This window comes from Coturnix japonica, chromosome 3 (assembly GCF_054131305.1).
Source record: "Coturnix japonica strain WE chromosome 3, WE-NBRP24, whole genome shotgun sequence".
Taxonomy (NCBI): Eukaryota; Metazoa; Chordata; class Aves; order Galliformes; family Phasianidae; genus Coturnix; species Coturnix japonica.
In genome coordinates this window covers 9,815,280-10,103,637 of record NC_140665.1, presented here as the reverse complement: position 1 = coordinate 10,103,637, position 288,358 = coordinate 9,815,280, and the positions used below count along the sequence as shown (strand labels likewise).

Here is a 288,358-nt window from a genome sequence, read left to right as displayed (position 1 = left end):
TTCTGAATTCTCTTCAGAAATTTTGGGATGCTGTCTGTGGTTACAGCAGCCACCCCAACAGCTCAGTTCTGGACTTACTTTACCTCCCTTGCCCTTGGCACTGCAGTAGCAGAGCTCATACTGGGTAATGTCACAACAGGTAGTTTGGTTTTGCTGTATTTTGAATATGAATTGCAGCACTTACAGATGCATGGCCATGCTGTCCATCCCCATGCACAGGGCAAAGGGCCAGGGATGGGCTGCTCTGCCTGCATCCTGGTTTCCTTCTCACATGGTGGCTTCCAACAGCCTTTAGAAACAAAAGCCTTGCTCGATTATTTATGTTCTGAGGAGAGGAAGTACATAAACTGCTTTCCAATCGGCGAAATAACTGGTAAATAAACAGAGGAGATGCTGTCTGGAAGGCTGGTGTTTTGTTCAGATGGTGCAGATAAGGAGCAGTGGGAGCTCTCCCTCTTGGCTGTACTGTGCATGGCTGTGAGCACGTCCTGGATGCCATAACCCTGCACGACTGAACAGAGTCCTGCATCGCCAGTGAAGGAGGTGCAGGCCTGCGAAATTGCTGCCATTGTTCATTCACCACTTTCAGGCTCTAGAGTATTTCCTGTTGGTTTTAAACCTGCACTGCTGGCCCCTGTTAGCCTGCCTTCTTCCAGTGGGTCCCCAGCATCTGCTCTCGCCTGGTCACGGCAGTGCTCCTCTTTGCTCACCCATGGTGTTTCTCTTCCCTTTGGAGCCCTGCTGCATTCAGCGTTCCATCTCCGCTATGTGTGGCCCAGGGCTTGGTGCTCCCTGGTCTGCCCTGTGCCCAGGCAGAATGCTGGGGCTGTGGGAAGGCTGCTGCATGGCTCGGAGACTCAAAACTAGCTTCAGTGCTCATTAGGAAGTCTAACTCATTAATCCAATATGAAGTTGTATGTTAGCAGATCTTTTGACATAGCAAGACCTTCTCTGAAATGTTTATGGCTCTGACAATAAACCCAAATGATATTTTTCTCTCTCTTTTTTTTTCTTTTTCCTTTTCCATTCAACAATTGAGAACTGCAGTGAAGATTTCTGACATCAAAGACACATCTCTGCCATTATTCAAATACATTTCTCTCGTGTATGTGAACAATGATGTTCCTTATTATTTATAATGACCATATCTGTCCTCATTCATGAAGTACCAGGATGTGTTTGTTTCATAACCACAGCAATTACCAAGACTCTGAGGTCTTCTGTTAAAAATAAAATGAAAGCTTTCTATAAATACGTTGAACTCCTTCTCTCCTGCCCAGCATACATACAGACTGACTTGTTTATCACAACGAAGGACCATAGTGCTCAGTGTGAACCTGCAAGCTGCGTGTGAGACAGCTGCATGTACGAGAGTTTGTGTTCTGTTGCTTGAGCCCTGCTTGAGATCAGATGGCAGAACCATTTGCGTTCCCTATGTTTTTATTAAGGCATTTAGTTTGAAGACAGTAGCAGTAATTAGCAGAGATACTGGGGACGTTGATCCCTTAGGTTGTCTGGTGAACTCGTGCAGCTAGGTGCAGTTTTGGTGTATTTGTGCAGAACTTTGCCACTGTAACTGGTCATTTTGGGCCACGTCCCTGAGTTCTGTGACTGATGCACGAGTGATGGCCTGGGAGGCTCCTGTTTTGTGGCTGCATGCACTAGTAGAGCAGCAGCAGGAGCAGATCTCAATTCAGTGCCTCAGCATTCTGCTTCCTTACCTTTTCTTTCTCATCACTGACACTTCTTAAAGAGTAGATTTCTTCATTTGGTTGTGACAGTTGCTATCCCTCCTGTGCTTGCTGACTGTAAGCTTTACTCTTCCTTGTCCCACAAGTTGCATTCTGAAAGACTTTCTGCTGTCAGCAAGAGTATGTGTGCTGGTGTTCGCTGGCCTGAGGTGAAGGCTACTGGTTTTAATCTTTCAAGGACATCATTTGAACTTGGTTTGGAGACACACAGATAGTGACCTGTGAAGAGGGGCGTTATGGGTTGGGTAAATCTGCTTCTTAACTGAAGTAGATGAGCAGAGAAATGATTTATGGGTTTGTTCTAATTCAGGATCACTGGTAGTTTCGCTTTCAGTTGCAGCCTACATTACAGAGCTCCCAGTGGAAGCCAGTGTAATTTATTAACTAGAGCTTTCTGTACCAGTGCTTTCAAGTCTTGGGCTGCCCCTGAGGAGCAAAGCATCTGCGGTGACATCAGGATGAGTACAAGCAGCCCAGAGGCCAGTAAGGGCTTTCCTGGTCACAAACCACACAAAACAGAGAACAAGCCAACAGGCCGCGAGAGAGGTTTTAGCAGTAGTGTAATGGGTTTGATTCTTCTCAGTTTTCATCAGGAATGTGGCAAATGCAGTTAGCACAGGCTGAAGTGGAGCTAACAGGATTGCAAGCAGGCTGGGGAGAAAAAGCTTTGCCGTTGTCACCTCTGCTGCCCAAAAGTCCAAACAAATGAAGGGTGGTGTTAAAGCAACCCATTAGTGCGATGGTGTTGTCCAGCTGATAGCACGATGGATAGCTTCTGAGAAGTGGGACACACAGCCTTACCTCATCTAACATTTGATGTCATTTTTAGGCATCCCTGCAGGCAAATCCTTCTCTGTGAGAGAATGACTAAGGCTGCCTCAAGCCAGTGAGAAGTTCCTTGTACTAAATAGGTAATTAATGATTAAAAGCCACTGCAACTGAGGAAATGCTATTCTCATACAAAATCAGGGTAAAAATATCCAGTGATGGAGGAGGTATCCTAATTGGCACATCGATGTGTACTGTGCTTTGAAGTGGGGAACCCTGGCATGTCTTGCCTGAGAAATAAAGCTAGGTCTGTCACCTAGTATTGCAGTCTGGGTGTTTGAAAGAACATATGTGCATTTTTCTCTTTTCTCCTGTTTTGAAATATGGAGTGAACAAGCTAAACTTAGTTAATGATCGTTTTAATTAAAGAAGTTGAGAAGGGCAGGATCCGTAAAGATGGTAAATCTCAGCTTGGGCTGGGTGAATTTTGGACAGGAGCAGTGCTGAGAGTCAGCAGCCCCAGCTTAGCACTAATACTGTGATGTTTGCTGTCACAAAACTTTCCCAGAGTACGTGCTCCACTCCGAAGCACTGCCTGAATGTTCTGGTGAGCTTCATCAAAGTTTGCCCTGGGTGAGCTCCTCCATGATAACACTAATCCTAATGTTGCTGGGCTGCAGGGGAATTCTGCCGCATTGTAAGTAGTAGTTCTCCAGCATTTATTCGGCAGGAGCGTTATGTAAGATGTGCAGCCATAACAGAAAATCATAGCAGACAGGGCTACAGATGCCCTTCAGAGGTCACCGTGTGCCCATTCTGGAGGCTGGATGCTGCTGGGCTGAGCAGCTTCACACACAGAGAGATGCAGGTGGTGTAACATCTTCCTTGGTGTAAAGCCAGTAGTGGGGCTTTTCTCGTATGCACAACAGCTGAAAGGGGATAGACAAAATTATTAAACCATAACAAGTAATAACATGCCTTAGTCATGATTATTCATTTTGAAGTAATTAAATCAGATTTCTGGGAATTTTAGGACAGGGAGATGCTTTACGTGCCATCAAATCTGCTCCTCAGTTAGCATGGAAACCCTTTCATAAATGTATGAAGCTCTCAGTTAATTGCAAGAGCATTTAGCATAGCCCTTGCTCAGGCTTGCTGTTCATCTTCCATGTATTGAAAGGTGATTCTGTTTTCATTGTGGGATGCTAGGTGTGGGTCAGAATGACCAAAATCTGTTTTGATATGCATCTGCCAGCACAGTGCAGGGAGAACAACAAGTGACTTCCCCTGTTAAAGCTGAATCTTCCTCAGCTGAGTTGTTAGACGTGAAAGTAGCGCTCCACATAACATGCTGAATTCTCTACTGTGGTAAATTGTTGGCAGTTTCACTCATTTGTACCGTATGTATTTAAAGTGCGTGTGATGGGATATGACAGCTCTCCAGATTCTGGTGACCTCCTTGAGGCACATGAGCATCAAATGAACTGAGGCAGTGGAAGCACAAAACACTGACGTTAACAGAAGCGAGGTGATGTTTGCCTTCCCATGAAATCACAGTTTTCCTTTTTCTGGCCACGAGGAGGTAAAGGATAGCTCCAGAGCAGCAGGCTGTGCAGCCTCGCATCTTCTCTCCTCTCTGGCCATAAGTAACGGCTAGGGGTAAGGGCAAACAGTAGTACTCTCCTGTCCTGATATCTCCAGCATCCAGGTATTTTCATCTTGAGGGGCTTTCTTTGCTTCCTGTGGGTTGTGTGCTTTGCTTATCTGTTGTACTACCAGTTTTCTCCAAAGTAGGTTTTCACAAGCTTTTAACGTTTGTCAACCAAGTAGCGTGCTGTACACTGATAGCTTTATCCTTTGGAGCTGGTCAAAAGGAGGTCTGCAGGTAGCCTGTGCTCACTTTCCGCTGATCTGAGGACAGAAGCTAGAGGCAGATAGGATTTCTCCCTGAGACTGTGCTGATATGAGCATCTCCAAAGCTGGGAAAGTGAGATTGGGTAGACAGATGCCCAGAGTATGTTTCAGTGTTGTTAATGATTTGGTTTTCTTATGTAGTATTTGATTTGTAACAGACAGAAGCAGAAGGTGCCATAATAACCATTATGCTTGTTGTTTTTTGTTGAATACAGTTCCACACAAACAGCAGAAAAAATGAGCAGATTGGTTATCCTTTCAGCGTGCTGCCTCACAGTTCCCAGCCCTGCATTACTTTCTCCTGCTGGGCAGTTAGTGCTACATGAAGCTTTTGGCTTCGTGCTCAAGGCATCAGTGCTTCCTTAATACTACCTTAATAAGGGGGAAAAACAACACAAAACCCAACAAAATACCAAATCCAGAAGGAAAAAAAAAAAAAAGAAAGTGTCCTTAGAAACCTAGAATTTCATGTGACATCCTCAACCATTCTGAAATAGCAGAGGATAATCTAGCTTAAAGAACATTACAAATTACTTGATAGATTGAGAACAGGCACTGTCACATCAAAATGGATAAAGCCAAGGCAGAAATACGCTCTTGGCGTCTGATAGAATTTGACATAAACCAAAATTATCTACTAGCTTCAAGAGTGTGGACGTCAAAAGAAAAAGAGCTCAGCTATGTAAATACCAATGTTCTCTATTAACATGTTAGAATGACGGATATGGAAACAGGGCAGATTGTCATGGAATTTTCCTTAAAGCAAGATGTTACTGCCTCCATAATTACGTGGAAAAGAGTTTTAGTCTCAGTCCTGTAGTGCAGCACCACGCAGCAGTCGCATTTTCAGTTGTGCTCAGAGCACAGGAAGCTGAAGTAGGGAAGTTGGCTGGGTAGGAACCCATCCACGAGCACGGGAGTTGTTCAAAATTGCTGCTCTGGTTGAAGTGCCAGGCAAAGAGAGCTGGGAAAGGGCAGAAATGGGCATAACCAGGAGCTCCCCTGGAATAGATGGATCATATAATCCTTCTTGTACTTTTATTTATTTATTTTTGGATTTTGCTGTTGCCATCACTGGTGACAGTGTTTCATTATGTACTTCCAGTGCCTTCATCTCTGGTGTCCTTTTCTGTTCAGTTTTTTTCCTCTCAGCTCATAGCATCAGAGCATAAATATATTAAGAGATGCTGAAATTTATATACATCTATGTGTCAAGAATACTTGCATAAATAAGGATTTGTTAGATCGAGCCTTTTGTAGCTGACCTAATTTTCAGTTTTCATCATATTACAGAAAGATTTAAATACATATTTCACACTTTAGAGAGGTTAAGGAATGAGGAGGCTTTGGTGTAGCAGGGCTGGGCCAGCAGAGTCCTCCAGACTGGGTGAAGAAGCAGAAGTAAGGGGATACGTACACCGTTACACGGAAAAGGACAACCCAAAGAGAATGCAGATGGGAAATTGTGAGAAGAGGGCTGGGAAGCTGGACTTCAGCACAAAGCCCAATCCCATGTGGCATAGAGCATGAAACCAATGGGTTCAGGGAAGGCTGGTGCCCACTGTTCCCTCCAGAAGGGTGGCTACACAGGGACAATCTTCTGCAGAAAGCCACGGAGAGGAGGGCTGAAATGTGCCAGGAGCTGTTGCCTCTGCATCAGCCATGATGGCGATGGAGCACCCGCAGCTCCTCCCAGGGGTGCTGCTGCTGGGCTGGAGGTGGGTCTGGTGGGAGGCACCCTGTTGTACAGTGCTAATGGTTGGTGGGAGGCACCCTGTCATACAGAGTTAACAGTATGAGCTGTTCATCTCAGAAGGGCTTGTCCAAACCACGTTCAGTGACTCTCCAGAGATGCACCCATCACCAGCTATGAAAATCCTTATGCAGCAGAGCATGAAGAACCTCAGATTACCTCTCTCCCTTTTATTGCACAATGCTATTTTTAATCCTTGCTGTGTGCCTTGCCTTGCATTAATCATTTTTGACAAATTACGGTGTGTTGTCTTCCTGTTGTGTAAATTGCCCTACATTATCTGCGTGTGCGTATTTTAGCAATAAGTGCCCCCTCATTTCCTGCTGCTGGTGTTTTATGGGCAGGCTGCCACCATGACTGATAGAATTATAAAGCCATTAAGGAAAAGAGCAATAAGGTCATCTAGTCCAAGCATTGACCCATCACCATTTAGGTATCAGGGGAAGCTGGTGCCCAATTGGGCTGCGCTTTTGTCAGTGCATCTTTGCAGGTCTGTGGCAACAGGCAGTACCCAGTAGCCATGGGTTCCATGCCATTAATAATCCAAGGTTCAATTTCTGTGTTGACGTGGCTGTGTGAGCACAGGTGTGGTGGTAGGGTGGACATCTCAGGGAAGGCTGGGCCGCTCATTGGATAGGGAATGCATACCTGTTGATCTTGCAGCTCTGTGCAGGGAGGCGTGATGCTCACTACAGCCATTCTAGACCAAGAGGAGATCTTTTCTCTTACAGGTGACAGTTGCTACTTGGCTGTGGCACATTTCTCTTGGGTAAAGCATTCTAATGGCTGAAACACCGTGCAACCCAAGAAATGCACCATGAGAAAACTCTGAGATGCTTTTAGGCACTGATCGTGGATCTTCTCCTCCTTGGAATCAGTGCGAGGGAAATAAGACCACTGGAGGCAGCACAGAGATGCTCTTTCAGTACTCATACCATAGGAAGTCACATCCTCCATAACCAAACAGGTGCTTTCAGGAGGGTCTGAGAAGTTGCCTATGAGTGGAGAGGGCAGGATTTTGCCCTGCCACAGGCCTGTCTATGAGTGCATGGGATGCTGCCACACAAGAGCATGTCTATGTGTGCATGGCATGAGGAGCATGGGCTGCCAGCAGCGCTGTGCTTGGGCTCTTGGGCACATGTTGCCTGACCTTGGTCTCTCTGAGGGTCCTGGGCACATATGGCTGGGTTCTAGCAGCACTTGAGCTGTGCTGACTGCTGGCAGAGAACCCCCTGAGGTCAGCATTACCTGCCCTGCCCTTGAGAGGAGCAGCTGCTTGGCAGCAATCTGAGAGAGGGAAGCTGCAGCCAGCGCGAGGCAGGACCAGGCTGTGACACCAGCGTACGCAAGCAGAGCTGTGTGGATAATATGAGTTTTTCTCTTTTTGATTTTAGAATCAACCTTGTCCTATGTTAGGCAGCTGGAGGCAAGAGTAAGACAGCTGGAGGAGGAAAATCGCGTACTGCCCCAGGTGGGTGACTTCTGCTGTGGGAACAGTAGCCAGCAGCCAGACAGCAGCGCTCAAGGTCCGGTGCCAGAGATCGGCTCAGTGTTACGAGTCCTTCAGCACTGCTGCATTTGAAAGCTCAGGTTGATCATCCGGGGAATCAAAGGCACTCACATCTTTTGTTCGTCTTGCTTGGGACTGAGTGGGGTATTTGCTGGAGGCATGCATTTTTCTCCTTTGCAGGTGTTGACAACTTGCTAAGAAAAAATCACTGGAAGCCGTTGGTTATAGTTAAAAATTAATGTAAGGGATGAAAATTAGAGAAATGAACCTATATGCTCTGGTATCTTTCCAAGTTCTTGTCATTAAAACATCAAGTTGTTTTTTTTTTTTGTTTTTTTTTTTTTGAGGTTAACCAAAATCTTGTGCTCTGGAAAGCAAATGCTTTAAGTAACAATAATTGGATTATATCATTTCTATATTCTATGCATAAAAACAAAAAATCAAATGGAACAAATAAGCAAATCTGCAGTTAAAGGTTTTCCCAGTACCTTTTTAAGAATGGAAAATGCAGAATTTCATTAAGAATGAATCAGACACTGGTCATTTTACTGTCACACCCATGCATATTTCTGTCATGTTTCATTTGATAATCCTTAGAAAAATCTATTGTGTCTCCAAATGAAGGTGCCTAGTAGAAAATAAAAGAAGTTGCGCCTAAAAGATGTTAGTCTGAAGGATAAAAGTGCTTGTTATTAAACATAAAGTACTATGATTTGAATGTAAAATTCAAGACAAAAATGATGTGTGTTAAGAAGTAAAATCCAGTGACTCAGATATATCCATCTGTATCACCTAAGGATTTATTTCCTTTGGGCTGATTTTAAGCCAAGCTTCTTTCTCACCCATAATATGACAGTTGGAAGGGCCTCTGTAGTTCATGTTTTGCTCTTAACTGTACAACCGTGAGCCATTTATGTAACTTCTCTGTACCCAGATTTGTTGATCTGGATGAGAAGGCCTGAAGCATGTCTGAATGTCTCCCCCTGAACATGCATACAGCCATCAGTAGGCAAGACAACGGTTGACATTTGGTGATAAAGGATATATAAAGGTGCTCAGAGCAGACATTAACAGAGCTGTGGTTTGTTTCAGGTGTGGGACGGCTTTTGGGGATAAATTGTGCAGAAGATTCTTTGTGAGCGAAATCATTAGAAGTGACCATGTGTTTTATCTGTGCAGGGCCAGGGGTGCTCAGGTGGAGATCAAGTGATGTGCATTCCCTGATCTTGCCAGAGACCGGAACAGCCGAGCTGTGCATGTAGAGTTCATTGGAAATCTCAGATGGGTGCCAGTGCCAGAAAGCAGTGATTGTGAGAGTAGATCCTGAGCGTGTAGGTGCCGCACAATATCATTGTGGGGCTGTGGGTGTGCTGAGCTGCAGCTGCTACGTGCTTTAAGTACTCAGGTCCAGGTTTGTCTCATGATTGGTTCTGTTGGCACCAGGATCTGAAGTAGAGTTCTGAAGATTCCTGAGGTCTCTGGGCACTTTGTTGTGAGGAATGATGAGTGATGTTGGTTATTTCACACGAGATATCTCACTCACCTTCCCTCCTGAAGTGAGTCCCTGTTTTTGGAGGGAGGCATCACCACCAAGATGGCATCCTGGTGCAGGGGCAGTCGAGACTTATTTTCTCCATGCTTATCTGCCTTCTCCCCTCTCCTTTCAGCGCCCTTTCTTTTCCTCCTTTTCTGCTTTTTTGTCACTCATGAAAACGCACCGACACGTTTATTAACGCCCTCTTCAGACAAATTACTCCCTTCATCTACACCTACGTGTGGTTCTTTTCTGTTTTATTTTGCTTCATTTCTCTCACCCCATGCACGTGTGTTTTCGCAATCTCGTAGACCTCTATTGTAAAGGTTTTACTAATGTATAGTGGCAAGAACTTTGCCAGAGAAAATGTTTTTAAGTGCTGCCATCAGTGATCAAATGGAAAATGAGTTTTAGTTTGTTCTGCTGTACTGAAGGAGTTCCTTGTCAGCAGAAACGCAGGCACGCCACTGAGTCAATACTTCAGCTTGATCAGGTAATATGAAAGGTATAAAATGAACATATTCGCTTAAGCGTGTTAATGCCTCTTCCCATGTGGCAGAGTTGTGCTGGTGATGGCTTACAGAACAGAAGTGAGCTTGAGAGTCCTGGGAAGCGGTAGGTGGTTGTAGGTTTGTTCTGTTGGGGAGGGGCCATAAATCAGAATCACAGAGTCAACAAAGTAGGCAAAGATTTCCAACGTCTTCTAGTCTAACTGTCATCCAGTGCTGTGGGAGGTCAGAGAAGAGGAAAGGAATGGGTTGTGGTAAGAGGAAAGGAATGGTAGTGTGTGACAGGAGTGTGTAGAGAAAGAAGGATTTATGTGGGCACGTTTGCTTTGCCCAGTGAATTCCAGGCTGTAGTTGCCCCATGGCATCAGGGCAGTTACAGCTCCCTGTGGCCTAGGGCTCTGCCTGCGATGCTGTCTCTGAATGTTCACGAAGCTCCAGCATCTCTGGGGATCAAGTTCTGCTGCTGACATCCAGAACAGTGCACAATAATAAGGTTGTGCTGTAGCCAGATCAGAGCTCCATGCATTTTCTAATGAAGAGACCCAGCTATAATTAAGAAAATATGCAGAGAGCAAACAATGGATCTGGATCCCAGTTACAGCTCCCTGGGCTGTGGTAGTGCTCGGTTATGTGAGCGAGCAATTCCAGATAACTGCAAACAGCAGAGTTCTCACAGGGTTGGCCTTACACTGGGGGAAGTGAGATCAGGATCTGGCATCCACATGTCAATTAACTGGAGATATCCCTGGATTTTGTGAGGGTAGGATTTCAGGGCCGATAAGCTCAGCTGAAATGTTACGGAAACGTGGACATCTGTCATACAGTGACAGTGAATGCATTTGCAGAAGATATTCTTGGCAAGCCCCCAGCTTGAATTGCTTCAATATTATTTGTTGCATAGGAGGAGGGATCAAGAGGTAGAGATGGAAAGAGCTTTCCTCCTTTTAACTCCTCGTCCTTGTGTGGCAGCAGTGCCTTGTAGTAAAGAGAAGAGGAAGCATTGCAGTATGTTGCCCTTGAGCAAACAAAGCTACTGGGGAGCCCAACTGCTGCAGCACCGGAGCCACGGAGCAGCTGTGGTCAGGGCTGGGGCTGAGCTATTCTGCTCCATGTCACGGTGCCATGTCTGCCTATTCCCTTCTTCCTCTGTGAGTCTCCCTTCATTTCCATCTCTTTCTGTTGCATTTCTTTCTTTTCCAGTGCTGCTTCAGGCACCTTCTTGGTGGTTGATCGGGTTTTTGTTTGCTTGTTTGCTTTCATCCTTGCTGGCCTTTTCCACTCCTGGTGTGTTTAAGTGTGAAGCAGCAGGCCTGATCCTTAGGCACACACTCAGTTATTTTTAAATCCTTCCAGCACTTTTCAGTTCCCTCTTTCTTCCCTCTTCGATTGCATTCTATTTCAGCCTACATTTCCAAACCTTTCAGAATGTTTTTGCTGAGATAGGTATTCTTGATTTCCCTCCGCGTGGCCTGGTTTTAGTTAGAAATCTAATTAGAAGATGGGAAGTGTTTGGTTAGTACATTTTTTGTGTGTGCAATCTGTCACACACAGTTCAGTGCTGTGCACCTCCTCCCTTTCATAGCGTGTAGTAGAACAGAGAAGCCAACCAAGATGTAATTCAAGCCCACTGAACTCATCATGTCACCAAATATTTGCTGAAAGTAAATCAAGAGCATTTCCTCACCCTGTTTTTTCATATGATCTCATCCCCAGTTTAAATTAACAGGCTCAATGGTCTGCAGAGAGGTTTATGAAGGGCCATTGAACACAGAGGTGCTGTGGACTTGACCCCTTGGCAACCTGAGTGGCTTTCAGTGTGCCACAGGGGTTGTGGGTATGGCAGCCTGATGCAAAGCAGAGGTCCTCTTTGAGAACAGGAATTGTGGTGAATAGCCACAGCGTTCAAAACCAGCGTGTTTTAATTGACAGGAAAGTTCCTCAGAAAAATTGCTGCTGATTTCTGGCTCAAGAGGTAATTTGTGGTTGGTTCCCTCCATCAAGGAGCTGCTTGTTTTACCCAGAACTGTTCTGACTGTGGCTGTGCCTCTGGCACTCCAGGAGCATGAGGGAGATGCTACATTTCCATTCGTCTGATTTTTCGTAATATGATATTATGGACTTGAGTGAGATTTCCTGTGCTTTCTATTCACTAAGGAGTTGCATATTGGCTCTGGATGTTTAGTTGATGTACTTGCAACAGAAAATGGTTGTGCGTGTTTAGTGATTGCACTTCTGTTACCTTTGTGGTGAAATGAACACAGGGTCTGATGTGGTTTTTCCCTGCTCCTGGCAGTGCTTTCTGCAGCCCTGTAATCTGCACTTTCGACTCTGAGTAATGAAACCATTCTGCAGCCTGGGCAGAAGGGCTGGGCAGCCAGGAAGGCTGTAGGATGAAGAGCCAGCACAGTTGGTTCTGATGTTGACCTTGTGTTGTCTATTCAAAACAGCCCAAGATGTTTTCTTCCACAGCTTAGCCTCTGGATAATGAATGAAAAGCTCTGTCCAGAACACATAGGCACCTTGGATGCCTGCTTTGAGTAGCTGGATGCCAGTGCTGTGTGGGGTCAGAGAAGAGAAAAGGAATGGGTTTCTGCTCCAGTCCTCAATGTCCTGCTTGGGGTCCAGTTGTTGTCTGGGTCTGGAAGTGGTGGAGAAGGGACACAGTGCAGTGAAACTCACATGAGCTTTGGGAGGAAAGCTGAACGTTGCCATACTCCCCGTGGCAAGCAGCAGGTGTGCAAAGCAGGCTCTCTCAGTCTCCTGGGGCACCTTGTTTTCAGACACCACCAGTGTGGCCGTGTGCCTTCTCCCCTCTTTTAGCTGCAGTGCCTCAGAAGGTCAGACTGCAGCTGATAGTGCTGAGGGGGTAGCAAGACCACAGGGCATGGAGAGGAACAGCAGAGCTGTGTTCAGAATGGCCCCAACCCATCCTGGATGGAGCTTCCCCAAAGGAGGCACTGCGCTGTGCTGCACTTTGGAGTGGCCTCACCCAGGACTGGACATCCCTGAGCTGCTCGATGGGCTGCAAAACTTGCCTTGTTCTTTTTAAGAGAAACTTAAGTCTCCTGTGGAGGACAGAGGGAGGATGGAGAAGGTTATCCAGAGGGCAAGCACAAAGTTTCCATCTCCTACCAACACATGTTGAGATGGGATTGTGCCATGTATGGTGGAAGGGGCTGTGGAGGAGAGGTGCCTGGAGCAGTGTGATTCACAAGGCTGTGGGATTTTGTCATGGTCAGGAGGCTTTAGATGTGCAATCTGATCTGATTTCCTAGCCTCTTGATAGCAGTATTTCCATTTTACCACCCAAGACTGGCCAAAATCTTGCTGGCCCTGGAGTCAATAAAGAAACAGAATACTTTGACTAATAAAGAAAAACAAACCGAAAGCCAATCCAAAGCTGAGGGAACATAATCATAAACCTGAAGCACTCCTTTTTGCTTTATTACCCCTTTTCCCTCCTCATTCATTTCCTTTCCCAAAGTAGAGCATTAAGTCTGCTCTGTCACTAGCAGACCTATAAATCCTTCCCAAAGGAAAGTAAGTCCTAAATCTCCCTTTGTAGATCACAGCAAATTGATAACAGTTGATGCAGAGTGTTGTAGGGTAATATCATGCTGTCTTTGGACTGGGGTGCCTTTCATTCAGGTGTTTCAGGGACACCAGTTCTATGGGATTGAGCCTCATGCCACCTCTCCATGCCCTTCTCCTCCCAGCCCTGCTTTCACCTTTCGTGCTGTTCAGTTACTGGACATGATGTGTTGCTCTGTGGGGCAAATCAGTGCCGAAGGGGCACTGGATCTGATCAGAGGCTCTTTCCACTGTCATTAGTTGTCTTTCAGATATGCATTTGCCATGTGTTCCTGCAGGAATTACTGCCATGTTATTTCTGAATGTGACGGTGTTTCTGATTCTGTAAGAAAGAAACCTTTCCTCTCTCTCTCTCTCTTTAAAATGTTTGTTTTCTTGTTCTTTACCTTCCTCGTTTTCAAACCAAATTCAGCACACCAAGTGGCAGTGAAGGACCCCCATGAAGAGTGGGTCAGGCTGGCAGTGGGTTGGCTACTCTGCTGTCAGGGTGCAGAATGGGTATTTTAGCCAGCAGCTCCATCAGGTTCCCTTGGCACTGCAGTTCTCCAGGGAGTGCTGTCTGTCCTGCAAAGTACAGCCTGCATTTATTTAGTGGTGCCCCGACCCTTCCCAGCACCCCTTGGTAATAGTAAGCCCTCCACATCATCATTCTTCAGTGCAAATCTGGAGCAGCCACAGCTGGAGGAGGAGTGCTGGCTGCTCCAGCCCCTTCCCTGCTCACCCACACTTTGCAGCACAGCTTAAAAATGTTCTGTGAGTCAAAGTAACAACCTCCAAAATGCCTGGGAAAAAAATTAGATGTTCTGAACTCCTTCCCCTGGAGCCAAAATCGTCTCTTTGTAAGCACTTCTGTGAGGAAGCGCACCAAAACTTTATTGATCTGCCCTGATTTTCCAGATAGATGCCTTTGGGGGCCAGAGTGTGTGGGTGATGCTCAGCAGTGGTGCTTAAGGTACCCATATGGGTGTTGGTTACTGTGGCTCAAAAGGAAGGTAATAAATAAATAAATAAATAAATAAATAAAAGACATCTGTTTTAATTAGTTACCAACCCTTTTCTTTATTAAATAGTCTTTAATTTTTTGCGAAGGATCCCATTAGGATGCCAGGAGGGTCAGAGGGGAGTTACTGCTCAGCAAACGAGCCAGCTAGCGTCAGTGGACATGGCTCAGCTTCTCAGCAGTCTGAATCAGTGGTAAATGCTCTGAAGGTAATGCTCCTCCGGTACAGTCCGTGCAAAACATCTTGTCTGTTCCTCAACACGTGTCATATTGTCCTGGCAGCATTCCTGTGGGCACCACTGGGATGCTGCTGTCATCAGTGGGATTGATTTTCTGTTTGTCACTCATTGCATCTGTGGGCTGTGTGTTCCCTGGGGCAGGGGCAGGCCATCACCATGGGATGGTGCCAGCTGTAGGCTCTGTCCGGTTTACTTACATTAGTACCATCTTGGTTTGAAGGTGGAAGTGGGGGTTTTCTGAATAAGCAAGTCCTTCTGCTTCATCTGGGATGAACATCTGTTCTCAGGGGACATGTGATGAAGTACTGTAGCTTATAGGGAGAAAAACTATCTTGCAAAGGTGAAGCCAGCATGCATGGTATATTGATAATACAGTGAGCAGAATGTTGGGCTGTGGACCATGCATCGCTGCTGAACCTTCTGAGAGCTAAGAGCAGCTGTGATTTACCCTGAAGTTGGGGCTGGATTTCCAAGACCTGTCACAGAATCATAGAATCACTAAGGTTGGAAAAGACCCCTAAGATCATCTAGTCCAACCTACTGCCACCATTCCTACTAACTCAAGACGCTCAGTGCCACATCTCCATGGTTCTTGAACACTTCTAGGGATGGTGGCTCCACCACTTCCCTGGCAACCTTTTCCAGTGCCTCACTGCTGTGTTGCATTGCTAAGGGGCAATTAAGGCAAGCACTGTGGCAAATCTGCTTCCTGTGTCTGGGCAGTGCTTGGAGTCCTGCTGCAGCTTCGCAGCATGTCCCCTGCTGCTGCCTGGGAAATAAGGCTACGTTAAGTGATTCTATCAAGACAGCACATGTATTTGTTGAAAAAAACACCTTCTTCAGTCCTCTTAAAATACCCATTGGCAGTGCCACTTTACTGAATGGAACTTCTAACAGTGTGCTATTGACAGCCTGTAATAGCTGGTTAGTGTAAGTGAAATATTTGAACAGTGGCCAATACCTTGGTTGCTGAAATGGATTGATAAGACGTGCACAGAATTTAGTTCAACATAATGTGAAATCTCAGCTTTTAGTTTGCTAGGAGCTCTTGCAGCAAGCAGAAATAGATACAAATGATACTGCTATGTTTGAAATGGAAAGTGAGATGTCAGCCAAGCAAACTGCCCAAACTTCCCATCTCCCATCTCCAGACAGAGAGCAGATCCTGCTGCTTCCTGGGGAAGCAGCTTGGGTTGTATCCTGCCTTCTTTGCATACTGGAGTTTACGGTTGTGGGATGACAGCAGTCATCTCAGCTGTCTGCCTGAGTTAATGTTTTTATAGGGATGCAACGCTTCAGTTTCCCCATCTGTGTGGTGGCACATCTGTACTTTCCTGCCTACACTGTTGCTTTGCGATGAATGGATAAAAAGCGTTTTCAGGAATATTTAGTAGCAATCCATAAGAATTCTCAGGATATCAGCAGTGCCACTTCAGAACTGCTAGCTCTCTATTGTTGATATCGTCAGCTCAGTGTTGTAAATCACAGGTACATACTTACCTCTCCGTTCCCCAGCCATTCAGGGCTCCATGACTAGCACTCGAGTGCTGTCTTTGCTTCCAGCTTTATGGTCTATGTCTGATTTGACCCTTGCTATGTCATTAGACTTTTAAAACAGTCAGTTGCTTCCTTCCTGCTGTCACTTTTTCTTACATTCATCTGGTCAGTCTGTGTTAAAAGCGCAGTGGGTTTGTGATAAGCTTATCGTTGTGTTTCTTTTCTTTTGCATTCTTACAGTCTCTTGCAGTTCGCAGCTCACTGTTTTGTTCCACATTCCCACTCTGCACATTTTTGTTTATGTGGAATACTGGCACAGCACTGTTATGCCTGTGAACATGGTGGCATGGTGACTGGCTTAATGTTGGGCTCCATGGTTTTGGTGCCTAGTCTCTTGGTCCCAAAATGCAATTTGAATGCAGAACTCCTGTTGTATGCTTTTACACCAACGTTTTATCAAGATAACAGAGGTGGGAATATGGTATTTATGCCACCTCATCCATAATATGTTTGCGAACGTTTTTGCTTTGTATTTATATGCTTGCATCGTCTTAGGAGAATGTAGCATTTCGTAACAGCAGCTTTAGAGGCAGTTTACCACATTCTTAGTGAGCGTGAAGGTAATTCCAAAGCTCAGGAATGTTTGGATTGACTCTGGAGAGGGCAGGTGGTTTTCTTGATGATTTTCTTGATGGTTTTCATGATGAGTTTCCTCTGATCACCAGTCAGTTTTCCTCACAGGGCTGCAACACGCACACAGTGAAGGTGTGGATGCTGTTTAGGTTGGTGGGGTAGCAGGGCAGAGGGGACCTCAGAGCCCAGGGAGCTCCACCTGTATTTCACACTGCATGTGAAATGCTGTTAGGATGCAGTTAGGATGCCACAGTTAGGATGCAGGCTGCTGCCCATCTTCCAGGGAGGAGGGGGTTTCTCCCTCCTTTTGCTTCTGTGTGTTGGAAGGAAGCTAGAAATGAATTGCCACGATGTTACTGTGAATCTCCTCGCTACCCTTTATTTGGTGAAGGCTTCTGCTGAAATGTTGAACCATGTCTTTGGGCTTTTTATTCTGCCGTAAGTATTTAAATTGCATTCAAGAATGCACATCGGCTCTTGAGTGCTTGCAAGCAAAAACCAATTTCATTAGTGCTGCACGACGAGTCAGTGTTAAACTCGTGAGCTGAGAAGAGGGCAAACGTAGGTGCAAATGCAGGGGCCCGAACAACTGTGTGTGCAGGAGACAGCAGGATGTGCAACTGCCGTGGCCGAGCAAAGGGCTACACAGATGCCAGCACCAAAGGAGAGTTTGATAACAGATCTTTGAAACTATAGCCTGTATTGCCACGAGTTTCTGAAAAGAAGGCAAACAGTATGACTGTGATGCCTTTGAGACCCATGTCTCTGTGGTGCTGTATGCATATGCAGAAGTGGTTTCTGGTAATGATTTGTCTGTTTTCTACCCCAGAAATATGGTGTGAATATTTCTTTTGACCACACCTTGTCAGTTCTGCTTAGGATGTCAGCTTTGCAGGGCTGTCTTGTATGCATGCATTCCTTCCTAGCAATCCGGGGTCATTTGTTCAACTGGAAATGAAGGACTTTGAGAGGTGTCATCTTTTCACTTACTATTGTGTCAGCAGGAGCTGCTCGGTAAATATTGTATAATGTTTATTGACCAGAACAATTGTTGAAAGGCACATCTGTTCAGTGTGCCTTCTGACAAAAGGCATTGGAGTGGTCTTGCCTCTTGGTGAGAAGTTAGGAATGTCAAGAACCAAGTATCTGAAAGAAACACTCGTCTGATCACATCCAGCCATAAAAGGGTTATTTTGCCATCTGCAGCACAGAGGCCTTGGGGCAGTTCTGTCCTTGGTTGTCAGCCGTAGGAGCCAGGGCTCATGTCTTTTCAGGCTGTTAACATCTCAGGATCCAGCTTCTCTGTGTTTACTCATTGCCAGCTCACTCCTGGGATTTGGGCACAAATATTAAATAATGACAACAGAAAAGCCTTTCTCAAGACATACTGCTGTTGCTCCAGAGATTAATGAGCAGCTTAATAGTAGCTATACATTAGCTGGTTGCTAGTTGATAATGATTACTAAACAGAAAGAATATTGAATTGCACCACGCGGTGCAGTAGTGAACACCACTGTTATCCTGGTGGCCCCTGCGTGTGCCTGGGGACACTGTGCTCACTGTGGCTTCCCCTGCTTCTCGTTGGTGCATCTCATTATAGCTCATCATCAAACACATTCCTGAACGAATGCTTTTTGCTACAATTTCTCTGTGTCTTTAGTTCCATAAGTGCAACATGGATGTTATGCAGTCATGGAAGGGAGCAGATGTGAGCAGGAGGGAGGAAATCTTTGTAACATCTAGACCATGCTAAGAAAAATACTTGATAACTTTTACTAACGGGTAGATTTCACTGTGTTTCAACGTAACACACAGACAGTGACTGCATGCGTGATTCCTCTGAGCTCGAGGGAGAATGAATGAAAGCAAACACTCAACGCCCTACTTGATTTTAAGAGAACAAGTAAAGTCTTTGAAAAGAGAAACGAGATGAATTTCTCTGTGCTTCTTTAACTGGACACGTTTAGACTCAGCTGGAGTGAGTTCTGTGCTTCTGAATGGTGTTCTTCAAGAGACGTGGTGTGGGAAATGCCTGAGTGAAATTTCAGTAGAGGCCTGCAGATGCCCTCAGTCTTGTGTCTGAAGCATTAAGAGCCTTGGTGATGCACGTGCTGGTCCATTCGTCTCCATTTTTAACCATTCTTAGAGGCATGTGCTCTCTGTGTTTGGAAGGAACGTTGTATCTCCTGGGAAGCACTTTTTTCCTGTTCCATGTCCCTCCCCTCTGTCCTTTCCTGCGCTGCATGGTCTGTGTAAGGAATGTGCGGAGTGTCCCCATGCATGCCTACATGAACACTGGTCCATCCCAACTGATGCTAATGGTCTCCCTTTCCATCCCTCCCTTTAGGTTGTGTGGAGGAAACTTGGAGATGCTGCAGGGTCGTGCCCTGGAATTAGGCAACATTTGTCAGGAAACCAGTACAAAGGACCGATGTAAAAGGCCTGAAGCACATCCTCTGTCTGAAGAGAAGGAATTGGAACTGCTGACGAGAGACCAAGAACTGGCGGTGTGCTCAGCACCATCCCAGCTGACAATGGGTGCCCTTATGCTCTGCATGGGCTGCACTGCAGGCTCCTGGAGGTGGTGCTGGGAGGTCTGTTGGAGGAGCTGGCTTTGCAATGACCCACGGAGCTCTGTCTCAGTATGCTGGCTAGTGAAACGCTGCCGCCGCCTCGTCCCTTCAGCACCGCATTTAGAAGCACTGAGATATTTCCATTCCTAACTAAAAGACAATAGGGGTTTTGCAGCAGTTACTTGAAGGGAGTCTTTATTTTGGTCAGTTACAGTGAGTCTCTAGTAAGTCTGAACAAATGTTCCACTAGATTTACCAGTTTTTCACCAGACTGGAGAGACATTGATGAACTGTTGTGCCTTTGGTCCCCACAGTTTTGACAAAGTCATTTCTTAGCAACTCGCACTTCAGTCTATAAGGTATCAGCTAATGGTGCTTAAGCAATTTACGGCTGATTATTATTATTATTATTATTATTATTTGCTTTGGTAGAATAACTGCCTTTGGAGGTGCTAAAAGACCATAACGTCTCCTAACCAGCCAGTAGTGTAGCATAACTACAGTCCTTGTAGTGAAACACGATTTCTTTCTAAATGAAAGTGAAGATAGCTTTCTGTTCAATTTACTTTGATGCGAATCGTCTGAAGATGTGTCTGGCGTTCATGGCTCTGTACCAAACAGAACACCGAGGCACCGCCACTACAGGTCTCAGATCAGAATTTCCATCAGAGTGTTCTTCAGAAAGTGTTTTCCAGCCGTCAGGACGCTAATTTCTACTGTTTAATTTAGAAACACGCTGGTTTATTTAACTAGAGTCTATAAGAATAGGAGTTTAAAAGATTGTACTGCGTCGTAATAAAGCTTTTTCTTGCTGCTGTAGCGTACTTTGAAAGAAGAAGGTTTTATTATACTTGGAGCATGTCTTTCATTATTACGAGGCAGAAAGCTCACGTTCAGACTGCCTGCGGTTTGACCAGAAGATGACCTAGATGTGCTTAGTTTATTTTTTACCTCTGTGTATACTAGTTGTGTGTATCAAACTGCAACGATAGGTATTTTGTGTATATCTAAAAGCAACAGTAGTTTCATGTATGAATGTGCAACAGGCTTGTGACCGCTGTTGCTTAACTTTTTACTGTAGCCAAGCATAAAAATAATAATATAAGATAAAGGGAAAAAAAAAATAGGAATGCAACAATTCCTGGGTTTTTGGTTTCTTCTTGGTTCCGAAGGTTTGAGTCTGTCAGAAGCAGTTCTGTCCGAGCTTGCAACATGCTGTGTTTGTGAGCTGTTTGCGGTGGAATGTAGCTCTGTTGCTGTACAACCTTTTGTTGTGTAGGAGTATGATGTAAAAATCTGCTAACTGTCTTCAGGAGAAAAAAAACAAACAAGATCTGTGTTAGTTTGCAGCAGCAATTAGGCTGGTTTCTGTTGTTATTTTTGCGTGGTACCATTCAGTAAAAGGCCTCTGACCCAGCACTGATTTCCCAACAGAACTCCTGTTTGCTCCGTCTGCTTCAGTTGGACGTGCCGTTGGCCTTGCATTTCAAAACATTGCCCTCTTGCATAATTTCTCACATATATACCCCAGACCCAGCAGCTGTGTGCTGTCTTTACGCATTGATTTTCTCCCATACAGATCGTTTGCATAGTTAAACTTAAATTGTTGTATTCCTATGTATCTATATATATATATGTATGAAAAATGTAAACCATGTACTTGTGCCTGCAGTATGTATGTGCAGGGGCAGAGCTGAGGGATGCTGGTCTTTTGACACTATACTTGTGTAAATTTTGATACTGTATTAAACTATTTTTTTACAGTTCGACATACGACTGGGTATCAAGTATCTGTGTTCATCTTAGCAATGGTAATAAATTATAGAATCTCACCACTGTTTGTTCTCCTTTAATGACCAAAGCCGGGAGATACTTAGCTCTTGGAGTGCTTTGAAGGAGTTTTCTGGAATGTTTCTGCTACACTGAGAAATAAGATGCGTGCAGTGGGTTTTTGTTCACCTTCTCCCCAGCTGTCTCCAGTAATCCCAGCTCCATGGACTTGCTTGTGCCTTATGACCCTATGAAGTCCTAGCTGTGCTTCAAGGGCAGCCCTGCGGTATCTACTCGTAGTTGTTCTGGCCCCTTTCTTGTGCAGGGCTGCTTCAGAGAGAGGATGGGCAACGTGGAGCTCCAGGAACCTTTTTCACAGGTAAGAGACACAAAGAGTACTGCTAGTGCTGTGGGGGGAGGCCCTCTGCACCTGCTGCTCTTCTGCCCTAGGAGCTGCCTCCCTCTTGCCCTGTGCGTGCCAGGGGAGGGCTGCCTGCTGCTGCTTGTGACAAAGCAAAGAATGGCAGTCAGTATCTTGAAGCTATTGAATCCTGTGAGAGCTCCTAAAAACACAGCTTGCTGGGGGGAGGGTGTGGGCTGTGTGCAGAGAAGAGGCTCAGTGCTGTTGCGGGATCCAGTAGCCTGCACTGATGAATGACCATTGCTGTAGCAGTTGGAAACCTTTGTCTGCATCATCTTTCTCTCTGCTCATGCAGATGCTTCTCAGTAAGGTGCAATCACACCGAGCCTCATGGGTTCCTCATTCTTTTGGTTTTTAACTTTACTGCTTCAGTAAAAAACATGGGCATGTTGTTACAGGGCCATGTTCAGCTCCTGAGCTGAGCATGAATGAGCTATAAGGTTCCCTATGCACGTGGATTTTAAGTAGCTCTTGCATAGCAGATATATAGCAAGAGGATTTTGTTTTCTGTGGTGGAAAAAAAGCTGTTTCGCATAATAGTCATAAAGTAAAGAATAGCAGTTTGTTTTTCTGCAAGTGAGTGGTTTCAGTAGAGCCTGTTCCCCAAAGGTTGCAATTGATGGATGTGTTTATGAACATGGTGCCCTTTTAATATTTTAAGTGTAGGCTGGAAGCCAGCCCAATCAGTCTCTGCACTTTGGGGATGGCACCCAGCTCTGTGCTGCCTCAGCCTCCCAAGAGCACCATGGGCTTTCACATGTCTTGTAATCTCACCATTTTGGCGCAGAACGAAATGGCTCAACCACAGATAGTTGATAGGGGAGGAGAAAGGGAAAGAATATCTCAGCAAGACTGTCCTTTAGTTTGAAATCCTTCAGAACACAGTAATGATAGCAGCTGCCAGATATATAATGCCAAGATGTCTTTGTATCCCCAGATTCCTTTTTTTCATGCTTGGGTGAACCATGTGCCTGGGAACCCCAGCCATGGACGTTCCCAGAAACCTGAAGGTAAGAACAGCTGACTCGATAACAGCCCCGCCTGGATTAAATATGTAAAGACTCTACGTTGTTAAATCAACCAGCCAAGAGGCGCTTGCTGGGCTGCGTCACAATTACAGCACTTCCTTGCACCTACAGTATGGCCCAGAAGTGAACTGTGAGATACAGGTTGTGAGCTCTGGCAAATGCTATCCAATTCATACAGTAAAAAAAGGAAGGAGCAACTAATACTTTTGCTTTCATTTCCAGAAGATGATGGGAGCTTTGTCCTCCCAGCTATTTCACCACTACCATGATCATATGCACCTCATCACTTAGGGTGTTTTTTTCCCCAGGCACGTGAGCTGTGGCTGTGGCTACACTTCCCACTTCTCTTATCAATGTGTTGACCAAAGAATTACAAGCCTTGTTCAACATGACCTTTGCTGTTCCCTTCCTCTCTGTGCACACATCCCACTAGATGTATATTTTTTTCCTCTGGCTGTGTGGTTTTTGGTTTTGGTTTTTTTTTCCTTTGAAAAAAAGAGGTGATGGAGAGAGGGTCTGAATATAATATCCTGGTGTTTAGTGGGGTCTTCTGGAGCTCTGGGTTTCTGCAGCCTCGTCTGTGTTTTGGTAACTCCTGTAGTACCAGCCAATGGGAAGTGCCCCAGGGCCTTCATTGCTTGCTTTCGTCTGATCTGCTTCCTGAATACCTGGCTCATGAGGTGCCAAAATAATAATGATGAGTCATTTAATATATCAGAACATGGTAATTACTCTCCCCTTGAATAAAAATTGGTGGTAATTCTCCCTTCAAGGCAGTGGCCTTGGCCCTGAGGTCTGGATGCCGAAGTTTTCTTGGCGTGCTGTTGTATATTTCTTTTTCCTCACTGCCATGAATAGGTGGAAGTAAGTTTTAAAAATAACTTACACGTTTTCATATGAAAAAAAAAAAAAGAAGGAAAAAAAAAAATAGACTTAGGAAGCTGTGTCCTGACTCTGGAAGGGGGGTCGTAGAGAAGGGGGATGAAGGCCTGCCCTGCCAGCATCTGATTGATGCAGACAAACCTGCTGCTGCCTTAGAGCCACTAGCAGCATAACCCATTTGCTACGTAACTCACCTGTGTGCGTGGCCCAAGAGAGACTGCGTGAGAAAGGAAGCGTTTTTAAGTTCTCACGTGTGTTTTTTAGTTATTTATTAAGCATTTCTCTTCCAAACTGCTATGGGTAGGGTTTGCCCCTGAGCAGTAGCATTGCCTGCGCCTGAGCACCTCAGCTGGAGAGGGATGATGGCATCTTTTTTGCAAGAAGCTTTGAAAATCCTCAGTGACACAAGGACATCTTGACACGGGTGAGTGCACTGAGCACTGTTAAGCCATAGCATCACTCCTGGTTTCAAAGTAAAGGTCAGAGAGTGAAAGGAAAGCACTTGCTTTTGGTTTGGAGGTGGCTTTTCAGAATAGGATCAGGTTTGTTGGTGGGGAGATGGGAACATCTGTCTGTGGCATGGGGCTGCTGAGCTGCTCTGTTTGCACAGGCATTAGACTTCATAAGACAGGAAACAAACTAAAGATGATGTTTTTCTCCCCCTGCTGAAAGGGATGGATGTGTACACAGGCTGCTGCACGTTCCTACTTAAAAAGAACCAGAGCTCACCCTACTCAACCTTGAAAATCCCAGGAAAAGCACACTGAGAAACATGGAAGTGTTTCCATGGGAACTCTTGCTAATGAAATGAACCTGTAATGGTTCTCAGTTTCTGCACCAAACTACAAACAGCAAACACTACAAAGGGAACCAGTAAAGAGCAGAATAAACCAGCAAAACTGCTAAATTAGGTACGTGCATTCCTCCCCACAAGAATCAAGCATAGAAACAAAGTCTGCAGGAAAATGGGGGGGGAGGAGGGGGGAAATACTAAAAGATCATTTTAATTATAGCACATCCAGCCAACGTAAAACCCATGGACTGTGTGAAACCAGTTTTGTTCTCCTGGTACGCAGCAGGAAGCTCTGTAGCAGATCAAATGTGTTCAGGGAGGCTGTCTTGCTAATTGCCGCTCCTGGCTGAGCCAAAACAAACCATTTAGACAAAGGAGAGAATTCACTTCTTATTTAGTATGAATTATGAAGTAGCATGTGTGGATGGGCTTCACAGTAACGCTGCTTTCCCTGGGGAAAAACATGTAGCTCTAATCCTGTGAAATAATTGGAGAATTAACCCCTGGTTTCAGGCTAGAATCTCAACACATGCCTGTGTTTAAGCAGAAGATGAATGTGGTCTTGAATAAGGCTTTTCTTTCGATACCAGCAGATTATAGAACTCCACTCAAAGCCAGATATCTCACTTTATGCTGATGTTGAAGCAATGTGTTCTTTTTTTTCTTATTGTGACTTTTCTACTTTCTCATTTGTTTTAATTTGTAAGCCATCTCAGAGCATCATTTTGGCTTCTCACTAAAGATTCTGAAGTTTTGCATTGGGTATTTCAGGGCTGCAATGCCATCTAGGACTCCTGGTAGCCCACTAAACCTTAGCTGTAAGTTTAATCATCCTCCTGTGCTTTTTACCTGCAGCATGCAAGTGATGTGCTCTCCCAGTAGCTTAGCTGAGTGTTAGCATGTGTAGTCATAGACAATTGAAAGCTGAAGTGTCAGCAGTGACTAACAGAGGCGAGCTGTTCTCAGATGTGAGTAACCAGTGCTGGAGCCACTGGTGCTCAGGCTGGGTGATCGCATGGCTCCATAGAAAGTGGAAATGGTGATGATGAACTTCTGGGTGTGTGCGGCCAGGTTTGTAGGAAGGGCGTGCAGAGGTGGAATAGCAATTAGCTGGGGTTGAAGGGTAACTCTTACCATTGTGCAGTGATGCAGTAATTGCTCTGGGTCTGCTTTCTTTTATGTGTTTTGAATATGCATCATGCAAACACTGCTTCTTGGAGCCCTTCTGCTCTGGGTGGTGCCATCTTCCATACCAAGGGAGGAAGACTGCTCTCCAAGGGAACAAGAAGTCACAAATAGCATCAGGACCTCTAAATCTCAGCATTTGTGGTTCGCTTTCTGTCGCACTGAACCATAATCCCATCTGTTCTCACTTAGTTGCATCTCAATGCTGCTGTCCATCAGCTCCCGCAGAAGCATTATCTGTCTGTTGGTGTGTGTGTAATCACCCCTGTGTGCAAGGGAACAGCCAACAGATCTGTAGGGCTGGAAGGAGAGCAAAAGTTCAATGACTTTACAGCTGAATACATTAAAAAAAGAAAAAGAAAAAAGAAATTCATGATGCACAATGTAAGAAGTTCTACTGAACTTCCATACAGTATAGGAAGAGAACTGCATAAATTGTTAGCATCATACCTGTCAGAGTCAGCATGTGCAGACACGAAGGCAGCTTCACTAGAGGAACAAGCTGCAAGGTAGCACAGTACTGTTAGCTTCCGTGCAGGAAAACACCCACTCAGTATCCAACCAGCAAACATCGAGGAGGACCAGTAATCCCCTTGCTGCACACCCTGGGGAGCCTGGACAGCCTGTCCCCGGTCTGAGGGTTTGATTGTCGAATAAAATCATTAAGTTTGCCACTTCTTCGCAACTTTTCTCTACTTCTTCCACCTTTTTGAACACTTCCCCAAATTTCTCCACATTTTCCTTATTTTCCCACCTTTTCCCATGTTTTTCCATGCTTTCTAAGTTTTTCTATCATTTCCTTTCCCATGCTATCTCATTTTCTCCAGTGCTATCCCAACTTTTCCCTTGCTTTCCCAGTTTCCCCCCCTCTGCCCCTTTTTCTTTCACTCTATCCCAACTTTTGTCCTGCTTTTGCTTCCTTTTCCCTTGCTTTCTCACCTTTTTCTTTCCCGGGTTTTCCTAATTTTTCTCATACTTTCCCAAATTTTTCTCTGCTTTCCCAATCTTTCCCATTTCTTCCTTTGCTTTCCCAACTTTTACCAGTTTTTCCCATGTTTTTCCAACACCTCCCAACTTTTCCCATGCTGTCCCATCTTTTTCCATTTGTTCCCACTTTCTCCCAGTTTTTTAGAATCATAGAATCCTTAGAGTTAGAAAGGAAGATTTGGAAAATTAGTCCACTAAGATACTTATTCTGACCATCAGCCCGCTGACGATGATTGATGGATAATCTTGATTGGAGAAAGCTGTTTCCACTTGACGTATTCCACATGGTTTGCAGTCATGCACATCACTGGGCAGACAGGGAGAAGGACAGGAAGACTCTGTTATATTTCTGTAATCATAAATTACGCCATATGTTACCTGGAGTTCAGTCTCTAAATTCTGCATTGACCCCAGTAGCATCTGGCTGTAATTAAGCTGCCTGCAGAGCGGGTCTGCCCGATGGTTGCACATCAGGGCCTGACTGAGTGTGGTGGCAGAGGAAAGGGGTCAGGCAACTGAGGACCTCGACAGGTCGCTTGTGTACAGATGAGTTGCTGCCACGATTTAATTAGGCTGTGGGAAGCATGCTGAAGTGATACATAACAAGTGCACAGGATAGGAGTGGCTTGCAATAATCTGCAGGGAAGCTGCTGCTGTTGGCATGTGCCAACAGGGAGAGGTGAGGACTCCTGGGCTTGGCCCTATGGACTTGCAGAGGCAATCCCTGTGCATTGCAGATGATGTACTGCAGGGACAAAGGCTATGTTGGTCCCCTTGAAAGCGTATGCGGCCTTCATAAACCTTGAGATGTGCTTATGTTAAGTCATAACTTTCCTGTGCCCAGCAAAATTGAGGTTGTTGTGAAAGCAGTGTGCAATAAGTGTTCTGCTCTAAGGTCCTCCTGGAGAGATTTTCACATTAAGGAAAGATACTGTGTTTCCCTCAACAAGAACCAAAAATGACTACTTCATATTATTTGACAAGCATTCCTTGTCCCTTTGAAGTTCTTTCTCTCCTCAGATAAAAGGCCCACGTGACCGTGTGCTCGAGCTTCTCCCAGTTAATATCCCCGCATTAACAGGAAAAGGGAACAATAGGGAGCAGATGACTTTTGATAACGTTCCCAGTGATCTGGTCTGCTACTGAGTGATGCTGAGACAAGTGCAGAAACGTTTTTATCTTTGATCTTGATGAGATAATTGACTCTCAGCATCCTTTAGCAGTGCTCAACTGTCAATCGAAAAGCTCATTGCTGTTTTGGTCCAGTGCTTTTGGTGAAGGGATGGAGGAGTTTGTTCCTGCACTCTGGCCTGGTGATAGTGTGAAGAGACTCCAAAGACTTGTATCCCAGGGTCAGCAATATGGGGTGAAAGTTTTGTGGTTTTGGGGCCAGATAATGAAGTCAGGACACTTGTACCACTGGTAACTATGTCCTGTAGCCTGTAACTGCAGCAGGTATTGTGGCTTTTGTGCTTTTTTACATTCCAGAATTTGGCAGGAGAGCAAGGCTGGGTCCTCTCCAGCATCCCACAGCTCTTCCCTATAAGAGGAATTTCCAGATGATTCTCATTTTATATGAGAAGGCAATTCTGTCTAAGAGACAGAATGAAAATATCTTAAAATAGCCTCTGCTTGCCTGTGTGCTGCATTACCCAGCCTAGGAGGCTTTCCAGAAATAACAGAAAGGATGTAAGCGAGGAAGTCAGGGCTCAGCAGTGAAGCAGGAGGTGTGTGTGCTGCTCAGGCTCTAATGCTGCATCTCTGCTGCTGCTGCTGTGCTACAGAGCGCTGAGGGGCTGCAGGGCCCATGGGTACCAAAGATCAGGGGAAACTCTTTGAATGTGGATTGTACAAAAACATATTCTAAATCATGTTTACTGCATTTAAGCCTTCTGTCATCATAAGAACAATGTAAACAGCCAAGTCTGCAAGTCGGGGTGAGTGTGAGAGTTGGAAATGTATTTTCTTTCATTATCTCATGCAATCCGTTTGGACCAGGAGGAAGTGTTAAGCAGACAGATTGTTTTTCCTCTAGGAGTAATTAAATATCTTCCCTAACAGGGTTCTGAGTGAACTATTGATCATGTTTGTAATTTCTCCTCCTCATATAATTACACCCTTAATTCTGGTGGCCTGAACAAGAGGAGCTAAAATTGTATAATTGAAGCACAATATTAGAAGAGAGCTGTGCAACTGATCCAAAATAGCACAAAGTTGTGCTCTTTTTTGAGCATGCTCTGCTCACATGCACCCTGTAGGCTTTCATTCTTTGCAGAGGAATGAAGATGACTGCAGGGCAGGAAAAATGGTAGTATGTATTGAAAGGAAGTGCCAAAGCTGTCCCACTAAGAGCTAACCATGCTAGGTAAGCTCCTGAACTAATGCCATTTGATATACTTCTGTTTTAAGTGGATTTTTCTCCCACTTTACCTCGTAGCAAAGTTTGGTCAATAAACAGTGGAAATCTAATCATCTAGGTCAGAAATAGTTGCACTTTGTAGGCACTCTCATAAATAACCATGTAGAGTGGTGCACGGTAGGACAATTAAGTATTTATCAAAAGGATGCAGCTGTTGTGCTGGTTTGAATTACAAAAAGATGCAATGTGTTCTACCAAAAGGGAAAAAAACAACAATGTTCTGGGTGGAGTGCAGTGATCTGTATTTCGTAATTAAAAAACAGCTTAAAGGAGTTCAAAAGGAAGTTTCCCTCATTTTTAAGCTCAGATTCTCAAAGGCCTTCAGGCAGCCTGTGGGATCAATCTGTAATCTCCCATTCCTGTTCCCTCTCATGTGACTAATTTATCCAGCTCACAACAACCTGATGAGGGAGTGGGAATGGAACCGATATCTTTACATGAATAAGGCACAACCTGGACCAGGTTATTCCCTGCTGATGAGAATGTAAAGTCATTTCCTGTTGGTCTGTAGCTCACTGGATGCTTTGCTACATTATATGGGGAATCTATCAGATGGGAAATATGACTGCACCCGCAAGACAAGCCTGTGGACATGCTTGGTGAAGGCAGTGGGTGACTCTGGATGGGTTTCACTCCAGAGCTGCAGTTCATTTGTTCTTGGTTTGTGTTTTAGTACACGACATGAATTCATTTTCCATGTGTAAGGGAAACTGTCGATCACAGCCTGAACCTCTGATTAACCATCTGAGGCAAGTGTCAGGTCAGCTGTGGGAGCACAGGTGAAGGTAATTCAGCTGTGCTCCTGGAAGGGGTGGAGCTTGGCTCCACCTCTCCTAGATTTCATTTAAGGGCTGATCACCACTATGGCAGCATCTCTTTCTGGAGATTGCTCCTTTGTGGAGTTCTTGTGGTCTCTATGTTTTCCATCTTGACTGAAGGCCTCAGAGTTGGTGAGTTTTTCCTATAGATAACCTCTGACTATTTATTTGCAACTCTTCTTGTGCTATTCCAGCTGTATGTTATGATTCTTGCATTATTCCAACTGTACACCATGGTACCATTTGCTGATGAGTGGTTGTCCCTGAAGCCCTTCCCTTGGGAGTGCTGCTCACAGCAGTACTGCCTTTTGAACTGCCTTCCTGGAAAGGGCTCTGATCCACTCCTGCCTTCATCCCTATTCCTTCAAAATGATTTTGGCAAAGGGACAGGTCCCAGGCAGCCTTATTAGCACAATTAACAGCCTTTTCCTCAATTTTAAAGCCTCTAGCAGGCACTTTTTAATTATTATTATTACTTCTTAAGTCAGTACAAAATATTTCTTTCTTTACACGAAGAAGTGCCTTCATCTATTTGACGGGTACACTTGCTTAGCACACAGTACTGCTGTGTCCAGGAACATTTGCTGCTGATTAAAGGGGTACAGCTCAGTTTGCAAAGCAAAGTGTCAAGCACAAGCATATTTCTCCTGTTTGCCTTCTGGTCTCTCTTCCCAGCTTAGAGTTTTCCAGGTGCTAAATGGTCTTCACTCAGAGAAAAGACCATCTGTGTTTTGTTGATGCTCAGACAAACAAAACTTCGCAGAGGAGGCTTATTGCTCTCTTTCTCCTTTCCTGCCTCTGTGCTCAGAGTGGCTGTGCTGGAGGAAGGCTTGGTGCCAAACCAACTGGCAGAGGCTGCTGGACCTTGGAAAACCAAGAGCTGCTCTCCATTCCCTCCATCCTGTAGGGTAAGTCAGATTGTTTGCTGTATGACTTTCAGCCTGTCAACTACTTGTCCTGCTGATGGTCAAGGACAAACATGTTGCTTTGCATGATGCTTTGGCTCTTAAGTCAAAGTGGCCACTTCCCAACCAGTGCAGCCAGTGAGGCTTCACTGCTTAAAGTAGAACTGAGGGATGGAGGGAAATAAGGTACCAGTAAGGAGAATGTTCTGAATGCCTTTGCTAATACAGCTTGAGGGGGCACTGTAAGACACCAGGTAATGTGATTGCAGATGCAGTTTTGATCATTTTGTGCAGTGTGGCCCTCCAAATCTGCACATAAGTCCTTTGCTGGCTGCAGCTGTTTGTAGCAACTTGAGGATTTCCCTTAAAACATACCAGTACTCATTTGTCGACTTGAGAAGGGAGTGATGACCTCCAGAGTTGGTACTGGGTAATTGTTAACTCTGTGCAATGGATTGCCAAGGCAAAAGTGTCCGTATTCTATGCTTCAGCACTTATTGCCTGCCTCACAAAGGAGAGTGCTGATATTTCTTGGCTGCAGACCTGGTCTAATGCTCTGACACCTCCTCTTAAACAGGAATGCTTCTGAAGGCTGCTAGGCTGCCCCCAAAAGGAGCAGTATGCCCTGGTGTTGTCATGGCTCCAGTTCACTGGGATGTCATCTTCGCTCTTGCAACAAGCAAAAGTGATTTGCAATTTCCAAAACACTTGGGCAGATTTCCTTCATCCTGGTGGGGGTGCAGCAAGGAGGTCCCTGCGAAGAGCTGGTGGCTGTGGTGCATCTCAAGGCATGGGTGGTGCAGCTGATCTCTTTAGAAGTGTATATACTTTAATTCTAAATCACCCCGATTCCTTGTGCAGTGTGATAGTTGTTTTCAGAAACTTGCTTTATCTACTGCAGAAAACTTGCTATTAATTTTATAGAGGCAGAGGATTTAATAAATTAAAGGAGATGAGAATGAAGAGGCAAGCCCAACCTTTAGCCAAAGCATGAAGGAATCATGAGAATGCTGAACATACTTTTTTCCCCTTTGTAACGAATGTACAATATTTTTCTTCATTACTAGCTGTTGTCTTTGAAGTGAAAATATAGGCTTGTGACCCAAGGCCACAGAAATGTGGGAATACTAGTACATAAAACCATTTGTACTGAAATGGTCCCTAAGATAAATAATGTTCTTAGCAGCAGTAGGAGAGTGATGGTTTGTTATCAGTCCTTGTGGTTTAGCCTGTACAGTACACTGACTGTGGGCTAAGGGCTTGCTGGGCGCTCCCTGCCATCCCAGTGTGGCAGGAATAGATCAAAAGAGTTGCTGTTTCACATTTAAGTCCATGGGTCACGAAAGAGGGGCTGAAAATCAGCACATTCATACCAATCTCTGCAACTCAGTCAGCTTGAGGATGGTTTGGGCATCAAAGGAGCACTGCTGTGTCCCAGCACTTCTGTCTCCCTGATCCGGGGGAGTTGATACACTTTAAAGTGTGTGTATGTACAGTTTCAAGAGTTCTACAGTGTCCTTGCTCATAACCCACCAGTGGAAAACTTGGTAGAGGCCAAACTGATGTTCTAGGGCAAAAACTGAGTGACCTGGGGCTTTGCTTGCAGACAGTCTTGCATGGCTATTTGGAGCTGATGAAACAACCAGCTCAACAGTTTTACACATCTGAATGCTGTAAAACTAACATTTAACGAAGCGTAACATGGATAACAGTAAATTCTGTGCAGCGGCTTGCTTGTATTGATTACAAGGTTCAAAGATTTTTAGTGTGGACCTGTTAAGCATCTGCAGTGCTGAGGCTGGAATGAGGCTTGGCAAGTGCTAACAAGGTTGCTAAGATGATGTTCTTTCTGCTTTTATGTCATCTGCTGCTTTGGAGAGTCAGTCAAGAGGCCTGGGAATGGGTTAGTGGTATGGGAGATGCTCCCAGCCCTGTTTTATCTGAGTGCAAGCCCACGGTGTGGCTGCATCATGCTTTAGAGTCATAGAACTGCTCAGGTTGGAAAAGACCTTGAAGATCATCAAGTCCAACCAACTGCCCATGGCAGTGTACAGGGCCACACGAGATGGGCCTACCTGCAAATAGAGCAGGCAAGGGTATAGTTTGGCACGCTGAAAGCTGGCTCCTGGCTTCAGCCTGATCCCTTGGTGAGAGCTGAATAATTCGTGCCTGCTCAGGGATGCCGGCAGCTGTTTCTCTGCCATGTGATGTACGCTATGCATCCTCTCCTGCCCAGCAATGGAGTAGAAATGGGAAGATGTATGCTCAGGCAGATGATGTTGTGGAAAGAAAATCAATACAGATCAAGTGAAGAGTTTTAATCTTGCCTCGTGATAACTCTGTGTCTGTCCTTCCCCTGTATATGCATTATGTCAGCAAACACTGCTCGCTTGCAAGTCAAAATCCCATGCAATAGGAGAGGTATAAATATGAGTACATGTATCATGCTTTTTAACCCCCACAGCCCCTGCTCCTCTCATTGGCCTGATGGCAGCTGTGCCCCAAACTGCATGCAGAGGGCTTTCATTTCATAAAACAGCAGCTACTTCTCCTGCATATGTTCTGACAATAGCAATTAAGAACATTGCAGCACACCAGGGAACTGCTAAATATAGTGTGGCCTGAAGTTATAATTAGATTTCCTGATTTGTTTTTTCCTTATTATTTTTATCTTTTTGGTGGTTGGGATTTGCTCTTTCTCCACCTCTGTATGGTGTGGGAGATCTTAAAGGTCAGGTGAGCCCTGGAGTCCTCTGCACAAGGCTGTGCCTTGGGAAACTCTTCTCCTTCAGGAAACACAGGAAGAGGCAGAGCTTTAATTCTTGGATGTCTCGATTCATAGAATCATGAATGGTCTGGGTTGAAAAGGCCCACAATGATCATCCAGTTCCAACCCCCTGCTGTGCGCAGGGTCACCAACCAGCAGCCCAGGCTGCCCAGAGCCACATCCAGCCTGGCCTTGAATGCCTGCAGGGATGGGGCATCCACAGCCTCCTTGGGTGACCGGTTCCAACATCACCACCCTCTGATTCAAGGCGACTTGAACTCCTTGCTGCAATATGCAGCCGTAAAACGTGCAATAACTTGTTATTTATTTTACAGAGACTGAATGACGGATGGAGCTCTCTCCTTTTCAGTGGTACCCGGGCACTTATGGATGGACTGGCACTTTGCTTAGCAGCTGATGCTTTTAAAGATTTGACATCTTGTTTGTATTACCTAAATAGATACGTGCTGTTTCCGGGAGCTGTTGCTACTGCCGGGCTTTTAAGACCATCTTTGTATACAGTTTCATTTTTAGTATGGGAGAAGTCACTGCGTTTTGCTAACTCAGAATACCTGACACTGACAACAAAACCCAAATTTCATTAAATAAAAAGACTGTCAGCACTGTACAGACTGATTATAAATAGTGCCTCCCATCGATACCTGATGGTGTATGGATCCTAATGAAACTCCCTGTAGCCAAATGTGTATTTTAAGAAGGCTTTTGACCTTGGGCATCCCTCCTGCTGGGGATGCTCTGCTGTGTCAGTGGTTCAGAATCAATAACCTCCAGCACCGTCCTGTGCTGCTGCTGCGTTGAAGGGTGATATTGTACGATGTGACGATATTCTGCTGACAAATGGCTCGATACCGATATCCCTGCGGGGAAGGATGGGCAGGGTTATGTGGTGACTCTTAAAATTCACCGATAATGAATGGGGGGGAAAAAACTGCTGGGGATGCCATTCTGCCCACTTAGCACTGGGACCTGCTGCCCTTGTACCAACCTTAATCACTGCTGTCCGCAGGTGCCTGAGCTAAGTGGGTAAAATGGCATTGTCTGCTGTGTTTTCCATATTTCAGAAGGCTGTTAGAGCTGTGGAATTCATTGTGTGCTCTCCTCCTGCTTTTAATAATTTCAGCAGCCTGTGTTTGTGGAAGTGCTTTGAGTCTGGATTGTACTCGAAGTAGTACTGTTGTTCAAAAGTCATGTTAGGGCTGACTGGGTGTTGTATGCTGTTGTCTGTTGACTGACTGGGGCTGGGCACCAGGGAGAATCATAGAACCATTGAATCCTTAGAGCTGGAAGGGATCTTTAAAGGCCATCTAGCTCAACTTCCTGCAATTCACAGGGACGCCACAGCTAGATCAGGTTGCACAGAGCCTGATATAGCCTGGCCTTGAAAGTCTCTGGGGATGGGGCATCAACCACATCAGTAGGTAACCTGTTCCAGTGCCTCACCACCCTCACTGTGAAAGATTTTTCCCTTATATCATAGAAGAAGAGTTGTTTTGTTCAGGAGCAGCACTCGGTTCATGGGAGGGGATTGGTAGACAGGACTGGTAGATGGAAGTGTTGGTTCACTGATTTGCAAAGGACCTTTTTTGGTCTTTAAATATTTGTTACTCCAGACCAACCAAGATACTACTCGTGGAGTAGCTTCAGCACCCATCGTTGTTTTGAGCTAGTTGTGATATTTGTGGCCTAGACTGAACACGGACTTGCAGGATTCCTCGTATTGGATCTAGGTTGCCTATAAAATCTAACTGAGCTCTGAATCACAGAATCGCAGGGGTTGGAAGGGACCTCAGGAGATTATCAAGTCCAACCCCTCTGCTAAAGCAGATAGCCTACAATAGGGCACACAGGTAGGTATCCAGTTGAATATCTCCATAGAAGGAGACTCCACCACCTCTCTGGGCAGCCTGTTCCAGTGCTCCATCACCCTCACCATAAATAAGTTCTTCATGTTTAGATGGAACTTCTTCATACATGGAAAACCACATGTTTCTTTCTTACATTTGAAGAGGTGAGACATAAGCTTTCTGTGAATTAGTCTGACAAATCTAATCATGCTAAACAGCCGCTCTGTAGCTCAGTTTAAAATCAATTGCCATTCAGAATAATACTGGGCCTTTTTATTTTTCTTATGGTGGGCATGTGGCTCCAGACATCAACCGGTGTGAGCCAACCTTTGGTTGGTTGCAAACTGCAACAGGAGGATTGAGTGCAAGTGTATGAATAGATGTGCAATAGCAAATGTCCAAAAAAAATGTTAAAATAACACCATTTTAAACATTTCATGTACCAAAGGGCTCAGCTTGATTCCTCATAATGTAGAATGTGATTAATTTAAATAAGAGAGAACAGTCATGCAGGCAGACAGGCTTAACAACTAATGAGCAGGGCGCATAAAATGTGCACTGCCTCACCAAGGTATTGTTGTCATCTGACATTTTTGCAAACTCCCATGGAATTTATTTTGCATTAACTTCTGTTAGTGATGATGGAGCTGCTGAATTATTGCCTCGTTGTCTTGAAGCCTGAACTAATTCCCCATGTAGGTTTTTTGGAAGCATCCTTTGTACAGTTCTGAGCTATGCACATTATTAAGAGCATTGCACATAGGAAGGGTTGTTCCAGCAGTACAGGCAGTAAAGTAGACAGTAAACGGCACTCCTGCATCACTGGGGGGTGTGTTCTCAATCACAAGCAAAGACAGCGGACTTCTAGTATATCTTAGCAGTTTATTTCCTGTTTCAGTCCCTTGGATGTTGCCTGGGCAGTGTGTTTTTAGATATATAAACACTGGACCTTGTTTCCTGAAAGGAACCTCCTTGAGCTGCTTTTAGATGGGGAGTAGATGCTGATGAGCTGTCCTCTGCTAGAGGCTGAGTCTCCAAAAAGGATACACCCAAACTCTGCCTGTGTATGAGTGTCTGTATAGGAGTCTGGGTGCACTGGTCTTTCAAAGTACACTCTTTACGAATGAGGAAGAATCAGGTCTCTTTTGCTTCCATGTGTGCATCTCTACCTGTAATTCCCTGCATCAGTGAGCATGTTTTTGGCATCTCTCTGTTAATCGTTCTGGATCTGCCTGTGTATTTCCCAGGACTTGGGTATGCAATCGCTGCCCCTTCAGTTTGATATGAAGTGCATTGCTATGCCAATGTAACAAGCCACAAGCACAGTCTGTGTAAAACAACTGCCTCTCTGCAACCTGAGCACCAGATGTTGCTGGGGAAATATCCCAAAGGGAGATCCCCTGAGTAAATCCTAGGGAGGTGACTTTCTTCAATGAGCTGCCATGTTGTTTGTGCGTCTGCCCATCCCGTAATGTGTGCAGAGCACCTCCCATTGCTCCACCTGAAATGTCTGTAAACTCATTCAGCAGAAAACGCTTCCTTTCCCTTGCTCAATGAAGAAACCCTTTTTTTTTGCTCTCCAGCTTCTAAAGTCATCCTTTCACAGGAGACTGCAACCTGTGACATGACTGCTACCCTTAAAGAAAGCAGGCAGAAAAAAAACCCAAAAAAACCAGAAAAGCTGCTAAAAGATAAATGACAGAGTCAGCCTTATACCCTGCTCTTGCAATTTATTTGAAGAAAATGTTCAGAGAGTGCAAAGCTAGGACATCTGTTTCATGCTATTCCCAGAGCAACCTGCTTATTCAGCTGCAGACATCCTCACCTGCTCTTCTAATGAGCTTGGATCTCTCAGAATTCCCTGTTCACCCATTTGAACCTGGACAGAGCTAACTGAAGCAAAGGGACACAACCCAAAATGTAGCACAGGGTGACAACTCTGCACCCAGGCTGCTGGAGCCTCTTTAGCTACTGGAGTTACACAGGATCACACAGAATCACAGAATTATCAAGGTTGGAAAAGACCTGGAAGATCATCCAGTCCAACCATCACCAATACTTCCCAGTTAAATCATATCCCATAACCCCCAGCTCACTACAACCTCCCTTCAGGAAGGTATAGGGAGCAATAATGTCTCCCCTGAGCTTCCTCTTCTCCAGGCTGAATAATCCCAGCTCCTCGTAAGGCCTGTGCTCCAGACCCCTCACCAGCTTCATCTCCCTCCTCTGAACGCGTTCCAGGGCCTCAATGTCTTTCTTGCAGTGAGGGGCCCAAAACTCAACACAATACTCGAGGTGCAGCCTCACCAGTGCTGAGTACAGGGGGACAATTACCTCCCTGTTCCTGCTAGTATTGGGCATTGCTGTGAATAGACCTAACGTAGGATGTTGTCTGTGAAACTGGAACAAGCTTGGAGCTGACAGCAGCCTGGGCTCTGGACATCAGGGCAGGGTTTTTTTCAGCCCGATCCATTTCTAATGCACCACTGGTGTCTGACATTTACAATTGGCTGCTTATGCAAACTAAGGAGTAGCAGAAAGAAACTGATCTTTTTTCACTCTCTCTCTGTGCTTTTAATTTCATAAAGTAAATATCACAAATATATGCTTTGCAGGTGCTTTTTAGCACAGTAAGCACAATGCAGTTGAAATCTTTGGCCAAGGCTGCAGAGTCATTGTATTTCAAAGTTCACATGACTTTGGTGAAAACTCTGGACCAAGTGCTTGCAACCTGCAGAGACGCCAGTAGCAATGGAAAAAGTGCTCCACAAATGGTGCAGTCATTTGCTCAGACAGCTTTCTTTGTACCATGCAGAGAGGGAGATGTCCTTGAAACTGTTCAGATCCTGGTCCAGCCCCTCAGTCTGATGGTGTTTTTGACAATAAGGTGAAGCAAAGGCACAGGTTGCCGGGAGAGGTGGTGAATGCCCCAACCCTGCAGACATTCCAGCTCAGACTGGATGGGACTCTGAGCACTGATGGAGCTGTAGGTGTCCTTGTTCAGTGCAGAGGGGTTAAACCAGATGGCCTTTAAGGGTCCTTTTCAATTGCAATGATCCTGTGGTGTCTGTGGCAATGTGGTGCTCATGCTCCTTTGAAAACTGGTGGTTGACAAATGTGTTCTATTGTACTTGGATACTTGGAGCTGGTAACTTGTGATCCATAGAGCAGCAGAGTAAATGGGTGGCAGGTCAGACAAAAAGAAAATGTCCTTGTAGACTCTCAGGGATAGATTGGACAGAAACCTCCCTGAGGGCTTTTCTGTGTGCCCATCCTTGCACCACGATATCTTTTCTCCTTGAACAGCCAGATACGTGTTTTCAAATCTGCATTCTCTCATTCGAGCATAAGGACCTTTGGTGTTTCTCTTGTGCTAAAAACTGCAGTTAATTTGCCGTTTACTTTGTGGCCTTTTACCAGCTGCTGTTTCCAGGGCTACTGTTGACAGGAAGGATGTATCTCCAGCGGATTTCCAGGAGGTCCCAGTGCGAGATCCTTAGGATGTGAGCATTGACTCATGGAAATAAGCAATGAATTGAAATTCCTGTTGTTGGCACCTTGCAGTAAATATTCTGAAGTTACAGAACTTAATAAACATGTCCTGCACCTTTCAATTGTATTTTCTGCAGCAAATGGTGACTTCTGCCTTGAGAATCATAGGAATGCAGATGTGTAAGGAGGAATAGGCATCCCCAGTGCGAATCCTGGGTCTGGATTCAGGATGATGGAGCAGAATGCTGTTGTAGCATTTTGCTGTCATGCATATGACTTTTGTAGTGTAAAGGTGAGCTGATGTAGGCACTGAGAAATGGGGCAGCTGTATCTGACAGCTCTGAAGCTGCTGTCAGCAATCACAGGCCAAAAAGAGTATCTCTGGAATAGTGAAAATGGCTTCTCAGTGTCATCTGAAATATCACCAGATGCTATGGAGATAAATTGATCTTCCTAATCCAGTAACCTTCCTGGTTTTGTTATCCTGAGCAAACATTCTTTTTTCATACTGGTATTTAATTTTCTTTGATGGTAGTTTCTCAGTGGGTCAGGCAAATACCAACAGCGCTTTTTGTGCCAGCACAGCCCTGGCTGTTGGGCTGGGGAGAGCTGTAGGGTGATGCACAATACCCTGGTTGATGGCTGGAGGCTCTGAAGCTTCTCAGCACCTCTCTTGTTCCCCTGCTCCTCCTGCCAGGCACTCTACATCACACCAGTGGCACACTGTCTCGTGCCGAAAGCATACAGTGAGACTGTAAGGTGTGTGGTCAGCTGTGATGTGAAGTCTGATGACTCCTGAAGAGATGATTACCAGTAAGCTTTTATATGAATATATACCAGAAAGCATTTATACAAAGGGATTCATTGCAATAGGGATCCTTTTTTTTTTTTTTTTCTGCATGTTGGATCAAGCTAGATGAAATGCAGCATTGGGAGATTTATTAAGGATGTAATGTTCTTAATGCAGTCAGCATATAATGAAAGAATCTGCATGTAAACGTTTCATTGAAGACCACCATGAGAATCTGTTTTCATAACAATACAGGGTTTTGCAGTCTCCCAGGAGAAGATTCCTTCTTGGGAAAAACCTTCTGAGAGCCTTTCTGTGTGCACATCCTTTACACCATGTATTCTTTTCTCCTTGCACAACTGTTTTCAGATGTTTTCAGATGTGGGTCCTCTCATTCCAAAGATCTCTGTTGTGAGCTCCCACAAGCAGCAGAACCACAGATGGAGCAGTGCTGGATGGAATGGGGGCAGGCAGCTTTCTTATCTACAGGAAAACTGTTGGCAGTTGTTGTGGAGCAGCCAGGTTTTGTCTCACTGCAGCTTCTCCATTCCTAGAAGAGTGTTCCGTGGTAATTGGTTCTGCTGGCTTTGGCTAAACACCTGGTGACAGGATGCATGCTGGAGCAGACAGCAGGTGGCTGTTGGCATGGTACTCCCCAGGTCCTGGTATACTCAATTTTCAGTAAGTTTTGATGTCTTTACCGACATCACACACATCCAGTCAGTGCACAAAGTGTAGTACATAGCTAACTGCACTTTCCCAATGCTCAGTGTTGCCATTTCTGATTTTTCAAGTTGACCTGTCTGCAGAATTGTGTATGTTTGTTGTCTCTCTGTAATAGAGGTGGGTATTTCCTGATAAGAAAAAGTGGCAATAATAGCTGGAAACTGTTCCATGGCAGAGAAAAACTGAATCCTCCCTGTAAGAATGCCTTTGCTCTTTGTAGCCAGTTACACCTATCAGTAACTTAGTTATGCACTGATTTCTATAGGTGGTATTTAGCATGTAACACCCCCCCTCCCCCCAAAAAAAAAAAAAATAATCCTAAAGAGGAAGGCTGGGAGGATAGTGGGAAAAATCAGTGCATAGAAGCCAGTCTTCATCAGGAAAGGACAAAGCATAAACACTTGTCTTAAACCCAGACATGGTCACTGCTGTCTGGGACTATTGAGGCATGCTTATGGGCCAGCTCAACACAGGAGGTATTTGTCACTGCTCTGTGTGTTGTACCTCTTCTTGGCTAGGTGGGCGCCTTTCACAACCACTGCTGTACTTCTCCCTCCACTGAGAAAAAGCCATGCATACACAGCAGGTGCTGAGGACCAGCAGATCATGAGCTGAGCTTCTAAATAACTGGACACTCCTGATTTAGAAATAATAGAGGAATCTTCAGAATAATTCAATTACTGCTGAGGTTAATGGTGGCCCTGGGATTTGTTCCCTGGCGTTGCTTGCAAATCTTGCCTGAAAATCTGATGATAATAATAGTATGTAGCTGTGTGATCTCATACGCTGATAGCTGCAGGCTCACAGCATGTGGGACAGGTTGGTACCCCGCACTGCACAGCTGATCCCCACCACAAGCAAGCCTAGTGCAGACGATGCAGAGGACCAGCTTATTCCTATTAACCATGAAACGTACTGTGAAGTACCTTAGCCTCCCTGCATGAATTCTGACCCATTTAATTCCCTACCTCCACCACTCTCAGTAAAACAATGGGTAACTCTTGTTATCACTATCTCAACTTGTCCATGCTCTGTCCTGGCTCTCGCCTTTTTGTAGGTAGAAGACAGTTCTTGATACCTCAGCAGCTTCTTTGCAGGTACCGCTGTTGTGTATGCATTGTGATGACAGGCTTTAATGGGCTGATTTCAATCCCGTAATACTCATGTTAGTAACGATAACTTTGAAGAAACCCATTAAAACTCTGTAATGGTAATTTAAAAGAAAGGTCAGATTTGCCGTTCCCCATTCAATCAAGATCAAGTTAGGAACTTGCTAGATACATTAAGCAATGCTGTCATCTCTGTGCATCTCACAGAATTGAAATGTGGCTTCAATATCCTCCAGAGCAGAAGTAATACTTGCATTGGAATGCCCTTCTAGTTCAGGCAGCTGCTTTCAGCAGAGGCAAGGTTTTGCTGTTTTTAAACTGCACCCAGACTATTCTGTGGGAGTCTGCCAATAGACAGCAACCAGTAATCTATATAAAAATTACACAAAATCCTTTCATGACAGGGACGTTATTAAAGCTGCAAAGTCAGATGCTTGGAAGCGAAGGAACGCCAGCATCAGAATTTCCTGGGTGACCTCAGTTTGTTCTCTCCTTTCACTGTGCACATCTGTAGCAATGCAGGTTATAATTGCAGACTCAGAAGTTGCTGGTTTTTTACACTGTCTCCCTGTGTTTGGTACCTGAAACACCCCTGGGGCTTTGTGGTGCTCAGCTCTGGGACCGTTAGCTGTGGTCATGTTGTCAACTAAGCAAATCATAGAATCACCAAGGTTGGCAAAGACCTCTAAGATCATCCAGTCTAATCATCTACCCACTAAACCACATCTCTTAGTACAACATCTGTATATAGTAAGGTAATAAATAACATAGTTTATGTAATACAATAAAACTGGATGTTTTTGGCCCCAGAAGGAGATGCCTTAGGGTTTCTTGTCTCCTGTGTGTCTAGAGGATGTCCCTGCAGGTTGTGGTCATACAAGGCTCAGCCGCCCAAAGCAGAGAGATCAGGGCTTACAGGTGCCCTGCTGGTCCTGTGGACGAGCAGTGTAACAGGGATGTTTAAACACAAGAAAACTTGGCTCCAGCAAACGAGCAGAAAAACATCTGTTCAGTATTAACCCTTCATTTGCTATTATTCTATTATAGCATATCCATGGTTGTCTTTGCTTTCGAATGCTTTCACTGTAAATGCAGCAAAAGAACAGTTTTATTCAGTGTGATTGTTTGATGAAGATGCTAGATGAAGTTTAAATTTATGGAACAAATGTCTTCATTTTGACATAAAAACTTCAATAGTTCTCCTTTTAAATCTAAGTTTTTTTTTAATATGTGAGCATACTTGTGCTTCAGAAGTCAAAGGAAATCTTGGTATAGAGCCAGGGAGTCATAACAGACATTGAACCAAAATTAGACATGAAAGATTTCCTAGTCTTTCGTCTCTGGATCCTGAGAGAGTGCTCCTTCTCTGCAAGTGCGTGGTGGAAAGGGAAACACAACCTCCTTGAAAAAGGCTTTGTTCTTCTGAGACAGAGAATAAAGTTTGAGCAGAACATTTTTAAGACATTCATCTGTCTTTCTCCGGTCACTTGGTGCCAACCCCCCATTTCTGCTCTGATTGGGGGTCACCTGGCAGTTAGTCATAAACATCTGGCTACAGATAGCCCAACCCTCAGCACACCCAACTGTGGAAATTCACCCCAGGAAGATGCAAAGAAGAATAGCAACTTTCCTGGAGATAGGAGCAAGCTTCTTAGGGTTGTTCAGAGAACAAATGCCTCTAGTTTTATTCAGAGAGGCAAAACTTAAGCTGCAGGTTTGTATTTTCAGTCTTGTTTTTGTGTGTGTGATTAACAATGTGGGCCAGGGCTGTGCAGGTCAGGTGAAAACATGCATCTGATGTGGTGGAGAGAGCTGGGGTCACCATTCTCCTTTACTTCCTGCAGCTGTGTGCTCATGTAGGGCTGAAATCTTGTGGGTCTCTACTTCAGATAGTAACCTCAAATAAAGAAGGACAGAACTGTATTGCTCATGCAGAGGTTTGCTTCTCCAAATGGCAGTTTCATTAAAAGCAATAGAAAAGCTCAAACACAGTGCAAGTCACATCAGCCTCAAGATAGAAAGAGCGTTTAGGAAAGAGTTTAGGAGACAGATGTTTCAAATGCAACAAATTTGTGCAAGTCACCATTGCAGCTATGGAGCATCTTAATGCTCCTGTAGCAAAGATATCATTAATAATTATCATTATAAATGTTCACAAACATTTAAGGTTCATTTTCTCTGGGTTGGGCTGGTGACTGGCTGGTTCACTTGCTTGTGATAGGCTACCTTGGTGCCATTTGGTTGGCATACTGTCTTGCACTGAAATCTAAGTGTATATTTCTGCATTCCCTGAAATACAAGAATCTGCTTGCGTGGCCAGCAGGAATTCAACTTCCCAGCTCCTGCACTTTCTTTGAACTTTTGTTCATGGAGAGTAGCACATTGCACCAGTCTGCAGGGACTGTGTGCTGACTCTTAATTGTGCATTGTAATCAGCTGCTTGTTTGCAGCCCTCTGCAATGACTTAGCTTTGTCCTCCAGGCGAGGGCATGGTGAGAACCAACTCTGCAGGGCAAAGGCGCATATGAAGCCAAAGTACTGCTGGAAGGCTCTGCTTTGATGGGGCTGTAACTTTATAAACTGCCTCCCAGCATATACCTCAGTTTGTGTTTTATAGCATATTGATTGGTAACGGAAACACCAAGGTGATGGCTGGGCTAGATGATCTTAGGGATCTTCTCCAACCTTAGTAATTTTATATCCTACATTCCTTTTGGAAGTTTCCTTTACCCAGGGCAAAACTGGGCCCAAAGTGCTGGGACACTATAAATTCTAATTCCCCTCTAAGGGTATACATGTTTCTGGATTAATCTGAAGTCAGGAGAAAGAGGTGCCACCTCATATCTTTCAGGTGCTTCGGGTTCACAGCAATGAGCTGTTGATATGCACCATACAGGGTTTACACTGGAAGAAGCAGGAGGAGAAATCTGCTTTGCCTAATCTGAGGTGAAGGAGTACCAAACTTGTTCTGCTCTCCCTGAAAAAGGAAGGATGAAGGATGAAAGCTGTTGCCTTTGTATTAGTAAAATCTGCTCCATAAAGAAATACGGGTGCTCAGAGTTGTGAGAAAACACCTTTCACCCAGCCAACACTGAAAGAGCACTGTTCAAGGGATGAAAAGCACTGTGAATTTAAGAGACATACCTTTGTTTTTCGAAGGTCTCTGCTGCTGGGAGCACCAAAAATGTAAGCTTGGGAATGGAAAAATAAGTCCAAGGTTGAATGACAGTGGAACATGCTCAGAAATTAGTTGAATGATATGTTCTATGTTCACACTCTATAGCCGAGAAATGATGCTCTGAGAAGGGCTTGAGCAGATAAACTTAGTCCTCCAGCTGATGGAGGACAGGAGCCTACAGCTGAGAGGGCTCTCTGGGTCCTTCCAGAGCCCTTCCTGGAGCTTCAGCCTTTCACTCCAAAAGCAACCATTCCCTACCTTGAGGAAATCTCATGAAGTATAATCCGCATACATACAGCTGCTGGAACCCTGTCCAGGTTGAAATGTGTGCTAATATCTTTCAGGACACTTAAGTTGTGTGTTTTTCCTCAAGCCAAAACATCTTAAATTCTTGACAGCTTTTGGAAACAGAAGTATTGCATGTGGAGTGACAATTTTTGGTGGGGAAGTGGAAAAGTGAAATAGATATGAATTGTAGCTCAGTTCTTTTGCTTTTAAAAAGGTGAGATCTTAAATTTCTGAAGTGGCCACCTGGATGCTGGAAGTTGTAACATCTGCAGCCTATTACAGCACGTTTCCTCCTTTATGTCCAATAAAACCGTATAGATGTTCTTGTCAATATGCTTCTGTTTGTTTGTTTTTCTGGTCCATGTCATGGGCAGGAATTGGAAGGAGCTTTAAAATCTGAGTTGTAGTGATGGCAAAACAGCTAAATGGTAAAAAGATGGTGTAATTACCCCAGCTCCGTTTATTGTGAGTTGCTGACTCCTTGCTGCAGAGCAGATGGGCACAGACTTCAAAAGCAAATCTGTTTGTAACCCAGGCGGAGTTTTGCCAGCTGTAAATACGCTTCTTGTTCAGATGGTAAAATGGGCCAAGCTGTGAGAAGTGAGTGAGCCTGTGAATTATAATTCACTGTGCTCCGTACCTTGACACATTGATTTTAGCTGTGTGATAAATCAGTAATTTTGTTACCTACCATAGGGGAGAGCAATGTAACTTAGGGAGTATTGATGTTAATTCAATCTTCTTGAATTTAAGCATACATCTATATCCATCTATTTGTCCATCTATCTCTATACACTTGGATAGCTATACTTAATACTTACATTCAATAAACCAGTTCTTATAACTTAATACACTAAATGTAGAAATACATAGTAAATATTCAGTAGATAGTCAGTAGTAGTAAAGTATTGGCTATGTTCGGTGTGCTACACTTCACCTTATTAACATGACTTTTAATTAAGTCTAGTGAAAATGCTATTTGTCTCCTTTAACAGTTCAGTAGAGAAGTAGGACGAATTCCAGCAATAATAATAATTGCACTTTAATCTCTTTAGGGAAAAAGAAAAAAAAAAAGATATACTTTCTAGTGGTGAACATTAAGGAAAATATCTTCTGTGAAGATTCGACATGGGGTTAAAAAATTGGCTATTACTTTACTTCCAAATAAAGATGAAACAATGACAACAACAAACCTACGGTCCTGCATATGTGTACTGTACTTCACATGTGGGACTGAACCATTCTGGGCTATTCCCATACTTCAAATTAGAGGTGTAGACTTTCTCATCAGTATCTGAAACATAACAGAAAAGGAAAGTGAAGTTTCATAAAAATTGAACATATCTGTTGCTCCTTCTTCCCTCCTACTTCAGTGCTCAATGTGCTGATTTGGCCATAAGCACATAAGTAAACCAAATAAATTCAATTTCATAGATTAGATCCTCTTGAACTCCTAGTATCATTGTTTACATTTTGCCCTGTTTCACTCTTTTCTGTCATTCAGAAGTATCTCAGTCTAACCAGATTTGAGAACATCTCTCCCCAAAGCTTGAGCCTTGCTTGTATTTACCATTGGAAGATCAACCTTTACTCCCAGCCCTGAGCTCAGCACCAGGTATACAAGCTGGCCCCAGTGTGGTCTGGTGTCTCTACTTCGTACATAACTGCCAGTGTTAAGGGATTTCAGCTGCTTGGGAATAAATTCAGGTAAACAGAAAATACTGATACTGATTTATGAGCTGTTCTGTAGGCCAATGAAGTACATAAATAAATGTTGTTGACATTCATTTTGTAAGGGTGGATAATATTAAAGATAGTAAATATTCAAAAGGTAAAGAGAAACTCACCAATATCAATGCCTGAGCTGAAAAAGCTGGGGCAGTCTCCACTGAGGAGCAATCTCCAAGAGATGCTGCCTCAGTGGCGGTCAGCCCTTAAATGAGGTCTTAGAGGAGGTGGAGTCGAGCTCCACCCCTTCCAGGAGCACAGCTAGATTACTCTCACCCGTGCTCCCACAGCTGACCCAACACTTGCCTCAGCTGATTAATCAGAGGTTCAGGCTGTGATTTCCCATACGCATTTCTATTCAAATGCTCAGGACAATCTGTGGAAATGCAGGTAATAATCATAGAATCATTTTCATATAGGTTGGAAAAGACCTTTAAGATCATCAAGTGCAACCATACTATGTTTGCTGAAGAATGAATCACTTCATCAGGCGGATAAGGAGTGATAAAACTCCTGGATGCTGGGTGTCCGACTGATGCATAACTTGCCTGAATGCCTGCAATCCAGTGAGGCACTTTGTGGGTCTGCATGGGGTACTTCTGGAGAGCAGCTTGGATACGGTAACCATGTGGAAGGCATCAAAAGGCTATTTCCCAGGTTCTAGGTATTGTCACTGGTGTAAAAAGGAATAGCTCTGCCAAGAGACTGGACTAGATGGCTTTCATCTAAAGCCGTTTGGCTGAGAGTCTTGACTTAAGATACATGAAATCTGGGCTTAGCCAATAGCTCTGTCTCTATTTTTGCTCAAGAAAATACATGACGTCGAGTAGAATATGGAGGATTAGTTCATTTAAATTGTATTTATTTTTTTTTCCAAATTCGGGGACCATGCCATCCTAGTCTGTGGATTTCTGCCACAACACATATTCATTGCTTTGGTCCAGACATTAAGAGTTAGGTGACTATTTCTGTCCTTTCATTGTTGACCGTTTGGAATTTGGTTTGGGCTCTGAGCAGGATTGCTGCATGTGCAGCAGGTGAAGGGAAGAAACAGGTGCTTTTGGAGAGGGCCAGGCAGAGACAATATGTCATTTGCAAAATGGAGCACTCCAGAACCATTCCCAAACTTCTTAGCACTAAAAACTGTTAATTCAAAGAAGCTGCTCTAGGGCCTTTCAGGAGTTCAGGGAATATTAGGCAAAGGAGCCTAAGTGCTTGAAGATGGATTCTTAACACGCTGGTGAAAGGAGACTGGACCAGATAAGGGTTGCTCCTCTGCCTCTGTTATCTTCATGTCAGTGTCTGGCTTCCTCCAGTGTCCAATGGAGCCAGATGGATGTGGGTTGCAGAGCACTTACCACTCTGGTGTCAAGATGGTGTATTTTTTGGAGGCCTGCACTGAGCTAAAAAAGAGCTGTATGGGACTGGAAGGAACACTGATTTAGATTTTTAGGATTTGATGGCAAAATAATTGTTTAAAATGTGGTATGACTTTTATAAACAACAACAACAACAAAAAAAAAGTGGCGGTGAAGCTGATGGATTGGAAGGATCCTCTGCTGAAGAATAGCCTTTATTAAAGAAAGTTGCTTTCTAGAGGAAGGCATAACTCTCAGAGCCAAAAACTGGCTCCTAGGTAGGCCCCAGCCTTGTACATAGGGCTTTCACCTCAGTTGTTCTGCAGGGGTACGGATTTTGTAAGGAAACCAAATGGCTGTTTGTTTTTTCTCTTGGATAAGCCTCACAGAAACAAGAAAATACATACACACAGTGCTCTTGCCTTTTATGTTGGAGTTGCCCCACTGTGGATAAGCGGGTGCCAGCTGCCCAACTGTCCAGGAAGGAAGCGGATGATTGGAGTATGAGGGAAGTGCACTGAGTCTGCTCTTTTAAAAGTGTCCCACCAGTATAACCAACTGCTGGACAAAGTGACCTCTTCTCATACTCCTTTTCAAGGGCACTTGCTGCTCCTTAGAAGGGATCTGATTCTGATCCCAGCTGTTTTGCAGTGCTGCAGCCACTTTGGCCAAAGGCTTTGGCTGGTGGATCTACCACCATGGGCAGCCAGGGGAGCTTTGACCCTCTTTGTGACTCTATTGATTGTAGCCTGGCAAGAGATGTGAAAAATGTTCCAGCTTGGCCCTTTTCAGTAAATAGATTTTGTGTTCTTCCTAAGGAGCCAACTTCCCCAGCAAAGCTTTTGGCAGGGAGGGGGAACTACAGCTCACCATTACTAAGGAACTGATCTTGGTGTTTTTATTTTCAGTATCCCTGTTTCTTGCCCAATCATTTTAGGGCAAGCAACTTTTATTGCTATCCTGAGAGCAATTTTAGTCTTTCTCTATCAGAATTATGAGCTTATTGAACCAGCCTGACATCCGGCCTCTGCCATCACCTTGAGGCAAGTCTCACTGTGTGCCTGCGCCTCGGGTGGAGTCAGTGCCCTGTCCTCCTGCATTGCTTTCCCTTGCAATGTTCTTTAAGGTGCCTTTAGAGGAAGCCTGAGTAGAATGTTGGAGGTAATAAGGCTGTTCTTTTGTTGTGGTACTTGAGTGGTTAAGTACTGTGTTACTTAAATAGTCGAGTGGTGAGGCAGTGGCACAGCTGCCCAGGGAGGTGGTGGAGTCACTGTCCATGGAGGGGTTCAAGAACCGTGGGGATGTGGCACTGAGGGGCATTGTGGGGATGGATTGGGTGGTAGATCTGGTAGATCTTAGAGGTCTTGTCCAACCTTCTTTTTGATTCTGTGATTTCAAGTAACTGATACCAGTTAGCAATCATTGGAAGCCAATATATTCTAAGGAGATGGTTAACAGGCTGGGCACAAACCGCTTGGAGGAGACAAAATCAATTGCACTGCACTCAGAAGGTTCCCAAAAGTCTGCAGGACCTGAAAGTGCACTAAGATAACATCAGCACTGTGAACCCAGAAGAGGAAGGAGCGTGGCACTTGGGGATGTAGCTCAGATTTTAAAATGCATCTGCGTGTCTGGGTAGTGCAGGCACAGCTCCGCAGGGAGCTACCAGGAAGGTTTGTTTGAAGTTGCACAGACTGGCATGGCTGTGTGCTGGGGACAGGCTCAAAGTACTGTGTCTTTGATGTCTTTCTGACTTGTGTTGTTATTGTGACTGCTGTTACTGCCAAGGCAAAATGTAGGGTATTGCGGTGGGATGAAGACACTGATCTGATTATAGTGACAGACTGTGAAAATAAACCCTTCCTTAAAAGCAGAGTTTTGACAGTTGATGTATTTTTTTAGTGCATTCTTGAAGCTTGGGATATTATGATCTTTTTTTTTTCCAGTGTTGGAAGCGAAAGGTTACACACGTTATGCACATACAGCTATGCAAAATTAAGTCTAGTAATAAAGCAGTCAACAGTTTTGAGCCTAATAAATTTTAAAACCTCTTAAAAACCTATTGAGTTTCCTTTCATCTTTATGGTGATGGTCTCTGGTAGAAACTATGCTTCCTTGCACTACAGTGGGAGTGATAGCCTGTCTGGTGGGGAGGCAGAACAGGGAAACTGGGGATGTTCCAAAGACAGCATCAGCCTTACCAGCTGAGCTGTGCTTTGCCAGCAGCTAAATGAGGAAAGTCTGCTGGAGCCAGGAGGTATGGAAGCCTAATTTCTGATGGATTTATACTTCATAGCTAACTGTGGGCTTCAGCAAAGCCTCTCCTGCAGCAGAGCCACAGATAGGGCACAAAGCTTGTAAGAAACCCAGCTTGCAGTCACTGGAGAAGGAAAAAAAAAAGCTCATTCTGTATGTAATCAGTTCTGCTGGCGAGACAGTGAGGAGCTTTCCCCAGAACTGTCTGTGAAAATCTTTTATTTCCTTTTTTTTTTTTTTTTTTTTTTTTAAAGGAAAAGCTCCTGGTGAATTCTTTGGGAAAGAGTTCCTGACATTTTGGGGAAGAAAAGAAAAGAAAAGAAAAAACCTGTACAGTGATTTTTTCCCCCCCTACAAACACTGAATCTGCCGTGTTTAGGCTCCTTATTTCTGTCAGCCATTTCCATTCCCTTCCTGTTTTCATAGGTGAGCTTTGCACACGTGTGTTGCCTCCTTAGCTATGAGCATGGCGCGCTCGGCCCAACATTTCCATCCAGCAGCTGCTGTTCCACAGCTTGGCTCATGTCATATCTTAATGGGGTGAGAAGAGCCACCAGGGTTTTCTTCTGACTGGTTCATTCTCTGTGAGCTGGCATTACAAGCTGGCAAACTGGGATGGAGTTTTGCTTTGTTTTGCAGGCAATGTGGCTGCTCAGTGGGCTGGCTCCTGCCCTCCCAACAACAAGTGCTCAGCTGGCAGCTTGAGCACCATGAAATCTCATCCTTTGCTGTGGTGTGTGCTAAACTGCTCCTTTATTTATGGAGATTGGCTCTGGAGAGGCTGTTATTTAGCAGAAAATAAAGAACTTCGGCATTCATATTTAATAAGCTTGAGGTAAACAATAAACTGTGTCAAATCCAGCGTAGGCTTCCCCTTTAGACAGCATGGAGTCAGCAGTGATATACAGATCCCTCCCCCCCTTATCTCCTCCCTTATATATCATAGAGCTTTTCAGAAGGAGAGCAAAGGAAAATTTGTATGATATTCCAACAAATGACTAAATGACATTTACATAAAAGAATGGATGCTTTTAAAATGGCACATACTTGTTTGAATGGAGCAGACACAGACCCTTCATGTGGCCCTGCTAGGCAGGGGGGTTGGAACTACATGATCCTTGAGGTCCCTTCCAACCCGGGTCATTCTGTGATTCATGTTATTGTGGGTTCTTTGCTAAAATTTCAGACACTTTTGTGCGGTGCTTTAGAGAGTGAAGGTGCTGTGGAGGGCCTGGTTGGGTCATGCCGAGGTGCTGCCTGCCTGCCCTCCTGGGAGTACCCAACATGGGCAGAATCATAGCATCATAGAATTGTTTGAGTTGGAATGGATCCTTAAAGATCATCTAGTCCAATTCTCCTGCAATCTACAGCTAGATCATGTTGCTCAGAGCCCCATCCAGCCTGACCTTGAATGGCTCCAGTAATGGCATCCATCACCTCTCTGGCCAACCTGTTTCAGTGTCTCACTGCCCTTACTGTAAAAAACTTCTTCCTTATATCCAATATACAACCCCCCCCCCTCGCCCTTCCCCCCCTTCCTGGTTATAGTTTGAAACCATTTCCTCTGGTCCTGTCACACAGACCCTGCTAAAAAGTCTGTCCCCTACTTACAGCTGTACTCAAGTTGTTTTTGGCAGGGCTGTGCTCCATCCTTACATCCCCAGCTTATACTGATAGTGAGGGTTGCTACAACTCAGGTGCAACTTGGATTTGTTGAACCTCAGGAGGTTCTCCTGGACCCACTGCTCAGCCTGTCCAGGTCTCCCTGGATGGCGTCTCATCCCTCTGGCATGTTAACTGCACCTCTCAGTTTGGTGTCACCTGCAAAAACTGCACTCAGTCTCACTGTTGATGTCATTGATGGAGTTATTAAAGATTACCAGTCAGAGTAGAGACCCCTGAGGGACACTGCTCATCACTCATCTCCATCTGGACATCGACCACAACTCTGACAGGACAGATTTCCCCCAGGAGTTTCAGTAGGTTTGGGCCATCCTCTGCTGTGACTCTTGCTGTTTGCCCCGCTGTGCCACTTATTGCCATCAGAACACCTGCAGGATTTGAGCCCTGCAGCCAGCAGGTGAGTGTGGTGGTGTACATTGGGGTGATCTCTGGAGCCTCAAGCCTTTTTGCTGGGCTCTCGCTTTCACTCAGAGTGGAGCTATCAGTGTACTCAGTTTCCAGCTGTGACGATTGCAAGTCTGCTCTGCCAAGCTTTCCACATCTCTGCCAATTTTTTCTCATGGTTCAGATAGTCATTTTTTTATGGCTTGTTGTAGCACTCTTTTTATTATTTTAAGATAAATCAATGCTATCAGCCTTCCATTTAAATGAATGTGTAGATATAACCAACACAATTGGAGAACAAAGTTAGAGGTGATGGTATATTAGAGGTGAGAGTGGTAGGCTGGACTTCAACACTCTGCATGCCATGCTCTAAGGGGGAAATTATGTAGATTTTAGCACTTTTCCAACCTGGAAGCTAGTGTGGAGATTTTAGGAGGTGCTCTGGTGCTTGCACAAGGTCCCTAGCCCTGGAACACATGGAGGGGACTGAACACATGCTCCTGGGGCTGGGGAACCAGAGAGCATTACCTGTACGGCTGGCATTGACAAGGGCCCCACTGATGTTCGTTCTTTGCTGCACTGATAGCTGTTCCACAAAAGAAATTACTTCAATTAGCTCCTTGCAATTTGCAGGAAGGGGCTGATGTGCAACACATCTGTAAACAAGAAACGTGGCATCTCTATGTTATAAAAGCTTTTGTCTTAATATTCTTCTCTTCTTGCAAAGCTCAAGAGAAATCATAAGAGTTCTATGACAGCAGAAGTGTGGGTTGTTGGTTTGTTTTCCAGTGGCTTTGGATTTTGTTTCTTTCACTGCTCTTGAGGGTTATTTTCGACTGAGGTAACAGTGCACCACAGCAATATGTCCCTCTACAACGAATACCTTCCATTGATGTTTATTTTTACAAACCTACTCATTTTTATTGATTTCAGGAACGGTTTATGAAGTCAGAAACAGTTGCATGATGGAAATACAAAACAAACAAAAACAACAATAAAACCCCACCACAGATGCTTGCGGTGGGCTTGATAGGAGCTGGGACCATGTACTACATGACAAAGTTGGTCTTCAGCATGAGAAGATGTGTATGTAGGGACTCGTGTGCGCTTTGGATTTTGGTTGTTTTCGAGGAATGGGGGGTCTTTTTGGACACCTCTGGTCCCCTGGATGATCGTGTGACTTAGCACCAGAGCAGCAGAAGACAGCGTGACTGGATGGCTCAAACATAGGCCAATTGCGTAAGTTCTGTAGGTGACTGGGGTTGTAGGGTGACACTTCTCATCTTCTGGTCCAGATCTGAGATTTTTGCTGCAAGACCTCTGAGCAAAAAGCAGGTGAAGTATGGCTTCTTTTTGCTCAAAAAGCCCAAATGTTGGGAGAAAGTAATTTATGAGACAGACTTGGCAAGGAGAGCTCTCAGCTGGTGGCTGGCCCCTGTCCAAGCTCTCTTCCTTACAGGGACAGACAGGATAATGTACCAGATATTGTTACAAAACAGTGAGATGACATATTTGTGAATGTCTAATTGACTGAAGAGCTTAATGCGTAAGCACTTGGGAGCAAAAACCTGTTTGGTGCTTGCTTTTTCCTCCTGTTGTCAAAAGGAACGTGTTTGACCCCGTTCAGTGATTGACACTGTTCATAGTCACTTTAAAAAGTGGCAGTGGAAAGCATGGAAATGACTCACAAAGTCCGAGCATTACGACTTCTCAGAGGTCCAAAGATTTTCCTTAGTCCAGGGTTGTACAAAAGACTGGTTTTATCAACAGCTGGTCAAATGGGTCATTTTCCACCATCTCTTTTCTCACTGCTTCAACTTCTTTAACCTTCTTATCACCTCTAACTGACTGTGGTTTGGGTGATTTAGAATTAAATTTCAGTAGCACTATTTTTCAAGAAAAACATTACTGTTATTTTAACAGCTTGAAGGCAGACAGATATTGCTATTGTAATACAGCAGTGTAAGAATATGACTTTACTTGAGCCCTTCCCTCTTTATCTCTGTTTGTTGTTATTATCATTTTAGATCTTTCTGGGATTTAGAATCATAGAATGGCTTGGCCTGGAGGGGACCTCAGAGATCACTGAGCTCCAACCCCCTGCTATGGGCTGGCTGCCCCCCACCAGCTCAGGCTGCCCAGGGCCCATCCAACCAGGCCTTGGGCACCCTCAGAGATGGTGCACCCACAGCTCTCTGGGCAGCAGTGCCAGGTTCCTTGCAGTCCTCTGAGTAAATTTCTTCTTAACATCTAGCCTAAATGTCCCATCTTTTAGTTTAAAGCCATTCCCCCTCATCCTATCAGATCTGTGTGTAAAAAAGTCAACCCCCTTCCAGGGGATGACATGAAAGTTGTCATCAAGGGATTCCAGGAGTCTCCTGGAGTGTTTGCAGCTTGCCGTATCACTTTCCCAGTATATATCTGGGTGGTTGAAATCACATTTAAGGATGTCAGGAAGCCTGCCATGAGTGCAGCCACCTGTAGGCTCCACTGCCCTGGTGGGGGGGAAAAATGAATTCTTGGGCTCTTTCTGTATGGAGCAAGTAGCAGTGATGGAAAACGGGGGGAGACTGGTATGTTTTTCTAACTTCTCCTGCATGTGGGTCTCTGCCTTCAGCTTTGTGATGTGAACACATTTTGTTTTATCATGGCAGTGTCACTCCAAGAAAAAACACTTGTTGCTGTGAATGTATGATGTGGTGGTATTATACATGAATCTATGGTTTATATTGCTGTTGTAGGATGGAGGCTGGTTTAAATTCATTAGCCTTTCATTAGGAATGTTCCATGGGGTTTTCTTTTACTGTTGCCTTTAAGCTGTGAGGGACTGAAATAAATGAGAATCCTGGAATATCAAAAGGAAGTTAACACAGGGATTAAGCACTTTCTTGTTTAGCAGAGAAATGATGAAATCATTGTGAAAGCACATCAAGGAAACTCCAGAGTGCAAACTGTAGATCCTAAATCCAGCCCCATTTCCAACCAGCTGTTTGAGGAGATGTGTTATTATCCTGCTCTGAAGCCCAAAACACCTCAAACTTACTGCTGCAAGGCGTCCCTGCCACCCTGCTCAGCTGACACTGAGATGAACAGTGAGTGGCTGGGAGAGGTATGAAGGACAAGATTCTGGCCTTGCCCATGTAAGGTTTGCTGTTCAGTTTTTCAGAGCGTTTTAGACAAATAATGTCAGGATTGATCTATCAGAGTTGTCCTGCCTTGGGGAAAGGAAGGGACTAACTGACCTTGCAAGATCTCTTCCTTGTTTCTTCAGTACTGTTATATGATTATTACTTGGTCCTCTGGAACCTGAAACTGGGTGGTATTTTGCATCTCAAAATCCACCTGGGAGAAGGGTTGCTAAAGGCAAAACAGATCCAGATGGGAGTACTGGAGATACATTTGCAGAAGCCATCAATATATTATTATCTGAGAGTATTAACCTGAGCTGTTGACTATGCAGAATGTACCCAAAAAACTGCATGATCCATCTCTGTTTGCTGTTCAACAACAGCTTTGGGGTGCCTAAGGAAAGCAGCTAGACAGAGCCCTTTCTGCTCCATCTTGTAAATGGTGTAGCAGGGGTTCACAAGGTGACCCCGAGTGTCCCTCTGTCTGCCATGTGTTCCCCTGTACTGATGCAACATGGAGAGGACGCCCTGAGCTGCAACCTCTCTGCTGCTACCGGAGCCGTGCCAATTAAGTAGGCTTTTCTGTATTTATTATGGAAGAGCTGCTTATACCTGGTGACATTTCTGCTGACTGCTGTTAAGTTCCCCTCTGCTTTAAAGTCAGCATCTGCAAGTTAGAGCAGCAGACAAACTGCTACTGAAGAAAGTGTCTCCTGAAGGTGTTGAAAACAAAATTGGTTGGAGGTAAATAATACAGACTGTGAAGGTACTCAGGGAAAGGAGACCAAAAGGAGAAATCAGGTTTAGTGTCCTCTGCCTTCACCTTTAGAAGCACTGGTAGTGCAGCCTGGTGGGAGTTAGTGGGAAGGGAAAGAGAACTTAGGGGAGATGCAAAATCCCAACGTGTGCACCTCAGAAATGGGAGAGCCATAGGGCTGCGTAGCAATGTTCTGTTGTATCTACCTACTCTCACTGGTTGTTGGTTTGTTTGGTTTTTTCACTTTTGTTTTAAGAAACACTTCATTTTCTTATCTCCTCTTTTTCATCTTCTTTCTTAAATCTCTCATTAGCTTCAGCAATGAAGTTTTGTAAGATCAAATATTGTCAGCCTCTGCAGATCATCATCTGTCTTAAAGCATTACATAATTCATCCCAGCCCCAGATCAGGTTGGTACATCTTTGAAGCGCCAATCGCGCAGCAGAAAGCAGCTGCTGGCACCACGTGCCATGCTGGGGTCTGCAGCACTGCCAGGACTTAGCCTAAAAGGTAATGCTCTTTTAATGGACACGGGGGTTTTCGACTCATTGGCAGCTTTATTGACTCTGAATCCATTGCAACTGTAATCTCTTTTTTTTTTCATTGATGACAAAGCTAAAAAAATGTGGTATTTATCTTCTTCTTATTATTATTTTTTTTTCTGTAATCAGAGGCTTGTTAGAATAAATCAGCAATTGAAATCTGTAAGAAGAGCAGAAGTACTGTGCTGTCTGTGGGGCAGGTACATGTGGCCCTTGCTTCAGTGATGCTGCCAGGCCCCTTCACGACAGAGGAGCATGAGCTGTTGGCCCAGTTCACTCTGAACGCTCATCTGCTCTCAAATTCTCATAAACTTCTTACGACTACAGTAGATTTCCCCATGAGTCAGAGCTAAATTATGACTCTTTCTGACAGTCTAGAGCTAAACTGGGCAATTTCATTTCAGAGTGTCAAAGAACAGACCAAATAATTAGTCTAATTTATCTAGCGCTCCACTGAGTCAGTAATTTTTTTTCCTGCCTTGCACTGGGATGTAGTGGGGAAACTTCTCAGGCACAGACAGGTAATCCCATCAATTGCAATGGGATTTTCAGTAACACCATTGGACATTCAGATACACACATCAGGACCAGGTTGTGCTTACAGTGTAGTGTGCATCCAAGGCTGAATACAGTGGTGCCTGCCCCATGTGTTACATGCAATAAATGAAGTTAGTGCATTCAAAACAGACCTGCCAATATTTAGCTTTTTACATAATTCATGGGCCTGCTGATGATTGCTTTTTCAGTATTTCTGTCTCATTTATTCTATAAGAAAGGCTGACAGGGCTGCAGTTTGCTTTTTCTTGGTCAGACAAAAAAAGGAGCATTTGCTGTTTGTACAGCATCCCCAGGGAATCCCTCAGAAGCAGACAGTGATGCTCATTATTTTCTTCTGGCCATGACTACTGATCTGTGTTAAGACAATTTATTGTTCTCATGTTTACTGTTGGAGAAGAATGAGTTTGTTTTGTCTTATTTTAAACCTCCTTGAAGCCTGTGTATAAAGATCACCTGTTGCTTGGTGGTACCTAAATCAGAATTGAGCCTTTTGTGTGCTGTGGGAATAAAGTGGAAATACTGCGCTGAGAACACTGGCAAACAACACTGATTACAGATCTCTTGAAAAATGTCTGCTTGTATCTACTGGACCTCCTACTGCAAAATGGGAAGCCCTGAGCAAACATATACACCTGAGTCTGCCCGTTTTGTCACCTTTGATAATTTGATTCCTAATATTTTGGGGTAGCGTCCTTTCAATGAGTTAGAAAATCAAAATACAGGGAAGGGCTACTGTGAATCAAAGACAAGTGAAGAGTGCAGAGTCAAATGCGTCCATCTCCCAGAATGAGAGTCAGGTTGCAACTGAGACTGAGAAAAGAAGTAATTAACATAGAAAGAATGCAGGGAAATGATATGCTACAACTTATGTGTAAGCTAGGCGTTAAACTAATCACAGGAGGAACATTTCTCCTATTTCACTGCAGAACATGGAAAGATTACTGGCTTTTCTATTTGAGAGTTTAAGTGTATAGATGTAAAACACACTTCCTTTGCTCTCATGCTTCCAGCAGACAGGACATGTGCACTTGCTACATGCTGCAGGCCTGAAGATGGTACAGGGAATAAGAAACATGACATAAGCATTGTTTTATGAGTCCGCTCCTTAGGGCAGAAAGTGGGAGGAAGCTGATGGAAACCACGGGCTACTCAGAAGTCAAAAACTGCAGTCGAGTATTTAAGACTTAGGAATGCTAATTGGAGGCAGAAGAAAAGAGAAAGTGAATGTGACTGATTCCTCGGTGCTGATCTTCTTCGGGTAGTGTAGAAGAGTTACAGTGAAGTTCAACCACTTGAAGATGGAAGTTTCAAATAGAAACATTACCAAAGGCTGTTTGGGAGACATGAAAGAATGTGGGAAGAGCAGAGCCATGTCCATGCTCCGTTCAAGGGGATACTGATGTAGCTCTTGGCTATTCAGAGCCTTAAGGAGTGATGGATGAGTAGGCTCTTGGACCTGGGGAGGGATCTTGATGAAGAGAGGAAAGCATCTCTGTGCCACACATTACATCAATGAGTCTGTGCAGTTTATTCAAGCAAACGGCATAAAGGGAAGAAATGGAAAATTTGAATAAGCAGTCATAGAGAGCCAAGAACAGGTCAAATCTATTTTTAGCTTCCAGAAGATTGTGGTTCTATTTAGTGGAAGAAAAATTGGAGAATTCCTCCTTGCTATAGGGCAGGGGTGAAGCAGAGCTCAGATCTTTCTCTCTTCCTTCTTGTTTTCTGATGAAAATCTACTTTCTCTCTTCCTTTGTTTTGCCATTGAAGTCTAATCAAAGTCTCAGAAACGAGTGCTTGCAGACTTTCTTGTTCCATGCTAGCTATGTTTCCTGTAATGTTTATACAAGAAAAGGAGAAATGGTCTCTGTATCAGGCACCTTGCAGCCCAGGGGGATGCAGCAACTGCCTGGAACTGCCTTGGAAACTCATTTCTTCTTTTTATTCTGCATTATTGTTGGTTTATTGCAGCTCATGGGGTATATGGCCAGTTTCTAGATGTAAGTGAGGTGCAGACAAACATAAACACCATGGTGAGGAAGGCTTACAAGCAGGAAATAGGACTCTGAGAAAAATGGGAAGACATCTGAAATCTGGACAGGGTATTTATCAGGAGGAGGTAAAAGGGGGTTCTGCAAGGCAGGGCTGTGCTGCTGCTTCACTGGACATGAGCCCTCGTGGCCATGAGAGATTTCCAGGGATGGGAAGAGCTGGGATGGCCTCAGCTGGTCCCATTCTGCCCTGGGGTCCCTGCAGCACCTCCTCACAGTGCATTACCTGACCCCTCACCTTCTGCGTGTACACAATCATCTCTTAGCACTAAGTTGCTGTGGTTGGCTTTTCAGCAGAACAACCCCACCATTTCTACAGTTTTTCATGAGAAAATTGGTTCATCTGACTCAAATGCCTGTTTCCCAAAGATCGTGTCAAAATCTCATTAAGAATAATTACCCTATCAAATGTCTGCATTGTTCGTTGTAATTCAGTTTGCAGTGCTCAAAGATTTCTGCCGAAAGACATGTAAAGTGATCTGACTTCTTGATATTTGCCTTCAAAATCGTCACCCCGGTGTTTTGACTACATGATGGCTGCAGTGGGAATCTATAATAACTGCCTCTGAACAGCTGTAATGCTGGTCCCACCATTGCTGTTACAGAGGCACAGCTGTGCCCTATCATGGGACCTCCATGTGAAGCACCCAAGGGAAGGCTGGTGAGGAGCTCTGCAGCAATGTGTGTGTCTAGCATGACAGTAGCTCGGATGAGGCCAATCCCCTGTACTCTGGCAAGGGGAGCTCAGCACCCACAGCAGCGTGGGATCCCCTCTTTTTGCTGCTTCTCGTCACCATTTCAACTTGAATTCCTGCCAAGCTCCTGACTCTTTTTGCTTGAACACATCTGGGTCAGCTTCTGCCCTCAATTAGATGTTGGTTCAGTTCTTGATTTAAGCAGGTTTTCATGGGAGCAGCTAAGGGCAGGAGCTGGCCCTGGAAAGCCGCTGGAAGTAAGAACATTTACAAATCTTCGGTGTTGTATGAGCAAAAGGGGCATAAAGGACAGCAAGCACAAGATCAGCTCTTACCAGTCATGTTGAGACAAATACCTTTTATTCTAGGACAAACCCATTACTTTTTATGTAGCAAATCTGGCTGTTGTGTTGTTTAATGGATTTATAAATTGAATTTGTTATTAGCAGTGACTCCACTATTCTGACATTAAATGGCAGGAAATTGGCCTGCTGTGTTGCAGCCACCTCTTAGTAGGAGTACCTTTCTCCCCTTGTTCTAACAGGCTGGCTTTCGAAAACCCACGAGCAAGGACATCATAGAGAATTAGATTCTGTTTGGTTAAAAAGCAAAATTAGAGCAATTGATCATTTCATTCTGGTGATCAGAGACTCCCAGAGGAGAATGCTGAAACATCTGTAATAGCCAGAGTTACAGAAGGACAATAAGAGAATCAGAGCTCTTTGGAAACTTATTTTTCAGCTCACTGGAGGTTCAGAATATCATAATTAATAGAAATAATTTCACAATTTCTCAAAAACAGCTTCAAATCAAACTAAAATATAACGTCCCTGTTTGTTTGATTGCAAGGATGACTTTTGAAAACTAAAAGCAAAATGGACATTTCTAAGTGAAAAGCCACATGAATTTAAAGGGAGAATTCAAGTACCTTGTTTATGAACACCAGTAGAGCTATTTAAGCTAGTCAAAAGGAATTTTTTCTTGTATTTTTCAGTGTGGCATTTGGTGCTGTAGTCAGACGTCTGGACACCATCTGATGGAGCCATACCTTGAAAAGAAAACTTGCCCACCTCTGTTTCCTCGAGACAATACATTCCCGTTCCCTAATGTCCAGCAGAGCCTACTGGTTATTATTAGTAATTATTTTTTAAATGTAAACTGTTGCATTTGTGACTGGATGTATGCTCTGCACAGGCTAAATCATCTAGGCTTTGCTTAGACTAAGTTCCCCCTAAATTACCCCACTGCAGAAGAGACGTGCATTCACTGAGCCAATCTACTTAATGGCGTTGACAGAGCAACGGGCTCCGCTGTGAGAGATACAAGGACAGCACTGAGGTCAGTCTGGGAATCTGTGAGCCAAAAGCTCCTTAGGCAAGGCACTTACTGCAGGAAAGGCAGAGGCAAGCTTGATGAAAATAGCTGTAGCACAGTTAAAAACAAAGCAAAACAAAATGAAGAAATCGCGTGGAATGGATTCATCTGGATTTGACACTCACGCATCATTCTGGTACTCACTAAAAGAAACCCCATCTTTATATTTATTTTATTTTCCCTAGTACAAGTGTTTTTCCTAGGTGCTGGACTGCAAGTGTGAAGACAAGCCTATAATTCTTCTATACGTAATGTTGTTTTTTTTTCAAGTGGTGTTAATTAATTTTATTATTAATCTTATTTCTGGGAATTTTAAGTGTTTGTGTTGGAATGTTTTCTGATTGAAGCCATGAAAAGACTCTACCGAGCTTTCCATCCAGCACACTTTGCAGGAATTACACCTGCAATTAGAATTAATTTACCAAATGAAATCACCTCTGAAGCAATCAGGGCTCTCACAGCCATAGGCCATTCATCTCAAGTGCAAAATGCAGCCATACAGTTATTATAACATGGTGCAGAACGGGAGAGAAAAATATTTACTAAGGAGAAGGGAAATTATAGCACTTCTCTGAATTAAAACAAATGTATGTAAATAAAGATACCCTCTGCTTCCATAACCCGATTATAATACTGATGTGCGTGATCTGAAAATTACATGCTGTGAAAGTAACACGCTGCTGTGGAGAGGCATCTGGCTGGCTCTCCTTGATTTCAGGCGCATGTAGGATAATTGCACACTTCAGCATAGATCCTGATTTGAAACATTCCAGAAGAAAAGCCTTTCTTTCTATAAAGCTTGTTTAATTCTAAGGGCACTGAAGCCTGTGAGGGGCTGCTGGCAGCAGCTCTGCTGAGAGCACATGGACATGCCAAAGGATGGAGAGCTATTGTGCCTTGGGGCATGGCCCCGGTGTGCAGCACTGGCTCATTTCTCATGTCCTGGTTGAGTCGCTCTGGATGAGCAAAACCTGGGGAGGAATGATCAGTGTCAGTCCTACACCAGCTTGCAAGGTGAACGTGGGACTATAAGCGAGGTGCTTGCAATACATGCTCAGAGATGGAGGGAGTGAGGACTGAACCCAACTGCTGCATACTCTCCTACTCAAAGCAATGGGGCTGTTCTGATTTCTGGCCACCTTCTGATACCTGAATGGTAACTCTTTCATGCTGCATTTCACTCTTGGCAGTATTGATGTGCAAGCTTTCTGGGGGTGAAGAGGTTTTTTAATAGAAAATAATATGAAATTCATTTAAGCTGTTACTATCATCCATTGCAGTGAAGCTGGGAAAGTATCTTCTGTAGACTTATTACATCTTGACCATAGATTTACAAGCAGATTTATGTGAGCATATCTGATGTACTACTTTGTAAGCTGGGTGGGACTGTATATCAAGGCAAAGAAAGCACTGAGAAATTCTGTGTGTTATTCTGATGCTTCAAAACATTACTGATACCACCTAATTGTGCCTTTAGGTGAGCAAGCTGAAAGTTCAGCACGTCCCCCAAGTTCTTCTAAAGCTTTTTCAAAGCACCATCTCTGTTTCCCAGCAGAGACTGACTGTGAAGTTAAGGCGTGACAAATCTGGAGGTGACTCATCAGCTGTTTGTTATTAGGCATACATTGTATATTAATTACCCTCAGTTTGAAGACCTAGTGTGCAGTTGTGAGTCAAGCTGATGCTTTGAAATGAGGGTGTTTAGCAGGGAAAATGGGTGTGCGGTGATGTGGTGAGATGACAAAAGGCTTTGATTCTTCCATGGCTCGGGGAATAGCTGCAGCACAGTATGTTGAACTCATGGGGAAAAAAAGTATCCCGAGAACCCAATAAGAATATTCAACTAACTGCTTTTATAGACAGGCCTGACTCAGAATGAATGTTCAAGCCTTAAAAGAGTGGGTTGAGCAGCGCTATCGGAAAGATTCTTTTCATGTGAATCACAATTGAATAATTTGAATAACTGACTCAAAAGTTGCTGCCTGTACAAGCAGGAAGGCAGGACGTGCCACTGCCTGAATCTCCCTCTGTGGGATGCATCTTCCCATCTCCTCTTTCCACCCTCCAAGCATTTTACTTCCTTCCTACGTGGAAGACCACATGAAAGGTAATGTAACAGTGGCAAAGAGCACTGATTTGAGTGTTTTGCTCTGTGACGAACCAGATGGACCTCGTGGAGGAGAGGAAGTCCTCCTTCCTGCGAGAGCTATAGGGCTTGTGCAAGAGTGAGAAGATGGGAGTTATTTCTGAGTCATTCTGAGTACTCTAGAGCTGGCTGGAAGTCAACCCATGTGGCCCCGGCCAGTACTGAATGTTGCCACCAGGAGGGAAACAGAACAGAGCTCCTGTTTCAAGGCATAGAGTCTGACATGTCCTTTTGGTGTGTCACCTTAGCTTGGAGTTTAACTGATCTGCTGGAAAAGTGGCATGGAAAACTGTAGGCAAGCCAGAAGGCTACTGGAACATACTGAGGATAACTTCCTAAGCCAAGTAATAGACAGCCCCAGCAGAGGGGATGCAGTGCTGGACCTGTTGCTCAGCAATGTGAGCAATCTGATTGGTGACATCAGGACTGTAGGCTGCCTGGGCTGTAGTGATCATGCAGTGGTGAAGTTCAGACTCTTAAGAGATATTGGACACGCAAAATGTAAAAGCAGGGAGCTTAATTATAGGAATGCCAACTTGCATCTCCTCAGGTAGTCAACAAAACCCCCTGGGAATCTGTACTCAGTGTCAAGGGAGCAGAGCAGAGCTAGCTGATCTTTAGAGATGGTTTTCTTAGGGCACGAGAGCTCTTCACCTCAAGTGGAGGAATAAAGGAAAGCAAGAGACTGTTATGTCTGAACTGGGACCTGCTGGTCAAACTGGAGAGCAAGAAGAAAATGCACAGGCAGCAGAAGCAATGACAGGTACCCTGAGAGGAGTAAGGGATGCAGATAGACTGTGTAGGGATGGGGTGGTGGGCTCAAGAAGGCCAAAGCCCAACTGGAACTGGACTTGGCAAGGGGTGCTAAGAAGGACAAGAAAGGCTTCTACAAGTACATCAACCAGCAGAGCACCTTCACGGTGAAGACAGGATAAGACAGCTGAGACTGTTCAGCCTGGGGAAGAGAAGGCTGTGGGGAGACCTGAGCTGCCTTTCAGTATCCAAAGGGGGACTGTAAGAAGTGAAGGGCAGACTATTTAGTTGTGCCTGTGATGACAGGACAAGAGGAAATGGTTTCTAACTAAAGAAAGGGAGATTTAGACTGGATATAAGGAAGAAGTTTTTTACAATAAGGTTGCCCAGAGATGTGGTGGATGACTGATCCTTGGAGAAACCCAAGCTCAGGCTGGATGGGGCTCTGAGTGCAGATGGAGCTGCAGTTGTCCCCGTTCATTGCAGGAGGATTGAACCAGATGACCTTTAAGGGTTTCTTCCAACTCAAAACTATTCTATGCTTCTGTGATTCTGTGTCCGAACTTTTCTTGCCCGAGAAAAAGCACTGTGATCAAGGTTGGACTGAAATACTGAAGTCCTTTTTGAACTCAAGCCTCTTTGAACTGGGTGACCTCTAATGAAAGCTGGGAAAGTTTAGAGAGGAAAACAGCTTATCTTTTCCTTCTCCTTGCTGGATGAATGCCCTTATTTTGTTATAGATCGTTCAGCTTTATTTTTGCTAGAGGAATGTTATTTATTCAGCTTTCAAATGTTTGGTTAGCTTATTAATTTTTCATATGCAAGAGCTTTGAATATGTCTCTTTGAAATGCCACAGCTAACCTCCTTTTTCCTTTGGGCAATGTACTTGGATCTCCACTTTTGACCTTCTTCCAAAAGTTGCCTGGAAAATTAGCCAAGGGGATGTTCTCCAGCTCATGGCTATCAGGTGGCACTGCTGCTGATTTATGAAGTTCCCATTACATTGAGCTAATGAACAGGAAAACGTGACAGCCACCAGAAGGTCTGCACACCCTCTTGTTAGTGTGTGAAGGATATGCACGTGAGGGAGCACGCCTGACCACAGTGCTGAGCAGGGGAAAACCAAACCATCTTCTCTTTCACCACTGTATTATCTGCTGTAATTTCCAGCCTTGCTCACTGCAAATCCACCCTCACCTGCTTCTTCTTGGGGGAATGTCCCCCACTTGGTGGTTTCATGAAGGCACAGTGGTAATAATGTAAAGGAAAGGGGAGTTCCTTCTCCCTGGGCTAAGGATGAACTGTCTGTGCTGTCATTCCAGTATTGTTTTAATTTTGTTTTCTTCTGTTAATGCTTGTTTTACCCTCTGGTGTTGCTTTGGCAGGTACAGGAGTTTTGTCCTTTAGGTCAAATTCTCTGTGATGCTGAAATGAACTAAATGCAGAGGTTTTTTCTTTGCTTCACACAGATGGTATTTCTCTTGTTTTGCTTTTTAATAACTTCAAGATTCTTTCTGTTTTTGAATGTGGAAATAGCATCAGCATGGACTTGCTGTCCTTGCTTTCACCAGATCACGGGCTGCCCATCCTTTACGAACCTTTTTGTTGCATTTACCCTTTCTCACTTCTCCAGTCTTCATTTAGTATTCTTAATTTTTCTTTTCCTTGATTGTTCTCTCGCAGTAATTCCAGCTCACCCAGCAATCACCATCACAATGCTGTTTTCCAAGGTTAGTAGGTTTCCAAGGAGTCCTGTTTGACTCCAGACTGCTGGCTGCAGGTCCAGCTACCTTGTACAGTCAATAAATGAAAGCTCTCTATTCATATAGCACAAATCACCACTTCCCCTCTTGTCATACCCTGCTCCTCAAGGCGGTTCATTTCACACATCTTTACATTGGAAGCTGTGCACTGTAATATAGATCAGCATGTATTTATCGACTTTATCCTGTTATTATTCTGATAGGCATGTATGGCTGTGTTGTGCTCCCACCCCAGGTATTACCTCTGTCTGGTTTGTTACCTCTGTGAGCCTTCTCTTCAGCATTTTACAGTTCTCCTCTGCAGGTGTGTGAGGGGAGCCTACGCAATAGGATACTGACTGTTGGTGGTAAGGCTGCAAAGCACCGAGGGCATCTTTGTACAAGAACAGGATGATAAATAAGCTTTTTGAAAGTGCTTGTGTGACTCATGTCTCATGCTTGTGTGAAAACATACAGAAGCCTTAAGTCCCCTGCCTTTTAACTGTGTTTGTAATTAATTTATGTGCTTTGTTAGCTTTTACCTGGATATTCTAAAAAAAATCAGACAAGAGCAGAGGTTCGTGCTCTGTGCTTGGAGGAGCTGATGTATGCCTGAAACCTTCTCTGATTTTGCCATTAACTCCTTTTCACACCTATTAGGGCAGAGCAGAGGGTGTCAGAGCTGGCAGCTCCACTGGGGCCATGAGCAGTGGGAATGGCCAACCCTACAAAAATGCCCTTGCTATTTTAGTTAGTTAGAAGGCTGTGTGCTCCCTGTATGGGCTGAAGGGAAGGGAGGGCGCAAGCTTCCTCCTCCAAGGCTCCAGCAGACTGAGAGAACATAGTTTTGTCACTGCGTTACAATTTATAGCTAATATCTGCAAATTCTGGCAAAATACTGTTAACCTTAATATACTGTTCCACCCCAACAGTAATTTTGTATGCAGACACAGACTCGGGGAGGATATAATTGGTACCTATTGCTCTACTTTCAAAATGCTGCATTCAGATACATTCCTGTGGAAAAAGAAACTGATGAATCTTCAATACCTGGAGAGACTGAGATTGCCCACAGACTTCTAATGAGCATCGAACTGCACTGCCTTCCTCCAGTGATGCTGAGACACAGTCTTACCTGGGGGGCACTCAGGAGCCAACACAGCTCATTGCTGGGGCTTTGTGGTATTGCTCTGTTTGTATGTACGTTTGAAACTGAAGGAAGCACTGGAAAAATTCCTTAGCACAGAAATGTTCCAGACAGATTTCAAGTTTGTTTTTCTCATGCCAACCATGCACACTTCAACATCTTTGTTTAGCTGTCTAGATGTTGCAGTATTCTTGTGGTTCCATCTGTACATTTGTTTATAGCCTGAAGAAATCATCCATGCTTGCTTTTGGTTTTTTGGTTTGTTTTTTTTTTTGCAACCTGAGTAATGCTGGTGGCTTGTAGCTTGATTAGCCCTTATGCATGGATGATGTGAGGGAACTCAGCACAGTGCTCGATTAACTATGGACAGAGTTTTTCTTCTCTGAGAGTCCATATAAAGGTGCTCTGTCTGACAGCAAATATACCTTGAACCTTGGTAAATTGCACCGGTGTTCAAAGAAAAATAACCCTCATCCTTTTGCTGCTTTTTTATTAATTCAGATGTCGTACCTATTTTAATTCACATGTTCCCAACCAAGATTTAATTACAACAGGTATTTTGGGGTAGCTGTTTTTAATTTTCTTCTAGCTGTGTTTCAATTTCCTTTGTTGATTCACTGCTGATTTTACTTTCACAATTGATTGTAAAGGTTTATTCTTCCCTTAACGTTAATCTTTAAATACTTCCTCGCAACAGGGGCTCTCAGGTGATTATTACATTGTGCTCTGTGATGAGAAGCAGTCCGCAGTTCTGGATCTGGTAGCTGTTCTCCTCCCACTACAGCTATCTCCACACAGGGACATATGCTTTCCATATCTTTGTGACGTGTCTTACACTGTCATTTTTCTAATTATTTTCTAATTTAATTGCAATTGCACTACTAGTTATCACAAGGTGATACCACATCAAAGTGTGGTAGAAAAAGAAAGATATTTGTTAAGAATTGTTGTCTTTGCATTAATTGGAGGTTGGAATTAGATGATCTCTAAGGTTCCTTGCAACTCAAGCTTGTCTTTGATTCTGTGATTTAGCCTTTTCCCTTCATTACGTTGTCTTAAATGGCAAATTCAAAGGCAAAATGTCACTTGGTATTAAAACCTCAGTCAGCCAACAGTCCAAACTCTTCCCTGGGGTGACTTTCATAGAGTTGTGCCAGGAATTAATTTGATTGAGTCAGGAAAGGATTTAAAAAAACACACCCACAGCCGAAGGTCTGAGATCTCTTGCCTCACAGTTATCCTCATTTGCAACTCCTTCAAGACCCACTCTTCCTTAAAAGGGCTTTAAAACATTTGGACCTGGAATGAAGGTGACACTCCCTGCTCTGAGATTGGCTTTTGGTTTCTTTTGCTGGTGGCTGCTCCCTTCTCCTTATGTGCAAGTTCACCAACTGAAATTTAAAAGCTGTGTTTCCCCTTCAGTCTCCATAGTGCTGTATGGATGTGAGCTTTTCCCATCCTTTGTTTGAAAAAACATGTGGCTTTGACATCTGAGTCTGAATGGCACTAACTGTGGAAGTGATACAGTAGTCTTGTTTAACAATGCTTAGATCATGAACAGAAAAGTCAATAGTCTCTCCACGGCTTCCCCTTCAGAAGGATAAAAATGGTTCTGATTAAATAAATCCCCAGCTCCCCCTAACATCCCATAACAGCCAAAGCAGAGCTGTCTTGATGGCTTCTTGTATGCCTGCATGTCCCAAACCAACCACAGCAGAAACATTGCCCTTGCTTGACTGCTGCCAGGTTGTCATGAAAGGAACCATTTTTGGAAATGGAATGGCTGGAGGCAGCCATAAGGGAGTCATAAGAGGGAGGAACAAACACCTAAAAGAACTCCTTAATGGTAAGGGTGATGGAGCACTGGAACAGGCTGCCCAGAGAGGTGGTGGAATCTCCTTCTATGGAGATATTCAAGACCTGTCTGAACACCAACTGAAGAAGATTGTCCATAACCAAGAATGAAAACATAATTCTGGTCCCAAATCCTACATGACTGCAGTTTCAGTAAACTTGATCTTTATAGCAAAGGTCATGGAACCATCCAACAGCAAGACCTGAGGATGTTTCCAAGCCTCAGGGAAGCAGTGCTGTAGTTGTGTCACCCTAATGGATGGCTGTATAACTTGGTAAAGACACATAACAACTTCACAGTTCTCTGTAGTGTTTCTCTCCCAGTGATTCACTGTTCTACCATAAGAAAGACTTTTTTTACCTCATATTTCTGCAGTTCCAGTCTGTTGTTTTTCAGCCCCTGGGCTGACTGGTGATGATGTATACAGACTGCTCCCCGGAGGGCATGCTGGTAGTCCTGCCTTTGACTAAAGCATGTGATAGAACAGTTGGCAATCTACAACTCTTTAGGTGTGTGATGCACTTTGGGAAAAGGAACTATTTAAAGCAAGATGACAATTTGTCTGTTTGTTATTTAAATGTACCCAGAAAAATTATTGGTTTCTATAAAAACTAAAAGCTCCAGCATAGTTAATGGGAGGGCTGGTGAACACTGCAAGGATGGACATCACTTGCTGCAAATATTTCAACTTCTTTGGGCAGTTTGAGGTAGTTCAACTGTCCTTCATCCCTGCAGAGGTATTTTAACTCATTACACGTTAAAAGGTTGAACTTGCCTTTTGTTTTTCATTATGCATTATTGTAGTTCTTTTGCTTTGTGAATGCAACAATCTAAATAATTCATAGGAGCCGAAGTACCGGCTGTCAGTGCCACAACCAGGCAGGTCCTGATTCCTGATAGCCTCACCTTTCCCAAAGACCACAGAGTACGTGGCTGTGCTCTGATAGCGCTGTGCTGCAGTGTGTTGCTGGAGGCTCGCTGGCATTTCAGAGCACATCTGGCAGTTGAGAGTAAAATAGACAGAGAAACAACATTGATCAACAAGAGTTTTGCTCTTGACGTAACCAGGAAAGTACACCTTGGGTGCCTAATTAGCATCAAACCATGCAGAAATGATATTGGAAAATGAAATTATTGACTGCGTATCTAAAAATAGGTAGCCTGCACCTCTTGTAGGAGCAAGTTTGGGGGATGTCAGGTGTAGCAAAAATCAATGAGGTGATGCGATAGACTGATGGTGTGTCAGAAGAGCTGCTGTTACTCCCCACCTCCCGCAGAACCCAACTGCACGTAGCTGAGAGTGTCAGCTGGTCCTGATGTTACACACATATTTATTTGAGTGCTTGTTAAGCAGGTGAAGTGACCTAATTGTGAGGGGAGCTCGGCCTCCATCCACGCTGTCAGGTGGCTGGGTTTTCCTTTTGGGCTGCTCCTGATGTTCATCTTTGAGGAAGCTGCTGTGGCAGAGTGCGTTTGGTAGAAGTCAGCATCATGTGATGAGAGCCCGTAACTGCCTTTGCCTTTTGGAAGAGTTTTGAACCCCTCCTCTAGAGCACAGTACAGCGGCAAAAAACATGCAAAACTGAAATTCTGGCAGCCTTCAGCAGTCTCCTCTTGCTTACAGAAATGCCAATAGGAAGTTTAGTTAGGAGAGCTTTGTCTCACTTTGTCTCAATGCATTGAAAGAAATAATACCGCTGTGTGAGCTAATTGACCGGGGGCTCATCAGGCTTTCTTTGATTTCCTCCTCCTTTCTCAAGCCTGTGAAGGACCAACTATTAAGGAATATGGAATGGAAATAGGAATAATAAGTAATATCCAGCTGCCAGGATTGCTTATCACAGTTTGACTGCAAACTTATAGCAGCTGGTAACATTATCCAGGTTTTGCATACTTCATGTCTATTTGCGTACAGATTTGACAATGTAATTGTGGACTGGCATAAGGCAGAATGAAAGAAAAAAGTGAGCAAATTCAGAAAATGAAGTTCTTACAATCTGCTACTGTATTTCAAACAAAGCTAACAGTATGCCATTTTGCAGCAGGAACTGACTTTTTTTCTAAGTACTGGGCCAGCTAGAAGTCATGGAGCCGTATTTAAACTGATGCTTGCCATGTAGACCTCAATCAAACACACTGAGCTGCATGAAGGGCAACTCTGTGATAGATCAGCACTTAGCAGTGTTGTGCATACAAATAAAATGAATATGACGATGTTGGCTGTTGGCATGATTTTAGGCAGACTGTAACAAATCCTTACATTTTTCAAGCCACCCCATTCTACACTGGTATGACTACAACCCCCTATTTAGGAGAGCAGCCCACCTCTGCTGGCAGGGGCAGTGATAAGTGTTTTAATACTGATTGCAGAAGAATTGGGATTTGTGGCAATCACGATTGTGTCTGAAAAACTTCCTCTGCCTGTCTGCCCTACTTTTCTCTTGAACCATGATTTTAAAGCATCAGCATCAAGATGATTTTGGAGACATTTAGCAACCCAAGTACTGAGTTTAATAGGAAAATGTGGTAATATTGTTTGGGGTTTGACAGTTGACTATTTTTACTGAAATTCTGTCATAAGTTATGCTTGCTGTTCGAATTATGGTATTTCTCTGAGATGCCATGAAAAGGAACTGGTCAGTAATAATCTTTTGCAAAGATTAAGACATCTGGAAGGGAGGATACAACTTGTTTTCTGTTTCATTTACGGCCACCTGGTTTAGGACTAAACACACACACACACACACACACACACACCCTCCCAAACAGCATCATTCTGGTATATACATCAGGGCTTTTATTTTGTTATGTATTTTGGTGGTGATTGCTTCTTGTTCATTGGCACAGGCTGCCTGGGGAGGTGGTGAAGTCGCCGTCCTTGGAGGTGTTGGACTGAGGGACACGGTTTAGTGGGCCATACTGGTGACAGGCCGATGGTTGGACTGGATGATCTTAGAGGTCTTTCCCAGCCTTGGAGATTCTATGATTCCATGACTCCTGGTAAAGTTTCTTATGGTTAGTGGTAGGGTGTTCCCAGCAAGGAGATTCTATTAGACTACTGGTGCCGTCCTGTCCTTGCTGAGGTCAGTGACTAAGGTGGTGGTAAATCAGGGGGTCAGAATATCCTGGTAGTACCATGTTTCTTGGAGAGGGCAGAAGGAAAGCAACTTAAGAAACAGTGCCATTAGCAACAGCTTTCCTTGGGAAAAGTGCTGACAACCAAAGTATGTGATGCTTTGCACCTGTCTCTAAGGCTAATGACTCAGCTGTTCCTTGGCAACACCCTGATGAGTATTCTGACCAGCTGCAAGATGAACATGGTAATATGAATCAGCAGAATCTCTCAAACAGAGCACTGGAAATGGTTCTTCTCCGGTGTTCCCACTTCATTTTAAGTATCACTCCCATTGCACTAGAGTCATCAAATAAATGACAGGCAGGAGATGGAAAGCAAATATAAAGCCAGACTAGGAGTAAGTATTAATTAAAACAGGATTTGGAATAAATTGGGAAGTTTTCCTTTTCTATCCATTACATACAATGCTTCATTTAAGACCCATTTTGCATTGATTTACATGGCTCTTTGTAGTGATTTCTGGTGGCTATTTCACTGTGAGGAACCGCCTGAAACACAAACTATCTGTGATAAAACTTCAACGCTTGTCATAAGTGTCTGGGTCCTTGGTTGCACTGTGAGATAGTTGCTGCTACTTGTTGGAAATGATTTTGGAAGCTTTTTCAGCTATGCATATCAAACTATGGTAACTCTAGTTCTTTTTTCTTTTTTAATATAATTGAAATCTTTAAGTCCTCAAGATCTGCTAAGCTTGTGTTTTTGTTTCCAAATTTTAAATCCCCCTTGCCCACCCCTCCAAATCTAATTTAGCAACCAAAGTGAATAACCACATACAGCATTAAGATCATAACAAGTAGTATAAAACAATAAAGTTAAGATGAATTCTCTGTTTTCCCTTGTGAATTGTTTTATTTTTACAGCTTCTGAATAACTTAATTCCATCCAAGACAACCTTGCAAAGAGTGACATTTACCTCTAGCTAGCATATAAACCCCAGGTCTCTCAGCCTGTCCTCACACAGGAGATGCTCCAGGCCCCTCACATCTTTGTGTCCCTCAGCTGGACTCTCTCCAGGCGATCCCTGTCTTTTTTGACCTGGGAAGCCCAGAACTGGGCACAGTGCTCCAGGTATGGCCTCACCAGGGCAGAGTAGAGGGGGAGGATCACCTCCCTTGTCCTGTTGGCCATGCTCTTTGTAATGCACCCCAGAATGCCATTGGTCTTCTTGGCCACCAGGGCACACTGCTGGCTCATGCCCAAACTGTTGCATGCAGTTGTTCCTTCCCAGGTGTAGGACTATACATTTGTACTTGCTGAGCCTCATCAGTTTCCTTTCTGTTCAACTCTCCATCCTGTCCAGGTCCTGTTGAGTGGCAGCACAGCCTTTTGGCTTGTCAGGAAGGTCTCATGGTACCCAGTCTGGCTCAAACACTCTGCTCCTGTGAGCAGCATCCCACCATAGGCATATCCGGAGTGAGAAGCTTTACCTGGTAGGAGTGAAACAAAAAAAGTCTTTTTAACCTATGTTGGGAAGGGAGGGGAGACTTCGGTATATAATTCTGAGTCCGCCAGGCATTCAGCCAGGAAAGGAACTGCAGGAAGCAACCAGATATGAAACACAGGAAACAGCATTTCCTAATCAAAATATTGAGGATTTGTGGGAAAAATACTACAGAATTTTATCAAAAGACTCTCCGACGTGTCAGTTGGGTGGGAGTAGCAGATTATATTCTTTGGTGATCTTAGTACCGAGAGGATTGAAACGAAGGCATATGAGATTCATGGTGATCTTAGTACCAGGAGGACTGAAACGAAGGCATGTGAGATTCATGGCAGTTAAATTTCCTGAGTTGTTTAAAAAAACATACATCTAATTTGTGAGCATTCCTATTTGAATGTGCTTTTTTGGGAAGAACACTGTCAGAAAAACACTGCTTTGGCTCTTTATTTGCAGGATGGTGATACTGCCAGTCACCTACATCAGGTACATCAGCCACAGGGATGTGGCTTTTGGGACTTTTATTCTTTAGTCCAACAACTTTTGGGACTTCAGTCCAACAACTTTTGGGACTGCTTAGTGCAGAGTCAGGGCAATGTGTTTATTAAGTAGCAGAAACATTAAGATGTAGAAAGTAACCATTTCTGTAATACAAACTCCACATGTTGTGCCACAATGTCAGGAATGGGTGGAATGAATAAAGTGGCTTTTCTCTGTTAAAATAGTTGTTGATGATGGTGTGGGATTCTTAACTCAGTTCCCAAGCACAGACCGATAGAAAATAAATAATCATATTTTAGATGTGTTCTACCATCAAACATTGTGTTTGATTTCATCATGGTTTTCTCTGTTTAAGAATTAGAAGAACGTTGTCTTTCAAACATACCTGAGATCTCAGCCTTGTTGAAGCTCCATTTTGCCTTTGTTCTCAAGGAGAGTTTTGGTCGCATGTTTCAGCTGCTCTGCAGCATTGCTTTGGTGTCTGGTGCAGGTGATTTTTGTTGTCAAAGGAGAGAAAGTCATATTTGTTTAGCAGACATGGTGATGACCTGTTTCCTGGTTTCTGAAACACAGAGAGCACAAGTGTGACCATCCTCACTGTCCTGACCCAGGGATGAGTGACAGTGAGGTAAATTCAGGGTAAGTGAAGGCATGTTTAACTGATCCCACATCTGCTATTTCTGCAGCACTTGGGAAATGCATATTTATCTAGATCAACTTACGTACATGGGAACAAAAACTATGAATTCTGCTTCAGCTCAGCACAACTCTAAAAATACTCCTTTGGTTAATGTAATTTTGAAATCTTCCCCATTTCCTGTTTAACATGTTCTGGAGTAGTTCTAGAATGTAACTTTATAGTATTTCCTACATCCTTTTGGAAGCCAACCCTTTTAAACGAAGGCTTTGTAGTTCAAGTGGAAGAGAACATCAGTTTGGTGATGCCTGGGAATAAATTCTTAGCTACAGTGAAGCCAGTGAAAGTTCTGTTCACAGTTGTCACGGAACTGAAGCATTGCTTCAGATTTATTTTTGTTGCTTTCAACCTTTGTATTGCATTCAATTTATAATCTCGTGTACAAGCACTCCGTCATAACAGTCCCTCTTGGACCTGAAATTTTCCTGTTCAAACCCATCTGTGGAATAAATTCAGAGTTAGATGGGATTTTGTTCTGCAAATGCTGATATAACCATGCTGAAATGCATAGCAGTAGGCGGACTGGAGCATCTCTCTCACTTTCTCCTTACAGGCATTCCACTTATATTCCTTTTCTCTAAACCAAATTATATCTTTGTGTACAAGTACACTAACACACTCTCTAAAATAATAACATCAGTAATAACAATAATAATGATAATAGTAATAATAATAATAATAGTAATAAAGCAGATTGCTTTCATGTTTACACCATATTAGCACTTCAAAAGCTGTAGGGTGAGGAATATAATTCAAATATGATTTCTACTAAAGAACTTAATTAACAATACATATTTATTAGCAGGGCTTGTCTGGCTCCTTTTTATAAAGCAACTCAGCTCCCCCAAAATGTTTAATTTATTGAAGGAAGCGATAAAATGATGCAACCAGCTCCAGAAAACACTACACGTAGACGGACAGCACAGAGATGAGCTTAAACATGGAAAGCCAGCTCTGCTCAAACAAGCTTTTGCCTGGTCAGATACAGAGATGGTGCTTCATACAGGATTTAATGGTAAGAATGAAAACTGTTCAAGGCTTTGGGCTATTGAGTAGTTGCCTGACCATTTTTCATCAGTTCTAGTATGGGGAAGGAGGGCTGGAAATGTATTTAAGGAAAAATAAAAAGAAAGATATTAGAAAAAATGCAAAATATAAGAAAAAAAATAAGGCTTCCCATAGGAAAACTGTGTTCAGGTGTGGCTGAAGGACAGAGGGTGTATGGATGTGGGAGGTGAATGCTTAGTGCTACGTGTTAGCTGACTTACAGCACAGCCTTCACATTAAGATACTAATCAGACAATTAAGTAAGGAAAAGGTAACCTTGGAGCAGTGGAAATGTCTACATTGGTAGTATTTTCACTTCCAAATGCTTACAACAATGGCATTTAAGAAGCTGGAGTATCATAGTGCAAAATCTTACAACACTTTGAATATATCTATTATTTTCTAGTTGTTTTTTTGTTTGGTTGGTTGGTTGGTTTTTTTTTCTGCAGGCCTTTGTTCTGAATTTAAATGTTTATTTTCTATGGGCCTTATTCTGATATTCCAGCCATGTAAGCTCACTGATTGCGTTAGCCATCTCTCTAATAAAAATAGTGCAATTAGATGAAGGCCTGATAGCCAAAGGAGTGTTAAAATCTTCAGAGAATGACTAAATGATCCATTAAGTTTGGCAACTGCAAACTCATTTCCTACCTGCTGTTCGCTTTGTGGCTGCTGTGAACCAATTATTTCAGATAATGTGGGAAACAGTCCACTTATGAGAATCCATCAAGAAATCATTATTCCACCAGAAGCAATGTGCTGGTTTTTGAACAGAATGGGAGGGTAAGGATTCAAAATATTTTCTCAGTTTCTCCAGTTGTTTTTGCGGTGGCGCAGTGGTTGAAGTGCCGCTTTGCAACACCGGAGGCCCAGGTTTGAATCCCCCCTGTGGCACAAGTGGTAGAAGTGCCGCTTTGCTACACAGGAGGCTCAAATCCCGGGGGTTGGACTCGATGATCTCTAAGGCCCCTTCCAACCCGCACCAGACTGTGATACTGTGATACTGTGATACTGTGATACTGTGATACTGTGATACTGTGATACTGTGACTTGATAGGAAGGGGCTGGGCTGGGGGGCTAGAACCATGTTCTCAGATGTCTTATTAACCAGTTTTGTTGGCTAAAATGCACTAGATGTGTGTATAGTATGGTACTCACTGTTTTGCACGACCTCCAGGCATAGGGTACCACAGCAAGGTGTAGCAGATTGAGCTGTTATTTTTGATACATGCATTTTGTTATCTAGCTGTATATAAAGTCTATTTCAGTTAGATGTTTGGAAGAAAGTCTTCACTTAAAGAAGAGAGAAGCCTTGGTAAAGGCTGCCCAGAGAGCTGTGGGTGTCCCATCCCTGGAGGTGTCCCAGGCCAGGCTGGATGGGGCCCTGGGCAGCCTGAGATTGTGGGGGGCAGCCAGCCCATAGCAGGGGATTGAAGCTCAATGATCTTTGAGGTCCATTTCAACTTAAGCTCTTCTATGATGCTCCGATCCTCCAGTTTGACTGGACAGAGCAGACTGTCAACTAAAGGACAAGGTGACCAAGAAATGAAAGCTGTAATGTTTTTTTTTTACTATATTAGGCTGCACTCATGGTTTGAATTGTTGGTTGACTGCAATGGATGTCTCATGGTTTAACATCAGCACACTATGTGACAGCAATTGCTGGTCATATCTGTGGGCGAGCACAGGAGAATGGGGCACTCTATACTGCCTAGCCACATTCCACCTCTAGTTTTGGTTCTATTCCTTTATTCTAATAACACATTGCAAAACACTCCTGCTATCTTTTCCTTTTACAAAAGTGCAGCTCCTATTGACTTTCCCCTTCAGTCTGGTTGATTACTTAATGTCCAAATATCTCCTCAATACCGTGGTGGTTAATGAGAAATTGGATCCCATGACATTTTTTAGCAGAGCATCTCCTGGCACTGATGTGACCATTAAAGCTTGTGGTTATAGAGTTATAGTGCATAAAAAGAAATGATAGTTACCTTTCCCTCATCTCTTATACACAGCCAAGGAACAAGTAAAGTAGGGCATTTTTGCCTCCAAAAAAACCAAACCAAACCAAACCAACCAACCAACCAAAAAAAAACCAAAAACAAACAAACAAACAAACAAAAAAACCAACCAAAAACAACCCTGAAAATTGCAGAAATAAAGTTACATAATTTAAAGCTCTTGCTCCTGTAAGTTGCCTCTTGAAGAAGGCTTGGGACAATGCTACAAAAGTCACAGAGATCTCCTCATTACTGCTGTTAATCATTTTGTTGCAGCAGCTGTGAGTTTTCTCTGCCAGAGGTTGACCGTGGTCCCTTTGCATTAAGTACTACACGTAAAATAAGGGTTCTCCCCACTATCCTCATCAAGGGGAAAACCAAGGTAGGAAGCAAGCAAACCCACATTTCTGTGTGAACTTTAATTTACCAATAGCAGACATCATGTTCAACCTGTGCATCCATCTAAAGTAAAGCTTGCATCCAGGAGGAGATACCAAAGCTTGTGTTGGTGCATCCACCTGCTGCAGCTTGAGAGCTGGCTGAAGGCTACACAGCATCCAGCCTTGGATGTGTGCAGGCTGTTGGGGACAGCTGAACAACAGGGTGGGTTTGAAACCTTGGGACTTAGCTGTGCACTGCTTCATGCTAGTGCAAACCCTACATAAAAGGAAGTGCAGTCTAACGTCTCCGGAGGGTCACACAGGAAACCAAATAATTATAAAATAAGAAATAGGCTGGAATATATATATGTATATATTTTCAAGAGAATGGCATTGATTGGCATAAACAGCCCTAATGAGTCTCAGAACTGGGTTAGGTTGTCCAGCATCCCAGAAGTGCAATGCCCAGGTTGAGAACAAGAAAAGGAAAATTCAACAATGAACACAGATCATCCTCAATGCCTTTCTCAGAGAAGACAAATCACAGCCAGGTACATACTACAGCAAACAGCCTCTCAAGGACAACATGTAGCCCCCCCAAGGGCTTCTGTTGAACATGGAAAAGAGGGCTGCAAAACCAGGGCTGTGCCTCTAGCCCTATGTTAACTCAGAAGGTACTAGCCCTAGCTCCTGGAATGCAGTGTGTCCTCATGCACTTGTTTCTCCTAGTAAATGCTTCTTTTGACAGAAGATGAAACTACGTTGTCTTCTGCTTTTATCTATCATTAGCTGTTAATTATTTCCAGGGGGAAAAAAAACACCAAAAAAAACCACCCTACTCTAAATTTCTTTATATTGGCTTCTTTGAGCTGCATCACCAGATAGAGTCTATCCTAGAGATGATCTGCCACTCCAAAGCAAGTGGCTCAGGGCAGGACACAGGGGTGGGGGTCATTAGGACATTTCTCTCTCCTTCTTTAGTAACTTTTGTCTGATAAAATGAAGGCAGAGCTCCATACCACCTCAGCGTTCTGCTGGAAAACCTCATTTTCTGTAGGTACAAATGACATATTTTTGAAAATAAAGCTTCCTTACATAAGGGAGGTTGTTTAAAGGACATGACTGTCACTGAAGAAATCCTATAGAGGGTAAATTTATACATACTAAGTATTTGCGAAACAAAGAGGCTACAGCTCCAAATGGAATGGCTTTGGGTGCTTCTTCTGTATTTCATACTTCCAGTACCAATTTTTCTATCTGCAGAAGCAGGTGAGGAAAACAGGAGTGGCAAGACCCATCTGCCATCAGCACTCTGTGATACATTGTCTCGCTCCAATTTAGGAGTGAGGCAAAGGTTCTTTTAATAATGTTATGCCCGGCGTGAGATTAAGAAGAAGAGCATTCAAATGTTGATCCGACCAGTTTATTGGAAATAATAGACAATTGAGGGGATGGGGAAGAGAGAGTGACGAATGCCAAAATTAGGGTGATGGGGAAGGGAAAGTAGGCGATAGAAAAAGGTAGAAAAGAGCAAGAATTACGTTAAAGCGGGGAATAGTCACCTCCTGGATGCAGCAGCGTCCCGTAGCACGTTGTTAACGTTGGTCCGGGGCAAAATAAGCGTAGGGGAGAGCAGCAACGGAGTAGCAGGCTGCAAGCAGCAGATCGGCGAATCGCAGAAAAGATGGTCAGAGTATCGTGGTCTCTAGAAGCAGAGTCTCGGGCAGCGAAGTCCCTCGGAGCAGAGTCTCGAGCAGCAATCCCAGAAGAGAGAATAGGCAGCAGTAGGACAACGGTGGAGGGATCTGAGGTCAGATACCTAGATGCCCACAAAGGTTCTTCAGCATACAGCCATCTTCTTCAGCATGCAGGCGCTCGCGTAGAGAGGCATCTGGTGTCAGAAAACCTCTCCCTAAATTCGGGGTTTGTCCATGCCCTTTTTATCCTTCTTTCCAGCCTTCGAGACATTTCGGGACGGCTCGGGTCAGTCTTGTGACTTCCTCAGAGCTGTCAATCTTCCTTGAGATGGGCCAACAGGAAAGACCACTTAAGGGCCATTAGTCCTCAGGGATGGCCATCTTCCTTGAGATAGGCCAACACAAAAAGACCACTCAAGGGCCATTGATCAGTATCTTATCTCCCTTTCGTAGCTCCCGGACTTGTCCATCTCCTGCGTGTCTCCATTTCAGCAAACTTTGAGACAGTAATGTAAAAAGCATGGCTTCTTACACCACCCCGTGACTCAAAGTTTGCTTAAAAAATTGACCACTGCTGATCCAGGATGGTGAGAAAAAGATAGCAAGCATGAGGGTAAAGGAAGGTGAGGGTGGGGAATTAAAATGTTTAATACAATCATTACGAAAGATTTCTTGATGTGCCCCACTTCTTCATCACGTGAGGAGGTTACAAAATACATGGACAATACAACACATTGGATAAGTTCAATGAAACATGGTATCATACACAAAACAAACATGAAAGTTGCGACAACACACAATAGATAAAATAAGATGCATTTTACCCACAGTACACCTGGAAGACAGAGAAAAAGGTCAAGGTCTGGACTTTTCCAAGTTTGGACAGGAACACGTATACCATCAGCAATTAGTTTAACTTTACCATTATAAATCTTTAGACAACAGGTGGAATCATTTAATTTGACACAGGCATCTCCCAGTGATTCTTCAGGAGGGGTTGACACAAATATTACATAATGAATAAAAGATAGAAATTGAGAAAAAACAACCATACATTGAAAACAACCATACATTTAACAATGACCAATAGTAAAAAATAAACAAGTAAAACAATAGGGATATTTGTGTCAGGAGAACTTTCCACTTGAGCATTTCCAAAACAGTTCAATTGCTGAGAGATATATACTAGTCTGGCAAGTCTAAGAACTGTTATAGTCACAACATAGTGTAGGATACCCCAGAATTTAAATCGTAGGGAGTAATCCCAGAAACATACACATTTCTTATCAAAAACGAAGACACTTTCCAACAGCAGTGTTTTGAATGGAACTCCTGTACTGATGAGACACTGGAAAGCATCAGTGCAAAGGGTTTTATGATAAATTTCACTTTAGTGACCACATCTAACAGATATTAGATAGGTCCCATTGCTCATTTCCCAATTCATTAGGAATTTGGAAACACCATGGAGTTACATGCAAATCACCGTCAAGTTTGACCAAAAGAGGTGAAATATGGGGTTAAAAGGAATGATTACCACTGTGCAAAGAGTACAAGAAAGCCAGGATAACCTGAAAAAAAAAAAACAAACTTGGAACCCAATTGTGAAGTTTAAACAGATCCAAAGACTGATACCAATCACAACTCATAAGTACAGCAAACAAAACATAATACTATTGCAACCAAAATATGAAATAAAGAGGTATATCAGTATTCTAGCATGATCACATCTTCCAATTTTTCTGTCACAAAACACAAATGGTTAAAATCAGCTACAAGCCATTCTGTTCCGTGAAGGTCCTGCGGGGATCTTCTGTAAAAGAAAACAAGACAACTCGCCCTTTGGGGGCTTTGTTAATACAATTATCTTCGCCTTTTAGTCGTGAGCCTCCTAACAAACATCCATCCTTCACCCCCCCCCCCCCCACCTCCCTCTCATCTGGGGGAGGGGGCGAAAGTATCAACTTTCCTTGGGCTTTTGTTCTGGCCACAAGTTAACTAATTCCTCTAGCCTGACTGTGGGTAATCCATTCATCAAATCTCGTGGAATGCCCTTTTGCCAGCCAAGTGTCCAGAGATGATTACGTTTATGATCAATATTTCTCCTACCTGTTCTTACTGGCAATGAGACCCTTCCAGTTCCACAGAGTTTTGGGCTAGGTGGCCTAGGAGCAAGGGTGGTTGCTGCGAGCCTTACTTCCCTTGGCTCAGATTTACTGGAAGAAGCCACAGGCCCATATTTCCTTTCATAATTAATCAACTCTTGGGCAACCTCCCCCCATGTCCATACCTTATACCCTGATTGCAAATGGCCTGAGGTGCCAGTTCTTTCTAATTCTGTGGCAGAAAAGGGAATTTCTTTAACATTCATTTGAGGATCCAGGTCCTCTCCATTATCAAAGGTATATTCTGTTTTTATTAGAGGGCGCAGAGGGGCTATTGGGGTTTCAAACTTATCAAAATTTTCTTTCGTTTCTTTCAGTTCTTCCTGAGGATACAGTTTTTCTTGTGGTGCACCATGAATATCAGTGTCACCAGTATCTTTATATGTTAAAATTTCCTTAAAAGCCATCTGTAACAAGGCCGAATTATGTCTCTCTCTTTCCAATTGTACTTCTAGATTTCCAATTTGGTTTTGCAAAGCTTTCACGAGTTCCTGGGTTGCTTTAACTGTTTCTTGTAACGACTGTATAGTCTGGTTTTCCGCCTCAAACTGCTGGTCTCGGAACTCCACGGCTGCTTTTAAAGCAGCACCGAGTACTGCACAAATAAATGATTTGCCTTTCCCGGCTCGGGTACGAGCCCCATGTTGTAAAACGCAAATGCGGTCAGAAACAGCCTGCAAGTTATACCAATTTTCACGTGCCCAGTCCATCCCTGATGACGATGGCCGAGACGCGTGCTTTTCAAGGATATCAAACAACATATTTTCACCTTCCATATCAGATATAATTTTACTCACAACCAAAAATCTACAGGTAACGAAATCTACGCTGAGGGAGGAGGCGATTCCTTATCTCCTCAGAGAGGCAAACACTGAACAAAACCAACAACTGCTCAAAACACTCCTTTACACAAAAGACCAAATGACTCAATCAACACTTCCAAAGAAAGTGTAAACACCTCAATCGGTCCTGGCTATTCTGGCAAGCCACAACGAAAAACTTCAACCTCCAAGCAAAAAAAAAAAAAAAAAAAAAAGTTAGAAATAACTTCTAAGTTTCTCAAAAGCAATAAACTTCTTGGAGAAGCACACACCACTTCCACAAGAGGCGCGCACACAAAACTTTAAAACCAAAGGTACGTCACAAGATACTTAAAACCACCACAATGCAAAATAGTCTTCCCAGGGAGGCACACACGTGTAAAACAAAAGCAAACAGTCAAAATTAATTCACTCGTCCCCGAGAGGTAGACACGTAAGAAAGAAAGTTTCAGAATGTGGAGCGGTCTTCCTGGAGAGGTGCACACGTCAAATTAAGTTATCAAAACAATCGCTCCTTGCAACTCCAGGAGAAACAGACAGAAAAGTTTTAGGGAAACTGGAAGGATAACACTCTCACGACGGTTATCCTGCCGACTACGCCAATAAAAATGTCTCGCTCCAATTTAGGAGTGAGGCAAAGGTTCTTTTAATAATGTTATGCCCGGCGTGAGATTAAGAAGAAGAGCATTCAAATGTTGATCCGACCAGTTTATTGGAAATAATAGACAATTGAGGGGATGGGGAAGAGAGAGTGATGAATGCCAAAATTAGGGTGATGGGGAAGGGAAAGTAGGCGATAGAAAAAGGTAGAAAAGAGCAAGAATTACGTTAAAGCGGGGAATAGTCACCTCCTGGATGCAGCAGCGTCCCGTAGCACGTTGTTAACGTTGGTCCGGGGCAGGGGAGAGCAGCAACGGAGTAGCAGGCTGCAAGCAGCAGATCGGTGAATCGCAGCAAAGATGGTCAGAGTACCGTGGTCTCTAGAAGCAGAGTCTCGGGCAGCGAGGTCCCTCGGAGCAGAGTCTCGAGCAGCAATCCCAGAAGAGAGAATAGGCAGCAGTAGGACAACGGTGGAGGAATCTGAGGTCGGATACCTAGATGCCCACAAAGGTTCTTCAGCATGCAGCCATCTTCTTCAGCATGCAGGCGCTCGCGTAGAGAGGCATCTGGTGTCAGAAAACCTCTCCCAAAATTCGGGGTTTGTCCATGCCCTTTTTATCCTTCTTTCCAGCCTTCGAGACATTTCGGGACGGCTCGGGTCAGTCTTGTGACTTCCTCAGAGCTGTCAATCTTCCTTGAGATGGGCCAACAGGAAAGACCACTTAAGGGCCATTAGTCCTCAGGGATGGCCATCTTCCTTGAGATAGGCCAACACAAAAAGACCACTCAAGGGCCATTGATCAGTATCTTATCTCCCTTTCGTAGCTCCCGGACTTGTCCATCTCCTGCGTGTCTCCATTTCAGCAAACTTTGAGACAGTAATGTAAAAAGCATGGCTTCTTACATACATTCAGCACAAGGTTTATAGCACTTGCAAGCTGTGAATGCAGCTCGGACAAGAGACAACAAAAGTTTTCCCAAGTCTCTTTGGTTTAAAAACTCTCTACGCTTTTGTGAACAACTGAACAGTCTTGTGCAGTCCCTTAGGAAGGAGAGCTCTGCAAGCAGAATACATTACAGAAATGTCGTGCAGAGGACAGATGCTAAAATGGATCACAAGACAGATGGTTCAAGACTTGTTCTGGAGTTGGCCAGATTGTACTTAACAGACAGAAGACATTCTTCCTAAGGCTGAAATGTCACACTCAACATTCCCAGTTTTGGGGGCCAGGCTGCTTTGATGCAGCTAGCAGGCTACTGGACATTCTCCTGATGCTCCTCTGCACAGCAGTTTTAGCTCTACCAGACTCTGGATAGTGTTTCTCAGCTTGGGTGACTTTCAAGTGGCAAGACAGTGACTGCTTGGCACCCCAGTCACTGCAGCAGAAAATCAGGAACAGTCAGATCCCCACATTAAGGGTTCTCACACTTTGCAACCGTTGCTTGACCTGAAGAACACATCCCGGGTGCTCCCAAATGGTGGCACTGCTACCTGAGAGCAGACACTGGAACATTCCTTGTCAGCCCAATGCAGAACAAAGCAAAGGTGTTGCCATCAACAATAACTGCAAAATTAGAAAGTTCCTCTGAGCATACACTGAATGTTTTCCCCTTTTGGTGGTAAAAGCTGAATATGTGTCTTTCTGTAGAAGTACTGTCTTGCTAGTGGGGTGTGGGCAGCATCCTTGTTTTCCAGGACACTGTAACCCCAGAGTGTTATCTGGAGCACAACAGAGGCAATGCAACATCTGGAGCACAAAGGCCTTCACCACTGCTGTGAGGCAGATTCTACTGAGGGACCTATATACCTCTGAGTATGTGATGGGTGCCCAGCTTACCTAAATGCTACTGTTTTGGGAAAAAAAACACTATTCTGAGATCAGTTAGGCCTCACAGATGAGCCACCAGCATCTCTTTAGCTTGCAGAGGTGAATGCAACGGCTAGTTAAGCCAGTAGTATAAGGCAGTCTCTGAGCTTGGCCTATGCTGCAAGGACTTCATATGCCAGTATCTTTCTATTTCAGTAAGAACATTCCCCATAAATCAGTTTTCTCCTAAAGGACTTGAGGAAAACACAATATTATCTCAATTAAACAAAAGTGTTTTTATGTAGATCTATCACTCCAAATGGAATAGAATGACAGCCAGATCAATGTATGTCCTGTAATTCAGAAAACGCACTCAAAAACGTTTCATCTAGATTAAAACCCTATTCCTTCTGCCAGCATCATTTTCGATTTATGGCTGGGGAAAAGCAAGGGGCTACAACTAGCTGTTGCTGATTAGTCACCCACGCTCACTTCCCTTTGTTTATCTCTCACCAACAATGTTGGGCATGTGATCCAAACGCTCTCTGGAATGCTACACAAAACGTTGGTGCTTTGACAAATGCCTGCTTTTTTTAACTTCTTGGCAAGTCGGTCTAATACAAAGATGGGTGAAGGAAAGGATAGACATGTATAACATGATTTCAGAGAGCAGGTGGATGGATAATTCACAACACAGATTGTAAACCCTTGTGCCATTTTAATGTGTCATTACAGTAATGGGAGATTTATGCTAGCAATACTTTGCAGGGTTGGTTGTTTTTTATTTTTTTATTTTTTGGCCAAAAGCACACATTGCCTAAATTGAGACTATTGATGTAGTGCTCTCATCATTTAAGGTGCATTAGAGACACTATAAGAAGAGAAATGTGGAGAGGGACATTGGGATGCTATTAGTGAGTTGCATATAAAATTAAATGGGAAATGAGCAAAACTCCATCTTATCGTGGCAGAAAACTTCTGTCTCTGCATGAAAATAAAATCATTCTTATGTTGTTATGTTGGTAATTTGCACAGCACTGAGAGGTATTATTCATCCAGCATTGCTAATATTATTTATAGCGTTTTGAAAAAGGCAATTTAATTGCCCATGGATAGCATTATCTCTACTAAATATCTCCCAAATGGAGACTTGGACAGCATGACCAGAGTAGTACTCTGCTGATGGCCTATGCTATGAATGCCCTGTGCTGTGAATGCCCTGTAGTCTCTCTCAGCAGCCAGCTTTGATCTTGAAACAGAGAAAAAAATCTTACAGATTTCAAGTTTATTGCAAAAAGAAATAAACAAACTGAAGGAAAGAGAGAGAAGAAAAGAGAAGCAAAGAAAAAATGCAAAATCAAGCATCCCAACAACACTCTAATCTGAGAACACAGGGATACCTCCAGTTCCCTGATTGATTTTTCCATACGACCTGAGAGGAGCACATGCTCTCAGCTACAGGCAGGCAAGAGGAATACTTCTAAGTTTGACTGTCCTTTTCTGCATTGTATTCACATACACTACTTTAAACAAATAAACAGAACCACAGCAGGAATAATTTTAACAGGTCAAATCTACCCATGAGAGCTGGTGTTAGATTAATAAAGGCAATTTTTGCAGAAGAAAACTTGGATCCTCATCTAAACATGTTGAACATGAGTTTTAAAGGTGCTCTGTAATTCATCCAATGAACGGCCCGGTGAGAGGAGCAACGACACTGCTTCTGCATTGAGCTTGGCTCTGGAGAGCTGGGTTTAGTTCACAGCTCAGCCACAGGCTTCATTGGTTGTGGCATGTGCCCTCTTATCCTCTCTGTAACAAGAGATTATTACTGTAGTGGTGAAAAAAGGCATAATTTATTAGCTTCTGAATGTTCTCACATAATCAGACCCTTCATGCGTACAGATATCAATCTTTGGTATAGAAAACCAGGATGGTGCTTCTCAAACCCTGCAGAAGTTCTAAAGACATTCTGAGAGTTGCACGGGAAAGTTGAAAAGACTTATGAGGGAAAATTGCAGTTATATCTGTGGGGAAAATAAAAGTGTATGTGCTTTTCACATGCATGTGAAAGAGAAAAAGATAATCAATCATCAGCATGGGATTCACTGCAGTGAAATCATGCTCAACTGACCTGATCACCATCTATGATGGGGCAACTACTGGGATAGGGGAGAGAAGAGCAGTGGATGTTGTCTACATGCATTCCAGCAAGGCTTTTGACTCAGGAAAATGTGAGGGTAGTGAGGTGGATTGAGACCTAGCTGACTGGCAGAGATCAGAGGGCTGATCTGGCACAGAGTCTAGGTGGAGGCCTGTGACTAGTAGTGTCATCCAGGGGTGGGTACTGGTCCAGTCTTGCTTAACTTATTTACCTATATCTTCGAAGAACACACAGAGTACCTCCTCAGCAGGTTTGCTAATGATGTAAAACTAAGAGGAGTGACTGATACTCTGGAGTACTGTGCTGCCATTTACGAGGAGGAGAGATGAGCAGAGAGAAACCTCTAGAAATTCGACAGCAGTAGGTGTGGAGTCTTGCACCTGAGAAGGAATAATGCCATGCACCAGCACAGGTTAAGGGGCTGACCTGCTGGAAAAGAGATCTGTGAAGAAGGACCTGGATATCTTGGTGGTCAACAGGCCACCTTTAGGTAAAGCAGGTCAGTGGTATCCTGGAGTGCACTGAGAAGAACTAAGGGTGGACGGAGGTTCTTATCCCCTCTGCTCAGCCATTCTTTTGAGGCCTCATCAGGAGTGCTGGGTTCAGTGCCGGGTTCCTCAGAGAGACCTGGAGCTCCTGGTCCACGAGGGGCTGCTGAAATGCTGAAGGGACATGAGGAAAGACTGAGGGAGCTGTGCCAGCTGAGCCTTGATAAGTGAAGGTTCAGAGGGATCTGGTCGATATGTACACTAATCTGATGGAAGGGTGTCAAGAGGACGGGGTCAGATTCTTTTTAGTGGTGCCCAGCAATAAATTGAGAGGCAATGAGCACAAACTGGAACACAGGAAGTTCTGACTGGCCATGAGGACGTCTTTTCTGTGAGGGTAGCTGAACACTGGCACAGGCTGCACACAGAGATTGTGCAGTCTCTGGAAATACTTCCCTGGAAATACTCAAAAGCCACCTGGACAAATTATTGTGTGATGTGCTCTAGGGGACCCTGCTTGGACAGAGGGGTCGGGTGGGTGATCTACAGAGGTCCCTTCTGACCTCAGCCAGCCCGTAATTCAATTTTCAGTAGAACTGCAGCTTTCAATTAAAGACCCCCACTGTCATCCTTGATCTTATTATAACCATCAGCCATTCTCCTCCTGATGCTCCATGTGACACGCAGTATGTTTACGTACGGACACTCAGGTTTTCAAACAGATGATTTTCCAGTTAAAGCCAGTGAAATCTCTAACCTGATTTGGTGCTAGCAGTTTTTGAGATTTGTAATGTATTGCAATTATGTATTACTTTCTGAAAGCACAGATGGTAAGAATGCACAGCATAAGACTGCAAGACCATTTTTTAAAAAAGAAAATCTTTGAGGATATCGTGGAAAGGTGGAAATGATGAGTGCAAAAGCTGAACGTCCCAACATGTATTATTTCTTAAAACCACATGAGTTTGTGACGCTTCTGCTGCAGTGATTTAATGCTTGGAAGTAGAGGGACTAATGAAGACAGCCCAGAGCCAAGTTCTAGGGACTGCTACAATCAGAACTCTGAAGAAAAGTACTTTGCTGCTTGCATTTTTGGCTTGTATTGGTCTATAGGAGAAAGGAAAGGAGATATTTTTAACTGGAAACTCTTCTGCTGTGAATAACTATTCAGCTAACACTATTTAGTGAGCTTTTCATACACAGAAATTCCCTAAGGGGAAAAAAAAAACACCCACATAGAAAAAAATCAAAATAATGAAGTGTCAGGGCTGTATGTCTTGCAGCTTCTGTGCTTGGGGCTATGTTCCATGCACCAGTGCTGGTGCTCAGCGATCAGCCCTGCTTTTCTTTGTACCAGGAGGAACACTGAGCTGCTGCTGAAGGCCCAGCAGCAGCACCTTGTGATCCATTAATGTGGCTGTGATTTTCTCTAAGACTCACAAGCAGTAGATTGCACTTAGGTGTACAATACCTACCTCATAGCAGTGAAAAGAATGACGTACAAGCATCCAATGCTAAGAACAAAAATATACACGTGACAGAGATTTGATGAAAAGTTTCTCACACTGGCCTTGATCATAAGCATTTCCATCTCAAGTAAGTACCCACTGTTCACTTGCACACTTAAAATTCTCAGTAAAACACCGACCACAAGTACTGAAGGAGACTGGATTCTTTTGTAATGTCACGTGTGGATTATTGCAATCTGCATATTTCTCTTCACCCACATATGCCTTAAAATTAGTGTTGTCCTTCATGGTCAACTTAGTATGATGATGTTGTCATTGGAAACATGAAAATTGATTTGCTGCCTGCATCAAAGACAGACAGAAAGACGACAGACAGATGGAAAGGCTGAGGTTGAAAGGACCTCTGGAGATCAGATATTGCACCCAGCCCTGCTCAAGCAGGGTCACCGAGAGCACATTACACATGAGAAGTGTAAGCCACCCTCTTCTGTAAATCAAGAGATGAACAAATCTTCAAAATGACTTTGTCAGTAGGTTACTTCAATTATTTTTTCACACTGATAGCCAAAATATTCAATGGCAGATCTAGTCAAAATGCATAAATTCCTCAGCAATGCACTCTGTAGAACTGGGAGTATGCAATGAAATATTCTGAAAGTAATTCCCTTTGCTGTTTTCTTGATTCATGAGTCTTAACATTCTGGGCTCTGGTTACAAAATCTCAGTCTCTTTAAAATTCATTAGGAGTTTTTATTTTTGACCTCAGTAAAGCCGGGATTTCAATTGCCTTTTAGGGAGGTCATCAGTTCCCTATTTAAAGTCAACTGGAGTTGGACTTCACTGTCCCAGGGTGGCAGAACTGCTGAGCTGCCTTCAGTTCCTGCTAGCCTGAATGACAGCTCATGTTTTTGGACAGGTCTCCAGCCTACACAAATTACAACTGCTTCATGGTTTGTATATGAACAGCTTTTGAGTCTTGGTTTTGGTCTGCATTATGGCGTTTCAGATTTGAATCTCAGTCCTGATTCCTGGTTTCTTTTCTAGTTTGGACACAGCTCTGTGCAGAATTTGCAGAGAGGCTCAAAGTGCTGACCTTCAAATGAGATGGCCAAATGAGCTAACACAGCTGAAACTGGTAATTTTCCCTACCAGGGTAGCTGTCATAACAGTTCTAGGGATCTCTGCGTTTATTTTCATTTCTCCACTTGTTTTCAAGATGACAGGAGAAATGAACCATGTGAAAGAATGATGTAGAAAATAGGTAAAAAATGAAAAGCATGAGCTGTTTTACCAGAAAAAGAGGAGACCAACTTGCAACTTAGGCATGTGTCTTATATGGAACTAGAAATGCATGATTGTGATGGGTTGATCACAGAAGCATAAGAATCACTGAATGGCCTGGGTGGAAAAGGACCACAATGCTCTTCTAGTTTCAACTCCCCTGCTATGTGCAGGGTCACCAACCACTAGATGGTTAGATGGGCTCATCTTTGAGGTCTTTTTCAACCTTAACAATTCTGTGATTCTGTGAAATACTCCCTACTCACTGCTTTCTTTGGAAAAATTAGATCTAGAAAATCTTCAAGATCTGATCTACCAGTAAAACTTGACATGTGCTCAGATGAATAACTTGGGTATGAGCAAGCCTGAACCTTCTGATGCAGTCTGACAAACATTCTACCCTACACCTGTGAGATGAACTGTAGGCTGGTTCTTGCAAACCTGGAGAGAGTTTTACATAGCTGGACTTCACAGCAAGTGTGATATGTCCTAGTTGAGATGGACTCAGAGTGAAAGGCCATGGCAGCAGAGGCTGACAGAACTTGATTGCATTCATGGCCTCTTGTTCTTTGCCTTTAAAGCTGAGAGTAACTGGATATTTACCCTGTCCCTAAAATCTGTATCTACACTTCATGACAACCAATGGAAATATTCTCACCAGTTGTACTGGAAGGGGACCCAATACACACACAAAAAAAGTAGAGCATTCTTTTCTGATGAGCTGGAGAACAGAGAATCCCACTGCTGCAACTGGGTTGTACACCTGATAATAATGATCATAAGAGCTCTCAAATAAAGGAAGCTTAAAGTTAGTCTCATGCTGGCACAGCATACACCCAACAAAAAGCCAGTCTAGACCTGAGGACCAGAGGCGCTGCTGAAAACAGCATATATATAAGTACATTTGCAAAGAAAAGGTGTATTTCTTTTTGTCTCCAGGTCCTCCCAGGTTCAAAAACAGTTCAACCAAAAGGTGAAATCATACAGAGTAGCTTGAATTCTACTGGGGAGAGTGAGAGACAAAACTGGAAAGAAACAGAATGATTGCTTTCATAATACAACCTATGAAACCAGCAAACTCTCCCTCTGCTTTACATGCAGAAATCAATAGTCTGGGCAGAAAAAAAATCAGATGCAACTGAACGTGGTGGTACAGTCTGTCCTGGAGGTTTATTTCCTGCCGTCCTGCTGAGCCTCTGTGGACATATTAAGGAATGTTGGTGGAGAGCTGCAGGTTGCTTGGCACTGCTGCATTGATTCCAGCAGCTGGAGAGAAGTGCAAGGATTGAAAGAGCGAATCCTGTACCAGTAAGACACAGCTGTTTGAACTGGGTACTTCTGTGGAACTGAGCTTCTCGGTATGAGGTGCTTAAATCATGTCATGTGGTATGAGGGCAGGAGATTAATAAGTATTGTAGGGTAGATCTGTTCCCTGTCCCTGCTACTCTAGCAGAAAGTCAAAATTCACTTAAACCAGAATTGTGGTGCAGCGATGGATATTCTGAGGTGTTTCCAAAGCCAAATATTTATTTCATTGACTTCTCCCTCCTGAATGGTTCCCAGGTCTTTCTCAGAAACTGGCTAAGTTCCAATCCAAGCAAAAAACTCTTTTTTTTTTTTTTTTTTAAATCTCATAGGAGAGTCTTAATCAATGTCTTTTATAAGCCTTCATGAGCTCGCTCTGTCATCTCTCTCTCTAGCAGCCTTCCAGAAATACTGGAACGCGCATCCACACATATCCTCCAAAACTCAGTTTGATTAAAAGAAGAGAAAAACAGAGGTTTGCTGAGAATGAAAGAACATCTGTGTTTGTTGACAGCAATAAAATGTAACTTGTCACCAGAGCTGATATGTTGTATTAATTGCTCATTGGTGAACTGAATGCTATAAATATTGATGTGAGCACGCTGCTTTTGGATGTGCGTGATGAAACTTTTTAAGGTGAATATAAAATCGTCTTTGGTGTTTCTACAACTTGGAATTCAAATATCCTCTTTAATTGGAAGTGATTACACTCACCACTAGAAACAGTTTATGCTGATGATGCTGCAGGTGGAGCAGGGAAAAATACTTACATCTGACAGCCACAGCTGTCAGCATCTGTAAGGAGCAAAACTGAGAGGCAGACCCCCAAATGAGCTGGAGTGATAATGTATGTGGTTGGGCTTTTTTACTTTTGGATATTCAATGTCCTGATTCTCACAGTGTTGGTGTGGTTGCCATAGTTACTCTTGAGCCAACCTCTGCTCCCATCTGAGGAACCAGGTACATTTTCTTCTTTACATTGGATGTGTCCACATGGACATTCAACGTTCAACATAACAACTCAGCAGGGACTGGGAGACGAAGTGTCACAAATCAGCATCCAACACTTGATATGTGGTTACACGGAAAAGGATGTAGCTGCATTCCTGATTCTTCTACAGAAATGAAAAAAAAAAAAAAAAAAAAAAAGTACCATCCTACCCTCATTAGGCTTTAAAAATGCTTAAAATTTCCTTCTGCAGGGCAAATGTTCAGTTTGTTTTGAGGATGGCAAGAACAGACACCCTCTTTGATGTAAATGCTGAAGCCTCCCTTAGCAGATCTCAAGCCTCTGTGCCACTTCATGTATCCTTCAGATTGCTGCTACTGAATTCAAGGAGCTGAAATTGGTTCCATCCCAGCGCAGTGGGGTGGCAAACAGATAGGGCTTGCTGAAGAAATGTGTATGTCAAAAGGAAGACAATTTAAATCAGAGGCAGATAGAGCTAAAAATGTTATGCATGTACCTGGACAGCACCAGCTGCTGCCATGAAGAGACTACATTAAAAATAAAGAAAATTAATTTTAGATCAGATCTTCAGCAATACGGGATTTTCAACACCCCCTTGTGCAGTGACTGCATTACAAAAGGGGTAAGAAAATCTTCTCCTGCAGTCCAGAACAGGAATAAGCCTCTTCCAGGTCAGTGGCACTGTTTGAAGCAAAAAAGCAAACAAAAAAATCCCAGAAAACAAACTAAAGACCCTCACTCAACAGCAAAGGTTTTCAGGGCTGCCAAACAATAGGAAAGAAGAAACAACTTTCTACTCATCTTGCACAGATAGGCCGTCATGACTCACCTTTCTTTCTAACAATCTATTCTGTTCAACACACCAGAGCAAACCTGAACAGCAGAAACAGAGACACACAGCATCCTCCAGCAGAGCTTCAGCATGACAGCTGGGGAAGCAATACTGATCCCCAAATGCCCTGATGTGATTTGTGTTAAGTCTTGTCACTGATGAGAAACAAAAGGAAATAAAAATAATAACAAAGTGATGACTGTGAAAGTTAATTTCTTGACCTGTCCCCCTGCACTGTATTTGAAGGTCACAACCAATTTTAGGGGCAGTGATTGCTGTATTTAAACCCAAACACTAGCATATTCATTAAAGATAATACAGTTTTAAGAAGGTAAAAGGCATAATGATTATAAGGAGGCTTCCATTTGTGTGATGCCGAGATACAATTTCCCAGTGCATAAGTGGAACACTGAAAGTTCATAGAATTATAGTATCATAGAATAGCTTGTGTTGGAAGGAACCTTGAAGATCATTCAGTTCTACTGCCCCCCACCAGCTCAGGCTGCCCAGGGCCCATTCAACCTGTCCTTGGGCACCTCCAGAGATGGTGCACCCAAAGCTCTCTGGGCAGCAGTGCCAGGGCCTCACTGCCCTCTGAGTGAAGAATTCTTTTTAACATCTAATCTGAATCTCCCCTATTTTAGTTTAAAGCCATTTCCCCATTTCTTATTAGTACATACCACTGAGAATACTTGATTTCTCTCCTGCTAATAATCTCCCTTTAAATACTGGAAGACTGCAATGAGGTCTTCTCCAGACTGAGCAAGTCCAGCTCCCCCTATTTTTCTTCATAATAGAGGTGCTTCAGCCCTCTGAGCATCTTCATAGCCCTCCTCTGGATCAGCTCCAGCAGCTCCACATTGTTCCTGAGCTCGGGGCCCCATGCCCGGACACACTACTGCAGATGGGGTCTCATAAGGGCAGAGCAAAGAGTGAAAATCCCCTTCCTCTCCCTGCTCCCACCCATAAGGACAAAAGAAGTTCTCAGCTATTTCTTTCATGTAGAAAAGCTAACAAAATTAACAGCTTACAGAGACTGAACGTGCTTGCTATGTAAGAGCCCTGAACACTGAACAAAATGAAAGATACTGAACCTAAGCCTTAAGTAATTAACTGGCAGGAAAGACTGCACATAAAAAGTTTTGGCTTAAGACAGAGGAATAAGAATTTAAATTCTGGCTACTTCTTTTAATGCTTCAGCTATAGTAATTTACATCATTTATGTTTAATGATAGTAATTTACATCATTTATGCTTAATGCGGATATAATGCCCTAAACGCTAGAGATGGAGAATGTCATGGCGTGATAGAGGTATGGAGTATAAACAAATTACAGAAGAATTTGGAGACCACAACCCAGATTAGGATCCATGACCGTTAAAATTAGCAGCAAGAATGGATGAAAAGTGGTGTCAAGTAGGTTTGGAAGAGCCAGTGTCATAATCATTCACATCTAGAATAGATAAGACATTCTATCTGGAAGGAAAATACACTTTAAAAACTGGGAGGAAAAAGCCAACCTCAGCATCACTGGAAAAATCCAGTTATTTTGTCCTCTGTAGGTATGATAAAATGTTTGTTGTCTAAGTTGGGTGAATTTTTCTAGGAAGCTGCTGGTACTTGAATAAATAATAAGGCCTTATTTAACTGCACAAAATAAGTAAAAAGGTGGCATTTACAGAACAGTGGCAGCACAGAAAAAGGTGCTCCAGGTGCAGAAAAATATGAGTTTACTGATTTTTGTTGTTAAGAAGCATTACTTAGATACATACGCAGGATGTAATCCCAAAACGTCATTCTCCAAATGTTCACGTTTAATAAGAACAAAAGAGCTGAATTGTTAATAGACGTGCTCTATAAAGGAGAGTTTGATGGTGAAGATGTAATGGAAAATTACAGAGGGAAAAATCCCAGCAAACAAACTCTTTGACCTACTTCCAAAATAGAGAAAGCAGACATAATGCAGTATTTCAAAACTTCAGGAATATCCTGACAAGGACCCAGCACTTGAGCTCCACGCATTACATCCTGGCAGTGTTGTGTTGTTCAGTTCTACAGTATTTGCATAAAGAAATCAATACACGTTATTCAGACAAAAGCCACACCACACATTTTTAGGAATGTCATGGAATTGAGAATTGGGCCCAGAAGCAAATAAATACAACAGTCCTTGAGTTCCATGCATGGCACAGCTCCACAAGTAGACAAACCAACACATTTAACCAACCACAGCAAGGATGGGAAGCCAGGCAGAGATAAATGCATCTTTATTTCATGGATTTTCTCTGCCTTGCAGGCTGAAACCACTACTAGGAGCTCAAGTAAACCGAACAAGCTAATCCCTGCTGCCCCAGAAATTTATGACTTGGTTTATCAGACCCTGGGATGTGGATTAATCAGATTCATGATAAGTGAGGACCAAGCTTACTAAGTGGCAGAGTAAAACAGCAGCTTCCAGAGCTGGAGCCATTAACTCAGCCCTACCCAATTATTTAAAACTTAAACATTTGCTTCCCATAGGTTCGGCAGTTTGGAAGATGAATGATACTGGAAGATGCTCACTAGGAGACAGTAAGCTCAGTGCAACAATGGCTCCCTCCACTGTCCTCCTTTCCATTCTCTGAGTCAAGTCTTATTTCTTGTGAATTCCTTACAGCTCTTCTCTCAACCATCTCTTCCTTGGCTCACCCTGGACCACAGACAGTGGGTTTCCCTAAAAGCAATCTTCCCAGCAGCTGGACATGCCAACCCATGCTTCACAGGCTCACGTGGAAGACAGATCCTGCCTTCCCAAGGTTTGGCTGCTTGCTCTAAGAACCAATCCTTGCAGAGAATGCTGGACACCCTCAGCCTCCTCCCATCCTATGGCACTTTAAAAACAAAACCCAAAACATGATATGTGTTTCTAAAAAAATGAGGTAGAATCAGTTTTGTGCCATGAAGAGGAGGCTGGCAGAAGGAAGCAAGCAAGCACACAAAGCAAGCTCAGATGGTTTCAGGTTCAACTTCAGCTTTGAAATTTATGGCTATAGACCTCATAAAGATCCGTGTGACCATCATTCTGAAAACTTCTTGTTCAGTTCTGATTTATAGCTTGTGTAAATCCAAGCAAAACAGTGCAGCAAAAGAAATTCGTGGGATAATTTACAGCTTCAGTTTAGATTAGGCTTTTAGTAGTTATTTACCTTCATACTTTAGATAAAGATTTGTGAGTAGCCAATTACCCAAAGCAGCATGAGCAGCTTTGACAGCTGACTCCAATGCAGGAGCTACCCTTAGAAAGTGCTGCTTTATATCCTAATAGAAAATGCTACAGTTAAAAACAGAAAACTGAGTCTATACCCTGAATGTTAAAATACTGGAGGGAAGAACATCATAATCATTCACATGGAACAAAGTGTTTGAGGATAAAAGCTCCTGAAAAGGAGATGGAGAGATCATTACTGCACATTTATATAAAGCCAGGGATGCTCTTTTAGGTGTTCTTTGAATTTTATTTTATTTTTTTAGCTGTACCAATTTACACCTGAAAAAAACATCCCTAAAGAGTTCATTAAACCTCTGTCTCAGTACTGCTTTGCTTTGGGACTTGTTTGTTGATGTGAAAGATTCACTATTTTCTTCATGCAAAATGGCACCTGGGATTTTAAAACTCGGTGTATCGTGTTGATGTTACCTTCACTCATTCCCCACGTCTGAATACCATGTGGCTGGAGCAGACATGAAGGGAGGAGGCTGCTTACAGCCTGGGCTCCTGAGCAGGGCTTTGCTCCCTGTTGCAAGGGCCTTTTGTTGCCTTTGTTAAGTCACCGTAAAGTCAGATGAATCATTTACAATGAGTTTTGATTGATTTCATGTCTTTTTTTTTTTTTTTGGTTTGAAAGGGAGTGAGGAACCAACTGCAGTTCCTCGTTAGAATTCGTTTCTTCTTAATTCCTGAAACTTCTTTGAAAGCAGTTCAGACTCAGAATGCTAGATCTCAAACACAAGCCGTGTTGATCAGACGCCTCAGTCACAAGCTATGTATCCACCTGGGTGAGCATAATTTTGCAATTGCCTTGTGGCTTATGCCCAAACAGGGATGAACTAGGAAACTACTGCCTAAAACAGCAGTACTCAAATATTACTTTTAGATAAAATGGAAAAGGGCTTGGCATCACTATATGACAGACTTCACAAACTGAACAGAAAAGGGGCACAAGACCCTACTCTTAGAAAGACATGAATTTCCTAGGTACAAGTCATCACGTTCCTCTAGCTCCTCCACCTCTCCCTTTGGACTGATGCCCAACACGTTGCTGCCACAAAGAGCCATCTCAGCCTGGAGCAGTTAAAGAAAATAAAAGGTTCAAAGTCTTTTGAGATTCAGGTGTTAGGCATTCAAGATTAGGCATCAAGCATATACGACTGATGATTTGGAAACTTCCAGAAGTCGCACAGAAGTTATCTTCAATTATTTGGCAGCTATGTTATGTTGGCTGAGTGTACAGTCACAGTTTGATAAGCCAGCACTCACACTGCACATCTTGCTTGAAGACCCACAGCCACACAAATGCATCATTGGTAGATATTCACAGTGATACCTAAGGTTATACTTCCACATCCATGATCTGAGTTATTATCCACACTACAAAGGAATTTTTCTACTTCTGATTTCCCATATGGGCCAAATCCTGAAGTAGTGCTTTGTAAAGTTAGGGAGCTTTTACAGATGCAGAACATGAGTACTAAGTCTGCAATTATTAAAAATGCTTTCTTACCACTCAAAGTCAGTCACCATTCAGACCATAGTAGGTTCCTGCAAGGAAGAGATTATGTGAATTCTCATCTTTTAGGGGTATATGTTACTCTTCACATGAGACATTTCAGGGAATGCCCTGACCCTTACCAGCCTCATAAATGTTAACCTGAGATTTGACAAACTTTGTTGAGTATATGAACAGTATCCACAGTGCACCACTGAAATATTGGACACTTATTTCAAGCCTTCCTACCAAAACCTGCATGTTTACTGCATAGTCATCACGTGTCTTTAGCTCAAAATTCCCCATACTGCTGCTACAAAACACACAGCTATACCCTTCCTTCCCACTCATGCAAAGTCCTCTGTAACAAGTAACAACAATAAATAAACTTCCATGATGAAGCTTATTCAAAGTGAAAGATGAGTTTTTGTGCTGCCAATATTCACCTCCAGCTCCAATTTTATTCCTTTGTACTTCTTTAAGAGAAACAAGTTCAATAAATGCATCAAGGACCATTAGCAGAAGAGTGTCCACCTTCAAATGACCTAATATAGTACTGGTACAGTCTTCTAGAGTTGTAGATTTTGGGCATCATTTGTGTTGCAGGCAAAGGTAAAAAGAAGCTACGCTTCTATGCATAGCTCAGAAACAGAAAAAAAAACACCAAGTCCGGAAGAGCCCATCCATCCCACTGTCCTTTGAGAGAGACTCATCTCAGAGTGTGCAACCTGCAGCATGACAATGCATTTCCTTTCCTCCACTTCTGACTGTTTCAAAGGGAGATCCATCTCCTTTGTGAAGCCTTTTTAATCAGCCCAAGTGAGAAGATTTTCCAGTACAAGTTGAGAACTGATACTAAAACCAGTATCATTTAATAGAACTGAATTCAATTTACAAACCTTCTCCACTCAACACAGCCCTGTGGAAGGTCCCCAGTCGTTCCTCAACAGGAGCTGAGACAAGAGATCTCAAGTGGAATAAGAAGACTGAGACACAGATTTGTAATGACATCCAGAGCTTTTCTTGTTGCCATTTTTGTAGCTTAGGAGAAAGGTAGAAAAAAAGTGGGAAGGTCTAAGGCAGCTATTACTGCTGTCCTGCAGGAGTTTCTGTTAAGTCTGCTGTCATTTGGAGGAGACAGGTTGGACAGTTTGACACTTTGGCCTCAACACACGATGTTTGGGAGACAAGAAAAACAATAGAAGAGGACAGACAGGTAAGAAAAAAAAAATGCTGAGGGAAGAAATGAGTTTTATACAGCAGCAACTGCATTTATCAAGTTCCCTTAAATATTTGTTTACCAGTACTGCCATTTTGAAAGCTCCCAATATTTCTCCTGAGTGATAAAAGACAAATAATAAGAAGAATTCCCTTCATTGGTTGTTTTTTTGTGTTTTTGTTTGTTTGTTTTTTATGATTGTCTTCTAATTAGTCATAGCAAGGAAGTCCATAAATCAAGGATAGTATACCTTAATCGACTGTATTTAACTAGCAGTATTTTTTCAAACTTAACAGTGAGCATCAGATTATTACTCAAATGCATGGAGGAACTGCCAAAATTAATGGAAGCCACTAATTCTTAACAGCAGCACGTGACATATGAAGCAGCAACATACAAACCCAAATAGCCAGTAAGGTAACAGTTCCAGTTGAGGAAATCACTGCCTTGTAGCAACAGACCCAAGTTTTTGGTGGATATTTCACTATTTGTGGTCTTATCAAAGTGGAAGAATGAGCTCATGGCCTCCATTTTGCACACCTCTTCACACTGTGAATATTATCTTCCAATCACTTGCTATAGAGATTAATATCTGTCTGACCAGCAGCATTTGTCTGCAGATATGGAACAGACTTTCAAATATTTACGACATATCACATGTCAAAATGCCCCGTTCAAAGAAATCTAGAATTTATACTTTTGTAGGCTAGTACACTATTAGATTCCACTTTGGGAAGCCCGGCTGTGCTGACAAAGAGAGAGAGGGAGAAAAAAAAGTAATGCTTTTCAAACAAAAAAGAATTTAGTAGATTCCCACCTGAAAGCTTTTAGTCTTCCATGTATATTTTAAGAGTATTTTGCATTGCTTTTCTGTCATTATCCCCAATATTTTATTCAGACGTAGGTTGTTCATTCTGGAATAGTGAAATAGATTCCTTCTAACTGCACAATGCCCATTAGCTTACTATCAGAGAGCCAAGCATGTGATAAATAACACATGACTTAATCCCTGCTCATTTTTAGAAAATACAAACCACACAGTATAAAATAAAAGCAGGGAAGAGAAACACATTTCTGTAAATACATCCAACTACTACAAAGCCTCTAATCAATAACTTTTGTCATAGGCTGAGCAGAACAAATGATAGCTAGTGAATTATTTAATAAGTTTTGGCAGCTCCTACTCCAGAAATGATCATGAGTAGTTTAGATTTTCTCCAGCACGTTTGTTCTACAAAATTTCTCCTAAATAACATCTTTAAATAATTATTGGTCATTAGAGCATTTGTGAGCAGTTCTTTCAGACTATGATTACATTTGAGCTCTTACAGACAGTTTTAGTTGGGTGCATCAATCAAATAATATTATTTCCTCTGCTTGATATAACAATATGGTCTTAGTATCCACTTTTCTAATATGTTATCCTATGAGATGATGTAAGGGTGGATAATATGAAAGATGGTAAACACTCAAAAGGTAAACTCACTGATGCAAATGCCTTGGCTGGAAAAGCTGGAACAATCACCTCCAGGGAACAATCTCCAAGATTCTGCCTCAGTGAGGGGTCAGCCCTTAAATGAGGTCTTAGAGGAGGTGGAGTCAGGCTCCACCCCTTCCTGGAGCACCGCTACATTACTCTCACCTGTGCTCCCACAGCTGACCCAATACTTGCCTCAGCTGATCAATCAGAGGTTCAGGTTGTGATTTCCCATACAGATGATTTCTAATCTGTATGATTTACATACTCTGATTCAAGAGAACATTTAAGGGTGTGTTAATCTTTATACCAGTTAATTACTTGCAGGTTTGAAAGTAGGTATAGTATTTGATTTAATGACACAGTGAACTAGGATTTTTAGACTATTAGGAAGTTACACCCTTAATTTTAAAAGTTACTGCTACCAACCATCCATTTTCTTCACTAACATAAAATCAAGTCTCTTGCTGTAAGTGGTGTTGACCCCTGTTTAAGGTAATAAATGCATTAAGGAAAGCTCCTCCCATACAAATGTATACTGATTCTGATGTCTGATTGTAGCACCTGCAGTAACCACTCCATTGTGATCATGGAATTAGTGTTATAACTCTCTACAGCTAGCCAGGAAAGAGGCCTCTCACACATCACCCCATGGAGATGTTTAACAACTCCCTCTTTTATTTCACCACTACTTTAGTAAAGTCTCATTCATCAGGGACAAAAGCTTGTCAAGTCAATGAGAAGTGCCTTCAGATCCCTTAACTCAGTTTAGCAAGGTAACATTCTTTGTGCCTGGATGTGGGGTACCAAACCCTGTCTAATCATCTCCAATCCAAATCTCTATATCAGCTCAGCAGCTTGGAAGCCAGCTGAGCATTGCTCAGTACCACGTTACTTTTCCATCCTGTTGCCTTACATAGGACTATCTCAAGCCCTCCCAGAGAGACTACAATAATCTAGCAAAAAATCTGGCAGCATGAGAGCATAAAGGACTGCAAGAGAACACGGAACTCAACTTTAATCAATGCAACTAACAAAATATGCAAAAATATTCCTGTTTTTACTAGAATAGAAATGTAATTTGATAAAGATTAAACAGTGTTAGGTTACTGGTCAAGGAGTATACTTCAGGAAAGGAAAGAATGAAGTCTTTGTTATGCATGAAATCTGAAATTATCTCCAGATAAATATTCAGAAACTGTGGCACTGAATGCCTGAAGAGGAGAATGGACCTTGTGATGACTGCTTTTGGGGAGGGGACATGTTGTCAGTGTGCATTTCACAGAAACACGCTACACTGCAGGCTAGAGAATTCAGAGCAACGTTACATTTCATTTCTAAAAGCAGGTAGCCTTTGGTCAGCTCTTGCAATATTTATAATACTCCTTCCCCTAGATTAACTATTACTAAATAAAGAATATTTGGAGAGCACAGAAAAAAATGTCAGAAAGGAAAAGAACATTAAGTTATAATTGGGCTTCAGGAATCTCATGCTTTGTAATGCAATAACTTTGTGAGTCAACACTAAGCACAGAAAACTGTGAACAGAGCTAAATGGTAGGAGGATGTTTAGTTTCCTCCTTTATAGGTATGAGCTCTGCTAAGGTCATCAAGGATGAAAAGTTTTTCGAAGTGTTTCACATGTATGGTAGGCAGACAGAAATGAGACAACTAGTAGACACCCACATCAAATGGAGGTCTTTTGTCATCCAAATCAATCTACACTTCAAATATGGACTTCCTCATCAACATCTTTAGCAATGCAATGACCCTTGAGACTGAACTAAGAGAGAATTTACATACACGCAGACGCAAATAAATACTTTGTCATGACTTTGTGAGTTTCTTGAAGCCAAAGTCAACATCAATTGATGGGACATGTAGGTCAGTTTGCAGCACCTCATCAGATCCGTAAGAATAACTCGTATTACTTGACCTGTGATCATGGATGTTTTACAGAATACACTGCTCACACTGAAGACATTTCTGTTTTAACAGATTTAAAGATTCTTTCCTCGTTTCACAGACACTGCCCAGTGATGATAATGATGTTGAACAAGGGGAAAATAACATGTACAAAACAGAATTTAAAAAAAGGAGCAAAGACGATAGTTTAGATGGTAGTCTCTCTTGGAAAATTTAATGGTATTTAAACTTTAAAGCCTTAATGACAATACAAATTTAAAGACTGTCACTCATTATCAACAGCTGAGAAAATCAGGCTTAGGCACAGGCACACAAATGAGATATCATATTTAGATGATGTCGTATAATTGTCTCATTACTCCTTTTAGCTTATGTTTTAGTGCATTAGAACACTGAGCATTCTTTATCTATTGTAGGTTTGTTATTGCCTCCAATGACATGTGAAATGAGAGCCACTGAAACTTACTCCAGTAAATTTGTGTTGTTGGAGGATCAAAACACGGGCAGCCTGATTTCATCATTGCAGCTCAGTCTTGTTTCATGCCTTAAGAGTCATCACTTGAATTTTACTTCAAGATTATGTTACGTAATTTATGGCTTTTCCTCAGTAACTGTGATTGAAGTGTCTTTGGACCCATTTTCAGATCAAATATTTTTGATCTTATTTTTTTTTCCCACTGGAAGATGCCCCTATCTGTAAATCTGAACTTTACCTGGATTTCTGCAGTTTTCAAAGAACTCTTGCAAGAGATGAAAATTACACTCACACATTTTCTTTATCTCAGAAAATTACCATTCTATGGGAATGGAAATTAAACGGTTGAATTATTCATTTCAAAGCAGCTCTTTCTCCTAAGTCTTGTCAACTAAATTTCAGTGCAGGAGAGGAAGAACAATCATAACATATTTACTAAACTGAAGAAACTGAAAGAAGTTGGTATCACAGGGAGATGTTTTGTTTGTTTGTTTTATTCCCATTTCAGAGCAGAAACAATTTTTTGGCAATCTTTGCTGTTCACACACCAGATGGATTTATGTTTGCAGTCATTTATTTACCCCACACACATTTTCACTGGAAGTATTTTAAACATGGATGTGTATGCTTTTTATTAACTTGCAAGATATTCAGCTCCACTCTATGTCAGCCTGGCATCCAACCAAAATATGGTTATGCAGAAGATTCAATGTGCCTTCCTACTAAGGAAGAGGAGGAGCACCCACATTATTATCCTTATTCAGTAATTATCACATTTGGAAAAACTCTGTTTGCCAACTAAGTACTTAAAATATAATTAAGCTCAATTAGTAAATTAAAAATAAATAAAGAAATAAAAGGGGGTATTGACATCATGTTCACTTCCTGAAGCATGTCCTTCAGGTTTAGTGGCCACTTTATTTTCTGTACTTCTGAGGATACCATAAATTTGCAGGTTATCCATCAGTTTAGCTGAACTCAGCACTGCAGAGAATCTGTTCAGCGTTTACCATGGATACAGAGACGTACTATCAAAAGTTATAACATGCACTTACCTTTATGCATTTATTTAACATTTGAGAACTTCGGGCTCGCTGGGTTTTTTCTGCCATCCAATTCGGTTGAGTGGAGAGAGCCAACACAGTTCTCAAACATTCACTTTGTTCTCATGTTTTGCTTTCTGAATATATCCAGGGCCAGCAGCAGAAATGCTTTGAGAACTGGTAACCTATGGGATTTCCATCTTTCCATGAAGAAAACGTTTGAAAATAGCTCAAATTTTCTTGAAGTCTTAGAATCACAGAATCACAGAATGGTTGAGGTTAGAAGGGACCTCAAGGATCACCAAGTTCCAACGCCCCTGCTGCAAGCAGGGTTGCCAACCACTGGATCAAGCACTAAACCAGGTTGCCCAGGGCCCCATCCAATCTGACCTTGAACACCTTAAGAGATGGGGCATCCACAGCCTCTCTGGGCAGCCTGTGCCAGCACCTCATCACTCTCTCAGTGAAACAGTTCCCCTGACATCTAATCTAAATCTCCCCACCTTTAGTTTAAAATCATTCTCCCTTGTATTTGTCCTGCAGGTATTCTCTGAATTTACAGTGTATAAAGCTTTGATAAACCATCAAACGAATCCCTTCATGTATATTGTAGCTTAAATGAAACCTATCAAATTTCCTTTTAAATTAAAAGATATATAAATGCAATCTATTTAACAAAACTCACAGCACTCATGTTGGAATGGCATTTCAAAGAGGTATCCAAATCGTTTTTTTTTAAATAGCAATACTTTGCAGCCTTTATTTTGTTCATCACAGTAAAGGCTTAGTGGCTATTTGAAACACTTCACTTTTAAAGTCAGTGCTCAGCAAAAAAAAAAAAAAAAAAATCTAATGAAAGTCAGTGGATTACTGAGCTAATCTGAAGGTGGGATGCCATGCACAAAATTCAGTTCTAGCACAGCTCTTTTTGCACTCCAGTAAAATAATCTGGAGTGAGATACAATACCTTCCCAGTTTCCAAAGTGGACTTTTGTCTGTCATCACATTAAAAAGTTCATTTTATTATATAACCCGATTTTAAGATTTATTCTTTTTCCTTTCAGTTTGCTTTAAAGAGAATGCTTCCTTTCTTTCCTTGCCATCTCTTCTTCTTCCCTTCCTTCTCTTTCTCTCCTTGAACTAAGATTTCCAAGTTTGCAGACTCCTTTTGTTCTGACAGGGAAGCTCCCATCAGCAGCTGCAGGAGCTGTCAATCTAACAGATTAAAACTGATATCAGAGACGTCGAGTAGCTTTTTCCCAACAGCCTCAGCAACAAGTGGATAAAAGCAGATCCAGCAAGAAAGATGAATATGACCTAGTGCAACAGGAGTTAACATCAAAGGGTAGCAGAGCTGAGATGCCGACATACCTGCCTGCTGCCCAGGGTGCTGTTGTGGCCAGGTGGGACTGGCTGCAGCATGGCAGCTCCTGGGAGTGCCATGGAGAAGGGCTGGGCTGAGAGATGCCCATGGCTGCTTCAGTTGCTGGTAGCTGGGGCTGGACACAGTGCCTGTGGGTACCTTGTCTTTGCCCTGCTCCAGAATGGCAAAGCTAGGAGACCAGATGCTCAGCATCAGAAAATGCAAAAGTACGACATATATCTTTCTGCAAAGCTCCAATTCCACTTAGATAAGCTATTTTCTCCACACAGTTAAAAAAAAATAATTCTAATTTACCCTGAGTGTTTTTCAACAGCACTTTGGACAACTCCAAGATCTGAGGTGAGAACATCAGACTTTTCTTCTTTTCCCAGAATACAGAAGCTCTCAGAGATCGCATCCCTCTGCGGTTTCTGTTATTTCACCTTGTTCTGAGACTTCAGTAGATGTTATCATTTGACCTCAGCAGCAGTTCTAAAAGATAATCTGTTTTGAAGAATTATTCCTTGAGCCACGGGGGCTTTACAACTTTACAATTAAATCTGTTTCTACATCCTATTTGCAGGAAGTAACTTCAGGACAGATTTTTCCATGTGAAGTAATGCAATATACTGGAATATGTTGAAAACCACTGAAGCAATGCTCTTCCTTCTTCATGCAGGTTAAGGACTGACCATAGAGATTTTCTGGTGGAAAGATACAGTTTTGTCAACTTCCCATGAGGAGTTTTCATTTCCTCCAAAAATTACTTTCTAATAACAATAGTAAAAAAAAAAAAAATCATTTGGGGAGGGTTCAGGAGAATGACTTCATTTTTATTTCCCAGGCCTGCTTACACAGCCAAGGCCAGACAACATGTGAAGGCATAGAATGGCTCAGGTTGGAAAAGACTTCAAAGATCATCGAGTCCAATCACAAACCAACCATCCTACCCTAACTAACAACCTTCCACTAAATCATATCCCTGATCACCACATCCAAATGGTTTTTAAACACATCCAGGGATGGTGACTCAAATACCTCCCTGGGGAGCCTATTCCAGTGCTTAACAACCCTTTCTATAAAGAAGTTTTTCCTGATATCCAACCTAAACTTATCCTGGTGCAACTTGAGGCCATTTTCCTGTCACCTGTCAGCAGTGAGAAGAGACCATCCTCGCTCTTGCTGAAATCACCTCTTGAAGAGAGCAATCAGGTCTCCCCTCAGCCTCCTTTTCCCCAGACCAAACAGCCCCAGTTCCTTCAGTCTCTCTTCATAAGCCATATTCTCCAAGCCCTTCACCAGCCTTGTTGCTTGTCTCTTCTTTGGACCTGCTCTAGCACCTCAATGTCCTTTCTGTACTGAGGTGCCCAAAAGTGATTATAAGCTAGTGTTCTTTTTTCACACCCGGTGTCTTTTTGTTACTATGACCGTGGCTTTGTGCAGTTATGGATCAAATGCCCATGATTTCACACCAAAGAGCAAGATGGGCACAGCCTCACAAAGCTTTCAGCAGAAGGCAAAGCTACAATCAATCATGCCACACAAAAACCCACATTTCAGGATTTCTCTCTGGTTTTGCAGAAATGTTGCATACCACTATTGATTTTCTCTAGCATTTTTCTCAACTGGCTCTAGCAAAAGATCTCTCTTCTCACATTTTCATTTGATACACACAGTTTTAACAAAATCCACAACCGTAAAAGCTCAACCTGAGCAAAATCTCACAGGAAGGAGATCAGAAAGAATAATCTACTGATAACTGATACTCTGACAAGCCTCAGGGAAGAGGCAGCATCTCTCATCCCATTACTGGAAAAGGGCTGTGTTCCTCAGGTACTCACATAGGGTCACCACATCACTTTAATGTGGAGCTGGGCAGTGGGGTGGCTCTGAAGCAGGAGACTCAGATCTTGCTGCCTCAGCATTTATCTTCTTCTTTGCCACAGGCAAGGGGGGAAAATGAGTTTAATGAGAACACTTAATGTCAGAATTGTCACAAGTGCTAACGTCTAATTATCCAATTACATTATTAAGAATTTTCTGTATTTTGGAAGCGCTGTTCAACATTCTCAGAAGATACATCACCTTCATTAAGAGGCAAAGAAAGGCAGAAATAAAGCTTACAAATGAAATCTAATTAACCAGTGATATGTTAATATCTTATCAAATACTTACATTGTGTCATCTGCTTGCTTGCTCTGAGGGAGCCAGGAGGTGCAGCATTTTAGTGCATGTGAATCATGTTTTGTTTCAGCCTATTATTGCCCTGAGTTATGAAGTAGTTTACTTGTGTACTAGCCCATCGGTTGTTGCATGTGTATCATACATGAAGTAGGAGAGCTGGATTTTAAAAACAAAAACAACATAATCTGGTGTGTAACTCTACACAATCTGTATACAACTATAATAGGGAATAAAATTGGCCTTGGGAAAGGCAGAGGGAGATGAAGAAAGCAGAGCTCATTTTATATGCCAGGACATTCTCAGCTGGGACTCAGTCCAGTGAAACAATTGATATGGGATGGCTTTGGATGTGTTTTGAGGTTACCTTAGCATGATCACCTTAAAAGAAGGTGCACAGGGCTCCTCATTCACTGGGATTTTTTCACTGATATTTTGCCTTTGGTTTGGAGAACTTTGACAAGGAACAACCTCAAATAGCTATCATATTTCCATCATTACAGAAGCAGAATTAGCCTTGCAAATTTTAATGCTGAAACTTTACTAAGGATATTTATGCACTGAGCAGAATAAATGTTACGGTGACCTGAATATTTCTCCATTTCTTGGATGCCCAGGGAAAAGGGATCACATTTCCTCCCATTTTAAAATTCTCTGGTTTCCAGGCACATTGTATCAAACGGATATTGCACAGGATTACATCACAGGACAAAAACGTACCTCCAATCTCATTTCAATTTTGTGGTCACTCTTTCACTTTTTTCATGTGCTCACCATCTTACAGAACTCATTTCCCCAGTCTGGTGCTGTAGATTGCCTGCCCATAATGAGGCTCAGCCTTCAAAATGTCAAACATAATGAAAAAGAAAAAAGCCATAACGAAATCAGCCGTAGGGACTTGGAAGGGCCTTCTGGTTAAACTTCAGCAAGTCTGCCAGTTCTGCAGCTACAAAGACAAATAGGCTCTCTGCCTACATCAGAAGGGCAATTCAACACTACCACAGGATGTGAATAACCTGAGCTGACAGCACATACGCAGCAAAGAGGGTCATATCTCCAGGTTCCTGTCAGTCACACAAAATGAGCAGCAGCCAGCTTGTCAGACTCGGTAACAAAGAGAGTAAAGGCCCCAAATCACTGGGGCAGAAAAATGCAAAAATTATGCAGCAGAAGGGCAGGCATTACTGATTTGGACATTGCAGCCAATCAGTAGGGAAAACAAACAAAAAAAACGAACAAAAAATATGGAATCACCTCAAAAATAAATTTGTGGATATTCTGTACTCATTTACGTAGAAACATAGAATCATTTAATGGCTTCGGTTAGAAGGGACCTTTAAGATCATTTAGTCACAGCCCCCTGCTATAGGGCAGGGACAGGTCCTCTAGACCAGGTTGCTCAAATCCCATCTGGTCTGGGTTCTTGGTTCTTTCTTGGTTCCTATGTCCTTTCTTTTTTTTCTTGGGTCCTATGGTTCTTTCTTGTAGACTTCCTCAGGTACTGGAAGGCTGCTATATGGTCCCCCCAGAGCCTTCTTTTCTCCAGGCTGAAGAGCTTCACCTGTCTCAGCCCATCCTCATAGGGGAGGTGCTTCAGCCCTCTGATCATCTTTGTGGCCCTTCTCTGGACCTGCTCCAATAGTTTGATGTCCTTCTTGCGATGGGGGCTCCAGAACTGGATGCAGTACTCCAGGTGAGGTCTCATGAAAGCAGAGCAGAATCACCCCAGATGATCTACTGATCACACTTCTCTTGATGCAGCCCAGGATACAGTTGGCCATCTGGGCTGCAAGTGCACATTGCTGGCTCGTGTTGAATCTCTCATAAACAGAAACCCCCTTATCCTCAGACTGCCCTCAAGACATTCTTCATCTAACCTGCCTATGTGCCCGCAGCCCAGGTTCCCTGAAGGATGGTGCTACCATCTGGCTGGGAAGTAGGCTACATATATCTCAATTAACAACTTCATAAGAATAGTTTGGTGACAGAAAATGAATGGGCAATAATGTTGTGAGAGACACTAGTAACTTGACATCTAATGGCTGACTGCAGAGCCTCCCACTTTCTACACTTTCAGAGATAAAAGATGGAGGTAGTAGTTGGTCTCTTCTCCCAGGTAACCAGTGATATGGTAAGAGGCAATAGGCTCGAGCTGGGCTGGAGGAGCTTCAGAGTGGGTATCAGGAACAATTTCTTCTCAAAACCAGCAGTGAGGCGCTGGCACAGGCTGCACTGGGAGCTGGGGTTATCACCATCCCTGGGGGTGTTCAAGAACAGTGGAGATGCGGCACTGAGGGATAAGGTCAGTGAGTGGGCATGCTAGGAGCGGATGGTTGGACTTGGTGATCTTAGTGGTCTTTTACAGCCTTAATAATTACGTGACTCTAAGTAGCCCAATAAGGAGATAATCACAGTGGAGCAAAAAGAGTTGGCATTTTAAATGATGCTCTAAAAAGAAGTCCATATTATGAACTGAAATACCATCCGTATCTGACATTTCATCTGCACAAAGCGTGCAGCAAGGATTGCGTGTTGCAAACAATGTGGTACCACCAGCACAGGGCAAATAGGCAGTGGTAGGATCTTCTGGTAGCTGGCAAGCCCACCGAGGCTGCAATTGGCCAAAACATTGAGCCAAAGGGCAGTGCTTGAAGGATCTGATGGGTACACAGTGGCAGAGCTGGGAGGCACTGTGCAAACTTTCAGTAGCTCCTGCTTGCTTTCTGCCTGCATCCTGTCACATGCAGTCAATGCAAATAAAGTTCTAGGACATGCTTATATTTTGAGAGGGGCTGGGAGGGTGGGAAACACTAAGAACTATCCAGTTATACTTATCAACACTAAATACCCACAAATATCTTGTCACCTTCAATACAGAATGTCCTTGTGCGAGTGCCATGCTATTTAATATGTGATGGTTAATTTGTTAGGACATAACTGGGTACCAAGTGGAAGAAAAAGCCTTTGGGACAAGTGGAGTGGTGTGGTTGCAAGACACTTCAGGTGTCAGCATGGCAGGGGCTCTGCTGGTGACAGTGACTTGGGGTGAAAACACAGTGAACACAGCTGAACAGGGGCTGAGGGAAGACAGCCCTATGATTAATTGGGTATGATGTACACTTGACTGATTCGAGTGCATATCTAGCAGAGTTCTCACTGAGGATTTATCTTAATTTTATATTAATCATCAATGCATTCAGATCGGCCAGAAAACTATTATCAATATTACTTATCATGAAGATATATATATTTTTTTCATAGGAATAATAACTTTCCCCATAATCCATCACTTACAATTAGCCTAGTGTCTCCACCTTTTGTGCCCACTTTTAGTGGTGAGCCTTGAGGTAAACCCATCCTGCAGCCCCTAACACCAGCTAGAAGGGCTCAGCTGCGCTGACTGCCCAACTCCGTGCTGACCCAAATGCCCATCTGTTGCTTATTAGTTAGTATGTGTATTAGGCAAATGAAAACAGTGCCTCAAGCTTAGTTTCAAGTACTGTGGGCAGATTTCACTAAAAACTAATTTAGCAGAGAGTTGAGAAAAGAATCCATTCCTACAGGAACTCCCATAGAAGCCTGTGTTTTAGCACTGCATAAATATCCTTGATAACCTAGACCAGCAACTACGAGATGCTGAACATTTCCTCCTCTACAAAGAGAAGAAAAGGAAAAAATGGGGAACAAATGTGTTGATAGACATCAGTTGGACTAGCACATGCGGCAAGTGCTAAAATTGCTTGAAGGAAAGAAAAGGATCTTACTGTTTGTCTAATCCATGGAAACTGGAAAAAAAAAAAAAAACTAAAATCACAGGAAGAGGAAAAAAGTGTGTCAACTACACTGATGTTAAAATTGTCAGTATTTTATCTGGAGCTACAACACAGCTGAGAGGAGATGTGATGGGGAGAAAGAGGCTCACTGTTTTTTGCTGGAGTGCTCTGTAGCCTCACTGTAATATCTCCACACCCCAGATTTGGCTCTATGACACCTGTGCAACCCAGCAAGAAGGGATCTGCCTCCAGGCTTGGCATAAGGAGTGCTGCCCAGGTGGAGCTGTGGCACAGGGAACACCAGGTACGGCTGTCCTGCCATGTATAGGGTGGGCATATGGTGGGCAGCAGGGACAGCACACTCCAACTCCAAGCCCTGGGGTACTCTGACATGCTCAGTGCAACTCTGAGCAGAGCAGGATACCTGTTACTGATCAATTCTGCAATTCAAATGAAAAGAAAGTGACAACCTAATGCTATTGAGAATGCAAGGGGAGGATTATTTCAGGATTCAGCAGAGCAGAGATTTCGTGGTGTTTTCTCATGACTGGGAATAAACATGCTCAAACCTCCAGCATTTCTAGGTATGCTGATCATGTTCTGGGTATGCTGCTATTTTAAACCTCACTTCCCTATCTGCTTGCAGCTGACAATTGAGACAGTAAAACAACACCCATTGCCAGCTGACAAGCTAGTCCTGCAAACTGCAACTCCTCGCAATTAATTCTCAGCAGCTGTATTTAAGAAAAACCCGGAAATAAATAATCATAATTAAAACACATAAAGGATATTTTTACTGCCATTTCACTGATCGTTCCTGGAAGCAGCAAACAGTGTTTGCTCCTCCATTAGTGAGTAAAAGTAGAGATGAGAATGGTTTTCCAGCTGTAGTGCAAGTGTTCCAACCAGTTTGTAATAACAAGAGGGATTCTGTTTAATATGCAAGGTATCCCCCCCCAGTAATTAAGCCTGCAGGGACAGCTCATAGCTTCTAATGCATATAAGCTTCAGCAACCATACAGAACAAGAGGTTATTTAACTCTTTATGGGATACATTGGGGTTTATTAAAATGTCAAAGGGGATCAGGTGTAGGTAGCGTCACTCTCTACCAGCAGATAAATGTCTTCACTTCATGGAGCTCAGAAACCTGGCTGAAATTAACATGCCCATTGAATGTTTGCAGTCACATCACACATGGTTCATCAAAGCCTTTCCTGAACAAAGTGCCAGTGGAAGGTTTTACCTGAATCACTCTCAATGGCTTCAGTTTCATCTAGCCATTTACAAGTGCTTTTGGGAACAGATCGGTAACACTTCTGCTGGTTCTCCCCACTAAAGACAACCACAGCACTTGTTGGTGATAATTACTGTGCTATGGCAGCAGTTACACCTGCAACTGCATTCATCTTACATCATGAACATTTCACTTCAAACATGCTTTGTACTTTGGGAGAATTAAGCGGATATGAATGACTGAGAAAAAAAAAATGAATGGAATAAAAACTGAGGTGAAAGATGGCTTTGAAGAGGCTTTGCAAGACCCAAAGTTTTCAGACTGATGTTATTGCTTTTTCCTTTTTTAACTTCTGAGGCAGCCTGGTAGCAGCTCATGCTTAATAAAAGCATCCCAAAGGGCTTCAATGCTCTGAACATGGGGAAATTCATCATGCTGTACATCCCAAGAGCAGAATGAATTTCTTTCACGTCATATTATCACAAAGAAGAAAGAAAACAGAAATTAATTTATTTCATAGGTAATTGCATGCATTATATACACGTTAACATTGGCAACAGTGAAATTTCAGATTGCTAAAACCAGATTTCTTATATCTAATTCACCTATAGATTAACCCCTCATCTCCCAGTGGCTGGGCCACTGGAGCACGTGAACACTGTGGTATTTCCATACCAACTTCTGCAATGGGAACTGCCCTCTAAACACACAACGCACAACTCCATCCTGGGAATAGGTCTGCTGACCAATCTCTGGGCTGCCCTTTGGGTGTTGGGAAAAGGAGTTCTAAGTATCAGGCATCTTCAGCTCTGGAAGGTAAAACTTACTGTAAATTGCTGTGGAGTTTGTTGCCACTATCATATCACCAACAAAGCAACAAGACTGAACAGATAAAGTTGTTCTGACGTGTTTTGATAGCACTCAGGAATGAAAGTGTTGAACATTTGGGGATCATCTGTAGCAGCTGGGGGATGTCACACTGACAAATGTTACATTTGATTACATAATAATTGTGGATGAGGATGAAGATATTGTAGTATTGGCTCTTTAGCTTTCTCAAAATATCTGCATTGCCTTCCAAGGTAGGCAAGGACTTTCTGAACAGTTCCTTGTTTTCTGTCCTCTGACACATACCTTAGCTGTTACTAAGTTCTATTGCTCCACTATTGCATTGTTCAGGCACTGATTTCTCAGACATTCAGTTCTAACTTGTTGGGGTTTTTTCTGTCTCTACCCATTGCACATGAACAGCAACCAAACAGATCATCGTGTGATGGAATTTTCTCAATGCAATCACAGAACTATAGGGGCTGGAACCTCTGGAGATCACTGAGTCCAACCCTCTGCTAAAAGCATGTTTCCTACAGTATTTTGAACAGGTAAGTGTCCTGATGTGTCTCGTCCTCTGCAGAGAAGGAGATTCTCCCACCTCTCTGGTTCCTGTGCCAGTGAAGAAGATCTTTTTCATGGACCCTTTGGTGTTCCACTTTCTGCCCATTGTCCCTTGTTCTATAGCTATAAACCGCTGAAAAGAGTCTGCCTCCATTGGCTTGACTTTTGACTTTGAGATATTTATAAATATTGATGAGATCCCCTCTCAGCCTTCTCTTCTCCAGGCTGAGCAGCCCCCAGTCTTTTCTCATACAGGAGACGCTCCAGGCCCTAACTGTTTTGTTGCCCTACATGGGACTCTATCTACATGATCCCTGTCTTCTTCCAACTGAGAAACCCAGAACTGGACACAGTGCTGCAAATGTGACCTCACCAGGGCAGAGTAGAGTGCTAGGTGAACCTCATTCAACTCATGCCCTTTGTGATGCATCCTAATATATTACTGGCCTTCTTGGCCAGAAGCATGCACACATGGCCAGCTCGTGGCCAGACAGGACCCCCAGGTCCTTTTCCTCAGAGCTCCTCTACAACAGTTCAGCCCCTAACCTGTAATGATGCATGCGTTTATTCCTCCCCAGGCACAGGACTCTACACTCGCTTATGCTGAACCTCATTAGATTCTTCTCTGTCAGACTTTCCAGCCCATCCACTCACTGAATGGGATTACAGTCTCCTGCCACGTCAGGTACTCCTCCCAGCTCTGGATCATGAGCAAAGTTGCTGAGAGTGCGCTCTATTCAATCATGCAGGCCACTGAAGTAGATATTGAACTAGACCAGACCCAGCACTGACCACTGAGGAGCATCACTAATTTCAGCTTCTTACTGGTCTGAAATACACTGCAAAAGCTGTGCACGACTTTTTTTCAACATTTGAGTGACCTTTCTCAGAGGAAGAAGGAATTGCTCACCCTTTCTACTCTGGTGTCTCAGAGGAAGAAGGAATTGCTCACCCTTTCTACTCTGGTGTCTCAGAGGAAGAAGGAATTGCTCACCCTTTCTACTCTGGTGTACAGTTTTTCCTCCTTTTTTTTCCCCCTGCTGTTTTGCTTTTGTTTGTTTTGGAAAAACCAGCAACGTGTCTGACAGCAGCACAAGTATTTAGATCCTTGTTGCAAGAAGATTTTCAGTATGCATGGCAATTTATGCAAATTGCCCAGTGTAGCATCATCCTGCCTTGGTGCTTCGCTGTTTGTTTACAGGAAGAAAGATGGTTTAAGCTTATTGAAGGCCCAGGGAGGGAATTACTACAAACAAAGTAGGCTAGAGGAGAACAGAGTTATTGAAGCAGTCTTTACCATTTCAGATTTCTCTCTCTTTATCTGCATTTATGTGCCCTTCCCAGTTAACTGTAGCAATTAATTCCTGATCCACCCAGCTGAAGTGAAAGAAAGACTTTCCCAAAGCTCTGCTCCAAAGTCTGTATTGACAGCTGTGAGAGTGTGAATGCGGCTTACCAAAATGGGAACAAGAATGCCATGAGATTTTCAAAAGCAGAACTTACATCCATGCCAGCAATAGTAGTAGTTCAGGAAACCATGAATTTTGGAGGATAGAACTACTGATTTATTGCAACTAACATTCAAAGTACTCCTCTCCCACTACAAGAAGGGACACAAGGCTTAGCCAGACATCTTTCACAAGTGATACCCTTGTGCAAACGAATTAATACTAATTTACTTACCTTTACTTTGTAAGTGGCTAACAAGATTAACCTCAAAGCAGGGAGAACACTTCCTGCACACACTGGGATGCTGGCATGAATTAGCTCGAGGTAACACCCCAGCAGGAACAGTTTGATAAAGTAAGTTAATTATTCATCAGGAGCTTGCCCATATTGTAAAATGTACAGTAGTATTAAAATAAATGAAAATATGGACCTAAGACCAAGATCAAACCCGGACCCCACTGAAGCCATGCGAAAAAAAATAAAAGTATATGGCACAGATTTTGTAACATGAAACAAATAGCCAACAAAGCTTTCAAAACCTGGAACCTTCTCAAGAAGTGTGTTGCAAAGTGAATGCTTCATTTCATGCTTGAATAGACACTGGGTCCAGACAGACTGCTATGGAGTAAATTTCATACAAACAAAAATGTAGAAGAAACAGAAGAAAAATCCTTTACTGATGGTGTAAGTGTGGGACTCCTGTTTACTGCCCATGCAGACAAGTGACAAATCAGTTGATTTGGATAATGCAATGGGCAGGTTGCAGTTTTCAGATCAAATGGCCCAGAGTAGGCAGGGCCAGGTGGAACACTCGTTTGTATGTGTAGGAATAGGTTTTTTCCTTGGTTTTTCATCAGAAAAGCTCCATGGGCTGAACACCTACTAGTTAACAGCCTTTCCTGGAAACTCTTTGTCAGTGTTACAGAGTCACAGGGACATACAGAGCTACAGGAGAAGGCTGCACCCCTTATCTTCAGTCCCAGAGTTAAGAACTACCTAATTTCTGAATCTTACCCATCACAGATAATTGTGCACTTATCCAGAGATCAAATTCTCTTAGCATAAATATTCTCTGAAAACAACCTCTTCACCCCCCCATCCCCTCCCCCCACTGCAGCCAATGAGACCAGAGTTTGGTCTCAAAAGAACTGCAGACAAAATGAAGTCACGTTTTTTCTGGCTATTCTGCTTAGCACTAAGCAACACTTTGGTTGCAGTAATGCCTGTTCCTTCCATTCCTCCCTGCCCCATAAAGCTGTTGTACAATGTTCTCCCTCTAAACCACCCCGTTTTCAGCCTCCTCAAGGACTGAGTATTTTATACAGAGATGTCAGGCGGCTGAAACTATCAGGACAGGAAATCAATGAACATTTAATATTTAGGCAGCTTACATGCAACAATTGAGCTCCAGATGCGGCAGCAATGTTCCTGCTACAAGCAGTTTCTGAAAATGGAATGCTAGAACCGGCAAGGTATTAGCATGTATTATTCTTACCCTATTTGAGGGCCAAGCATCTCACTTATGGGATAGATGCTGTTAGCAATGCCTTCCAACACTTACTTGTTACCCCCCAGTGAATGCATCCTATTTCAGTCTCGATAACATAAATCTGATTTGAGAAATATCATTAACAGTAAGCATTTAAGAGAAAGGAAACTCTGAAGCCCAGCAAAGCTTAAGTGGCAGGGCTTCAATGCTTTCTTCCAGTAAAACTGGTGTATTTGATCAGCGAATCCCCAGCAGGTGATCTTTATCTCTTTTGTTCTCTCAGGATACATTTTGCTGTGGGTCAGCTATTGAGAATGGGGTTTTTTTGTGTGTCTCTCTGCTGAAACCAAGCACTTAGAAGAGGTTACACACCAGCTAAGTGCAGCAAGATGTTATGGACAGGCTGGGAGCTCAGCACTAAGTAATTCCAGGATACATAATAATACAATCTAGAGACAGAGAGACCATGCAAAGTAGGCATTTGCTTTTAGATATACCCTATCCTCTAACAGATACTGCTATCACACCAGGCAGCCCAAAGTGCAGGGTAAGCAGGAAAAGAGCACAGGCAGACCACTGCACCAATCCCAACATAAAGGTCCTCCTCTACCACTGCATTTATGTATCAACAGGGTCATAAGAACAAATGGTTCCCAAATACCTTTTCCCTTCCAATCAGTAGCCAAGAAGTAATCTGTGTAGGTTAAACATATGTGTATACAATTCCTGGCTGAGAAATATAAGGTCATGGACAAGTTTGGCAGAGTTGCCATCTTTCCACACTGGTACTGGAGGCCTTAAAAGCAATGTAATCCCTCCTCCTTTTGAAGTAGCGTGAATACTTTAACAGCAAACACATTCTTAAGTCTTAATGGAAATCAATATTTTATTTATTCTAAGCCTTTAAGAAGTAAGAAACCTGAAACAAGGACTGCCTGGAGATCACACATGTGAGTCCCTGTAATCCTCAGCCAGCCTTCATACACTAACAAAAGGTACTTGTTTACGGCAGGGAGGCAGCTGCCCCATGAACATTGCTGATCTGCTGGCTGTGTAACTGATCTGTGATAGCGGAGCTTGCAAGCAATGCTATTTAGCTGAACACTCCCATTATGAGTGATTTTTGTTGTCTACCGGTGTAATGAAGATACTGCTGCAACACAATGTACTAATCAATTAGCACTGCCTTTTTCTGGGTGGTAACTTTGTTTATTTCCCTGTTGTTTTCTACGTGGTCTCCTCAATTGGCCTTTTCTGTAATTCCCCTTTAGCTACTTGTGATGATTTATGGTCTGTAAGGAAAACTCTGCCTATGAGAAGAAGTTTTCCTTTTTTTAACCTTTTGATTTTTAAGAGAGCTTGATGACTGTGTGCAAGCTCTGGTCAGCTGTGAGCAGCTGATGAACGGATTACACCGCTCACGGCCTGTAGGGGGCTGTGCGCTCTTTCCAGCTCTGTGCCAGGATGGCTTATCACAGGCCATCCTGGCACAGAGGCTTCCTGGTGACAGGCTTCGGTGTCAGGTTTTCCTTATGGATTTCCCACTCATTTGGAATTAGAGAAAGGTATACTGCACACAACCATCAAATCCAATCACAGATCTGGAATGCAGTCAGGGCTTTGCGAGCTGGGGAACAAAATCTGGAGACAGCCAAGGGGACCTAACAGCTAAGATGCTTGATTGGGAATCAGATGTCTTCTGGTTGTAGGTGCCCCTTGTGTGATCTCATTGGGTGCCCCAGCACAGAGCAGTGGTATTGGTGCTACCCACAAGCCAGTAGCTACCTGATGGGGAAAGTGCTGTGAGCATCTGTTTGGGATCTGGAGCAAAACACTCCAGTTTCCAGCTATCTAGATGGAGAAAACAGACATCCAGATCCAACTTTATGCTTCTCACAAAGCATCCAAAGTTACAATCAAAACATTAGATGAGAAATCAATAAAACTTTGCCTATGTGGTAATGTTGCCTACTCTTGCTGAGGATGTAACGAGTGTTATTTCTGGGTTTATCTTTATACTATCACAGAATCATAGAATGGCTTGGGATGGAAGGAACCCCAAGGATCATCAAGTTCCAACCACCATGCCATGGGCAGAGCCACCAGCCTCCTGATCTGGTACTAGACCAGGTTGCCCAGGCCCCCATCCAACCTGGCCTTGATCACCTCCAGGGGTGGGGCATCCACAGCTCTCAGGGCAGCCTGTGCCAGCACCTCACCACTCTCTCTGTGAAGAACTTCCCCTGACATCCAATCTGAACCTTCTCTCCTTCGTATTATATTACATCTGTGCTGACACTGTAACAGGAGACATGGCACTGACTGCTGCTTATGCTGTATCTAACCAGAGATGGGTATTTGAGCTCAAATGGATAATTTGGAGTGTGTTATTGCACTTGCCTTTGCTGCTGAACTATGGAGGGCTGAACTCCAGCCTTCAAAACTGCATATAAAGAAAGAGTAAAGATGCATTGTTTGTGGGTTTTTTTTGTTTGATTTTTTAATTTTTTTTTTTTTTAAATTTTTTTAATAATAATTTCTGGAGAAATTTGTGTCTTCAAGCTGTACTCATGGTATTATCAGCAGGAACGTTTCCTCCAGGCTGCTTCTTAGTCTAGAGGCACAGGTGAAAGATATTTGCAAGCAGGTTGATCTATGCTCCCTCTTTCAGATTTAGAGCCAGGCTTACATAAATAAAGCTTCTCCGGTTGCTGAGGTGTTATAAAGATGCCTAAGCACAGCTTGGAGAGTGCATTCCTGAGTTCCCACACTCATCTCTGCAACCTGCAACATTAAGACACCAACCCATGCGGACCTGCGGTTCATACTTTGTGATGGATGCATTACTTTGAGGGCAGCCACTCTCAAGGGTTACGTGTTCAAGATCCTCTCCATATGGTACTTTCAATCAGAGCTTCTTACAGAAGAGACTTAGTAGTGTGGAGTTTTCTGAGAGAAAGTATGTTACTGTCATGTTTACCATCCAACTACAGCTAAGAGAGAACTTGATGACCCAACCTGGCATTTTGGGGCCCATCTTCTTTAAAGTAGTTTGATCTACATTTGCACAACGGGTAAACATTACTGATGGGCACCATCTGCAATGGGGCCAACTATATAATCCCAACACAGCTTTACAGTCATGACTTTAACCTTCCCCTCACTTCAGATTGCCAACTTTCAGAGAGTTTTGTTGGATCTGTTGGAAATATCCTCAATAATGCCCTGATGGCAGAAGCCTATGGACATGATGTTACAGTTTTTATACCTTTAATACATACATTGTTGCTAGTTTATACAGACATATTGTTAATTATTCTCCTCTTTGGATCCTTTATTACTCAGGTCTTATTTGTCCAGCACCAAAAACCAGTAGTTCTATTTCAGACAGCTGGACAGACAGGAGCTGCAGTCTTTGTACCTGTGACTTCTACCTAATAACTACAAATTGCTTCACTTATATAATGAGACCTTGAAATAAAATATTCTTATCCCATTCTAAATGCAGAAACAACATTTGATTCCCACAGATCCTACTGTCCTCTTCATTCTTGTTATCCACAGCTTTAGGGAACTTCACGCTGTGCCTGCGACCCAGGTTTGTGCAGTTCTATCACTGTACTGTCTCTCTCCTTTTTCTGTTGTTCAGATTTTTTGGAAATCTTTCAGATTTCTTTCCAAGTTATTCTCTTTGATGCCCACCTGAAATTTAGAATAGTTTTCATTCTGCAGTGACTCTCTTCAGAAGTCTCAAGGTCTTTAGGAAAGTACAAGCAAATCAAGGCACAAATGGACTGTATGAACTCCTGTCACCTGAGCTGTCCCCTCTCCAATAGGTTTGGGTTGATTCAGTGTGAAAAGAGTAATGGAGCTGCATATGTTCAGCTTGTCCTTTCCTATCTTTTTCTTCCTCCTCCCCAGAGGATTTAACTGCTGGGTCATCTAAATTATTAACTCCAGCTATCTTCTTGTAATCAAACTTTAAATCAGAGCCTGTGACCATCTGCACTCGAGCTGAATTTACTGCTGTTTGGATTTGTATTGTTGTATTTAGTTTTTCCAAAATGACCATGTTGTTTCATGTTGTTTTGACATAATACAGACTGAGATGTCTCTTCCCATCCTCTTTCAACTATGTCAACTCATTGGCATTTCTATTTCATGGTTACAGTCTCCTAGCAACAAAACTTTATCTTAAACTGACCCTCATTGTTTTGGAGACCTTGTGCCCACAGCACGTTACATCTCTTCTGTTTCTTAAGCACACTTAATACTTCTCCTTTTTCTTGCTTTTATTACCTGTCAGGTTTGTTCTCAGTGGCTTCCCTGAAATAAAATACCAGCAGTATGCTTGCATTTGGACTCATGGTGCTCCTGCTTCTGTTAGTTCTCTTGCAGATAGATGATACGTAAGTCTGTCACTTAGCAAGCCCTTTCCTTAAAGAAAGCAGAACAGTTTTGGATGCTTAACTGCACTTTCCTGAGCGCCTACAACAGAAGGAGCCCACATGTTCCAGCTGTCCCAACTTCACAGCCCTGAAGGAGGAGGTCTACAAACCACCATAATGATGGGTCCTTCACTCCCCGGGGGCCTGCAGCCATACACACCTAGTCATACCTGAAGAGCAAATTCAACTGAAACCATCTTCTGGTCAAGCTAATGGGCTTCTCAGATGTTCAGCTGTACTATGAGTTTGCAGAGGTGAAAGGACATGGAAAGGATTCTTAATGGGCCCGCTTCCAGTAGATGACAATGAATACAGCCTATCTATACCCTGATATGAGCTGTTTCTTTTTTATTTTAATGATATGCACGGAATTTTCTACAGCACCTTGCAGGAGGCCCCTCTATCATCATATATCCTTCTGTTGTCCCTTTACCTCCTTTTTTTTTCTAGCTGGGCAAAACAGAAAGGCACATCCGTTGCATCTGAGGCAATAATCTTTTCAAATATCCCAATTAGTGCAAAGATGAAGGGGGCAGGAACAAAAATCAGATTTCCCTGAAATCTTTCAGTTTCACAGAGGATGCCTGCAGCTCACCATAAACCCACTTCACCTGATCATTCTTAGTCCTGATTACCAGGACTTCAGACCCTGTCAGTTCAGCCAAAAGCTTGGCTTTGACCTGCCCCTTCTCACAGTGCAAGGCAGATGACAAACAGGTGCAACTTGATTTTGTGGGAACGGGGGAGGCCAAGAAAGTCTTATCTTCACCTGGAAACCAAACATACACACACACCTGGCATACACTTAGGCTTGAGCTTTGTTTCTCCAGACTCTCTCACATACAAAAATGTTGTTTGTGTAAAAGCTAGACAGATAAAGTGAAAGACTTGTTTGGTACCAGTGAAGTGGCTTAGGTAGTCATGACAACCACGTCAGCACTTAGAAAACTTCCCTTTTTCATAATCTTTCTGCAGTTCAGATAATACACATGAGCTGTAGGAAAAAAAGAAGGAAGAAAAAAGAAAAAAGAGAAGAATACCTGATGCAGAGCAATAAAATGAAAAGTAAAAATGTTCAGTGCCCAAAAGACTGGAAGCCAAGGCTGCCAATTATTTGGTGTCATTAACAGCAGGCCTTTTCAATTTCCTCCATGTAACCAGGCTTAATAGTCACCAAGGGCCTTGCCCCAAATCTAGGGGTGGGAATGGAAGGGGAGGGAGGCTTAGCATTGATCTTAAGGGAAGACCAGACAAAAAATACACAACCATCAGCATATTACTGATGCCCTCAAACTCTCAGGTAGTTGTTGTTTCCTGCAGCGCTGGATCAGGAAGGTCCAGCCCCGACACAAAGAACAGTTTCTGCAAGATTTGTGGGTTCCCATGCACTGACCTTCCTTGACCAAGAGCTAACGCATGTACACTTCTTTCGTTCTTCCACGCTCATTACTTTTTCACTTGGTTTTCAATGTGTAAACCTGTAATCCTTCTCAGTCTCATTCAGAGTTAGAAACCAAAGCACACCAGAGATAAATACCCCTCTCTGCCCCAGAGACAAGTTAATGGATTGGCTTGCAGCACAAATGGAGTGACTGATGTCGGTAAGACAAATCCCCACTTTCCTAATCAAGTGATGATTAACCCAGGGGAATGGCAAAGCTTTACACACCTAGATCTGCCAAGGATTCACATGTTGCTTCTGAGAGGGAGAAGAAAAGAACCACTTTGCTGCCAGGGCTGTTTAGTAATCGCATTTAGTTTCACCTGCTATTATTACAATTTTGTCATTTAATGAGGGGAAAAAAAAAAAAAAAGAATTGATTTATTTTGTAATTACATATATGGCTAATATGGTCATGATCCTTAATCTCAGCTAAGAAAAAGAACTCACTGACATCTATAAGAATGCCCCAATCTCATATGAAACTCTTCTTGCAAGGTCTCCATCACCAGGCTTGGGGAAAGAGCACCATCTTCTGGAAAACAGCCCTGAGGTGGTCAGAGAGGGACAGGTTCTGATAGATCACTCTGTTGCTTCGGCAGGATCGCAGTGAATTTCAGCTTTTATCAGAGATGCTTATCAGTGCAGGGCAGTTCATTTCAGACATCAATCTGCTGTCTGGCTTTTGGTGGCAGGGCTGTCAATGCAAAGATGAGAGCCTGAGTAAACTGTTACCCTGGCTAATCCACTGCAATGTAAAGTCTCCAAAAACAGTGGGTACAACAAAAGGAGAATTTCACCCAGAAGCTCAATTATGAAATATCTGAGTAACCCTAATCTGTAACCAAGTTCTAAATTGTTTGTTCTAAACATAAACTTCATCTTTAGGAAGATCTATAGCTCACACTGTGAAAATTATGGAGCAGTCATTAAAAATAGCTCTAAATGCCCCAAAATCAGTGCTACCACATACCATAAATGCATCTACCTAGCTTAAAATGGCACATCAAACATCTGAGAAGGGATATTCAACAAGGAGAGTGGAGAGTGTCTTCCAGCCCTACGTATTAGAAAATGTTCTTTAGTGATTTGATGGACTGTGTTTAAAAGCATCTACAAGGGGTGGTTTTAGATGGAAACTCTGCATTTCTTTTTAGCTTGGAAGCAGCCACATACCAAACCTTCTTGTTCCTATCAGTCACAAACATTGTGCCATACAAAGGCTGCATCTGTTTCCCAGACACAAGTGACACTAAGGAAACTAGCTATGTCAGAGGCAGTGACTTCAAGTCCTGTCATTTTTTCAGAGGTAATCCTGCTTCAACTACATAAAACCCTTCTGAAGTCAAATAAGCAGCTGAATCATCTTCCTAGAAATGTTAGTATCAACTGCTGAAAATCTTCTGTTCGTTACTGACAATATAGTTACTTTTGGTATTAGACATTATCATTTCTTTTGTAGGTTTCACCAGCTCCATCCTTAGATTCTTCCTTACTATTAGCAGCTGAAAGATCATGAAATACTTTCAAAGGTAATTAATCTTATTAAATGTCCCTGCCTTTCTTTCAGAAAACACTGGGTCTCATATTTCCATCATTCATGCCCTGCACAGCCAATCCCAGGCAGCTGCACATCACACCTCTACATCAGCCTGTAGGGAAGAGGACTTCTAGCAGGCAACAAAGAACACAAGCTTAATGCACAGCAGAGAACCCAGCTGTTTTCCAGACTGCAGAGTGTCTTTGAGCAGAACATCTCACCATACCTGATTTAATTGCAGGTAACGGTTCATGCTTTTTTCTGATACCTGAATGGAATGAATTGTTTGGATCTTTGAAGTCACCTCAGTTATTTTCTCCCAGCTGAAGCCAGAAGACAAATACTTCAAGGGCTGTTTGGCCTGAGACAGCTGTAAGGAGAGGGTCTGTGATAGGCATTGTATGGAGTCCAAAGCAAGGAATAAGCAGTAGCTTATATTTCAACCTTCTTATCTGTACCACTCCTTACGTGTCCCTTCCAGCCAATAGAAAGAACCAGTGTCAGACTTCTGTTAGATGTTTACCCTGATGTAAAGTGTATGTGGAGCCAGGATTTAGACTCAATGATCCTTGTGGGTCCCTTCCAACTAAGGACATTCTATGATTCTATGATTCCTAACTCTTATCTGAAATGTTACTCTTAACTTTTGCTGCATTTGGTGGAACACAACCAGCTTTTCTGGCTGCTGGCACCAGCTTTTAACAGCTGTAAATTTCAGGCAGATTCTGCTTTTCTATGAGAACTTTCCAGTTTCCCCTTTTACCAGAGCAGCCACGCTGACCATGAAACTTGAGCCTAGTTTATTTGCTTATACTTTTTCCCCCAACATTTCTATACTCAGGCACTTCAAAAAGAGGGAGAGCAGAAGGGAGATCTTTAGTGCCTGTTGGAATATCATCCCTTCCTCATCCCTCCTCATCCTGGTATTTTGCTAAGGAAATCTCAACCACAGTTCAAGAAGAACATAGGAGCTGCTCTCCAAGGAGTTTGCCCTCCAAGAACTGATTGCTGAGATTTAATTGATGAACTTTAAAAGATTTGCTGATCCTTTGTGCCATCAGTTCTGTGTAACACAGATCAGCAGGGAATCCTCACTCTCCAACATAATGTATGCAAATTGCAAATCCCACTAACAGGTATTGTATTAGTACTCCACTAAACACTGAAAGATTTTGTTGCTTTTCTCCAAGCCATATAAATGCATGAGTACGCAACAGCTTGCTTTCTCTCTGTGCAGCATCCATGTGGGCAAAGCAGATGAAGATGAAAAAGGAAAAATATTCCTGTCATGACGAAAGCAGCTACATTGCTGCATTATAATCTGAGGTGCAGTGTTTTCCTGGACATTTTTACAACATAGCTTTTTGGACAATACAGCTCCTGAGATGATGTGCTAAATTTAACAGCCAGTGTAATGGCTGGGATTGTGCCACATAAATAGCAAAGAGCAATAGAGCTTTAAAAATGACAAATTACCCTGTTCCTAGGGATTTAAGGCAGAATTCTTTCCCTCTCTCAGAGGTAAGAATCATCCTAACTTTTTCTCCTTATGGTTCTTGCTACAGCTTGGGCAAGCTCGAGAGGAGTGCAGCCTTTATCCTGGGGCTGTCACACACATGTAGCCACTCTTAAACCAGTAGTTGCCAGGAAGCCTTCCCTTCTCCATGGATGTCCCAAAGCAAACTTCCACCTATTGTCTGAATGCTGAAGCCACATCCACCCCCTTCTGCCAGGAGATTGCTAAGGGGCACCCAGACACCCTCTGCTGTCTGTTTGCCAAGTGTATCCCACAGCAGGCAGCCCCAGTGCCAGGTACTGCAGGAGTGGAGCATCCCATCCAGGAAAGTCAAAGGGGAGAGAGTCACCAAGAGGGTGCAGATTCTGAAGGCCAGGCTGGAGGAAGTCAAAGCATTCCACTGAACAGCCCCAGAACCCAAAGCACAGCAGTCAAGCTGTTCCAGTGGTGGCAATACGTCAGTGGGCTGACTAAAATAGGAAGGAGGCTGAGGTTCTGATTAAATAAGGAGAGGTTTGGGTTGGATATTAAGAAACATTTATTCTCCCAAAGAGCAGTGAGGCAGTGGCACGGCTGCTCAGTGGTGGGGTTACGGTCCCTGGGGGTGTTCCAGAGGGATGTGGGCACAGTGCAGGTGGGTTGGTGGTTGGAATTGGGGATCTTAGTGGTTTTTTCCAACCTTAATGATTCTATGTGCCATTGAGATTGGCCGCTCCCCCACTAAATTGATCCTATGAAGAGATAGGCTTAGAAATGATAATACAGAATCTTCATCAGGTAGAGATTGACAACACAAAAAGGAGAGAGGTTATCGCTTATAAACAGCCTTTTGGTGACTTTATTCACTTGAAGTTGTTAGCAGGTCTGCACAACTGACTCATATACTGAAGACCGTTGCAATCCCTTCGTATTCATTAAAATTATCTCATTTCAACAATTTCAATGAACGCTGGCCTGAACAATAATGTGCTTTCCCATAGCAATTTTCAAGTAGTGAAACACTGATAGATAAGTGAAAAACTGCTAGCTGCCTATCAGAGTTCTCCTAGAGAAATAGTGCCATCTTCCTTCCCATTTCTTTTAGATAAACTACTGGCGTACAATAATACAAATCACCTGGCATTAAGAAGAGCAAGAGCAAAGATTTCATCCCAACTGACTGCTTCAGGGCTATTGAAGTTCTTCAAGCTGCTTGGGCTCCATGAAACTTCACTATCATTTTCCGCAGTTAAGAAAGGAAGTATTGTGTTCTTGGGGAAAAAAAATGCACGTGCTCAGAGACTAGAAGTGAAGCACTAGTGGAAAATTAATTATGCACAGCTGAATGTAGTTCTCTACAGGAAAAGGATGGCCATTATACAAGCTGTGCATGGCTCGGCTGTGCTCCTCCTTTTGTGCTCCACTGACATCAAGAACAGAACGGTTGATGGCTTTTTGAGGGAAGGTGGAGAGATAACTTAATTAATTTCCCCCTTGCAGCAGCTCTCAGGACATGGTCCTATGAAAGTTCCCCTCTGCATTTTTCTCCTCTGCCATTTTCCTTTTTGTACCTGTAGAATATTTTTGTTAATCTTCAAAGTAGTTTCCTGCCAAGCTCCAGTGCTTTCAGATCACTTCCCATAAAGCATGGCTGCAGAGATTAACTAATAACACCTACCAAGCCCTTCTTTAAAAAGGAACTGGCCAGGAGATCTAAAGTCACAGAAAAAAGGAAAAAAAGAAAAAAAAAAAAAAGAGGGAAAAGAAACATTGCAGTTTGGTCACTTCTGCCCACTTAACAATTCTATCAGCTTGATGAGGTAAAGAAGAGGAACATGAACCACATGTTGGAATAAAATGCTATAAATAAAGCACTTTCAAACCTGGGGTCTTTCACTGCCACTTTACTTGAGTGGAAGGTAAATGGTAGCAGTGCCTTCATTACCTTCATCCCAAATGGATGTAAACAAACTGCAGAGCGGAATGCTCCATCTGTAACTGGCATGATTGCAATCCTATTCAACATTTTAAGGGAGAAGAGCCTTTCTCTTGCTTTTTAAAGGCAATACAATTTGAGGGTCATTTACCTCCCTCTGAAACCTTTACGCATACGTTTCTCCAGGGAAGTATATATTAAAATCTTTGTGTGTCAAATAGCTTAGGGTCAAAAGACTGGTGAGTCATATCCTATAAACTATACAGAATCCCTGGAGCTTTGTGGAATTGGAACAGCAACAGCGTGTACACAGCGTCGCATAAAAACACCCAGAATGTGCTTTTTATGCTCAACCCATTCATTCTCACTATTTAAATTCCCTCACTGCAGCTCTCATCTCAATTTACCAAGTCTGACTTAAAATTAAGTGTGTTGGATTTTCATGAGCATTTTGGGTGACCTGAGGAGAGCCAGCATGGTTGCCATGACTTGTCACAAGGTGCCTATAAAAGTGGAAAGAGGAGAGCAGAACATGCTGCTCAGGTTGCTGTCTGGGCACAGATAGGAGCACCAGAGACAAACCCACCATCAGCAATGAGGAGGAGATACTCACAGGACTACATGAACCTGCTAAACTCTGTAATAAAGCACTGCCCTATTCTAAAGTTTTACACAGCTTTCATGTTCCTTTGCCTCCCAACAATAAATAGCAAAGTGTAAAAGCTAAAAATATCCATTTAATAAGTTTCCCCAGGCGGTCTGAAAGACCTTCAAAGATCTTTTGAGACTCCTTGATTAACAGAAAGCCTTGACAAAAGCAACAAGAAGGAAGCCTGCATGAAAGCAAATAGAAATAAATGAATGCCAACCACAGTGGACGAGAAGACCCTCTTCCAGAAGCAGATAGTTAAAGACACTTCCAACTTTCAAAAATGACCTTCTCCTATCAAATCTCACCCCTTCTCCCCCCATGGATATGTTTCAAGATGTAAGCATCCTTCCCTTCCCCACCATGGCTTGTTTTGTACTGAAGTGCAGAGGCTGACCTGTGCCACAAAACTGTATGGACTTCAGCAACATAGGAAAATATCTGTTCAGGAATACAGGACCTGGAGACTGCTGGGCACAAACCCAGAAAGTCAGTAACGACACCTCCTGTAGGTGAAGGAAAGCACCTCATATACTTGTAACAACTAGCAAAACATTCTCATCTACATGAATGCAATGTTACTCGGCTACATGATCTATGTTAAATCTTAAGAAAAGGAACTCTGTCCACCATTTTCACATCAATGACCCCAAAGACACAAAGTACCAAACATGAGCTCTATAATGATGGCGAATGACAAACACAGATGACTTAAACTGGAAATTCAAAGTCAAATGCTATCTTGCCTTTAAATAAACCATGATTAAATACTATTAAGTCAATCTGCAAACCAAACTTTAAAGATGCATAATCAACAAGATACATGCATCACATTTACCTGCAAGCAAATATTTTTAGCTGTCCTGTCTACCACCTTTTTTCTACCCTGACAGACACTCTTTAACATCATCTTGAAGGTCCTCTGCTCTTCATCCTACCCCTGAGCTCCCTGAAGTCCAAACTTGGCCATGGCCAACAAAACAAATCCTGAAGACATGGGAACACTGTATTTTGCCACTAAACCTGTAGTGATAATGTCAGAGCCATGCATTCCCCTTTTGGATGGTAATGAAGAGTTGCTACAGATATCCCATTAATGATTTCCCCAAGACAAGAAAGATATGAGACTTTTACATATGATAAGAAAGCTCTTGGTTCATGGCCCAGCCAGGCACTGTCTGCCTGGTGCTTGCAACACATTTCTTTGAGACGATGGACCTATTTTGCAATTTCTTCTTCAGCTGTATGCTGGCATGCCCTGGGTCAGTAACACTGATGCAGTAGGAACTGTGAAGACTCGGATGTCTGTGCTATGAGTCAGACTTTACAAAAGGCACATCCCTGGAGCAGCAGCACAACTAAGACTCTGGATCACTGTGACCCAGTACCAGAAAAGCAGGTATCAGGTGGGAGTTCAGATTTGTTAGTAGTGCTTCTTTGGGAAACACTGACTTTGGCAAGCAGCAACGCCCCAGTGGCAACCCATCACTGGCAGGAAACATGGACACACTCAGCAGCTCTTGCTGGGCAGGATCTCAGTGGTCTTGTGGTCCTGCACCCTCATTCGGAAAAATGTCCCCTTCCCCACTTTGTAGGTGAGCCTACAAACAATTTGGGAACAAGGGGAATGACTTAGAAATAACATGTACCAGGTCTCATTCTACAGTCTCTCACTGGGGGCATAATACAAGATTCGTTTAATTGACTTCAGTGAAATCCTCGCAAAACATCACAGGTGTAAGCAAAAAAGCCTAAGGATGGATGAAACAGTAACAGGCTGCAGTGCTGGAAGGAAAATAAAAACCCTGATGTGAAAAGGACTTCAATGAACAAAGTCTCTACAAAAGCTTCAAGTATGTGATTATGTCTGATGCAAACCAGTGCAACTAAGGACATACTTTATAGCATACTTTGAAGCGCAAGAGGAAAGCTTTTTCCTGAGTCTGGCCCCAATCCTACTTACTGCTTTTCCTATTCCAGTTCTCTCCAACTTTCCAACTGTTGTCATTTTTCCCCTCCCTTCCACAGCTCAGCTGCATGCATTCTCTGGAACGTTACTCCCTAACAGCACGGTGGACATTTCCTTGTCCAGCAGTTCTCGCATCACTGCAACATGTGCAGAAAGATGAAGGTGGGAAGCTTCCACTGCTGCGTGACAATGAGCAGGGCATGATTAAGTGTGCCAGGCTCTCATGTACAATTGTATCCCTTGCTCTGCAAGCTTATTGAGAACTGTTAACTTATGGTTTCATTTGCAGGAAGGATTAAAAGAAAACTGAGGAGAAAAAATGAACCTTGGTTAATGACATGAAGAGTCACCTCCCTCCTCTTTTGAGCTGAGTGTATCACATTTGAGCCAAATGCTCTTACCACAGTGATATTACGCAGATGGACAAGACACCAATTGCAGCACAATTAATCTTAACTTATCCTAATGGATATTAAAAGCCACTCAGAACCCCTGATTAACTACCAGGATAAACAGCTCTGATAATTCCAGCACCCTGTGAGTGCTCTGAGCTGAGGCTTACACGGGATTCAAGCTGTATTTTGGGAGTAGCTCAACAGGTTGTGTATCTGTAGTTGAAGGGTACCTTCTTACACATTTAACAGTAAAATGCAATTCCTGCAAACAGGCACATTTTATTTTGACAGCATCTTTCTGTCTCACCCTCAGTCCAGTTACGTAACCTCCTGTCTCAGCAAGCAGAGTTGTCAGCTTTGTGCATATATAATTTTCTTCTAGTTCTTAATGGTCTTGGAAACACAGTTTGCGAGTTATCAATAAAAGCAGAGTTGGAGGCTAATGTACGACCTGTTCACAAAATAAGCACTACAGACACTCTTTGTTCTCATTCCCCTGAATTCCATTAAAGAAATGAGGCCTAACCCAGCAAATTTCTCTGTGTTCCATCTTCTTCAGGATAAACAAAAGATATGAAAAGTGCATTTATCAAGTTAAAAAATATTTATACTTGCCAAGAAGTTGTCACTGCTACTGCTGTTCTATGCCCAAATGCTAGAGAGCATCTCCAAGAATCAAAATAATGAATTTCTCCTGCCCATCATATTCATCAGGCTCGCAGCCTGTCCTCACAGGGCGGTGTTCCATCCCTAGGATCATTCCCGTGGCCCTCCTCTGGACACTCTCCAACAGCTCCACATCTCTCCTGTACTGAGAACTCCCCATCTGGATGCAGTGCTCCAGGTGAGGTCTCACAGCACAGAGCAGAGGGGCAGATCCCCTCCTTCATCCTGCTGGCCACACTGCTTTGGATGCAGCCCAGGATACGGTTGGTTCTCTGTTCTGCTGGGGCACATTGATGGCTTATGTCCAGCTGCCATTAACCAGTACCCCCAGGTCTTTTTTGGTAGGGCTGTGCTCTATCCTTTTGTATCCCAGCTTGTGCTGATAGTGGAGGTTGCCACAAAGTAAATGATAAAGCTTTCACTTGGATTTGCTGAAGCTCATGAGCTTGCCTAGCTTGATCAGGATGGCACTCTATCCCTCAGGTGCAGCAACTGCTTGTTGCCACCCTCCAACCTGCTGAGTTTGCACTCAGTCCCACTGTTGATGTCACTGATGAAGATGTTAACTGCTCCCAGCACTGACCCCTAAGGGAAACCACTCATCACTGTTCTCCATCAGGACACTGAGCCACTGACCATCTCTCTCTGGATATGATCCTCATCTGCTGAATAGCCTACCCATTAAATCCATTTCTTTCCAATTTGGAGAGAAGGATGTTGTGTGGGGGACTATGTCAAAGACTTCACTGAAGTCCTGATATTAATGATATCAATGGCTCTTCCACAGATTAAGATATCATTAAAAGTAACAGGGTAGATCAGGCAAACCTACCCTTGGTGAAGCCCAGCTTGTTATCCCATATCACCTCTTTTCCATGTGCCTTTGCATAGTTTCCAGAAGGATCTGCTCTATGATCTTCCCCAGCACAGAGGTTATCAGTTGTTCCTGGGGTCATCCTTTCTACCCTTCTTAAAAATGGGTGTGATTTTGCCTTTTTTTTTTCCTGTCACAAGGGACTTCACCTGACCAACAGGTCTTTTCAAATACCTTTGATAGTGGCTTGGCCACTGCATCAGCCAGTTCCCTCAGGACTCTGGGATGCATCTCATCAGGATGCACATACATACGGATGTTCAGGTTCCTCAGGTTGTTGCAAACCAGATATTTGCTGACAGATGCAGGGACGTTCTTAAACCAGTCCCCATCTTTAGATCTATCCACTCGAGGGTTGTGTGAAGAACAGTCTGTAGTGAAGGCTGAGGCAAACAATGTTGTTGAATACCTCAGCTTTCTCCTTGTCCATTGTTACCAGCCTGCCTGTATTGCTCACTTTGGGAGGTACACCCCCATGAACTTTCCTTTTCTGGTTGATGTACATGTAGAAGACTTTCTTGTTTTCCTCCTCACCTTTTGCCAAGTCTGGTTCCAGCAGGATCCCAGCAATCCTCCAAGGGCAACTATCCCTGCTTTCACTGCCTGTGCATTTTCTTCCTGTGCTCCAGTTTGACCATCAGGTCCTGGTTCAGTCATGCCAGTCTCTTGCCTTCCTTTCCTGACATCCTATATGTGTTGGGAATATCTAAAGGAAAACTCAAGTTATTACCTAACACAGCCCTGTAAGCCTGAACTGGAGCTGTTCAAGGCCCCGAGTGCTCCCAGGGCTACACGATCCTAAGTACCCTCATGTTCCCAGCGGTGCCACAGCCGTGGCTATTTTAAGGACTGGATTATCACTCCTGCTATCGAAGTCCCACACTTCACCTGCTGGTAACTAGCTCCCCTGACACATCCACAAGCTTTTCACATTCTTCAATTTATTTCTCACCGTTTGGTAGTCAGATGCTCCAACTAAATAAAATTTTACTGTTTCGGTTCTCTTTGAGATACATTTCTCTGATCTGCTGTGGGTCCCTTGAAATGCTTCAGAGCATTTCCTTTGCATGCAAACACCCAGATTATTTGAAGATGATGCAGTGAGTTAAGCGGATGTCACAGAAATTCAGACCATCTCTGGATCACCTCTAGAACCCATTGCAACTCCAGGAAATTGCCAAAAGCAGAAGATTTTAGAGCTGACTGCAAATAGAGGATGTTTGCACATTGTCTGCAAATACGTTTCCTCCTTTTATATTGTTGAATAAAACAAGCTTACAGAACTTCAAGGGCAGAAACATCTGATTTCATTCTCCTTTTTGGATTCTACCTCAAGCCTGGTCAGGGCTCAAAGAGGAGCCAAGGGAGTTTGTGTACTAGGCCTTGATACCATACTTCTAAACAAGGTCAGGTAAATAGATTCTCATAACGTTTTATCTGAGCTACATCTCTTGCTAACGAGAATTTTATCTAAGCTACATATTTCACTCAAAATCATACGTATTTCATAAGTCCATCAAAATCAAATTCTCTTTCTGTGCTACTGCTACTCCAAAGCAGGCATGGGTTAGGTCTGAAGTATCCAAAGCAAAGCCTTTTAACACTTGTCCTAGTAAGTTTTATTGCTGTTTCCTGACAGCAAGTGCCAGAATCTGACTTGTCTGTGAGATGGCAGCTGTAGCCCTCTTGGGTCTGACCATTAAATCTCACTCACACCTCTAAAGCACAGCTTCCACAAGTATTTTACCTTCTGGGATTTGTGTCTCTGGACTTGAACTAATCAAGATGCTCTGAGAAGCTGTGTACAAACATCACTGAGGTCAGTAGGAACAAGGTAGGGTGCAGAAAACTACTGAAACACAAGCAACCATCACAACTCTTCTGCCAAATCTGTGGGCTCCTCGTGCAATTAATATTCATACACTCATTTCTGTGCTTTTGGCAAACTGAACTGAGAGTTCACCCAAGATTGTTTTTATTTTTCCTTTCTTGCTTATTATATTCACCTTCAAGTGTTTCCAAACAGTGCTTTCCAAAATGAGAGCTTGGCTTGTCACCTAGAAATACACCATAAAGCAGCAGAAACTTGGAGCCCCAGAAAGTTTTAGAACATGGCATCAAATGGCTTCACCTTGTGGCTAGATGGAACAGAAGAATTGTGTTAGAAATCAGCCACACCAACCTGGACACATAAGACTGGAAAGCTTTCAATTGCTTCTGTGATGGAAGTTTTTGCAGCACAGCTGGTAATCCCAGTCAAATCTGCATAGAGGTGAGAGCTGGTACCTCCAAAAGCAGCTCACTACATTCTGCTGAACAGAAAGCAGCATTTTCAAGAGACAGGATTCATGTTTTAAAATGGTTCTAATTCCTCAAAAATGAGTAACAAGAAAGTTTTCACTCAAATTCTGCAAGTTCTGAAGGTCTAGTATTAAATCTGGTATACCCATATAATGAGTTCCCTTTGCCAGGTCTGCAAAACCACTATATTCTTTCAGAAAGGAAGCAGTGTTTCCATCAGGCTGGGGAGAAACAGACAAGTGTTCAGCATCACACTAATTGTCTGCCACCTTCTTATGAAGCCACATCCCTAGGTCACATCATTTGGGTTACATCCCTTCATTTGGAATATCCCATCCGTATCTTTAACACGACTGAAACCACCCGAATCAACTTTGATATGTGGGCAAACTGTTAAGCTCAGTTACTGGAGACGCGTCAAGTTTTCCATTTTAATACCATCAAAAAGCTCATTGCAATAGCATCTTATATTAGATACTTAAAGCAGACTTTGTGAGACAGAGATGAACTTATGTAATTGAGATTAAGTACCTAGTCAGCTGGAAACCTAAATCTAGAATCAGTTGCTGTGAACAACTGTATTCCACTCAGTCAGTTGTTATTCACTAATTCCCCTGCTGTGGGGATCAACACCCCTTCACAGGCAGAGCTCAGGACCTCCACTCCATGCAGCTCCCTAAATTAAGTTCCAGTAAGTAGAAAAGTTAACGTAAACGCACGTGGAAATTATTGTGTGCCACTCAGCAACTGAATTAGTATATATGGGACTGAAAAGGGATTTCTTAGAGACTTAAAGACCTGGCTCAACTGTGCGAGTTAGGAGCTGCATGCAATAGGATTCCCAGATTGCTCTCTCTCTCTTTCTCATAATGGTACAGCCTGTCAAGACAGCAGTTTGGGAACCTGGGCTACCTACAAGTGTATAACTAACTATTCATTCTATTCCTTGAGCCACAGAGCTGACCCTTACGTAGGCCATGGTTGTTGCTTTAAATGTTAGCAGTATTCTTCCTTGTACTGGATCACATTTATCAACTTTTTCTTTTCATTTACAAACTGATGGTGCAGGAATAGAAATGCTGCAGCCTAACTAATCGGTTTGCATGCACAAAGAAGAAAAGGCCACAAGAAAATCAGGAGGATGTCTGGAAAAGTGAGGAAGCCTCATAAAGAGTTTCAGTCTTAGAGATGGTGCTGTCAGCGAGTTGGCCAAAGCCATCTGAGGGTGACAGATACCAGAAGGCAGGTGTGTGCAGCTTTGTTTAAAGATTTAATTAGCAACTGCGACACATCCAATTACTCACTATTAATTTAAAGGTTGTTTGATTCTGGTATTAATTCAATGGCCTTGAGTGATTTTCAGAAGTAGTTTTCAGAATATATAAGCAATGTGAAAATACTAATTAAGCTTCAGAGAGGCACACGGGTCTACCTGAACACTTGCCCTGGTTTCCATGCTTTTCCATAGCAATGGAACCGTTGTGGAATTCCAGATGGTGTACACGGTGCACTGACCTGTGCGCTTCAGTGCCTGGGCAGAAGGGAGGGAAATTGGGAGGAGGTTTTACAAGACACTGCCAGTAGGGCTCAGTCAATTTATGAAACCTTGAATTACTCACTCAAAGATTCATAAAATTTGTTCCTAAAAGTTAATCTAATATTTGCATTACTGTATGGGGAGTAATTACCAGAACACATTTACAGGAGGTTAATTGGTCATCTAGGCTGTGCCCAGCAAGTTAATTATCCCGCCTACTTAGAATATAGAAAAAGTATCTAAATAGAAAGCATCCATTTCTTCATGTTAATGCAACAAATTTTCCTTTGCCAGGAAGCAAGCAGCTGTTACGGGATATCAAGGGCACCATTTACATGCTTAGGCTCGATGAAAGTGGGATACATGACATTTTTGTTGTATTAATGAAGCTAAATTATGCTTTGAGACTAACCGTTATTACTAAGATATTAATTTGTCATCACACAGAAGTGCATTCTGCAGACCTCTTAAAAACAGACTTTCCAAACATCAGGAAATGTCTCTAGCCATAAATATAATCCAAAAAAAAAAAAAAAAAAAAATCCAATTTGCAAAACTTGCTGTAAAATGCCACTTTCCAAACCCAGGACTTGACTCTGCTTTTGCTTGTTTAGAAAGCTACAGCTTAGAGAAGGGTTTGTGGATACAAAGAGGCTTTCCTCACCCAAAAGCCTTGTTGCAACTAACACAGCTGAGTGCTCACTGGGAGACTAGTCTAAGCCATATGAAATTAATAACCTCTCATTATAATGTCAGGGCCCAACGTATACTGGGCTTTGTGATCCAGATACATGTGATTTGTGACCAGCTAAGTAATAAGACTTTGCAGGGACATCAGCTGCAAAAGGAAAGTTAATTACTTCTAATTCCAAAGTAGATGCGTTTCGGAAAACAAAGGGCTAGTTGTCTTTTTTCTTTCTGCCCAGCACAACAAAAACTTCCCTTGATTATTTTCCTTTAGTTTGCAATACAGCCACACTTGCAATTAAAAAGCACCTGTGACTATGATAGACTTCAAGGGAAAAATCTCTAAGACATGTTCTCAGCTATTCTGATAAGAATGGCCTGCAGAAGTCGATGTCTGTTCATACCAACCCAGAACCCAGAAAGAAATTTTATTCTCTATATTAAATCAGATAGTCCAAGAAGATTTTGCTTGAGTGCAAAGTTCTTGTCAGCCCTTCTGCACTCTGTTGGCTCTACAGCACATCTGGAAATTAAATTTGAAGTTATCAGCTGCAACATCTCTACTGCGCAGAGGAGACAACGGGAGTATATGGTTTGCTGCTATTTTATCTACAACATGTTTATGTAAGCAGAACCTCAACTGCTGGATGGGAGAAGCACAAATGCAGCTCTTCCTATTATTATTATTAATTTTATTTATTTTTGAGAAAAATGGATGGATGGATTTATTTCTTCCAATATTAATTTCATTTGGCTAAAGAACCAAGATCTCATATATCACAACACATACATCGCTCTGCTTTATACAAGGATTTGGTTCAACAGCCTGTATCTTTCTGACATGAAATTACACTGGGATATCCTTCGATTAAAATAAAAACCACGATGGGGGCTTTATTAAAAACAGTGGCATAGTTCTCCTGATGTACGCCACAGTAGAAGTGTCAGAATGAAAACAACCCAAGCTTTTAGGAGTTGGAAAAGCTCCAGATTAAGCGTAGTTGTAAAATATGGGGTTATCAATGAAATGCTTTTAAGAAGATCTTAGGGTTTAGCAGCGTAGATAATGTCTAATGCCAAATCTCAAACAGTGCTGAAATGTGGAAAACATTTGCGTTTTATTTTAAACAAACCAACAAAACAAGCAAAAACAGAAAATGTGCCAAAAGCACAGAACCTGAAAAATCCCAAATCAAGCAAAAATCAAGACACATCACCAACTGTCCTTTTCTATTGCAAACCTTAAGCAATCCCACCCAGAATAACTTTATACTTCGTTTTTTCAACCTGTTTGAACAAATAGAAAGCCATGAGGAAATTTTTCAAGGTGTAAATAGCTGTGTAACAAATAAACACACCTTATGGGAGTTTTCTCTTTTTCAAAGTACAGTTGGTTTGCAGTCTGGAAGATAAAGTGTGATTATTCTTTAATCAGTATAGAAAAAAAGCCATATAGTTAACATCCAGGAATATTTTTTTTTCATCTTTGCAGTGGAAAATAGCTAATTTTCTTTAGGCAAGCTCAAGTTAATTAATGGTGTAGAAGACCAGAATGGGACAAGATAAAACTCAATGGTACAAGACATGAGCTCAGACTCCAGAAGTAGCCTGATGCAAGCCCTTAAAATAGAAACAAAGCTGAAGAGCAAGCAGGGTAACCTCAGGCTGACTTTAGAGCACTGAGGCAGTGATGAAAAAGGAAAATTTGAGTCCATGAGAGCTATTTTCAACATTCAAGCTGCTGTAACAAGGGCCTAATTACCTCATTTGAAAGACTCAAAGGCTATAAGAGCTGTATAAAAGTCAGAAACTAAAACTTGCTTGAAAAGGACTACCGGCATAATTGGGGAACAGAAGGAAATTGGGAACAGAGAGACTTTGCCTCGATTAGACAAAATAAAAAGCAAATGGGATCATTGCCATAAGCGGCACTGAGGTAAGCCTCCAAAGGGAGAAAACAACTCCATAAGCTCAACTGTAATAGCTACAAAACTTCCCGGGAGTGGATGTTCCAAATGCAGTCAATCTGACAGAAGTTGCCCCCCAGGAGGGGCTCTAATGTGCTGCCCAAACCCAGCAACTCACCCAACTCTGAGCTCCAGAACTCCCTGCCATGAGCTGCTTATAAAAAGCAGCCCATGTGCAAGGGATGCTAGCTGCAGTAGGAGAAAATTGAATGTGATGAAACACTAAGTCCCCCAAATGCAGCATATTGCTAATGGCTTTCAGCTCATCCCCAGGAAGCACAACAGAGCCAAAACACACAAAGTACAGGATAAGAACACCAGACACTTGGCTGTGAGCTGCTAAAATGCCTTCCTTGTCATTAATCACAAGTTGGCATCATTCATTTTTTCCCCATGACCAAGCATATACTTGCAGAGTATTTAAATCACCTCCGTTTCAGTCTTTCAGGATGACAAGGGCTGAGCTTGCAATAGGAATCTATCGCATGGTTTATTAAAGCTGTGATAAATGATTCAAAAGTCAGCATCCTCCTACCTGCTGCATAGCACAGCTCTTCATAAACCCATTTGGTGTATCAGCCATCATATTTGACATGGATTCACTAGCAAGAGCCTCTCTTTTGGTAGGATGAATATAAAAGAGTTGAAATCATATCATAGAATGGCTTAAGTTGGAGGGTACCATCTATTTCCAACCCCCTGCCATAGGCAGGGTTGCCACCCACCAGCTCTGGATACCCAGTGCCCCATCCAACCTGGCCTTGAATCGCTCCAGGAATGGGGGATCCACAGCTCTCTGGGCAACCTGTTCCAGTGCCTTACCACCCTTTCATATGAACCTAAATCTCCCCTCTTTTAGTTTAAAGCCATTCCCCTTTGTTCTGTCATTATAAGAGCAAAAGGTAAATCCCCTCCCTGCTTATAAGCTCCCTCCACATATAGGAAGGCTGCAGTGAGTTCTCCCTAGGACCCTATCTTTTCCAAGCTAAACAAGCCCAGTTCCCTCAACCTTTCTTCATAACAGAGGTGCTCCAGATCTTCAATCATATTCACAGCCCTCCTTTGGACCCACTCCAACTGTTCCACATCCCTCCTGTACTTGGGGGCCCCAGGCCTGGATGCAGTACTCCACATGGAATCTCACAAGGGCAGAGCAGAGGGGAACATCCCCTCCCACTCCCTGCTGCCACCCCTTTGTTGATGCAGCCCGGGACACTGTTGGCCTTCTGGGTGGCAAGTGCCTGCTGCTGACTCATGTCCAGCTTTTCATCCATCAGAACCGCCACATCCTTCTCTGCACGGATGTTCTAAGTGAGTTATTTTCCCAGTCCATATTCATATCTGTGATTGCCCAAACCCAAGGGCCTTGTTTAACCCCATTAGATTCCCATGTGCCCACATTTCAAGTATGTTCAGGTCCCTCTGGATGGCATCCCTCATTTCTATTGCATCAACTGCACCACTCAACATAGTGTTATCAGCAAACTTGCTAGGAGTACACTCAATCGCACTGTCTGTATCATTGATAAAAGTCTTCCAGTTGCACCACGGTTTTTGGTTCCTCCTGCCAATGGCCTCAAGTTGCACCAGAAGAAGTTAACACTGGATATTAGGAAAAACAGCTTTACAGGAAGAACTGTTAAGCATTGGGATATTGTCCCCAGGGAGGTGGTTGAGTCACCATCCCTGGATGAGTTTAAAAACCATTTGGATGTGGTGCTCAGGGACATGATTTAGTGGTGAGTTGTTAAGAGTTAGGGCAGTATGGTTAGGTTGTGGTTGGATTTGATGATCTTGAAGGTCTTTTCCAACCTGAGCAATTCTACGATTCTATGATTTCAGGGGCAGGGGGAGGGCTTCTGCTTTAGCAGAGACAAGGCTCCAGTCTCCTTCATCCTTCACATTTGCCCTCAGTCAGGGTGGAAGCCTTCTCATTTTCTTACCTTGGCTGGGACCTAAGATAGGGCTGTTGGTCTGCCTCTAGTGCTGCATAATACAAGGTGTAAACCTTTCTCTCTGACTGCTAGATACATTTCAGCCTGACAGCATCCTCGGGCAGCTCCAAAAGCTCATCAAACTTGCACCCATGACACTTCCCCAGCCACCTCAGTCCCTTGGGGTGACTTCCATATTCTGGAGCTCCCCACAGCCAGAGGTGTGGGCATCTCTTTCACTCCTCAGGATGCCCATCTGTGGGCAGTGTCAGCCCAGAAAGTGTTAGTTTCAATAGGGTGCCACACCATCATGGGACTGAAGCTGGTGAAATCATGATTGCAAAAGCTGACCATGCAGCATGCAAGCAGTGACTGCATACACACTTGCTTGTGAAGCACACAGCCTCAATGCAGGTGCAATGCAAGACACAAAATTTGCAGTTGGTGTTGACCATAAGAAAAACCTTGCAGGACATGGCATTAAAAATAAATGACACTAGAAAAGCCACAAGAATAATAGCAAGATGGGGTTCAAGATGCTGCAATGCATAAGCATTACAAACACAATCACAGGCACCTCTTCACGACTGATCTTGGAAGTTACTATCCTCAGCATCCCCACTGTCAGTCTCTTTAAGGATGCTGAGCACTGTTTTCCACAAAAACTGTGATTCCCAAGGTCATGTCAGGCACAAGTCTCTCAGGTCAAAGTGACCGGTGGCTGATTTGGCCACCCTTTACTTTAGGCTTAGTAAGTTAAAAATGCATCTTTGTACCTAACTTTCCAAAGAAGTAGAGTGGACTTTTCCCCATAAAGAAGTATCTTTAACCATTTTTCTCCTGTTAAAACATGGCTAGAGGGAGTGGGTGAACCTCCATTAGACTGGCAGATGCAGCTTTTGGGAACATGAGTTTCCTTCTGTCTGACAGAGCAATAGCAAACTCCAAATGAAAATTACCTCAGAGAGTTACTTCCTGCTAGCAATGTCAAAAAAGTTACACAATTGCAGTTAGAAACAAAGAAAAGAGGCTGACAACAATACCAGTTACAAATGACAAAGAGGAAGTTTCTGCCTGCCACAGACTTCCAGTCTATCATGATTCCCTGCTTTCTCTTGAACGGGTTATGAGCAATCTACACCAATGAGCATTTTTCTTTCATTAATTTCTGCCAACACTCCAGCTAACTAAAATAGTGGGACCTAATAGATACAGAGCAGTACCACTAACTACTGTAATAATTACTAAAATATGGTGACCAGTGGCAACACTTCTCAGTTCTTCATAATGTAAGTTGCTTGCTCGCAATCTCATCAGACTATGAGAATGCCATCATTATTAATATTGTTTTTAACTACCTAGGAACAATTTCAATAGCTGACTAAATACAGTCCTTGAGGGATGCATCTTCCTATTCATTACATTTCACATGAATTTGTAATCAGTTTTCCCTACTCTTTCAACACACTTGGTTCTACCAAATGCCAGCCTACTACTGTATGCTCCCACATAAATCTATACAGCTCACTGTGGCTGCTCATAACACACTGATCTGGTTCATGCCTAGAGGGAATACCTCTGCTTTTCAAGTAGAAGCTCTGACAGAGGTGCAGTACTCCCTGGTTGCTCACAGCTGACATTTTTTTTTCCATCCCCCTGAATTCCCAGGAATGTATTTCATGCCTAATGTCAAAAGGAGCACATTTATTTTACCAGCTGAATGATCATGGCCTATGGGGACATTGCCCATGGAAGACAATTATGAGATTACAGTAGTCTCAGAGTAACATTAGAAAGTCATAATTGATCATCCCCAAACTAATATTGCTTCAAAAGTTAAATGAAAGTAATTTTGAGGAGGAAATGGGCCTCTTTGATAGAAAAATAACTGTTTAGTTCAGACAAAGAGCCTGCAGCTACATTTTAAGAACTTTAAAATTAAAGAAAGAAAAAAAAACAACAGCAACAACAACCACAGAACAAAACAAAACCTAAACTAATTGCCACAGACTAAAACACAACACAGAATTCCTCTCTAAAACACTGATTCCTACCATTATCAAGCTGACGGGTTAAACTGAAGGAACAAAGTTAAAAAGCTCTACTAACTGTTGTCAGCCAAAACCCACTGAATTTTCCATGTCCCATTAAAAGGAAGAACTGTAATTGGCAAGAACCTCTTGTGTTATATTCTGCAGGTGCCCAGTGTGGCTCCTGGGACTCAACGCACACACAATTAAAGCAGTCTGAAACTGCTCACTGGACTCTCATTGGTGAAAACTTTGGCTTGTAACAAGCACTGTACAATAAGAGCACATCATACAGACTTCTGCACAAAACTGAACTCTGGAGTGAAGCAATCAAGATGGGAACTGGAGAAAAAACAAAAACAATCTGAGAAGCCTTTATCATGTATGACACCTTTATGAAAAAGAGAGTTTTAGAGATCTACCAGTTACACTGTCATTCCTCAGCACACAAAACATTCTGTTCTTATATCTATACTGACGTGTTGCCTGATTAACACTTACTAAAACCAATAACATTCTTCATAAATGGTCAGCTGTTTTTGGCTACCAAATGAGGGATATGAACCAAAGAAAGAGATGAAATTGTGGCCACCTGGCCAGCTCCTCTGCTGTCACCTCACAGTTCCCTTTGACAACTTTTGATCTAACTGGAAAGTCTCCACTTACTCCAAGTTAGCTTCATTTTGAAGGGAAAATTCAACGAAGCATTCAGTTTTCATAGAATCACCAAATGACCTGGGTTGCACATGCCCACAGTGCTCATCTCATTCCAACCCCCTGCTGTGTGCAGGGTCACCAACCAGCAGCCCAGGCTGCCCAGAGCCACATTCAGCCTGGCCTTGAATGCCTGCGGGGATGGGGCATCCACAGCCTCCTTGGGCAACCTGTTCCAGTGTGTCATCACTCTGGATACAATCTTCCTCCTAATATCCAACCTAAACTTTTCTATCAGATGCAAATAATATCCTCCTAGGAATCATAAAATACCTAGAAATAAAAACCAGTGAGTAAAAAGCCAGATTTTCAAATGAACAGCAGACTTGGCTTTGCAAATGTGAGCTTTAAATTGCCTGTATCAGCATAGCTCACAGCAAGAGTATGCTTTGACAAGCACCTGGTAAGCACTTAGACCTTTACAAATCGGTGCAGATACTAAAGTGGCTGAATACAAATACGGAGAAAAATAAGATAGAAAGATCTTCTGGTGTTTCTTGTTTGTTTTTACACTTGGAAGAATTTCTTGAGGGCTGGATTATGAGGGACATGCTGAATAGCTGAATCCTACTTCCCTCTCATATGTCTGTCTGTCTAATCCCATCTATAATATCCCTAATTGTGTGCTGCTATGAAGTGGAACTACCCGACTTAGGCAGGCAGGCAGGGTTTGGCTGCAGTCATTGCTGTCAATTAATACAGATTCAGGATCAGGAAAGCTGGTGAAGGTTAACAGAAGTATTTAACACAGCTGCTTTCAGAAGGCAAAAAATAAAAAAGAAGAAATTGAGATGAAGATAAAGCTTGAGAATGCAAAACCTTTCAGAAAAGGTTGGTCTTCTGTTTCTACAAAGACAAAAGAGGGTAGCAAATCTATTAATTTACCACAATTATTCAACAGCACTTGTCCAGAACAGACAACCTGTTGAATCTGCCAATAGTTTGTTCTGAGACTGGCATTTAACAGAGCTAAAGCCATGCTCTTTAGCTGTGAATCTTCAGCTACAGATTGGACAGTACTGCTTCCTCTCTCTCGTTGGGCTGAGCGAAGAATATCTGAACATCTGCAGTAAAGTTTGTTTCCATGGATACTTTCACCTCTAACACATCTTCTGTGAACCTGTGTTCCAGGCAGAGTCCCTTTTGTGAGTATTTGGCAGAAAGCTGAACATTTTGGTAAAAACGAATCAATATGGGTAGATATTTATGGAAGTGTTCTGCAGTGCTTAATCCCGAGTAATACAAATTCAAAGAGAAGCAGCTGTGGCAACAATCCAAGATGTTGTTGTGGGTTTTTTTTTTCCTCTACCCTGCTTCACTTCCATTTTTTCTGCAATGGGGAGAAGAGGAAAGAAGGAGGAGAAAGATGTCCCTGATTTGATGAGAATTTAAGCATCTGCTGTATATGTATATGTAAAAGTTGTAACTTGGAAAATTAGATGCAGCAGGACCCATTCTCATGTTGACTGATGCAATTTCTTCATTAATGAACTGGAAATTAAAGCAAATTGTGCATTGATGAAACATACAGAGGAATCCAAATTAAAAAGCATGGAAAAATTGATTAGAAAGTGGATAATTGTTCTCAAACAAGAAAATAAGCGCTCGTGTTAACTAGAGCTGATACCATTGACAGAAGTTAGTGTCTTAAAAGGAACAAAAAAGGAACCTGTTGCAAAAATATTGACCAAAATACAGGAAAATGCCCTTAGGTAAATTATTTATACCTTACGCAGGTGTTGGAAATGACGTGAGCAGTGACTGTAAAAGCAATTGCACTGGATTATGCAAGACAGCCTTTCATCTTGTACTCCCAGATGCTCCTCAAGCTCGCTGTATGGTTGCTGGCAACGTGACAGACCTAAAACTCAAACATTTGCTGACTTTGAGAGTCAGATGATGTCATTTAATAATGGAGAGAACACAAAGGAAGACACCAGCCCCCAAGTTGATGCCAAATTGGTACTCTGCCCAACTGATGAGTTTCCCTGTGTGTTGTGTAGCAGGAAAACCTGTAGCCTTACAGCTGAGGGGAAGCCCAGAGTAAAAAGCAGAGAAAAGCAAGGACTGTGAAGACAAAAGAAACAGCCATGAAATGTTATTTTGGGCCATTGTAAAAGCCAGAGAAAGCTTTTGCCAGAAATATCTGTTGCAAGAGACTTGCAGCACATCTATCCTATATCTTTCTTATATTCTTAATCTCCCTTCTTCTGCTTTGAAACCATTTCCCCTTGTCTTATAACAACAGACCGTGCTAACGAGTATGTCCCCTTTCTTTGTTATACCCATCTTCAGATACTGACAGGCTGCTCTCAGGACTCCCTGGAGCCTTCTCCATGCTGTACAGTCCCAGCTCTCAGCCTGTCCTTACAGAGGGATGTTCCATCCCTGGGATCATTTTTGTGGCCCCTCTCTGGACACTCTCCAACAGCTCCACATCTCTCCTGTACTGAGCACTCCACATCTGGATGCAGTGCTCCAGGTGAGGTCTCACAGCACAGAGCAAAAGGGCAGGGGCACCTTCCTGCCCTGCTGACCACACTTATGATGCAGCCACTGAAGTTATTTAAAAAGCTATTCCATCTGATGTTTAGCAAAACAAAAACAAACAAACAAATCCCCCAAACCCACAACACAACAAACCAACATTTGCACAAATATATTTGAGCAACTCTCAACACAGAATGTGCAATATTTCATCATTCTTCCTAGCTGTCAGAAGCCCAGATTGGTATATGATCAAGCCTGAAGTGCAGCAATACCCTGAAGCCCACATCCTTCAGACAGACTTATTGCACACACAAAGATGCCTTTCCATGGGAAGTTAAGAACTGTGAATTCACAGACAAGGAGTACAGTGGAAAGCAATTCATCCCAAGAAAAACTTTTTCAAGTAGCAAACTCCCTACCATTGCAGAGAGAAAGACAAGTCTTTGAAAGCAAATAGGGCGGAAGCCATACTCACTACTTAGGAGCACGAGAACAAGGGCAGATACTGGAGGAGGCAGCCCATGGCCATCGTGTTGGCTTAAAACGCCTGAAAAGACAGACAAGACATCTCACTGTCAACAGCAACCACATAGTCAGATCCCAATATTTATACTATTTGTACATATTAAAGTCTATTTCTGAGACTGTTAGAAGACAAAGAATGTAAACATGTATAGACACTTACTGAATAAAATCTGCCAGTTCATAACAGTGCATTTATGTTGCTCTTATGCCTGGTCTTGTGTGTGTGTGTGTGTGTGTGTGTGTGTGTGCAACAAATACACAATCCAAACTGGCCAGTAATGCCTCCAGGTTTCCTTGTGATGGCAGGTTATTTTCTTTGCTCACTCACATGGAAACCTTTTCCAGGGAAAGATGAATGAGGAAACTTCCAACCTTGTTTAACAAAAAGCTCTGAAACTGGACTTTTTATTTCTTTATTTATTTTGACATCTGAGATTAATTTTGTTTAGAAATGTCCCATTAAACACAGAGACCTAGAGATGCAAAATGCAAGCAATAACTGACTTGTTCTTTCTACAGTTTTCATTTTTCTTTCCAATTTACGACAATATTGGAGATGCCAGCCTTTTGCTGGAATTCAGGACAGAAGAAAGCTGGTTCAAAAGATGGGAACAAGGAAATAAAAAGATCAACAGCCACAATCTCTGACTGGACAGGAAAACTGGTGCTGTCCCACTCCATCAGCTGCAGATCTATTATAATTGAAGTTGTTAAGTGAATCTCTGCATAGGCACAGCCATATAGTCACGTTCTCATACTGAAGATAGAGGGGTCCGTGGGTTTTCTCCAGTGATGCAGAGTGAGGTCTTCATATCAGCCCAGGGTCAACAGGGAGGATGGAAGCAGCCCAGGCTTTGTGGATGACACAGCACTAAAACAGAGTGGTGAGCATTATGGAAATCAATGTGTTTTTCTTGGTGAAGGTTCAGAGAGGACTTCATGGGTTTCCATTTGTTTGGTTTTGAAGTGTGTTAAGCTTCATCTAAGTCAGCAGCCCATCCATCTTTTCCACAACTGGCCGTAGGAAACAATGGCAACCAAACCTGAACTGAAATACTGCACTGAAATACTATTGGGAAGCATTTCTTTCTGCTTTGAAGCGCTATTAAAAATCTGGGAAAACACTTAGAATAGTTGAGGCCTGACAGCAAAATATGTAGAGGAGAAAGCTCCTTTAGTAGCTTCAAGGAGGAACCTTCCTTATTTTCCAGAGTTTTCATCAAGAGGAAGCACAAATTCTGACACTGAATGAATGTCGATTTTCAAATCTCTTAACCTAAGCCACATATAACTCTGAATTGCACAGTTATACTTTTTGAAGTTACCATATTAATTTGATTACATCCATCTGGTTTTTCTTTGTTGTTGTGTTGGTTTTTTTTAATCTCACTTAATTGCCTTAAATTTATTTACTTTATTATGTTGTGCTGTTTCCGAGAAAGCACATACCCATTTTGTGCTTTTCAAAGTGTTCTTCAAGATGAAAAACATGAACTGGGATCATTTTGAACAAAATTGCCAGTGAAATGATGGGTATCTGCTGAAGAGGTAGAAGCAGACAGCCTTGTTGTCTCCTTCAAGCATAACAGAAGATAAAACACAAATTTCAACATCCTTTAACACTAAAAATATTCTAAACAAAAAATGTTATCTCCATTTTGATGTTCAGCCTGTACAAAGCAAACTCTTAAAAGAAACCCAGGTTAATCAAGTAAACAGATGACCAGCCAAGATGACAGCAATCTGAAACTAAGCCAGTCAAACCAGGAGTTCCAGTACTACATTTGCCAGGGGTTGGCCTGACAAAATTACAGTTTTATGGTCACAGGACCCTTAGAAACATGGCTGCAAAAATTCCTACAACATGCCACACAAAGCAACACAAGACCAGTCTCTTGTGTTTACAGATATGCTAATTTGAAAGGACTTCAAACAAGAAATGGCATCACACCAAGAAAAATAAGGGGAAATTATGAAGTACTTATTTTGCACATCAAGGTCAACTTTTGCGATGTTTGGAGTCACCATTGGCCTCAGACAATTTAAGAAACTCATGAGGATTTCAAGGGAATGGAATCTACTTGTTTGTGTTCATCTGGAGTAGCAAAGAGTTGCAGTATTCTCACTCAATGTTTCCTTCCAGCAACTATGGAATTACTGTAGTGCTTCACTAATAGCCCTTGAAGGTCTGTGCAGCTCAGACATGGCAGGAATGCAGTGTTAGTTAGTGTTAATATAGTTACCATATGAGTAGCCTGCAAGAATAGCTGGGAGAAGGGATTCCCCACCAGCAGCCAGACTAAGCTGTAATTCAGTGTTCACAGAATTGTGTAAAGGGTGGGTTGGATTTTTTTGTTGCTAGCTGAAGAAGTTATCTCACAGAACACTTAAGACCCACCTACGGTGGAATCCATTCCTTAGTAGCTTCATAAATGCTACAGGTAGAAGTTGCATCACGTACAAAAACGCATATACAAAAAAACAACATTGTTGAAGAAATCAGGAAGCAGATTGCCTTTTTCCCTTTCTATAGCTAATTATACTTCACCATCAAATTAAAGCAACTGCAAGGCAGTTAAATTTGCAAGATATTGACAAGGCACATATTCTTCAGTAGATAAGAAGCTTCAGTTTTCAGACTCATACATAACTTATTGCTATTTCATTGCTCTGAATATATGAACATCACTGTATTGTATTTGATTTTACAGAAATTGTGCTTGTGTCTTTTTGTGGTTTAAAAAAAAACCAGCAATCTCTGTGTTTAATCAGGTGAGCATGCAGAGAAGCTGAGTGTCAGGCACTGAACAGTGACGATGCTGGAAGCTCCAAGGCTTGAAACAGAATGAGTAATGAAACTGGAAAGTTAATATGACTGAATCATCCACTACTTTCATTTGATATATCAAGAACTTTTCATATTATAAACCCGTTCATCTTAACTACATTAGAACTACAGCACACATCGTGATTATTCTCAACTATACGTTAAATGCTTTAGCTACCTAAGTGGTTATTGCACATATTTCATACTTAATGAAGGGATAATTGCAGTTACATAATCCTTATCATAGAACTGGCTTTCAGAGTAATTATTAACCTTGATTAAGTATGGCCATGTGACCGAGATGAACCATTTTACTAAACAAACAAACAAACGACCACAATCAATAACAACAACAACAAAAAACAACAACAACAGGAAAAAAATCTATACCACAGATAGGTCATAAAAGTCAGAATCCATACAGCACTCTAAGAATGCTTAGAGTGATGCAAATAAAGTACCGAATATGTACATAGATGGGACTTATGCAGAACACAGACTGGCCTTTCCAGTAGGTCCAGATGCAGCAAATGACTTTGGAAACTTCCCAAATGTACAATAATTAACAAGACCAATTCCTGCACAGCTCTGTGCAATCTACCATTAAGGATATTGGATTTTTCTGATGAAAATTCTACACAAAGAAAAACTACTGCTTTACATCAATTTTCCCAGTCAGCACAAATAAATTACATGAAAGTTAAGCTGACTGCTTATGATTGGTGACTGTCAAATCAGAAAGCCACCCAGGGTTAGGGAGCAATTAGGATCATGAGCGTTAAGTTCTTGGCATTAACCGCTCACACGTCTAGTGTGAAAGTACTGACTGATTTATCATTTGGGCAAAGCAGCATTTATTTAGTATAGAAATACACCTCTATACATATAGAGGATCCATTCAATACTCGGCTAGTTTTAATCCCCCTCAAGAATAACAATAAGGACTAGAACAGCCAACCCTGCTCACGGCAGAAGGGTTGGAACTAGATGTCTTAGAGGTCCCTTCCAACCTAACCCATTCCATGACACTGACCCTATGAATTAAGGATAACAATAATTATTATCTATATATAAGCCTCCAGTCTTCCGGGACCTACCAAGTAGTGTAACAGCAAGAAATGCACAGCAGTGGGTTGGAACTAGATCATCTTCAAGGCCTCTTACAACTGTAGCTATTCTGTGATTCTGTGAGCTCCCAGAAACCTGCTTGTTTCTGGAACCACACCACCATGTTGTGCTGTCTTCCCTTGCTTATAGGGACATCACGCAGCCTCTGCTGTTCCTGCTGAGAGGAGCCTTGGGAAACAACAGAAAGCAAAGGGGCAGGGGAAAATGTGAAAGAGTAAATGTTCTTCCCAAGCAGCACAAGCATGTTGAAGTCATTGAAACAAAGCTCATTTACAATACCAAAGGCTCTTCTTAACTGCTGCTTGCCATATAAATGTTCATAATTTTGCAAGACAGCATGAACTAAAAAATATTTTTTCACACCAGGTATTTTAGAGGTAGACAAACCTCACCAAGTATAGGTAAAACATAGAGCACCCTTCTTGTTATATGTATTCAGGTTGCTATTTGGCCAGGAATGCCAGTACATGCAGTGGATGATATAGTACTTGCTCCAAAGAAGCCAGAGCTCAATTATATTGACTTCTGTGGAGTAATGATTTTGTCCAAGGTTTTTAAGATTAGGGACATGTGTAGATGCTTTGCTGAACTAAAGCATCAGAGATAAAAGTCATTTGTGTGTCTTCATATCCTGCAAACAGATATGCTAGCTGCCTTGTGCCATTTTCTTCTTACAGAAGAAGTGACAGCAAGCCCAATGGTTTTGTTCGGTTTATTGCAATTCAATTACAAAAATGAGTGTGCCACTTTCTCAGATTTTCTTTACCAAATTCCTCATGTTAGAAATACTTTAAAATAGTGTGATATAAAAGCCAAGTCTAGTGGTATCCCAAACAAAAGACCATCAGTTATTGTTTATGAGACATACTGGAACTGGATGATCTTGAAGATTCCTTCCAACTCAATCCACTCTATGATTTATGAAGCTTGAATTCCCCCCCTCACCAGCTCATGTGAGACAGCATAACAGAGGATAGAGGGGAGGTCAGGAGGAAAAAGTACATCCCTATATTTTCAGGATTTTAAGAGAATGACAGGGTTGTGGAAGCATAGAGTCACCAGGTAAGGAGCAGAATGAGTTCTGCCATCTCTACCCTGCAGCTGTAGCACCTAGGTGAAAAGGACTGAATCACTGCTGAGCTTCGATACAGCTATATTCATCCCGTCTCAGTGGATGTGCGAGTACTTCAGTGTTATTTCAGTGTCATTTGGAAGGTCTGTGCTCAAGCTCAGGACGATGGTGGTTTCTCCTCAACAGAAATATGAAGAATGGGTCTCTGATTTAGCTTCTCTTGGTAATTGCATTTTGAAAACGAACAACTTGGAAGTACAGCCCTTGAAAGCATGCTCTCCTTATTGCTGGAGAGAAAGCAACAATAAACGCTTCAGACTCTACCCAAAGTAATTACTTTTGCTACAGTTTGCTTAAAAAGACACTACCTAAGGATTCTGAAAATTGCTTACCAGCTGAGAGACAGTCCAAATAAATTAAACATTCGTTTAAGACTGCACAAATATGGCCACATGAATTAGTACATGGCAGAAAAGTTGTATTTTGAAGTTGAACTGATTTCTTTAAGGGCTGTTTTTGCTCATCTTTATCCTGACATGGAAAACCTGAATACTACACAGTCAGTAGCTGCTATATTTAGGCAGAACCCTGCCTGTATATCTCTGCCAGTTATTAATGCTGTCAGGCGTGATAAAGTGCTGTATTAGATTTGTCTATGTTTGTTGTTCTCCTGATTTAAGCTATTTTGGCTGAAAATTCTCATGTGAAGTTTCTACCTCAGGTTCCATCAGTTAGAAATATTTAGGTGAGAGGGAAGCAGCTGTTGCCAATGTAAGAACTCAGTAATTATGAGCTGCTTCCAAACTCTGCTCCCAGCTTCTCTCTCAAAATAAATGTCAAAATTTTCTCTGACATCTTTTATACGTATTTGGGTGGAAGTACTTCAAATTTAGCACTGATATCCAGTATACTATAACCTGGAAGAAAAAGCATCCCGATTTTTTTTTATTTTTATTTGATTTTGCAAGCAAGAGGACAACTTTAACTTCAAATTGTGAGTTTCATTACCTTGATCTTAGTATTGCAAATGTCAACAGAAAATTCAGTCCATCTCCATGGGAGATGACTCCTGAGTTTCATCAATATTATTACATTCATTACATACATAAAACTTCTCCCACCTGCTGCAACTCTCTTGTTTTATAAAGCCACAGGATTGTTACAGAATCACAGAATCCCTGGAGTTTGAAGAGGCCTTCAAAGGTCAATCTAGTCCAACCCTCCTGCAATGCACAGGGGCACCAAAGCTAGATCAGGTTGCCCAGGGCCTGATTCAGGTTTGCCTTGAAAGTGTCCAGAGACAGGGCACCAACCACATCTCCGGGCAGCTTGTTCCAGATTGCCTCACCACCCTCACTGTAAAAGACTTCTCCCTTATATCTAACCTAAATCTATCCTCTTTAATCTTGAAACCATTTCCCCTTGTTCCATCACAACATAACCTGCTCAAGAGTCTGTCTCCTTCTTTACGATAGCTCCCTTTCAGACACTGAAGGCTACCATCAGTTTGTCTTGGAGCCTTCCCTTCTGCAGGCTGCGCAGCCCCAGCTCTCTCAGTCTGTTCTCATAGGAGAGGTGTTCCACCCCTTGGATCATTTTTGTGGCCCTCCTCTTGACACACTCCAACAGGTCCATTAAATTGTAAGCCCTCAATCTGTTCACAACTGACAATCCAAGAACCCTTAAGCTTCAGGATGAACCTTTATCCATTACATCCTCTCTAGAGTAGTGAAGGAAATGGGCTTCCTCACCTGTCATGTGAGACCTCACCTGTGCTTCAGAGACAAGACAAAGATCTCCTCCAAAAAAAAAGGATCTCCACAAAGACAAGCAGCCATTCTGACCTTCTAGGCTGGGGCAAGAATTACTAGGGAAAATTGTTGTATTACTAATTGTGGTACAGAGGATTGTATTGGTAATAGGGGTTGCCTTGACCCAGGTGCAAGATATTGCATTTAGACGTGTTGAACATCATGAGGTTCACCAAGGCAGTGTGTTTCTGCTGTGGTGTCCCTGTTCATTGCAGGGGAGGTGGACTAGATGGCCTTCAGAGATCCTTTCCAACTCTATGGAGTCTATGATTCTATGACACTTCACTGGATGTGCCACTTCAGAATTTGCATGAGGAAAATGTAAGAGAAATATAGGTTTGGAAGGAAAAAAAAAAAAAAAGATAGCATTGTGCATACCATTTAATACCACTTAATATATATATAACATACTACTTGGAATATTTTATCCTGCATTTGCTTTAGGGTTAAGTGCTTGGAAAACACTTTTGAACAACTTTATTGCGGATGAGTGTACATTTGAGTCCCAAAAGTGAATCTCTTTCCCCTCCACATCCCAAAGTTACAGAACTGTAGAGCTTCAAGTTCGTTAACTGCAGCTTCTTTATTGCCAGAGTTAGGCATTTCATTCAATCAAAGAGAGGAAAAGGCAAATCCTGTGGCCCCAAGCTTTGAGGGGATTCATTACTGCACAAAACAGCTGATGAAGCAAGTCTCAAAAATTGCTTTCACTCCCAATATTGCCTCATTAGTAGCACAAACTGTCAAGCTAGAAAACTCAAATGAATTCAAGCCTACCAACCCTCTTAATGGTGCCAGGCATAGTTTTTCTTTTTAAAGAATATATTTTCTGCAGCCACAGCAGCAGAACATCTCACCTACTTTCAAGCTTTTATAGAAATTATAGTATTTGCATAATCCCCATTATATCAAAGAATGTTTTTCATATCAGCTGGAGGAAAGGGGTTGCTCTCATTGCCGGTAGCTTCCACCAGCACAGCGGATACAGTTTAATTCTTCATTAAACAAGCACTGTAACTCTTCTGGTAATATACATCTCCAGATATGACAAAAGACATTCAACAAACTCCATGCACAACATACAGTTGGAATAATGCAAGAATGGTTATGCATAGCTAGAATAATACAAGAATAGTACAGTTGGAATAATACAATAATAGTTGTAAACAGATAGCCAGAGGTTATCTATGGGGCAAACTCACCAACTCTGAGGCCTTCAGACAAGATGGAAAACATTGAGGCTTGACACCAGAACTCCACAAAGAAGCAATCTGAAGAAAGAGATGCTGCCTTAGTGGTGGCCAGCCCTTAAATGAAATCTAGGAGAGGTGGAGTCAAGCTTCACCCCTTCCAGGAGCACAGCTGAATTACCTTCACCTGTGCTCCCACTGCTGACCCAACACTTGCCTAAGATGGTTTAATCAGAGGTTCAGGTTGTGATCAACAGTTTCCCATACACACAGTGTATTATGTGAAACTACGTGAAACCACGTATCAACTGCTTGATCTCCATAACCACAATTTGACTCACTTTTATCTTGAAAACAATCCTCAGGTTATTACAAAGATCCAGTCTTCTTCAAGCAAGCAATCCAAGAGCATGAATAGTTCTTTATGTTTTGTCCTAGCTCTGATAATTTCAATTACACATCTTGTCCACTTTGCAACAGCAGATTTCTTTTTCTCTATGTCACCTTGATGCCAATGAAAATCTCTGCCACGTTAGCCCATATCTGTTAAAAGCACTTGCTTACCATTATCAAGCTTCTGCTCCCAGTGAATATCACCTTTTTTACTGTCCCAATTCTCAGAAGAGAAACTTTTCCAGTTTTATATAGCTGTCACATGCAGTTTATTCATCTTGTATCTGTGGGAAAATTCAGTTTTCCCATTATCTTTGTGCAAGGATTGTTTCTTTATCAAGACCTAAAATTATCCTCAACAAAACTCTCCTGTAGTATCCTCTTAGTAGGAAGGTGAATGGGATGACATTCTATATTCATCACAAGTTCATACCATCACACTGATTACAGCTCGAGCATACTTTCCATTTTTATCTCTGACAATAGGCAGAAAGCAGCTGGGGAAAGCTGAATTCAGATGAGTTCTTCGTTATTGTGGAAATGCTTCTAGGAATCTGACCAGTCACAGACAATACTGAGAGACCCATATGTGGACTATGAAGGGAATGTCATCTGATTCTGAGTGTACAATGACTCCAACTTCACCTAATGTACAGGTTAGGAGGTTACAAACCACAGGGGAAGGGAGGAGAAGTGCTCTGCCAAGGGGGAAGAACCAGAGAAGGAAACACAAGAGCATTACAAATAAAATCTAAAACGTTTTTTTAGAATCAGTTATTATTCTTATCAAACCAAAAGAAACAACTTCAAGCACAGCCTAGAAATGACTACGTACACACAGTAACAAATAGAGGAATATTCTGTAAACATACAGTGTCACACACTGGTCTTTGGAAAGAGGAAAATGAAACTGAAAACCTGCTCTGTTGCTATTTACCACATGCTAAACTATTTTTATTTTGGTCATTTTATCCATCTGATAATTTGATGGTTCATCAAACTGAACACTAAAAACAGGAGACAAAGAATGAAAGCAGTTTCATTAAAGCAGTGGAACAAAACTCTTACACAGACATGGAACCTTCCACGTGACACACTGTGTCTGGATAGTGAAGTACAGAACAGGGCATGGGAACTGGAGTTAGAGTTTTTGCTTTGGTAGAACTTTTAACCAAAGAACCCAGTTTTGTCTTCTGGGTTGCAAAAACAAACAGATGGAACAGGTTTTCAAAGGTTCTGATTTAAAGTTGGCCTTCAGCTCCTACACTGCCCTCGCACTCACAAAGTTTTCTTCATACTTAAGATTGTATCTGCTCTTACTTGGTGGGAAACAAAACAAGAGTAAATATCTGTAGCACACAAACACACTGAAATGCAGGAATGTGATTTGGAACACAATAGTAATGCTAGTCTATTAAGAAAACAATCCTTGTTCCTCATGCTGAAGTGTTTAATTCTTAATTTGGAGATTTCATAAATTAGATTTTTTTTTTAATTGTTCCTATATTATTACATTTGAAAGTGTCTATCACAAGCAGTTGAAATGTGTCAGAAGGCTGCAGTCTTGAAACCTTTTGGCTTCAGGCTCAGAGCACAGTGAAAAGAAGCAATCCATACAAAGGACTTGTGATGCCAGTTTTGCCCTCTCAGTGACAAAAAAGCCCTTAGAAAAGCTAAGACTGCTGTTGTTAATAATGGTGTCATTCTGTGCAAGGCCCAAGACATTCACTTTGTTTTGGAGACATCCATTAAATCCCAAGGATAAACTCAAATTGTCAGAACTCTTCCATTTATAAAGGTAACTTGCACTGCATGCATGATTCTTGCTCCTTGGGTAGGAGACAGTGCAGTTGCTGTTAATAGCTTTCAGACTACAAGCTAACACCTCAACATATTCAGATGACCTGAATGACTTCCCACACAGGGGAAAGTCAACTGTCCCCATCATGCCAAGTGGAAAGTGTGGGGGTGAAAAGGTTACCCCGTACTTGACTCTGCCTTTCAGAGCATGCACCATAATTTCAGGAGTAATGGCTTCCAGTCAGAAGGCTGCTCCTCCTGCCTCAGATCTGTGAGGTTCTGTTCAGGCAGCCAGTCCCCCATTCCTACCTGTGGGTCTGCATTTACTACTGCATGGATGAGTGCTAATTTCATATAGCTGAACTGCAACTATACTTCTTCATGTTTGTCCTGCCTCTGTCAGTCCTGAACTAGGCAGGCCAGTTGCTTTTTCAGTTGTATCCTATGCCAAGGATGGTTCACGTTTCATGCTATGCATTTCTGATATCTCTGAGTACTCATGGGATTTTAACATGTTTCTTGCTTCAAACACATGAAACATCTGCCAAATGATCACTGAAGCACCCTGGAACCAGCAAGAAGGAAGCCATGCAACCCTTTGTGAATGCACCATTGCACCAAATACAAACCCAAGAGAAGATGGGGCATGCAGTTAGAAGGACATATCATGGGCATTCCTTCACAGCAGCTTCCAGCAGCTTCTAGAAAGACCTTTGAAGACCTGTATTACCCAATTACTTCATTTTTCTACTTAGAACTCTTAAGTTTTAACTGAAAGCTTTGACAAAATAAACCTGCAATGGCCCAAGGTATAGTTGTGGATCCAAGAAGAGATACTGCTATTGCTAACAAGTTGTCATTTACCTCTATTCAATGCAATGAAATACAGATGGTTTTACAGAATGTAAAGGAGTTAAGTCTAAACCTAGCTAAAAAAAAATAAGCCATGAGAATGGGCAATGATGATCCAGATAGGAAAGCCACTAATCAGAGTGTAATTTCTCCAAGTTACAGTCCTTGTTACATGAAGCAGAGCCAAGTTCCAAAAGGCCAGCCTTTTACAAGCTGCATGTAGTTCATTAATCCACTAACAACACATTAGAAATTACATCAGTCAAACAGCTGAAAATCTGAGCTAATGATTCTGTAATTGTTCTTCTCTTCAAGCCACCACCACATTTGGATTAAACAGCTTTTACTATCATTGCAAAAGTGGACATTCTCCCAGTTCCACACAACAGCTGGTTTTAGCAGCTTTGATGCAGAAATGTCTCTTGTGATTTATTCCTTCCATCTGACAATCATTTCTGAGGCAGAGCAGAAATATTGGCCTTCTGTCAAAGAGAACTAACATGCAAGTGTAGCTTCTAATCTACACAGTCTTTCTGAAATCATTACTGCAACTTCAGGTCTCAGATCAGCAATGCAATTGATGCCGAGAGCCCTGCAGTCTGCATCTCAACATCTAACAGGGAAAACGTTGTTTCAGGGAGCAGAAGGGCTGATTTAGAGGGTGTGGGCTCAAAATTACAGTCCTGTTTTGGGTTGCAGGTAAAGAGCTTCAGTACAACCGACTGAGTGGCTGTGCTCAAAAGTGGCTGCTCCAGATCAAGACACTTAGATAAGTGGGCTAGTTAGGGTTCATTGAAGCTGGAAATGAACAGTAGCCAGCTGAAATAATAAGCCTAGATTTAAAAAAGAAAACAACACAGAAAATTAAGACAGCAGCCCAGAATTAATTTGAGAGAAAGCCTAGAGAGGGCTAAGCTTCAGGTCACAGATCTAGTTAGAACATTCTCCTTCTTGCTTTAACACAGCACAATGAAGAGCAGATAGAAACACCTTTTATTTCTCATTTAAGACAGGTACATTTCTGAGATCAAGTGCCAACTACTCTCTAACTCAACTAACTCTCTGAAGGGGAGGTTCAAATCCAAGGCTGAGCGAAGCTTCTGCAGAACAGGATATATTGGGTGTCAAGTTCTTGAGTAGTGGGTGGGGGAAACAGCAGTGAAAATCCAGGTGAGCTGAGAACCAAGTATCTGGAAAGTGCTGTGCTTCACTGCCAACACTGTCTGGGGGTACTGAAGAAAACCTCTTTTACATCTTGAACCTCTATGTAATGAGAAACATCAAGCCATATCCTGATCCAGCACAGATCAAGTATTTAACTTGATAGTCACTGAAAGTCACTACTTACCACTTGCGTAAGTTCCCGAGGAATTAAAAAAGAATACATCAACATTATCATCCCAATATTAAAAAGTTATGTCTCCTACATTTGTAAGTATATAGCTGATAGATGGGATTTATTGTGGAAGTAAAGGACACCGAGTTTAGTAAGTCATGAAATATTGTGGAAAGGAACTGCAGAGCCCTCTGGCACATTTGACTCGGGAATGGGTACGACATTTGCAAGTAAAATCAGTTTAAGGTATTATATAATTTGGATGAATTGTCAAGAAAAGCTCATTAAAGCATCAAGGGGTGCTGATACAGCAAAATGCTCTCCCCTGACCTTCGTTGTTTTGCACTGTCCATTTTCACTAACTGCTTCTTGTCTCCTGCCAAACAGAATAAACCCTGTATTTCAAACTTTCCATCAGCAAACACTCACCATTCTTTCAGCTATTCCCACCATCCAGCATAGTGTTCTTTTACCCTTCTTTAGTGGTGCCTACACACTGATGAGATCTTGCAAGTTAACCCCTGTGAGACTCACTGTCATAAGATATCATCAGGACAAAGAAGAAACTGTTCTTGTTGGGAATTACATAAAAGCAAGGAAACAACATGCAATTAGCTCTCTTTCTTATCTATACCATGAACATCAACTTGACAGTTGCTTGTGATTCTCAGGCCCAAGACAAACGACCCAGCTTTTCCCCCTTGCATATGCACAGACCCTGCATGCAGGCAGGCTCCCTGCACCAAGTGCCTCCCAGTGCTGCTGTAGGGAGGACTGTCCTCCCAGACTGGGGTTGTTCTGAAGCCTTTGCCAGGGTTAACAGAGGGCTGGCTGTGTTTACATGCTGGCGTGTCACTAATAGCCAAAGAAAAGCACTACTACAGATTAACGAATTTCAGTCAGAAGCTAAAATATTTGGTGCCTTGCTAACTAAACATCTGCTAGCACCCACATGCATTCTGTGCTCCTTTATGTTCTCTAAATTGAAGTTCTACCACAGAAATAATTAAAACAGCCCAAACTCTGTCAACTGCCTCTTGTTCTAACCTCCTCAAACACAAAACGGCATTTACAAGATAGCACAGCAAGAGGAATAAGCACCACTGAAATAAATTCTGGGCAGAATTTGAGCAGTGATGTCTGGGATAGCAGCCCTGGAAATCCCTGATGAAAAGCACTGGTTTTTACCTCTTTTTTTGTTGTATACTGATTTTTCCTTATTGCTTCTATTCTGCCTCTCTAGGTGCCAGGAGGAAGAGTTTAGTAATCAGTGGTTTGATACAGGGCAGTTACCCATCAAAGGCTGTTGTTACAAATGCTTTCTCAAAGCATCACAAGACTTGACTGTATACAGTTATCATAGAATCACAAGGTCGGAAAGGACCTACAAGATCATCTAGTCCAATCTGGACCAGATCATCTAGTCCAAAACTGGCCACCAACTTGGTCAGTTGACCACCAAGAAACTGAATTGCTGTGGCCAAAGTTAAACACATATCTGATACTTGGTTACATGAGATGACAACAGAAATGAGTAGGTATAACAGCTCTTATCCTTGTATTTGTAATTTCAGTTAGAGGGCATAAAGTATCATTAGTGGTGATGCTCTGGGGATTTTTAAATATTTCTTTTACAAAACAGTTTTAATGGGACTCTGCGAGGCTTATTTGTAATTCTGTATCAGTTTGGCTTTTGGCTTTTCCCTCAGAGAAAACAATAACAACAAAGGTGATATTTATGTTGAGAAAAATGTCCAAGTGAAGCTGTAGGATAGTTCTGAACAGAAAAGAAGTAATAGGAAACAGCCACAGATCTTGAACCAGCATAATGTGCTGGGTATATATTTGCAAGTCTGACTTTTGTTTCTTTTTGCAGACTATTTTTGAAAACAGAGGTAGCTTAGATTTATGATTGCTGTAGCATAGCAGGAGGGGGAAGAGCTCTTGTAATAAAAACATTCCTGATCACATCCTTCTTATAAACAAACCTCAGTTTATTATGAAAACACTTAATAGGTTAATTACTGCAGTTTAAAACTCATAGTTCCCTAGTCATGCACCTTACCATTACTTTTTATTTAATTTCCAACAGGTATCTTAAATAAGCTTAATACAAACCAGTATTAGCATGTTAGGTTCCGCACAAAAGCTTTTCAGCTGTTCTTATTCGGACTCTCACTAGCCATTGGACATTTATTTTGTTCATTCTAACACCTTCACTAAAGACCTTATTAATTTTTAGACCAGTTAAGTGATTTTCAGATTGAAAAGGATCCAAAACAGAAACCAGTAACAGTCAATTTCATAAGCAATGGATACAGGGGAAGAAAATGTTAATGAATGCTTGCCTGTACTTACTCACTATTTATTTACAAGCACCATATGGTAAATGTTTTAAGAAGATTAATAAATTTGGCTAGGAACACCATTAACACAAATAAAAGCTTGCTCTAGAGATCCACCCACCACCATACATAGCCCAGATCCAAAATCTCGAAGTGTTGCTGGATGTAGTTTATTGCTTGTGTGCTGTGTTTCACAAAACAGATGCAAAATGTTCATGCCTTGACAGCATGTTGGGCTGCTGTGAATTCCATCTAGGGCTACTATTTGGGAACAAGAATTTAAAACACATTGCTGAAACCCAAGAATATTAAGACCAACCAGCAACTGGGTTTGAGCTACAGTGCTTCCACACTCGCTTATTTAGACAACAGAGATATTTCTACCCAAAGCACAGCTAACTTACATTATCAGTATTTGAGAAAAAAAGAAAGATCTACCCTTCCCAATGGAACTCAGAAAGCAAGCAAGCAAATTTTTCACATAAGCCATTCATTGAGACACTCTGATTTGAAGTTAAGATACTGCCATTGCATCTCAGCTGAAACCAGTTTTCCTTCAACTGCTCCAAAAAGATCTTAAACATTTTAACTGAGAAAACAACTGCAAGCCTGATAGCATAAGCATAACCCCTAGCACACCTAAACACACAGCACATGAAATAAGGCTGCTTAAAGCATCAACATGTAGCAAAGTCAGCACTTCTCAGTGACAGCATCCTCCTGCCTTAGCTGCAGACACAAAGGCTCCTGCCCTGGCAGAGAAGCACTCATGAGCCTGTAGACAGAGCACTGTCTCTCCCTTAGCAGAGGAGAGCCCTTCTGGTCATAGAGGGACAGATGTAACTAGAGGGAGATGAGCCAGAGGCGAAGCAGTCCCAGCAGTGGGCAGGAGGAGCCTCATCAGCAGGGCAGCAAGGCACACCTGTGTGATTCCCTGGGAGACATCTTAGCAGAGCTGTTACCCAGAGCTGTATCTGAGGCTGTTTACTTGACTGGAAAGGCTAGGTGATGATTAGGAAAAACATCAGTCCCTTCTTCACCTGGCCTCTGCCCTCAGTGTTATGAAGCCTTGATACCACTTTCCACTTGTGAGGTCTAGTCCAGACTGTGTGATGAATTCAATAATGCTGAATGATTCATACACGTGTAGTGGGGATAACACTGTTTTATACTGTATAAGCTTTGTACCAAACATCAGAGGATGTACGCTATATTCGTAAGAAGAAATGAAGGGTTGCTTTATTTCCTATTTACATTTCAATTTGATTTGGCCTGGACTAAAACTGGTTCTCACAATGCGTTCGCTACAGCCTCCTCTTTGACTCAATAGAGACTTTTAAAGTGTTATTTGACTTTCCCATCATTTCCCAAGTAATCACATAGAAATGGGAAAATACAAATAAAGCATGCTAAGAGTTTATGGAGACCTTCACTCCTACATCCAAAATGGACTGGACAGGTTTATGACAAAGTGAGATAGCTAAGCATATATATATATATATATATATTTAATTCACAAGGAGACACGTGCAAAATAAACATAAAGCCACACAAATTTTTTTATTGAATCTTTTTTCATGCCTTCTCTGCATTATTATTTCTGATTGACAGAAAGCCATGCAAAGCAAAATCCAATGGTTGCTTCTGTTGCTTCAACAAACTGTTTTCTGCACATACCATTTTTTCCCTTTAATCGTTCAGTACCGAGGGCTCATTCAGAATACACCTGGTAATGAAAATATTGTTTGAAAATATTTCACTGACCAGCTCCAGAAGTGGCACAGACCTTAGGCCTTGATTTGCTCTCATTAAGTTCTCATGAGGTTTTTCAGTCCTTCAGTACAGCTCAGAAGAAACAAACCTGCTTTCTCTGAGCCATCACAAATGAATTTGTTCTTCCCTTACTCACAAGCAGTATTATTGCTGGGGTACTTGTTGTGATTTAGGAGGAAACCCTCATGAAAACACTGCTCAGTGAAAGACAAAATGGTTTGGGGTTTTGGAAATGCAGATATCAAATATAACAGCTGATTGAAGGTGCACTCGTGTTTGTCCTGCTTTGGAATGATCTCTGGTTTCTATCGATAATGGCCCCTTCTTTCTAGGTTCAGGAAAGTCATAATAATGTGAGCAGAGCAGGGTATGTTTAGTAATTTGGCTCAATTTCTACTATTCCTAGCAGTTTGTTCACCTGAATGACACAACAAACTGAGAGCACACACTGGAAATATTAAAAAAAAAAAAATCCCTGCAATCTTTGTGATATAATCTGCTAGATTGAAAAAGGTATGAAAACTGCCTGTCTCACCAACATCCTTATCCCATGTAAGCCTGTGTTAAACAAAACATCCTTTTGTCTCATAATAATGATTACCTTATGAAATGCATTCATCTTTTTTTCTATACTTAAAACAGATTTTCCTCTCCAGTGTTATGCTGGTGCCATGTAAAACATGAATTTGACTTGAATCATATCAGAAAGTAGAGAACAGTTTCAGTGCTTGCTCTGTGAACTAAATTTATCTGCAATCAGCAATTCTTGATGGTACAGTCTGAGAACACTTTTGTTGCCTTTGTGCTCACAGGCAAGAAAAGCCACCCAGCAAATTGATGCAGTAAGAATAATAAAAACAAATGAAAAGAAGTTAGTGCTCACCTAAAACATTATAGGATCACTCTCATTGGGATATCCAAAACTGACCTGGAGAGGTCTGCTCTGATTTCCATTGCAACTGATTGTGGTGAGATGTTTCATTTACGCTTATCTGCCTGTACGCTCAGTCTAAGTTACATAAACTAATAATTGCTGCGTTGTTTCTTATTAACAGAGACCAGGTTTTGTCGATACACTGCTAATCAATGTTTCAGCAGTTGTCTGTCTGAAGGGACAACAATCCAAAACATTTATGAATGCTATCAAAAGAAAGATTTGGCACAGCAGCAGGAAACTCAACCCAAATACCAGCAGGCTCCTAGATTTTATCCAGTTTAATTTTGTATGTACAAGCATTACTGCAGAACTAAGGATTTATACCCCGGCTACTTGCTTTGAATGAATTACTGACAAAAGTTCAATTCTGCTTAGAAAGTCAATGAAATTCACAGCCATGATACTGATGCCTTGCAATCAAAAAATGAAATCATTACTTTTGTGTATCAAGCCTTATTGACAAAAATTCTATGCTCAAAATCCAAGGCTGAATTCATTGGATGAGGTTACTAACCCACCTCAACGGATTAGAGAGCCTATGAAGGTTTCTCTGTTTAGAAGTGCAATCTCATGATGCATACTAGTGTGTCCTTAGAACCCAGTGGAGAGCCAAAAGCTCTGGTGGGCCATGGGGTCGGCTGCATTTCATGAGGAGGAGAATCATGGCTGCTTCCACAGAGTTCCTTTTGATGTTCTCCACAGTTCTCCCAGCAGAAAAGCAGCAAACTAGCATGTCAGGCACTTTACAGGACAACCAACATAGGAGAAGAACTGCAATTGGGTGTGTTTGAGCAAAATCCCAGCTATGGAGCTGTTCAGGCAACACCTTTTAAAATTAAGATGACTTCACTCCATCCTTAGCAGCTGTTCAATATAGCCACTGTCTTTAAAGACATTGTTCAGTGTCAGAGTTCAGCCTCTGCAGGGCTGTTCTTCCAGATGCATGCTGAATATCTGACCCTGAAGCCAAGTACAGGAAGTGGAGTGCAAATATAATAGCGACTCAGTACCTCTTTCTGCCACTCAGGGGATTGTCCCAGGGAGTCTGTTCGTGTGTGATGCAGAGGCTCTGGTATCCTCGAGCACAGGCACAAAAATGGCCTGAAGACAGCTGTTAAGAAGGCAGGTCCTTCTTGAACAACCTCATCTCCGTCTATGACCCAGTGACCCACCTGGTGGATTAGGCAAAGGCTATTGTTATAGTCTACTTCTATAGTCAACTTCAGCAAAGTTGATTCTCTGATTCTATTTTTCACTGCACCAAATCATGGCAGTGCTTTTAGCCTCCACAAATTCACCATTTCAGTATGCAATCTATTTCAGTGTGCCGGAATCCGCTGGCAGGATTTCTGTACCTTAACTGCCAATATTTCACTCTGGAGACTGAACTAGTTTGAGAAATTCTTAGATGCAGGGCAATTAGCCCTCAACTTCATTGATTTATTTACATGCCTCACTTTATTAAAAGTACATCTTCTTCTTAGTTTAAGTACTTCACAGTGCTGCAGTCCTTTCATTTTTATTTATTTTTTTTGGCACAACATACCCAAATCCACAAAGAAACACCTCACTTTTTTAGTGTAACGTTTAAGTTCTGTGTAATGAGAGAAGAGAGCTGGGAGCACTGATGCATCCCACAAATTAAAACTGAAATTGTTTACTACCAAGTAAAAGATACTGCTTTTACCGGTCACTGACAAAGTGCTGAAATCCTGAGAATAAACAAATACGATCATACTGTACCTTATCCTGCTAGCTGCAAAATCACATGAAAACAAGGAGACTATAGCCCTAAGTACTCATTAAGGCAGGTATCTTGGTTACTTTTTGAGCTATTCTCCATTTCTAATAGAAAACCTTTCTCCTGTTCACAGCAACCAAAGCCACCAAAGCCAATAGATGATATCCGAAATTTTTCCTTCTCATTTCTGTGTGTCAGAAGTTTTAAAACAGATTGCTGACCATGAATTAATCATAAGTATCTGCATAATTTATATGAAGGAAGATGCACTTTGTACTAAACTGAGCTATGAATTAGAAACAAAACAAAAACATAGGTGCGCCTGCCAAGCGGAATGCATAGTGCAGTGAAAGCAAAGAAAATTCATGTAGATTAAAATATAAGAAGCTTTTGATTGGAGAAACAATGTGCAGTTAACCCTTCATCTACTATCAGTTCTAAGTCTATGCTTAATTTTATAAGATTTGATTAAAAGGACTCTTCAAGTAAGAGTTGCAATTGTAATTTTAATCTAAACTACCAGAAACTGTACCACAGCTTGTGTTTGGAGTGATAAAAAGTCATTAAAAGAGGCTGGACAGATTGAAAAGGAAGAGATAGATTAATGGATCTCCATGTGAGTACAATTGATTTTGGGCATGTACTCCATGAACATTTCAGTAATGATTTATCTTAATTTGGTGAGTATAGTACTGAGTTCAGAGAGCCATCCATCAAATTCATCATCAGCAAAGAGAAGTGCTGCCTTCTCTTTATATCTTTCCTTTTTCTTTCATATATGACTAACAAACAAAGCAAGAGACCCTTTTTTTGGTAGAAATAAATAAATCATTGCAGGTGACTGAAGTATTTCCAGGTCAGGAAACCCACCAGCATACATGAGAATTGACTTTTTTCCTGAACCATGTATTCTTCCTTAGTTCATGGCAACATACCAGCCAAGAAAGGCATAAGGAAAAGAATGGTTTAGGGGCAGAATTATCAACAGCTTCACTACTTGTGCCCATACACACAGCACACCAACCTGCACAGTACATACAGAATACCATCAGGCATTTCCAGTATCTCCTTTCTGCTGGTCAGTGATGAGACCCAGCACACAGACACACACACACACACTCCCACTCAGCTCTTCGGGTCTAAGCCAACTACAAAGCTGATAATGCATCTCCCACCTGCTGCAGTTCTGGCTCTGCTCAGCTTTGCACACTGTGAAGGGATAGCTAATGCTGTATTTAAACTGCTGATGATAAAGCTTAAACAATCTTTTCTGCTGTAGCTATTTTCATGTGAGGAACATTTTCTTTAAGGATTTATCCTCGGTGCTTTAACAGGGCTCATCATTCTCGCAATGAACAAAACAGAAGAGACAGCTGTTAATAAGAGGAGAACGCCTGAGTGGCTCCAGCATGCTCCATCTGCCTCCAAGCACAAGTGCCATGGGCCAGCTTCATTTCTCCTCAGGAGAAACTGCTGGGGAAGGGCACCAAGAGCAGCTTCTTTAAGGGGTCCCTGGCAGACACTTCACCCAGAATTACCAGCATGGCAGCAGGCCTTGAGCCCAGGGCTACAGCCTTCTGCCTCCAGCTTGACTTCAAGTAAGACTTCAACAGGGTATGGAAAAGATGGGGAGAATGAATGCACAGAATGAAAAGATTTAGAACTGAAATGTTACTGGGGCTGAACTGACATCAAATGTTAAACGATATCAAAGGAAGATGGAATAAAACCGTAACAGCCAGGAATGCATTTGAAAGATAAATGTTGAGCTATGTCCCAGCCACCCTCTTTTTTGAATGCCCATTTCTTCAGTACTTACTTTATTGCAGAGCCTGAGGAACAATTCAGTTCTTGCAAATCTTCTTTGAAAAATGAATGGACAGTAGTATTTACTTTCATGAGTGTAAGCTCACAGAAATAGGCACCTTTCATATTTATGGCATTCTTTTCTGCTGACATCCAAGCAATACTGAATTCTACCATGGCAGAAAGTATACCAGAGTTTTGGGAGCATTTTCTCAAATTCCTCCCATGTTTTTTATCATTTTTAACTAATCAAGCCAGGATATGGGTAATTCATATGTTGAACACAGACTGGACAACCACAGTCCCCACACCTTCTTCCTAATAGTATTTTCATAGACTCATGACAGGCCAAAGTGGGAAGGCAACTCTGGAGATGATCCAAACTGCCCTGTCAGTGCAAGGTTAATCAAAGCAGGATGCTCAGGACCACGTCCCAGTTGGGTCCTGAATATCTCCAGATCCACAACTCTGGGCAGCCTGTTCCACTGTTTGTTCACCTCTTAATCAGAATACCCAGAAAATCCATTTATGTCCATTATCACTCTATTTGTCAAGATTTTGCAATCAGAGCAACACAGGGCAGGAAAGGAAAATCTTCTCCTCCTTTTCTTCTCTCAAGACAGTTTTATTTTAGCAGCTCTTAGCTGCAGGTGTATCTGTCAGTGAAGTTACAAGTCATACTGCCAGTCCCTATGCTTAATCTAGAGAACTGTAATGCAATGTGATCAGTTACAATGAAATACAGTCCTTGAGTAATTGAGACGGATTCAGATTTAATTCATCTTTCACAAAAGAGCTGGAAAAGTTGATAGGAAAAAATGTAATTTTTCACATACAAAACAACTCTCAGGAACAAATTCCTTTTTTCTTTTTTTCCCCTACAGAAAAAGATCTAAACTGAAAGGAAATACCTCACTGCAACGAGATAGCTGTTCCTTCATGAATATGAGAGCAGCCCAGGAATTAAATCAGTGCATTATTTTCAGCTTCTTGAAGACTAAAACTTAGGAATGTTCCTGTGATATTCTCACTGAAAATTTAATCAGTCTAGCAAAGGGCAAGGTTTTCTGGAAGTTTAATTAAGGCGTCCTAGGTGAAACAAGAGAATGCAGGCGACCATCTGACTCATGTGCTTTATTGCTTAGATTTGACCAGCTACCTGAAATGTGTTCAGAACAGCAAAATAAAGAACACATCTTTGAGTGACACTGATAATAGAGAAACACCTGTGGAGGAGAATTTCTTGTCACAGAACAGGTACCATCCTTTATCAATTCTCTTAGAAGAACACTATTGATGGTCCAAATTCTGTGTGTGTTACATACACAGGCATGGATTGATGCTATGGTGGGATTGTATTACTTTTTTGTTCATCTTTTAGGCTTAAAAGCAAAGGTGTATTTAATTTTCAAAACAAATTATTTTGGAAGGAAGTAGACACCAATCTGATTTCTAAACTAGATGTACTTCCTATTTATGATCATCCAAGGAGCTCTTTGCAGAAACTATGCTATGTGAAACGCTATGTGACTGAGATGAGCAGATGGTTTCCTTTGGCGGAGATAACTCATAGAAAATAACTGCCTTAATCTGCAGTTTTGTACAGACCAATTCATTTATCAGTTTCAAAAGGCTAGATACCACTATCAGAAACTGCAATCTATTTAAAATTCAGAAAGCCCTGTACTCAACTCTTTCCCCAGCACAGTGACCATGAGCTGCTCACCTCACTCTCCCATACACATGGTGGCTCTCAGCTACACAGTGCCCTGACAGTATGCTGTGTAGAAGCAGTAAAATATCACTTTTATTCACCATGTAAAATTTTCTATTAAAAATAATGGCTCCTGCCTTCTACTTTATGAATATTTAAAATCTTTTAAGAGTATTTTTTATGTTCTTCATTGTTAGATATTACAGTCCTTTTAGAGTTCAATGTGCTGATTTATCCCTACTGAAACAAATAATAGATAATAGAAGAGATCTCACGGCATTTTTAATTACCACAGATGTTAATTAGGTGTTACACGTGGGAATAAGACAGATGGCAAGGCAAACAGTGGTAAGGCAGACAGGCACTGTGGAGAACCTCATGGTGCACTAGAAATGTAGATGATGCATGGGTATTCATGTGAACTGATAAGGAATGACCTTTGTCATAGAAGACGCTCTGAGTAAGAAACATTAATGAAGAGACAAGTGTCTGAAGCTAAGAGTACAGCAGAGATGTAGAAACAAACAAGCAAATATTTCCTCAGCTAAATGGTTACGGTTAATTGAAATAAATGAAACATCGCAACTAATGAAAGGAATGGCATCTGCAGAGTGTGACAAGGATTGCCATTTTGAAAGACAGCCGGCTGGCTTCCCACAGCTCTCGTTCAGTTATACTAATTGTCTCCTAGCAGTAAAGAACGATAGCATGTCAAAGGTTTCTCACGCCCCCCACCTTCTAATTGCTATTTTATTTTAAACTATTTGTTAGATGCAGAACCTTGTTAAGCATTTAACGTCAACCAGTTCACAGAGAAGAAAACCCCAGATACCTTTGGGCATACCTTTCCACCCCAGCTGCTGTCCAGCCAGGCAGGGTGCAGGACCAACCTGCCGCATGCTTAGCTGCCAGCCCCGTGCTGGTGGCAGGATGGCACCACTTGGCAGCCTGCTGCCACAGCGTGCTCTTCCCAACAAGCTGTACGTGTCTGCATGCAAAGGACCCAAATTTTCCTTTCAGAAATTCTTCTTAGGATTTGCCCTTCTTCAAAAGAAACCAAGGAAGGAAACTATAACAATAAAAACATTAACTTTTCCGATGGTGGAGAGAAGACAAGCAGGTCATGCTGTATTTTAGAAGTTCATTGCCCACATCCATCTCACCTCTCACCAAATTTCTCTTTGAAAAGGGATTCCTCTTCTTATTTCTTTTTATTATCAAACAGTAAAGTTTCATTTAAGTTTCTCTTTGCTATAAGTACTCACGCTCTGGTTCATTACTCATTCTGGCTGTACCTGTATTATCTGAGGTTTCCTGCATCCCTAAATTTAAGTGGTGGAAAGGAAGTTATCAAGGAAACTATTCTCAAGTAAAAAGTTCTTTGCTGGGAAATTAGTTTTAGTTCATATTTGATCAATGTTACGTTTTTTATCAGACATCATCGTGACAACATTAATGGGCACACTTAATCACCTTCAGTTGATTGCAAGAATCATTATCAGTGTGCACAGTCTTATTTTGCAACATGAAAAGAGAAGAAGCTCAGAGCACTTCTGTTACAGCCAGGCTCGCACCAAACAATGATCACAGTGTTATCACATCTGAGATTTCATCAGCACAGAGGAGCAATTTAACTCTTGTTTTTTCTATAAGATTTGTTCCAAACTCCAGACATCAATAGGAAATGCCAAGAAAAAGAAACATACTACATCCATTTCAACATCAGATATCTTGAATGTTGGAGATGAGGCTGTCAGTTTGGGTGAGATGGAGAAAAAATGTTAGAATGTTTCACTCAAACAAGGAGACTAACAAATGGAATGAAGGTAAAGTCTGAATGTTAAATAGCATTATGTGATAGAATATGAATCCAGATTATTTTTCACAACTGTTGATGGTATTTTTTGGAATATATATATATAATATATTAGTGATTAAAAAAAAGAAAACACCTTGGTCTTTAAAACACCTTTTCAAAGGTTTTCATTGCTCAGTTAAGCAGGCAGCTGTAACTCATAAAAAAAGCAATTTAGGACAATTTCCCTCGATGGAGATTTTTAAAATATTGGTAATGATGAAAATTTATACATAATCTGAAAGTTTTACACTTAATTTGCGTTTGTCACTAAGAGAGGCACTGTAAGTTTCAACTAAAGTGGCAACGAGGCAATTCCACAGGGTGGCCAGTGGAGATTTTCAATGGAGATGACGACATGCTGCCTGGAGAAGCTGTGCCAGACTTGAATGAGGTTACTGGGAGGTGAACGTGCCGTGATGTGAGCTAGGTGAAAAGTATTTCAAATGAGAAAGGGAAGCATTTCGCTTCTTTGTGGAACAGCACACTTGGGTTTGTAGAAATAAAATGAAACAATTTAAAGGAGTTCCGGGATGTCATAAAAATATTCACCAGCTCTTCATAAATAATAAGTGATTAGATTTACTGCCATGTGAACATGCAGACATCCCAGAGTTTGCTCTTATCTATCCTATAATCTCTTCTGCAGTCACCTGATGTTTTATAAGAAAGCACGGTGATACAGGAGAGCTGCACTAACCCAAATCCAATCAATCTGTAGTAATCAGCCAAGTACTGTGCTTCAGCTTCTTCTCATCTTCCATTTTTTGCAAGACTTTGCCTTGAGTGCATGTGCTGAGGTGTTTCTTGTGCTTTTACTTAAGAGACCACAGTAGAGTAACGTGGCTTATAACACAAGGGGTAAATTGAAACAGATCTAACCAACGCTTCTTGTGACAGCATAAATCCCCAAAGCATCTCTTGGATGATAGTATTGCAATATATAGCAGGAAAACCTTTGTCATTTTCCCCTGCTGCTTTCACTCAGGCACACCTACTTGCAGTCCTCTCACTAACAAATACAGAAAAAAGAGGTTTGCACTGCCAAGCCATTACAGGAGCATTCTTATTTCCTATGGAAATAAGCTGAAGGCTTTGAGAGCACTCCTCCTTCCTGGCCATCCAATTACCATAACCTCAGTCCCTGCAAGTAAATAGAAAGACAATAGGGAGAGCAAAGGAAATATATTTCCTTTGGACTCTTTGCAACAAAAAACATCTCCTAAGCATAAAAACAGGAGTTTCTTTGTCTTTTATTCACACACTACAACAGACAAAACTCAGCTGATAATTACACACAAGAAAAGATGTTGCCCCTTTCTGTCATGAAGGGAAGCGCACTGTGCAATGTGAGTGCCATAACAGGACCTGCTGTGCAAGAGGTGAGGACAGACTAGTTCCCATAGCACCCTGTCTTCCATCCATGTTCTTTTACTGCTCAGATGAGTGTGATTTAACTTGCTGGGTTTAGTGATTATATGTTCACAAGAAACGTGCACCCTCCCCTCGTTTATCATCTGAACTTGCAATCCTAACTTTAAAATTGGTAGAAACCATTTATGTCAGAGAGCAAATCACAGGCAGAACCTGTGCTTTTATCTCCACATTCCACAATGAAGGACAGACCCGTGCACACCCTGCACCTGCAGAACTCCATCCACAAAGGTGTTACTCCATGCTCACAGAAGTGCTACATTATACTGTAGCAATCAGTTTTAGATTGCTATCACAGGACAAAGAAATCTCGTGTTGGACTGTCATACCTTTCAGTAAGGCCAACAACAGCCTATCTCAGGTATGCCCAGCCCTTGGCCTGCATGCAGCCTGGCACAGCCAACACAGAAAAACACGTGGCTGTACTTTGTATTTTGATAAAGGAATTTGAGAATAGGTTTCAAGACTGTCAAATAATGATCAATTTTTTTGTTGTTGTTTATTTGTTACTCCATTTTCCAGTCAATATAAATACATTACTTGTGAATTTTCAAAGGGAATGTATTGAGTTGCAATCAAAAATTTGATCACGTCTCTTTGCTATTACCCGAGAGAAATATCCCTTGCTGTACAGTCTGCCTCATTCATGTCATTGCTTTTTGCCAGTAGGTACATTAGTGAACAACTGCTTTCAAGGATGAAGTAAGTACAGGAAGAGTAAAAATCAAAACTTTCCGATGAACACCTCAGAGATCTGGGAATTGCAACCACTTCCAACAAACCTGATTGATTGATGCATCAGTTTCACAAAAGCAAGGTCCCATGTCCCACAGGTTTTATGGTTTCGTTGCACATTATTGTGTATGTTTTAATAGAAAACGTAAAAAGAAAACAACAAACCAACAACGTTTTATTACTTACATTACTTTAATACTTTAATACTTTAATGTATTTAAGTAATAATGTTAGTATTATTACTTAATACATTACTTATTACTTAATATACTTAATAACATTATTACTTAAATACATTAACTATATTATATGCTTTGTGAGGACTGCTCCAAAAGTAATGCCCCCCTGTTATGTTGTCGGCCCACAGTGTCAGAGGTGTGTGTTAATGGTGTGGCAATAGAGGTTAAATTTTCTCACCAGTATCCATTTACATTTTGTTGTTGGGACAGATGGCAGCAGTGGGGCAGTCCAAGAGAATGATGTCTTGCATAGAACTGCATATGAGGCAAAGAAAGGTGTGGAATAGAATCCCTCCACATGGAAAAAAGAAATGGCACCACTGGCATTCATCAGTGCTTGCTGAACATTTATGGAGACCAAACAGTGGATGTGAGCACAGTGAGGGGTAGGTGGTGCATTTCAGCAGTGCTAATAGCTTCAGTGGGTCACCTTCACTGGTGGAGATTGTTACAAGTGCAGCATGCAGGCTCTCTTTCACTGCTGCTGTAAATGCACAGCTAATGGTAGTGACTCTGTTGAAAAGGAGTGTTTTGTAGCTGAGAATTTCCGCTATTGAACAGTGTTATTGTGCTCTTTGTATTGGTTGTAGGTTCCACGGAAATAATTAGGAGGCATTACTTTCAGAGAAACCTTCGTAGATATGGGCCTAGACTATTTCTCTTCAGTCACTGCTGCTCAGGCAAGCCAAAAGTTTGGACACTCGTGGTCTGTCTCTATTCGTGTGTCCATTTGTGCTCTTCTTGTGGTTGTTGGAACACATCACAAATGCTTAACTTTGGCCACAGCTGAAAAAAATACCATGTCAGCTGGGTGTTAAAGCAAGCAGCCTACTCACTGCAGGGATTTCATTCTTTTCTCATATTTAGCCTTTGCAGACAGAGAAAGGTGATCACAGCTTTTCCTTCAAACCCAGGGGTATTTTCGCTCTCCACTTATATCTGGTACCAAGTACAAGTTCAAGCAAAGTAAACCATATTCCTTTCTGCCTTACTGCTTTGCAAAAGAAGCATTACATCTGAGAGAAAAGCAAGGAAGGCCAAGTCAGTCTTCCGTTAAAGCACGATGACCCATACTTTGATGCCTACTACCATCCACAATTGGCAAAGCTAATATTTAATGAAGCAACCAAACTTGGCAGTGACTATAAATAAATACTAGTGCACTCCAGAAATGTTCTCTCTATTCTAGGGAAGATAAGGATTTCCACAATTCTAATGATTTGCTTTCAAATTTGTCTGTACAACTGATTTCCACTGAGCCAGAAAACTGCTAATCAGCTAAAAAGTATACTGTGTGCATCTTGACAGACGTGTAATGGTTTATAAAATATATTTTCTATTACCTGCCAATGTTATTTAGGTTCTCTGCAAGGTCTGTAATACAATTCTATGTGTTGATTTATTTACATTATTTTCCAATACACCCTGAAAATCAGAGCAAATAGAAATAAATGGAGAAAGCGTAGAGAACAAGGGTTTGCTTCTGCATACTATCTCCATAGCTTCCTTTTCACAGGAGCACAGAAACAACATGAGCTGAATATAAAGAACTGTGAAATATATCAGTCTCAAGCAAAGCAAATTGCTGTTTTACTGAATAACCTGATGAACAAAAAATACATGTGCAGTTCAGAGAGCGAGCTAGAAGAGGTCTTACGTAACCATGTGATCATTAGCATCTCTACAATACTTTAAGGTGACCACAGTCACCAAAATCTCACCTTAATCTCTCCAATTTCATTCTCTACGTTTTGAGGATAAGGCCCTCCATCTCCCCCCAGCAAGGAAAGCTGAAGGGATAAGAAATAGAAACCTCTAGCTGTTATATTTGAGGTGTAAAGTGCGCCAGTGAAATTCTGCTCCATGGATTTGTGTACATTCACTGCAATCAGACAATTTCTATGACAACAAATTTCTACATACTGACAATTTCTAACCAACAAATGCTTTTTGAACAGTTTTGCTGTACAATGTGATCATCCTTGATAAAACTATTATGCTGATTCCCACCAATTACTTTTGGAATGAAAACTTACCCATTGTGATGCCTCACTAGGAAGAGGGATGCACACTAACAAGGGTAAAAATAACTGATATCTAGGATTCTGAGTACAGAAACAAATGCTTCAGATCATGGTGATGTTACTGTTTTTCTCTCTCTTCCCCTCTTGGGTGACAGATGGCTTTGGTGAGGAGAGTAGGTCCTAAATGGGTCATTCTGAGAAACTGTATGGTAGCAGTGAGAGTGGATCTGGGGCACAACCCTTCCTGGCCTTCTGGATAAGCCCAGCTACATTAGCCAAGAGATAAGCTGGAGCACAAACAACTGAGACTCAGGAGAACTCATTCTCTGGACATTTCTCAATGCATTTGTGCTATCAGCAAGCAACTTACATTCAGATACTCTGGCACAATACTAATCCCATGCTTGCGGTTGTTACAGCTTAACATTGTTAAAATGATCAGTTCTGCAGGAGTGCAACTAATCAGACCTTATTGAAATGCTTTCCTGCATCTTTTTCATCTCCTGTAGAAGATCACGAGGCATTGACATTCTGGGGCTAAGATACATAGCTGTAGGAAGTTCAGGTTGCAACTGAAGTTTCCCTAATTGAGGTATTACCAAGGTACACTTATGGAGTAGAAGTCTCCCTATACTATCTGGGCTGCACAAACAGCCACATCTTTTAATGAAGGCTAACACTGCTGAAAGTTTCAACGGAGAAGTTGAAGGACGTATGTAGCACTCATAGTGTCTGCGTTACTCCCTGGCACTAATAGGTACAGTTTTCTACTTGCTGGCATCGTCAAACAGGCTATGAAATAGGACCAAATGTGTCACAAGATGCATTAACCTGCTCAGTTTGTTCATACAGTGTGAATGGGAAGAGAATACACAAATGTCTGCCACCAGTAGAGAAGCACAAATAGGTGTGAAACCTCCAAGCATTTCTGATTTCATATTTGTCCACTTATTTACCATTAGCAAGAATGGTGCCATTGAATAGCTATTATATTTTTCTTTCGCAAGTCTGAAAGCTCACTGGAGGTGTCAGTCTGTATTTACACTATCACTTTGAGACATGCTTTAAATATCTCTACTAGAATAAGGAAGGAACTGGAAGGAACCCCAGAGGAATGGCTACAATAAAGTCTGGAGGCACTGAGCAGTAACCTCTGTATGATGCAGGCTGCATACCACCGTGTGATGTGCCCTGCGAGCTGCAGCCATGCCCATGGCAGCTGGAGTGTGGGGAAGCTGGAGTGGAGCAAAAATCAGGCTGAGCACCTCTGGCATAGGTATCTCTCTGCCAAATGAGGCATTAATGTCAGATTTCCAGAAGTCCGGTGCAATGCTTTAACCACAAGAGCATTCTCTAACAAGATAAGCACTTTGCTTAAAAACACCCTTTTCTGCTTGGTACTTAAATTAAGGAAGAGTGCTGCCAGACTTCTGCCTCTTGCAGTCCTGTGTCCCCCTCAATCCCTCTGTCATGTCATGGTGACAGCCAGTGGCACTGCCAAAAGATGGGGGCAAAGCCCTTTAAACAGATCATCCTCTTTTTTTTTTTTCTTTTTTTTCCCCTTTTATTTATTTATTTATTTTCTGAAATAGGAATGAGTTTAAAGCAGGCTCCCCTGTTTGCAGCAATGCCTGTTTCCATGGCACCCAGAGCAGCAGCCGATGGCCTTGTTATCACAAGAACTCTAATAAATTTCTGTAGATTGCTGGGAATTGCCTTTTCTTTCCCTGTTTATTTTATTTTTATTTTTTACCCAGGTGCCCTTGCAGTCCTGTAACCTATAAGACAGCCAAAAGCCTACAGCAAAGTTCAGTTCTTCATAGTGTGGATAGCATGGATGGAAGATTTTTTAATCAGAAAATAAAACACAACATAAATTCCTACAAGGGAGGGGGGATGAGAGAGAGAGAAACTATCCACTTTTCCTATGTATCATAGATCTGATAGAGCTCTACATGGGACCGTGTGATTAATCCTACCTGAGCAGCATCAGTCTTGCACCCACCAAAGAGCAATGTGGTGAAAGAACATCATCTCCCTGCAGCTGTGCTCCCAACAAGGTGATATGCTGATGTGCTGCCCTGTGGATTTTTGAAAAGAGACTTAGTGACAATGAGCATTTTGCACTCAAATATACTTTTTTCATCACTCTGATACTCATTTCTGTGAAAACTCATGAATATGGAGAAGTGTCTTTTCCTTCTATTTCAGATCTTCCATGCTCAGTGCGTTTTAGACACCCCTTGTTTCTAAAGTACTGATTCTGTGATTAACACTTTGATTTTACATACACCTGCATCTGATTGAATACTACTTATGAAACTGTGGAAAGCAATCTTTTGCTTCTAGGAAGAAAACTACTTGCTCACAAATTACAAGGTAACTTAAAATCTGTACATTACCCCTTGTACTGTGATAATAATTCCGGTGTCAGCCTGTATGATACTGGCTTGTAACTAAACGTGTTAATCCCTGTAGTAACAATCAGATTTCCAAAAGAAGAAGAAAACAGAAAGTAATAATCAAATGCTTGTGAGGAAAAAAAACAAAAAACAAAACAAAACATGGGAAACAGTTCTAATTGCTGCATTTGAGAATATGATACTACTGTGAGATTTTGCATTAAGGTTTAAGTACATTTTTGTCAGAGGTGTCCTTCATCTTGAGCATTACCAAGTTACTGCATTGAAGGGAATCAATAAACTTTGGATTCAAACTGATATATATTCAGGACGCTATCAAATATGCAGCATCACAGGGAGGAGCCATACAACAAAGCTGCTGTCAGATTTACTTCCCTTGCTGTGACAGAGGAAACTGTTTCTCCACAGCCTGTTCTCAGATTAATACCTGTTGCATCATCTGCTCTCTGTGCCCCCAGCACCTTACAGATGTGACTTGGGATTCAAACTTGGCAATTAGCTGCTCCTCAGGTCTCACTTAGTGCTTCCTGACATTGGTTTGATTCTCAAAGTCATCATTTCCCAGTTTGCTTGCATTCATGGAGTCTGTATGCATGAACTGTTCATCCCAACAACTTTCATCCCTTCCCCATCTGGCCTAAATGTGTTACAGGTGATGACCAAAGATATGTTTATTTCAAGGACACCCCAGATTTTCCTTCCTGGGCTCAGGATTCCATGCAATCACATGACAAAACACAGGTCTTACCTACAGAGCACATGATTCCAGTTCTTCCCCGTGTTTAGATATTAACATTTCTGTGCAGAAAATAATTGATGGAAGTGACTCCTGTTAATAAAAGAGAAAATATAAAGAATCAAATACATGAGCTTAACCAAAACATCAAACTTCAACTCAAAGGAAGTAGCCCTTTCTTTGGGAGCCATGGGAAGGAACCAGGTGACATGCAAGAAAGTATGTGTTGATAGGGAATAAACACCGCAAAATGAGGCCACTATTCTTTGGCAACAATAACAATCACTAGAAGTAAAGACAGATCATTTTAATCAGAAACATTAAAAAAAAACAAAAACATTAAATAAATGCTATGGAAGATCGTCCCAGTGTTTTGGGAGACACTGCTGTAAGATATTTGTACATTGCTAGAAGGTTCAAAATTCACTCTGGCATCCCAGCATATGCAGGGTGGTTTGCAGCCTCACTCCTTGACACAAACGTACATTCATAGGAAATACAGCACCAGCAACCTCCATTGCATTCCCAAAGTACTTAATAAAACGACTGAGATTATTCCTTTTTTAGCACGTCACTGTAATTCATTTCACAGCCACAGTATTCTCGGGTTCAGACATTAAAAGGCCAATAAAGATGCTTAGGAGTTATTCTCTCCAGTTGATAAGCGCAATGCAATTCACCAAACATACTTTAGCTTCCGTGGAACCACCAGGAATGTTCATAAATGAAAGGGGATGAGGAATCTATCAATTTTGGAATCCACCTTTCACATTCAGAAACTCTGTGGAAACGGCTGCCTGGACTGACATGCTGCACTGCTTCCAGCACTCCAGTAGTTCTCCTTCCACTCCCTGCCCTGGAATGAAGTTTTCCCCCACAGATGCACAGCCCTGTGCCACAGTGGCACCAAGTCCTGCTAGCACCCACTGGGGGTCCAAAGAAACACCCCTCCTTGTAAAGCATTTGGCTCTGGACCTAGGGAAGGGATGATCCCACTTTTGAGCCATGTAAAAGTTGCTCTCTGCTGACTGAGCCACAGCTCTGCATCAGCTGGGACATGGGGCCATTTTTGTCATAAGGCCTACACTGCTGCCTAAGCAGGAGTCCTTCCAACACATTATTTTCCATGCAGCACAGCCTTTGCTCGCCCAACTGAAAGAATAACAGCCACCCAACTGATCTGTACTTAGCTGAAAAATACAGAGCTGTCCCACTCCATCACACTGCTCACTATTCCCTGTTGCATAGATGGCTTTAGATGAAGACTTCTCCATATCGTTTGCCTGCAAATGCATACACCGAATCTTTCAAACCAGGTTGCAGCAGTAAAGTTTTTAAATACTGTTGAGGAAGTATTAAGCTGTTTGAGAAAAAAAAAATGGCATTCTACACAATGCTTTGTGTCTCAGGCAGGAAAATTATTAGGAATTTGATGTCAAAGAGCAAAACATTTCAATCTTTCACAGGATTATAGCAATGAGATCTGACAGCAGCCATAATTTGTGAATCAGAATACATCAAAAGAGCTCTGTTGAAGGTGTGGTGGTGGCTCAATTGTGATATTTTGCAGCCTGTCTGTGACACGGCTCTGATTGTTCTGCATTGCAGTTGCTATGGCTAGGGCTCCTTCGGCTGCAAAGACACTTGATCACTGACTCTAGGAATGTACTCACTGAACAGGAGCTAAAATTTCAGGGCCTACAATGATTCTAAAAGAGTCTGTGGGACGTGGAGCAGGTGGAGAGCACAGGTAAAATGGTGCTACTATGAGAGTTCCCCCAATAAGCTAAGCCTGGTATAGTTAGTAGCTATGCCACCATCAGCAGAGCCTCCAGCTTGGCTTTAACCACAGAGATCTCAAACAGGACATGGCACACAGGAGGCCTGGCTGGATAAGGGTATGGTTAGGTATGAAGAGAAAAAGGCTAAGAGTAAATTGTAGGTAAAATGAACACTTGAAGCAGGTGGGCATCAATAGTTTGTGTTTGACATGTTCTGCTTCTTAGCACCACATCATTTAATCCCAATTCTATGCATACGACTGCATACTACTGCTGTAATTTATCACGATGCTCTAGCAGCTGATGCTTATAGTTTGAAGTTGTATTTTATTGCTCAGACTTTTCATATGCTTCATGTTTATTTGCCTGCATCTCCTCCAAAATTCTTTCTGTGCCTTAATTCATTTTCTTTGTAGTGCAGATCTGCTTACATGTATATTATAAAGCATAATTGCCTATAATTATAATATATAACATACAAGGAATGCAAGGTTCATGGTCAATTTGAAAGATCAAAAGCAAGCCTTAAATTCTCCTGACTAAAAGTGACTTCTGATAGAGTTAATTATTCCTCTTTATCTCTGATTTGCCTCTTACAGCTCTCTGCCAAGTTCTAAGAGATCTGAAAGGATTTTGCTTTTCAGTGCTGGCCACAGAATGGCACAGCAGAATATTAAAAGCTCAAATAGTGTGTGAAACACTTGGAATTATTGCTGCTATTTCCAAAGTACTAGGAACAAGTCCTGCTTTCAATTTTATCTGAAGTTATTCCACTGAGCCTGATCCCCGATTACCCTGCATAATATACACATTTGAACCTATACAAAGTGGGTTAGAAAGCACCCCTGGTCTGTTCAGCATCCATTTCAGCTTGATGTGATGCTGACAAAGAGCCGCAGGAGAGCCACTTGTTTCTGAAAACGATGTTTTAGGCTAATGGAAAATATTATCTGCAAACCTTATGTGTATTTGGGGAGGGCTGGAGGGGAAGAATAAGAAGTTCTGTTTCTAACACATCCTGTCATAGTGGCCAGTTACAGTTTTCACTGAATTCAATGGGACATATTTGATTTCTGCTATAAAGAGAGCAGAGAGGAGGCAAAAGTTCCTGCTGAGGTGTGAGCTTTCCATGAGAGATTCAGGATAGACAAATCCAGATGTCCTTCTCTCCCCTCTTGCTCCCAGCCACCCAGCTCATGCAGCCTTCACCCTCACACTGCTTCTGCCACAGGGCTGACCTGTTGGCATGGATAATGGGAACACGCCAGCTCTGCAGCAGTGCCAAAAGGAAGGCTTTGTGCCCTAACAACAGCAGGACAGGGATGATGGGATGCAGGCACACAACAGGACCAAATGCAGCCAAGCCACTTTACATCCAGGTAACAAGATAAGACTTCCAATGAGATGAAACGTTTTCACATTATCTAATTTGGCGTGCCTTAATAAGGAAGATAGAGCAGTGCAGCATTCTATAATGCAATCGTGTTACATTAATGATGTATAACTAATATAACTAATGATTTTTATCAAGCCTATAGGAAAAGAGTGTTGAAAGCAAGTTTGGTTCTCAGCACTGCCTATTATCTCGTAGAAGAAAGACAGAAGTCCTTGTACTGAGAAAAAAGTGGTCAAATAATATCAGACATCTGTGTTCCTGGCATCACAGATTAGTTTCCCAGCAATAAGGCCACGGATTTCACAAAAAGTATTATGGTTTTTACTCTGATAGGTTACCAACAATACAGCACTGAAATCATAAATACTAGAGTAGGGAGAACTGCTTGCAATGGCAAGTTTAATGGATTTATTTGGCTTCTTTGTTTTTCTTCGTTAATTCTTCATGAGATAATTTAAAACATTTGAATCCTACTTATTTGACCACTAATTCCTGCAAAGTCATTTCTATCTATAGCTTGCTTTCAAATTATGCAATGCTGCTGCTGTTTCACAGTATAAGCAGTTATATAAATTATATACGAAGAGCTCTATTTCCCAATTGAAGACAGCCAGAAAAACAAACAAACAGATTTACAATAAACCTCACAAAGGGCACAAGAAGCATCAAATCACTTTGGCAAAACCAATGACTGTCATCTCAGTGAGAATCCTTCCCCCACTGCATGCTTGGTTATGTATTCACATACTCTTGCTGCAGACAGGATTTCCCACCTGTACCAGCAGTAGAACTAGACAGTGACACAGGTTCTGCCAAAACTCCATTTAAATAACAGAAAACTACTGGCACAGTATGGAGCTCTGAGGCATGATGCAGCAGCAGCTCTACCTAAATAACAGCTGAAACTTTGCATAATAACTGGACTAACTAGTAACTTTGCATAATACCTGGACATTCTGTCAGGGTAAATAGAAAGAGACACTGAGGAATTTTTGAATTAATATCTCCACTTCTATTTGGATTAATTGCTTAACTGGTTAGTTTTCAGGTTAACATGATGTGATCTGTAGTAACTGCCTGGTTGGCAGAAATACTGTCCTTCCACAGGGGCAGGTGGTTTAGACAGAAGAGCAAGACCAAGAACCCTGCAGGAAGTGGGAGGCATGAGAATGTAGCAGCAGCTTTCCCTTTCTGCCAAGGGGCAGCGGGAGCAACTTACGTCAGCTTCCCAAAAGGCAAGTTTTAAGAGAATCACTTTCAAACGATATTAAAATCGCAAATATAACGTGAAGTTCGTGGCTACAGGATAAGTTCTACGGCATTAAAATAATAAACAAAACCGAGGGGACATTAAACTTAGTTTAAAAACAGCTCCCTGTGGCATCCAGTGCAGGTTTCTCATCCGTGATCTTGATTATCTGTTGCTTTTGGATGTGACCCACAGCTAAGAGCTCATCCGGGGAGCACAACTGCCAGTCCAACCCTATTTCATCCTGAAATGTTTTTACTGGTTTTGTTTCGTTTGTTATTTTTTAACACTGCCAAACTAACCTGGCTACAACACAAAACTACCAGGTGTGCTTTAATGTCAGGCAATTCTTAATTTGTGAGAAAGAAGTTGGGAAGCTTAAAGAGTAAAAAGCCACAAAACCAAATACCATAGGTCAAGTACAACTGAAACAGCACTGAAACAGTCAACTAGTTGACCCTGCGTACACGATAAATTACTCTTAGCTCATCTACAACGATTTAAAACCCCAGCTCTGCTTTGTAGCTAAGAATTTGCTCTATCAAATGTTGCTATTGTGCTCTTCGTATCTGTTGTAATTTCCATGGAAATAAATAGCAGGCACTACTTTCTGAGAAAACTATGTAAATTCCCCATATGCATTCATGTTTGCCTCTGTGTGCCAGTGCTGTGATTTTTGTCTCTCACTGTATGAGAATAAATACTCATATAAAAAACAAGTCAGAGCACTTAATGAAAGAATGATGAAAGACCGTGCATTTCACTGGAGCTTATTGTTCAGATCTATTATTAAATTGGCTTTAAGAACACGTGGGGACTTTCAATATCTGTAACTGCAGCATACAGTCTCTATAAACTTTAAGCCAACCATTTGAAGATAAGACTGAGCCTGGAAAACTGGGATGCATGTAATTGTACTACTGGGTGTAATTTATCCATCCTAATACCACAGTTACATTTATACTAGTCCCTAAGCAATAATCTATGTTGAACTAGCAGATACCATGATCTCATATGCATAATTCAAGCAAATGATTAAGATTGTAGGTTTCCTATGGGTAATATTTAGATTCAGGTTTAGTGCTACTAAGCTCTACAACACATATCATTAGTTTCCATAGATAAAAGAGTAATAGCATATCTGGCATTTATCATTCCCAAGGGGATACACACAGCAGACCCCAGACTTGCTCTTTTAGGTAACAGAAGGTAGAGACAGTGATGGAAAATTTCACCAAAATGCCATACTAATAATTATTAGCAAGGGAAGCACAAAATCGCTGGTGTCTACTTTGCAAGGCTAAACACATGGAAATGCATACTCTGTCACTGTTGCATTCTATTAACCATCAAGGTTACACGACACCATATGAATTTCCCTCTTGTAGAGTGTGAGCCATGGAAAGTGCAATTCCTCTACAATAACAGCTTCTAAAGTATTCCAGATACTGACTAGAGGAGAACACTTATTTATAAAAGTATTCACTTAGGAAAGCCAAAATAATTTATCTTTAGAACTACAAATGTCTGCTCAGATACTCTTTTGGCACACAGTTTCTGACATAATCTTGAGGCATTTTTCTTTGATCTCTTTTACATCTCCAGGAAAAGACAGAAGAGGACTGTTGTATTGCATAAGCTCTAGACTGCACTCCTCCAGCACCACTCCCAGCAGAAGCCGTTTGGATGTGCCTGTGCTTATTAAAGCTAAAAAACATACCTACAGCTTACAGGCCCTGGTTGACCCCCTATGTATGCAGAAATCTTGGTTTGGATATTTTTGGTTCATTGGTTGGTTTTACTCTTCCATAAAACTGAATTGCCACAGCACATTGAAACGAATAAGTTCCCGCTCTCTGATCCAAATCATGTTTCAAAACATTGCTAAGTCAATGGAAAGCTCTGTCTGTGCCGTTTACTTTTCAGTAAAATTTCCAGCTCACCTGAAAAGTTCAGAAGTGTAGCACTGATCCACAATGATACCTTCAAACAATTTGAACTATTTGCAGGATCCTGATTTGCCAGCATTTTTCAGTTGCTAAATCAGGAAAGAGCTGCCAGTAGATGCTTGGAGGCTTTATTTTGCTAATAAGAAATGACTGCAGCACCCCAGAAAACAGTCAAAGTCATTCTATAAATAGCGAAGGTTTCTGTTACAAAATGCATTTGCATATATTAAATCAAGATGCCACAATTAAGGTAACAAATTCTGATGAGTGCACAGAAAGAAAAAGTGATGAATAAACTCAACTGCACACAGTCCTGGGAGAAGTACAAAATTGAGACAAGATCACATTTTGGTGTATTTGGGGAGGTATTGTTATAGTCTCACTGGTTTGATACAAATTGCTAATAGTGAATACTGTAATGAAAACATGCAAGCCTATTAATAAAGTACACTGTCACAGGTCTTCTAAGCTTTCAGCGAGTACATCACAGCATTTTCATAATTATCATCAGCCAAATAGCTGGTTGAGTGAGTGCTGCAATTTAAATTACAAAATTAAAATGTTTGAACTGTTTTCCTGCAAATTTGGAATGGCTACTTAAAGGATCTAAAGTGCCAGTGGAGTGGCAGGATTCTCCATAGTCAGTGATTGTCTGCTGTTTGCAATCAGTCTCCAATTTGTCATGCCGCTTCCAATAAAATATTTATGTAATCAGATAAAATTATTTCCTTGCCAGGCCCAAATTTGGTTTGGAGTCAATGTCACATTTGCTATTGTTCCGAACAAGTGCATGGTGCTCCAAGGACATAAGAGGTGGAAAGGGAGCAAAAAGTGATGATTTAAAAATGATACTTGAAGCGGCATTACAAAGTATTACACAGCATTATAAAGCACTGTGCTTTAGGCTGCCATATTCCAGAAACATCACCCCAGAGATCTTAGAAACTTCCTGGCAGAGGAAAGTAGTAGAGACTGTCACACCATTGCTATTGTCCAATTAACATCAATTAATAACAGCAGAACTAAAAACTGTGAATGCTGAAAATCTATTAAACAGTTACTTGGACGAGATGGAGCCAAAAATTGTCACAATTAGCAGAGCTACAGATCTTAAGTGATCAAACGCAAATGTCTACATAAAGAAAGTGAATCTGACTACATTTTTTCCATTAGAAAGATCTGAGCTTCTTACCCATGAAATCTGGTCATTAATCTGGAGATGTAAATCAAGTTACAATTGAACAGAAACAATTACATTTTGGTTTTGGTTGACAGTAAGCTCAGGTTTCAAATCTAATAGAGTTATTCTGTGACCTCGAGCACCTCATCTGAAGTTCTTTCCATCCTTAAATGAAGACAATATTTTTCTGTCTTTCTAAACAGCTTCAAAACCTTAGCTAGGTTGTAATTTTTATGTCTACACCTCTGAGAGCATAACTCAGCAAGATGGCTGTTTGCACATCTGAGCCTGGATGTTGTTGTTAACAAAATATTTACCTTATCCGTATCCAAATAAATTGTGCTAGAAGTATTGCACCAGTTGATTTAATGATGGTTTGTCACTTGCTTGTTTGTTTTTCAAACTGTATTCTAAATAAGGCTCTGATTCTACCAGAATATATGTACCCAACTTTTCTCACAGAAATCGATCCACTGAAAACAATGAGACTGGTCACAAAACTAACTTCAGGCTTAAGTACCCATCCATACAAAAAGAACATAGCAGAGCATAAAATATGAAAACAGCCTAAAGCCATGTAAAGTCAGAGAATCACAGAATGGCCTGGGTTGCAAAGGACCACAACGATCATCCAGGCCCAACCCCTGCTACATGCAGGGTGGCCAACCACCAGTACAGGCTGCCCAGAGCCACATCCAGCCTGGCCTTCAATGCCTCCAGGGATGAGGCATCCACAGCCTCCTTGGGCAACCCAAAGTCAACATGTCTGACATCTATTTTAATGCATCTGTCCTCACATATCCTGTCCAGTCACACCCCCTCTGAACACAAATGTGTGTCCAATCTCCAATTCATCTCCAATGACAGGTGAACTACACTCTTTGTTTCACACAATGAAGATGATGGCTATCATCTGAACAGTTTCTTGGCGTTCTCTGGTCTCATCCCTTGCACATTTTAGGTGTCCACTTAATAGATGAGACAAGAAACTAAAGTGTTGGCTGACATCAGAGTCTGATAGATTCAAATTGACGACAGCAAATATACTCATTAAAAATAAGAAGCAAAGATGGGAAGTGTATAACCATTAACAAAGCAGTTCTCACGTGGTCTCCACCCTAACAAGTGATCAAGCTTCCCCTCCCCTCCTCTACCTCTAAATTCAGTAGGTTTAGCTCTGTTTCTGAGGGACAGATATATCTTTGTAATTCCTGCATGTGATTGAAGAAGATGGCATTTAGTGGCAAAGTGCAGGGCAAGGGAAGATGTCTGGATTTTGCTAAGTAGTATGACAGCACAGCTGCCAATATCAGGTATATTTGTGTTGCTGCACAGTTTCCCTTAGAAGGCTCTCAGAGAGGTGCACTTCAATGGAAAAAGAAAGAGAAAATGCTCCTTCAGTTCCTCTCATACAGGACATTATATGAATGATTGCTCCAGTACACTTGGGGATGACCCGTGCCAGCAGTGCCAAGCAGCTTACCCCTGCTGCAAGCAGAAGGATTCACCCATATGTTAGGCTATACCTGCCTGAGGCTGTTGCAGGCTGACCTCCGTCATGCAAGTCTGTGAGGCAGGACTCAGGCATTATCAAATTCCTCACTTGTGAATGATTTTTCTCTCCTAAACTGTTTTCACGGTTCTGAAAACAAAGAGTGAGAGGGTAAGGGGTCAAAGTGCTTACATCGTACCCTGTATCCTGCTTGCTTGATGTGACAGAAGGCAGCTGGATTGTCAGGTGGCAATGACCTGCAGGAAAAACTTATTTTTCTCATGACTAACTCCTGAGAACGTGATGGACTATCCTCTCCCACAAAGAAGGCAATTGCTTGTACTTATTCTTAAGCCTTCCGGGTTGTATTTCTCATGTAGCAGCCAAACAGTTCAGAATGCTTTGGAAGTTTAATGATAGCTGGTAAATGTACACAGAGGCCATGCACAGTCGCTAGAAGCACCCGTACTCAGCACTGCAGCTGAAACCATCAGCCATCAAAACCGTGCTCTCGATTTCCTCTGCAGGTCCCCAGGGAGAACACTGCTCACAGAGATGCAAAACTAAAACTACATGTAATGGACTGCTTTCATCTAGTGTGAAGGTCACAAACAACATGCCCACATTTGAATAAAGTGAAGAAAAATGGATTTAACTAAGAGACTGAGCTGTTAACAAGTATAGCTTCAAAACTTTGCAAGATTTCCTTGTTTCCTTCATCATTAGAGAAATCTGGTATCTGGCTACATCTCGGAATGAGAGCGACAAGCATCATCTCTGCCAGGACTTGGGATCATTTTGAAGGAGCAAAAGACATGTTGCAAATTGGAAAGTATCATCTAGGCGGAAGAGTCCTATAAAGAGACAGAGGTCTTTAAACAAACTCATAATTGCGACAACAGCTAACCTGAAATAAAATTCACCTCGTAAAAAAAGAAAGAATACAAAACATACACAGACTCTATGGGACACATTTTCTTATTCGGTGTCTCTTGTTTGGTTTGTTTCTTCGCTCAGCAATACCAACTTTTTGTAGGAAAGTACGAGACCGATCCATCTCCATGATCCCTGATGTACTGAGATTGCACTGAGATGTGTCACGCAAGTCCAGGCAAAGCTCAGTAATCATCTCAAGAGAAAGGTGAAGGAGAAAGATTCAGAAAGACTTGGAGCTTTTTCTCTATTTTGACTTCTGACATAATATGCAAGAAAAGCCTAATTCTAAAGCTCCATTTTTTCCCACTTTCTCAGATTCTTAGAGCAGAGGGATGCTGTCAGCCAGATAGTGACTTGGTGCAATCAGACCTGCTTGCTGAATTCTCCCTGATTACCTAAAATTGCGACTCTAAACTGATGACAAAAAATGTTGTCTTGACTCATCAAGAAATTGATAAAGCTACAGATAACAGAACTGGATCAACAGTTTTTTTTCCTAAGACAATTATTACATATATAAAGGATGGAGAAGACAAAATAAATCATAAGTGAATCACTGAAGACTGAGAAACAGGAAAATATTGCCAGTTCTCCACCTTTGAATACAAGTGTCAGCCCTGTAAAACCCAGCACACGCTGGACAGAAAATCATCAAGCATGTTTCTGAGGAAAGATCATATATAAGAAATAGGTATGCATATTTAGGCCAATAGTTGTGATGTATGTATATATGTTAACATGTGAGGAAACAACTGGTCTTACTTCAGAATTAGCTTATTTCTTTCAGAGCTATAGTGGAAACTCCTACACTGCAGTTGTTCAGCTTCTAACTTTGCCTAACCTGAGATTATAGCCAACAATGAAATACAGTATTGCAAATTCAGTGACTTGGGACACACTCCAAGTTTTGTTATGTACATACATTAGAGATCATAAATTTCAGAAGCACCCTTCGATGCTTCGATTTACCATTTAGAAGTGAATTTAAGTCAACAGGTTAATGGTGGTTAACACATCCATTCCTACTAAACATCTCCTGTGAGATGTTAACATGTTGTGTTTTAACCCAGCAGCGCCACACAGCCTTTTTTTTCTGGCATTGTCTGTTCAACAAGAACTATAATGATAGATTGTGTTTTTGTTTTCACGGGAAATATGTTGAGTAACAAATATGTGGCTTAAACTGCACAATGAAAACCATCTTAAAAGTACTTAAAAGTCCCTTCCTAGAGTCAATTAATTGAAGAATGACTCACCTGAGCAAAATAATGGGCTGTCCAAAGATCTCTTTGGCTGCTCAAGAGAGCACTTTAGCAGGCAAAGTGACAATTATGTGAATTATGGTCAGATAAAGCATCCAAGTGTCTCATTTTCCTGTCTTGTTAAAACGCTCATATCTAAAGTTAAAGCTGTTGTATTAAGTACTTTCAAAAACGAAGGGAAGCAATACTTTTGAGTTGCAGAAGCCGTAGAAAATGACCTGATGCTTACCTCTATGAGCTTAAAGCATGGATACTCCTCTGCTAGATCTGCCAGGATCTTTGGGGACACGGGGAGCATGCAGGAGACAAAAGTAGTAAGAAAAAAATCAAAACAAAACCATTACATGTACTTGCATTATTAAAAATAAAATTGTTTGGGTTGGTTGCAGACTAAACCTCAGAGAAATTCCAGAGGAGTAGCAACTGAATGTTAAGCATCTCTAAACCTACAGAAATTAGCAGACTTCTTTTAGAGCCCTTTTGCATATCTTTAATTGAGCAAATTAAAGACTAAAAATCTCTTTGTAAGCAACTGTTGGGAACCGTTCATCAGTCTGCTCCCAAAACCATGGAAAGAAGCCTTGTATCTAAGGGTCTGGAACACTGAGCTTGATAGCAATGCTGTCTTCAAGAAGACTCCATGTATCCTGATCTCCCTGATACTATCACCATCCAGTTGGTTTGGTTCAGCTGCTCCACACACAGCCATTACTGCTGCAGCATTTACTAGCTTAAAACCTCCAAAGAGGCTTTGATGAAATCTGCATGCGACTGAAGACTGAGAGAGAACAGGTTGAAAGAAGGAAAAAAAATAAGTACAATGTGAGAGTGAACAAAAATGAAGAGATATATCTGCAGATTTAAATTGGTTTTCTATGACAGAAAAAAAATACACTGCATTACACACACACCTGAAAATTTGGTTACATCTGAACAAATCTCTTGCCTACAGCATTGCAAATCACAGAATGAGAGGGGTATAAGAGTGGCTAATATGAAGATGTTAACAAAAATGATGGCAGACGTTGAAAGGTTATTAGCAAAGGAAAACTCACCAATGTCCATATCACGACCAAAAATCTGAGGCACTCTCCACCAGGGAGCAAAATCCAAGAGATGCTGCCTCAGTGGTGGTCAGCACTTAAATGAGGTCTTAGAGGAGGTGGAGTTGAGCTCCACCCCTTCCAGGAGCACAGCTAAATTACTCTCACCTGTGCTCCCACAGCTGACCCAACACTTGCCTCAGCTGATTAATCAGAGGTTCAAACTGTGATTTTCCATACAGAGGGGGTTGGAAGGGAACTCAAGAGATCATTGAGTCCATCTGCCCTGATGAAGCAGGTATGCTACAGTCGGTATCTCAGGAAGTTGTCTAGCCAGGTCTTGAATATCTCCATAGAAGGAGACTCCACCACCTCTCTGGGCAACCTGTGCTAGTGCTCCATCGCCCTTACCATAAAGAAGTTCTTCTGCATGTTGGCACAGAACTTCCTATGTTCAAGTTTCAGGCAATTATTCCTTGTCCTATCACTATACAGTACTGAGAAGAGACTGGCCTCATCCATTTGTCTCTCAGCTTTCTTTAGATGTTTATAAACATTAATCAGATCCCCAGGTTGAGCAGACCCAGTTTACTCAGCCTTTCCTCGTACAGGAGATGCTCCAGGCCCTTCATCATCTTTGTGGCCCTCTGCTGAGCTCCTCCCAAGAGATTCCTGTCTTTTTTGAACTGGGAAGCCCAGAATTGGACACACTAGTCTAAATGTGGCCTTCTCAGGACAGCGTAGAGGGGAAGGATCACCTCCCTTGACCTGCTGGCCGGTGTTCTTTGAAATGCACCCCAGGATATCATTGGCTTTCTTGGCTACAAGGGCACACTGTTCATGGCCAACCTGTTGTCCACCAGGACCCACACAGAACACCCCTGCATCATCCCCTAACCTGTACTGATGCATGCGGTGATTCCTCCTTGGGTGCAAGACTCCACTCCTGCTCATCAGTTCCTCCTTGCTCTCTCCAGTCTGTCCAGGTTTCACTGAATGGAAGCACAGCCTTCCAGTGTGTCAGCCAACCTTCACAGCTTTGTTTTAGCAGGAAACTTTATGAGGGTGGACTCTGTTCCTTCATCCACGTTGATGAAGATGTTGAACAAGACTGGACCCAAAGAGTCTGGATCAAAAAAAGCAAGGAGATGTGAAAACATAAATATTGAGATTATGAATCAAACAGAAACCAGCGGTTAGCATTGTGTTGTATGCTTTATTAAATGATTGTCTTCACTGCCAAAAGAACATAAAAAGGCTGTTCAGAAACACTTTCCCTAGGCAGAGAAGTTATGAGATTGCCCATTCTAGACAGAAAGCAATCTGGGGCAGACATGGCTTGAGTAAATAAAAAACTAACAGTGATACAATGCTTAAGGCAGACCTTAAGATTTCCTTGTCACCTGCTTCTAACATGTAACAAAAAGGAGAGAAATTGAAAGATGAGAAGCTCAAACCAAATTTCATAGTAATGATATGTAATTTAACCAGGAAATTAGTCTTCTCAACAGCAAGCTGATACCCGGCATCCAGCCAGATTTGAAAAAAAAGGATAGGAAAGCCACAATCCTGAAGAATATCCGACTATTTTCCACCACTGGGCAGGGGCTAATCAGCTCCAGCTTTTAGATGAGAGGATTGAAAGCAGAGTTGCAGGCAGGTAATTAAGCACACCTATTCGTCGACCCACTCATCCATTCTCCTCTAACCAAACAATACCACACAAAAAGCCAGACCCAAAAGTAAACATACTCAATAAAGGAAAATCACATGTATTTAACAAGTAAATGGCAATTTTAATTAGCCATATTTGTGGAAAGTACTTATTCTTTCATTCAAGGAAGGTAATTTACTTCCAACACTTTGTAACTGAATTTTTTAAATGTAACTGATCTCTGAATGGTAGTTTTTAATTGATGCAACTGGGCTTTGAAGCTTGATTTTAATTGATTTATGAACTTAAAAAACAAAAAAACAAAAAAACAACTGTTTTCTTTTTTCCTTGCACTGCAGATCTTTGAATTCTGCTGTCTCAGAGAAAGAAAAATGAGTATGAAGCAGCTTGTTTTGGGATATTTCCTGGGAAAGGAATGAATTCTCCTATGCATAGGATTGAGCAGCTGTGAGCCACTGCAGGCTGACTAGTGCTCAACCATGGACTACTCTGCAGAAAGGGAAAAAAGACCAAAACGCATCCTATCCACACACCCCCATACTCATTATGGCACTTCTGGCATCCCATGCCAGTCATCCCGTGCCATCAATACTCAGTGAGATCTCATTTTGGGCACAGAGTCAATATACACTATGGGGCACGAGAAGCAGAAACATTTTACTTCTGAGTATTACACAGTGAGCTGAATGTAATATTTTCCCTCTGCGTAAGGCTGACCTGACTGTGCAGCTGCTGCTTACTTTACTGTATTTCCCACTCATGTACCAACTCAGACCAGCTTAGTTCAGACAAAGTCATGTAACTATGCGAGCAATATGCAGATGTTTACTCCTCATTTTTCTGTATCAAAACACCCAAAGCCCCTCACCGTTCTTCATTTCAGGCACTATATTTGAACTTTATTTATCTCAGCACCATTTATTTTCTCATCCACATTGCTCCTGCCTCTGCCCTTATTCTGCACAGGTCATTTTGACAATGCATTTTTACTTTTAAGAGGATAACAGTTATCCAAGGTGAGTGTTATCTGAGTAATTCTCATGTACTCCTGGTTGCTGATAGATTTCAACTGCTCTCTCATAAGACAAAGAAAATATCCCCCACCACTAACAACAAGGAACTCTTGGGACTTTGTTTCAGTGTCTCATCTTCTTGGGACCTTGGTGTTAGCCGTTATGTATGACTACTCTTAGGTAATCTTATATATGGCCAGACAGACTTTTTTCTTTATCAAGAGCTATACAAAATGTCCCTCTTATCCCTAAAAGGCAGGAAGTTGGGAATGTTAAGGGATAAAAAAAGATGAAAGAAAAATATAGGTATCTGCAGGTTGTCAAAAAAATAAGGTTCCCTTTCCAATGCTTCTTGAGAGGCTTCTGGAATTCTTCAAGAAGGAACCACGTTACTTAAGGAAGATGAAAATGAAGTAGCGTTACTTTCTCCAGAATCACAGTGTTTGTCAAAGTGGCAGAGTATTTTTGTCTTCAAAGAGCTCTGTAATCCCCCACATCTTTGGCTGATCCTGCAAACGCTGTCAGAGGGATGGTGATTTGTGCCAGGTGCTGCTGCTGGTCTGTTGTGAAGCCTCTAGCAGAAATCTAAGACAAGAGGTAAAAAAGAAATGAAGCTGCACGGAGTCATCCCTGTCCTTTAAAAGCTCCTGATGTCAATGCTCAGTTTCAAAGCAAACTCTGCTTCAGAGCCAGGCCCTCCTCCATGAAGCTGGCAAGGAGAAAGTAAACCAAGACTTAATGAACCATTTCTGCACAAGGCTGATTTATGCTTCACAAGCATTAGGATTCACAAGGGTTATCGGAGTGGGGCCAAATGTTTAAACAAAAAGAGGTGCGATGGCATATGGGAAATTGGTAATCACAGCCTGAACCTCAGATTAATCAGCTGAGGCAAGTGTTGGGTCAGCTGTGGGAGCACAGGTGAGAGTAATCTAGCTGTGCTCCCAGAAGGGGTGGAACTTGACTCCACCTCCTCTAGACCTCATTTAAGGGCTGACCACCACTGAGGCAGCATCTCTTGGAGATTGTTCTGTGGTGGAGATTGCTCCAGCTTTTCCAGCCAAGGTATTGATATTAGTGAGTTTCCCTTTACCTTTTGAATATTTGCCATCTTCCATATTATTTACCCTTACAGATGGATAGTTTCTTCAACTTGAAATCAGAATCCCTTAACTGTGCATCACAAGAAGGGTTGTAATGGCCCAAGAAATATATCCTGGAGTGCATTAAAGTTATTCATTTATTTATGTCTGTTTGTGATATCAAAATAATTCAGAAATAGTGAAGGGTGAATAAAAGGAAACAGTTTACTGAGAACTGGTTTAATGCCCATAGTCCCTGCTATTAACGGGGTGCTGCATTAAGGTTGTGGAAGTAATTTCAAAGAGGGTTTCAAAAGGTGATAACAGAGAAATAAAGGACAAACAGCTGATTCAATCTCTAATTCAGTCTGGCAAAAAAGAAAATGAAATGAAACAAAGCAGAGCATTAAAATAAATGAGAGGGAACTCCTCCTGGTCGCTACAATTTCAGTGTTTTATCACTACAGCGAATCTGAACCTCATGTTTCCCAGTCCTGCAGTCCACAGCTTTCTGCTACAATCAAATAACAGATAATAATCAACCCAGGGTGCTTAAAATGACTGCACACAGCTGGTAAAACACTCTTTTTCTAGCATATTCTTCATCAGTTTTTGCCCTTAATACATACTTGACCTAATGATGGGCAGACTACCCACTGACTCACCCTCATCAGGATGAGAGCACACAGACCACTGTCAATCAAGGGCCCAGCTGGTTTGCTCCCTACAAGTGATTCAGAAGGAATGTCTAAATGTGTCTGTGGGGATCTTTTCACAAGAAATAACTGTGTCTGTTGTCCTAAGATAGATACCTTTTATTGTCTGTGTGATGTGATGGACAGAAAAAAATAATTAAAGCGCGCTTGGCATATGTTTTGAAAACATTCAGTCTCCCAAAATAAAGACAAATCCATGGGCTTCATTCCTTGATCTCTTCTGCTTGCTCTCATATTGCTTCAAGGGGGCAAACTGTGCTGAGGACTTTATGGTTCCTGTTCTAGGGATTGCAAGTGGGCAACTCAGCCGTTAGCTCATAGCCTGAGCCAAAGTGTGAGGGGTGGAAATGCCATAGAAACAGCTGCTGAGATTTCTAGTCCAGATTTGTGAGCCCAAGAGGTTTAGATAATGTAAGGAACGCACCAGCATTTGACATTGCGTAGAACTAAGGCAGCTCATTAACTGCTTTTTTACAAAGCAGTGCAAGACCTATTAATTTAGAAACTAAGCTCAGAGTATTAATGTTGTTGTGGTTTACACTAAGGATTGATCTAGTATCTATTTATCAGTGTAGTTCTATGTGCTCTAACTAATGGCTCTTTAAGCCTTCAGACTAGTGGTTTCTTCACGAGTTCTCACGAAGGAGCATTTGCCACTAACTTCACAGAAAAAAACAGGTTCATGTAATAAGTGTGTAATACAGTGAGAGAAAAGTGAAAAAACATGGAGGGTAAAACAACTGCATAATTTAAAGGTCTCCACTGTTATGGAAATTTATGCTTTATATGGATAGGTGACAATATGATGTGAACAAAAGAGATGGATTTCTAACATAGTTTGTCTGATTTACAAATGAGAAACGTATTCAATATTTTGTTTCACACAGCTTTTTTCTTATTTTTATTTCTAGACCCTCTGGCATCACTTGCACTCGCTGACAATTGCTTCACACAATCCCTTCTTGGCTGCTTCAGTGGGCAGAAAGACAACCAGCATTATTTGCAGTGCCAAAACATGGCCCGCAATATATAAGCTAGAAAGCACAGGCTGATTTTAAACTCCATCATAACAGAAAGATGCTTTATTCTTACTTTACAGAGATCAATATGACCATTTCCAAGTGATGATGATGACAGATCACTCTGAAGGTAGTATATGATCTTAGAGCTGCTAGTTAGCAATGGTGTTTACTATACACAGACTTAAGCACTTCTTATGTTCAGGCATTTTAACTCAAATATATTCAATATAGTAAGCTTTTAAATGTAGATACACCTAGGGTATCAGCACCTACTTTTTAACTTAATAATATCATTACACATTATAAATATGTCTGTATGTGATAAACATGCTGTGGTACATAAGAAAATTGGATTGCACATTTACCCTAATTGTTTGATGAGACATTGTTATTCTAATTAACTATATAGGTGATGATTGGCTACATTTTATTACATATCCTTGCACTGAACTGTGCTTGCAATTGCACTAGCTTAGTAGCATTATAATCCAAGCTGAATTTTCAAATAAGAGAACAATTTCAGTATCATTTAGAGAAAGTGCACTTGACTAGGAGCCACACAGAGAAAGGGATGAGAAGCACGTGATTTTTTTGAACACTGATGTAAATTGGTCATGAAAACCATTCAGATGCTGAAGCCTATGCTTAGCTTTGATGACCCTCATATGTTACTGTATCATCTTTTCATTAATTCAGTGAGGGAGAAAATACAGAAAGAGAAAAGTGGATGGGGGATGACATGTAACTCCAGAGTTTAATGGCCTGCAGACATTTCAACTCATTTTTTACCACTGTGGTGAACTTCTAAACATCCCCCCATAATACCGTTCTTACCCACTTGGATATGAAAATAAGTTGCTCAAAAGCCCACTGGAGCCCCAGCACAAGCTCTGCAAAAAATGGCAGCAATAATGCAGCCCTGAAATCCTGAAATGGTGGAACTGGCATTCCTGGAATCATCATAGAATCACAGAACAGCCTGGTTGGAAAGGACCACAATGATCATCCAGTTTCAACCCCCCTGCTATGTGCAGGGTCACCAATCACCAGCCCAGGCTGCCCAGAGCCACATCCAGCCTGGCCTTGAATGCTTTCAAAGATGGGGCATCCACAGCCTCCTTGGGCAACCTGTCGCAGTGCGTCACCACCCTCTGTGTGAAAAACTTCCACCCAGGAATATCTAACCTAAATTCACTCATCCTTTGGCCATGGCCCTGCTCAGGGCTGTAGTGAGGTTGGTGCTAAGAAAGCAGTAGGACTTCCTCAGGTATCTCAAAATACGTGAAGCCCAAACCCAAAGGCAGACCTCTATCTGCCTTTCTACACATGCTATTATACAAGAGCAATATTAAGTATTAATATTAATATTCACTGATAGGAAGAAATAATGGGATTAGAATAATTTATTTTGAAAAATATCTTCCATCGGAGCAGAATGAACTGTGAGCACTGCTCATCGACACCATTTACCTGATAGGTCATTTCCTATAAATAAGAAATGTATGTAAATCAACAGGTAATAGGAATCCTTGCAATGCTATTTGAGAGCTGCCTTTGCCTCCAGTTTTTCTGTTTTGTTTTATTTTTTGCACTTAGGAGCACACTGCTGCCAGATCCTCCATTTTGACAGTCACTGGTGGAATAAATATTCTGCAATTCCCTTTTTGTCCTCCGGTTTGATGGAACTAGGAGTGGGATGATGGCTGTGCTCAGCTCAGTTGCAGTTGAGTCTTTTGATCTTGCACTTTGGTTCAGATTTTTGATCTTTTGATTCTCACATCTGTTTTCCTGCCTTGCTGCTTGTTAACAGCAGTGCTTGGGACAATTGTTGTCACTGCAGGAATTCACCAAGACCTAACAATGCCTCTCCATTTGTGCTTTCCGTCCCTTCATCCTAACCCTCCTCATCTCATGCTACACAGAGCATGGTGCCAAAGCCAGCCTTCCAAAACCTGAAATGATTTAGAGTAGCATACAAAATGTCATCCCTACAATTATATGTAAAATTACAAAAAAAAAAAAAAAAAAGCACAAAGAAATACCCTTGGCATAATACCTCGGAAAGCTTTTCTTATGAAGTAAGAGCTCTTCGCATGGGGTGTCTGCAAGGCGCTCCTTCCAGCAGCTGGCCTGCTGACTGAAAAAGAAAGGCTTGAGGCAATTTGGCATGGATTTTGTGCCAGACCATTGTAAGAGTGGCTTTTTTGCCTCCCCATCTTCCTACATGCCCTGCAGCTTGATATAGACTTTAGCATCACAAATGCAGCCTGAATACCAAAAAAAAAAAAAAAAAATGTTTCAAGTAGTAGAAAAAAAAACAAAACAAGAACACAGACATGAGACAGCTATAATTAAAGTCATATCCATAAAAATACATGCACATATGTACATGATGCCTAGATATATATTTAAGCAAAATTTATTATTGGTTTTAATAGTATCTGTAATGCCTCGAGGAATCAGAGCTTGTTTAGGAGGAACTGGATAAATCAGATAGTCATGTAACCAGGAAAAGGGAAATGCAGCATAGTTAGTTGCTCTTTCCTTCAAAGTCATTTTCTACTTTGAGATTTGCTCAAGAGTAATCCTAGGGGAAAAATAAAGCAAAACAATATTGCCCTAAAAATACATCTGCTGATCATCTGCTGATCCTCTTCTTCGCCTTATGTTATCAGACTGACTATGAATTGGACTGACATCATGAAGCTGACTGCCTCAAGAGAAATAAAGCTGAAGGACCAGCAGAGTTTCTGTTGCTCTCTGCAGGGCTCAGGCCACAAACAGCCCCAGAAGAACAACTGAGGACCGAGCTCAATTCATCCGACTAACAACTCCAACTGCTGTTGTGAAAGGTAAAGTAAGACATTTGCCACACAAATAAGAGAAGGAAGACAGTGAAATAGATATTGTAACACTTAGAAAGGCTTTTTTTTAATGTAACATTCCTTTTCTTCAGAGAAAAGCATGAGTAAGATGAGTAAGAGTGCTATGGACATCTGCACACCACCGAGAGCCTGAACTCAGCAGAGAATTACTGCAAGTCTGAACAAATGAGCCAGCACCTTAAAAAGAATCCAAACATGGAATCATAGGATTAGGGTTGGAAAAGACAACTAAGATCCCCAAGTCCAACCACCAATCTGTCTTACTGTGCCCGCTAAACCATGTCAGCCACTCTGCCCCAAGTCTGTTCTGCTATGTGGGGTTTTTGTTGTGGCCAGAGTATCATCAGACACTTAGATATTGTTGAACTCCAACCCACTGGCTCCAGCCCAGTGATCCAGGCTGTCCAGACCCCTCTGCAGGGCCTTCCTATCCTCAGGCCAATGGACACTTGGTGTTATCTGCAAACTTAATGAGGTTACATTTGTGAGTCATTTAGAAGCTAAATTCTCAAGGTTTTCATTTGTTTTAATGCTCCTCATTGAAAACTCATCCTTTTCTATCTTAGTGACACAATGGAAAGACATACTGGCTTTTCTTTGTTGAGCCTTCAGCTTTTAGGGGCTGAAGGAGCAGGCAAAGAAAAACAGGACCAGGAATTATCACAGAAAGGAGGAATGTTGGACTTGACATGTCATCCCTCACCACTAACACAGACCCTGCCAGCATACTGCTGATCCACATGTCAGACCATGTACTGCCTCCTGCTCTCCCTTGGGTGACAAGTATCCACACCACCTCATGTCCATCTACTGGGTAAGCAGCAGCGCCCCGTACACCCATCAAAGCCTCCACCTGCATATTTAAGACCAAGGGAAAATTAAGATGCGTTTTGAAAGACATGCTCAAAACAAGATGGGTGTGAAAAGGGTGAGGCATTCTGAGGTCAGTTCCCATAAACAGCACTAATGATGTTCTGAACGACGAATTATGGGAGAGCAGCATCTGGTGCAGGGAAGCCAGGACTTAGTGTGAATATAATTAGTCTGGCTGCTGAATTAAAAACAATAGAAAGAAATTCGCCAGTACCTTAAAAGGGCAAGTTCTGCTTAAATGGCAATGCTGATAGATTTTCATCTAAAAAGCTCTTTCAGATGTCTATAACAATTGCCCCGTGTAAAATAAATCTCTCCCTTCACTTCTGAATGGCTGAAATATTATCACAGAGGTGCTGAAAATACAAAAAAAAAAAAAAAAAAAGCAATTAGAACTGGCTTTTCTAGGTTCTTGTCACCTCAGGTAAACTGATGGTATCACACAAAGATCAATGGAGAGCCCAGTCCTGATTCTCACAGATAATGTTGCCTGGATGAGACAAAACCAGACTTGAATAAATTCATGAGGATAAAGAGGTTCTATTGGTTTCTAATGAACGTGGGCTGTTGCTGTTGTTGAGAAGACCTCCCTGGAATGAACCAGGAGCACTTTCACTATTTCTTTTCCCAGAGAAGCTCTCCTAAAAGCTAAACACCAGGGCATGTGATGGCAGCTCAGTTTGGTACCTTAAAGCTTCAGTTCGGGAAGGCATCTCTGTGCAAGTTTAAACACATTTAAACATGGGATTCATAAACATGATTTGGGGGTTAACACCTACCAGGCATGTTATAAGCAAGACTTTGCATACATGCTGTTGTCCAGGGACTTGCTGGAATGTTGTACACATAGGAAATCCTCACTCAGAGTGGATGTCCGTGCATCAAGCAGATAAAAGAGCTCAGAGTAAGCCACACTGGTAGAGCTAGGTGACACTGTAAAGTGCAACTGACATCTTAGGAATAAAAAGTGTGTGTGTGTATATATATATACATTGTTGTTAGCAAAGCTATCACCCAAAGACCTGCTTATTCTACCTTTGCACACTGAACCTTATCAACACAAGTGGTAAAAGCACACACACACAAACGGAAAAGATAAATCTATACCAAAACCCATCCCCACCCTGTGAGCTGATTAAGAAGCTTCTTTAAATAAGGCAGAGTAAGCAAAGTCTGTGTCCACTCATTTATTCAGCTCCTTTCCCCTGGGGCTATACTGTGCCATGATTCTGATTCTCCTTTTAGCATTTTGCTTATCTTCAGGCAGTGATTACTGAGCTTACTGTTGGAAATCCGGATCTTCAGAACTCAGAAGATACAATGATTCATTATCCTTGATAGCTATCTATCTTTCATCTGCTCACTGGTTAGTCTAACACTGCTCCATCACATCTTATCTATTCAAGTCTTATTCCTACCCTTACTTATGTCAAAAGATCTCTACCTGTACTGTAGGTAATTCCTTCTTTTATTTTTCATTAACAACAGAAAATAAGATGAGGTGTGGGAGCAGAGAATTAAGTTTGGGTAAAAGAGTTTACAGACTCCCTCACTGTACCACGGGTGAGGTTTGCAGCTCTGGGGAATGTAAGAGGAAGCACCAAATGTTTGACGCCCTCTTCCCTTTTGGAAGCAAGACACAAAGCACATTTGTCACATCCCAATATGAAAAGCACCTAATGCAACCAAAGTGCTAGAATGCAAATTGTTGAAGTGGCTGCCGTGTCCCTGGGGCACAGAAGTGGTGCAGCAGGGAGCTGATGATGGAGTCTTCTTGCACACACTGTGAAGCACTGGGGAGACCTCTGCTCGGGGCTGCCTCCCTGGCAGGTGCTGTGCCAAGCCAACTTTTGAGTTAACATACATTATTCATCCCAGTTTTATCAGGAGTTACCCTTACTTTGTCCTCTGTTTGATTTTGGTTCCAGCTGCCAAATCCCCTGGTGTCTTTTAAGTATAAATGATCAAGAGATATTCGAAGCACATTTACATTTATTTGACTTCTGTTAACAACTTCATCCATTTAAGCACTTTAATATTAATATTTCCCAGGGTTACATTACAGGAATTACTACAGTTGTTGATTCATCACAAAGAATATTCTAAATTCTCTCTCTTCCAAATTATTTTGGCAATTTTAAATCCCAAGAGTTATTTCTGAGATGTGAGCTACAATGGTATTGTTCAGTGGCTTCCTTCTGTCTTTTCTTCAGCTTTTCAGTTTGTAATTATATATTTTGCTAAGTAATACCCATTAGCTGCATGTTTATCCTATTGTCAGACTTCTAAGAGAGAGTAAAATCCACTACTCTAATCCTATCAGAGCAAAAATGTTTGGGATTTCCTTTGCAAAGTGCCTTATAAATACTGTGCATAAGAATTTTCTAACAACAGCTCAGGGGCATTATGTAAAAAAAAACAACAAAAAAGCCAACAAAACAACCAAAAAGCCAACAATCCAAACTTTCAATCCCTTATTAAAATATCAACTTATGCAAACATACATTGCAGTGCACTAAACGCACGCACAGAGAAAACATTATTCCAGGTGATTACAGAGAATTAATTCCTCCTTGGACTTTCCCTGCCATAAACATAAAGGGATTAATCCACCACTGGCGGAACTGTGACACATGTATTACCTGAGGGCCTGTCCCCACAATGTTTTCAGTGAATTTTGACCCATAGTGCTGCGTGTCAGCTGTAGTTGAATACCCAATACTTTTGCTTCTACAACTTTAATATGCCCAGAGGAAATACCCATGGTATCCATTCATCCTTCTGCTGTTTCCTCAACCCATTCCGATTGCGTGGTAATGTTGAAGTGGTTAGTTGAGCAATTATGAAGCATGAAGTACAATAGAATGGATAGAGAGCCCAGGAGTGCTACCAAAGAAAAAAGACTGAAAAAGACACCATAAGCTTCTGTGGATTATTAAGTTCCACAAATATTCCTAATTTGTTACGTGACTTCAGCATGAGACTCCTGTGTGAGACCCCTGCACCCTGAGAGCTAGAAACTGGAGTTCCCAGTGAGGCTGTATTGTAGAGCTGTGCGTACGCTGCCTCCAGTGACAAGGGTGGGAAAACTTGGCAAGGCCTTACAGCTGACAAGCACAGATTTCAAAGCAGAAGGTGTCAACTGGAGGCATTGGGACAGATGGGCAGAAGAGAGAAGACTGTGCCCAACTCAGCAAAGCACTCTCAAGAATGAAGACTCCGAAGACTTCAGCCAATTTTTGGCAATGAAGGCAAATAACAGAGCTAATAAACAAAACAAAGCTGGAGACTGCTCCTTTTTTGAGGGGCACCTGACCCATTCAGTTTGCTTGTGCTCTGCCAGGCTGAGCAGCATCAGTGAACTGGCCAGATCCCACCAGCTCTCCTGATGGGGAAGTGGATCTGCAGAGGAGCAGAAAGGTTGGGGAGAAGCCAATAAAGCCTGGGAACTAAAAAGGTTCCTGGCATCAGCCATGATGAAGATATTCAGCCAAGAACACAAATAAAATCAAAATGAAAATCAAATTACTCTGTTTCTTACTTCAATCTGCTGCATACATTTCTCATATAGCAGTTGACACTTGAGCTATAGTAAATTTAGCAATGAGATTTCCCTGTTTATTGCAATATCAGTCCAGTCTGGATATGTAAATGATACATCATAATCCAGAAATGATTACAGCATTTAATACAACAACATCATAAAACGCAGTGCACTTCACTTCTGTGCAATCAGTCAAGTGCAGATGGCTAGGTGTTCAAAAGCTACTTGAAATGAGAATATGCAACCACAGGCAGCACTGCCCACTAAGAACACAAAAATGAGGCAGTCAAAAGCCTTGTGCTGCTTGGTGCCTGTTTCTGAGACAGCTTCTTGTCAAGAACTTTTCTTTTGCTTTTGCAGGTGCTCATGGACTTTGGAGAACAGTCATGCTTTTCTTCCTGGGAGATCATGGTGGGATCCAGGAATGGGCTGTTCCCTTGCCTTGGGCTTTCAGCAAGCCTGATGGCAGAGATGTCCTTTACACCTCCATAAAAGCCAGCATTTTCTTTTCAAAATGAAAATGTCAGGTCAAGGTTTTGGTAAAATATGTACTTTTGAGATTTAGACATCGTACCTCTGCTGCTCAAGAGACAGGCAAGGTTTGCTCCATAGGTTAAAGTACATTTGGCCTCCCATAATTAAGCTGGGCTGATGTTGAAGAAGGAATATGAGATTTATGGCTCCACAAGGTGTTTACACAAAACACAATACATCTCTGTAGCCTACTGTAAGCCCGTAACTCTTTTGGGCACAAGTACTCAACTGGGAGCATGGGAATGCAATGTCCTGACCTATGCTCCACAGAGCAACGGCTCTAGAATTCTATCACATACATTCAATTACAGTCTGTCCGTCAATTTTTTCTTTGTTCCAAAGTGAGCAAATCTCCCACTGCTTTTGAAAGGATGGTCAATTTCAACAAGCCAGTGGAAATGTCCACTTCTAAGAAAAGATCAGCATATTTCCTCTTCCCCTCAAAAATAAAATAAATAGAAATAAAAATAAAAATTGATCAATAAAACAAGCCCACAAATAAAGAAAGAAAAGAAGTAAGAAAGGAAGAAAAGAGGAAAGAAGAAAAGGAGGGGTGGGGAGGGGAGGGAGGAAGGAAGTGTACGGGAAATTGGTAATCACAGCCTGAACCTCTGATTAATCAGCTGAGGCACGTGTTGGGTCAGCTGTGGGAGCACAGGTGAGAGTAATTTATCTGTGCTCCTGGAAGGGGTGGAGCTCGACTCCACCTCCTCTAAGACCTCATTTAAGGGCTGACCCCCACTGAGGCAGCATCTCTTGGAAGCTGCTCCCTGGTGGAGACTGCTTCAGCTTTTCCAGTCAAGGCATTGATATTGGTGAGCTTACCTTTTGAATATTTACTATCTTTCATATTATCTGCCCCTACAAGGAAGGGAGGAAAAGAAAGGAGAGGCGAGGAAAAAAAGTAATCCAATTAGCACCTATAGCAGGTGCAAAATTCTAGCCCCCAAGACAAGGTCTGACAATACTTGAAAGGACAAACAAATACATGCAGCAATTGCTTTTGTTATTAATCCATTGCTCAAAATACTGCCTTTGCCAGAAAGCCAAGGAGTGAAAGCTAAGTGGGAAAAATGTCTCCTGAGTATACTGAAGTGTTTCTATCTGAACAGATGTCCTCTTGTTTCTGTTATAAAGCAAACACACTCTTGCACGACTCAGTTAACACTCAAACATGATAAACCATTTGAAAAGAAAATAATTGTGTTATTCCTTTCTTAAATTATTATGTATTCCAGATAGATGATAATTTTGAATGCAATGCTTTAGTAATCAATGATGAGGTGGTTCCCTTTCTCAAAGTCATTAAAATTTCATGCATCCAGCTTCCAATCACTTAGAACTGCATCCTTCATGCTTTGCATGTTTTTTTATATTTGATAACTCATGAGCCATTTGCTTATGCTATTTCCCCAAGAAAGTTATGCATTAATTTTTAAAGTAATAAAGATATGCAAGTGTATATGTGAAAAGTTTCCTGCTTATAAATATCTTGCTTTGATGGATGCAGTATATTAAGCCACTTTTATTTCTTTAGAGCCATGTAGTCCAGAATTTCTCATATCACACATGTACTTATATCACTCTGGTAAACACAACCCACGTAATACAGCATGTACTTCAAACTCAACACAACACAGACACTAGGAATGGTCACCAGCATCCTCTTCTTAACTGACTGAACAAAGCTGTGATCTGACCGAGGAAACAGATATTTTCCTAGTGCATAAATACCTGTATTTCTTTCATGAAATAACAAAGCATATATATTAAAAAATTAGGTTTTAAGAGCACCTCATGAATCTAAGTACAAGTACTCTAGTACCAAATACAGCTCTTAACTCCAGTGTTGTGTAGTTCTACTCAGCTGCTCTTCAGTAAGAATACCTACCAGTGCCATAGCAGATGCATCCTAAAGCATTCTAACAAAACTCATCTAAATTTTAAGACTAAAACAAGGTTGTTTGTTTGTTTGTTTGTTTTAACTTTTACAACTTAGGGATCTAAGTGGTTTGAAGGGAAAGGGTGGAACACAACTTTTTGTAAACCTGTGATGTGTAAATAATGACCTCTGAAATAGCATTTACAACAACCTGAACAAGCAGAGGTGATTAGAATATATGAAAGACTTTTTTCAAATCTGCCTCTGGATTCAGATAATCAGTGGCATAGTATTAGCACAGATACACTGTGTAACACCTGCAGTACCAAAAGGACTAAGAGCAGCAATTACCTCCATAGCATAAGCAGGCAGAGCTCCTTCTGCTCATGCTCAAGAGGCAGATGCATTCAGCAATAACATAGCTATTTCTACATGTGCAAAGGATTGCAGCACCTTAAATTCTGATAAATGCTCCATTTTTGAACAGTCAGTGATTTTTCCAACACTGTTAAAGGCATCCCTGCCCCTCTGTGACATATCTATGGGGCTTATTTAGCTTGAAAAAGGGAATGGTCTGGGGAGACTTCACTGTGGCCTTCCAGTACTTGAAGGAAATCATAGAATCATAGAATGGCTTGAGTTGGAAGAGACCTCAAGGCTTATCAGGTTCCAACTGCCCTGCTACAGGCAGGGGGAGGAGGGAAGGAACAACTTTTTACATGGTTTGATAGTGATAATACATAGGGGAAAATTGGGGTAGCTGTTCAGAAAAGGTTTTAACTCAGACAACACTGAAGCACTGGCAGAGGCTGCCCAGAGAGCTGTAGGTGCACCATCTCTGGAGGTATTCAAGGCCATGTTGGATGGGGCCCTGGGCAACCTGATCTGGTGGGAGGCAACCGTGCCCATGGCAAGGGGTTTGGAGTTTGATTTTTAAGGTCTCTTCCAACCTAAGCCATTCTATGATTCTATGAGCTCTCTCTCCCACAGGATTCTCCTGGGGAAACTGGCAGTCTTGGACAGGTAGACTCTTCAACAAACATCTGCAAATGCTAGAACAGTTTCTGAATATTAAATAATGTTACTAGAAGTTCAAATGTTTCTGACTACAAATATATAATAATCAACTTGTTAGTAACTCAGTGTTAAAGGCCAAGAATTCATAAGTGATTTAAACTCTTAAACAACTTGAAGGGTTCCCCCTATTAAATATTGAAAATATTGGAAAACCCTTCCGAAGCATAAAATTTCAGACCTTGTTAATTAGGATGGTAAAAGTAACATCCTCTGTTTCCAAATTATTCTGCTTCCCCTGTTAAGGCTGTGTAATTTATTATGAATCAAATGAATAATTCATAGCTACTGTGAGACCTTGGCCAACTCCACATAGAATCATCTGTGAACAATGCACTGTTCAAACTTCAGGCCACTTTGCTGTGGCTGTGTTTAGTATCCCAGCATCTATGTTTACTGGCTGGCATGCTCTTCACCAACCTGAAATCATCAGTATTTGCACAAAAACCTGACTCCGCAGACACCTGGCAAAAGAAGAATATTTAACGTATGGCAAAATCTGCATACACTTCAGAAAGGATTTTAATTATTTTGTCAAATACTGTGAAGCTCACAAGAAGAATCATGGTATAACTGAATGATAGAATCACCAAGACTGGAAAACACCTCCAGGGTCATCTAGTCCAACCTTTCACCTACCAGCACTCAAAATCACCCCACTAAACCATGTCCCTTAGTACAAAAGTGAGAGATATTAATTTAGAAGTTTTGTGCTTTTTATTAATTAGGATGGTAACAGACATATTGCAAAGTGTTTCTCCTCAGAAAAAGAAATTAATTAAAAATTATATATATATATATATATATATATATATATATATGTATGTATGTATGTATATATATATATATATACACACACACACACACACACACACACACACATAAATATTACCTAAATAAAACCTCAATCCCCAAACCTTGTATTCTGGCCACAAGTAGGAATGCAACACTGAATTCAGCAAATTAGGAAAAAATTGCCAAGTCAGAGACACCCAACATTCCTCATACACCAGTCTATGATGTAGTACAAAAAAAGGACAGAGAGAAGGCAAAAAGTGTTGAAGAATTTAACACATTAATCATATTGACAGCAAGAGAATAGTTCTGCTCTGAGAAATGTCAAATACATCGTGCATTTCTGATTCTCGACAGTGTGAAGTAGGTTAGATATCAATGGAGGGGCAAAAGACTAAAAGTTTAAAGGAATATGTATTCATTGCAGGCTGTAAGCTGAGACACATAAGTTAGCTAATGTACATATCCATTGCTGTCTGGTTTATTAATAACATTTAACTGTCGGTGTGGGACAAGTTTTTCTCTTTTTCACACTCTAAAGCCCAGCAATAGAAAGCTGTAGCCATAGTAACACTGATGCTGTTATTAGGGAGAACCACTCACATCCACTCAAAAAGAAGCATTTTTAAATTCAAACATCAGCACTGAAGTAGTGTAGGTGGGGGCAAGGTACTACCTACTGTGCTGTAAAAGCAAATATGCCCAAAGACCAATACAGCCTCAGCTGGCAATAAAATGGGCAGGTTGTGACATTCTGTGCTGCTGCAGCATTTTGTTTTATTGGGAAAAAAAAAATAAAGAATTCAGGCAGTTATATCAAAGAGACCAAAAGGCAAAGAAAAGCTCCTGAGTGTATAGGAAATTGGTAATCACAGCGTGAACCACTGATTAATCAGCTGAGGCAAGTGTTAGGTCAGCTGTGGGACATGCCAATTCACCAAACTTCCCACCATATCTTTTAACTTCGGTACTTTCTTAAACCAAGGAAAGATAAAAATGGGCACAACAGCTAACACCTGGTCCCACCAGGGAAAGCAACTTGAGCCCATGAGAGGCAGAGGCATGGAGTGATACCGGGGCCCAACAAGAACAGGCCTGGAAGGCAGCCCATGCCTGGCCCATGCCAGCCAGCCACAGCTTGAGCACTGTTTTCAGGGCAGTTGCAAAGACAAAACTGCTCATGGCTCCCATCCAAATTTAGCAAGGCTTTTTAATCAGCAAAGCCAAAATCTAATAATAGGAAAGCCTAGGAACACCTGCAGTGATGCCCAGCATGGTACTGGCTTTTCCTTGCCTTTGTTAAAGAGTTCCTGTGAATATGCCCTGATTTCTTTTAATGCAGTTCCTTTGCATATTCCCTGCTGGGGCAAATGGTAGAGCTCTAAGTGTCTTAAAAAAAAGCATTTAATTTAGATTTAATAGGGCAGTAAAAGTATCTACGGGCTCTAGAAGAGCACTTACAACAATTTAATGAGTACACAGGATAAATCTGGGCAAGGCCTATCCCAGAAACACCACACAGCGTCTGCTTTAGAGTTCATTATCTAAGAAGATTTACCTGCTTACTTTACATTTGTGATTAAATCTGCAATAAAAGTTGCAACCTAGCTGAAGCTCGAAGCCGTTTTTCCCCATGAGTTCACAAACACAAAAGCTGAAGACCTACCAGCACTTCATCTGCTCATGCTCCATATGGACACTTACTGAAGCCCCCTCAGACACTTGGAGCATCCTCTGGCTCGTCAAATTCATTTCCAGTTGTTGCCCCATTGAGAATGTGCTTTAAACATCAGTCTAACCACGCAAAACCTACCAGTGTCTCTACTACTCCCTTTCTGCCTCCTGCCTTTGGTTTTTTGTCTTGTGTTTTTTTTCCCCCTCACTCCCTAAAGTCATTCCTCTCATTAAACCCATTTGCAGTAAATGCCCCTCTGCGTTCATCCTGGTTTTTTGTTCACACTTTGAGCTCTCTTCAATCCCCATTTTGGGCCTAATCCTGCAACCACTCTGCATGCAGGGCTCCAGCAAGCGCGTTCACTTTTCTGCAGTAGCAGCGAGCAAATAGGAGCAGTCACAAAGCTGTTCCTTAGTCATGCAGGCAATAAAAGAAGTGCTTTCATCTCAACTGCCCTCAGCCACTTGAGGGAAGAGAATAGATGGTGCAGAGAGAGAAGATTATAAAGCAGAGGTAGACAAATGTCTGCGTAGCTAAACTGCCACACAAGTTGTTTCTGATCTGGCAGCTGCTATTATCCATTTAGAGCCAGCTGCCGCCACTTCTGCATGGATTGGGTCCTGTTCTGGGCTTTAAGTACCTAATGGCCTCTTGTGCTGGAAGACTCCTTGGTGGTTTTCCTGGTAACCATCCACATCTGCTCAGTCTTATCACTGAGAGCATCTGAGACTGCACTATTAAAGATGAGAGTCCTCAGTGAAGACAGGCTTGATTTTGCACTCATGTTTTTAACCAACATGAAAGACCTTTGTCCTGTGAGCCAAAGCTTAGTGACGCATGGCCACTGCAGCCAGCCCTCAATGAGCAGTGCCATGTTCTGGCTTTTAGGATGCATGGAGGCTGCCTTCAGCATCTTGAAAAGCTCTCTTCAGGACTGACCATAAATGCCTCAGTGGTCAGCTTGTCATCTCTCCTATCTCTTGGCATGAAGCACTGATGGGTCCCCCTGTTACGACCTCGCTTGAAAATACTTGTATTAAATGGTGCTCACTGATACAGCTACTAAATGCACCAAAGGACTTACTAGGGAAGATGGGTTTGAAACATATCCCTTTGCCATTTGGATGTTTTGTCTATGAAGTTCAATTAGCAGTACCTACTTCAGAGAGAAGGAGGAAAGGTGCATTTATAATTCCTTTAAATCTTGCATTTTAAGGGACTCAGAGGGAAGGAACCCTAAGTGCGCAGCAGTACTATTAATAGCATGTTTTTACACTGGCTCATAAATACCTGCCCTGTTTCTCTCCTGTTTTTCCTCTATTTTCAGGAAAATTATCATATTTTAAAAGAACAAATGCTAATTGGATGGAACCTCAGGAAAGAAAATGCTCAAATAACCTTGGATATTATGAGTTTTTTTTATGATTGAGTATGTTTATTTCCGGCAGTAGCACATGTAAACTAGGAGAAAATGGGAATATAAAAATATATAGGATGTCTTCTACATAATGTTTCCTTGCAGGAGTAGAAACAATAAATATTTAATAAAAATGCAAATATAAAACCATCTGAGGTGCAACTTCTGCCATAATTTCACAGAGGGAGACCAATTGCAGCTGGGTTAATGTCTTGAACTTCCTTCAGGAGCTGTGCCTTCAGCAATTCATTCCCCTGCATTTAGGAAAAGACAGAGCTGGATTATTTATGTTTAGGCAGTCTTTGGCATTCTGTATTCATCATTCCATCATGGGAGATATAGCTGCTGCATATTGTTCCAACTGGTGTTGCTTGACAAGCCCTCCTCACGCGATAAATGCAACAGCAGGGCAGAGCCCACCATCACCTTTCTGGGTTATCTGCTCAGCCCCATGCAGGGTGGGCAGAAAGCAGAGCCTGGTGCAGAGGAGGAGCTGTAGAGAAGGATGAGAATTGGTTTGTTAGCTGAGACACAGGCAGCAGCTGTTGAGCTGTGTCCAGTGGTGGACAAAGAGACTTGAAGGCTATTCATAGTATGATATTTCATTTTCTTATCTCTTTGGTGCCTTTCATGACATGCAGTCCAAATGAATGAGTTCTCTGTAAGAATTAAATACCAAAACCTATTTAATCGATCATATCATCAAGGAACTAGCAGGAAGCATAAATCTTCTTACTATCTGCTCTCTTAGTGAAATAAAGCCTTTTTCTAGACCTGCTGCTTAATTAAGTAGAGATAATTCAGATGCAGAAACATTCTGTGAACAAAAACAGAAGTGCTCCAGCCCTTTGATCATCTTCATCACCCTCCTCTGGACCTGCTCCAACAGCTACACACCCTTCTTGTGCAGGGGGCCTTGGGTCTGGATATGGTACTCCACATGGGTCTTACAAGGATAGAGCAAAGGGGTACTGGCCTCTACCTGAACATATAACTGTTGACGGCGGTGCTGTGGCTGTGACCATCCAACCAACTCTTCATCCATTTAATAGTCCAGCCTTCAAATGTGTTTCTCTCCAACTTAGATGTAAGGATGTAGTGTGGGACCATGTCAAAGGCCTTGCAGAAGTCCTGGTAGATAATGGACACCAGATTGTTCAGGTACAATCTGCCCTTGTTGAATCCATGATGGTTGTCTTGGATCACCTCTGTGTTTCACATGTGCCTTAACATCTCTTCCTAGAGGATCTGCTGCCCAGGCACAGGCTCACTGGCCTGTAGTTCCCCAGGTCTTCCTTTCTGCCTTTCTGAAAAATGGAAGTGATGGTTCCCTTTTTCCAGTCACTGGAGACTTTGATAGTTACAATGACAGAATGTGGCTTAGCAACCACATCAGCCAGCTCCTTCAGGACCCTGGGATGCATGTCATCTTCCTCCATAGGCTTGTACACATCCAGCCTCATGAGGTGGTCTCAGACTTGCTCCACTCTTACAGTGGGATGGATTTTGCCCCTCTGATCCCCACCTGCAAGTTCAGGGACGTGAGAGGAGTGGGAAGCCTGACTGGCTGTGAAGACTGAGGCAAAGAACTCATTAAGTACCTCAGTCTTTTCAGTGTCTGAAGAAGTCAGATCTCCCTTCTCAGTTATCACAGGGGATACACTTCCTTTGCTTATCTCTTATGTTCAGTGCACCTATAGTGCACGTATAGTGCACCCTTCTTGTTATTTCTCTAATTCCTCTCCTCTCTTCTGGACAATTTCCCAGGGGAATCCCACCCAATGGCCCCAAGCTCACTCTCATGAAGTTTCAGGTCTTGACTGTGCCCCTTTTGAAGCCCTCAAGACCATGAACTTGACCAGCGTGTGGAGACAAAGTTTGGATTTACAGACAAACTGCATTGTGAGCCTTGCTATTCCAAAATTAAGGAAAAATAGATCTGCTCATTTTGACACACAGAAATAACAACAAAGAAGTTCCACTAGTGTTCAGTCAAGTGTATTTACTCGTTACTTCAAACCACTATGGAACATGATCCATTTTAATCTCTAGAAATAAACAAACAGTCCCACTGCATGGTTTCCATAGGAATGAATTCCATGAGAATTCAAATGCTTTTTCATGCACACATTTCAGAAGGGGAAACAAGATGATGGTCAGCATTTTCACCTGTGTGCACAAAGCTACTACAGGTTGTGCTGAATGTGCTGCTCTGTTTTCTCACCAAGAATGCCTTGAAAAAATCAGGGATAAGATTAAAACTGCAAAAAATTGTGGCAGCTCTGCCGAAGCACTGCATCTCCCCAGGTGCATGGAAGTCCAGCGTGCTTACTGATGTCTACCCAAACTGCCTCAGTACTAACTGAAATAAGGCAGCCATAAAGCTTGTATCAGGACCTTAATGCTGCCTTTCATGTTTTACCTCAGGTCATGCAATAGTGAGGCAAATAGCAAGTTCCCAAACTTATGAGTGGGGCAGTGTCCCAGGCCAAAGGTGCTCTCCAGTGACAGTGACATTGTGCCACAGCCCAAACTGGTGTCAGCTTGTGACATTTCACACAAGGCAAATATCTTACCCCAGTTTTCACCACTGAGAGCATGCCTTTTGTAGCACATGGTTTTCTCTGAAAAGCAGCACAGACAACACAAGTATTCTTCTGTCTGTGCCTTAGAAAGAAAAGGTGACTTCTTTAATCGCCAGCTCCTCAGATGCAGTCTGACAGCTGGAAGCAAAGCTGTGATGTTTCTGGCTTTTGAAGCACTGACAGCAACAAGAACACAATGTCTAAGACTATTCTGGACAGCCACAAGGCTAGGCTTGGGAGACTGGTGTCCTTGGAGATCTTCTGCAGAGAGGGAAGGGTTTCTCCAGGTGGGAATTCAGGCTCTGTTCTCTCTTTCTGTGCGTTTGCTGTGAGCAGAACATCCCTCTTGCACACTATGGAGGGGCTGTGCTCTTAGCCACTGCACACTTCCCACCTGTGACTGGTTAAATATCAGGGCCTGAGCAACCCCACAGGCTGACTGCTCCTTCCATTTGTGTTTGCAGGGGCAGAATGGGGAAACTACAGTGGTTCCTGACAGTCTCTGTAGCACAGCTCAAACCAGAGTAAATGGGAACACAACAGCTGCAACTTCAAGCATTGAAAAGCTAAGAAATCCTTTTGCAAGCATCCTCAGAAAATCACTACTATCTTACTTATGCTCAGGCCTCAGTGACAGGTTCAACATACACACCACTGCTCCTTCACTGTATTGTATTTTAAAGGATCTCTGTTCAGTTTTGCTCATGAGATGCCTTGCAGAGCTCGAACAGGGTTTGGCCCCATTCCTCTGTGGTCATAATTCATACTTCTCCATTTGAGCACATTCTCATTTGAAGCTATTTACGAGGGCTCTAAGCAGCAGCAAAGAGCTGCTTTCCATCAGGAGCCAAACACACACAGGCCTTTCCCCAGGCTGAGATCTTGTTTCTCTGACACAGAGTTGATAGAACTCCTGATGCAAATCGAAAATAATGCCTTTCTGCTTCTCTCCTTTCTGTCAAAGTAGCCCTGGGCACTGGCTCTTTGTGTAGCTGGAGGAAAGCTGAGACTGCTCTGTCACCATGAGTGTCTGCAGTACTGCTGTATGCAGGCAGCCTTTTTCTCTTCCAAGCATGCTGGATCCAGGACACAGAAGCAGGACAGCAGCCAACACAGCAATGCCAGGCACTGCTGCCAGTGGCACTTTACTACTACTGCAATTCCACCTCTGAAACAGGGCAATGAAACAGTATTGCCACCAGAGGTGTACTTGCAGTTCAGCCTTCCCATTCACATCCCAGTTTTGACAGCACAAAAGCACAATTTAATGGCCTGTCATTAAAAGACTGCAGTTTGTTCTTTCTCTTGTTCATTGCTCAATGCATAATAATAGTTTGTTTTTATTGTCTTTAATTTTTAATATTCTATCTGGGGTTTGCTCTAAAAACATGTATCCGTGTGTAGTTTCCCATAAGGCCAAACTTATCTTTTGAGAAGGATTTGATAACAAGATGAGTGGGCCGACTGATTCCCATCCAATTATTTATTCAGAGAAACTTCTTCTGTTTATGAGCAGATTGCAAAGTCCTCAAGTCTGCTTCTCACTCAGAATTATTCATGGGTTTTGTCAGATACTTGGTCTGCAAAATGTGTTTTTCACTATTTTTCACCCAGAGAAAGGCACTCAGGGATCTGGGAACGTGACAATCCATACAACAATAAATACAGCACTGCACTGCACTTGTTATGCTGACACAATGGAATATTCTGTCACACAAAAAATACCTATGGATGCCTCCAATCCTAAGAAAAATGTTGTTTTATTATTATTACTTCAGTTAGCCTCTGCCTTTACAACTCGGTGTTTCTGTAAGGGGAACACCAGCAGCATTGCTTTCAAGACCAGCTGTACTCAAGCCTCTCACCACCCTCCAGTTCAGTCATTCAGCCCACTTCCAAGTGGCTCAAATGGCTTTGACATGGGCTTGAATTGCACATCATGGGCACGACCATGTAACCAAAATGAGGAGGGAACCAAAAGACAAGAAATCCAGCCGAAAGCTATCAGCCACTACCAGGCTCTCTGCACATGAACTACCGAGAAACATACCTCAGGAGATGGGGTAAAACCAAAACAGAGGCATGTGTGTACTACAGAGAGCAATAAACTTGTGTGCAATACAAGGCACTACAAACAGAGGGTTTTCATCTGCCTTGAGGACTGAACAGTCCTCACCAGGAGCTTCAGACTAAGGGCAGGGAAAGAACTAGGCAGAGAACACTGTGCTTTGTTTTCCTGGGATAAAAAGATCAAATATTAGCACAGAATTAGACCAGGATACACATCTGGGTGACAAAATGTGACTGGTGCTGGCAAAAGTTTTGGAATCAATAATATGTTTTCATTTATTGCTACAGGAATCAAAGACAGCTCCTAGGACTTTGAGAGGGATGTGAAGAAGTGCAGCTTCCAAGGAAATCTTAAGGGTTTTACCATCCTAAAGAAGGGATGATTAAACCTGGATGTTACATTTTGACATTAAAGATGATACAACCTATTTGTTGCAGCTCATTGACTTTACTTCTAAAGGTACTTACAAATGGAGATTTCCACTTGGCTAAGAAAAAGCAGCCTGGGCAGTCTGCATCTTGAGTCCTGCCAAAACTAGGAATGTCTTTAGTTCAAGAAAAGCAATTAAAATAGCAAAAGTGTTCTGAAAATCAAGAAGAAACGTTCACATATTAGAAAATATATTACAAAGCATTACAAACAGCTGATGCACAAATGATAACAGGTGCACATAAACATCTTAATAGTAGCATGCAAGAAATAGCCCAACAGAACAACCCATAGAATAACCAATAGAAAAACGCAATGTATGCTTCTTATATGTTTAAAAACATATGATGCATTAAAAGATCCACCCTAAATGTGGTGCACACAACCTAAAATCTACATGTGTATCAGATAGTCATGCACTAACAACATGAACAGATCCTCCACACAGCACATTATGAGCTAAGCCCCACCATGTGTTTGTATCTTCTTCCCAATGCTCCCCAAGGTTGGGAGACTGAATACTTAATCCACTCTATTTTCACTTTTAAAACAATTTCTATTACAGTTTAATCTGTTTACATGCTGATATATGCTGACCTAAATTTATTTTATTTTTTCCCTAAAACCTCTGTAGCAGTTTGTTCTGAGAACTACAGTCTAGGTTTAGATAGCCCAGACCTCCAAACAAAAGACATCTGACAGCCATTTTCTGCCTGTGGGGGGTTATTAAGCCATCAAATGGAAGAGCAGATTTTTTTCTGCAAAGGCAGCTCCTGATTCAGGACTCAACACTTTTCTTCAAATAGGTCATCCTGTTAACCACACACATACAGTCCTTTTCTGAAGTATGCAGTAAGATTCCTACCCATTAACTCCACTGGAAAATTGCCATATATGCCATCAAGGCATTAATTTTTACCTTATTTACTCTTGTCAGGGCATCCCAGCCATGGTCAGAAGCCACATCATCCTTAATATGATGCCAATTATACAAATATATCTTGCAGATTTTTATTTCCCAGGAATAAACATTTTGAGCATTACTGCATATGAACTGTTACTTCAACAAGCTGTATATTTACACAGACATTAATTTGCCAGTCCCTTTGTTAACTCGACAGCATCCAATTATCCCCTGAACTCCTCCACAGAACACTTAATTTTCCACTTTGGCAGCTCCTACCATGTTTTAGCTAACCTTTCCGTTCAGGCTTTTGCTCTGCTTTGCTAATAGCTCTGGCCTTTAGGAGCTATAGACGCCCACTGAGCCCTTTCGGCTTGGCACAAGGGCCTTCCTCCAACCCTGCACTCTCTTGCTCTCCTCACCTGGTTTCAGATACATCCCCATCTTTCCTAACTACAGAATTGTCCTTCTCCTCTTTGACTAATGCATTCTCATTCAAGCAAGATATGACTGAATCCTATTTGTTGCTGCCTCATGCACTCCATTAACCCTTACATTTTTTTCTCCCAAATTACAGGCTACAGTAACACATACAGTAACCACACATTAGCATTCAGTCTATTTTTATTTTGTATAAATGCTAGCACTGACTTGGCATAACTGCTGCTTCTGCAACAGGGGAGGAAGGAGAAAAGGATGATTTTGCAATTAGTGTTGCCCCAGCTATGCTCCTCCAGAAGATGACTTCAGCTGTTAAAAAAACAGGCCAATGCTGAATGCTTTTAAAGCATCCCTACGTTTTCCTCACTGTTCTCAGAACAGCTGTAGTTAGATGCAGGCTGACTTCCAAATATCTTAATTGCGTGAACCCTGAGAAAACAAGAAATACGTCAGATTGATCAATACTTTGAGAACAAAAATACAAAGCAGCCACCTGGGCTGTTATAGGGATCCTTCATCCCTTTGAGACATCATTGCTTTTTGCCTTTAAGTCCTAGTCCACTTCTAAAAATCCACCTTGAGTGCCTCCAGTCTCTTCTGAAATGCCTTCCTGTCGCCCAGGTACACAGCACTTGTTTCAAAATGGTGGCGGTGCATGTTAAATGCGGTGGTTCCCTCTAGTGGTGATAAGGCTGGTTATTCTCAGGCACACCAGAAGACACACATCAGAAGACCCTGCTGAACCCTTCCCTGGATGTTAAATGCAAATCAGAACTCAGGCTTTGGTGCTTTCTTCTTCTTTTCTTTTTTTCTTTCCCCCGCCCAACTTCATCTCCATTCTTTCCTGCTGGCCTCTCATCTATCTCCCGATTCCATCTTTGTTTTCCAACATCCATAACTTTCTCTAACCACGACTGCGCGTTTCACAGGTCAGCGGAGTCATTTGAAAGCATCATTGTGTTTGGAAAGTGCATTATATGGCCAAACTGGCTTTCAAGTTTGATGCCAGTTTTAGCAAAACGTTTTGTCTCATTTAATTCGATGATTTAATTGATGAGCAGGAGGAACAGACACAAACCTGGTACATCAAGCCATCCCTGCCCTCTAGCATGGAGAGACTCTAACACATGGTTAACACTATGCCCAAACTGCATATTAGCAGAAAAAAAAAAAAAAAAAAAAGCCTAAAACTATCTGAGCTTCCCCAAAAATAATTTCAGGTGGCAGCAGCCCATTCCACCCATTAACTACAGTTGATAATTAATTGATTATTTTAAATATAATTAAGCTGTGGTAACACGGTTTTAGTTCTGTTCTCAGACAATTTATCTCATGAAAATCACATTCTCACAAAGATTTGTGCCCCTGTGCTTTTGTATGTGGACAGAAATGTAAAAGCACTATCTGTTGCTATTTCTGTGCCCTGCCATCCTGCAGATACCTTGGCATTTAAGCAAAGGAGATTTTAGTCTATGTATTGCTGCTGGATGGCAAGAGGTGGTATGCAGCAAGCACAGACAACACCAAAGAGAGCAAAGGGTAGAAGAAATCCCTCTCTGTTCTTCACTTTTTTCCACCTTTTCCTTCCAGCAAAGGAAATAAAGGAAAAGTTGACAGGATATCTTTCGAGTAATAAAAACCAGAAACAGACAAAGATCAAAATGAAAACTCTCAATGCAGTACTGGTGTGCTCCAAGAGAAGGGAGCTGCATGGCACAGGGCACAACCAAAGCACAGGAGGCAGCGAGAAGGGCACTGCTAAGACTGACACTCATTGGCACTACAAGAGATGGAGTTCCTTTGTCCATGGCTTAGGCTTCATTGGCACAGTGGTGGCCCCTCTGCTGCCAAGCCCAGCTGACTTAGTCTATGTGCTCAGACTTCACTTCTGATTAAGTTCCATATCCTTTGCCTTTTCTAAGACTGTTTTCAGTTAATGTGTTAGTATTATTTGCTAGTCCAGAAATTTTGTTGTTCTTTCTTTTCTCAGTGCTTCACAGATGTCTTTAAAATGCAAGGAAGAGAAGAAACACAGCCTGGGTGTTTATGTTATTTGTTTTAGGGCTCTCCTGGAAAATCTCCCTCTGGTTGGTCTCTTGTGACCATGTGCAATGGGGAAAAAGCACTACAGATTTTAATATAATAACAGTAAAACTAAAAAAAAAAAAAATAAAAAAATGAAGTTACCTTTCAGGTAAAGTCCATGAGTAAATGCCTTCCATAAGCAGACTTTATGGTGCAAGACAAGAAGGTATTATATATAGGCAGAGATACAGACATTATTTATTACCGTCACTGGAAAATGTTATGCAAACCTTTTTGCATTCTTCGTACCATCTAGGAGCAAGCACAGTTTTCCTTTGCCTCCTATAAAGTAATCTCACATAGTAGACCTGCTGAATTATGAGCCCAAACAGTCATCAATCACTGTAGAATTCCATGACTCATAGGCTTAAAGGAGGGTAAAATGTTGGAAAGAGAGAAAAAAAAGAACAGGTGACGATGTGATATAGGTAACAGTAAAACAGCTAACGGGTATCTTGTTGTAGTTCAACATCAGCAGATTGGCAAAACCATCCTCTTTAAAAAATTGCTTCTGTTTAATAATTCTCATTCATTAATGCTAAGTAGCTTGAATTAGTTCCCAATACCCAGCACAGTGGCGCTGGCAAAGCAGCTTCCAATCCTGTACAAATGTTCTATTTTGGTAAAGCAGCTTAATCAGTATTAATACACTTCTTGTTCTCTGAAAGGCAGTGATCACCATAAAAACAGAGGGTTATGTATATGGGAACGATGAGTGTAATTCCATCAAAAATACACCCTGCTTCAGTACAGAAGATAACCTAGCTCCCAAAAACTTGTCCCATGAAAAAACAAATCTGTCTTCTACAGCTTACTAATGTCTCCATATATGTATCTGGTTTGAGTTTAGGCAAAGCGTAAGGTGATGCTATTTTTACCAACAGACGAATAAAAGCCCCATTTTTTCCGCACAACGTTGTCCACCAATACAGTTGTTTACCTCAGACAAAACATCTGCTTGAAGGAAATTCTCAGGGAAGATCTAATTTCTGTCATCTAACAGCAAATGCACAGGTTCCAAGAAAACTGTTCTTAGTCATTAAAAAAAAAAAGGGGGCATTTTTTGAACATAAGGGTGCAGCTTTAACCTTTATTTTGCCCTAGCCAAATTTTTGCCATGATCCACCATCATGGATCCACATATCCACCATCACTTGTTTAAACATATCCACCATCACTTCTCTTTTCTAACACTCTTTTCCAACACTCCCTTCCCAGTTCAAGAGCTGCTTTTTCAGCTCCAGGGAAAATGTCTTGAATGTCACCGGCAGGACAAAAGGGACAACAGTGGATTCAGTGCAGAGAAATCCACCTCAGTCTGCAGAACCCAGAGAAGCCATCCGCAGCATGTGAAGGGCAGAGTGAATGTGCATATAACTTGCTAATAGAGCAACTAGGACACACTTCTAGAAGAACCAGAGAATCATAGAATGACTTAGGTTAGATCTTAGAGATGATCCAGTTCCAGCCTCCTGCCATAGGCACAGTTGTCACCCACCGGATCAGGAAGCTTCCGCAGGTTTTGGCACAATTTGGTGCCCCTAAGGAACCCACAGCACCAGAAATGAGTAAATGAACAGTGGGTATGTTGGTATGGGACAGCAACTGAACTGATTCTGAGCCACCAGCTGTACAGTACAGACATTTTTGGGTGCAGAAAAGAAAAATCCAGACTGCTACACGTGCTTCTGAAGTGCCAGAAAGATAAGAATCTGATTTTGTGTTTGTTTTGTTTTGCTTTTTTTAATAATGATTCTTACTTTTACACTGAATAAAGTGCAAGTAGTTTGATAAACGAAAGACCATGGTGCCATGGTTACCTGTGACATTAGATTCCTGACTGAGCAAACTAGATGCAGGAGTGATTTCTGTGTAAACAGAATTACTCAATTGTGTTAGCTGGGTGTCTATAAAATGCAATGCAATTGGATTTCACAGATGCAGGATGTGGTCTATATTTGCTCTGTCTGCGTGCAGACTCTTCAATAAATGCTCTTTTGCTCTGCTCAGTGGTCACAATGCTTTCCTACCAACTTCACCTATTATACCAGCTTTGCACTGGTGTCAGGCAATAGATTGACACTGAGCTGGCTGGAAACGTTACTTTATTCTCAACTCCTCTCCATTAAGTTTCAGGCAAAATAAACCATAGGAAAAAAAAAAAAGAGATTAATTTTCCCTTTCTAATGCAAAATATATAATTACCTTGCATGACATACTGAAGATCAAAGCAGTATTCTGCAAGCGTCTCACTCTTGTCTGTGAAATAAAGTCATAGCACGATGCTGATTACAGCGTATCTGGTTACACTGCAGGCCAAAAGCAGGGCAAACTTCCAGGCTAGAGCAGGTTGCTAATAACCGGTCCACCTGAGCTTGAATACACCTTAAAGATGGATATTTCACAGCCCTGTTTGGTGTTCAGTCAGGCTCACCGACACATTTTTCCACTGTTTTGGTTTGCACACAAAGCAGGTCTTACCAGCATGAGGACAAGAGGCAATGTGTTGGGGCTAGACTTGTCGATTTTAGTAGCCTCTTCCAAGCTTAATGATTCTATGATTCTATCTTGCTTTGCCTATAATTCTACAACTGCAAAGTGGCGATATTTTAATCAACCTTCTGAAAGCGGTTAGAAATCTTCTGGTAAGTAGCACAGTTATTGCCAGTAGCTTCTACTCATAAGATACAAATTCAAGCCTGAGAAGAGCAAGTTTAAGCATATGAAAACTGACAGTTTTTTTTTTTCCAGTGGAAGGAAGAGGAACTGATCATGTTCCTACATCTCCCAGATGGGTTACACACGTAGCTGCTGCTTACAGAGATGGGAAGTCAGTTTGGATGTTAGGGAGTTTGCACCAATGACACGAAACCAGAAATGAGAATCCCAGAGACTGAACCCCTTCCTTTATGTGTGACAGAGACTGCTTTCACTGATCAAAGCAGCAGTCACATGGTGGTCAAGAGATGAAGCTGCTCTGGGTGTCTGATGACCCAGCTATAACACAAACCCCAAAGGACAGGCAAGATCCTGCTGTGACCAGAGTGCTTGCTCTTGTCAGGGATGCATGGTGTTACAAAGCTGTGGTACTTTTAGCACAACACTGCACCATAAAGCATTGATTTAAGGCATAAATGCCACTGAGATCATTATAACCTCCAGCCCCAGGACAAAGCACTGAGGTTAGGCTCTCAGCCAAGATAACTACAGGATGAGCTGCACCTTTTGGAAATGCTGTCCTGAGCCAGAGGCTCACATCTGCTGCGTGCTGGGGGTGCAGTGAGACTCTCATATATGGGAGCATCCAAGGATGCCCTGCTCTGCGCTCTCAGGAAACGCCCAGTATAAAGTTACTCTGGAGAGAGCTGAAGGTGTATTTGGCAGATTTGTCCAGTTTGTATTGTGAGCAAAATGACTGTACATCACAACCAAATGGCAGCACTGGTTGCTGTTAGCTAGTACTGTAGTGGCACAGATTTTATATTCATAAAATAAGTGAAAAGGGGGCTTTGATCCCTTCTTCATGCCAACATGGCATCACAAATTAAAGGAGCTACAGCCATCAACAGCTTGTCAGCAGCACAGTCAGGCAGATGACTTCTCCCAAGCTGTGAGAGCACTTTGCTGTCATGATTTTTTTTTGCTAGCATGCTGAAAAGAAAAGACAGTTCCTATTTCACAACTGTGTCTTCCCTGGTACACTGACAGGAGTCCGTAAGGCCTAACCTTCAATGGGGGACACTGAACCTTTACCAGGAGGACACTGAGGGGGTAGGAGTGTGGAAACAGCATTTAACTTCAGGGTGAAAAGGAAACCAAGAACTTTGATGATAGATTGTGAGAGCTTTTTTCCTTCTGAGTTTCTGCCTTAGGAAAGTAATCCCTGATGGTCTGAGACTAATCCAAATGGAGGCTAATCCAAATATAGCTGATAAGTATCATTTGATAGGTTTTTATAAATAGTGCTTTCTCACATCTCAATTCACATCTCTATGATCCTTATCCTTTAAAAGCCTTTGATTGCTGCTATGAAAGGAAGCCTCTGGAATCCTCATCTTCTCCTATGCTACTTTCCATCACTTTATGGCCAGATAGCCACTGTGGATATCACTTCCTTAAGCTTCAGAGGCTGCTCATGGCTTCTAGGAACAGATAGGTTAGGGCATCCCTCCTCTGCTGATGATGCATGGGATTTATGAGTACTTCATAGATCCCTGACCTGAATTCTTCTGAGAAAAATCAAGAAAAAACATCTAAGCATGTACACACACAAGAGCATAAGCTAAATGGGGCTCACAGTCTTAAATGCATTCCATGACTGACAAAAACGCTGTGGTAGGACTATTACACAAGAGCATCTATAGAAAGATGAAAAGAGATTCTTTTTTTCTTTTCTGTGGAGTGGGTGTCAGGGAAGCAGAGCAGAGTGTAACAAGGCTTATGGGAGTGCAGGCAATCTGACTTGTGCAATCGCACACGACGTGTACACACACTGCTGCCAAGCAGAGAAGTTACACAGGGCACTTATGTTTCAACTAAAACCAGTTCAGACTATTTGCAAGAGAGAGGCTATAAAACCAAGAGATGCAGTTCTTCCCTCCATGCTTTGATCAGCCACTTACAAACCATTTCCACTCCCTCTAAAAGTAAACAGGTGGATTGGAGATTAAAAAAAATAAAATAAAATAAAAGTATCAAAAAAGGCAAAAGAATAACAATGGCTCAAATACTCTAATTTCACCTGCCAGTGATTACTTTTGCTTTTAACCCTTCACAGGCTGAGAAAGGACTAACAGAATTTACCCCTTGGGCTTGGTCTTACCAAATACAAGGTTGACACCAAGTGACCATTTGCATGGTTAACACACACACAGGGGTAAGAGACCTTTCTGTGATCCTACTGTTACTAACAGTAATACACAACTACAGCAGGCAGTAAAAGCAATTCTTCCTAAGGAGAACAGATAGCAAGATCTGGAGAGTTAGAAGGGTATGTGCCTGTCCTGCAGCTCCAGAATCAGAAAGCAGAGTTTTCAGCAGGCTGCAGTAACCTCAATAGTGGCTGCTGAATCAAATACAACACAGACTGCTGAGAAGCATCTGGCACCTTCCTCTTAAGTCAGAAACAAGCAAGGAAAAGCATTACTGAGCATGCCAAAGAAAAAAGACAGCTCCACTGAAGGATTATCCTCTGACAAAAGGGGCAGCACGTCATTGAGATTCGCTCCCTGACCACCATGACTTTGGGTGGCCCAAACTAGTAAGAAATACCTCTTTGCTTCTTTTTTAGCACTCATTGAAAGCAGCTTATTTTAATGAGTGAAATACCCATTGACATGAATGTGTACAAAGATGTGACGTCCCCTATGGATATGTGTTTTGGAAAGTACACATCATGTTTTACTCTCCAAAAGATAAGAGTATGTTTGTATGTGTTCAAGTTTATCTATATTTATTCTCTTCTTGCTTTATCCATTTAGAGAGGGAGAGCCAGACACTCTCCTTTATCCTTCATTCAATAGGTGACGTCATTTGTGTGTTCTAAATAACTTTCATTTGAAACAAATATACCCCGTAGTAGCATCTCTTTAGGCTACATCCAATGCACTCACACAGACAGCATTATGTTCTAGACAGTGGTTATATATAGCACTGCGAGAGAGAAGAACATTTTCACAATCACTTTCAATTCATGCATTTAAATTTTACACTTTCTGTTGCTACCTCTCTGTTTTTCTCCTGCACAGTTTTTACATCCTCTGCCTATTTGTGGCTGTAGATAAATGTCGGGCACTTGACAAAATACATCGGACTTGCACAGTGTGACTTTGGAGATCTAGAACTGTTTACCCTGGGTCAAAATTCTCCCTGAACAAACTTGTTCCCATCTCTCCTCATGCCTCACCATACAACATCTGGAGTAACCACCATATGAAAGCCCTCTTATCTGCATAGAATATGGTGACCTACCTACTGTTAGCTGAAAATAAAAATGGAGGGGAAGGAAGGAAGAAGTGCTACAAGTTCAACATCCATTTTATTTCTTCCCACTTTCCATCATCCCAATGCATTTGCAACAGCTACCACATTTCACCAGTTGCATAGCAAACATCTGTAAGCTGTACAAAGAAAAGAGGCAGCACAAATTCTTCACACCTTTAATCAAAGAATGGCTTATGTTGGAAGGGTTGGATCATCAAAGTTCCAAGGGAAAGAAACAAAGCCTGCCATGCTGCGGGACAGCAGAATTAGAAATAAAAACATCCAGTGAGGTATTAGTTTGAAGGCACACATAACACAACACCACACCGCATATAGTCAACACAGCAGGGCACAGAGACCAGCAAGAGAGGCTGCGTTTAATGACAGTTTTTCTCACTCACTTTACCACTACAATAAAGCTCCTACTTGACAAAGCCAGGCCTGGGCAGGAACACCAGCACGAACTACAAAAACACTTGTCATACAAGAACAAAGAGTGAATCAAAGGGCACTTTATAGACCAGGACAAGCTAGAATCAAAGCAGAGACTGTCAGGCACTGACTTCAAGCTCCTGGAGAACTCAGCAAAGTGGTGCTGTCCCAGTTCCTCCCCTCTCACCTCTCTGGAGCTGAGGCTTCAGATCCCTCACACACCAGTGTAGGACAGAAGTCATTCCTTACACAGGAAGGAGAGTGTCCCAGAGTAAAGGAAAAATCGGTTTTGAGTCTAACTTTAGGAAAAGCATCTACTTTCCATTAAGAGGTGGCCTTTGGAGAAAGAGCACCGTTCATTTCCAAAGGACTTGCTGCATTTCTCTGTGGGTTCTCCACATTTCTGGCACTCTCTCCAGGTCTTTGCTCACAAGCAAGCTCACAGGGAGGCAATCCTGTGATTGCCAAAGCCACACAGTGCTGCAGGCCCACCACAACAGCAGCTCAGCAAAACTCCATCTCTATTCTCAGTTCCAGTCCTTCGACAGCATCCCATTTCTCAAACAACACTGAAACAAACAACTGATTTATTATTATTATTTTTAAACACAATGGCAGTACTTTTTTCCCAAGGTATTTCTGAGCTGCAGCGTGGGTTCTGTGGCTCAAAGTGAAGATTAGCAACAGCAGCTTTAGATTTCAGTTTGCATTCAGTTGTTCCACAATGCAGCCCCGCTGCAGGTAAATACAGCCCATTTTCACAGCCAGATAACCCACAGTATGGAGCAGCTGAGTGGCTCAATCACAGAGCAAATCCCTCTCCCTTGCAGGAGAATGGAACAGGAGCTAGGTGATCTGAGTACCGTTATTTTTATTATTATAAGAAAGTGATTTGAGAAAACCATCGTGGCTTTTCTGTTTTTACTGGTACTAAGTGCAGTGCCACCTGCACCACTCAGACAGACCTTTTCAGAGGGATCTGCCATGAGATTTTCTCAGGCTTTAAACCGTGAAAGAGAAAGGTTCATTTTCATCACACACAAAAAACACTCACTAACTATAGCAAGGCTCTAGGCCTCACTATCATGTTTCCTTGCATAGATTCAAGGAGAAATGTGGAATAAAGCCTGTAAGAAACCTGTAATTGCTGTGTGGTTAACAGAATGGACTGAAACTCAGATCTGCTGCCTGGTGGCGAGATGTGATATCTTGGTATCTGTTTCCATCCCAAATCAAGATGAAAATGTGAAACATGCGTAAGTTCTGTAGATTGAAATGCACTTAACAGATTTACCACAAAGTGAATCGACTTTTTAACACCATTTAAAAACCATTTTGTTTTGGGGCTGTATCTTCCCCTGGAAGTTTATAAGGGGAATTGCAGCCCTTGTTTTTCCCAGTGAGACACTGCAGCAATTAGTGATCTCTCTCCATGCAATTCCTTTTCAATTTCCATCATAAGAAAACCAAACCAACCCAAAAAAGGCAGCACTTGCTTCACATCCTGATGTTCTCCTAGCAGCATACTACTATTTAATTAAGCCTTTAGCTGTCAACTGGAATAGTTATTGGAGCTCTGAACCTTAAAGCATTCAAGTTGAGATCACTCAAGACTCAGATTCAGTTATTACACCGGAGACTTGAAGCTCTTGCTCCTTTTTCCCTGTAACACTAACTCTTGTAGTTTCCTTCTTGAGGAAAAACCAAAGCATGAGCAAACACAAGTCTCTTGTTTCACTGAATTCCAATTTATGATTCTTAATGTACAAATATATATTTAGCCAAGCCCTTTGGGACAAGCTGAGATACAGCTCCCAAGTGCCATCACAGCCCTGCAGTTCCCACTACAGCCCACACAAATACAGTCCAGAGGAAGCCCACACTGTGTAGGAAGGACAGCATTTGCAGATAATCAACATAACAGGAGGAAAGGAGGAACTGACTTCACATCAGCCTGTGAGCTACGTTTAAGTGTAATTCAGTACTAGGCTTGAGCAAAACCATAGGCTGAGTTTAACAGAGTAAGCTATCCTGGTCTCCCTGTCAGGATGACAAGCATTTCCCAGAGCAATGCACATGCAGGGAGAGAAACGTACAAACAGACAAAGCACTTGGGACAAATGGGATTTTCCTGTCTTCTTTTAACACTGCTTTTTCCCTCATGTCCTCTGGGCACTCACAAAGTAGAGCTTAGTGAGATGCTGACAAGTGGCAGCCAGAGACAAAGCTTACTGATTTGTTAGGGGCCATTCTGTCACTTTTCCGATACCAGAAGTAATTTGCAGAGACTGTGTTGCCCCCAGCAGTTTCCCAGGGAATGGAGCCAGAGCCACACAGCAGTGTCACCCCATCCCTCTGACATTCCCCATGTTATTTGTTGAATATATATGTGTCCATTCGCCATAGCTGCTCACTGCCTCTAACCCAGAGTGACTCTTCTGTCCCATGGCTACACAGAGCAAGCCATGCACATGAAAGGGAAAGTAAGTGTCTTCACAAACACGGCAGCTTTTAAAGCACTGCACACAAATCTGCATGCTTGAAAAACCTTTTTTAAAAAAAAAAAAAAAACAAACAAAAAAACCGTGAAATGAGGAAAAATGATTAAAGGCTGAAAGGAGGATTTTTTCCCCTTCTAAGGGGGTATCAGAGCAGTGAGAGCAGAATGAGCTTCACGGCTTACAGGTCTACATCCTTAGCTAAGCAGAATTAATCACTGTAATTAATAGCACTGAGGTCAGCAATATAATGCAGGCAGTTACAGACATGGGAAAGTTCAGTTGTGTTTGAGTTTCCCAGTGTCAGAATACAGGTGGTTGCCTTTGATAACTGTGCAGTAGTAGCACGGTGCCTCTAGAGAAGCTTAATATTAGCAGCAAATAATTCTTACAGTGGGGTCACCTTTCAAACTATTTGAAAATGCATTACAATCAAGAGCATATTAACAGGCTCAGTGTAAGAGTGTCAGGATATGTCTCAGACAAAATGGAAATCAGTCACTCCAAATTGATTTCCATCATATCTGGTCTCTGTCAAGTGCCAGTAATTACCTACATTTATCCCAGAGGCATTTGCATCATGCATGCCTGTTAATGTGTAACTAGAGTTGATGCGCAGTACCTCGTGCTTGAAAACATGAGTGACTGAAGGAGAGGAAGAAAAAAAAAAATCTCACTCTTGCCTTTTTAGCAAGATACTATTTATCTGCAAGATAAAAGATTAACCACAAGTGCCTGTGCCAGCAGGGCCCAGACACCATGGGATGCCTTTCTTCAGACATACAAAAAGTCTCTCCTGGACAAGGTCCAGAGCAGCCAAAACAAGCCTATTTGCTTTTCATTTTGAGGCTGAGCATCCGGGAAAGATGTATTTCATATGGGCTGCAGCAGCAGAATACTATTCTAGAAGAGCGGAGGTGACAGAAAAGGAAAATGCATCATACATGTATCAACAGCACTTAAATGCAAGCATTAGAATTAGATTTATCTCTAATGTTTTCTAACAAAAATAGTTATCTTCCTTCTATGTAACAAACAATATCAGAAGGCACATCTGGGCTCTGATTAATAACACCTTCATGCAATTATAATGTAAAGTACAGGAGCTGAAACTGGTAATGAAAACAAATGATAATTTGGTACTCGAAACATCACCACAGCAGTGCAATTTTAAGTCATTTCAACTGTAGACTTCTGTTTTCAGGTTATATTTTATAGCAACTTTATTCACCAAGAGATGCAATCATCATCACTCATGTTTTAGGGTGTGTAAGCTTATTTTGCCTTTTCTCTATTAGAGAAAGCTACAGAACTGAAGTCACTTCAAATCAAGATTCCCCTGCACAGAGGAATCCCACTCCATATTCCCGCTGTGCATCAGGATGAAGAGAGGTGTACAAGCTTCCTCTCCAGTGAGGTGGACCAACCTCACTGCTGTCCCTGCTTCATCCTTGACACTGCATACTTGTTACAAGGCAGCCCAACAGAAAGCATGCCCTGGGATGGACTAAGCAGGAACAGCATTTCTTAGCTGTAGTAGTTTACCTAGCACTACCTTCCACTAACCTGACCACATTTAGAAAGGTCATGTGCTGGATGGAAACCCTCAAGGGACGATTTACAACATCCATCAATGGCAAGCCACCACCAGTGACAAGGAATAGCCCTTCAGCAACAAAGAAACCCCACCACAACAGCATCCAAAGCCCCAATGGCAAAGAATATAAACCCTCCCCAACAGCCTTATCAGGGTGTTTTCTGGAAAGCCATAAAGCAGAAGACACAGCTTTGAGCATACTTGATCTGATCTGTAACTTCACTGCAAGAATAGCTGAGTACACAGCAGGGCTTCAAGTGTCCTTTCTTCTTCCCTGTCACCCTGGGAGCATTTAATACATCTCTTCCTTCGTAGCCCCATGGAACTCTAGTCTTGGTCTCAGTGTGGCTACAATGATATAACTCACAATAAGTCAGGAAGCGAGCTAATTAGCTACAAATACATACAACATCCATTGAAATTGACCACATGCTGAAATTACTAAGTACTTGCATCAAGTATCCCACTTTGCTATCCAGATTAACATGCAATGCACTTCCTTCCATCTTGTGGACAGGTGCCTGAAACTCTTCTGTAAGGAGTTACAAACATCCGCATATCTTGACATAATATCCATTGTTTCACTAGGAAAAAAGTCCCAACATTTCTTCAGTCTCAAGATCTTTATATCCCACAGAGTGTAATAATCACCAGTACAATCTGATCCCAAAAATCTTTGGACAGATTATCATTTATTTCCATATATTTAAAAAATAATAATAATAAATCATTTAATAAGCTTTAACATTAATGAGAGATTTACTGTTGACTTCTAATAATGAAAATCCCACTTCATATATCCACCTCCTTGGCAAATTTTAAACAATCCCCACCTGCCTTACACAATTAGAATAGAAACAATAGATTGGACTGACATTCACTTTGGATTATTTACCTAATAACTTCATAGTGATGCTGCAGATATGACAAGCACATAGGAAAATCAGTAGGAGAAGATGGTGTAAAATAACCAAGATTATTTTCTGTAATTACTGGGTTCATCCAAACAGTTGTACGATATTAAGTTTCACCATGAGGTTTCAGACTTGGTAAATTACTAAAGTGAAAACTACGGATAAACTTAGAAAGCTGCCTCGCAAAAGAACTATTCAGAAAAAGAAAAAAAAGATTTGTAGCCAGAGCAATGAATAACAGAAATGGACCAAAGAAACAGGGAAGTGACTGAGGGCTTTCCTACATACCCCTGTGGCTGCATTGTAGCCTTACCCTGCTGGCCAACTTCGCAGCACAGCCCAGCAACTGCACGGATGTGAAAGCTACTGGTGAGTCACGACTGATATCACAGAGAATTCAGTCCTGAGTAGAACAAATGGATTTATATCCACTTGCACACTGTACAGACTGATGAGTCCATAAGCACCGCCACACAAACTGCAGATAGAAATTTTGGGAGCACTTACTTTATTAATGAAATTATACAGCTACATGTAAAACTGAATATGAGCATCTGACCCAAAGTGACTCACACTCGGATCAAAACTCTGGATGTGAATTGTGCCCCAAATGACACCCATATGCTTGTTGTTTGCAAAGGGCTTTCAGTGTGAGGAGGTTAAGTAACATGACGAAGCTTGTCAGAATCCAGTGAAATAAATGCCTGCTGTGCGTATTGCTGGAGGCAGAGGGGAGAAAAACGGAGAGAAGCGAGCAGGACTATGGCTGATTCACCCCCCATCTACTTTATTGTATATGGGAAACACGGACTGCCATTAAATGCCAGATTTATCAACAATATCACACAGAAGATGTGGTTAATTTTGAGTAATTCCTACAATAACAGACAAAAATGTGAATCCTTCAGACTCGCAGCCCTCTCTGACCTGATTTTTTTTTTTGATACTTCAAAAATGTTTAACTCTGTCTTTAGAAAATGTCACCGCAGCCCCAGATGTGCTGTTCTACAGACTGGTCCTAAACCTACAACTCCTCCTTTCAGTCTGACCTGCTATGGCATTACTTGAACAAATGCACAAGTGAGAAGCCAGCGTGGCACTTAATTCCAGATAGTTACAACAGTTCAAAACCACTGATGACCGTATATGTGACATTAATTAACGAAATCTAATGATTTATATTTGTTCTCAGAAATTCCACACCTGGCAATTACAGTCTCCTCCGACACCCTAAAGATCTCTATCCACCAAGTAGTTGAATTAAGCTTTTTCATTTTCCACATAGGAAAGCCCCTCTGCGTCTGCCACAAAGTGTTTCCTTCACCTCCAGGAACAGTAATTCAAAGGATTCCCTGAAGCATACCAGAGTTAGGCTTGTGTGAATTAGCAACTCTAATAATCATCCCTTTAAATATTTCATTTCTCTTTTTTGGAGCTTGAATGTTAATCTAAGGTCAGCCATCACTTTGCCTCTGCATTGCTAAGGCAACTGAAGTTAATGAAATACATACAGCACTGCAAGAAACCCCACTTTGCCCCATGGCATTTTAAGTTCCATTTCTAAATTGGTACAGGGAACCAGCAATTGGGTCACACTCATTTTATGTCTTCCAGCAGTGAAAAGGCAGATTTTACTAAATCTAGTGAAGAAACTTAAATAGTTGGGTAATTAATTGTTATGATTAGGAAATTAACTGAGATTTTAAAGTGAATAACAAGGGTACTTGGAATCAATAGCACCATAAGGAAACAACACAAGGCGTTATCAATACTGCTATGCCACATGCCGCCATGAAAGTAAATGTCAAGAAGAATCTTATTTCCAGCTAAACCTAGAACATGTATGGAAGGAATAAGTCCATTGGCTAACGGTAGAAAGCAACAGCGGCAATATCATTTTGCTCAAGAGACACCAGTCTAAACACATTAAAGGTCAGTACTTGTTTAAAGCCTTTTGTTAAAAGTTTCCATCCGTTTTCAAGCACAGGAATCATTAACAGCACACAGAAACTGACTAATTTTATCATTCTTCCATGTTAAGCTCTTCATAGATCTCTCCCATATTAGAACAGTTTTACTCAACAATATCTAATTAAGCTGTATTTTTGCAGTTTGGGCTTTTATCTGCAAGATGTTAAATACTAAGAGGGCATGAGGCCATTGCCTATTGTCGAGAGCAGATATCTTATGTGTACAAGACAGCATTGCCTCCAAGATTTGTAGGCTCAAGACTTTGTTACCTAGAAACTATATAAAACAACATAACCCTTGGATTTGCCATTATTGCCTGAAACTTTCAGATAACCTCCCTTTTGATTAAAAACCTCTAGAGCCAGATATGTTATTGTTTCTCAGGCAGCAGAATCTACGCTAGAGAGCTGTAAAAATATTATCATAAGCATTTACTGTGTTTAAATTGCAGCACTCTTTTCCACTGCTCCATCACAACCTGTGACAGCTACCACACCGAGGTCTGTCATGCAGTAACTGCTTTCTTCTCCTGCTACCCACTATGCTTTTCGTGACTGCAGAGCATGGGAGGCTGTGTAAAATTAATGATGCTGCATTGTAAGAACTCTTTGAACTTACATTTCTCTCCCACTGGTTTTTGTCTTTGTTGGTGAGTTGACTGGTGCCATTTCCTTTTTTCAAGTCATGTGAAGGGACTAAAAGCAGCAGAGGCAGAAGTGCCATCCCCACACAGAGATGGGCAGTACCAACCATCCCACCTTGATTTCCTCACAAATTGTCACCGAGGCTGGGAGTTTCCCTGGGATGAGACCCAGTACAGGAGCACAACCACCTGAGAGAGTGGAAACACCCAGGTATCAAGGGAGATATCTGGAAAAAGAAGGAGGCCTTGGAAATAAATCAACACAGTGTTGCTTTCCTAGACAAGTTAACTGTTTCACACTCACTGATATAGGTCAGAGATGCCCCAGTGAAATAAACACAATGATGCAACATCAGTATGCATCATTCAGTCAACCAAGACAGCCAGACAGTTCCTTGCAGACTGATTCAGCAAGCTCAGGAGCTGAAAATACATCTATGTTGGCTCAATTACAGCCGTGTGCTAACACAGCCATACTGCTCCTGGCACCCAAAGCAGCTTCCCCAGCTCTGCTCTGCCTCCTATGCTCTCCAAAGAGAATGAATTTAGGAAAACTCAGCTCAGTCCCAGCCAAAAACACAGAATGCACAGCAGCCCAACCCTGTGTAGGGCTGTGCAGCTCCCAGCAAGGAGCTCCTCACAGCAGGCACGAATACTACCCAATGGCAAACAGGGTGCAAGGCAGGATCCCTAACCAAGAGAAAATTGTGAAGAATATGAGAAAACAGCTTTTCTTCACAATACTTCCTGATTGCCAGCAGCAAATCAGCATGAATTTATTCCATGTATATCAGTGCTCTTCTAGGTAAGCAAATTGCAGCAGCCAAATAACTGACCCCAAGCTGCAGTTCCAACAGCACACTATCAGGAAATGAGGAAACTGACTGTAGCCTCACTCCATCACACAATGTGCAGCATGTAATTATGGCTTGACATACAACACCAGAAAACCTGTAAGAGTAACAGCCTGCTACACTGAAGAAGTGAGATTTGGGCAAAAAAGAAAATAAAAGAAAAACTTGTTTTAATGCATGGATTAGACTAAAAAAGTCTTTTGACTTATTTCCCTGCAGCAAACTTAATTACCCTAATTTGTCCAAAATTATACCTCCCTTGTAATGGCTTTCACTCATAACTTTTACTTCCCAGCAGTGCCCTGCAATTTTTAGTGCTGTGTATCAGCCTACAAGCCAGGAGTGCTCAGGTGGTTAAAAATAAATATTGATCTACCAACTCCAGCACAGCTTTAAGTATTTAGATGAGAAAAATCCATAAAAACCAAACGGCATCCCTTTGGCAGGGAGGAAGGCTTATAAACGGACAAAGCTCACCAGAAAAAAACAACAGAAACACACATACACACACAAAAAAAAAAAAGGTCCAAGAAACATTTATCATTGCTCATCAGCAGATTTGCAGGCAATAAGTTTCTTTGAGACTGGGGGAATCGAAGATATCTTGAGTACTGAAGGCCCCTGGGAGCACAACCACAGTAAGAGCAATGCTAAGGATGCTGGGAAGCTTTGGAAGACATCTGCTTGTTCAAAGGAGATTTGCTAACAAATGCTCAAAATTCAAGCAATGAGGGACTTTCCTGCTTTACCAAGATAGGGATGTTTGAGTAATGTGGGAAAAAATGCAAGTAAAGCTCTCTCATTGTCTGCAGTATTGATATGTGAATGTAATTGGTAGGTGTTGTGAACATCCTGCTTCAAGTTGCTCGTGTCACTCAGATGTGAAGGAAAACCTACAGCTCGATGAACTTCACTAAACCCTGAGAGCTCAAAGCATTAAGGAACTGGATACTTGATCACTTGGCTAATACATTCCCATTCAGTGCATTTTGCAAGCAATCTGAAGGGCTCAGCATAACACTTTTCCTTACAGACAGGTCATCCTAATTTTTTCCTTACATACCAGAAAAGCATGTGTCTTTGCATGACAAGTCCTGCTAGCTTGCCTCCTTCAGCTCTTGAGAAGTGTCTTATTTTGTCAAATAGAGTATTGCTCACAAAACCAGATACTTATATACAATGGAAACGTACAGATAGCTGCACACATACTGACTCCAACCATCACTAAAGACCACTTCTCAAGTACAAAGCGACACTCAGCCTAATTTCTGTAACACTGCAATTACTTTTTGCTGTCACCAATTCATTAGACCACTACAAAAGTTACTTTTCCAGGCACTGGAAAGTTTTCAGTCTTTCTGCCTTCTTGAAATCTGTGCTTGGAGTAGCAGGCATGTGGATAAGAGGTGAAGGTCTGTCCTTGGCTTTCTTAATCATTTAGTTCAGCAAATTCTTCTCTGAAATCCTACTGGCTTATTTTGAAGCCATAGTGAAAAATGGCTGTCTCCCTTTTAAAGTAACATTTATAGTAGAGGAGATAAGATGCAATGAGTTTTTTTCTCCTCCCATTTTCTCACTTCTTTCTCATTCTGCACTGTTTAATGGTGCCTACAGGCAAAGAAAAAGACTCTTCTAAAGAAAATAGGAATATATATGAGTCTCAGGAATCTCCAGATCTCAACTTTCCCCTACATACCTCATGCCAGGAGACTCTCTCTCGTATTAAGAATATTTATAAAGGTTAGGCTGCAATTATTAAATTCAGGCCAATGACATCAGCCAAAATTACACAGACTAGAAAGATTTGCAGGAGCCTTCTGATGGACATGAAAAATAAACACATTACTTTCAGTATGAAATGCAAAAAGTTTTATGTTTTATTTGGTGAGCCTGAAAAAAAGCCACCTAGTTATGATTGGTAATGCTCCAACAGCTGAAAACATGTTCCCCGGGTATTAGGCAGAAAACATAATTAAGAAAGCTTGTCTGTGTTTGTCATCCTCACAGCAGTGGAATCTAGACCCCGCTCACCTTGGAATTTCTCCTTTCCAAAACAAGGCAATATGACCGAGGACAGAAGGTCAGGAAAGAGAAGAGACAGAATTCACTGATGTGAACTCAGCTATGTGAGGAATTTGGCCAATTTTAAACAAGTTGTATCAGGAGAAAAAAAAAGCCTTAGACCACTTGCTATGATATTAACAAGCTCACTTGGGCTTATGTTTCGCAACAAGTCCTCTTAAGATGCTCATGTCTCGTTCAGTACTATCAAGCTAACATTTAAGAAGTGCATTGCTTGTCCTATTATCCTACATACAACTCAGCTGCTTGATTTTACAGAAGCAACTCAAGCACACAGCAGTTCTAACAGTAATATTCACTAGAAAATGGCCTCTCTGGTCTCATTCAAAGCAGACCATTTTCTTCTTTCTTTCACATTTTTCAGAAATAGCATTATACAGAAAACCTAACATATTTCTAATGATAAAAAATGAAGAAAAATGACAACAAATGTTATATGTTTTTTTTGAGCATACCTAGGGCTTTGAAGCTTCAACATAAGAAAAAGAGTCTTTGTTATATCAGTGAGCTTTGTAAATAAAAAGAAGAAAGCATCATCTGTCACTGCCATAAGAGCAAGGGGATAAAATTATTATATGGGCTGCAAAAGAAGCGCTCTTGAAACAAACCATTACTGAAGAAATATTTTTAGATGAACAGCATTCATCAGCAGTTTAAAGGGAGAGAACAGAAAAGCACATACTGAGAAAAAAAAAACAAAAAACAACGTTTGTAATTAAGTATTCGTTATATCATTACTAAACTTGCTAGGATGAATTAGAAGTACCATTTTTCCACAACAGACACAGCTGAAAGATGCTGCAGAAAGTGGGTCAGTACTCAAGGTTTAAAAATCCAGCCCAAGACAAAAGCAACCATAGCAGCAGTTTTTATGTGCTACAATTCCATTTTCCTGGAGTATGAGCCAAAATAACTGAATTGAGGGGATATTCCTTTCCTTTTCTCCAATCCATCCACATCATATGCTGCCAGGATGAACACAGAGACTCTGACTACATACAGTATGTCAGCTCAGAACACAACTTGCTTCTCTGAACCTGCAGTGAATGACCCACCCCACAGAGCACAAATCCTAATACAGTACCTACACTTGCCAAAAAAGTCAAGCAGGACAGTGCAGGCTTTAAAACATTATTCAGCAGCTCAGTGAAGCACTGATTCTACAAACACTATATTAAAGGAAGAGTCTTATTACAAGTTAGAGTATAGAATAAAGAGCAATTTTAGGATATGTTACAGAATTAAACTGCCATGTTTTTCCTCCTCCCTATTGCAGAGGTGATGCGTAGAACATTCAGTGTACAAGGATGAAGACATCTTATTCCACATAAAACAAGACAAAATCTACATAGAAAACTTGGGGCTAAAATTCATGCTGTTATGAGCTAGAAGGATCGTGGTACAATTATATGAGCAGATGATTTAATTTTCCCTTGTTTTGTGAACAGATGCAAAGCTGTTATTTTGCCCCTTTCACACTGCTGCAGTGCACTTTCTTCCCTTTCTGCTCAGGACTGAGATTTTGGGCAATTTAGAATGGAATATTTCAAACCATCCACCAAGGCTGCAAGATACCCATATGAAATCTGGAGATGTACAGAGATTGCAAGGAGAATTTTAATCAGCTTTCCAAACAATCTGTCTTCATACAGTGATTCCTTTTTGCAGGTTGGATAACTGATGCCATTCTGTCTGATTCATTTCCAGAGTTTTCCATCTGTTTGCTACAAGTTCTTCCTTCTCAACAGGAGTAAGAGAAGAAAGCCTTCTTTTTAAGTCTTTATTTTTCTTCTAATCAAAGTTTGATGATTTTCATTTCTTCCACTCGCAGCTGCCCTTTCTAAAACACCATAAGCCTGAAGAAATAGGATCAAAGATGGCTTTTCTAGATACTGAAAAGTGCTGACCACCTTTCTAGCATTAAGTCCTTTCAGCAGAGAAAGAACTAAATAATATTCCATTAAGTTGAAAACAAAAAGGAAAGATATGAGCCCAAACAATGAATACCAAATGTGCAAATCTTATACTGACCATTAATAATTTTATAATCAGTTCTGCCTTGGCAAAAAGACTCCTTCACTCACCTGTGTACCATACTATATGGTACAGCACATAGCATCCCATGTCCTCAAAAAGGGGGAGAAACACTGGGTGCCTTGAACATCAATGTGATCAAAGAGGTTGGCAGAAACACACACTGTATGTTCTTTCCAGTAAAATATTTTTTCCCAGGAGACAATGTCTATCTCTCAGGCAAGATTTCATCTAAATTTGCAGACAGAGTTTATATTTGTCTAGATTGTTACCGCAGATCTCATTAAAAGAAATTCAGTAACACTTCATTGCCATCCTGACAAATCCCGAGGGCATGCAAACGTCTTGAAGACAAAATCCTTCAGATCAAAGCAAAGGTAGGTCACTGAAGAATCTGGCTGAACACTCACGCTCATGACATCACCAAACTTGTGCTAACTCTTTGATGGATAGCAGCGGGCACTCCTTGATAACTGCACAGAAACCTTAGCCTTATCCAGATAACTTGTTTCTTCCATAAAAGCTGCAAAAGCCAAAACACTGTTGCTGGAGATTTCTAGGATTTGGCCACAAGTCAGCAGTGCTTTTGACTGTCTTGTTCTGCTGCTTAATGAGGAACAGTAGAGAAAGATGGCAAGCTTCAAAGATTGTTCACTCTACTTTTCTCAGCATGCTCACCTTATGCTAACAAGTTGTTCTAGTGCTGAAGATCTGAATCCATATACAATTACTGATATGATGCTTATGGCTCTCACAGATGTCATCAAGAGAATAAAAATACAGCAAACCATAAGAAATGCCCATGCAGCAGCAAACACTGTTCTGTGACCTGCACTGCCTTCCAAGAAGGACAGTTACCCCTGCTTGCTCCATCCCAGCAGATCATACAAGGCTGGATAATAACATGGATGGTGTATGGGAAATTGTTAATCACAGCCTGAACCTCTGATTAAACCAGCTGAGGCAAGTGTTGGGTCAGCTGCAGAAGCACAGGTGAAGGTAATTCAGCTGTGCTCCCAGAAGGGGTAGAGCTTGACTCCACCTCTCCTAGATTTCATTTAAGGGCTGACCACCACTAAGGCAGCATCTCTTTCTGGAGAACAGTCCTCTGTGGAGTTCTGGTGGCAAGCCTCAACATTTTCCATCTTGCCTGAAGGCCTTGAAGTTGCTGAGTTTTTCCCATGGATAAACTCTGGCTATCTATTTACAACTATTATTGTATTATTCTAACTATACTGTTCGTGTATCGTTCCAACTATACATTTGGCAAGCCAGGTAGTGTAGCTGTAGCTATAATATCCTTCCTTTGGAGTATGTATAAATAGATCAAGGGGGAGAAAGTTAGCCCCTTAGGGAAAATGCTTCCAGGAAAAATTCCAGGATTCATGGGCTCCCCTTACTTTCAAATGGCCACTATTATTGAACAAGGGGGTCCATTACAAGTGGTGGACAACGTTTCCCCATTCTGCCTAGCAGAATACCTTGAAGGTCTATACAAGAATGCTTAGACCACAAAGAAAAGATGATTGGCTGCATCTACAGTAGCATGGCCTCTACTGACTGCCAGAAATCAGGCAGAAATCAGATTGAATACTGTAGAGAGGGATAATCAATAACTAAAAGACCAGACTGAAAAACTTGAGCATGAGCTTAGTATATTAACGGGGAAAAAAACTGTTAATGTATTCCCCAAACCCACAAGTCCACAATATTTCAATAGATGACAACCAGGTATCTGAAATAACAGACCTGATTGAACAAGAAAATGAAATCACTAAAGCAGATATAGAAGAACCTCCTAGGATGGACCCATTACAACTCCATCCTATTACAACACAAAAGTTCAGTGGGGACTCTGAGGCCTTGACTGAAGGCCTCAGAGTTGCTGAGTTTTTCCCATAGATAAACTCTGGCTATCTATTTACAACTATTCTTGTATTATTCTAACTATACTATTCTTGCATTATTTCAACTGTGCAGATGGAAACATTCAAGAAGTTTCCAGTTTTGCCTGATGTTGAGAACCAAGTTTATTATTTGCTTATCTGAACAGCCTTCCTGAAGTTTAATGTGTGTGAGCAAAGGAAGGCAAGTGAAAGGAAGAAAAGGTAAATGGAAAAAAAAAATGCCTACAAATCACTTTCTATTTTAAATCAGGGTGTGTGTTTTTATTACTAGACACAATGAAAAGTCATGAAGTATGACTGGAGTGGAAGATACAAGTACAACAAATGTCCTAAACCACTGCATTTTTCTAAAGGGGTTCCTGAGAAAAGCATCAGCACTCAGGACTTGGCTCTAGCAATAGGAAGCACAAAATTACATAGACAAGGGGAAAAGGGTTCTCAATTCAGGTAAGGGTTCCTTCTAGGGAAATGCCTTTTGGGCAATTACTTTTGAGTGCTGAACTGAGGGATGTCTGTGAACTTGCTTCCGATGCTGGGGATGCATAGGATACCAGCCACCATGTGCAAACATTATTTGCTGTCTTCCTAGCTACAGAGAGGTTTAACAAGTTGAGAGACAGAAAGATAAAAACTGTAAGCCACAAAAAAGTAAAACACAACCCAGCCCTGCAGCCTCATCAATAAATACATGGGCTTTTCTTAGGGGAAAAATAAGTGTTTCTAGTAGCAACAGCAAATTACCAGTGCTGCTACATTTAGCACCAATGGAGATCGAAGCTGGCAACAGCAGGGTTTTGCAGCACCTTTTTAAATAAGATTGACAGTAGATGCCAAAAAGCTCTCAGTTGCTAAGCTTAAACAAATGATTTCATTCATGTGACGACTCCTTTCCAGCACAGGATTACTCAAGAATTTCCTTCCTGATAACAGCAACCTGCACTCCTCCATGCTGCCCTGTTCTCATACACCAGGCTAGGCTTTAGGATATTGGACAGCTGCTGTTTTTAAGTACTACTTTGCCTTTTCTACACCTGCATTCTACTTGTTCTCTTCCCATGTGCATTTTCCTGTGCTTATCCTCAGTCTTTAGTAATAAGCCTAAAATCTTCAGATTTCTCCCTCCCCAGGACTTTGCAACACCTGGATTCGTTCAAAGACAAAAAGAGAAAGCCAAAAGCAGAGTTATGTTTTATTGTATTTCTTTTAAAACCTTGTTCTTGAAGCCTAGGATATGATGTCTCAAAAAGTACTAAAGTACTTGTCCCTATGCTTGGGCCTGTTGAGAGGGGCTCCAGAATCTGCATGCAGGGTGGGGAGAGTCACAGCCTCTCTTTTTACCCAAGACAAAGGCCAAGGAATTCAGCTCTAGATGCGACTCTCACTATGTAAACTATGATTTCCAATTCAATTGGAGTCTTAATTAAGACCTACAATATTACCTTCAAGTGGAGAGATCAGATGAAGGTCCCCAGGCAATTACATGAAAAGAAGTCTCACAGCAGCTTTTCTTATAAAACAGGGACTTCATTTTACACCATGTTATTCTCAAGAGAAATTTTCTCGCTTCCTCCAACTTCTGCAATTCACGACCCAGGATCACCCAGGATCAAGAGACATTTATGCTCAGCTTCCACAGAAACATGAAAGTTGACTTGCTATATTCTCAAGACTGAAGGCGGGAGGTGTCAGAGAACACCAGACATCCCTAAACCTCTTCAACATTCACACCTGAAGTAAGAATATTTTGTCATTGTCCGCTACTCCTTTTGTAATTTGCCTTTAGATGCCTTAGTACCATTACTTCCAAGACAGCAACACAACAAAACTACTCATAAATTTCATTTGTAGGCAATGTGATGAGAGTAATATCTCAAAACGGTACTTTGAAGCAACAATATTTGTTAGTGTTTCTTCCAATCCTCTAATCAGAGGTGAAGCAGCAGGAGAGTCACTTTTTGCATGACTACTCACAACTGCAAGTCACAATTCATTTGCTCTCCTAAGCCATTATTTTGCATGGTTTTCTTTCTCATCAAAATGCCTGCCAAAATATTTATTAAGATGTGCACAAAAGAAAAATGAGGACACCTGAAGAAATATGAAAAAGAACAATTTGAAGGAACTACGTAATGATTTTGTTTCGCTTATGTTTTCCAAATATGCCGCAGAGAGAGAGGCATGTATGGAACAAAATCAAGTTTTCTAGATGCATCAGAAAGAGTTCCTACAAATAATGCTGAAAAAAAACTCATGAATTTCCCTCTGGATTCCTTCTCTACTTTCCTGTTTATGAGACCAGTGCAGAAGAAAGGAAATGTCACTGAAGTCCTTGAGCAGCTTTACAGACTAATGCTGTGCAATGAAAATACTGTTCTTTGCAACAGATTTAAGCAGTTTGTTTCCCTGTCTGCAGCCATTTCTATACTCTTTGCTAAATTTTACAGTCATCAGGTTAGGCACGCATCCAGTTTAAGTGCTCATCCAGACATAAGTCTGGAAATTATTAAAGCTTTTCTTTAACATATGCTTTGATTGGCACCTACATGTTGTACAACAATGCAAAGCTCTCATTTGTGCATTCACTGCAAGAGAACAAGGGGATAAATTAAGTATCATCTCTTAGCAATCTGTGTTGGAACTGCTTTGAACAGCAGTAGAAGAATCAGAGGCAGAATTTTTGTTCTCCTAAAACCAAATGTAACACCCCCACTGGCCAGTAAAAATCACTTATTTCTCATAAGCCTGAACCATAAACTACAATAAAAAGGCAAGCTCCTCATCCAGTGTTATTATTGAAGTAAGGACTGAATTGATGGTGTGCAGCAAAGCAATAGCTAGTGTTCATAATGGTGTTCTAGGAGAGTCCAGTAGCAGGAAAAGGATTCTCTCATCTCATGAGCAGACTGAGATGGCCCTCCTCTGAAGCTCTGGTGAAAAGATGAAATAACTCCCAAAACCAAAAGTATAAAAAGGCAACAAACCACTACGGCTGAGCCCCTGAAACACTGTAGTACTAACTAAAGGGGGAACCAGATGCCTCAGAAATCCCCCGCTGCATTTAAGGAATTTGTTTACAAGCAGTGGTTAAAGTAGCATAAAAAAAAATAAAAAATCAATGAAGAGTATGTGGAGCCTGATTCACCGCTGAAGCTGAGACTGCCAAGACATAGCTACTACCTAAATCTAGTAGATAAGCAATAAGCAGAAACACCCATAATGCAAGGCTAACGACTGGTCTAACATATTACAGAAAATAGCATTCATAGATTATTAAATAGTAGACTACAAAGTCCAACTAATCCAACCTTGCATGAGCTGAAGTCTTTGTGTCTTCTGGCTCCACACTGATAAAGTGGAGTGATTCAGTACTACAAAAACCAGTATAACCCAAAATACTTGAGATAATTTATAAAGTTTTAATATTGCTACATTGTGTAATGCCAATAATTACACTGACAGATTATGAAAACATTTACTGTTTTTTTTCTTAGACACAATTATGAAATGCATCAAAATGCTGGCAGAATCCTCCTGCCTTTTCACAGTCTTACTGGAACTTACCTTACAGATATCACTTCCATGTGGCTCAAGTATATGTGAAAAGAGAGCTAAGAATTAACCTAGAGACATATTCAGTACTAGTTAAAAGATGAGGTTGTGCAGATTTAACCCGAAGAGGTGGGCACTTTGACCCCATTGTTTCTAGTAAGACGGGAATAGTCTAACAGTGGGAGTACTAGATCTTAGTGCATGCTCTATGAATACCAAACAAAAAGCCTAGTATGTTATGGGAAATGTTGAGATATGTTTACACAATTAGGAGCAGTCACACATATTTTAGTGTATAGACTACAACCAATCATGGCAATTCCCCTTATTTAAACAGCCAGTATTGCTGTGGTGCAATGAGCTTGACTAATACTCACAATAGAGAAGCCTGCCACAGCTTCTTACATAACATTGTCTTCTTTTTCTCCTTAGTCCACCCATTTAAGTCAGAAATTTCAGTAGGTCTTGCCTTGGTTTCAAATTGCAAAGGGAAATAACAAACCATCAACTCCAAACCCAACAATGTCCAGAAGAAATAAAGGAAGGACGAGTCCCTGAGTGGTCTGCAGAAAGTCTGCTTAATACAACATAGCTTCCAGACCTGCTGGTCCTGCAGAGGCATTGTTATAACTTAGGTGTCTGTCTAGGAATACGATATTGAAGAACAAAGTGAAGCTGTGCTCTCAGTTAAATCCATATTCCCCTCCAAGCCATATGGGTCACGTGGGTATAAATAAGACTGCAGTTTATTTATTCTAAGTAAAGCAGGCCAGAGAGCTGAAGCTAGGGAACTGAAAGTGTTTCCAAGCACTTGGCATCAAATGTGAGGAAAGAACAGAGTGTGTATTGCTAGCGGCAGCAAAATTCACAAGGGGAATATCACAGGGAAGCTAAATGCTTGTGCAATTTACTGCTAGAACAGAAATTCACTGCAATTATATTCTGAGCATCTCAGTTGCATTCACTTTTCTCCAGACATGGTTTGCTTCACTTACTGGGGTTTTACAGATAGTATCAGCAGGCAGATTAATAAGAACAACTCCTGTAAAATTGATATAGTGCTTCATCAGGAGTTATAGAGAGTTCAACCTGTCTTCATAAAACTAACCTGTAAAAATCATTACTACATTCAAGAAAAAAAGCAACTGCTTTTCATGTTAAGATTTCTGAACTTTGTGCCACAGGGATTAAAGCATCAATGTTTTATTAACAAGAAACAGTAGGAAGGGAAGAGGGGGAACTTGTTTAGCGGACATATTAAAAGAATTATTGATGGATAAACACATCAATGGGTGTTTGATAGCGCACAGAAGATTTCTTGACAGAAGGGACATACCATCACATTTGCAAATGCTTTCACTGGCACTTGATTGTGAGTACCTTTAACACTACACGGCCTGCCTTCCCCATCCACTATAGTTATGGCAGGTAGACAGATCTATTTCCAGTAAATACCTGATGACCTAAATTCTTGGTGAGCTCAAGCAGAACAAACATGGAGCTCGTTGACCTGAAGGTGCCTGAGTGAAGACTTACTCCTTTCTAGTGAGATCTGTTGAAGATTCATAACCCAAACATAAGCTGCTTGCAGAGCTTGGCCCTTCAGAGTGCCCCTAAAATATCCCAATATTCCTTCTCAAAAAAATAAATAAGTAAATAAATAAAACTGTTACTTAATAAACTCATTAATTAATAAATTAATGATATTAATAAATGATGTTAATAGTTGCAAAGAGACCTCATAAGGACTAGAATCCCACCACAAATATCATAGTCAAATATCTTCTTAGTGTTATCTTATTAGTATTATCTATAGCTAGGTCTGGTTGCTCAGAGCCTGGTACAGCCTGATCTGGTGCAAGGAAGCCTACATTGTTCTAAGGGATAAGAAGAATCTGGGGAAGAGGTGCAAAAAGAACGTGATTGGATGCAGAAGGTGGAGACTTGGGTCTGGAGGCAGCTTTATGGATTGGTAGGTAAGCCAGAGGAGAAAATACACAGTATGAACATTAGATGCTGGCATCTTTCCTAAATATCACCCCTTGTGGTGTAATGTATGCTGCTATTTGTTTAAGTCAGGTAGAGCAAACAGCAAAGAGAAATTCCTTATAGAGAAACCACTCAGCAGTACTGTCCATCCATCCCATGTGCTCTGTGAAGCAAAAGCCCTAGAAGAACCTAGGATATAGGTTTATAATGAAACTCAGCCTTGTCATTCATTTGCATGTGTGAGCTGACAATATCACACAAGCTGGTATTTGATGTCTTGACTATGCAAGATGTTCTTAGAGTGGAAGTCTCTCTGGTATATGCATGTGCTCATTTTCTGTAATGAGCCCTCATTTTATTTCATTCTCCCCAATCTGCACTAAGCAGACTTATGAGTGAGAATGCTGAGATGTTACTGACAGGCGGTAATGTCAGTAGGCCCAAGGCTAAACAGACTGCACAGTGAAACTAGCAGATAACAGGTAGTTAGCATTTTTATGCAAAGGTGCATATATTGCTGTGAATTTGCCCTGTCAGCCAGTGAGGTCTCAGGCAACAGGCAGAAGTGCTCTGCAGAATCCAGTACTGTTAATTCTTCCTCCAAGATGGAACCTTTTTCATGCAGAAAATTAAACAACAAATAGGAAGCACAATGCAAGATGAGGAAACAAGTTTGCATGAGCAGACCTTGGATATGGCGTTTATATCTCTTTCTGCATTAAGCAGAAGGGAAGGTTTTGTCAGCTGTTGATTCTAGCTTTAAAAAAATGAAACACCACTGCCCTCTTCTGTAACACAAGGGAGTTGTATCCTTCAGCTACCTAATGCCTGAACAGAGAAGGAGACTGAACTTGCCCAAAACATTAACCAAAAGATATTGATTCCTCAGTTACCTTTATTCCAGTTATGGGTCTTGAAGAGCCTGATAAAAACCTGCCCTCAAAGGGTGCAAATAATGAATAAATACACTGGAATTTACGGACTACCAATTTGCATATGAGACAGAATCAGGCCAATTTCTGTACTTAATAAGAAGCTTTCAGAGTGCTGCAACATACTGTGAAGTGTCATCTGGGGCTACTGTCTGAAATGAACTATGTTCTCCCCACTGTTTTCACTGGAATGATGGGGGAAGTTTCTGAATGCAGTCACCCAGTCCTTCACACCAGCTGCAAATTGTACCACCTTAGTTTAAACTCTCCTTGTGCACGGTTTAGAAATCTGATGCATATTCATCTTGCTCTTGCACAGCAGCCCTCCAAGCAAAGCACCCCTTGTTCTGCCTGCTTTACCGTATCCACCACACAGGACTGCTCATTCTTGGCCTGTTTGGGGAGCATGTCCTTGCAGTGCCACAGTATGGCTGCCCAACCAGCAGGAGAGAGCAGGGAGCATGAGGCTGGGCGAAGCAGAGCTAAGAGCACAACTTAATTGAAGCTGTAGCTTTCAGGCTTTCCTTGTGTGCAGACCTCTCTATCTTATGCCATTTCCTGCAAACTGAATCTAGTCTGTCCCAGTGATTTTTTTTCCTAGAGCCTTTCCAGGATCTCTTCTGCAGGGTGATGTCTAGGCTACAATCCATTGACTGTAAGCCACTCTCAAGCCTCACTTCTCCTGGAAGCAAGTAGTGTGCTTGACAAACTCAAGGTTCCCTCACGCAAGTTGTTTAAAATAGACTTGAAATCTAAAACTATTTTTGCTCTTGGAAGCAGGCAGCGTTAACCATACAGTTTGAAACTCTGGACTGAAGATTTCCCTGCAGTGTCAAGGCAGATTATTTCTCTGGGAGAAATCTGACCTTCTGTCAGGAGTGCTTGAAAAGAATAGACCCAGCAATGTTTCTTACAGTGGTAGAAATCTCACCTTTCCCAGCATGCACTCATGTGCTGCTGGAGAGATGAAAAAAGAGGTAGGGCATAAAATGATTAACAGACTAATACAAGGAGATGCAGACTTCTTTTGCCACATTAAATAAACATACTGTGCAGGGACATTCCTCACCCAGCACAGGTTTGCAAGCCAGAGCTGATTTATGCAGAAGGGAACATAAACATAGAGATAAGTTCTGAGAGCTCAGAAGGGCCCTCACTTTCATTTCTTTGAATTCACTCATGTTTTTTATTTATTTGTCTTATAGGATCACAGAATCATTAGGATGGAACAGACCTCTAGGACCACATAGTCCAACCATCAACCCACAACCCAGGTAAGAATCCTGGTGAGGGTTTGTTATAGACCTCCTCATCAGGATGAAGAGACAGATGAGGTGTTTTACCAGCAGCTGGTAGAGGAAGTCCCTTGGGATTCAGTCCTGAAGGGTAAAAAGGTCCAGGAACGCTGATCGCTCCTCAAGAACAAAGTCTTACAGGCACAGGAGCAGGCTGTCCCTCTGTGCCACAAGATGGGTTAGCCAGGAAGAAGACCAGTGTGGATGAACATGGAGCTTTTCCTGAGGCTCCAGGAAAAAAAGAGAATCTCCCTCCTGTAGAAGAAGGGACAGCACAGAGAAGTTGTTAGGATGTGCAGGAAGAAAAATTAGAAGAACAGAATTCCAGCTTGAACTCAACTTACCATTGGGGTAAAGAAGAATGAAAAACCTTCTTAATAATACATTAACAGTAAGAGGAGGGCTATGGAGAATCTCCATCCTTTACTGAATGCAATGGGGAACGTGGCCCCTAGGACAAGGAAAAGGCTGAGGTTCTCAATGCCTTCTTTACATCTGTATTTAAAAATCAGACCAGTTTTCATGGGGTACTCTATTCCCTAATCTAGAACTCTTGGATGGGAAGCAGAATAACCCCCCCGCCCCCATGATTCACATGGAAACAGTCTGAGATTTACTATTCCAACTTGAACTGCCAGAAGTCCAAGAGGCCAGATGAGATCCACCTGAGGGAGCTAGCAGCTGGTGGATGAGGGAAAGGCTGTGGACATAGTCTTACTAAATTTCAACAAAGCCTTCAGCTCTGCCTCCCACAGTATTCTCCTGGAGAAGCTGCCAGCTGTGGCTTGGACAGGTACACTTCTGCTGGGTTAATAACTGGCTGGATGGCTAGGCCCAGCGAGTGGTGGTGAATGGAGATACATCCAGCTGGCAACTGGTCACAAGTGGTGTTCCCTGGGGGTTGGTACTGCCCTGTTCAATATGAGGGCATTGAGTACACCCTCAAAGTTTACAGATGACACCCATTTGGCAGAAAAGCCCTACAGAGCAATCTGGACAGGCTGGATTGCTGGATTGAGATACAGAGAGGTATTTGAGGACTATAAATCTCATAAGAGAAGAGGTGGAGTTTATGAACTAGAGACTGATTAGCTCTCAAATAACTTAGGCAGCAGTGGTGTAGGAAGAAAAGTGAAATATGAGATAAATAATGATCAGGTAGACAAGATTGGAGCATAAGTGTAAGCTGAACAATGCACAAATGGCTCCCACCACGTGGTGCCTGCAAAGACAGGGAGTGAAGGTGACAGCTCAGAAAGCCCTTTCTACCACTGCACATGCCAGTAAGGTGATGGTAGATTACTAACTGTGATGTCTCCATCAGTGGATGAAGTCAAGCACAAGTGCCCTCTTTTCCTCTTCCAGCAACCTCAGAACCGTGGCAATGGAGGACATTGCTGACACACCACAGGCCAGGCACCAAAGCACAATGTTGGGCATAGGCTGACTAGCACTGCTGAGATACAGGCTGGGGGAATGAGGTGCTTGCAGGAAGCCTGTGGTCAGGTTCAGCCCCAGCTGTGTGTTTCTGATCTCCCCAGTGCATTCCCAAAGCAAATTCGTATGGATCATTGATCTTTTTATGCAGCTGTCCCAGAAATCATTCCCTAGTTACCCCATAGTATCTCTAGGGGTCCAGCAAGGAGGTGGGGGGAAGAGCCTTTTGTGCAAAAGTGCAATCCCAGTAAAGGCAGTTCCTGCACGCATGTGGCTCAGATGGATTTCAGTGGGGAGCAGTGCCATGATGGCACCAATTCATGGCTATATAAGCAGTTATGCTTGTCCCATACTGAGAGTAGCTTGTCAAATGGGCACCTGATGGTAGGCATGAATCACGAATCTTCCCATTTAATTCTAGGCACTTACTGTATTATCCAATAATGCCCTAACAAGGAAGTTGGCAAATGCACAGTGCTTCATTCCCATGTACAACCCAGAACAGGTTTGAATTTCCCACCTAAAGAAATGATGTGTGCAAATTGAAAAGAGCACTTCTGCTGTGATGCTGGCCAATTCACGAGGCAATTAAATAATCTGCTGTCAGTCGCATTTGCAGCATGTGCGACTGGCTTTCGTGGCAATTTTCCATGCACGTAATAAAGCACCGTGCAAACAAGCTCCACTCCCCGAGGACGTTACAAAACAAGCAGAGACACGAGCAAAGCAATGGGCCGCTGAGCAAGACTCAGAGGATGTCAAGAAGTGGCCCTTTAGAAAATCTGCCCATTCAGACCGTAATTAAAAACATGCTTCGCTTCATTGTGATAGAAAATCCCAGCAAAGTACATGAAGAAACTGTTATCAACATGAGATAATTGGAAGCACTTTATCAGTGTGTTCCAGTGAAACTGCTGCTTCATGGGAGCTGAAATATCTTACCGTGACTACAGATGGTGCCGTTCTGAAGGGCTCAGGCCAAACTCTCTTCCAGACAGAGCAGATTTGGTATCTTCCATCCAAAGAGACCCAGGTAGTTTTGTGGCACCGCTTTAAAAAAATAAAATCACTTTGTTGTAATTTTAGTCTGGAATAAAAAGAATTCTGTAAATCATGAAAGCCTCATCAAAATAGAATAGCTATTTCTCCTGCCAAGTATGATATCAAAGACGTGCAGACACGTATCACGGATCACTGAGTAGTTTTCACATCTTCCATAAATCCTTATTAGCCTGATCTATGCACAAACACTGACTCAGGAATGCACTTAAATGCACTTCTTTGAAGTCAGCATCCCAGCTGCACTCCAGCAAGGAGGAGTGAGCAGTGGCTTGGCAAGGTGTGGGGCAGGCACTGCGGAACGCAGTGGCAAGACAAACAAGAAGGCAAAAGATGTTTGTCAGCCCGGTGATCTGATTTCTCATTCAGAGGACTGCATGGAAATAATGTGTCAGGGATTGACAGGTTTAACAGCAGTTACTGCATTTGAACAGCAGAAGTGCTGCTGCTCGTGGTCAGAGTGCCATGGTTAAAGGGATTCTCAGCTCCTTCCTGCAACTTCAGTGCTTAAATGAAGCGTCACATCTATGCCAACTGTATGTAAACAGTTGTTGGGCTCCTCGATGCATCCTTTATCCCGTGCAAAATACAGCAGAAATCAGAAAGGTCTGAAAAGATTATCTTCTAATTCACTGCCGACTTCAAAAGTGATGGATGCAATATGCCCAGGAAACTACATAAATACTTCCTCTTACTGGAAGAAATTGGGTGAGCACACACTAACCCAGTAGAACAGCACCTAGCACAGGCTGTAATACCTTTATCTATGCACAAAGCCAAAGCAACAAATTCAGTGAATGCTTTCAATTCTTTGAAGTGAGCTTTGCGATTTTTCTTCTCCTTCTTGTACCCTTCTTCCATCCAAAAATGAACTCATTGCAGGATTCCAGTGAGTTCAAGAAGAGCCAATCAAAATTCCCTTATCAGAGAAATCTAAGAGAAGAGGAGCTCACTGATTGTATGAAAAATATCAAATACAAACTGAAATCATTTTAAAATCGCTCTCTGAAATAGTAGGCTTTAGGGAAAAGACCCTGCAGACCTCAAAAACAGGCGAGGAACTGGACAGAAGAGCACCATCTCTAGTCAAAGCCACTAATGAACCGTTTCCCCACGTGCTTTACCAGGCTCTGCAAACAGCCAGTGCTAATGCTTTTCCACTCTTAGTTATTTGTTTGAAGATAATCTTTAGTTGCATGAAGACAAGGCATAAATATTCTTACAGTGCCATCTTTGCTGCAAAGAAATTGTACATGCATGAGAACACAACATTCCGTCGTGGCAGTTGCTTATACAAGATACCCTCCCATTAGCAGGAGGTTTTCTGTGCTCACTTGAGCAAATTCCAAGCAATCGCTGTTAGACTTATGAACCTGTGGGGCACTTTGGTTATTTTCCATCCTGTTAGTCTCATTCTTTTGCACTGATGAATGGCAACTCCTACACAAATGCCTGTGTTACTCCAGCTCTCTCAGATGGGCAGTGCTGCAGCTGAAAAGCAGAGCCAGATATCCTCTGGCAGTTTTCAGTTTGCTGCAATTAGAGAGATGTTTTTCATTGCTGGGTGGGCAGTGGCCAGCCAGCTGCTGGGTAAACAGTGCTTCTGATCGACATTGGGATCTGCATTGTTCTCAAGAATAACATCTTGGGGAAAAAAAAAACAAACAAACAGTGGCTCTGAATTACAATTATGTCTGTTGTCTGCCCAAAGACAACAAAGAGATGCAATCTACTTCATTTTTTGGCCCCTTTCCCTCAAAATTACAGCAAGGATCCGCTTACCTTGCAAAGTAATCAGGCTGTCTTCGGAAAGAACCCAAGCCCAGCACACCTGTCAAGTGAGGGAAAAGTGGGTCACCCAGCTGTGATGGGACGGGTTTATCTGAGACTCGTGGCAAAAGATGGGGACAATATTTTGGAAGCCATCAAATCATCAGAGCTTGTCAAACTCTTGCATTTATGATGTCTGCAATTTCGGAAAGCCCACAACCAAATAAGTGACGGGGTAGGCCAGAACCTAAGGCGGGATCCTAATATTACATCCCATATTCATACAGAGTGATGGATGGAGTTGCTCACCCATTACTTCTGTTTAGAGGGCAGCGGACCTCAGACCAGATTTTCCACAGGGACTTCATCTTTGTTCAGAATGCATTTCTGATTGCTGAACAGCTGAGCCCTACCTGGATACTCTCTAAATTTGAGTATTTTTGTACACTCTATAAAAACGTACGCCTAAAAGAATCTACAAAAGAGCACGATCGCTGAGAATTATTTGTTATGATGGAAAAGAGAGTCCTCTAGTGGTCTATGGTTGTCATACTATTAAGAGCAGTCAGCAGTTTAGGGGAGAAAGTCCCAAACATGACCTCCTAAGAAAGAAATCTTAGTCCAAAGCTAAAAAAATCAGGGCAGATTTTGCCCATGGATGCCCACAGCTGCCCCTACAGTTTTGATACACCAAACCATCACATCTCCCTACATGTTAAAAAGATCTCAGGCAGCTGTTACGGAAAAAAGCTTTCTTCACCCATATATCTGATTCTGCTGTACCATGTGTGAGCCATGCTGATATAAAATACTGACAAAAATAATTCTGAGAAGTTACATAGGCAGCTAAAAGAAAACAGAGCTTTACTGGAACTGCTTGAAGAACTTCGGAACATAAATACCCAGACTGCATTTTGGCAGTTGGAATAAATGGTTTTCTAGATGAGCAAAGAATCAATCAGTCTTTTAGTAACAATTAATAGAATATACATAAAATTATCTGAACATATCCAAGTGAAAGGCTTGGAGATAAGAGGGAAAAAATGGGATAGCAGGGAGAGTAAAGAAGGCCAGGGGTACAGGTGTGCTGGCAGAGGCACCTGCTTGCTGCCTGGGGCAGGCTGACACGACAGGATCATAGATCTGAATAAGAGAACAAGACAGTAAGGTGCTGCAGTGGGTAGGTGACATAGGTAGGGATGTGTTGGTGCCAGTTTTGTGGCTGTTTTTATTTGAACCCCAATAAAACCCACATCTACAAAATGTAAAAAATGAAGCTGCTTAAAACATTGAATCCATTTTCTATAGATAAGATTTCTTAGAATTTTCAGCTAATATTCATACCATACAGCCTTCCGAAACCATACAGTATGTATCCTGACAACTGCTTTACACACTCCAGGATCTTAAGCAATCCTTTGGCAAAGGCACACAACCAGCCATAAAAATCTGGTAAACATAAGTTTCTAAGAAAGATTTGTGTGGTCTTTGTACCAGACAGTTCCCAGCACTGTCATTAAAGTGCTTATCTCAGGAAAACACTTGTTAAAAAAATCTGTTCTCCCTTAAAAGAACCTCATCAATAAGAGCTATGGGGGTCATCTGTCACGACCATCAGCTTCCCTCACCCTCCAGCATACCTCAGCAGAGTTACAGCATTAATAGATAAGTTCCATATGTAAAAATCCCAGGGTCAAACAGCACCTGGTCATATTTCTAGATGGTATCTTCTAATCTCTACCCCTACATCTGACTTTTCTTCCCAGTGCTGGCATGGCTTTTATCAGCTCTACCAAGCGTATTCCAGGTACTTGTCAAAAAAAGTACTTCTGAACTTAGTGACAGACATAAAACAACGTTTGAAAAGATTCCATCTTTCATACAGCGGGGGAAATTGTTTGCTCTGAACACGCTGTCAGCCTCAGACAGGGTGATGGGTTAGTGCAGAGCACTCAAACCTGTATTTTGTTTCATATTTTGACAAGTGCAAAAGGATTCCAAAACACTGGGAGCCATTCTGCATCTGAATCAATGCAGAACACAAACCAAACAAGCCTGCAGAGATACAACTTGGGAGGTAATTTAAGACACCAGTGACAAACAGGCAGAGATGAACAGTAATCTAGGGAAAATATACTAGAAGAAAGATTGACCTCTGTGTAGCAAGCACAGGAATCCATTAAGCTTCATAAGGGCAGATGTCCCTTGCTGTTTCTGCATTATGTGTGGCCACCGGTGTGTCAGACTCCTTTCCATTCTAAATGGGAAAGTTTGCATGCGGAACCAGAAAATTATGAGCAAGGTTGAGCTGTCATCACCACCACAAACTCCCAAAGGGACAACAGCAGTCTGAGTTGTGATGAGTCCTTCGGGCTCAGTGAGAGAGTTGTTTCTTAACATGTTGAGACACAGTTTTTGGGGCAGGATTGCAGAGGCTTTTGCTTTTGAAGCAGAAGTATCTGACCAGGGGACAGAGGACTAATGCTTCATTGATCGATCTGCTAGGACCTCCTTTGGAGAGCAAGTGGTGCCTTCTTGAACCATGAGTCCAGTGGAGATGATGGATGTGACTGAAGCCTTCTCATGGTGGACAAAATCATTGTAATTTCAAGCGGACACAGTTCACATTAGGAAGAAACTTCAACCAGTGTCAGTCTTGATTATTTACTAATAGCAATAGATTTACTGAACTGCCTTTCCACAAAGGCAGTTGAGAATGTAAAATTGGGGCATTCTCTACTATTATCACACACCTTTTCTGTATCAGTCATTTATTATACACAAGTGGCCAGGAAAAGATATTCATCTGATTTTGTTGGCCACAAAACTGTCCCCAGTGACTGTCACAGAGCACCCCTCTGCTAAAGGCACTGTGAGTCCTGGCAGAGCGGACGTGCGGCTCTCTAGGGATAATGGCAATGCTGTCCACGTGCATTCCCTCCCACAGAGCCAGGCGTGAGGTCTTTTCTTGTCTGTTTGCTCTTCAAAAGGCATTTGGCGAGGTAAGGTATCTGAGGATAGATCAATAGCCACAATACAGAACATGCATTGATCAAGCACAGCTCTTGACCTCTTCTTCGACACGTTAATGTTGCTATTTTTCAAGTGACTGGCCAAAGCAAGGGCCTGGAAAAAGAAACTGTTCTCATATTCTACAAAAGAACAAGTTTGTGAAAAGAAACTAGATTTGATGGGTTTTGAGCTCGTCAGACCTCCGCATCAGACTGACAGTCACTTTTCTACCCACATTTCTAATGCCACTGGATAGTTTATCATGTCCAGCTGTGCTGCTGTTTTCCAACGACAAGGCACACCTCACCATCAGAACACTTTCCCATCTTCTGAGAGGAGCCAAGGAGGACAGTGGGATAGCACAGGAAGCATACGGCCCTCTCTGAGCAAGAAAAACAGTTATCTAGTTGCGACACTCTGAAGAGGTATGACTGGAAATGTCAAGTGCGTTTTACAGTGATGGCCATGAGAACCAAATGTGCTCAGTGCTCCGTGACGCACAGCTGCTATTTGTATTTGTGTTATCTCATGGTTTTTTACCATCCGAGCTCCTGCAGCTACAGCCCCTAGCTGTGCAATCACCTGCCTACTGCCATTCAGACCATAACCTTTGCCACACCTTGCTTTCCCTTTTGAACACGCAGTTCCTACCATTAGCTCAGCCTATCTTTAAAAGCAAAAAAAAAAAAAAATCTCATTAAAAGCAAAAGGAGTGAGATACCTCCCTTGGTCCTGGAGCATCCTTCCCTGACAGGCCTCCAGGATGCAAGGCTACTGAAATAAACCCAGAAGGCGATTACTTCAGTACAAATTTATATGGGTTTAAAACCCAACACATGCCGGCCAGGTAGCAGCTGAAAGGTGTCACTCGAGTACACCAGGTCTCAGTCATGCTGGATACTCCAAGGTAAGCTTAACAGCACATTTTAAGTACGGTTCCTGTAATGTGTTTGTTTGTGGTTGGACAAGATGGTCTTTGTGGTCTTTTCCAACCTCAGTGATTCTATGATTCTGTGTTTAAAGGTAATAATCTCGATGTACAGCAATCTTCAGGTGCAAGTATCTGGAGCTTAGTGCTTTCTCTTCATTTAGGCAGCCACACGTCTTCTCACTAATACTTCACAGCCATGGGGCAATGGAAAGTTGGTTGTGCTCGGCTCTGTTTGGGAATGAAAGCAAAGCAGACCAAACCAAAACCAGAATGCCCCTGTGAAGTCCCCTTATAATTGAGATGTTCCTTCAAATATTTCTGAAGACGTAGGGGTATCAATCTGTGCAGGCTGCCAGCCTGAACAGAGCACATTTTGTTAGTGTTGCTGTTACTCCTCACTTTCTACCTATCATTTCTTGTGGTCAAAGAGACTGTCAGGCTTTGGTGTACTCTGACACACCCAGGCTACCAGGGCTGCTGACCCATAGGTCCTTCCAATCCCTTGTTGCCCATCACTCTGAGGAAAACAATCCACGTGCTTATAAGGACCTCTTATAATCTTAATTGAGACTGTGGGCATAATCACAATGCAAGTCATAACCATGACAATTTAATTAGAATTATTAAATCCAAACAACCAGAAGTTCTTAATTAAATAAGCAGCTTGGTTTCTAAGCACAGAGACATGCTTCACATCACTGCAGCCATAAAATTCTCACTGTGCAAAATTATGAGTTCTTGTTTGACAATAATCAATAGAACAGACTACTGAATAAATACCTTCTGACTTGTTTGTCAGGCCGTCACAGTGGTCCCAGTAGTTCGCAAGGCAGATATAAATAACTGAGCAATTGTGTTCCCACAGGCTTGCTGTTATTGCTATCTAAATAACCACTGATGTGACCAGGTAAAGAGGGAGAAAATTTCTCATTTGTCTCATCTTGCAGATAATTGTCACTGTAATATCTCTATAGGGCTGTAACTGCCCTATACACCATCCATAGCACTTATGTTCATTCGCAGCATGTCCTTTCTCTTTGATGCTCACCACAGCTTCCACTCAGTTTAGAGCAATAGAAAGACATGTAATGTGGCTGTACCCCACAGAGGCTACACTTCTTGACAAGGTCAAGGACTCTGCCCCAGCAAGATGTGATGAGCACATCCTGCCCTCTCTGCTCTTTCTGATGCAAACTACCAATGGAAGACAGTACAGCAAGCAGGAAGTGATGTATGGATTGGATTAGAAATGGAACATATTTAGTATATTTGCAATGAGTGTAGAGTCACAGGACTCCATTTGCTCATCCCTCGTTTTCCTTCCTGCCTTTACCCATTCTGTATATCCAGCTTCATGATAGTCACCATCTCAACTGTATCATGTACACTGTGCCATCCTCACATGCATTCCCTGGCCCTGCTCCCAGCTATTCAACCTGTGAGCAGCAGTTGTCATTCCTACTTGCCATCTACTTTTCTCCCTGAGCCCAGACCCTAGCAGACAGCTCCAGCACAGCAGCACAAGCAAATCTTCCTCTTGTAAAATCACTGCCCATGATGAAAACCTTGTGCATGGACGAGCAGTCACTGACATGGCTGCATCCTCAGCCAAACAAGAGAATCACAGAATCATAGAATTAAAGAATTATAGAATCATAGAATGGTCTGGGTTGAAAAGGACCTCAAACATCCTCTAGTTTCAACCTCCGGGCTGTGGGCAGGGTCGCCAACCACCAGACCAGGCTGTCCAGAGCCACATCCAGCCTGGAGAGAGCAGACTTTTTGCAACACGGTATATCCTAAACCCAGTGCTTTTAGCACTGCAAGGCTTTAGGCTTGCTCATGCTTACAGCAAGATCTCTCAGTAGTGGGCAACCCTGGCCTTGCAGAAACTTGTAACCCAGGTCTTTTGTGTCAGTTTGCATTGGTTTTGTTCTGTACGGTACCTCCTCGTCCAGCAACATTTCTCCAAGAGATGTTTTTCTGCAAAATAAATCATCAGTTGTCCTCAGCCCCCCACATTTCTCCACACACAGTCACTTATGCAAGTATGGAACATGAAGAAGAACGAAATGTTTTGCTCTTCCTTCGCACAAAGATATAGTATAGTACAGAACTGTGCCCATGGGCTTTGGAAGTGGAACAAGGAAGGTGCATGTGGGAAATGTGGTCACAATGTTCTCTCTCTATTGTCTGCACCATGTTGTGAGGATCACGGCAAGAACACTTCTGTGCCGAAGCATGGGAAGGTCATCTCCTCACTTACCCCCATAAACAGAAAAAAACCAAACCCAACTGGGAGCTACAGTACTTATTTTCCACACTCCATTGGTAGCACAGAAGCAATTCAAGTATTTTACTACAAGCTGAACCCAGCTAAACAAAAGTAATGCTCCGAACTACACCAATGTCTCTTGCAGCTGGTGCAGACTTCTGCAAATAAACATGCACAACAAGAAGGACAAATCACAACCAATCTAAGCAGACAGGTACAAGCAAATTGGTCTGTGGAAGTGACATGTCTCTCTGCTTAAATGTCTACCACAACTCCCAAGGAGACGTGGTAGGATTTAATCTAATTGGGTTTGCCACTTCCCTGCAGCTTAATGTGAGAATAATGGCAATTATAGATGACTGTACTTAGCCCAGTACAAAAAATCCATTTATTAGGTTATTAGAAGCTATAGAAACCAGAGGTTTGAGATCATTTAGATATGCTAGTTATACATACTTGGCCTGCTAGTTATTTTCTGGTTACAGTTTCCAAATTGCTACTGATGAGGAGGCAGTAAAAAAGCACATGCAGTTAAGCATTTGAATGGATGGCTTAGAAAGGTTTTCTTCTCGCTCCAGAATCCAAATAGCACCTTGTATGTTGGCTCATTTTTCTGCAAATCTCGTAACGTTCAGCAGGGGATTGGGAAACCAAGAGTCTGCTGAGGTTCAGAAATCTGTTCATCATAAAGCAAAGCACCTTTGCATGTGTGGGACCCCACAGAGTTGGCACAGTGCAGCCTGGAAATATGCAAAGAATTATGTTTAAGGCCAACCATTAGGGATGACAGAGAAAAGAGTCTCTATTCTTCTTGTTTTGGGCATTTGTGAGGCTGTAATTAGCAAGAAAGGCAAGAAAAGCCACCGAGCCATTCCAAGCAATGTAGTATCTCTGCTCCTCCACCTGCTTTGCAAGGGGGGCAGTGACTGGTATGATCACCATCGGCACAGCATGATGAACCCACAACCCCTGCTCTTTACGCTTTTGTTTGCTAGTGCAACCATAATAAAACTCATCTTGCCAAACAGATGTTTTTAAATGAGGTAGTAAACTCCCATAGCTTGGAGGTTTTTTTTGGTGGGTTTTGTGTGGGTTTTTTTGCATCATGGTAATTGCTGGGATAAAGGTGGATTTTCTTGGAAGTCTGGCAAACTTCAGCTAGACTCATAGCTCTCCAGTGTATACACAGCAGGGGCAGAAAAGGAAACAAATGGTTCCTTCAGCTCACCCACAATGCAGTGAATGTCCCACTGTGGAGAAAGACACAGGGGCTGGTTGGGATCTGCTGGACACCAGTATTCATGAGGTATTGAAGACTGGGTCTATATTCCACATGGAGCTCTGTGTTAGGAAGCCGGACCTAAAACACAGCAGCCTGACATTACAGCTTGTGAGTGGGAGGGCTTGATTTTGCTCCCAACAAACTGAGTAACAATGAATTCATCAGGATGGCAGCTGTGAACACAGGTTTAATGCTCTGCATCTAATCTAACTTCACTGCTAGCTGAGATGTTGATGTCCTTGCATACTGGTCTAGGTTACATGTAACTTTCTGGTGGGCGATGCACGAGGAAGCACCAGAGCCTTGCTCTGCATTCCTGTTTTCCTGCAGAAAAGCTAATAAAACCCTAATGAGAAATAGAGACTATTCTTTGTGGTTCTGCAAGACCCTGGAGTGTGATGGTGGGGCAATCTCTCTCCTCCCTGCCCCTGCCTCCCCTCTCAATAGTGAACAGTCAACATGCAGAGACACTTAAAGCCAGTAGGAGAGGGATGACTAAGTATTTTCTATGAAACCCTTTAAGTTTTAACTCGGATGGGGATATATTGAGGTACTTATGACTTCTAGTGAGAAACATCATGTACCATTACATTCAGATACACAGAAATGATCTGAACGGGTTCTCAAACAGCCATAGTATGCGACTCTACAGTGAATTCACCACACTACACAGCCTAATGCCACATGACAAAGTGTGACAGCTGAACTGTATTGCTTGTGAGAGACTGTTGAGATGTGCTGAATATTTTCTAAACTGCTATCAGAAAACATATGTTCCCAAGGGGTAATGATACAGCGGGCCTGAATAACTCGTAAAAATCATGAATGAAGTGTTCTCACCTTCATTTGACCTTTGTTAGTTCTTCAGCAGACAGAGCTAAATGTGTAGCACAGCAGAATGCATCTTAAGAAGAGGCAGATGATAATAAGAAGCTGTTAAGAAATGCTCACTCCACTGGCTCTATTAGTTCAGCTTGTTTGCACAGAGAGAATTTCCCTGCACATATGAACACAAATGCAGATCAATACAAGGAAATATTCTTCCTTTCCCTGGCTGAACTCCAAGATGCAAGATGCACACAGAGTCTTGCTGGAGGCTGAGGACAAGGGTCATGCACCAGGAGCCCTGCAGAAGCCATGGTGCCGCAACCCCTGCATGGCACATCTCCTGCACCAGCAGAGAGCCCTGACTGTTAGCTGAGTCATGTTGCAGATGTGTCCAGATGCTTTCTCTCTTTGTCACGGTTTAAATGAAAATCTACCTGCATCTGTGACAGGGGGCCGTGGGCCCCGCAGGGGCCCTAGGCCAAAAGGGAAAGTTAATTAGGAAAAGAAAACAGTGGCAATGATCTAAGGAGGCACACTTATTTACTAAATACTATATTGAAATACAGGATAACACAATATAATATAATATAATTGAAATTAAGCTAACAAATCAAGCAAAATAGGAGAGAGAATGAGTGCCGAAACCGAGAGGCCTACTGTGAATCTAGGCGAAACGGTGAAGGCTCCCACACACTCCCCTGAATGCCAGAACTCGAAAGATGTCAGTCTTGCCTGCCAAAGACAGAATATAGTGTCCAGGTCCCGTGACCTATCGTGTTGTTCTCTGGGAGATGTAGTCTTCTTCTGTAAGTTACAGGTTCAGTAAAATTATTCATGCTTTATATGATGTTATGATGTGGAATACTGATAGCAAAATTACAAAATTATTAAACCATGACACCTCTCCAATTGCATTTTCCTGTCTCCTGCCATCTACAGCCAAGATGTACCGGGCTGCTCGCTTTCTGCAGAAAGGTCACAGATAGCATTTATGTGTATGAAAATACGCCTATACATCAAGTATTTCAAGTGTCAGAAGGAGAGAAATGTTTTCTAAATGCCAACGGATGAGCGATGCCTGTGCATCTTTGGGGATTCATACAGGGCACAAATTGTTGAAAAAGAGACTTAGGTGAATGGAAACAGGCGATCTTGTGTCCATAGGGAAGTAATCCACAGACTGTACAAATATCTGAGCAGGCTTTTGTAGCTTCACTCAGCCTGACTTCTGTCAATACTTCACTGCCCATCATAACTGGTGGGTTTAATCCAGCGACCTGCTGGGCAAGGCCCAACCAGCCAGGAACGTCTGCTGGTGTGGGACCACGCCTGGGCTTTGGGAACCATCTGTCCCTTTCTCTTTCTCTTTCATGCCATATATATCAGATCCTGTGCTGTTTCAGCTCTCAGCCCATTCCAGATACGGCTCTGGGAGCTGTTTTCATTTCTGTAGATGAATGACCAAGGCCAACCTGGGACTGGCCGGGAGCTACCTCCAGTGGTCACTGGGATTTATGGCTCTGATGTGTCTCTCATCTTTGACACGATGGCCTAGAGCACTTTTCGGGGCATAGTTTTTCTGAGGCATTTAACAGTCTCCTTGTTTTATTCTGCATCACCTACCTCATTCTCATGCCAAGCCCTCAGGCATGATAGGCATGAAGAATGTGCAGCGCTTTGTCACTGAGAAATCAGGTTTCCACATGCTCTGCAATCTCAATGGTTGCTACTCGGAAGGCAGAAAAGTGATTTTCACAAAGTTACCCATTTCCTCGCAGCCCAGACTGGGGTTTTCAGAGCCAGAGCTCTTCACAAAAATGGCAAAAAGGTTCTGTTCCAAACCGGGAGCAATCAGAGGAGCTTCAGTGGAAATTACATTTGGGGAAGTGGGTGCTCAGGCTCACCCTGAGAGTATGGTGGGTTCTGTTGAGCACCAGCTCTCTTGTAGAAGGATGTGGGCAAGCATGCACCGTGGCCATGCGGGGACATACAACCATCCCTCTGCTCCTGTGCTGTCTCCCACTAGCAGCCTTCTTCACATTTTGAAGCAGCAGGGTGGAGGCAGGAACTGCACTAATGATACCTGTCAGCTAATTGAAGCTATGCAGGGGACTCTGAACAGCAAATACGCTGTGTAGGTGCTAAGCCAATGATATAAAGGAACAAGGTAAAAGGGAAGGCAATTGTAAATGGGAATGAGCGAGCATCAAATACAGAGGAAGTTGTAATGAGAGCAGGAGTGTGGAGAGTGACGATTCAGCACGGAAAAGATAAAGCTGGAACAAGAATGGGATCAAGAGAGAGAGCAGAGAAAGGATGGAGAGGGAGAAAAATTTGAAATGGAAACGATGAAAATGGAATATGATTTCCAGAGGGAAAGAATAAGGGTGAATGAGGGTCCTACTGGGTCAGCCCATGCATATTTAGTCAGTTATAATAAGGTAAAATTGCTTCCTCATTACAAGGAATGGAATGATGTTGATATGTTTTTGCAGTCCTTTAAAAAACTGTACAGAACTTATAATTGGTGAGAGAAGGCATGGGCAGCACAGTTCAGACCTTGCTCAATGGGAAAGCCCTAGAGGCCATGCCAAGCTGGTTGATAATGACTGCTGTGACTATCAAAATTGTGCAGGGAGCTTTCCTGAGAAGGTATGAGGTTGACCCCAGAGACCTGCAGGGTTACACTTAGGTCTCCAAGGAAAGGATCTGATAACTCCTTTCCCGAATTGGTTGTAGAAATGACAAGTTTATTTAACAGGTGGATAGAAGGTGAAAAGACATCCATGTGTTTCTTTTTTGTTCTTCTTCTCTTTAAATGATGAATTTATCCTGAGGAGCAACTCCTAGAAGATGTTCTGAAAGATTTGGAAGCCTTCTATGACAACTGCCAGCCTATTAATCACTGCCATTTTTAATGTGTTTCCACAAAATAGGAGAAGCAATGTGAATCCTACCTATTTCCACAAAGACCTGCCCTTTCATTCAGAAGCAAAGAGAAATAGACAGCAAGTTACACAGCTGCCTAAATTGTTCAAGCCACACTACTTCTTCAGGAACAGGGAGAAAGAGATTCCATTGCCTATATTACATATGCAGAAAGTGCAGATATGGCATGAAGTGTTAAAGAAGAGATCAGTTATCATGCTTACTTCAGCAGAATACAAGTGCACTGCAAAAGTTTAACAAGAACAAGTTCAGATAGAGTTTCTTAACAGACCCTTAGTGCCAGCAGTGGAACCAGCCTCTGCTTCCAGAAGGTGGGCTGGCTGGCTTGTTCCCACTGGAAAGTATTACCCAAGGCTTGTTGGTGTTCCAGCTTGAATTACCATTTCAAACAAAGCCTGAACTACTGGAAAGAGTGTGGCTGGAATGCAAGACAGATGTTTTCCTCCACTTTCTGAAATATTTACTAGTTGTAATGAGCCTGTAAAACGCAGCATTGACTGAGCTACTGCATTCCCACATTCCTCCCAGACTCCTGACCAAGTATCCTCTATGCATGGCACTGCTGTGTTGCTTTCCATAGCACTTCCCTCCAGTATCTTGCCCACATCACCTCAGCAGCACCCTTGCAAACCCTGCTCCTCTATAACTCTGGTACAAAAGTCCTATCACCTCCTATAAAGATTTCAGTGGGAAACTTAACAGTACTTAAGGACATCTCATTTTCATCCTTGTACAAGGACACACGTCAGACAAATGTCACAGTAGACAAATGGGGGTAGGACATGGGGCTTTGCTTAACTGGGAGGAAGTAGATTTGTGTCTAATGGCATTTGGTTCCCACAGCTGCGTATGCTGTGCGCTGCTTCCCGCATGTGCTCCCAGTGCAACACCAATCTATCTCACACATCTCCAATGCCTTTTCTGTAAAACGCATGTTAAATAAGATGCTTTTTAACTAAGTGCTCTTGTGTGATGGTGTGTGCTTGCCCACGAAACTGCTAGATGGCTAAACAGAGCCCCATGAAATCAACAGTGGTCCATAGCAGTACATGAGGTCTGGCCTTTCTGTTGCATGTTACACTATAGATTAAAGATATATAATAGTATCTGTTATACCGCTGATACTTAATCCTTTGGATACTGCATGCGAAAAGAGTCAAAGTTTAGAGAAAAGCCTCAGGAAGCTCAAACAGCTACCTCAGGCATCCTGGCAAGAGCTCGACAATATTAGAAAGCTTTGGTAAAAGTACAAAAGTAGATCAACAGAAGCAAGAAGTTCACATTTTCATTGCTTGTGAAAATGTAGAGGCAGGGTGACATGATAGTTCATAGTGGATGTTACTTAAAGCTTAAAGACAGCTGCCACATCGTCCTCCACTTTCTGCACTGCTTACATGTCTAACAGTGATTGCCTTCTGGCTAACTTATTCTTTAGTGCACCCATCATGTATCAGCTCTAACAGACAAGTGCATTTTTAAGGAAATCAGTGTCAGATCTTGTCCTGTCCAACTAGTGAGCTGTTTTGTGTGATACTGGAGCTCTGGTGGCTAAGAGGCTTGACAAAAGCCCATAGAAAGAGCTTGAAGCCTGTAAGCCAAATGCAGCCTGATCCAGTGGGTGGCAACCAGCCCATAACAGGGCTCAGGGCTGCATGGGCTTTCAGGTCCCACAAAACTTAAGCCATTCTGTAATTCTATGATACCAGCTTGTGGACTGGCTCTTCATCTACTATATGGGAAATCACAGCTTGAACCTCTGATTAATCAGCTGAGGCAAGTGTTGGGTCAGCTGTGGGAGCACAGGTGAGAGTAATTTAGCTGTGCTCCCGGAAGGGGTGGAACTCAACCCCACCTCCTCTAAGACCTCATTTAAGGGCTGACCACCACTGAGGCAACATCTCTTGGAGATTGCTCCCCAGTGGAGACTGTCTCAGCTTTCTGGCCAAGGCATTGACATTGGTGAGTTTTCCTTTGCTAATAACCTTTGACTATCTACCATCATCTTTGTTAACATCTTTATATTAGCCACCCTTACAATCTACCATTTATCCCATGCCAAACAACTACAAGCTTCACGAAGATATCTTAACTGATAGGAAGTTCTTTGTGCACTTTGCAAAGCTTCAACCAACTCAGAGCACGTGCAGGGAAAGAATGTGGTATGTAAGATTTGGAGCTAGATTTAGATGCTCTTGAGGCTTGAGTGTTACCATTAAAGCTGAATGTAACAAATATGGAGTTCTTTTAATCTTTCACTGCATGAGATTCAGATTTTAATTGGCCTCTCTCCTACTGAATTCATCTTATAAAGTCTACTAGGTATATCTGCAGAGTAAATAGAAGACAATAATGTGTTTAAATGTCTGCCTAGAGAGTTTCTTCCACCCAGACCTGAAAATCAATATAGCTCAAAGAGCCATTTTTTGTTAATATAACTTTTTCCTTCTGCAAGTTTGTAACAAATTTAATATTTTTCAGCATTATTTTGCTGGCACTGAAAGTCAAACTGGTGTTGACAGATCCTTGAACTGGGACTCCAGAGGTATGGATTCTAATCTCAGAGCCATTTATAACATGCTGGACAAGTACCTACAGTTCTCCAGGTCCTTATATCCATTCCCAGCTTGTTTCTGTGAAGATGTACACATGCATTTGATTGCATAAACTTAGAGAGGTATGTAGCTAGCTACATGACTGTGAGCAGTTTAGTGATTTAATGTTAAAACCAAATCCAGCATCCAAGTCTTTGTAAGATAAAGTTTTGGACTGCACACTCTTCGATCATGCTGAATTGGGACAGTCTACCTACAGAATGCTCCAAAGTCAACACAGCCTCTGCCTGGAGCATCCCCAAAGAGCCAGTGGGTTACAAAGGATGGAATGCAAAAAACCCCAGAAAAACATGGCCAATGTGGAGCGTCTTAGAATGAAATAGCCTCACAAACCCTTAGCAGCAGCCACCCGAGCAAAAGCTTTTAGAGCCTCCACAGATGACAGTACCAGTTTCCTTCAGTACAACAGGGCCAGCAACATTCGCAGCATTCATCTAACCTTAAAGTCAGATTTCAGGCTTGTGATTGGGCACTGGGGAGGTTTCAGGTTCATGCAAATATGTATATACACACACACATATATATACACACATATATGTGTGTATATAATATATGTATATTAATATGTATATATATGTAAATACATATTTATAATATATGTATTTATTTATTTTTACAGCCCTATACTAAATACTGAAAGGCTGAAAATATTCTCAATTTCTCCCCCAGATCAGCCTACAAATAGCAAGTGTGGTCCAAAATGGCCCTGATCTTACATCAGGAAGAGATGCTGTGGTGCAACAGTGACAACAACAAAGAGAGGGGAACTGGTTAAGTGCTTTGGGGGTTAAAACATGTGCCCTGAACAGTAGATTTTATGGCCAAAAATGACTCTTCTATAGTCTCATTTATTATGGCAAACATGATTGGAACTGGGAACCGTGACACTATTACCTGTTCCTGCAGATTTATTGAAAATTAGCAATTCCACTTGTACCTATGAGATTTCAGGGATTATTCTGTTACAGACTAGAAAATTGAGAGATTTATAACTGTGGTGAATCTAGTTGTGCCAACTAATAGAGCAGGTAAGAAAATCTGAAGATTTGTACTCCTAAAGGAGTTAACCTCTGGATGAAGAAACATTTTTCAAGTAGCATCTGAGAAATTATTGGATCCATAAATTGTCACTGCTATAGCATGAAAAATATCCATTTCCTGGGCTTTACGTTTTTGTTCAAGAAAGACACAGAAAGCAAAAGTTGGTCCAAACAAATACGCCACTCAGAATTCAGCTGCAATTGCATCATTCTGTTTTTAATGTGAGAGCTCTCCGACAGGGTTTTTCTTGTGTAATTCACTAAAATGATCACAAAGCTTCTGGTAGGCCTGTAAAAAGATTTTGATAAGCTCAGGTCCCTATCTTGCTTGTCTCCCACATCAGCAGGGCAGTTAATCAGTGTGCACAGAGCTAGCTGAGCTTGGCCAACATTTGGCAGAAAGAAAGGCTTTGGTATTTGGCTCTTAAAGGGGAACAAAGTTTGGTCAGCTGTGCCACTGAAGTTCTCCTGTGACTCCTTCCTGAAGAGATGCTCTGCTTATCTCCTACACAGACTGACAAGGTAAGTACTGTTGGTGCAAAGCATGTCCTAAGGAAGACACCCTTGTGTTACAGACCTGTGTGTATTACAGACCTGTGTGCACAGTGTCCGAGCCTGGCTGAAAGCATGATGCTATGCCATGATAACAGATGAAGATGAGATTTGCAGCTATTTGATGCAAGACTTCAGAGTTAAGTGAGGTCCACACTGTACCCTGCAGTTTGTTCCTAGACCAGCTATACTGACTGAAAACACGAGAACTTCTATGGGACTAACCCAATGTCTCTTACGCTTTTACCCTATTTGATGTAACAAAGTAGGCCTGGGCACAGGACTGTGTGGAATCATTTTTGCTATTATTAACATATTACTTGCTATTATTCTTCAAACTATATATAAAGTTAAGCAGATTTTTAAAATTACCTTTAAAATACTCCAAGGTTTAATAAGTCCTTAAAGCTACAGGCACTAAGATCTAAAAAAAAGAAAGAAATGTTGAATGCTACTATGGAGGGGAATCATTTTAGCTCAGAGCCAGGAAATAAAAAGGTAGTTTAACAAATAGTGGGCAAGAGAGCAAGAAGACAGGCTACGTTCTTCATGTAAATCAAAGTTGTTCCAGAAAGGCTTGGAAAGAGAGGTTGCTATTTGCAACTGGGAGTCAACTCAAAGTTAATGGGGATGCTGCTAAAGATCACAGACAAACGGCTACTGTACTTTTAATGAATATTTTATTCATGTCACCTCTAAATTAGTTAAATTCGATAGGATGATAATGTAATGCAAAATGGCTTCCTCCCCAGACCATTTCAGGTGGAGGGTAGATCAGGATTTAATTTTAGGGTAATGCCAGGTCAAAATTAAATCTAAAAAATTATGGTTTGAAAGCAATAAATCTAAAGTGACCAATGGAAAAAATATTAAGTTAATGAGATGTGCAAGCCATTTGGAAAACCACAGATATATTACACGACATATATTTTTCCTCTCTGGAAACAGGCCATTTTAATACCTGCTGATAGGGATGAAAGTGGAGAAAGGAGAAGGGGCACTCTTAAAGCTACTGCTATCAGGTCTTGATAAAGTTATGAAGATAAATGTCAGAAGTTCAGTGATGGGCATATTCATCATTTGATCAGCAAGCTTATTAAAAACTTAAAGCCCCTAAATTCTCTCTCAGGTATCTTAAATGTCTTCTGCTTTTTGAGCCCTGCCACTTAGATACATCAAAGAAATGGTTCAAAAAATAGGCAGATGCAGCTTAATAAGCCTTAATGCTTAAAGGAATCAGGCTTGGATTGTGTCGGTAGCCCATTTTCCCTGAGACTCATGCCTCCCCTTTTGTTTATTTATCTTGGAGCTGGCACACGTGAACACACACAATATATATACAAGGGATCTCCTAGATTAAGTCTGCTATTGTACAGCCTCAGTGATCCCGTGGATACCTTGATTCTTGAGTCGTTCTCCTGTCTCAAAGGAAGGTGGCCCTAGAGAATGCCTGTGGAGGGGCCAAGGGACAGCTGAAGCAGTAGATTTTGAAGGAGGCAGGGAAACAAGGAGGGAAGGCACACCGCAAACCCAAGGGATGCATCTAAGGCAAGAAGGGAGGTGTGAGGAAAGAAATGTGTAATTCATACAGCACTTCATTCCTGTTCAAATTCAACATCAAAAGGATACTCCCAGATAGCATGCCAGAAAACTGTCATCGGATCTTAAGCTTAATTCTGTGAAAGATCATTGTCATTTGTAGCCTGCAGCAGATCTGAGAGAAGCCTCAGGTTCTATATTTGCTGCTGGCTGTCTATCCACCCAGAGTTTCTGCTGCTGCTGTTTAAGAAGGCATCAAGACTTCAGGGGTAGATCAGGACAGTATGGAAGCCGTGGGTGGGGAGAGACAGTTAGAAGGTTTTCCACTGAATGAGATCCAAGAGTAAAGAGGTAGGAAAACTGAGCTGTTCTGAAGGAGGCAAGTTCAGTTCAAGCAAAGAGATTAAAGGAAATCACAGAGTCACAGAATCATCTGAGAAGAAAGGAACCCTAAAATGTCATCTAGTCTAACTCCTCGGCGATGAAAAGGGACATCTACAGCTCAGCAAGGTGCTCAGAGCTCATACAGCCTGACCCTGAGTGTCTTCAAGGATGGAGCATCCAGCACCTCTCCACTGCCTCACCAGCCTTATTGTCAAAAACTTCTTCCATATGTCCAACCTAAATCCTCCCTCTTTTATCTTGAAACCATTTCCCCTTGTCCTATCACAGCAGACCCTGCTGAAGTGTCTGCCACCTTCCTTCATACAACCCTGAATTAGACAGTTCTGAAAGACTGCTCTCAGGTCTTCCCAGAGCCTTCTCTTCTCCAGGCTGCACAGGCCCAGCTCTCAGCCTGCTCCCATAGGAGAGCTGTTTCACCTCCTCTGGATGCTTTCCAACAGCCCCATGTACTGAGCACTCCACACCTTGATGCAGTGCTGCAGGTGAGGTTTCACAGCAACGAGCAGAGGGGCAGATCCCCTCCCTCGCCCTGCTGGATGCACTGCTTTTGATGCAGCCCAGGATACTGTTGGCTCTCTGGGCTGTGAGGGTACACTGCTGAATCATGTCAAACTTCCCATCCACCAATACATCCAGACCTTGCATTCTGCTTTGTTGAAACTTGTGAGGTTTTCCTGAGCCCAACACTCAAGCCCATCCAGGTCTCTCTGGATGGCACACTCTATCCTTTGGGTATGTAAACCCCACCACAAACTTGGCATCATCTGCAATACTACAGAGCTATTTTGTTCAACTGAAATAGAGCTTTGATGATAATGTAAATATGAATTCTGTTAAAAATAAAATAATAAAATAAAAAGAAGCAGCAGCAGCAAACAGGGAGTTTCCAAAATGGAAAATCCATCTGATCCCAAGTCATTTCTGAATATTTTGGTGGCAGCTCTACAGCTGCTTATGCCAACCAAGCACATCCACTTCTTTCTTTATCTGAACTTACCCATGTACCATTAAGTCTGACACTGGCCTTATGTCTACCATCCCAGGTATCCCCTTCCTGACCGACTGCAATGCAAAGCAAGAGGGAAGAGTGTCTTCCCACCTGCTAAGAAGGCATCAGATGGCCACAATGCTTCAGCATTTACAAGAGCAAGCCAAAGACATTTTGGATAGACCCTCAGGCACGGGTGTTATTTCACAGTGTGGACACCATTGCTTTCCCCTCTGCACAGAAATGAGAGAAGGCATTAGACTTTTACGAGAAGGAGAGAAGGCTGTGAGGATGAAGCCCCATGAATTGTTCTGATTTGTTGTTCTTGCAAGACAGCTTGCTGATAAGGTTAGAACAGTCATCAGGACTATAGATTTGTATTTTTTTATTATTATTATTTTTCTTTTTATGAATGCCAGCTTTAAGCAATCTCTTCACAGGGCTCGCTTTGATAATCCTTTTCAAGCTTTTATTTAGACTCTTTAAAAGAGAAAAAGAAGCAAGAATGAATTAGAAACTGGAAGAACACAAAGAAGCTAGAAGAAGATGATCAATAACTCACACACCCAGCAGTAAACAAACTGGAACAATTACAGTGAAAGATGGTTATTGATCAATATCAGAAGCAGTTCATATGCTGGCACCTCTCTTCATACCAGACCTCAATAATATTCTTACTTTCTCATAACAGAACTGTATCCTACAGTTTTTATTACCAACAAGATTTAAATCCCCTTATATTAACAAATAATACCTGCATAATACTTTTCAAGCAGACTTTATCAATAGATCTTCCAACCAGAGGAATTTTGACCCCCCAAGTGCCTCATGTTAGAGGCTGGAGGCTGAGCTGCTGGAAGCTGAGCTGACCTCCCTGAGGCCAAGGGCAAGGGCAGCCGCACAGTCCTGGGCTCTTTGTCATCTGGCAATGCTAATCCTTGGAGATTTTCACAAGGGAAGGGGCTGGGGGGGATGGGACTTTTGTTCTTTTTTCTTTCCCTTTCCACTTTGCCACTGATTTTCACAAGCACACAGCCAAAGCAGTTCAGACCTGTGCTTGCTGGGAGGAGCCAAGAACATGAGCACAGTGCAGAGACTTTACCCTGATACAGATCTGCTCACTGTACTGCAAGAGGCACCAGGGTTCACAGTGCTGGTACAAGTCATCCTCCCTGCTGTTTGTTTGGTCACCTGATTGTTGTTTTTTCCACACTGCTTGGCTGATATCATGGTTGTTCTTACCAAGCCAGGAGCATTTGCTTTCTCTTTCCCTTGTCTGTAAAACCATCACTCATGTTTTACCCAAATATGTGAGTCTGTGTAGAATTTAAGTGGAATTTTGTGGGTTTGATGTATCAGCACCAGCATAGCTCTCCTTTCCTTGTGCAGTCTGTGTGAAACTGCTCCCTCACAGACTGCTGGGTTTTATCTATTGAAACTAAAGTTCATCATATGTAAGATAAGCTATCCTAAGCCAGGCTCTTGCCAGCCCGCATGTCCTGCCCGAGCACAGCTAATTTGAGCAAACAGGGTAGGGAGGCATCAATGCTGAAATAGCATCAGTGCTAAGATACTTTTTACCCTCTCCATGACCCAAATCTAGTGTTGTAACAGCTCTCATTCTGTTCCCATGAACATCACTAAAGATTCGTTCTACTGAGCATGCTAGAAAGAGCACTGGAGCTGGATCCACACCCAGGTTCTGATGGGCTGCATCACAAGCTGTACCTTTTTCTTTTCTCTCTCTCTCTTTTTTTTAAGCATCCACGGTGGCTTTCCACATTAGTTTTCATTCTGATCCACCCCTCAGCTGGCTTGACATTCTGGTGCTCTTCAAAAATCTGCTGCTGATTTCCTTATAATCCTTACATAGAATGGACAATATGCGAAAGGAAAAAAACACCTGGCAAAGTTGCCAGAAGAGCAATTCCAATCTAATTAGGAGTTCATCGTACTTCAGTGGAAGCAGCACAAACACTGTTAATATTCACTCCAGCTGCTTTGTCAATAACTCCCAGCGAATCCCCCAGTTTATAAGGAAAATCAGGAAGCCATTGGATTCTATGACACTGATAGATCTATCAGTATTTGTTGCCCCTATCCTCCACAACACGAGGCACAAATGCCAATAGCTCTAACAGTCCCTTAAATGCTGAAGGATCATTATTAAAGTGTGCTTGGCATCCCTGGTCATTAATTATAATCTTGTGCACATATGCAGTGTGATTGCAGGAAATAATCAGCTTTGTCTGCCAAATTGGCAACATTTAGAAACTAATTTGTTATGACATACCATCAAAGATATTTAAACAACAAACCCAAAGCTCTGCTGCACTGCGCGCGCTGTTAAAATATCAGATCGCGTCATTAAAAAATAGTTAACACATCCGAGGGGAGGTAATATTTATCCTTGAACCTCGGTTCAAGTGGAGTGTGCAGCAGGAGCGGCGTGCTTCCCTCTCCCTTTGCAGGCGAGGAAAGCTGTGTGTGAGTGCCGGGGGACGAGGACTGCAGGCATGCAGCGCTCGCTGTCAGTCAGCAGCTTGCAGCGCCCACTGAATAAATGTTTGCCAAGAGCAAAGCTTGCCCAGGGCTGCCGTGCTTCTCGGGATGGCTGTGGATTCACTGCAAGACTTTCGACTCGTCTTTATCTGCCTGATTTCTTTCTTGCCCACCTGTCCCCCCACATGGCTGGCAGGAGGATGCGGTCTCCCATCTTGGCCTCATGGCCCTGCCCAGCTCCATTCCCCTGTCAGCCCATCATGCTGGGCAGGAGCTGAGCTCTGTGCTTCCTTGTGACTCAAGTTTGACTCTCTGGAACTCCACCTTGCAATGGAGCGTATGAAAGCAAGGGAAATTCAAGACTCACACGTATACCAGAGGGTGCACACCTCCTCATACTGTGTGCACACATAACATCACTTCTTTTCCTCAGACCTTCAGTCAGAGCATTAAAGTGTGCATCAAAATAAAACTAGAAAATAAATATCGAGTGATGCCATCATTCAGGAAGAGTAACTCACTCTTTTTTTTCCTTCCCCTATGAATAAGAATGCTTTGAAACTGATAAAGCACGTTGTTTGCGTAAGGTTTGTAAAAGAAAAGAATCATTTATAAATTGAAATAGGGCCACAGTTCTATTAGAAGAGCATGAAATGCAGCTTTTTCCACCAGAGAGAAAGGCTGAACTCACACATTTTCCTGCAGCCTTTCCTGCTGTTTCTTCCTCCAGTGCTGCTTCCCTCAGAGCATATTATTGCTTCTGCCCCCGTCCATGCCAAGAGCCCATCGGTCCAGTTAAAGAGGAGGACGGAGAACACAAGGACTGACAAGCACAAAGCACTTAAACCAACACAATTCCCGTAGTAATGACTGCTTACACCAGGAGATGCTACTCAAACAGAATATTCTATTTAGTTGACCTGACAACTTCCTACTCCTTTGCTGTGTTTTCTCCAAATGCAGCGTTCTGTATTACTGAAACTGCGGGTAAGAAATCACAGCTTCAAGCAAATCAGCTTCAGCAGATTCTCAACTGCTGTCCTGAACCAACAGCGAACACCACTCTCCCTCTCTTTCTTTCTTTCTCATGATGTTTTGTAGTACGTAGCTCATCTCAAAACAAAGCCTTCTGAAATGCTTGAAAAGAACAGAGCTTTCTCCCCAACTTAATTAATATTACACACCTTTCTTGAAACCCGTGCTTCCCAAGGACGCTTCTTGAGACAGGAGATAATAAAAAGACCTCAAATCTGTCGTCATCAAAATAGAAGCTACATGAAAAGGTGCTCCAAACTAATAATATCTATTATATCAATATTCCTTGGTTTGTTTGTTTTTTCCCCACATTTTCAAAGAAAAGTAATAGTTACAGAGTTCTAATTAGCTCCTTAATAATAAGGTAAACATTTTCTACACAACCACATAGGTTCCTCTACAGCATTAGCTTTAAACTTCTCTTTTTTTCCAGTCTGATTGCACAGGAAGAGATGAGCACAAATTATAACCCAGACCGTCCCCAAACAAGGACATCGGTTAAAGCTCATTTTCTTCATTGTCACAACACCTGTAGAGATAAAATGTTGAGCTTCCCATTAGGATAAGCACTAAACCAAAGCTTTTCATATAAATGGTGGTAGATCACAAAGGTACCCTACTGTACGTGGGTTTTAATACAGTGCTCTCAAAATAAGCAGATTGAGAGTTCATAATGCCTTTTAATAAGGACGCATTTTACCTTGAAAACTTCTATTAGAGCGCACCCCATAAAGGGCAAAATGTAGATTAGATATAATAATATGGCTATAATTATTTTCTTCTTTTTCCTGTTTTGATAGAAGTAATTCGGCATTTACATAAAGGCCTAAAACACTGGCCTTGGAAACAATGCCTTCTCAAACAAAACATTTCCAATTAAACGTCCGATGCACAATGCCCTCCTGCTGCGAACCAAAGCCAGCATGGTGCACATTAAGAAGAGCCCCACAATGCCTGTTGGTGTGTGGACTTCACATGGGAAGGACAGTAGCCATTGTCCTTACGTGCTCCATCGGATTCACAGCAGAAAATGAAACACACCAAGAAACAAAACGAATACAGGAGGGATTTAATCCCAAATAACTCTGGCCCTGCTGGGCTCGTTTTGATACCTGCTCACAGACTGAAGGGAAGTTACCAAGGTGCAGACTGCATCAATCCTTGAAGCAAAGACACTGATTCTGCTCGTAATTCTGCTCCCTCTTACCTACACACTCTGGGTACTAGAGGAGCTGGTGACCTGTTGGTAGGTGATCAGCTCAACTGGATGGGCTCATCTCAGCCAGCTCTGTACTCTGCTTCTGTAGCACCCTGATGCTGATGGTACCTAACCAACAGCATGGCAGACAAACTCTGGTCTGGTTCATGCTGGTAAAAACAAGAAATAATCACAGGAATGGTCTGAAAGTCTACCCCTTCAGCAAATAACAGCTCTCCCCACAGGCACTATTATCCCCACTCCTACACACATACAATCCTCATGTACCCCTGAGCACTCTCTGATGGGAAGGTCGTGCACCATTCCTGAGGTCAACACTCCTTGTGAACTGAAGCAGGGGGACGTGTGATGTGGTTAGCACATCATGAGCCATGTGGTACAATAAGCCTCTTGGGCTGACATTATGAACACTTATCATATCAGCATCCCATTCTTTCAGTTCTGTTACTGCCAGTGACACTCACCCTTGGAAAGATAATATTATCTAGCTAGTTCATAAGGCCATTGGGAGAATTATTTACTTGCTACACTAAAATTAATTATCTGAAGTGCCGCATAATGGATTTGTAATATTTTCCTCATTGCCACCATCATGAAGGATACTTCATTTATTTGCTGAAGAAAATAAATACGTTGGAAAAATAAGACGGGCATTATTCGCAAGCTGCACAGCTTTCCAGATTCAGAAATAGGAGTCACTGTTCTCCATGGGCAAAACGCTCTCCAAAGAGGTGTGCAAAATGGAAACACGTTCATCTCTTTCCAATGCTAAAGGGTATCCTGAAGGTGGAAATGAAGCATCCTCTCCCTGTACTTTGGTGTGGGCTCCAGGAACTAGTTAGTGAAAGTCACACAAAATTAGCTGCTCTATTTCAGTAATGTATATAAAATGCTTTTATATTTAAAATCTAGATTTTTAAAAGTCTTTGTCTTGCTCCAGGAATCCTAATGCCTATTTCTTAGATCCTTAGGGAAATTAGGAAGCTACTAGACAAGTTAATGCTTTGAAGCTGTAATTTAAAAGGTTTTAAAAAAAAAAAAAAAAAAAAAAAAAAATCTTATAAGGAAAAAAAAGAGCTTGGCATATTTTAAACAGAAAATTGTAATAATAATTATGGATATATTGACCTCTCTGCACTCCTTGGCTGGCCACTCAAGTGAAGTAGATTTTAAGCAGCTCCCTGCGGGATTCCATCAGCTTCCCACGTTGCCACGCTGTGGCACTGCTTGCACTGCTGCAGGCTGCCTAAAGCTGCCTTATGCCTCCACTCCCTACAGAAAGGCTTTCCCAGAACAGTCGGTTGCATCCGCTGAGGAACTGACTGGGTGTGTGACATGCAGCCAGCTGCAGGCCTGGCTGGAACAATGCAGCGCTGCCCCAGAGTCAGCAGCGTTCCTGCTATCACTTGCCGTGCTGATGGTGGTAAGTGCAGGAAAGGCTTTGGGGTTTTAAGTGCATCGTTTCATTTTTCACTTGATAATAACAGACTGGCTCCATCTGTGCCATAATCTGCGCTGCCGCTCTCCTTCCTGGAGCTCTCTGAGATGCTCTTGGGAGCAAAAGTCCCACTGTTTGATATCAATGGAAGCTTGAAAGAAATGCTGAGTCGGGCCCCAAAGGGTTGACTGAGAAAACCACATCACTGCAGGGGCACATCGGAATGCCTTACACTGAACTGTGGTTTTGCCAAAAAGGAGCTCCCCCCTCAGCAAAATAACCAAACCTGAGACACCACTGAATGGCATTCAGTGTTGCTTTACAGACAGGGAAAGTATCAAAGACTTTGGCATTATTGCAATAAGTAATCAGAGAAGTGTTGGGGAAATACCTGATAATCAGATTTCTTACTCAACTTGCTTTTTCCCTTTTAGGAAGGAGTCTCTATGCCTCAGCCTGTAGCTGGAAATGTAGAGACTGAGTTGGAATACAGAAATGAAGAACACCTGAGCTCTGAGTTCTGAGCTCGGCACTAAGACTGCTGCAACTCACAGCTCACTGCTAAAGATCTTGTATGTTTTTTCTGGATAAACCAAACTGAAAAGAAAGATACGTGCAAATGTGAGAATCAATCATGAGTCTGATGCTCTTCTCAGTCTAACTGATGCAATTGAGATGTTCTTCCACCAAAATCCTACACTTGTGCTGTCAATGCCAGATAAAGAGCTCACATTGCTTTCAAGTATGAGAACATAGTTCACAATAAAACACACTTCGGACTGAAAAACTGCACTTACAAACAGGCAGAACCACCCAGAAATCAGCTTCTTAATGCCCTTCCTCCAACTTGAACGTCAGTCCTCTACACAAGTTATCCCCATTTAAGTCAATAGATTTACCACCATGAAAGAGAAAAGTGTCATCCCAGAGGCTCCACTATGTTTATGTACAAAAAAACAGCAAAGATTGAATGAGCATGCTTTTCTCATCTTTTTTACACCCCCTCACCAATATGCAGAGACATACAGCATCTTTCCAATTCATGTGGCAGCCCTGGCAATGCAGGCAGTTCTCTGGATGCAGGGATAGCGGAGCTGGCTGTGCACTCTGCAGCGGATCCAGAAGTGCCACAAAATGCCTGCAGCCTTTTGGGACACTCAGAGCCTTTTTAAAAATAAATATGGTTTCTAATTCAAAAGAAGCAATTTACACAGAGATCTATTTCCCAAATATCTCCCTGCTTCCTGAAAGCAGAGGACAGAATTATTTCAATCGATGCATTGCTGCATGCCTTATTCATAACCCGATTTGCAAAAGCAAAGCTGGAATTTAAAAGCAATCTAGATACATTTGACTATCTACAAAGATAATGAAGTGTTACTTTTATTGTTAGCAGCGCCGCTAAGAAGGAGATGTTTGGTGATTCAGCCCTTTTATACAAAAAGCCTATAGCTTGCTCATGTAAATCTGGTTCAATTTAAGCAGTACTGACAAAACTATTTAGCTGCTTTGATGGTTTCAGTCCTCAAAACACAGAGACATGGAACACCTTGAGATGAATCTTGATGAGTCCTTTTTGCTCTGTGGTGGGGTTGCTATCTTTTCATGTTCAGTGCCAGACATAAAACTTCCTGTGCCTCTGCTGCTGAGGAGAACAGTAACAAATGATGACAAGCTGATAGGAAAAATATGGTTTCTAGCACTTCAGGACAGTTCACTCCGCTTAACATCACAACACACATATTGAAAATGCATGATTTGCAGTCAGAAAGCAGGGTATTTTTACTGCCTAGAGAAGGGGAGAGAGCTATGCTCATTCTACCAATAAGAGGTTTTAATCTTTATTATCATAAAGGATGAAACATCCCTGCAAAGAAAGCATGAAGTGGTGAAGGGAAGTCTCTAAGTGTGAACTCCTGCACATTATTTCTTGCTAACTGCTAAAAAAATATATGTCCCAGTGTTTAATACATAACATTCTAAGTTGATATGCAGAACACACTCACATACGTGCACATATATATATACACACCACAGACATGTACATATACACAAATGTATGCACGCTTATTACACTTGCTAGTAACGACTGCATGGGATCTCAATCTGAGGTCAAAGCTTCCTAATAGCAGGCATCAAGCAAACACACACCACTTCAAAGAGTGCTTGTGTCTGATATGTAGGGCAAGACATGGAAGGTGGTTACATACAGACCAATTAGAGTGACAGAAAATACCCGTTAATATTGGTTAGCTGGATGGGCAGGGGCCTCTGCCAGCTGCCTGGCTGCTGTACATTCAAATGTACAGTCTTATAGGAGAATAACTGGGCAGTCCTGTGACTGTATGAGAAGGGCTTTTCTTCAGCACCATACAAAGTTAGCACAGTGGAGCTCTCATACACCAGCCCTTTAAAAGCCCAAAACAGTGTCTTCACCTGCTCGCAACTCCCTTTTAGCACAGCAAGTCATTCTGATGCAGAGAACTGTTTCTCAAAGAAGTCTGAATGTGCTGGACCATTCAAAAATTACACAGTAAATGCAGCAAAGACTGTAAAAATGGCAACGTGCCACAGGACTGACGACTGGTCCTTAACTACTGGCAGTTTGTTACTTGATGATCCTGGTGCTCACGTCCTTCACTCATCCGTTCCCACTTGTTTGATAAAAATACAAGGCTAAGGAGCCATGTGAAAGGCAGGGGGCGGATGTGAACATCAGGCTGAAGCGCAGTTCGTGAGAAAGGAAAACATCAGTTTACACATCAGCTATTTTAAATCAAAGCACGAAAACTTGTGAGTTTTGTCTAAATGTGGGGATATTTCACTTCGCTGATCAGCTAACCTATCTATCTCTGCCTGAACTGTATCGGAAGCCTTCCCTATCATCCCATTTGTTTCTATTTGTTCCTTTTGCTAATATTGGCCTTTTTAATCTCTCTTCATTTGGAAGCACCGGCCTTCCCAATACCTTTAACCATCCTCATTGCACTTTCATTGAAATCAATGGGGCTTTGCAAATTACCGTTGTACAGCTGACTCCATTATGCCCATTACAGATTTAAAAACATGATGACAGGGAGCTAATCTGTATGCACAACTCCCCCTCTTCTGCTGTAAATAACTCAGCCATATAATTTTTTAAATACTGAAGTGCCTAAATTATAGACTAACAATATGCAAAATTCCATCTTCAAATAAGTCTATTTTACTTTTTGCAGCTAAGATAATACAGCATTTTTCATAGACTCAGCTAAACTGGGAAAGCTTTTGTTTGTTTTGTCTTGTTTCTTGTTTAGAAATGGATAACGGCATGTCAGGCCAATTTAGTTTAGATACGATGCTTGGAGACTCAGAAGCAAAGCGGCAGAGTTTCAGCCCGAGGTACCTCTAACAACAGAATTAACAGCCCAGCATCCTCATGCAGCCCTTCCAAACAGGATCTGACAAAGTCCTAATGACGTTAACAACTCCATTTCCCCTCATTAGCACCACGTTTGCTGCTAGCCCCATGCCAGTGCTCTCCTGGATGTTGCACTGCCAACAGGCTGCGGTGGAGTTTTTGTTCGTGCCCCAGAACCAGCGTAAAGAAGTGGAAGACAGAATGCATGGGAGCCTGGGGGACATTCTCTCTTCTGCAGCTTAGGATGAGAGGTAATGGCCTTGAGCTGCAGCAGGGAGGTTCAGGTTGGGTTAGGAACAATCTGTTCTCAGAGGGGGTTGTGAGGCAGTGGCAGAAGATGCCTGCAGAGGTGGTGGGGTCACCATCCTTGGAGGTGTTCAGGAACTGTGGGGATGTGGCACTGAGGGACGTGGTCAGTGGCACGGTGGGGGTGGGTTGGGGTTGGACTTTTGGTGATCTTAGCTGTCTTTTCTGACCTTAATGATTCTGTGGTTCAGCAGAGAGCTGAAAGGAATACAAAGGAGCCTGAAGCTGTGAGGACCAAATGCATGTGATGCCAGAAGAGTGGGAGACATGTCAAGCTGGCTCCTGCAGGCACAGCCAGCCATACATTGCTGTTCCCGAGACCACAGGTAGAAGCAGCACTGTGGGCACAGCGGCAGCTCTGGGCACCTTGGGCATGGCCATGACCAGGCAAGGAGCCTGGTGGTGCATCCCTGAGGGAAAAGATGACATGCTGAGGGAGGAATTGAGCAGTTTTCCCCCAAATAACTTTCCTCCTCCTGTGGGTGGGGATGGTTTAGCCCATCGCGCCATCACCACCACTGTGTAATTTATATTCACTGGGGTGCCAGAACTCTGCGATCTCCTCTAAATATAAGCAATTAACTCCCATTAGCATTAGCGGGAATCACTCAGGAGACTATCCCCCATTATTGATTATCTCATTTTTGTACCAGCTCAAAAAAAAAAAAGTACAAAGAAAAGAAAATCACATAGTTAGTGACTTTGGCTAAGTTAAGGCAGGCAAATTAGATTCATTATCTTTCTCAAGCTAAACAGTGGGGCTTATTAGAATGTAGTTCATTTACATACTTTGATCTGATGGGTGTAGATACCTAATTATACAGCAGCCAGCAACTTATTTTTGATGTGTTTTTTTTTAATTAATTAATATTCAGTATTATAATTAAATGCACAGGCTGCTCTTCTGAAAATCCTGTTCTAGTTATTTCTGAAGCAAAAAGTACTTTAAAAATAAAACAAAAAAACCCATACCTGGAAAGCACATCATCAGCAACAGATTTCTCCACCACACAACAGAAACGCAAGCCACCCTGCTGCAAGCAGGGCCCACAGCTTTGCCTGAGGCCCTGTTACTCCTGAACACAGCCTTAAGCAGCTAGCAGTGACCTTGGTGTTAACCCTGCCACCTGAGATGCGCTCCTCTAGGAGCACCTACGCCTTCATGTAATGGAAAGGTTCATATAGCTGTCCTGTCTTTAACTTCAATCTTTGATTTTTAAATACTTCTAAAACAGCAATTTCCTTAACAATCAAGTGTCAGTACGCAGAAATGGAGGCATGACTAGGCTCTGAGTTCTCAGATAAAATGCTTATATTGTTTATTACAGTTGTGACTGTGAAGCTGTATGTAGAGATAGGTGCAGGTGGTGGGAGCCTCAACATGCCTTGGTGCCACACAGCAGCGTCTACAAGAGTTTAAAGACACTCAAGTTATGCATCATCTGCACTGCTTGGAGGTCTCCTGGTCTGCTGAATTCAGAAGCCTCCTTTCTGCAAGAAAAGGCATCCCCATCCTGTGAAACCTCCAGGAGCAGCCTGCTGATTAGGTCATTAAATAAACCAGCAGTGAGCGGTGGCATTATGTATGGATCACTATAAGGGAAATAACAGTAGAATAAATACAGCAAGCAAAGCTCACTAAGCCTTCAAACACAATGAACTTTTTCTCTGAGCAGACAGCGCCAAGCAAGCTGAAAAATTAATTTGCTATTTATTACCATTTTTGTTATGATTGGTATCCTTGAAAGCCTGAGCCATTAGCATTTGAGTTTACAATTATCCTCTGAGCCTTGTAATGTCCTGTCATTTACCTCCAGGGATTTATGTCAGAATTCAACTTGGTTCGTAAGTGATCTTCCAGCAGGACAGAATGACAGCACCATTATGTGTATGCAGCTCCCACCAGCAGATGATTGTAATGATATTATTATTCCCTTGTGATGATTGTTTGAACTTTATCGGTATTAATAGAGAAAATAATAAAGGTATTAATATTTGAAAGCTCTCTGTATTGTGTTTAGTATCATATTATTGCTACATTTTATGGCAAGTACTTTGACATTTCAGTGAATTTCCATTTACAATATTACCACCATAATCGACTCATTTTATAATTGCTTCTGGATACTTGTAAGGTTTAATTTCTGATTTTTCCCTTCAATAAAGGAACTTGCATGTGAAACTGATATACAGTTATCCTTGGAAATCTGTGTTGTTAGTCTACAATTGTAGGGCTTAAAACAGTCAAAAATATTCCCTCTGGCTCCTGGCCCAAACAAGACCACGTTGCCTCCTTGGGTTTCTCAGTCACCAAGACTACTTCTGGTTCTATAGCAAAAGCATCCTCTCTATGGGAGCTGTTGAAATCGTCCACACTATCTGCATGCCAGGAAGAAAGCTGCTGAGCAACCCAGCCTGACAAGATGCAGAGCAGGACAGGACAGCCATGGGAAAGCTCAGTGTTCACCTCTTAGGAAAACAGCAGATAATGCAGCCTTGTCAAGCCTTCTTGGTTCCGACTACCTGCCATTTGCATTTCATTACATTTCCAAAGCTCCTATATTCATATTTCTGCTCCAATCCTACCCCAGCACCTCAGCTTCCTACCCTACCCATCCTTGTCCACAGCTCTGATGAGCACTTTAGCATCTGCCATTGAGTTTCTTTGCCTAATAACAATAGCTCAAATTTCCACCTACAAAAATAGCACGTGGGCAGGTTTCCTCATTAGTAGGGAGTCTCTTCTCTTCCCTCTCATTTATCTCATGCTTTTCCCTACCTTGACACACACATGCATCATCAGTGTGATAAGCCTGTTGCCAGCTAGCTGTAGATCTGCCTGTCTGGGTGGGAAAGAGCAAACAGCCAAAAGCACTGTCGCTAAGGTCTGGGAAATGTATTAAACAAAGGAATAAAAACAGAATCTGTGATGAGGGAGGGGGAAGATTATAATTTTAGAAAAATCTGAGGAAAATAATTTTAAAGGCAAATGGGTGTCAAATAGATATTGTGGTGAGCCCTGAGGATGGACTCAAAAGTACTTCAGCACCTCCAGATGCCATACATACAGTCACAGAAGTTTTGTCATCAGCTCGTTTCAGAAGAAACTTCAAGAAGCCAATTAATGGCAATAAATAATGCACCAGAGAGAGAGCTGTGAAGTAAGTTTTCTGAATTTGGGCAGGAAGAAATGCAGGAAGGGGGCCAGGATCTATACTCCGCTTCTGGCTCGACACTTTCTTGAAGGCATTCTTGCAAACGCTTGCCTTGTGCTCCACTAACTTCTTGTCACTGCCATGGATGTTCCTGCAGAGGTACCGATTTCATTCCTGTATCTGCACAGACACTGCGTTTTCTAAACTATTTTTAACAACTCGCACTAAGTTAATAAAGCTACAACTGTGTGGAGTTATGAGACCATATGTTCTGCCTGCTCAAAACTCATTTTTCTAAAGTGAAACTCGTAAAAGAGAACTCTGACATTAAGGGAAATGCAAACAGCAGTCTGCCGCCTCTTAGGTTTGTGAGCAAGGCATCAAAAAGGCAACAAAGTTGGTAACAGCAGAGGCAACAGCTATATTACCCAGTGCGAGGCTCAGCTCAAACACAGCAGTCGGACACACTATGTGACAGACCCTACATGGGGTACAGAGGAGAGGTAACCCTAAAGCTACCTCCGATAAGTCACAGCATCACCTTCTCAGCACTGCAGAAGTGCTCTTAAATAGGAAAGAGAAATGGTGTTTGCGGGGAAAATGAAGCTAAGTAGTGCCCAGATCCAGCCATTTACTTCAGGTGAAGGTGCTAAGACCCAACACTTCAGAAACAATTTCAGCTTTAGATTTTGCTGTTAGAATTCGGGCTGTATAAGATAGGAGATGAAGAGATCTGATCTAAGGATCTGCTATCCAAACAGAAGAGCATTTGCATTATGAAGATGACTTAGCTACCAGGCATGACAGAAAGGAAGAACAGGCCTGATCCCTATGGAACTGTATACACACTCAAGGTTACAAATTTGATTTACCTTCAAGACTTTTAGGTGACTTTCAGTCTTTGTGGAAGCAAAAGAACAATAGCATGGAGCAGAAGAAGATACTAGGAAGATAAATGTGTGCGAATTTACCACACACAGCTCTGTCATGGCACTCCAGTCCTGATTTGCAGATCTTCACAACCTGCATTTCTCATGCAGGGATCACTACATTAGTCCTGATTTACACCACTGTGGGCAGCAGGAGAAACACCAACTCAAGCCAACAAAACAAACACATGCTTGAACCGAGGTGTCAGGAGGCACAGACGTATGACACCACCTGCACTACTTGTGGGACACTCTTTCCAGTCAATTCTGCAGCAAATTCACTCTGAGCTTGCTTGCGTGGTGTTAAATTTACACATGTATTGATTTTTCACCACATTAATTTCATGGTGATGTTTCAAACTGCTTAAGGCTTTATCCGGAATAGCGCTGAACTCGGAACAATGGAAGAATGGAAGAATATTTAATGCATCAGAAGGGCTCACCGCGAGATAAAAGGTTAAGAACCTCTTGATTAGCACTGCATACCGTTTTTCCATGGCTTCCACAAAGACAACAGCTCCAGAACCAGAGAACTGACTTTGACGGCAGACTTTAACACGCTGTTCATTGTAAGCACGGAATTCAAAGTTGTTTCCAATCAACATTCCCGAGTATGGCTGAGAAGACAAACTGGGTCTTATTAATGTCCTCGGCCCACCTGGCAAGGAGCCACGATTTGTCCCAGTTGCAGGTTCACAATATACAACGTGCACCTGATCTCCAGATAATGCTGAAATACTACAGCCAGCCACACTGTAGTTCATATGCATGGTTCACGTTGTGCAAGAGACCTAAATCTTGCATTCTGCACACCAGTGGGAGTTGTGCTTGAGGAAGAAATAAAAGATTATTGCCGCAGAAAACACAAAGTCAGTAATTTGGCAGCCCGGTTTTATAATAATCTTTGTCTAATGATTATTTAATATTGTACTAGGCTATTTAAAAGAACGCTCTACAAAGTGTTGGAGCTTTCTTTTCAAAGCTGGTGTAAAATGTGATTTGTAATTAGAAGCCTTAGATGTGTAATGTGTGTGAGAGAATATTAGTATTCTGTAAAAGCTGCTGTCAGTGTAAGTTATATGGAAAAAAGCACAAAATAATAAGAACAGTTACTAGCTAAAACACTTTGTTAAAAATAGATTTGCTAGATTTTGTGCAGGCTCCAACTTGGAAATTTAAAATATTTTCTTTTCCCTTTTAGTTCTATCATAAATAAATGAGTTCGGAACGATGACCACAAATGACCTCAGCACTCAGGGAATATATTAAAACGTACTTTTAAGTTCTTCAAAGCATCTCACCGTATTCAAGCACGGATACTGGAATTATTCACAGCGCTTGTTACTGCAGCTCTCAAAATTACTCACCAGTGCAAATGTTCAATAAAATATTACGATCTGGGTTGGGAAATTCCACCGACCCCAGATGGGCCATGCACTGCTCAGTCAATTCCCAAGCACACCCAGCTCCCTCACTGAGCATCGCAGGGGTGAACACTACTTTTCACACACACCCCCCCCCTTTTTTTTTTTGCCCATCTTTTTCCTTCTCCCCTCCCGCTTTTTCTCTCCCCCCCCCCCCCCCCCCTCCCCTTTCCTTTTTTTTCCTCCATTTTCCCCTTTTTTTTCGGTGGCCGGGCCGTGCCATCACTCGGCCGGCAGCAGAGGGCAGTCGCGCCGCACCGCTCAGCTCGGCTGCCTCGGATGCACAGCGCGACGGGAGGAAAAGGGAAAATAAAACCAACCGCGGCAATTTCCCGGCTCATACCTGGGAAACCTTCACCCACACCTCCCAAAGGTTCTCCGGGCTCGCTTCCCCAGCAAAAGGCACCGGTGGGTCGAGTGGGATTTGGCCATCAGGCAGCAGAGTGGCAAGGAACCAAAAGTTCCTAAATAGCCTGATGCTGATTATTCGTTTCAGCCAGCAACAGCAGCATCAGTTGTTACACGATCCCGTCGTGCTGCTGTTACAATTGCTAAGGCTAAAATAATATCTAAATAAACGCTCCTGTGTGCTTCCCAATGCTGTGCGCTGGCTTAGTTTCTCCCTTTGCAAAGGAGTTCCTCTCTCAACGCATTCCCTTTCTGACCTAGATAAAATAATTTCTTATTCTTCATCTACTTCTGTAAGGTAATGACACGGCGAGGAATGTGATGTGTGCGCTGCAGATGGCACTGAAAGAATCTAAGAATACAGTAAGTTTTACAGGAGAGGTTTCATAAGGTGGCTGTCTCCTTCTTGACATCACTATTCAGCTGCCTATTGGAATGGGACTAATTTAATTAAGAGAACAGCTCAGATAAAACATTTTTGTCAGATTCTCCACGTCCTATTCACCTCACTCGAGAACCCGAGCAAGTCTTCCTTTCAGCAGTGCAGTGGCACACCTCCCGCATGCCAGCCTCGCTGTGCACAGCAACAATAGCAGCAATTGGCACAAAGGGAAATACTGCAGTTAATGTAAAGATTATCATATTATTTCTCCAATGGCGACCCGACGGTCAAGGCAATTGCTGGCAAGAAACTGTTCGTTGCAATCCTGATCTTTCACTCCTCAAAAGCTCCAGGTGAGTTTTATTTGCAGCGTTTGGTCCTGAAACCTGCACAGCCATTAGCTCATTTCACTCCTCTGCTTTCCAAAGGAGCTGAAGCAAAAACAGCTATTTATAAAGCAAAACACTTCAGAGTGGTTGGGGTTTTGTTGTTATTGTGGTTTGTTTTTCATTTAGTCACTGGTTTGTTTGTTTTAAAGTTACCTATTTTTGTGAGGGATGTAAAGAGAACGGTGACACCCCGGCACAGTTAAGTACACATCAAGTAGTTAATATGACCGTGCTC

General features: G+C 42.1%; 1 protein-coding gene and 4 long non-coding RNA genes across 12 annotated transcripts in view; 2 read left to right on the top strand and 3 right to left on the bottom strand.

Moving 5' to 3' along the window:
* The window catches only part of CCDC85A (coiled-coil domain containing 85A), a 55,357-nt gene extending 34,253 nt beyond the window's left edge, over nucleotides 1–21,104 (top strand). For 2 of the 5 annotated variants that reach the window (XM_015856803.2, XM_015856804.2), the window contains one exon: nucleotides 19,047–21,104. In XM_015856803.2, the coding sequence (XP_015712289.1) occupies nucleotides 19,047–19,096 (50 nt within the window). In that variant the 3' untranslated portion in view covers nucleotides 19,097–21,104. Of the gene's footprint in view, nucleotides 1–7,580; nucleotides 7,658–14,419; nucleotides 14,540–19,046 lie in introns of all 5 variants that reach the window. The other 3 variants (XM_015856801.2, XR_014943793.1, XM_015856802.2) reach the window with 3 other exon arrangements.
* Nucleotides 21,105–30,386: 9,282 nt separating this feature from the next.
* Nucleotides 30,387–98,113, top strand: LOC116653193 (uncharacterized). Its single transcript, XR_014944428.1, has 3 exons — nucleotides 30,387–30,483; nucleotides 96,173–96,223; nucleotides 96,309–98,113. It is a non-coding gene; the product is annotated as an uncharacterized LOC116653193 (long non-coding RNA).
* On the bottom strand, nucleotides 72,419–76,107 carry LOC146761261 (uncharacterized). The gene is made up of 2 exons (XR_014944427.1): nucleotides 74,314–76,107; nucleotides 72,419–73,416 (listed from the first exon to the last, which is right to left on the bottom strand). It is a non-coding gene; the product is annotated as an uncharacterized LOC146761261 (long non-coding RNA).
* Nucleotides 79,460–84,234, bottom strand: LOC146761260 (uncharacterized). Of its 2 annotated transcripts, none has more exons than XR_014943792.1 (2): nucleotides 83,830–84,234; nucleotides 79,460–79,757 (listed from the first exon to the last, which is right to left on the bottom strand). It is a non-coding gene; the product is annotated as an uncharacterized LOC146761260 (long non-coding RNA). The 2 variants fall into 2 exon arrangements; XR_014943791.1 differs by lacking the exon at nucleotides 83,830–84,234 and adding an exon at nucleotides 79,872–80,424.
* Nucleotides 98,114–146,967: 48,854 nt separating the features above from the next.
* LOC107310818 (uncharacterized) lies at nucleotides 146,968–251,344 on the bottom strand. 3 transcript variants are annotated; one of them, XR_014944426.1, is made up of 7 exons: nucleotides 251,237–251,344; nucleotides 192,375–192,602; nucleotides 179,201–179,281; nucleotides 178,009–178,110; nucleotides 155,610–155,722; nucleotides 155,058–155,126; nucleotides 146,968–147,039 (listed from the first exon to the last, which is right to left on the bottom strand). It is a non-coding gene; the product is annotated as an uncharacterized LOC107310818 (long non-coding RNA). The 3 variants fall into 3 exon arrangements; XR_014944424.1 differs by lacking the exon at nucleotides 251,237–251,344 and adding an exon at nucleotides 190,663–190,710; XR_014944425.1 differs by lacking the exons at nucleotides 155,058–155,126; nucleotides 155,610–155,722; nucleotides 251,237–251,344 and adding an exon at nucleotides 190,663–190,710.
* Nucleotides 251,345–288,358: the final 37,014 nt, after the last annotated feature.